Source organism: Arvicanthis niloticus, chromosome 19 (assembly GCF_011762505.2).
Source record: "Arvicanthis niloticus isolate mArvNil1 chromosome 19, mArvNil1.pat.X, whole genome shotgun sequence".
In the NCBI taxonomy this organism is placed as follows: domain Eukaryota; kingdom Metazoa; phylum Chordata; class Mammalia; order Rodentia; family Muridae; genus Arvicanthis; species Arvicanthis niloticus.
In genome coordinates this window covers 49,662,045-49,950,402 of record NC_047676.1, presented here as the reverse complement: position 1 = coordinate 49,950,402, position 288,358 = coordinate 49,662,045, and the positions used below count along the sequence as shown (strand labels likewise).

At 39.7% G+C, this 288,358-nt stretch overlaps 2 protein-coding genes and 1 long non-coding RNA gene across 14 annotated transcripts; 1 reads left to right on the top strand and 2 right to left on the bottom strand.

Annotated features, from left to right (window-relative positions):
• Window positions 1-87,514: 87,514 nt before the first annotated feature.
• Srek1 (splicing regulatory glutamic acid and lysine rich protein 1) lies at window positions 87,515-120,160 on the bottom strand. Of its 6 annotated transcripts, XM_076916251.1 has the most exons (14): window positions 119,849-120,034; window positions 113,360-113,493; window positions 110,469-111,080; window positions 108,373-108,496; window positions 107,962-108,086; window positions 105,253-105,417; window positions 104,628-104,806; window positions 103,386-103,516; window positions 102,446-102,560; window positions 98,402-98,521; window positions 97,778-98,086; window positions 94,233-94,328; window positions 90,565-90,709; window positions 87,515-89,626 (listed from the first exon to the last, which is right to left on the bottom strand). In XM_076916251.1, exons 5-14 carry the CDS (start codon window positions 108,031-108,033, stop codon window positions 89,474-89,476), a joined length of 1,485 nt encoding a protein of 494 aa, XP_076772366.1. In that variant the 5' UTR covers window positions 108,034-108,086; window positions 108,373-108,496; window positions 110,469-111,080; window positions 113,360-113,493; window positions 119,849-120,034; the 3' UTR covers window positions 87,515-89,473. The 6 variants fall into 6 exon arrangements, with proteins under 6 accessions (XP_076772366.1, XP_034379229.1, XP_034379226.1 ...); XM_034523338.2 differs by lacking the exon at window positions 110,469-111,080 and having other exon boundaries at window positions 107,971-108,086; window positions 119,849-120,053; XM_034523335.2 differs by lacking the exons at window positions 108,373-108,496; window positions 110,469-111,080 and having other exon boundaries at window positions 119,849-120,160.
• Window positions 120,161-164,971: 44,811 nt separating this feature from the next.
• Erbin (erbb2 interacting protein) lies at window positions 164,972-261,392 on the bottom strand. 7 transcript variants are annotated; one of them, XM_034523635.3, is made up of 27 exons: window positions 261,083-261,392; window positions 236,856-236,903; window positions 231,302-231,499; window positions 229,292-229,409; window positions 214,441-214,519; window positions 212,540-212,629; window positions 211,188-211,244; window positions 207,216-207,279; window positions 205,069-205,143; window positions 204,382-204,526; window positions 203,004-203,076; window positions 202,571-202,700; window positions 202,118-202,233; window positions 199,895-199,964; window positions 194,992-195,091; window positions 190,312-190,433; window positions 189,617-189,790; window positions 188,390-188,566; window positions 186,044-186,158; window positions 184,281-184,464; window positions 177,971-179,501; window positions 174,509-174,652; window positions 172,266-172,382; window positions 169,150-169,356; window positions 167,737-167,829; window positions 167,254-167,328; window positions 164,972-165,218 (listed from the first exon to the last, which is right to left on the bottom strand). In XM_034523635.3, exons 3-27 carry the CDS (start codon window positions 231,488-231,490, stop codon window positions 165,111-165,113), a joined length of 4,353 nt encoding a protein of 1,450 aa, XP_034379526.1. In that variant the 5' UTR covers window positions 231,491-231,499; window positions 236,856-236,903; window positions 261,083-261,392; the 3' UTR covers window positions 164,972-165,110. The 7 variants fall into 7 exon arrangements, with proteins under 7 accessions (XP_034379526.1, XP_076772358.1, XP_076772360.1 ...); XM_076916243.1 differs by lacking the exon at window positions 261,083-261,392 and adding an exon at window positions 260,521-260,792; XM_076916245.1 differs by lacking the exons at window positions 172,266-172,382; window positions 261,083-261,392 and adding an exon at window positions 260,500-260,794.
• Window positions 261,393-268,415: 7,023 nt separating this feature from the next.
• Window positions 268,416-280,410, top strand: LOC143435097 (uncharacterized). Its single transcript, XR_013105088.1, has 3 exons — window positions 268,416-268,554; window positions 272,584-272,803; window positions 277,016-280,410. It is a non-coding gene; the product is annotated as an uncharacterized LOC143435097 (long non-coding RNA).
• Window positions 280,411-288,358: the final 7,948 nt, after the last annotated feature.

The following is a 288,358-nucleotide window of genomic DNA, read 5'->3' as shown; positions in this document are numbered from 1 at the left end:
TCACTACTTAATAAAAGATTCTATCATTTAATGGAACAGAAAGGTCAGCTGAGCTGCTGATGGATACCTTCACATCTGCCTCTAGAGAAACTTTATACAAGCTGTTGGGAGTAATCTCTAAAGGATGGAGAATTTCGTGATTTTTTTAAAAGACCTACATAACTACTATTTGAAACTGGCAAATTAAAAACCATCTTAGAGTAGGGCAGGATTCAGTTAGAGCTGCTTCCACTAGAACAGCCCACCTGGTAGCAAACATAGAGATTTCACACTCCAGTAATTACCAAGTGTGCCAAAAGAATAAAACTCAGCACTGCTTAAGAGTGTTCATGGTATTAGCTGATGGCGAGAGACTGTGGGTTCCAAGTGTTTTCGTATCTATTGTCTCTTGGCATCTCTGTTGAGAGAATTATGCTATCTGCCTAAATACCATCATCTTGTAGGCAATTCCAGGATTTGACCTTATTATTTTTAGATCTTTTGAGAATGGTTTTACTCGACACTCAAGACTAGCTTAGAACTCACTAGGTAGCCCTAGCTAGACTGGAACTCATAGTGATCCTCCTGTCTCAGCCTCTTGTATGCTAGAATTATAGGTGTAAGAAAGTACATTGGCCTATCTTAGGGTTTATATTATGTATTTTATCATAATGAGATTCATCAAAAGATTTTTTCCAATCCTTTTTGGCTGTTAGTTCTTCCTTCCAAATTACTAATTCTTTCCTTATCTGTATCTAAATTACACTACAACCCATCTCTGAGATTTTTAATTCAATGATTATACTTTCCCTTCTTTAAAGTTTCTACTTGATAATTTTACTTTAATTAAATAAGTTTTTTTTTCTTTTGGTGTTTATACATGACTGGGATAGTGGCAGAATCTCTTAGCATGTGATCAATCTGACCTTGTGACCTGGAAGTCATCACTTTAATTCTTCACTATAACTAGGAATAGGATTCAAGGCAGCTTGATTTGTAAAACACAGACTGGCAGAAACATAAGGGAGGCACCTAAAACCTATTCATTGTTAGAATTGCTATGGAGCTGGAGAGATGGCTCAATGGTTAAGAGCACTGGCAGGTCTTCCAGAGGATCTGGGTTCAATTCCCAGCATCTAGATGGTGGAGAACAATCATCTGTAACTACAGTCCAAGGGAAGTCAACACCCTTTTCCCTGGTCATCAGGCACACATGTAGTGCACAGACATATATGTAACACCATACATGTGAAATAAATAAATAAGCCCCAACTAGAAAGAAAGAAAGAAAGAAAGAAAGAAAGAAAGAAAGAAAGAAAGAAAGAAAGAAAGAGAGAGAGAAAGGCCATAACTGGGAGAGGGACAATAGGAAGCAAAAATCTGAAAGACTCGAATACAACAGAAACCACAATTACATCCTGCTGTCTAATCACGGGTAGAACTTGGCTTTGAAGCTCCAAACTCTTCAAAGAAAACTTTGCCCAAAAGGCAAGGTGTCTGATCTTGTGCATAACAGTTCTAAAGGAACTATTTGAAGCAAGTAAGTCAGCAAACACTAAGCAGCTGGATGCATGGTGGCCTGGTGAGCTCGGGACTGGCCAACAGGGAAACTGCTAATTGGAAATAGATGATCTGTGTGGTCCTTCAGACCTGGGATGCAAGCTGCTGTTCTATTTCTCTTTCTGTTTTCTGATTCACAATGAAATCAAGAGAAGAGACCTTTAAGTTGGTCAGCAGTGCCGAAAGGCTAAAGAAGACTGGCTCTCTCAGTAACCAACAGGCCACAAAGAGAAACATGCATGGACAGATGGAGGCGTGACAGAAGGTCACAGGCTACAAATTTAGTGGTTACAAAAATATAAGAGCGAAAGCAAATTCCACTGGGATAGGTATATCAGCATCCTAGTTTAGAATAGCCTTAGCGCTTACACCCATAGACCCTCTACAGCAGCTGCCATAATAAGAGTCCACCAGAATGCAGCAAACTGGTCTGTCTACACTGGCTCAGGAGCCTCCATGTTGGCAAGCATCCCATATAAAGTAAAAAGAAGAGGACTAGGCATTCAGCTCAGTTGGCAGCTTACTTACTTAGCCTGTGTAGGGCCCTGGGTTTGATTCCCCAGCAACTCATAAAATCTAACATGCTAGTGCATAGTTATAATCCCAGCATTTGAGAGTTGGAGGCAGGAAGATTGGGAGTTCAAGGTTGGCCTCAGCTATGTATAGAGCTCAAAGGCCAGCCTAGCATATAGCAGACCCTGCCTAAAATAAAGAAAGAAAGAAATAATCAAAAGAATATACTTTGAGAAATACTGCAATATATATATATATATTGTAATGCAATATATATACACACACACATACATACATACATGTATACACATATATATATAACAAATTATGTCGAAATTTATAGTGAATATTTCAACTTAGCATTTAAATGAAATAATTACTGACTAGTGGAGGTTTCTCATTTCAATGCATAGATTAAATTTCTACCATTGGGGGGAAACAAATGGAAAATGAGGCGAAGCTGGATTCCACATTACCCACGCATGGAAAGAACCGCCTATATAAGCAACTTCCCCTAAGGCTCTCAACCTTGGCCACATAGTTCGTCAACTGAGGCACTTAAAAAATACCAATGTCTGGGCACTACCCCAAACCAATTAAACTCAAACATGCAGAGGGGGAGCCCTGGTATCAGCAATTTTTAAAAGCTCACCAAGCAGTTCTTATGTGCAGTCAAGGTCAAAACCCACCAGCTCTAATGAAAACTGAGGGGTTGGTCCTGAGAATCAACTGTCTGCTCTCAAATGGCATTCAGGCTAGACCTCAGAAACAGTTAGGCATCTGACACAAAAGCAAGAATTGAACAAAGCACCAGGAAAGAAAACTCCTCTGGGGTTCACAAACACAGACTCTGCAGGTAGGCCTTCCTGCAGAAGCCAGAGCAGAGAGATAGTCGCAGGGAATCTCCCATTCCGTTCTCAGTCAAATACTGGCTAAAAGCAGAAAATTAGCTTTGTCGTCATCATTGATTAAGCAGTATTTTTCAAAGCCTCCATTCATCAGAAAAGGAGTCCTACTCAACAGATTAACAGATTATTTTAATGATTACCTAGCGGTTTTCATTGGGTTAGCAAAGTACCTTATATAGATGCAGTGCACCCAGGCATGAGCCACAGTTGTGACAGAGGCAATGTCTCCATGCTTCTCCCTGACCCATGCCTGATAGCCCCAGGACCAGGAAGGCAGGAAGAGGATCCGTAGAGCCTGGGTCACTGTCATCACCTCATCTACTTCCTTTAACATTCTAGTTGGACTTAACAATAGTCAGTCCCCACCACCACCACCCCTCTCCTTTCACAAGAGAAATGTGCACACTATCATGAAACTTGTCTTCTCTAAATCCTCTGTGGTGAGGTATTTCCACAAGTTTCCTCTATACACTCCTTTTTCACACAACCCCACAACAGCATCAGCAAGCTGCCCCAGCCAGGCAATTTTTCAGGTGCCACATGTGCCTTGAGTAGATGTCTTGGCGAAGTAGGTGGCTGGCAGCCAAAGGACCACGCAGGGACACTTCGTTCTTGCCCTGAATTCTCTAGCAGCAAATTCCTTGCCAGCCCTGAAAAAAAAAAAAAAAAAAAAAAAAAAAAAAAAAGTCCACTCCTTGTAGCCCTTAACAATTCCCTCTGCAGGTAGCAGCTGGAGATCATGAAAGACAGAGGGCTCAGGGCCCAGGAAGCTGCAGATGCAGGTTTTTATAGCTGGGCGACCTTGAGTGAGCCATTTAACCTCTCTGACCTTCTGTTTTCTGTTCTGTAAAATGGAAATAAAAATATCCATCCTGTCTTCCTTAATAGATTGCTGTGAGGACAGGGTGGCATGATAGATGTAGGGGCTCTGGAAAGTGTTAAGTCCCAAGTTTTATCTTTACAGCATATGATCCAGGCTCCCCTGAACACCATTCTTCATGACAAAGAGAGCCGTCAACATCAAACACACACTTGATGGGCCCCTCTGGGGACGAAAGTTCTCCTTCCTACTGTCTGACTTACTGATGGGGATAGATATTCCCAAGGCATCGAAAATTCTGCTGGCCTTGGTCCCCTGAGAGCTGTCACAGAAAATGACAAGAAAGCCTGGAAAAGATAAAGGGATTAAAGGGCTTCAAAGGAAGAGGTTTTGTTTTAGCAAAGGCCTTTTCCATAGAGGTTATTAGAAAGTACAGGCTTTCCACTCACCCCAGTGCTCCACACGGAGGGCCCATGTGAAGGCCCATTCGGCCAGAATGACCTCTATGAAGAAATCACACATCCTGAAGAACCTAGCTACCCGGATTTCAGTTTGTCATATTGTCCTGGGACAGACGACACAGATCAGAGAACACAAACGTCACTGGTGTGGGAAGCAGAGTCAGGGAACAGGGAGAGGGGCTGTTGGCGATGCACCTGCTAAGAAAGCCAAAAGACCTGAGCTCAGAAACCCAGAACCCTTGGAAAAAGCCAAGCATGGCAGCATGTGCCTCCAATCCCAGTGGAGGGTGGGAGAGGATGCTTGAAGGTTTGCTGCTCAACCTGTCTGTCTAGCAAAGCAGCAAATTCCAGTCAGTGAAAGACCTTGTCTCAAAAAGTGGGAGCTACAGAGGAAGATATAAACATTGTTCTCCGACCTGTTCCTAATTGGAGAAAAGGAGAAGAGAGGACGAAATGATGAGAGGGAGAGGAAGAGGGAGAGGGAGAGGGAGGAGAGGGAGAGGGAGGAGAGGGAGGAGAGGGAGGAGAGGGAGGAGAGGGAGGAGAGGGAGGAGAGGGAGGAGAGGGAGGAGAGGGAGGAGAGGGAGGAGAGGGAGGAGAGGGAGGAGAGGGAGGAGAGGGAGGAGAGGGAGGAGAGGGAGGAGAGGGAGGAGAGGGAGGAGAGGGAGGAGAGGGAGGAGAGGGAGGAGAGGGAGGAGAGGGAGGAGAGGGAGAGGGAGAGGGAGAGGGAGAGGGAGAGGGAGAGGGAGAGGGAGAGGGAGAGGGAGAGGGAGAGGGAGAGGGAGAGGGAGAGAAGGGAGATGCTCATAGGAATGAGACAGAAGAGGAACCAGAGGAGTTACCCCAGCCAAGGATGGCTGGTTTACAGTTAATCAGTATGGAACTATGCTCCTAGGAATGAGTGTCACATTAAACATAAAAGATTCAATGTGGAAAATGTAGCCAGTACAATTGCAGTTTTTAAACATTAATAGAAGAGGCACGGTGGCTGGGCAATCCTCCCACTGGCTGTTTCAAGAACCTTGATGTGTAGTGACATCTAGTGGCATCACATATGAAAGGCTTCTGGGTATTTTGGGGAGAGTGGAAAGTTGGGAATTAATCAAACATTGTCTACATCTACAGGATGGAGGACAGCCTTCTGTAATTCCCAGCTTCACTTGCCTATGCCTCAGAAACCAGAACCTTGAGAAAACCCATTCAGTGGTAAAACATAGTGGTGGAAACAAGAAAGGAACCAAGCATCTTTGTGCTTGCTGTATGTTTATTTTTATTCAAATTGGGGCTTATCATGAGTTGCATCCTTGAGACCATGAATGAAGCTGCAAGAATGAGCGACATACGGGCCAACAATCTAAGACATATTGTCTGAACGGAGACAGGAGCACTAAAGGGTGACGTCCTGTAAAGACAGCAAGTCCCCCTTAAATAACACTTAAAATACATCTCATTTCAAACCAGCTGCCATTCTTCCCTTTACCCGTAAACTTGCAATATTTTCTTTAAAATTGTGTCCTCCCAAGGTGACCAGCACAAACTAAGTTTTACTGTTACACATGCCACCAGTAATGAGTGTTGGCTGTAGCAAGGTGACACGTTTCCGGGGTGTCTCAGAAAGCTCAGACTGTTCTAGCAGATAATAGTCTGCATTTCTGAGAGATACTCTCTCCAAACAAGGAAGTAGTGAAACTCTCTGCATGAGTCAGCAGTGTCAGGATCAAGTGGACAGAGAAGAAAGTTCCCTGGAGCCTACCTGAAGCACAGGGGAAAAGCAACCACACCACTTCCCATTCTTGGTCTTTGTTAGACAGGGTTCTCCAAAGGAATGAAACCAAACAGAATGTAAATGCATTGTTAAAGGAGAATTATTAGCTTAGCTTACAAACAATCTGAAGAGAAATCCCTTTATCTTTCTCCAAGATGTCCAACAGTGGCAGCCTACCTACTGGAGAAGCTGAGATTCCCGGAGCCGTTAGGTCCATAACAACTGGACAGGACTTTCAGAGCATCCAAGCTGGGCCTCTGACCTGCACAGAGAGGAATAAGATAAGCATTTGTTGAATGAGTCAAAATAATAAGAAGTCAAGTCCCTGGCGCAGCTGTGAGTCCTACTGTGCCTCCGGTCCTACTGTGCCTCCAGTCCTACTGTGCCTATAGTCCTACTGTGCCTCCGGTCCTACTGTGCCTCTGGTCCTACTGTGCCTCCGGTGGTCCTTCTTTCTCCTCCTTCCCCACTGACTGCGTCCTCATTTCCCTCTGGGGAAAACCCTTCTCCATGCAGTCCATATGAGAAAGTAGACTTGGTTTCCAGTTCCAGAATGTTCCAAAGGTAGCACATTTCTATCTTAGTGATTGGTTCCAGCAGGGCATGACTAATTTGGGTCCCATAAGTCATTTAAAAAAGATTCCCCAAGGGCTTCTCAAAGACCCAGAAGTAACCCCCACTTCCTTCTCTGAACTCTGTCAGATGCAGGCCATGGTCAACTTCCAGCCTAAGAAGAAACTAAAAGCCAGCAGATCTGAAAACATCCTGTAGTGTTGGGGCAGGAGCCTCAGCATTCAGCTAGCACTGAAATCCACGCTTGCTCTGGACTCCCAGTCTCATGAATCCAATAAACCTCTGATTAAATCCTTTGGTTTTATGCTAATATTATTACTAATAATCAAATGTATCCCATGAAATATACATTTAAGATAACATATGTGTGTGTGCACATGCATTTGAAGAGTGAGTAGCCATCACTTGTGCCCTGCTTGATATTCTGAAAACAAACCATCTTCCCAGTGGCCACTCCCTTTGCTTTTGAAATACAGTACAGATGAAGGAAAATTGGAAGAGCTGCCACGGTCAGCTCAAGTTCTTGATGCATCAACAGGCAGTGTGGTCACATTTTGACAAGCTTGTCTAAAAGCTAACACTCCGACAAATAAGTCAACACAGGACTGTCAGAACTAAGTTCGGGGTCAAATTTCAACTACTCTTTACAGCCCCACACTTTCTCCCCTGGCCTTAATCACCACCGTGGTTTATTGACATACCCATCAACTTCCTGGTTGATTGTCTTTAAAAAAAAAATAAAAATAAAAAAGCTGTCAAATCAAAGTTGAAAGTTAAGGGAACACAGATGAACCCAGACCTCAAGAGAGTGACTGTGGAGTTGGCCCAAAACCTCCTGTGTGGATTGGTTTTCCCTCAGAGAAACAAAAATTTTAGGGACTTTTGTGGAGAGGGACAGGCAGGGTTTCAGGGTCTAGCCTTGGCTAGCTCTGAGTTTCTGATTCAACACTAGGTTACACACGAGGGCCACCACTCCAAGCTTCTTGGGGACTTTTGGAGTAGAAAAGAATGAATTGAGGAGGTGGTTGTAGAAATGAGATCGGGGTTGGAAGCACACCTGTCACAGGTGTGATGAGGCCAAAGCAGCTCCAAGGCAGGGTCAGAAAGTGGACAGGAACTGTGCGTTCAGCTCTGCTGTTGAAAGACATGTTTCTGCCAATAAGCAGAAGGCCACCCAGCCCAAGCCTGGCCCTGTGGGAGCCATGAGAGCATGTCTGATGAAGCTGCCAGCACTCACACTTGGCCACCAACTATAAATACAACAGCTCTTCACCCAATCTTCATGCTGGCCTCCTTCCATGGAGCCCCAGGCAAACATACAGCAAAGTACTTCTGGGCCTTTTCTTCTCTCGTCTCCAAGATTGAGTGACATAGAAACAGTCAATCCATTTTCTTTCTATAATGAAATACCTGAGGCTGGATACCTTAAAGAGATTAGTTTCATCTATTTGTTCTTAAACAGTCAAATAAAGGCTCGGCAGCACTGCCAAACCAAACTTGAAAGATAAGGGAACAAAATCACAGTTCTAGAAGTCTAAAAACATGGTGCCGGCCTCGGGTCAGCTCTGGATCTCATGATGGATGGTGTCACGCATGAGAACATACAGAAGAGACCACATAATAAGATTGTAGTCTGAGAGAGAGCCAGGGGTCAAACTGTTATCTTGTGATAGTTTTTACATGAGGAAACTAACCTGGGTCCCACAAGAACTGTATTAACCCAATCCAAAGGCAATAACCTCAGTGTTTCTCTCTAGGTCCCACATCTTAGGGTTCCAACACTCTGAACATCATTTTAGGGGGCCAAGCTTCCACCAGAGGAACATTTGAGGGCCAAACCACATACAAGCCACAGCAACAGACAAGCCATGACTATGAGAGTTTAAAGAGATATCGAATATCTAAGGTCCTTTCATATGTCTGTGCAACATCCTTGCATCTATCCAGGGAAAGGAGATCCAAGGGTGTAAGAAGGCAAGCACTAGGTTATATAGAGAGCCCCTAGAGCAGTGGCTCTCAGCCTGTGACTTGTGACCCCTCTGGGGGTTGAATGACCTTTCCACAGGAGTCGCGTATCAGATATCCTGAATGTCAGATATTTACATGACAATTCATAACAGTAGCAAAATTATACTCATGAAGTAGCAACAAAATAATCTTATGGTTGGGGTCACCACAACATGAGGAACTATAGTAAAGGTTCACAGCAGTTGGAAGGCTGAGAAGCACTGACCTAGAGGCTGGGAAGCCATGTTCCAACACTTACTCTCTGATGGCCACTCATACACATGGTCTCCAAAGAATCCCCCACTTCTCTCCTCATGTCACTTGCAGATCTACACATCTCCCTTTATTTTCTCTTAGCCTTCTCTTCCCTATATATGCCATCCCAACTCCCATAGTCTACCCTGTGAAACCTCCCTAGAGTACCCCTAGATGAAGCAAAGAGGACAGGTCTGAGTCTTTTGAGTATCCCTAGCAAGGAAGTTTGTAAAATCCTCTCTCCAGCTACAAGTGACCATCCTTGGAACAAAATCAAGAAGTCTTACTAAGCTAAAACACTTTCTGTCTCTTCAGGGAGCGAGACGAATCACCCTAGAGTTTAGCAAGCCTGATTTGGAAGGATATCAAGCACATACAGGGTAGACACACAAACCACGCATGTGTTTCTAAATGGGGTGAGCCCCACTTCTGACCCCTTCATACTAATGCCATATTTGTGGCCAATGGCCAGTCCCAAGCAAACAACACTTTTGCCATGATTCCTGTGCGAATGCTTAGGAAGCCAAGGCCAAGCTTGAGACACACTGTTTAGCAATCTGCTCGGCACGAGGGACTGCAAAGCTGAGGTATGGAAAGGTGCAGTCACAGATCTTTCCCACAGGCCAACAGTGGAAAAGATGACAGTAACTTACCTCTGAGCACTTGGAAATAATGCCCTACCAACCTAGTGCCTTGGCTTGCTAGCTTTTGCTGTGCTAGCCACCATGCCAAAAACAACGTGGGGAGGAAAACCATTCTATCAGCATACAGCTCACACTTCATCAGAATGGGGGGAGCACAGGGCAGGAACCCACGGCACAAACTGAGGCAGAGACCATGGGGGAACACTGCTTATTGGCTTGCTCCTCAGGACTCACTCAGATTCTTTGTTTATACAACTTAGGACCACCTGCCCAGGGGTAACATTAGCCATAATGGGCTTGGCTATCCTACATCAATCATTACCAAGGAAATATCCCATCGCCCTGCCTAAGGTCATTCTGATGAAGATATTTTCTAAATTGAGGTTCCCTCTCCCCCAGATAACTCTACCTTGTGTCAAATTGACAACAATCAATCAATCAATCAATCAATAAACCAAGAAATAGATACACACACACACACACACACACACATATGTACATACTAACCAGAACACCTAGGCTCCCTCAGCATCCTGATCAAGACCTTCCCATCAGAATGAGCTTGGAAGTATCCATAAAGGAACGCAGCTCTCTTAACCCTGAGAGACCCAGAGGAGAGGACTCAGTCATACCAAACCCAGGCTGCTAAACCACAGAAGCAAAAATCATAAACAGATGTATCCTAAGCCATGAAACTTGTGGAAATGCCATGCTGCAAAAGGAACCTCATACAAACACCAACTTTGGAAGGTCCTGTGAAGGAAGAATACAGGAGAAAACATTCAGCAGAGTTACTGGTTCACAATAACTACGTGGTAAATGTGCTTACCACATCAATGGGTCAATAGCAGAGGCTGAGAGCGAAGACAAACATTTACCGTTTTCAGTTCTTACCCTGGAGAAATTTACTTAGCCTCTAGTCTCAGCTTCTCCACTGGTAAAGAGTTCAGTAATGACACTGTTCAAAGCTTTTGTGATGCCTACTATCCAAGGAGATAGCAAAGTTATTACCACTCTGTAGAAATTATTACATCAGCTCAGAGAAACCAAGTAACCAGATAACATCACCTGTATAGCAGCAGACTGAGGTCTTAGGCTCATCCTTCGGCCTTCCAGACTCTTGCAACCATACCCATTCCTGTTGGGAGCCGCAGTGAGTGTGTCAACATTCGCCATTACAAGATGGCGCAGGCATCCTGTCCTCCCACTAGTAAACAACTGACTGCGCAGGTGCAAAAGGCAAAAAGCAAGCCAAAGTCACTGCCCATCCTGGGGCGTATTATGGGTAATGAGTGAACAGCCAATCAGAAGTGAACACGTCACTCTAGGGTGTATATAAGCAGTGCCTTTTCCGGTCTTTCCGTCTTTCTGCTTCTGCTTATACAAGAAGTAAAGCCTCGTTGTAGTAACCACCCTCACATTGCCTCACGTGTCCTTTTTCGCAGGCGAAAGGGACACGGAGGGGCTCGGAACACATTCCCTCAAAGAGCCCTTGTGACTTGGCAAATGTGAGATACAATAGTGTTTGCAGCTGTATGTTGCTCCCAGTCGCTGGCTTTATCAAAATAACCACCTCTACTCTGTTCTTGTGTTGATATCTACCTGACTGTGGCCACTGTCCTTTGCATATCCCACTGGCTTGGCTGATTTTTCCAGGTGTATTACAGGATGTTCACTACACAGCATGCAGATCCCAACATGAAGGAAGAAGAAATGAGGCTTAGGGTGGAAACTTGACAGGAGACAGGACTTGGGCCATTGACTACATCAGAGTGGTCACATTGACTGGGACAGAGACTTCCAGAACTTTACACTCATGGGATCTCAGAGGCCAGTTTCTAACAAAATAGTGATTGGGGAGTCTTGGGAAAACAGGAACCCTGAGAGTGTAATTTTTCAGTTTATTGTCATGGCTTATCCCTTCCACTTTGTGAAAAGGATATCTCGGTAGAAGGAGGCAGAATGAACAGTCAAGATCATTATGGTTAATAATTTGTCTTCCTGGTCCATTTAGAAATGCCATTATTCTTTAAAAATGCTTTAAATTTATCATGTAATTCAAAAGTAATCTCTGTAATGAAGTTCTTCCAGCAGGAACAGCTCAATTGTATTATCACCCAGGTAACAAAAGTTAGTTGCTGTTAACTAACACCACCACCACATCCCCACAATGAGTCTGAGAACAGAGGTCCAAAAGCTTCCCTCCAGCCATTGTTCAGCTTCCCCTGCCTGAGTTAGACCTCCACATGGCCCAAGAGCTGTCTGAATCAAGAAGACATCAGAACAGAGTACTTGTTCAAATGCCTCTAACTTATGACAGTAGCTCAGCCATGGTGGTACCCAGGTATTTCATTGATCAACATTATTTTGGGTGCATTTGAGAATTTGGAGAGACTGACATTCAGATCAGTAGACTAAGCCCAGCAGATTGTTTTTGATAGTGTAAGTGAGCCTTGCCCATCAGCTGAAGGCCACCTTTGAGCAAGAGAGAACTTATTAGAAAATGCCTCTGGGCTTAAACATCAACACCAGACCGTTCTCATCTCCTGCCATTAGCCCATGCCCCAGATAAATGTTTTTGCCAGCCTATGGAATCAAGCAAGCAGCCAAGTCCCTTTAATAAACCCTCTCCCTTTTCTTGTTTCGATCTCCCACCCTTCAACCCAACAAACACACACACACACACAGCATCTCATTTCTCTGAAGAACCCTGACAATTACAATTCTCAAGATGCTGTTGTAGTTACTTTTCTATTGCTGTGAAGAGACATGACCAAGACAACTTATAAAAGAAAGCAATTAATTGGTGGCTGGCTTACAGTTTCAGAGAGTGAGTCCATGATCGTCATGGTGGGAAGCATGGGAGCTGGCAGGCACCGGAGTAGTAGCTGAGAGTTGGCATCTTCTCTGTAAGTTGGAATCAGAGAGAGAGAAAAAGCAAGACTTGGCTTAGTATAGGCTTTTGAAACCTTAAAACCCATCCCCAGTGACATCCCCTCCAACAAAGCCACACCTACTCCAACAAAGCCACACCTCCTATTCCTTTCCAAAACAGTGCCACCAACTGGAAACAAAGCATTCAAACACAGGAGTCTATGTGTGCCAAGTTCACAGTTTAAGTTAACTAGGACACCCCTTTTCCCACAGTTTCTGGGAGAGGAGGCTCTGCTGTGGGTACTGAGTCAAAATATTTTAGCGGGGTTCGGGGAGGAAGAAATGAGCTATCACAGTATGAAAAACAAAGGACTCCTGTGCATATTAGAAGGAAAGATACCAGTCAAAGAAGCCACCTGCTGTACAGTTCCAACTAAATGACAGTCCAGAAGGGAAAAAAGTAGACACAGTAACATCATTGGGAGTCTTGTGGAAAGGGGAAGAGTAAAGAATAGGGGCTCAGGGGACTTTTATTGTAGTGGAATTTTTCTGACAGGGTATGCACAGCACCTGGATAATAAACACAGGTCACGCATCTGTCAAAATCAATGGAATTTTAAACACAATGTAGGGATGGAGAGGTGCAGATACAGGTATTTTCTGTATATTTTTATAAACCTAAGAATGCTCTAAGAACAGTCTATTAGGAAATACTTTTAAAGACTTGGAAGATGGGTCCTATCCCGTTTCCCATGGGACCAAATAGGGGTTTGGAGAAGTGAAAGGAAGAAAAGAAGGGAGGGAAGGAGGGAGAAGTGGAAGAGGAAGGAAAAAGAGAAGAAACACAAGCTAACTGAGCAGTAGAAGCCCCAGGAAGCTGTCTCAGGAGTTTATGAGACCTCAACCTCTTCCTGTTCCCTTTCTGCAGGAGGCAAGTCTCCATCTGTCAGCCACACGGACCTGTCATGTCTGACACTTGCCCACATTAAACTCATTCTGCTCATCATTCTTTTATTTGTCTTTTTCTCTCTTCAGTAACTCGGCTATTTCTTGCTCTTTCTCTCAACTTCTGACACCACCAGAGGGCCAGTAAAGGCCTGACAACTACTAGAATTGATGCAGAGGTCTAACCTGGTCAACCTCAGACTCACGAGCCTCCCCCTCACAGCCATGTCCATGCTGACGTGTCCCATCACTCGTGGGGCTCCGTTAGGTCTTGGAACATCAGGCACCCTGGGTGACCTTCTCATTGTCCCTCAGTTCAAATTATCCCAAGGGACTCTGAAACAGAGAGCACAGCCTTCAACTTTACTAGAGTCTATAGAAGTATTCTAAACTATTCACAAACAGCACAATGGGACCAACTTGGAACTCATATGCCACTGTGAAGCCACCAACATAGCCAAGACAACAGCCATTTCCATGACACAACATATTTCTTAGTGTGCCACATCTGCCCCTCATCCCTACCATAGACAACCACTCCTCTGCTTTCTATGGATTACTTTCCATTGCCCAGTGTTCGTATACCTCGTATCTTTCACTCAGCATAATAACTCAGACACATCCATGTGCAGACCAGCAGTGTGTTTTCTTACACAGATGTACAGTCTGCCCATGTTTGGCTCTCTGATACCTATCCATCCATCTGCCTATTGATGGACTGTGCTTCAGTCTGAAGGTATTACCAGAATAACTGATATAAATAGCCTCGTTTACATTGGTTGTAAATGTTTCATCATTTCTTGGGTTAAACATAGGAGTGGGAGGGCTCTGTCACATGGTCCATGGACATTTAACATAAGAAAATCATAAGCAATTTTCCCAAGTGATTGTACACTTTACATTTCTACCAGCGATGTATAAATGCCAGGTCCCTTACATCCTTGCCAACGCTTGGTATGGTTAATGTTTTTCTTGTCTGTCAATCATTTGAAGGAGTCAAGTGTAATAGGGCTCTGTTATTCTGTTGTTCCCACAGTTGCTTCTTGAGCAGCAATACTAAATAAATTTTCATTTGTTTTCTGTGTCTTTTTAATCTGTGCTCATGCATCTGTGTGCCGCTGCCTTGCTGTGTGCTCAGGAGGGTGGAGATCTGCTGAACTTTTTAGAAGATGGTTCACCCCAAGCTGAGAAGTGTGCAGGGAGGGGGAAGTGTGTGTCCCTGCTATACGATGCTCAGATCCAGTTTTATCATAGTCATTGGTCGCCTCCTCCCAGAACCCAGTGGTGAACATAAAGAGTGTATTCTCCTGCCTCAACTCCATAGGACCAGGACTTGAACAGAAGCTCTGTGCTGTGGCTAAAGTCTGCAGATATCTAAAGCAGTGTTCTCAGCTGTCACGTTCATCCAAGCCCACCAGGGAGCATACAGAGAGAGTGTTAGCTACAAGCATCTGGGAGAGAGCCAGGACTACCTTTCTAACTAGCTCCCAGGTGACAGGATGCTGTGATCCTGGAATACAAGAAGAGAAAAGAGGATCCAATACAGTGAGTTTCAAGGTGTTCCCAACTGAGCAGCAGCCCCTGGAACTTTCTGGAAATGCTAGCTCCTGGGTCTGATACAGGTATAACTGAGCAGGAGCTGCAGAGTGAGCTTAGCAATCTGCAGCTCCTCAAACTCTCCAGTGATTCCAGGTGTGCAACACTGGAAAGCTACTTCTCTGGAGGACAAAGCAAACAACAGGCTGTCTTCCATCAGAGTGTCTGAGCATGATTGGTACGGGGACAGGTCTTTTTATGTGTTGCTTCTAAGTCCTCACTCACAGCTACATGCCAGAGAAAATCTGTGCAACTCTTGACTTGTTGGCAGCCATGGTCCCCCCCCCCACTTGACATCACTGCTGACGGCGAGCCCTTGAGCCACACCTCCTTCAGGCTGTTTGCAGACAGCATTCCAAAAGCAGCAGAAAACATTCATATTCTGAACACTGAACAGAAAGTATTTGGATATAAGAATTTCTCCTTTCACAAAATTATTCCAGGATTCATATGCCAGAGTAGTGAATTCATATACCATAATGGCACAGTCTGCAAAGTCCACCTACAGGGAGAAATTTGAGGATGAGTTCACCCTGAAGCATCCAGCATCCAGGTCCTGACACCTTGTCCACGGCAAATGCTGGACCGAACACCAATGATTCCCAGGTCTAAATCTATAGTGCAGGAACTGAGTGACTATGTGGCAAGCATGTGGACTCTGGGAAGCTGAGAGAAGGCATGAGTGTTTTGGAAACCACAGATCGTTTTGGATCCAGGGATGGCAAGAGCAGCGAGACCACCATTGCTGCCTGGGGACAACGCTAGTTCTTACAACTCCCATGCATCTTACCCACCAGACCATTCTCCTGTAACTCAGGAGATCGCCCCCACCCCATCTGCTCACTGTACCCCACAACTTTGCACTCACTGAAGTTCTTGGGGTTCCATAGTTTCCTCATTCCCCTCCAAGTCTGGCTGGGTTGCAGAGTTAAGTTTATGGCTATAAATAAAAAATGAAAGAGAGTAATGTGTGCTGTTAATCCCATCACTCAGAAAGGCAGAAGCAGTCAGATCTCTGTGAGTTCAGGCCAGACTGGTTTACAAAATGAATTTCAGGATAGCCATGGATACACAGAGAAGCTCTGTCTCAAAAATAAACAAAAAACAAAACAGAAAACAACTAAACAGGAAAAAACCGATACAACTGAGAAGTGTCAAAGTTTAAAAAAAAAAAAAAAAAAAGGAGGGGGTGGGAGAAACAGGTAAGGTGGCTCCCTGGGTAATGACCCCTGCTGCCAAGCTTGAATATCCTTGTTTGATCCCCAGGACCCTCACATTAGGAGGAGAGAACCAACTCCCACAAGTTGTTCTCGGAACATACAACACATGCGTTCTGTTCTCTCTCTCTCTCTCTCTCTCTCTCTCTCTCTCTCTCTCTCTCTCTCTCTCTCTTGTGTGTGTGTGTGTGTGTGCGCGCGCGCGCGTGCGCACGTGCGTGTGTGTATGTGTGTGTGTGAATAAATGTGCAACTTGTTTCTAAATGTTAGGGAAATGGAGACATGAGTCTTGGAAGCAGAACTCTTAGGTAGCTTGCACAGAACCTTAGGTTCAATCCCCAATACTGCTGGAAAGAAGGAAAAAGAAACAGAAACACATCCAGCTACTGCTTCTTGCCTGTTGCCAGACTCTGCAATCAAACATCATGCCCCTTCCTTTTTCTGCCCTGCTTCCCCTAGGATAAAGAGTGGTTCCTGATAGACACTGCCACACCTGCCCTCTTGCTTCCAGGTCTCTTCAGGGACAGGCTTTTTCCACCCTCTGGGTCTTAGTCTGGGTTTTATTGCTGTGAAGAGACACCATGACCAAGGCCACTCTTATAAAGGCAAACAGTCAATTGGGGCTGGCTTACAGTTTCAGAGGCTCAGTTCATGATCATCATGGCAGGAAGCATGGCAGTACTCATGGCGCTGGAGAAGCAGCTGAGAGTTCTACATCTCGTTCCACAGGCAGCATGGAAGAGACTAGGTTCCACACTGGGCAGGGGTTGAGTATAAAAGACCTCAAAGTCCAACCTTACAGTGACACTTCCTGCAAGACCATACCTACTCCAACAAGTCAACACCTACTAATAGTGCCACTCCTTATGGACCAAGCATTCAAACTCATGAACCTATGAGGGCCATATCTATTCAAACCACAACATTCTGCCTACAGAATCCTAGACTACTGTCAACATTTAGCCATCTCTTCAGCTGTAGCCGCATGGAAGGGGGCAAGGCCTGTTTTGCCCCGCCCCAGTGTTTCACATAGAGTTCAGCGCCCTGTACATATTTGTTCAAATAATGAATGGGGAATAGCAAGCAGGTTAAATCACTATGAAAAAGGAAGGAGAGAGCCCCAGAGCTCAGGATGCTCTGTCCAGGCCTTCCTATTATAGAATAGGGAATTTAGACTTAGAAACACACTTAGAAAATACAGCTTTGTCTCTGTTGTCCCCTTCCACTCTCCCTCCCAGGGCCAAGAGGCTTGTACCAATAGGCTCTGGCCTGGCCTCTTATGCCCACATGGAATCTGTGCAGCCCTCCGCGTCATTCAGGTGTGGTACTCCCAACAATGCCATAGCTAAGGCTATAAACGCGCTGCTGGTTCCTCCAACATCACACCTGAGGCAGCCACCCACACTCATCCAAGCCTTTAATCCTCTAAGGTCTTTCTCAGCCTACAAATCTAGATACTCTTCTATGCAAGCCTCAGGCACAACTGTTTAGCCTATTTCTAGATAGATACGAGAAGATATAATTCTAATATACTCCACTCAGTAAATAAGTAAGCATTTATAAACAACACCTATGGAGTTCCCAGAACAGTGGGGAATATAAAGTATATGAGATAACTGGTGCACACACACACACACACACACACGCATTCGTGCACGCACACACATGCACAGTCACATGTGCATGCACAAACACATGTGTGTGCTCACACAAAGAGGGATAGAAAGACAGAGATGGAGAGGGAGAGAGGGAGGAAGGTCATCTCACTATTCAAACTGCTGCAGAAAGGATTTTCGGTGCACTAACTTCTGCAGGATTCATCAGTCACCTAATCCAGATGTCCATCCAGGCGTTAAATGGAGTTGGAGTTCTTTTAACCTAAAACCATCTGCCACATCATTCATTATACCTAGAAACCAAACACAAAGCAAGGCTTAATAAATATTTGTCATGGGCAATGAAGACTTCAATCTGAATAGCTGAGAGGTCATAGGATAATTACACAGCTTTCTCAGGAGCTGGCTCATTGTTCCTTCCTCTGCTGGCTTCTCTGCCCAGCCAGGACTCCTGGCCTCTGACTTACTGAGAAAAGTTGAAGGCAAGGTGCATGCAGCAGCCGGTTCTTGTTAGCAATTATTGTTTTCTGCGCTTTGTATTGGAAAATCGTGTGCCTGGACTGACGGGGCTTGGATCTGCAGAATAAAAACCAGGTGTGGCAAGTGCCTTAGCCTCTGACGCCATGACAGCCACCCTCAGGTGGCAGCGATCATTCCTGCCAATGGTGAAGGTTTGGTGGTGAAACATTCTTAGCAGCTAGCAACATATTAGTCATTTTAGTTTATCTATTTATATAAATGATTTTTCACATGCAAAACCCAGGAGGCATAGCCTAGAGTAGTGGTTCTCACTCTTCCTAACACTGAGAACCTTTAATACAGTTCCTCATGGCGTAGTGAACCCCAGCCATACTGTTATGAATCGTAATGTAAAAAGTCAAGCATGATGGTAATCCCAGCACCAAGGAAATGGAGACAGAGGAACCCCTGGGGTTCACTGGCCAGCCAACTTAACCTACTTGGGGAGTTCAAGGCAAGTAAAAGACTCTGTCACAAAAAACATGATTCCTGAGGAATGACATCCAAAGTTAACCTCTTGTTTACACACACACACACAGAGAGAGAGAGAGAGAGAGAGAGAGAGAAAGAGAGAGAGAGAGACAGAGACAGAGAGAGAGACAGAGAAACAGAGAGAGGAGAGGAAAGAGAGAGCATAAACTACCTTTTCAATTAAAGTTATCACATTTAAAATGCAATATTTAAAAAAGAAAAGAGAACGCAAGTCAGAACAATGGGCTGTAAGCTTTTTGTCCTTGATGAGTTTGCTTCTAATCTTCTTTAAAAGAATTTGCAATCTAATCTGCACAACATTCATTTCTTCATTTACTCACTCGGCCAGCCAGTATTTGCAGAGTGATAAACTAAATATTAAAGTGTCTTCCTGCATGGGGGACTCTGCCCTTCTGGATCACAGGGAGAAATAAAAGAGCTACAGTTATTGCTTGTGTTGCACTGTATATAAACTAATAAATTGGAAGCATTAACCTGAGGGCACAGTAAAAATAAAATGCAAGATACTAGGGAAGATGTTAAATATTGGATTTGAATAAAATGAGCTAGAACTTTGAATAAGTCTTAAATTTCCTTCTGTGAATATCGCAAACATAAATTCACAGTGTCAGATTTTTAAAGCAGAAATGGCCACACATGCTTCCTGGCCAAGTGATTCTACTCTGACTCTCCAAATCTGTGAGAGTCACATCAGTGAGAGGGTTTTATTCAAATAATTATATATACAAATTTTAAAATCATTCTATAGCCTTTGAAAACTCCACAACAATTAAAATTCTGTTTTTAAAAGATGTAACTATTCTTTCTATGCATCCAACAATATAATATCGAATTGTACAATTTTTATAAACAATAACACTTTAATCTGCCATCCTTCAAAGGCAATCAATGGCAAAACATACATAGTCAGCCACCATATGTTGGGGGGACTGATAAATGGCCCATCAAAAGCATCTGTATTATAGTTCCTGGACATGGTCTGTTTCTTCTCAGGACAAAGAGGGGGCCCCACAAATGTAATTATATTAAGTGTCTTGTGATCAGGAGATGATCCTGGTCATCCACACGGGCCCAACATAATCACAAAGGTCTTGATGAGGAAAAGTGTCCATCAGAAGGGTTGGAGAACGAGTTGAAGATAGTCTGGTATTGCTATGCTGCTGAAAGAAGGGTTCATGAGTCAATGAATGCAAGTGGCTTCAAGACTCGAAAATACAATGAGAACAGACTCTCCCTAGAATCTCCAATGGAGAAGGAGCCAAGCCCAACTGATAACTAGCACCATCAGATGGTAAATCTATGTTCTACTCAGACACTAAACTTTTGGTAGTTTGTTACAGTAAATATATATATGTGTGTGTGTATATATATATGTGTGTGTATATATATGTGTATATACATATATACATACATATACATGTGTGCATATATTTATTTGGTTATACTACATAGATTTAAATTATACACATATAAACATGTATAGAATACATAAATATTTAGACAAAATCTACCTATGCTGAGACAACATTTAGAGCTTGGCCCAAAAGAAACCATATCCCACATCTTCTCCTTAGGCACCCAGACCACAAACTCTCCAATATTGCCTGGGTACCTTGTACTCAACAGGCAACATCCATGTATTTTACAGGAAGCTGCTGAACTAGGTGTCCAAGTGGTAGAGCTTCCTGTCTTCACACAGCCCAGCCAAGCCACGAGCTCGGTGTTTGTCACTGAACAAACTCAAGACTACAGGGCACCTATGAGTCTTTGCTTCCCTGAGACATCCTTCAAGGAGTCTATCTGAGGCTGCCTAGAAGCTCCAGCTCTGCCGGCCCTGCTCAACCTCCTTAAAGACTGAGAGGAACAACATCATACAGCACACATGTGCCATCTATGACACTCTACATATCAGTGACAAGCTGCTGGAGACCTCTGGCTTCTAAGGCCACAGTCCTCAAGTCTAGGGCAAAGTGATCCCTAAGAGCTGTGATCACTTCCAGTTTTTCAACTGAACCTCATCAGTGTAAAAACAAAAATCGGGGGCGGGGGGGGAGGTCCCCAACCTTTTTACACTGCAACATAACACCGTGATCTACAAACATGTTAGGCCACATTAGCAGCTGTTCTAGTGTGACTCCTGCTGCTGTGGCAATACAAACTGGGGAAGCAAGCATTAGTTTGGTTTACACTTCCGGGTCACAGGCTATCACTGAGAGAAATCAGGGCAGGAACTGAAGCAAGAACTTACAGCAGAAACCATTGAAGGTCACTGCTTTCTGTCTTTGCTTCCAGGTTCATGCTTAAGTAGAGGTTTTATGCAGCTCATGACTACCTACCCAAGCAATGGTGTCACCCACATTGGGCTAGGCCCACCTACCTAATTATCTGTCAAGATTAATTCCCTAAAGACATGCTCACAGGACAATCTGATCTGGGCAACTCCTCAGTTGAGACTCTCATCTCAAATAACTTTAGGCTATTTCAAGTTGACAGTTAATGCCAATTAGGATAGTAACGATCTAGCTAGGCGTGGTGGTGCTTGCCTTTTATCCCAGCACTCAGGAGGGAGAGGCCAGCCTGGTCTGTATAGTAAGTTCCAGAAAAGTAAGAACTATCACACAAAGAGACGCTGTCTCAAAAACAAAAACAAAACAAAACAAAAAGATAGTGGCTATCCTGGGGAGCATATGTGGCCCACAAGAAGGTTGGCATGTCCAGTTCCAAAACCTTCAGGCAGGTGTCACCATCAGTGCTGCATTTCCCACTGGCCCATGAATCCAGTCCTGTGCAAATGTCAATAGAAATAGATTGATGCCTTCTCTCTCCTCTTAAGGATGCTATTTATTTTAAAACACAGAAAGAGCTTCCCGGCAGATCCAGGTGGCAGCTCTGCCACCAATCTCACAGAACCCAGAGGAAACAGGCCTCCCAGGAGCTCTAACCCAGGCAGTATCTTAGGGAAGCAGACAGCAATGCCCACTCCAAACAGGAAGTAACTGGGACCCACTAGGATTCAGGAAGTCACTCCAGGCCCTGAGCACTGATTCCTTCCTGTCTGCACCTGAGCACTGAGTAGATTTTGGGCCCCAGCTTTAACCCCAGTAGTAACACCCATCCCACACAGTTCTGATACAACCAAGATAATAGGAAAGACAAGCTCCAGTCAGAGACAGGGCAGGTAGCACTAAGGAGATACAGATGGCAGAAGGCAAATGCAAGAACATAAGCATCAGCAACTTGGCATCATTAGAACCTAGTTCCCTCACGCAAGAAAGTCCTGAATTCCCCATATCACTAGGAAAGCAAGATTCAGATTTAAAATCACTTCTATTGATGATGATAGAGGACTTTAAGAAGGACATAAGTAACACTCTCAGAGAATTTAAGAACACAGGTAAACAGGTAGAAGCCCTTAAAGAGGAAACACAAAAATCCCTTGAAGAATTACAAAAGAACAAAACCAAACAGGTGAAGGAATTGAACAAAACCATCCAGGACATTAAAAATGGAAGTAGAAACAATAAAGAAATCACAAAGGGAGACTACCCTGGAGATAGAAAACCTAGGAAAGAAATCAGGAGTCATAGACACAAGCATCACCAACAGAATATAAGAGATAGAAGAGAGAATCTCAGGTGCAGAAGATACCATAGAAAATATTGACACAACTGTCAAAGAAAACGCAAAATGCAAAAAGTTCTTAACACAAAACATCCAGGAAATCCAGGACACAATGAGAAGACCAAACCTAAGGATAATAGGTATAGATGAAAGTGAAGATTCCCAACTTAAAGGGCCAACAAATATCTTCAAAAAAATTATAGAAGAAAACTTCACTTATGCCCATAAACATACAAGAAGCCTATAGAATGCCAAATAGACTAGACCAGAAAAGAAATACCTCCTGTCACATAATAATCAAAATACCAAGTGCACAAAACAAAGAAAGAATATTAAATGCAGTAAGGGAAAAAGGCCAAGTAACATATAAAGGCAGACCTATCAGAATTACACCAGACTTCTCACCAGATACTATAAAATCTAGAAGATCCTGGACAGATGTCATACAGACCCTAAGAGAACACAAATGCCAGCCCAGGCTACTATACCTAGCAAAACTCTCAAATACCATAAATGGAGAAACCAAGATATTCCACAACAAAACTAAATTTACACAATATCTTTCCACAAACCCAGCATTACAAAGGATAATAGCAGGAAGGCTCCAATACAAGGAAGGAAATTATACCCTAGGAAGAGCAAGAAAGTAATCCTCTTCCAACAAATCCAAAAGAAGATAGCCACACAAAGATAATTTCACCTCTAATAGCAAAAATAACAGGAAGCAACATTCACTGTTCCTTAACATCTGTTAACATCAATGGACTCAATTCCCCAATTAAAAGACATAGGCTAACTGACTGGACCCAGCATTTTGCTACATACAGGAAACCCACCTCAGTACAAAGACAGACTCTACCTTAGAATAAAAGGCTGGAAAAACAATTTTTCAAACAAATGGTCCTAAGAAACAAGCTGGAGACGCCATTCTAAAATCTCCAGCCCGAAAACACAAAGGGAGGGACTCATGGCTCCACCTGTATAGATAGTTGAGGGTGGCCTTGCCAGGCATCAGTGGAAGTGGATAGCCTTGGTGCCTGAAAGTTTGGATTCCCTAATGTTGGGAAATTTCAAGAGCAGGGAGGCAGAAATGGGAGGATGGTGGGAACACATCCTCATAGCCACTCCCAGAATTATATGGATTAGACATGACAGAGGCAGGCCGCCAGAAGACTAGATTCCAGAATTCAAACAAAAAATGATCTTGATACTAAAACTTGTTTTGAGAATTGTATATTGCAGAATACATGGCCTTGGTATATCTACTCATCAAGCGAACTGAGCAGACCTGCTCAAACCTCTGATGTCCTGGAATTCCAGCTGGATGCAGTGAAGACACAGTGTCAGAGGCTTATCAATTTACTCTTCCCCCAACCCCTCTTCTAATATCTCAACATCCATAATCAGCTTGAAGACGTTAATGAAGAGTTGGCACCCCTATTCCCTGGTCTTGAAGACTGAAGTGGTTAATATTGGGCTGTCTTTCTAGGGAAAAGTAGTTTATTTTGTTGGAACAGGGAGGATTAGCTAGGACTTATTACATAGCCATAACCTATTGGTAGAAATCTGTATAATAGTTATTAAGATGAAGTTATAAATAGTTATTAAGATGAAGTTATAATTTCTTAAATGGTACAAAATTTACTTTGATTTCAAATTTAAGGTTTTCATTGGTACGAGCTTCTTATTGATATAAAAGTGAGATGAATATTGATACTCTCATGGGCATTGTGCCTGTATAACACATTTAGGAATACAAGGCTTAGACCCAGTCCTTCTTTAACTTTTTTAACTGATTTGATATAGTTAGCCTGTGAGTTAAGGGCCTATAGCAAATTCATGGCTTTGAGTTTATTGTTAGGGTGGTTTCTATATTTTATTTAGAAATAGCTGAGAGGAGTTAACAGACAACAGTCCAGATTGCCTTACATGGATAGTTGGTTTTCAAAACATCAGAAGTCCGCAGAATTGACATTACAAACATTTCTGTATTAATGTTCATTTTGATTAGAGACCTGTCTGCTCCTGACAGCTTCCTGTCTTGGATTCTAAGAAGAAATTTAGCATCTTTGGAGTTACTCCAGTTGTGGTGAGACAGCCACTAGGCAAGAATTGCCTCTTTTTATCTACAGACAAATTACTGTCCAGAAAAGGACACACTTGCAGAATAGTTGGCTGATTATATCTGCCAAGACAGAGTAATCAGCCCTTAATAATTCTGCATCATTAGGTTTGTCAGATGATCCTGGGCCAGAAAGCTGAAGATCACATGCTCCAACGTCCTAAGTATAGGGACTGTCCAGGTGTTCAGCGGTCTCTATAAATTGGCTAAGTTTTAAAAGCTATGCTTTGTGCTTCCCATAATTTCAGTTAACTCAGTCATTCTGGATTTCTGATGTGGTTGAGAATTTATAGTCTCATAGCCAATCCTGGCTATTTACTTTGAGAGAAAAGATTTGAGAAGATGGTTTTCAGCTGGCATTCATTCTAAAGCCAAGAAAAAAAAAAGCCAGGTTCAGAACTAAGTGTTTTAGTTAGGAGAGATGACAGAGGTTCTGGTTAGTCAACAAAGTGATGGACTGGGTATCTTGTACCTTACTGACTATCTTGTACCTTACTGACACAAATTGGTGTAGTTATGCTCTAATTGTATTTTGAGAGAAAAGTTTTATTTTAACAGGAAGGGTGATATGTAGGAGAAGCTAAGGTGGGAGGAGTAAGGAGAGGAAGAGGAGGAGTAAGGAGAGAAGGAGAGGAGGAGGTAGGTGACAAGAGAGAGAGAGAGAGAGAGAGAGAGAGAGAGAGAAACTTGGAGGCGGATGTTTGAGTGTCTCCACCAGTCAAAGATAGTTGATATATCTAGGTTGGGTATTGGGTTACACTTCTGATTGATATTGAGCATTACCAAACTTATAAAGCCTTTGATTAATATTTTTAAAAATTGTATAAAAGCAAAAAGGAGAAATGGGCATGGAATAGGGGTTTTCTAGGGAGGGGAATGGGGAAAGGGGATGGCATCTGAAATGTAAATAAAATATCCAACAAAAAATTTTTTTAAAAAGAGCTTCCCATTTCATTGTTCTACAAGACAGCCTGGGTTAACTGTATTTTGCTTTTACTTCAATATTTTAGTGCCTGTGGTGTTTCATATAAAAATGGTCTCTACAGGCTCATGTATTTGAATGCTTAGTCCCCAGTTGATGGACTATTTGGAAAGGATTACTTGTGGCCTTGCTGGAGGAAGAGTGTCTCTGGGGTTCAGCTTTCAGGTTTCAAAAGCCTACACCAGTCCAGTTCTCTCTCTCTCTCTCTCTCTCTCTCTCTCTCTCTCTCTCTCCTCTCCTCTCCTCTCCTCTCCCTCTCTCTCTCCTCCCTCTCTCTCTCCTTTCTCCTCTCCCTCTCTCTCCTCCCTCTCTCTCTCCTCTCCTCTCCCTCTCTCTCTCCTCCCTCTCTCTCTCCTTTCTCCTCTCCCTCTCTCTCTCCTCCCTCTCTCTCTCCTCCCTCTCTCTCTCCTCCCTCTCTCTCTCCCCTCTCCTCTCCCTCTCTCTCTCCCCCTCTCTTCCTCTCTCTCCCTCTCTCCCTCTCCCTCCCTGTCTCCCTCTCCCTCCCTCTCTCCTCCCTCCCTCTCTCCCTCTCTCTCTCCTTCCCTCTCTCCTTCCCTCTCTCTCCCTTCCTCTCTCCTCCCTCCTCTCCTCCCTCTCTCTCCTCCCTCTCTCCTTCCCTCTCTCTCCCTCCCTCTCCCTCCCTCTCTCCTCCCTCCCTCTCTCCTCCCTCCCTCTCTCCTCCCTCTCTCTCTCCTCCCTGTCTCTCTCTCCTCCCTCTCTCCTCCCTGTCTCTCTCTCCTCCCTCTCTCCCTCCTCTTTCCCCTCTCCCCCTCCCTCCTCCCCCCTCTCTCCCCCTCCCCCTCCCCCTCCCCCTCCCCCTCCCTCTCCCTCTCCCTCTCCCTCTTAGCTGTGGATCAGAATGGAAAGCTGTCAGTTAATGTATCTCCCTCCACACCATGCCTGTCTGCTTTCTCCCTTCATGATGATAATGGACTTACCCTCTAAAACTGTAAGCAAGTCCCCAGTTTAATGTTTTCTTTTATAAGACTTGCCTTGGTCATGGTGGCTCTTCACAACAATAGAACAGTAACAAAAACAGTGCCTTTTATAGTTGTTGTCTTGATGAAACTGACCAGTAATTTGGTTCTCATAAACTTTGTGTTTTTTCTTATTAGAGAAGGTGGCAGAAACAAATCCAGGAAAAGGCAGAAATAGACATAGTGTCTTCATATCTTCTCAGGGAGAGGACTAGCTAATGAAGACATCCCAAAGTTTCCAAGGTCAGCTCTAACCGTGTTATCCTCAGGTTGCCACTCAGCCAGGAGGTCCTGATACAGCCATGCCTCAGCACTGGCTCACAGGGACTCCATATGACTAGCGGACATTATATTGTCAGTTGTTAAATAGTCTCTCTATAGCCCCTACTGTGCCATTTCCTTGCCATTTGGCTGTGTGGTAACACTGGGGAATCAGAGTCAAAGGGCTCTGACATGGGTATTCAGGAAAAAGATAACCAAAGGAAAAAAGTTGTGACTTTTAATATATATGCTAGAATATCTTAAATATACCTAGTCGTATTCGTGATTACCCCCTAAGGAGGTGTTTAAAAATCTCTGGATGAGTTTCTCTTTCAAACGAGCAGCCATTTCTATACTCTGACATCAACCTTTGTGAGCCTTCTATAACTTGTCAAAGTCACTCCTATACAAAGTATAAAATGACCACTTTTTATGCCTTTTTTCCCTCTCAAAGGATAAAGAAGGAAACTGAACAGCTGTGACATAGAAGGCTGTGGGCCCCATCTGTCTCCTGTCTCAGATGCATCGTCCTTATAACACATCAGTTGAAGATTTCCTACAGGTTATGCATTAATCAGCCACCGCGCCTAGAAAAGAGCCATTGTCCCTGGTAACTAGCCATAGACTGAAATTGTCTCGAGAAGTTAAGATCTCTCTGTGGCTCAAAGATGAGGCTAGCACATAAAATGCACTGTGTTGTAGAAATTCATGTATTCAGCTTACTGCTTTCCAAGAAATGATCAAGAGTATAATACCCTAAGACAGTCATGTGGACAGGTTTACGATATGTCCTTGAGCACTATAGGATTTAGAGACTCCAACTCCCAAACACTAATAAATCCATATGTAACCTTCAGCTTCCTAAACTTAACTACTAAACCCCTATTTCTCTTCAGAGGACATTTATTTATGTTACAGATTTGTATCTATTTGGTTTCTATGTCTTAATCCATATTTGTATGAGTTGCTTTTCTGTTACTGGGATGAGATGTTCTGGATGGGCCGGGTGTTGGTTGCATTTTGATGTAAATTCCATTTTCCTGGGAGGGGCTGTGGACAAGGAGCGAGTCCCCTACTCAGGTGACTTGTGAACCATCCCCTAGTGAATAAAGGAGCCAATCACTGGGCGAGAAGGAGGGACTTCCAGATTGGACTGGGACAGAAGAGAAGAGAGGCCTTTGGGGATTGAGGAGAGTGTAAGGGCAAGATGTAGCTGCCACCAGAGGAATTAGATTTATATGGCTTACAAGATTGGAATTCTAGTTGTTGCACCCAGAGATTGAGTTACCATTGTTTCTAAACTAAGTGTGTGTGGTGTTTTTCTTCTTGTGGCGACTCAACTGGATTCTAAGTGTGTGTTTGCCTGATGTGCACCACAAAGGCCATGGGAGATTTGAAGCATAGGGCTGGCCATGATAGATCCTGCCAAGTGAAATTAGCAAATCGGGTGGAGACATCTCGAGGCCGGGCCAGAGAGTCTGTGAAAATGAGAACATGCCGCTGGGCCATGTGGCCCGAAGGTGCTGGGCACAGTGCGAGAACAAGCTGGTCTTTTTAATATTTCCCTCAACAATGAGCTATATCAGGATGGCAACTAATAGAAGGAAGGTTTACTGGGGCTCACAGCTGCAGAGGGAGAAAAGTCTGTCATGGCAGGGAAGCTGCAGGCATGGCGCCTGGAGTAGCAAGCTGAGAGCTCACATCTTGAACAGCAAGCAGGAAGTAGAGAGAGCTCCCTAGGACAGACACGAGTCTTTTCTTTTTCCTCTGTGTATCTCTGGCTGTCCTGAAACTCACTCTGTAGACCAGGCTGGCCTCAAACTCAGAAATCGACTGCCTCTGCCTCCCAAGTGCTGGGATTAAAGTGCGGCACCACTTCCCGGAAAGTCTTTAAACGATAAAAGCACACCTCCTGTGACATACTTCCTTCAGCCACACAACTTACTAGAAAGACAAATGATTTACACAGAAACCATCAGCATCACTCAGAATTTCAGATGGGGACAGGAGTGTCTGGGCACTCAACATCACCAAACAGAGGTAGCTGTGAAAGTCTCACAGCTGGGCTGGGGCCGTAGCCCAGTGGTAGGAAAAGCACTTATCTAACATAGAGAAGGTTCAGAGTTCAATTTCCAAGAAAGAAAGAGGGGAGAGATGGAGGACGGAGAAGAGGAAGGAAACCCATGCTGTGTTATGGCAGTGTGTGCCATTATGGTTTACTACTGTGAACATTGTTCATGAGTCATGCTTTATACAGTCTCTACATGTGTGTGACTAAGTTTCAGTGAATATTAACGTTTTATAATAAGCTTGCTTGTACTTACGATACTAAGTAATAAAACATGCTATTATCCATGCATATGAATGTATAACATACCTGACGCTTAACTCTTTTTCAATATTTCTATACTATGCAATTCATCTGTGAGTTTTTACAAATTCTCACGCATTTGGTTTTTTTTTTTTTTTTTTTTTTTTTTTTTTTACTGCCCACATAGAAGGGGCCATGTAGTTCGCAGGGACAGACTTCCAGTCCAGAGATTCCGCTTGCCTGCCCTTCCATGCCTGCTTTCACGCCCATGAGAACCCTGTGAGTAATCCCAGCACGCAGGAGGGAGCCATGCAAGGATAAAAGTTCAGGTCATTCTTAGCTAGACAGGAAATTCAAGGCCAGCTGAGATGCACACATAAGATCCAATACATGGAATTGGCTTGAGGTCTAATTAAGGTGAACTACATGCATATATACATAAGCTATACATGTGTACCATTTTAGGAGACAATCCACTGTGAAAATAAAGAATAAAATAAGAATCGAAATAGGGTCAGGCTGTGGTGGCACACACCTTTAATCCCAGCACTCAGGAAGCAGAGGCAGGAGGATCTCTGTGAGTATGAAGCCCGCCTAATCTACAGAGCTAGTTCCTGAACAGCCAAGGCTACACAGTGAAATCCTGTCTCGAACTCTCCCCCCCACTCTGCCCCCCCCCTAAAAAGAATCTAAATAGAGCACAGTGCTGGGTACTGGGTGCACAGCACGCTTTTTTAAATAGAGCACAGTGCTAGGTACTGGGTGCACAGCACACTTTTTTAAATAGAGCACAGTGCTGGGTACTGGGTGCACAGCACGCTTTTTTAAATAGAGCACAGTGCTGGGTACTGGGTGCACAGCACGCTTTTTTAAATAGAGCACAGTGCTGGGTACTGGGTGCACAGCACGCTTTTTTAAATAGAGCACAGTGCTGGGTACTGGGTGCACAGCACGCTTTTTTAAATAGAGCACAGTGCTGGGTACTGGGTGCACAGCACGCTTTTTTGGCTAAGCAAGTAGAGGTGATTTTCCTGCTCTGTCTTGTCTTGCAACATCAGCAGATCTCAAAGATGCTATTTTTTTTTCTTAGCTCCTAAGCCTTAATAACTGAGACCAAGGCTAACCATGGTGATGACTGATTCATGTCCCTAAGGAAAAGGCAAGGTACCAGGCAATTCATCTCTCTGAGTCACCAGATGAGCCCCACAGCAACCCAACTCTTTATTTTTAAGGCCTATCATATACTTTTTCACTGAAAACAAAATTTTATTACAAATGAAGCATTACCTTCATTTATTCTAATGTGTATGGAATAATACATGAAGCATGTGTTTGAAATAAACTCAAATGACTCTTATAGATACAAAGACCCTACTTAAAATAAATGAGGGCGTGGCCCATTTTGAAGGCACTGTTTCCCTCTGACATTCTTTAAAATCTCCAAGCGATAAGTAAAAGAAAGCTATCTTGGGTCCAGTTCCATTTCTGACCTGCTAGTTCTCAGGAAGGAAATTTCTGCCTTCCAGGGCACTCTGCAGTCATAGTAACTGTCTCAACTTCTTACAATGAGGCCAACGGAAATGATCACCAATGTACCTAGAAACTGTATACACCTGGGAAACATACAGGAACCTCAGAATTCCATCACGAAAGTCTATGAAATCAATGACTACTGACAATCATTGCCGCTGCTTCTTTCCATCTCTGGAGTTTTGCTTTAAGGAAATGTAAGAAACTCTCCTCCCAATCAAGAATCAAGCAGTAATCCTTCACAAGAGTTTGGCAGGAACCTGGTAGGGGTGGCACATGTCTTTAATTCCAACACTTGGGAGGCAGAGGCAATTGGATCTCTGAGTTTGAGGCCAGCCTGGTCTACAGAGGAAGTTACAGGGCAACCAGAACTACACTGAGAAGCAAACAAACAAGAAGTTTGTCAGGGCCCTCTGGCAGCCTTTCTAATAAAGACTTTTTCTCATCTTACTTCACACTATCACTGACGGTCCCAGCCCTGGCCCCGATGACTCTGAAGGCAAAGTTTTATATAATGCTTCCAACGCAAAAACAAAATACTAAGAATCTAAGTTCTTACACCCTGCCCTTGCTGGGGGTGGGGAGGGGGTACCTGGGCATGGCACGCCAAGGAGGTCATGTAAGTGAATAAGACATTCGGCTAGTGACAGGACCATGGCAGACTGTAGATCAGGGCCACACCCTGAAGATCATCATGGGAAGATCTTTGGTTAGAGAGAGGGGTGTTTACATGTGTGGATCTCTGTACATATGCATGCAGAGACTTAAGGCTGACATCAGAAGCCTTGCTCAACTCTCCACCTTACTCATAGAGGCAGAGTATCCCGGTTGGACCCAGAGTTCATGGCTATTGCTCGTCTTGCTTGGGATCCCATTGCTGCAATTACTGCTGGCCGTTTACATGGCATCTGGGGATCTAAATCCTCTCACCTACACAGCAAGTATTTAACCACTGAGCAACCCTACCTCTCCTCCCAAGGATCTTGTTTCTGGGTTTTTATTGAGTGGATTGATTGTGTGGGTTGGTGTCTTGTTTTGTTGGTATTAGCAACACTTGTGTCTGCCATTCCAGAACCAGCCTACCTTCAGTGACTCAGCACCAGCGGCTACACCATCACCAGCCACCAAAAGTAACGTGTTTCCACCATCCCCTTAAGTAGAGTACCCTTTATAAAGCCCCCCACCAACAGTGTGCTCTCCCTTCCTCTCTCTCTCTCTCCTTCCCCCTCTTTTCTCTGTCTGTCTCTGCCTCTCTGTCCATCTCCATCCTCTCCCCCTCCCCGCCCCTCCCCTCCCTCATCCCTTACCCTCCTTCCCCCTCCCTGCCCCTCTGTGGCAGACTTTTGCCCCACTCCCCCCACCCTCATCCCCTGTTTCGTGGTGTGATCTTTTCATCTTCTGCAGCAAAATCCTAACAGCCGGGTTGGTTGGTTGAGTGGGTGGGTGTCTTGTTTTGCTTCTGCTTTGGAAATTATTTTTATTTTGCTTTATTTTCCAACTGAAAGAATATTCTTTCAATTACTCAAGGAAGGAACATATCTGTGCCCTTGCAAATGTAGCAGATATAGTGAAAAACCTCAGAACATTCTTCTATAAGAAATCTTATAAAAACCATTCTCAGACTAATTATTCAGATTTTTTTATAGTTTATTTCTTATACATTTATATTTTATTATATGTTTAATGATATTTGGAGAACGGCACCACAGGTTCCTACACAGAGCTCGCTAAGGACGAGCTGGGGCTCTAGGGAGAGGCTTTTTCTGAACTTGCAGTATTCATTTTCACTTGGACTCAGAAACTATTTAGGAAAGTATCTTTATAATTCTTATGATTATTTGAATTGTGTTTTATTAATTTTAGGTTTTTTAGACATATTTAAAGCCATTTTAGTAATAATTTTATAGCTGTTGAAAATGGCTTTTCACTAATATATATCCATCCATATCTAGCAGAATTAATAATAAACTGTACAATTATGCTGTTATGCATTCCAAAGCACCGGTTTTTGCTGGTGTTGTTTGGGTTCTCTTTCTACATCCAACCATATTTTCTTTGTACAGTTTGAAGTAATATTTAGTTTACAATGATTAATGACAGTTACCGTCTGACAACATTTTTAACAATATAGAAATTTCCACAATCCCGTTTAAATTTCCTCCTCTCGTTCTGCTTGCTCGTGTTCACGCTGCCCCTTGGTGTTACTTTTTTTCTCCTTGCCGTTATTTGCCTCTCTGTTTACATTTAAATATCTGCCTCACTTTGTTTCAGGTCAACTGTTTTTCAACAGCACAACGCCAGATTCTAGGTTTTCATGGTTGGTTTGGTTTTGTTTGTTTTTACCTGTTGTGAGTTGATTTCTTATAATTTAGTCCGCATTCCATGTTTTCTCAGAGGTAACTTGATTTCGTGTCTTACTATTTGCTTGGTTGGTTTGATTTATACTTCATGGTACCCTCCCTTCTCTATGGGGGATGTGTTCCAAGACCCCCAGCAGACGCCTGTGGTAACGGGCTTTCTCTTTTTATTGGGAAAAGCTTCTCAGTTGTCAATGTTGTACAACTGCCAGAGCTGCTACTCTTGCATGGGTAGGGAGCATATTATTTAAAAAAAAAAAAAAATAAAGATTATCTGAACACAGGCAGTGTGTTACAGGGACAGTTAATCTATAAGTAAATATGTGTGCCCCCTTAGTACCATTTTCTCTTCCTTCCATGAAGTGTCTAGATGCTGTGGGAAGCGTCTATCTGCCCTCACAAGGCAGTAAGCCAGTCTCTCAGGTTGCTTCGCAGTTTCATGTGGGGTTTTGTCTAAGTATATTCTAATTTATTTACTATTTACTCCATACATTTTCTTCCTTGTTTCCTTTACTTGAATCAATGAAGTACATGAGAGACTCCCAGCATGCACTGCTGCCATGGTCTGCAAGTCTGCTCCTAACCTGGACCCTTAGGCATGGGAATTATAACTTACTTGTTGTGCCATCATGAGGACTGACATCTGGATCCCTACAACCCATATCAAGGTCACATGGAAACAGTGGCCCACCTATAATTCCAGGCTCTGGAGTCAGAAATGGGACCTGAAACAAGCAGGCTACAAGGTTAGCCCTGTGCACATACTGTGGGTTCAGTTATAAGATTCCTCCTGTAAGAACAAGGTAGAGGACAATGACTGAATATATTGTACTCTTGCACACATGCACACACACAGAAACATGATCAGGTGGATTTTTGTTGTTGTTGTTTTATATTGTCAGTCTTTGCCTAGATGGAGAAAGTCTGGAAGGAAGGAACCTAGAAAATATTAATGTAATTTTGTAACCTCAAACATAGGCTATAAGTCAGAGGTTCTCAACCTGTGGGTTGTGACCCCTTTGGGGTTGAATGACCCTTCTGAAGGGGGTCATCTGAGACCATTGGAAAACACAGATATTTACACTGCAATTCATAACTATAGTAAAGTTACAGGTATGAGTAGGAATGGAATAATTTCACTGTAGCATGAGGAACTGTATTAAAGGGTCTCACTTTACCCAATCTTTCTCAAATCATGCAGAAGTTAGGTTCTCTTGATAGGAGGACAAGTGGTGGGGAGCTGGTCGATGTCTTAGTGTCCCTTCTCTGGCAGTCTGCTTTGAAAACAAAGCTAACGCTTCCTTACATTTTTCTTCCTGCCCCAATTCCATCTGTTTTTAACCATAGTCAGTCACTCTCAGATTCTTTGATTGGATTGTACAACAGAGTCAATGTTTATGACCTGCTCCAAGGTAGACAATGCTGAAATCACAACCTCCCAAGATGATGGTACCAGGGGCCTTTTGGAAGCCACAGGGACAAAGCACTAAGGGATCTAAAGCTCTGAGAAGAGACTCCCCCTCACCCCACACCCACTTACACCTTCCATCTATGAGAAGTCACCATTTAAGAACCAGGAAACAGCCCCTAGGCAGACCCTGAATCTGCCAGCATTTTGACCTTGGGTTTTCAAGCACCCTAACCTATCAGGTGTACATTTCTTTTGTTTATAAGCCACCCAATCTCTGTATCTATTATAGCAGCCTATATGGGCTAAGACAGACTGTTTAGTTGTAGAGATGCTGTGAGTGTCTGTTGTACTAGACCTTAGTAGATATTTCAGTAAGAAACAAACCAGGAGTCATCATATCTACCCATAGTCCTTTCTCCAACCACTGCTCCTCCAAGCCAGACAGTCGTCTTTATTTCACTTCATAATCCAAGGCTTTATACACACACCACACACCATACACACACTACACACACTACACATACACACATATACACCACATACACACACACCACATACACACACCACACACAAACACCAACACACAAACACCAACACACACACCACACACACCACACACACTACACATACACACATATACATCACATACACACACACATACCACATACACACACCACACACAAACACCAACACACAAACACCAACACACACACCAACACACCCACCACACACATACACCAACACACACCACACATCCACCACACATCACACCATACACACACCACATACACACATCACACCATACACACACCACACACACTACACATCACACACACACCACACATCACACCACATACATACATACACTATATGCATACATACACACACATACCACACATACACCACATACACACACACCACATCACACACACCACATCACACACACACTACACACATTACACACATACCACATACATACACACACCACACATCACACCACACAAACATCACACACACCACACATATACCATACCATACACACACGATAGATAGATAGATAGAGATAGATAGATAGACAGACAAACAGATAGGGTTATAATTTTGTTTACAAACAAACAAATATCCCCAGGGCTGGAAAGATGGCTCCATGATCAACAACATTTTCTGAAGCTCTGCCAGACCTGAGCTCAGCTCCCAAGATCCAGAATCACCTGTAAGTCCTGATCCAGGGGACCCAACATTCTCTTCTGACCTTCATGAACACTTGTACACATAACACACATGCCCACACATATACAAATTAAAAATTAAAAAATAAATTTAAAAATAAATAAAAGTAAAAATAAAAAATAAATGCAAACTCACGCCCAATGCCCTTTGAGTAACAAAGGGTGCCACCCACTGTTGACCGCTCCCACAGTTGCCACCATTGTGTGGTCGCAGTCTTAACCTAGCCAGAAATCACCAACTGCCCCGGGATTTTAAATCCCGAGACCAGGCAGGGATGAAGACGATATACTTAAATGTCATCTGACCTTCCGGATGCAGGGAAAATGGTGGCTCTGAGGAGTCCGAGTCATGACCCAGTCAAGACATCAGTTACATGGGTTCATGTAGCCTTATAGAAAACAGAGAACAAGAAATATCCAGGCAGCCAAGGAGCGGGAGCTGCTACGGCTCAGCCACGCCCCTTCCTCCTCCTTTCTTATTCTTTTGACTGCTTGACGAACAGAACAATCTGAGTTGCTGCAGATCATTCATTATTTCCAATAAAACAGAATTCAAAGAAGGCCCGCCTCTGTTAGGACGGCCATGTTAAACTGCCCAGGTGTGACTGGTGTCTACTGTGTTAGCTCAGGAACAAAAGAAGCAGAGATTAAACCATCATTTTTATCACCATTCAAAAACGAAGAAAAGCCCCTCCACGCACGTTGAAGGCTGGACCTAGGCTCAGAGCTAAAGTCCACGTATGGCCCCACTAATGAACTGGCTGACATCAGAATGTCTGGGAAGTGACGTTTATAGCAGAAATGAAGGCAGTTCATTGTGAAAATCCTCCCGTAATATGGGGACAGATCACCAACACACTCCTAACTTCCATCATTCTCTGAATCCCTCCCTTCTGAAAAGTTCTCCCCACCCGTTGTCCAGACTTTTACAAAGCATGAACTCTGTATCCACCTGAGTTCTTCACAGCACAAAGGTGGGTTTTTTTTTTAATCTTTTATTTACTTTTTACTTATTCACTTTACACCCCCCTCGCTGCCCCCCACCCCCCACCTCGCTGCAGACAGGAGTCTAGCATGGCGGTTCTCTGAGAGGCTTCACCCAGCAACTGACTCAGACAGATGCAGACACCCAAAGCCAAACAGTGGATGGAGCTTGGGGACTCTCGTGGAAGAATTGGAGGAAGGACTGAGGCCCCCGGAAAGGGGATAGGAACTCCACAGAAAGACCGACAGAGTCAACTAACCTGGAGCCTTGGCGCTCTCAGAGACAAAAGTGTTTCTTCATCCCCATCCATCACTTCCTCTGGGCCTAGATGTGCTCACAGTGAAGAGGGACTTTCTCAGCAGCCAGTGAGCAGTTCAAACTTGTCATTTCCCCAAGGGCTCAATGACAGAGCAACCAGGAAATCCAGAAAGGGTTCAGGACCTTGTTGCCTATTTGAATGCATGCAGGATGCCCCACCCCCACCCCAGAGGTTGGTGTCTCTGATTCATGGTCAATACCACTGAAGAATGGTGAAGTCAGCCATGAGTCACACCCAGAAAGAAAAGAGCAAGAAATCCGTTTGATAGGAGAGGGAACGGGACCGTGTCTCCAAATCCTCCCGACCTGACCCTCCTTTAAAGATGCAAAGACCTCTGTCAGGAGAGAACTTCAAATCGACAAAAGACATGTGACATCTGGTGTCATTTTTAAAAGGCCACCAAGCATGTTAGGCGTGCCTCATGTTTTAGCACCGGAACACTGTGGCTGCTGCTACCTCTCAAAGTTTATTTTCCTTTTTATCACTTATATTTTATGGCATTTAATTTCTTCAATTTTCCAGGTTGGCTCAGGTGCGGTAATGAAATTCTGGGTCAGAGGCAATTTTCACACATGAACAGGGCCTTTTCAGAAAAGAATTGTTCACCTGAAGTAATTAGCCAGCGGCTCCTGGTATCCATTCTCATTACCACATATCTCTTCCTCCTGCCAAAATCAGACTTGTTCTGGAATCTGGACCTTTACGTGGGCACTGTCCCTGTTTGCGGGTCTGGGGACCAGCAGAGGGGCTGCTGCCTTTCATGTGCCACGAGTGAGCCCTCCACAGCTGGAGTGACGCTTTCATCAGCAGGCCTCACTGGAAACCTTTCAGTGCACACGGGTCTGCCAGACACTCATATCAAAAATCCACAGGCTTTATTTAACTCTCCCTGGAAGGAGGGATAAAGGTTACAAAATAATGAGGAAGCGCTCTGTTGAGCAGGAACCCAGGAGTCAGAACCTCTTTGTTAAAACTGACAAAAAGAGTTGGAAGATAAACTCTACAAGGAGCAGGATGAGGGATATTTAACCTGCCGAAGGGGAGGCTGGAAGGGAACAAAAACCACAGGTCTCATGCAGATGAAGTTCTATTATAATAAAGGATGTGCATCCATGGCTCCTCTAAGAACAGGTAAGAAATGGGTTTTAAGAGCAACAGAAAGGCTGGCAGGCATTTGAGCATCTTGGAAAGACTGAGCATTTAGACTTGGGAAATGGGAGCTCAGATCCCTGCCCCCCACCCCCCTCGGCCAGCTGACAGATGCTGCCTTGTTTCCCTGGAAATTGGAGTAGCCTGGTACCATAGGATGGCTACAAAAGTAAAAGGCACAAGATTGCATCTCAAATGTAAAGAACATTTTAAAAATGTAAGGGACTGTGATCTCTGCTTTGGCAAGTGATAGGTAAAGAGTTTGATGTTACCTTCAAACATCTGCAAGGACTTATCAGCAATATTACTGGAGAAAACATATCCAGCTGGAAGATATACTATTTCTCAAAAGAAAATCATGGGAGAGAGAGAGAGAGAGAGAGAGAGAGAGAGAGAGAGAGAGAGAGAGAGAGAGTGTGTGTATGTGTATGTGAAAGAGAGGGTATGTGTATATGTAAGAAAGACAATGCATGTGTACATGTGTGTATGCACATGTGTATGAGTGTGTACGTACACATGTGTATGTGTGAGACAGAGTGTATATATGCAAATGTGTATGTATGCCTGTGAGTGTGTGCATGGTGTATGTGTGTGAGGCTTGCATACAAGTGTGCAAATGCACACACCCAGGGCTTCATGCTTGTCAGGCAAGTGATCTTCCACTGGGCCACACCCCCAGGCAGTTAATAAAGTTATTGTATTAACGCCAGAGAGAAGGCTTGGTGGGTAAAGACTGCATTTGCCACTAAGCCTGATGATCTGAGTTTGATCATCAGAATCCACATGACAGAAGGAAAGAAGCAAATCCACAAAGTTTTCCTCTGACTCCTGAATATGCACTGCACTAGTCCACACAAAGTAAAGGTCATTTAAAATAATTTTTAAGATTATGTATATTAGTGTACAAATGGTGATCCCTGTACAGCTAAAGAGAACCCTGGTACCTATTGAAGGTGAGAAACCCTGAAGAAATCCATGGAGGCAAGGTTTCTGGAAACAGTCAGTACGGAGAGCTATAAATGTATGCTAAATACATTGTTGATGATTGAGTTTTTCCCTGGCGTTTCCTCAGGATGACAGCAAAACCAACAAGGTCCCAGGCATGGACTCAAAAGGCTGCAGTTCCAGCACTTAAGTGGCTGAAGCCAGTGGGCCACAAGCTCAAAGTCAGCCTGAGCTATACAGCAAGACCTGTCTCAAAAGGAACTGACAAATTACCCCATCTGGGAAAATAACTTGGGTGGGACTTGTTGTCCTTAGGAGACTTTTCTGGGACCAGCACCATAGGCAAGAACCGGGGGGAGGGCAGATGGGGAGAGCACAGTGCTCCAGCCTCCATGCCTTGCAACCTTTGACTTTCTGGTAGAGGGTAGAGACTGGAGATCTTTCACTGGTCAGCCACATCACAGGGGGCTCAGATGCTTGGTGAATAACGTGGTCTCCACTCTGCTGTGGATGAAAGAACTTTCCTGGCTGCCAGTTACTATTTAAAGCAACTCTTGGTGGACTCTTTCCTCTTTGAACATTAAGAGGAGGGTGCTACTTTAAAGCAACAATCATGAGAATTTGTCATACGCTATTTATTCCTTCTTTGCTAGAAGCTCACTCAGTAAGCATGGGCAAGATATCGAACTTGGCCTTCTATGAACCCGCTTTTCCCGGCTATGAACTCCGACTCCCTCTCCATTAAATATGGATAGTGTTGATCTCTGCCTGCTGACTCTCCTACTTTGTGCTGGTGTTTTATATTCATGGAAGCTCAGCAAGGAACAAAATATAGAATTCAGTAGAGCTTCTAACTATTGGTTTTTCATTCAAAATTCAACAAGGTAGACAGAACACCTGCCTAAGAAAAGGATGAGGCGACTCAGGGGAAGTGAGGCTGCACGGCAATGATGCCTGATGCAGACCACCAAGTCTCTGAGAGCCAGAGATGGTTTTCTCAAAGAAAGTGAGTCTGGAGATGTGGCGACACAGTGAGTTAGGCAGCCCCTGTCAGCAGTGTCTGAGCCAGGCAAACAATAAAGTGCCATCCACCACCTGGATCCAGACTAGTATCTTTGTGCTACTTTCCTGAGATGGGGTCAAGGTGCCATGCATGTCACCAACTGCATATGGGTAATTTGTTCACAAAGCAGCTAGATCTAATGAATAAAACTAAGTAACTGGTGTATGAAGTCAGACAGGTTCCAACCCTCATGGCTGACCATGCTATTGGTGAAATGGATGTAGGCGGTTTGAATACATCTCTCAAAACCTCATGTGTTGGAAACTATTCCGAAGTCATTGGGGTCAATGGTATCTGAAGATTGTTTAGAAGAATATCAGGATTGACAAAGTCATGGCATAGCCCCATCCCCCCCCCAACCTCCATTTATAAGAAGATGACATCCTATAAGACACCTGGCATGCTTGCTCTGTCTCACCCACCATATGATGCCAACACCACACTGTGAATCAGCAAAGAAGCCTCAGGAGATGCTCGCTTCAGACTCTTTGGCCTTCAAGGTCCCGGAACCAACAGAATTTCTAGTCTCTTTAAATTACAGAGTCTTAAGCTTTTGTTATGTGGATAAAGACATGGTGGACTAAAACTGAAAGCAGCATTGAGCAGCTGCAAGAAAATAAACAACCCAATCAAACACTGGTTAAGGAACTAAACAGAGTGAAAGGAAATACAAATGGCCAGTAGATATTTTTAACCTTGTTCAGCATCCTTAGCCATCGGGGAAATGCAGATTAAAACTACACCACCATTCCATCTCACCAGAGTCAGAAAGGCTATCATCAAGTAAAGAAATAGCAGAAATGATGGTGAGGACATGGGGAGAGCATCTTTGTTCACTGTTGGTGGAAGGACACTCTAGTGTACCCATTGTGGAAATCAGTGTAGAGGTTTCTCAAAAGCTGAAAAACAGAGCTACCACATAACCTAGCCAAACCACTGCTGTGCATATACCCAAGGGACTCCACATCCTTCTGCAGAGATACTTGCTCATTCAATTTATTATTGTTCTAGTGACAATAATGAAGACTGGAGCTAGCTTAGATGCCCATCAACTGATGACTGTAAACTGGAAAATGGTACATATATACCACAGGATTTTACTCACATGTAACAAAAAATAAAATTATGCAGTAAAGTAGATAGAACTGGAAATTACTATATTAAAGTTGGCATCCTGGGGGCTGGAGAGATGGCTCAGCAGTTAAGAGCACTGACTGCTCTTCTGGAGGTCCTGAGTTCAATTCCCAGCAACCACATGGTGGCTCACAACCATCTGTAATGGGATCTGCTGCTACCCTCTTCTGATGTATCTGAAGACAGCTACAGTGTACTCATATACATAAAATAATCGTTAAAAAAAATGTTGTAATTCAGTCTCAGAAAGACAAGCACCACATATTCTCTAAGTATGGATCTTAGCTCCTAATTGTTACTTAAGTGTAGTTATGTGGGAATGACCCTTTGAACATGTCAGGAAACTAGAAAAGAGCCCATCATGTGAAGTGGGGTTGGGCTTTACAAACAAGAATTGGGGAGGATAATAGGATGCACTGTAAGGTCGTCTTTCCAAGAAAGAGAACTCTACAGCCCAAGGAAGAACCCAGGAGTCTTTGGGCCTAGAAATCTATCAGCCTTCATCTGAGCTGACAGAATTGTGGCTTCAGTGTCCCCCTCATCCAGGTCTTGACAGTCCAGCCCTGTGCCTTTTCAGAGACTATACCTGGCTACATACATATCTTCTCGCGACCGCAATGATCCATTCTACATACACCATAGGGCAGTTCTCAACCTGTGGGTCGGGACTGCTTTGGGGTTGCATATCAGATATTCTACATGTCAGATATTTACATTATGATTCATAATAGTAGCAAAATTATAGTTATTAAGTAGCAACAAAAAAAACTTTATGCTTTGGGAGGTCACAACAACATGAGAAACTGTATTAAAGGGTTGCAGCATTATGAAGGTTGAGAACCATTGCCTTAAGGCAATAGCACCTGGGCCTCTGAATTACAACGTCCTGTACAGCAACAACTCAACATGAGCTTCCTGGAGTGGGTATGGGAGGCAAAACCCAACTATTAATGAGAACTCTATGACCATCTCAAGTCTGGCTTCCATGTGAAACCTAATAAAGTGGACCCCCTTAGATAGGGTCCCTGGAACTGGGCTAGGCCATGATCGCTTCACCAGACCTGGGGCCTGGCCTGCATCCTTTCCTTCTCAGTTAAGCTTAGGCCCCTCAAGGAAAAGGCTCTGGCACTGGCACTAGACTAGCCCTACATTCTGACTCACCATGTGTGTGATGTCTGGGAGCTTAAAGACGGCACACAGAAAGGCAGCAGGCACAGACAATGACCAACTGACTTGACTGCAGATGCTCAGCCTGACTCCTTATCATCTCCAGTATTCCCATATCCATCTCACCTGCACTTGTACCAGCAGGATGCTGCTCACACAGTTCCTCCTCACCAGAACCAGCCTGGTCCTGCTCTGCCCTGTTGTCAGCAGCTTACCTGCGACAGGACATGTCTCCACACTCTGCTGAGCTACAGTGGTTGGAACACAGCCACACTCACGGATGCACAAACATACTGCAAAGCTGCTGTTACCTGACCAGGGGCCCGGGGTGGGCTAGAGATGGAAAGCAACAGCCTCTATGAAACCTTGGATCAAAGGAATACCTATGGCTCCCTCACATGACCTTTGGGGAATCCCCTTGCCACCAAGAGCTGAGAAGAGAATATGGAATCCTTGTGCAGCTTCTGCAGCTGTGCGAAGGAAGAAGTGACAAGGTGAAAGCTACCAGTAGAGGGGTGCCAGGCTAAAACAGAAAGACACAGAATCTGATCCAAATCCTTTCTCCTGCCCTCTGCTTTCCTTCTCCCCTGTGGTCACACTTCAGTGGTCACTGGCTCTCCCCCGCCCTGTCCATACAATATTTCATCTACTGGATGGAGACGAGGCAGTTATTTTGTACAGCGTCACATACCAGCCCTGCCCCCATCCACCTTGCATGTGTGCCCCTCTGTGCTGTATGCCCCTTGCCCTCCTCACGTTAATAATTTAGTGAAAGGGTTTAAGTCAGGATAGAGGGCAGGAAATGGAGAAGAAGTGGTGGGAAGCATCAAAAGGTTCTTCTTTGGGCTGTAGAGTTGTTTTCCTTTGAAAGATGACCTCACAGTGCATTCTACTACCCTCCCTAATCCGTGTTCATATGTATAAAAGTGACAAAAGGGAGCCAGAGAGATGGCTCACTGGTTAAGAGTACTTGCTGCTCTTTCAGAGGACCTCGTTGGATTCCCAGCACCCTCATAGTGGTTCACAACCATCCTTCACTCCAGTTCCAGAGGATTTGTTACCTTTTCTGACCTCCAAGGGCACCAGGCATTCATGTAGTGTACATACATACATACACACAGGCAAAACTATCCATATATATACAATCAATGCAAATAAATATAAATGTATATACATGTATGTGTAATATATTACAAAGAGGCAGTGCAATGGCTCAGTGGGTTAAAGCACTTACTACCAAGTCTCATGATCTGAGTTAGACGCATATAATGGATCCAAATAGTAGAAGCATAGAACCAACTCCTGCATGCAAATCAAATATTTTAATTTTAAAAATTAATGAAAGGGTTTATGGAACGAGGACCTGCTAGAATACTAGGTAGGTTTTGAAGCAAGTTGGGGGCTTTGGCTGGACCTTGAAGACTGTAGAACTGGGCTAAGCAGGAAGCAGGCAGATAGCCTGGGCTTCAACCTATTCACCTTGTCACACCAGAGCTGGGAACTATGTCCTTAGAAGCCAGCTGCTAAGCACAGTTATTAAAAAACTAAATCACAACACATACACTGAAATGTATTCTATTTTTAAAAGCAACGAACACTCAACACATTGCAACCCCTTCCTCAGAGGTTGTCAGCCATCAGCCCAGGAGGATGAGGGGAGCAGAGGCAGGGCACAGGGATTGGATAGTTGTGAGTACCACAGAATGACTTCTGGGATCAGCTTCAGTGAGACAGCTCATCTTTATTTGGGGTGAACAGGGGCTATATAGATCTTGGGGAGGAGGAGGGATATCCAGGGTGGGTGTACGTTATTGGCTGGGGATGAGGTGCTGGGAATGCTTCGCTTACATGAAGAGGAATTCCAAGAATCCAGAATTCTTAGAGGTTCTGTGGGGTGGGGGAAGAGGAAAAGGAGGAAGTGGTGGAGGAGGAAGAGGAGGAGGAAGAGAAGGAAGAGAAAGAAGGAGAAGGAGGAAGAGGAAGAAGAAGAGGAGGAGGAAGAAGAGGAGGATAAGGAGGGAGAGGAGGAGGAGGAGGGAGAGGAGGAGGGAGAGGAAGAGGAGGAGGAGGAGGAGGAGGAGGAGGAGGAGGAGGAGGAGGAGGAGGAGGAGGAGGAGGAGGAGGAAGAGGAGGTCACTTTTCTTGCTTTCCTGCCAGGGGTAGTCAGTCACACAGCAGAAATCTGCTTTACTGCAGACCTGAGCATCAGCTTCTAGGGATAAATGTGAGAAAGACATAGACAGGTTTTAATGATGAAGACCAAGTTTTAAAATGTTACATTGGCGTGGTATGCTGGTAATTATTATATTGTTAATGATTTCCTCCCCTCACCCCATCCCCCACCCCCAGAGAAATTTTCTTCTACCACTTGAAAACTTTTTAATTCAGCAAAGAATTTCTTGCATCGCTTGTAAACAGTGGCACCCTACCATGTTTATTAATATAACTAAAGTCCCTCAAACCATTTGTAAACGGTGGTACTTTAACAAGCTCGTTACTGTAAATGAAAGCCCTTCGAATCATTTGCAAACAGTGGCACTCTAACATGTTCATTAATGTAAATAAAAACCAGCCAACATGCAAGCCAGAACTATATCGAGAAAGCCAGTCATTGAACATTTACCTGCACACCCCTGAGGAAGGAAACATCACTAAAAACAGGCAGAGCAAAACACACCTAAAATCCAAACACTTAGGAGGCTGAGGCAGGAAGATACCAAGGTCAAAGGCAACCTGAGCTACATAGCATGACCGGTCTCACATGGATATTTGGGGGGGTTCATAAGAGGAAGAGAAAAAAAAAAACAAAAACTAGCTAAGATGCCCTTAGGGGAGGGTGTAGTTCGGTAAGAATGGCACTGGCCTTCGTCATAAGGAAAATTCCATATCTAAATTCTACTGTGAAAACTATTATTCTAACTTATTAGAGATGAAAAACAAACTAGAAATAATTACTAGGCCTAAGTTTTTCATACACCAGATAGATGACAAAGACAAGCATACTGTGTTGTTATGGGAACTAAAAAGAAGATATTCTCAAGCACCCAGGACAGTGTCTGGTGCACGTCCGTGGCAGGGCTGATTCTGTTATTACAGTGAAATAGTCTAAAGAGAATAAACTGACTGAACAGTGAAGAGCTAGGGGCGAACAGAGCATTGGGTCTTGTGTTCCAAGCAAGGTACACAGGAATTGTTACATGATTGGGGTGGGTGGTTAGACTCCTGAGCAGGACATGACGTGAGCATGGCTGAAATGGTCCCTGGAAGACAGCACCACACTTAGCAAAGGAGAAGGTCAGGAGGCGCACACAGAGGTGCACACAGAACCCCCACAGCAGCAGTCCACAGGGCAAACTCTTCCTCTTGTAACAGCTACTGTAAAGCTTAGCAACTGAGGGATCCTCACTAGGGCGGATCCCAAATGCCTTCTGGATCGAAGAAAGATTATGTTCTATAAATTATATACTAAGTTACGTAAGTTTGGTTTTAAGGGCACCTAAGAATATTCTGATTCTTTAGAAATTTATAACATATTTAGCTATAGCAACACCTCATGAAGCAAGACTCCAGATGCATCCCTTAATGTTTTTACCTGTCATTCTTTTATGAAGAGAGAGGGGGGGAGGGAGAGAGAGAGAGAGAGAGAGAGAGAGAGAGAGAGAGAGAGAAGAGAAGGGAAGGGAAGGAAGGAAAAGAAACATCACTGTACTTGCTATTGACCTCACATTGTCTTCTTTAAGTCAATGGTTCAAAACTGACCCCAAGTTCAGTCACATTGGAATTTTAATAAATGTACCCTTAGAGATTGTGGTCTAATTGATATGAACTGGAACCTGGACACTGGGGTTCTGTAAAGTCCCAAGGGCTCTTCTGTGTCCTTATCCAGATTCTCGGACTGGGAAACTACCTGGGCCTTTCACTCCAGGTTTTAATTCTTCAACTCTCTTCCTTAATCTTGAACAACAGCGATCTTATCGTGCCTGTCCTTAAAACACCTCAGTACGTGATTCTGCTGAACCTTTAATCCTGCCCAACCTTCTTCTCTATAGACACTTGTATAAACCCCAATGTGACAGGGAAGAGGTAACACATAAGACAGACATTCTGAACCAAGGAAGGAGCCTGTAAAGAGAAGCCAGGCCAGGTATAAACAGCAGCAATCAATCCTGCAGCCTCCTGGACTGGCAGACAGCAACAGGGAACGACCAGACCACAACACCCTCACGGGCGCCGTGAGATCCTCCTCCCACTTGGGAGACAATTTTATTTCACAAAAAAAAATTTATAAGTTGAAATCTTATCCCCAGTACCTCTGCATGCACGGAGAGGTAGCAGTTTCAGAGGTAGTCAAGATGACATCAGTGCGGTGTTTTATGAAAGGAGGACCTTGGATACACGCTTAAAGAGACAGCCATGCGAAGAAAACGGCAGTGATGGGGTTGGTGCCAGAGACAGACAGTATCCTCCAGAAGCTGGGGGGGAGGCTTGCACAGTTCCCACCTTCCCCAGAAGGGCCTGCCGACCCTTGGACTTCCAGTCTGAAATCTGGGAACAAACACATCTCCACTGTTTAAGCTGTCCAGTTTGAAGCACTTTAATTTCGAAGATCCGGAGAGGTCTTCCTGATCTGACCAGTCTGGCTCCTCTGCTGCTCTTGCTTCACAGACTCCCCATCTCACCACACAAGCCTGCTTCAGCTTCCCCAGTGTACCATGCCGCCGTGTTTGTTCCCACTGTCCCTTCTCACTATAGAGTCCACTCCCAGTCCCCCTTCTCCTGGCTTCAGGAAGAAGCCACCACATCTATAAAAGCTGGACTTCACTAATTCCTATTTCCAGGCAAATTTCCACAGAGTTAGCCAGTCCTCCTAAGACATACCAGCAGTGGAGTCTGGGCCCAACCTGTGTCCACATCCTCACAGCCTGTCTCTCGATCCAGCCCACTTCACCAGCTTCAGACAGCCAGAGCTCTCCTGAGCCCACGCCCCTCTGCTTCTCTTTTTCTGTACAGATGTGCTGGACGTACACATGGGCCACCTTCAGTGCTACACGTGAGAAACGCCCCACCCTCTTCACCCACGCCAACGCTCCCAATCAGATGCTGTACATCAGCCTGCACAATTCCAGCAAACTGCGTAACACAAATCAGCGCTCCCGTGGTGGCCAGCTCCAAAAGCTCCTTAGACATTGGTGTTCTCACAGCCTCATTTACACCGCAGCCCCTCCCTACTGTGTTATTATGTCAAAATGAACTCGCAGACATGTGGTGTCTTCGTGAGGTCAGGAAGGACACCCTTTGAATTTTGCCCTCTGCAGTCCCTATGGTCTCTCAGGAAGGGCTAGTAAATGCAGCATCATCATTATCCTAGTAAATTAAGGTAGACTGGTGTTTTTTTTTTTTTTTTTTTTTTTTTTTTTTTTTTTTTTTTTTTTTTTTTTTTGCAGTAACATTTGGATAATAAAATTAAATCCCCACCTTACACCAAGTAGAGATGAATTAAAGATGCAAACCAAAATGAAATGCATTTTTAACAAATGAGGGAAATATTCATGCTCTAGTGCGAGAAGCAGTTACAAACCCAATGGAGCAGGAAATGCTCAGCTAGCAGACGCCAGGGGCAGGAGCAGGAATAACACTGGGGTCAGGCTGGGGCTCAACAGCTAGCCAAGAGAGGTGATATCTAAGTTCTAGAAGAGAAGTAGAAAGAAGCCATGAGAACTCTGGGAGAAAGGGTGTTCCAAGCCACAGGAAAAGCCTGCAGAAAGATGCAAAGTCAAAGTGGGTTCAGTGACAGCAGTGGCCCTGCAGCGCTCCACAAAGGCCCTGCAGTGCTCCCCCAATGACCCCGCAGTGCTCCACAATAACCCTGCAGTGCTCTACAATGACTCTGCAATGCTCCCCAATGACACCGCCGTGCTCCACAAAGGCCCTGCAGTGCTCCACAATAACCCTGCAGTGGTCCCCAATGACCCCGCTGTGCTCCACAAAGGCCCTGCAGTGCTCCACAATGACTCTGCAATGCTCCACAATAACCCTGCAGTGCTCTACAATGACTCTGCAATGCTCCCCAATGACCCCACCGTGCTCCACAAAGGCCCTGCAGTGCTCCACAATAACCTTGCAGTGCTCCCCAATTACCCTGCAGTGTTCCACAGTGACTCTTTAGTGCTCCACAATGATCTTGCAGTGTTCCACGTACATTATAAGCATCCATAGAAGAGTAACATTTAGTTTTCAGAAGACATGTCAAATCTGTCTTAATAGCAACTGTGATTCTGATGGAGTCCAGAGGCTTCTTGGGGTGAGCTAGAATGTGGGGGCAGGGCATAGTTGCCACCTCCCTGGCATATCAGTGGCCTTAGGCTACATGTGGACAACAGTTTTGGCGAAGTCCATCAAAACTGGCCTGGCCGGCCAATTAAGGACCATCCGGATTCCAGAGGCCATGCAAAAGCACTGTCCATTCTCTGATGGCATCAGAGAGAGAGATTTCAAAACTCCAGGAACACTTTGAGTTGCCTCAAACCAGCATGGATGATCCATTACTCTGCAGCTGAGTCAGAGTGAGGGGCTCCAGTGGGGCTCCAGTGGAGGGTGAGGGAAAAGGGGATAGCCAGGCCCGCCCATTGTTTTTTGAGTCTGGATACATTGTAGGTTCTGGGTGCTATACAATAGGGCCTGCAACAATTGCAGTATCTTTACCTGCACAAAATGTGTGTGTGTGTGTGTGTGTGTGTGTGTGTGTGTGTGTGTGTGTGTCATCTTTAGCGTGGTGAATTCTTCTGAGTAATAAAAACAGGTTTCTCCTCAATTCAAACTGATAGCTTGGTTAATATAACTATAAAAACTTTCCTATTCTAAGAATCAGGCAAATTGAATCAGATGTCTTATAACAGCCATGCAGTGTTCTAGCATGCTGTGCCCCTAAAGTCCATGGACAGTCATCAAGTGCATGTTGTCATGAAATCCTTCATAACCAGGGAGGATTAACCAGGAAAGTGTGCAGTGCTGCTCCATAGCAACGGTGACAAAGTGGACAGTGAGAGGACATTCAGCTGCATCTGCCACTTGTCATACACAGGCATGTGGTAATGCTACTTGGCTTCTGTAACTTACTGCCACTGGAGGATCAGTATAAAGATAACCTGTAATTTTTAAATCATCTATTTTTAAACACCTGCCTTTGGTCACCTGTCTACTACCCCCTGTGCCCCACCTCCACATCTGATAAGACAAATTTTTGGAGGAAGCTGATCAAATAATATCACCATTAACATACACAAAGGATTTTATAGGCATATATTCTCTGTGTTACAGCTATGTTTTATTTATGATTCGTGTCATCAAAAAAAAAAAGAAAAAAGAAAAAAACTCACGCCATGGGGCCTCTGCTCTCCAAATCTCCAGCCAGTTTATCGTCCCACCCAAATTATCCTCATGTTTTACAGCAATATCCATAGCAATGAAGCGGGAAATCAGAAAAATCAGCATTGGGTGGCAACAGTTTAACATTCTTCGATACCTGGGACAATCCAGAGGCAATCAGTGAGAGGCTTTCGGTGACCTTGCCTGAGCTGCAAATCACTGTGATCTGAATGAGAATGGTCTCTTCTTCAATAATACATTACAGACTCGAGTGCATCCACGCATCCTCCAGGGGTTTCTCAGTAGGAACTAAGATTATTCTGGCACAAACTTCATTGTTTTTATCACAGGGCTTCCATCAATACATTCACAATCCCTTTAAAAGCACACAACAGAGGGGGCAACCATGCCTCGTGCCCACGTTTATCTCTGATACATAAGCCAATAAGTTATAAAGGACTAAATAATGGCACTAACAAAAAACAAAAACTCCTGCCCAGGGTGTGCATGCATGGATCCTCACATTCAAGAACTGTCATGGTAGCATTTAAATGAGAACAGCAGACAAATTCAAGCTAGACGAGGTGAATGGTCAAGCCAAGGGAGCAGAGAGGTGGCCGTCACAGGTGACTCTTGGCATTAGCTGAAAATGACTCCCAGGCCATTCATGAAGTTTCCACAGGAGAAATCTCCAATAAAAAGCAATAAAATACAAAGAGTGTGTCCCCCTCAGACCCAGAGAGAGCACAACAAAGCCACACTCAAATGTCAGTGCTTATTTGATACCCAGAGTCCTGCTGAGTCCCCCAGGCAGATGCCACCACCCCCATCCTACACAGAACACACACACTTTATCCCTGGCATCCTCTTCAGCCAATTGAGTCCCACACCATGGAAACTATTCAAATCTTTCCCTCAGTAAGACGGCAAATTGCTGGGTGTTGTGATCGCACACATACGGCTATAGTGAGGATTCCGTGCTAGCTTGGAATGGCCAAGTGTCATGGTCAGTGTGACTCATAGCTTCTCATTTCATTTCCTGCTCAACTGACTAAAGCAAATACTGTTATCAGCACCCATCTTAAGGATGAGAAGCTCAAGTTTAACACACTCAACACTGCAAAGTGTCTACCTAATCCACAATCACTTACCCTTTACTCAGTCTTTTCATGTGTGCCCTGAATCCAGAGAACTGACCCTCCCCCCCACCCCCCCCCAGGAAACTTGTTGGGACCACCAATTCTGTCAGGCCACTCAGAAGCCCAAATTGGAACTAGAGAAGGAAACATAAAGTGAGCTGCTGAGACTGGGCAGCTGGAACTAGAAAGAGGAGCCATGATCTCCCATGGCTGACATCCCAGACATTAGTGGAACCCATGAGAGCTTTCTTTCCCCGAAGCCGAAGTTCTATTCCTTGCTGTGGTCTCCATGTCCTTGGTTGTAAGAGATAAGGCAGAGTGCCACTCACTCCAGACCACAAGGCATAGCTCTATACAAGGAGGACCTTGCACCCTCCTCGGAACTGTTGTTAACAGGACCCAAGGTACCCCAGAACTCTGCAAACTCCTGTGAAACCCCTTGTCTCCCTTCTTCTAGTAGCCTTACCCTGGCCACTATCATCAATGCCTTGTGAGCAGATTCTGCATTTCTGTGAAACTAAGCAGTGTTAAGAAGCTGGTGACTTCTCGGTTTCTGGCCACCATCCCCTCCCAACACCCTTTCTATGCTATTGAGACTCTTCCATGCTACCTGCTGGATGACACAGCCACCTCTCAGCATTATCTCATCTGTTCCTCAGATCCCATTTCCTTCAGTTCTTGCCCCAACTAAAACCTAAGCCTGCTGCTTCCTTTGGAGCCTGTTAAAGGGCTGGACAGCCTCTCCTGTATCTCTTACAATGCTGACTGGAGCTGGGATTTCAATCTTCTGCTTCTCATTTGTAGACTTTTCTCCTTTCTTAAACAGCCTCCTCTAAGCTTGGACTCTTTCACTATCACACCGATCCAACCAACCAGTCCTTCTTATAGTCTCACTCCTGAACCCCTTACCCAATCTTCTCCCTCTTGCTCCCCTAAGATTTCCCTTGTGGTGTTTTTAGTATCTATGTAGGTGGTTGTAGTTGTTAAACTTGGAGGTCAAGTTTATTGGACTGAGAGATGCAGGTACCTGTGATATTAGCAAAGCAAGTTTCTAAGTGTCGATGAGGGTATTCTGGCATGTGTGCAAGCAATTAGGGAGAAAGATGAAGCATGAAGGTGGGTGGTATCACCTATTAGGTTAATGAGATTCAAATGGAGAAAGCCAGTCTGTGTTCCGCCACTACCCGTCAGTACTGTGGAGGCAGAGACAGGCAGATCCCTGGGGCTCACCAGCCAGCCATTCTGGCTAAATTGATGGGCTCCAAGTTTAAGGCCATCCTGCACCCACCTGTAACCCCAGCGGAAGATAGGCTGGTCGCTGGGGTTTGCTGGCTTTCAACCTAGCCAAGAAAATGCAAGCCCTAGGTTCACAAAGAGACCCTGCCTCGAAGGAACAGGTGGAAAGTGAGAGGATAGTATACTGAATATTTCGTCTGGCCCTCTGTGTATGCACACACAGATAAATGTGTGCATACACTCACACAGACATAAACAAATTATAAATATTTTTGAAACCAACACAAAAACTGAGAAATTTAAATAAAAGAGTAATTTCTGACTAAGCAAATACAGTAAGTGGATAAAATTCTCCCATGAATTGTTCTTGCTGTGAATTATTAGAAACAGCTGTGTATGTACCTGTGTGTGGATAGATAGTGGGCTACCTTATGCTAGACCAACACTGTACCACTGAGCTACATCCCAGGCACCATCTACCATGGGCTGGGCCCTCCCCCATCAATCAGTAACTGAGAAAACGTTTATGGCTGGATCTCACGGAGACATTTCCTCGACTGAGACTCCTTCCTCTAGCTTGCATCTGCTTGGTGATGCTAGCTTGTATCTAGTTGACATGCTAAACCAGCCAGTACAGCTATCTACTCCCATCAGCTGAAGGAAGAGCTAAGGGGTGTCTCGAAGCCAGGCCAGTTCTCAGGTTTGCCTGCTGCAGAGACACTTCACTGGGTCATGCCCCAAGTGCTACTGCTGACAGGTGTAGAGAGGCCCAGGTCATTAGCCCAGAGTGACAGCACACTGAGGCTGTCTGCTTTTCAATCCTGCCGTCTAGGAGGCTCATTCTTCATTGCCAGAATGACGGATTGCCTTGTGTCATTGGGGACAGACACACACACACACACACACACACACACACACACACAATGCGCAAGGAAGATCGGCATAACCTGAAAAGTATGGGATGGCAAAAATGGGATAAATCTGATTGCAAATGTACTTCCAGGTGGGGAAAATAAACTACTTCTTATGTTTAAGCCAAAAAGGGGACTTTAAATGTGGTATTGAAACAGCACCTCTCCATAGATAGGATCAGCGTATAAATGCTAATCCTCAAGACAGCAGGCCCCACACAGCCCACAGAGGGACATCAATGTTCCTGGATACAGTACTCAAAGTGCCCAGACTCCTAGGAGTGCAGAGAGATGGAAACAGCCAGACAGCGGAAGGCAAGCGGCTGCGTGACTGGAAAGAAATGCCGGCTCCATGTTGACACTGACCTCCAAGCAAGCAATGTATGATATAGCAACCACAATTACTCAGATGCCTGAAGATAATACTCAACTAGGGAAACTGAACTATGGGCTGATTTATGAGCAGTAACGATGACAGACTTATAAACGTTAATTTGTTGAGGGTCTAGTAGGTAGCAAAGACAACAGATATTTACAGATGGGAAGCTGACTTTAGGAGTCACTAACTGGCACCACGGCAGAGAACACGAAGTCCCCAGGGAGGCTGGGTCCCATAGATGACATATGATTACCTCCAATGCACCTCGCCAGCCAACATGAGTAAAAGGTCAGCAAAATCAAAGAATATGAACATTGCCCCCTGGTGGGCAGGTTCAGATTTGCATAATCATTTTGCAGAGATTATGGCTACAGAAAAGAAAAATGAGCTGACTTTCTCCAATAAGCATGAAGGCTATCATCTCAGATGAAACTTTTAAATATTTTTATATTTATATGTTGCAGGTAGATATAAAAGCGGATATGCATAGTCTCACATACATTATTACTTATGAACTACACATAGCTATATGTCATGTGTATATAGATATATATTAGTAATGAACAAATGAGAACACTTGCCAAATAAGTCTAGGAAAGGAAGCTCAATACCATTAGTCACCATGAAAATGTAAATTAAAACAGCCAAGCACATTTATTTACCCTCCAAACAGCTACAATGTAAAAGTTGACCTCTGACCTCTACACGCATGCTATGGCAACTACATGCAAGCATACATACATCATAAATAAATGTAGTTATTAACAAGTTTTTAAAGATAGTCTAGATCTATGAAATGTTCATTAATGATAGAATGAAAAATAAACAGGGCATTTTTTCACAAAAAACGACTGCTACAAATGTCCTAAGGACCAACACATTGGTGATTCTAAGACAGTGTTTCTGCTCTAGTTTGCATCTCTGCTGCTGTGATAAACACCACAAACAAAAGCAGCTTGGAAAGGAAAGGTTTTACTCGGCTCACAGGTGTATTCCATCACTGAAGGAGGCGGAGTCAGGGACTCAAAGCAAGGCAAAGGAGGAAGGCTGCTTACTGACTTGCTCTCTGTGACTTGCTCAGCCTTCTTTCTTAGTCAACTGAGGACCACCTGACGGAGGTGGCACCACTCACAGTGGGCCGAGCCTTCCTCCATCAATCAGGAATCAAGAAAACGGCCAGGCAGCGCTGGAGAGACAGAGGCAGGTCAAGGCCAGCCTGGTCTACAGAGTGAGTTCCAAGACAGACAGAGCTACAGTAACAAACAGACTCTGTCTAAAGAATGGAGGGAGGGAGAGAGAGATGGAGGGAGGGAAGGAGAGAAGGAGGGAAGGAAAGAAAGAACAAAAGAACAAAGAATGGTAGAACAAAGCAAGAAAGAAAGGGAAAAGCAAGAGAAGAAAATGCCTATAAAAACATGCCCACAGGTCAATCTGATACAGGCAGTTCCTCAACTGGGGTTCCCTCTGCCCAGGCAACTCTAATTTGTGTCAAGTTGACAAAAACTAACCAGTACATTGATGAACAGCTAAAGCATAAGATCTGGAAAAGTTTACTTGTATAAGAAATTTCAACACATGTGATAACCCCTTTGTTACAGAAACCATGACAGCCGTTGGTCAGTGGGCTGGGTCATCCAGGCACAAGGAAGGCCTTCAGGGTTGTGCTTTTAGACTGTAAACATTCAGCTACAACAAGGGCCTCTTGCTGTCTGTCATATGTCATAATGTACCAGAATAACAGTAAAAATTTCGTTGGTTTCAAAATGTCTTCTATCAAAATGCAAAAGCATCCAAGAAAGGTCTGGAGAAAGAAACCCTTCCCAGGCTCTGCTGAAGAGCGACCGAATGAATCAAGAGCTACGTCACTGGCTGGGCATCTGCTGGGGAGAAACAGGGACCCAAGGCAGCCAGGACCCAGAGGACATTCTGCAGTCCTGGCCTCACTAAGGCAAGCCTGGCTTGAGTCTTGGCTTAGGCAGCTCTTTCCTCCGACCTTGTTTCCGCTCTGCTCCCTGGCCTCTGGGCATGAGGTTCTAGTTCTATAATCTAGTCGGCCCTTTCTAGTCACCACACACTACAGAACAGAGTCCTGCAAACAGGTCCTGAGATGTGGCTGTGACACCAGGCTGTAAACACCAAGGCCAGCGGCTCGATTCCGTTTCCCTCCACTTTCCTCCCATTTCCTGCACCTAATCCTTCACTGTCAGCACACTCCGGATCTTCTCATTGATAAAAATGAGATCCTTGTTCCCTTGGCTTGAAGCTGCCTGATGGGATCCGGGACAAGCTGCTAGGGCACAAGGAAGGATATAAATAAAGAGAGCAAAGTCATTCAGGAGGGCTGGACCATCAGAAAGATAGTTAAAAATAAATCACTGCATTTCCATACTCGCAGGGGATATTTATCACCTCAGTCATCTAGACGGTGCCCAAGAGTCTGGAAATAAGTGCCACAGTCTGTCCCATAGCCACACAACAACACAGTTGATTTTAACCCAGTGAAACAGTCAAATGTGACTGGCCCTTATCAAGGATGACAGTAAGTTGATCTTAGTAAAATTGTAGCAAAGTAGGTCACTGCAGCCTCAAAATGTTGTTCACACTAATCAAAATTCAGAAAGTAATTTTTAGAGATTTCTTTAATTACATGTATGTGTTTATTGATGTGTGAGAGTCTTAACATGGACTTCCTGAAGGAGTTCACACTCATCTACCATGTGGGTCCCAGGGATCAAACTCATGTAACCAGGTAGGGCAGCAGGTGCCTACACAAGCTTTCTAGCCTTTATTTTTTAAGAGAGTGTGTGTGTGTGTGTGTGTGTGTGTGTGTGTGTGTGTGTCTACATTTATATATGGAGGAGTATGCTTATGTGTATGTGTATGTATGAGGATATATGCTTATGAGGATATTGTGTATGTATTTGTGGGAATATACATATGTGTGCATGAGCAGGTGTATGTGTACATGGATGTATGGGGATATGTGTGTTTATGTGTGGGGTGTATGTATGTGTGTATAAGTATATGTGTACATGTATATATGGGGATATATGTGATGTGCATATGTGGAGGTATATGTATATGAATAAGTATATATATATATGTGTGTGTATGTATGTGTGTGTGTGGGTATATGTATGTGTGTATATGTATACATGTATGTATGGGGATATGTGTGTATATAAGTATGTGTGTGTGTGTGTGTGTGTGTGTGTGTATGAACATGCCAGGGTACATGAAGCCAAAAGAGGGTACTAGATTCCTCTGAAACTGGAGTTCTGGCTATAAGCTTCCCAACACAGGGTGCTGAGGGTTGAATGGCCATTGAACAGTACACACTCTTAATTGCTGTATCATCTCTCCAGCCCCTGGGAAACTAATGTTTGGATTGAAAATAAAAAGAATATGCTTTTAGAGACACAGATCCATTACAAAAGTTCAATGTCCATTGGCTTTACAGCCACCAGGGTCCATTCTTGTAACCATGTATGGCTGTGTCCTAGAACAATGTAAACAAAACCAGAAGCTGTTTGCGAAGTAGAACTGTGGGAGATTAGGTTGGTGTCCTTATGTCCAATATCATGTAAACCAGCCAAGGCTCCGGTTAAATCCTAACCCAAACAGATGGAGGGTCATACATACATTTTCATAGGCCACACTCAGACCAACTTCCCTATGACATTACTTAACCTACAGTCCTCCTGCCTCCTGATACGACGCCCTGAATGCCCTCCAGGATAATCCTAACACACTGGTTCTGAGCAGGCAGCATGTGCAGCCTCCCTAACACCTCAGAGCTCATCTCAAAGATCCTGGAGCCTAGTGTGAGCATCTTAGCTGAAGGAAAACAAGTCCTTCCATCAACTATGTGTGTAGGGTTATATTCCATACACTATATTTGTAAGAGCAACAGTATGGCCTGAAGCCTAGACTTAGCAGGTTTGATTACAGAGGCTTTTTTGCTTTTCTTCTTTTAGTGCAAGAGCTGGACATGGAAAGAAAACAGAGAAAGAATGGATAACAAGAAAGTCAGTAGGCGAATGTCTAAGGAATCCAACCCCATCTGCCTTTTCACATTGTGAAATCCCAACAGCCCATGAGTTATAAGCAGCAACTGCTGGGGTGGGCAAAACGTGGGGCCAGCTGGACAGCAAAGCAAGACCCTTCTCAAGAAGGAAAATCAAATAAAAAGAGGTCATTGCATCTGAGCATGCAAGTGCTGTGACTGGAGTCACAAGAATGGCTGCTGACTCGACCATGCAGTGATATATTTCAACTCCTGGAACTTGCAAATGTTTCCTTATGAGGCACAATTAAACTGAAGATCTTGACATGGGGAGATTATCTTGGCCCCTAAGTTCAAGCACGATTGTCCATATAGGGCTGAGATAGAGGAAGCTTTTTTTTTTTAACATGTGTGTGGTATGCACGTATATTGTCCATTCATGTTGGCATGTGTGTGCAGGTATACATGTGTGCATGTGGAATCAGGGGCTGATGTTGGGTATATTCCCAGTGTCTTTCCTGGTGCTGGGAATCTTGCTGGACCCAGTCTTTGCTTATTAAATTAGTCTAGCTCAGCAGCTTACCCAGGGGAATGGCCTGCCTCTGCCTTCTGCTCCCCACTGTGTGCATGCATTAAAAACAGGAATGCATACTTTGTTGCTCTTATGCATGTATAGCAAGTACATAATCCTCTGAACCATCTCCCAGCATCAAAGGGAGATAACACCTAGAAAAGCATAAAGCCAGAGACCAGAATGACATAGCCACAAGCCAATAAATGCTCAAAGTTCAGGCTGTGACCTCTTCTGAAACATGTGAATACACCTTGCCTGCTGCTGGGTTTCAGTCCCTGGCCCCAGAACTCTGACACAATAGAGACTTGCTGTTTAAGCCACTGAGCTTTCAGTACTCTGAAACAGCCACTGGACAAGGATGTTCCAAAAGTAGCCACAGGATTTCCAGGAAGAGAGACAGAGACTGAGCTATGTTGAGGAAGAATAAAGCCATCAGATGAATAGCTCAGGATTATGGATAGTGGGGAAAAAATGCAAGAAGACTGGATGGGGAGGTAGCTCAGTCAGTAAAATGCTTTCCTTGCAAGCACAAAGACCTGAATTCAGTCCCCAGAACCAACCCACATAACAAAAGAAGCCAAGAGTGGGTGGTGGACACATTTGTAATACCAGTGCTGAGGAGGCTGAGACGTACGGGTCCCTGGAGCTTGCTAGTCAGCCAGCCTAGCAGGTGGGTTCTAGGCGAGTAAGAGGTACTGTGTCAACAAAAATATGGTTGATTTGCCAGGCAGTGGTGGTTCACGCCTTTAATCCCAGCACCTGGGAGGCAGAGGCAGGTGAATTTCTGAGTTCGAGGCTAGCCTGGTCTACAGAGTGAGTTCCAGGTACAGCCAGGGCTACACAGAGAAACCCTGTATCGAAAAATATATATATATGGTTGATTCATGAGGAACAACATCCAAGGTAGACCTCTAGCCTCTACATGCATTCTCATACACATGCATGTGCACTTTATAAAAAAACACACATAAACACACACACACAGAGAGAGAGAGAGAGAGAGAGAGAGAGAGAGAGAGAGAGAGAGAGAGAGAGAGAACATGCAAAGGTTGAGAAGTGAGACTGTATTGAGACTCAGGGAGTTCAATACAGTTTTGTTGGTTTTCATTCATAGTGAACACAGTATGTCCATATGCATACAGGTACATCAGGTACATGCAGGCAAAATACTCATGCTCATAAAATAAGAATAAATAATTTTTAAAAGTCATTTGACATATATTTATCAAGGTACTATCATGTTCAGGTGTGATGGTTTGTATATGCTCAGCCCAAGAAGTGGCACTATTAAAAAGTATGGCTCTGTTGGAGTAGGTGTGGCCTTGGTGGAGGAAGTGTGTCACTGTGAACATGGGCTTTAATACCCTCATCCTAGCTGCCTGGAAGTCACTCTTCTCCTATGAGCCTTCAGATGAAGATGTAGAACTCTCAGCTCCTCCTGCACCATGCCTGCCTAGATGCTGCCCTGCTCCCACTTAATGATAATGGACTGAACCTCTGAACCTGTAAGCCAGCCCCAATTAAAAGCTGTCTTTTATAAGAGTTGCCTTGGTCATGGTGTCTGTTCACAGCAGTGAAACCCTAACTAAGATACCAGGTATATTCAAATGTCAAATCACAAAACTTCTACAGTTTTAGGGAAATAAGATATGTATGTAGCAAAGAGTTCCTTGTCCCAGAAGGTGTTTATTAAGTAGCCTATAACAAACATTTTCATAGGAATCTAGCAAACTGTAGCAGGGTAGAGAAATAGCTCTGTTAGTAAAGTAGTTACTGTGAAGCATGAGGAGCCAGGTAAAAAGCCAGAAATGGTGATCCATGCCAATAACACCAGCACAGAGAGGCAGAGACACAAAGATGCTAGATACTCACCAGCCAGCCAGTTTAGCCTAATAGCAAATCCCACCTTCCAGTGTCTCAAAAATATCTGAGGAACAGTACCTGGGATTGACCTCTGAGTTCTACATACTTTGTGTAGGCAGCTACAGATTGGTGCCTAACGTGGGGTGAATCAAAAAATCCCAAACTCTCAATTGAACTGCCAACTGTAGCCAATGGAATATTGGCAGTTTATATTCTTAAGCTTCTTTTGCAACATTAGAGTATAACCATAATTTTGAAAAACAAAACCAATTTTAATGATGTAAACAATCTATTTTCTCTAAAAATCAACACCAAGTAATTACCTTTATGTTACAAAGTTTTGCTGCCAGTTCTTATATATGAATGCACGATAGTGCAGCTTTTAATATCTCACTAAAGAGACATTGTTTTTAAATCTTATCTTTATATATCTGGTCTCTGAATGACCCCAACCCTGAGTTACCAATCTTAAGTCAACTTTCTGTTACCGAGGCTGCAAATTTTTAATCATACTCAATAACTTATAGGCCAATAATCTATAACCAAGACATGCAGAACATATTTATACCTTTAAAACCAATCAGAAACAAAAATGAAGTGACAACACATCTTATATATTTAGACTAAACAAAATTTCTTGCTTTCTCTAGCTGTAATTTCAAGAGAGAAGCACCTTGTCACAGAGATTTTTCTAGGACAAACAACTCTTAGCTTCCTTATAGAATCCAAAAAACTGCTGGTCCCTTTAAAAGCAGCTTATACAATCAACTTTTGGAAGGGCTTTTCCAGCTCTGCTCAACTCTATAGCTACAGATGTTAAGAAAACTTATCAGCCTCTGCTCTGCATATTAAGACTGCCTTTAAAACCAAGTTAAACTAGACCAAGGGTTGGATCAAGCAATTTTAATGATCTTTTGAACATCAAACAGAACACCATAAAACAGAACACCGATCATTCAGACAATGAAACAAAAAACAGACAATTGACAGATGTGGACATTGGCACACCAAGGACAAACAATAAACAAAGAAGACAGAATTATGGATACTACTCAGTGCTCTGCCTTTTTCAGCTTTCCAATTCTTTCTAACCCTGCTCCTCTCACCTGAGGCAGCTCTTGGGCTGCAGGAGGGTGCCGATTAGTATTCTCCTATCCCAAATTCACTGTCACCTCCTAGATGAGCTTGAGTTGAATCAACGCTCACTCTCTCTAGACCGTATCCCACTTTAAAACACTTCCTGCAAACACAGCCATAACTTAGCTAGCATCAATGCTGTTCATTGCTCACCAAGCACTCGGGATACTCTGCTTCTTTTTCCATTTTCCGTGGAGCTCCACCAAGACAGGGTTCCTCAGCTGGTCTTCCGTTCTCAGATTCCATGGTCGGGAGCCAATCTGTAGGTGGCTACACTTTGCATCTGTACACATGTACACACACACTAATGTGAGTACACCTACAAACAGACACAAAAATAAGAGACATGAGAGTGGCAGAAGACACTTGATGTTGACCTGTGGCTACACAGGTAAGTACAGGTGAGCATTCTGTGCACACATACAGAAAAGGTTACAGCAAATTATAGAGCAGTGGTCTCAACTTTCCTAATGGTGTGACCGTTTAATACAGTTCTTCATGGTATGGTAACTCCCAGTGATAAATATATTTTATACATAACTGTACAAAATGCGACATCATAACTGTAATTTTGCTACCGTATGAATCACAATGTAAATATCTGATATGCAGGATATCTGATATACAACCACTGAGAAAAGTTCATTTGACCCTCCAAAGGGTCCATAGACCATGTTGAAGTAAGAATTTAAGCAACATTTCTCAGAAGCAATTTGACAATGAATACCAATAACCTTTCCAAAAAAAGTTCAACATCTAGTCTGAACCAAGGAAGGAAAAATGCATAGATGGCTCAGTAAGTAAAGGTAACTGCAGCAGGTATGGTGGTGCACACCTTTTAGTCCCAGTACATGGGAGGCAGAAGCAGGTGGATTTCTGTGAGTTCAAGACCAAGCTTGTCTACAGAGCTAGTTCTAGAACTTCCAGGGCTACACAAAGAAATTCCATCTTGGAAAAAAAGAAACAAAAACAAACAAAGCTACACAAGCCATACAACGGGCCTTTGATTCCCAAGAGAACATGGCTTCTAAAAGATGTCCTCATGATGCAATGTTGGCATGTGGCATCCAAACACATGAACACATACACACACAAACACACAAATAATCATAAGTAAAATGCATAGGAAGGTACCTAAAAATTGGATCAAAGTGTTAACAAGACTGAATCATTCACTGCACTTCGCACTATGACCAGATGGAGTTTCACTGCCTTATTCCTATAGCAGGATAACCCAATGTTTCTGGCCAGAGGATGGCTCTCTCCAACTCTAGGACTAATGTCTAGACCCTTTCCAGCTGCAGTTCCTCAATCCCCTAGGGCCTCATTAACAATTGCATCCTTCTAGCAGAAGAGAGGAAAGATCGCAAAGAAAATGTACCTATAACTTCAAAGTCTTAGTCTTGAAAGGGAACTGTTCACACCACCTTTGGTCATGTCTAGTTGCAGGTATGGGACAGAAAAAAATATCCCCAGACTAATTATGGACAAAAGGAGCAAGAGTTTTGGTGGACAAGAAACCTTCCTTGCCACAGGGAGATATAATCTTTATCGTATAAATGTTCTATAGTGAAAACAGTATGTTTTAATAATCAGGAAGGGGGCAATTAACAATGTGTATAGAAAGTATCAGCATGGGAAGTAACACTCTGGAGAGAAAACAGGGCTATAGTGCAGGCATGATGTTCATTTCAGGACAGACAGCGAAAAGGCACAAGGTGGAAATGTAACAATGTAACACCACCTACTCTACTTTGGGAAATATCTTCGTTCAATCACCCAGTACTATTTTCAGTGGTTATGCATGAGACAATAGCCAAATGGAACTTTTAAATTACCTACTTTAGTCTGTCAGATTAGAGCAGAGATTTTAATAGATGGTATACAATTTGATTAAAAGGCAGGAGTATTTTGATATTCAGAATAGGTATACTCTTGCTTAGGGAATGTGCTGTCAGGAGGTTCAGAATGCCTTTGTCCCCACAAGTAGATGCTAGAATTTATACTAAAGTTGGGTGCAAATACAAAGGAGCCACTTTTATGTCTCTAAGAGGCTAGGAGTGATGGTTGGCCTTTTCTTGGTAAAAGAAAGAATTAGGAGCAACACAATTTTGTAATTTCTGCTTATTGAAGTACATTCCAACACATGTGTGTAATAGAATACAATTCAGTTACTGGGAAAGGCCCCTGGTTCAACCTCCAGTACCAATAAAAGAAAAAAAAATGGGATACAGTGTGATCTTTTAGAATGTACTATATCATGTTACTAAATGGTATAGAAAATATATGCATTTTAAATGTTTGTATTATTTAAACATGTATGGGTGTTTTGCCTGCATGTATTTCTGTGCACCACATGAGTGCCTGTACCCTCCTCAGAGGCCAGAAAAGAATATGGAGTTAGAGATAACTATGAGCAACCCTGTAGGTGCTAGAAATCAAACCTGGGGCCTCTGCAAGAGAGCATCTCTCTAGCCCATGTGTTTATTCTTTAAACAAATTCCCAAGTAGTATGCACAGTCATTAAAACATATATAATATTTAGAAGTCATGGATAACATACACTAATCTATGATATTAGTGTTATCTCTGGGTGGGGGTGGAGGATAAATCTATTTTTTCTACTGTTTGAAAATTGTTTTTATTATTGGAAATTTCTCTTTTCTGACATCAACAATAAATGCATAATTTATTTTGAAATCAGATTTAAAATAATTTACATCTATCGTATTAATATTTGGGAAATTCTCCTGACAATATGGGGAAAAAAGCAATCTAAAAACCTGTGCATAGATTCCAGTTGTATATGTTCACAGTTACATGAACTTTCCTGTTGGGAGCCAACTTTTAGCAGAAAGCAGTTAGAAAGCAGCTATCATCTTTGCAGCCAGCTGGAACCATAGACCCTGATAGAGACTTGTTTTTCAATAGCCTACAACAGCTGAAGCACACTCTGATAAATATCTTGTTTATCCCACATAGCCTGTTTTACTGTTTAGTGACCCCAGCTGCATGATGCACGTGGTAAAATGTCTTCACCTGTGTTCTCCTGCTTGTGCTTATAAATACCCAGGATTTCCTTGTAATAGGGTCAAGGTGGTGGTAGTCAGTAGGAAGTGTGGATATAGTGAATGGGAGACAGTAGAGGAGACTTGACTACAGATCCTCTGGCTTGTCTCTATTCTTCGCGTCTCTTCCCCTTCTTCCATCCCCACTCTCTCTCTTGACCAGAGCACTTAGGCCCAAAGCATGGGGCAGTGTGGACAGCAACATAGTAGCCCCAAAATGTGGGGCAGTGCAGTCCTCAACACTTTCCCTAGGGAGACATAAACATCCAGTCACCATAGACCAAGTAGCAATAACAGACCAAAGTGACAGTTCCACACGTGTCTAGCTTTGGGAACAAATACATTTACTGGACTGTCTTAGAGAACATAGATAAGGGGTTAAGGACAGAAGTGTGGGCCATTCCAAAGAGTCTCACCCCAGCACGGACCAGGACTTCCAGAGCTGCATAGACAGAGCGCCCCTCTTAAGGGAGTTTCTGAAAATATGTCTCACAGAGGAGCTGTGTACATGAGGTGACCCTATGGCTTTGTTCTCCCTGCCTCTGAAACTTCAGCCTGAATGTAGACAACAGTGAAACAGTCAGGTAGAGGGCATAAATACAGCTCCAGCTTTCTGGTGGGAAAGCCCAAAGATCATCCCTCAGGGAACTAGAAAGATGAAATCAATTCAGAAAGCTGTTGAACTCTGGCCTACCTCCAGCGATGGCTCTCACCCCGCCCCTCACTAGGAGAGCAATGACTATTGGGCTAAACTAAGATGCAAACCACTGCCCCAACACTGCACAACACGAGACCTAACGGAACAGCACTGCAGACTCAGAAAAGCACTCATTACCAAGACTCCAGCAGGCTCTCATGTTTGCAGTATAAACCTAGTGTTCAACTGCCTTCTCATGAAGAAAATACCAACATGTGCACAGAGTTTAAACTACTCTTAAAAGGCTCAATAGCCAAGTGGTCTAGTGAGATGGTTCGGGGGTTAAGAACATTGGCTGCTCTGAGTTCAATTCCCAGCAACCACTTAGTGGCTTCCAACCATCTATAAAGTGATCTGATGCCCTCTTCTGGTGTGCAGGTGTACATGCAGCCAGAGCGCTACTACCTTTTAAAAGGGGGGTTGTCTGGGAGAGAACTGGTGAACGGAAAGTCTTTTAGAACCCTGTTTAAAAACACATTCGTGTTAGGTTTCAAACCTGGGACAAATGGCTGAGGTTCCTATTCAACATATTGAAGTGGACTTGGCTTCGAGGTTCTCCCTGCATCCCTCAGTCCCTACCTGTTACAGGGCCATCCTAGCTGGCATACCCTGCCTCCTACCTTGAACTCCTCAGCCTAGGTGTTCTTCCCTAGGTGCCAGCCATTTTGGTTATCTGCTCTCTCTGTACCTTTGGGCCTCCTGGCTGCTGCACCTGCCCCCCCCCTTTCCCTTCCCCCTTTCCCCACGTGTTCCAGCACAGGGTCATATCCACTCTGGACTTTCCCAGATGTCCCTGCCTCTGGCTATGTGCTCCCCTATATCTCCAGTAAACCTTTCCTCCACCATACCTAGGGGCAGTCATGTTTGCTTTCTTTCCTTTTTCTTCATTTCATTCATCTAGTGCTAAAACCCAGGACAGTGGAGTTGGTTTGTCTCCTTTTTATTCTTTTCTTTTTTCTCATTTACTTAGCAGTTGAAAAAAAGGGTAAATGTAGCAGAGGCAGGGGTTGGAGGGACTCGCCTGGAGATGCTGCAATGAGGACGTCACAAGATATGTCTTAACTGCTCTTCTCTTTGCTGTGATGAAATATCTCCCAGAAGCAACTTGAAGAAGTTGAGCTCACAGTTTGAGAAGTACAGTCCATCGTGCTCAAGAAGGCACAGCAGTGTGCAGCTGCACTGGGAATAGTGTGGCTGGTGCTCCTTACGTCCTCACATCACTGCAACACAGAGCAGAGAATACACACCATGCCAGCTGGTTATAAACTCATATAGTCCACCCCATAATTCACTTCTTCCAGCAGGGTTCTACCTCCCAAAGTTTCCACAACATCACAAAACAGCACCACAAACAAGAGACCAAGTCCTTTTTGTTTTATGTTTTGTCTGCTCTGTGTGTGTGTGTGTGTGTGTGTGTGTGTGTGTGTGTATGTGTGTGTCTGTGAATGTATACATGCTGTGTGTGCACAAGCGGGTGCAGGTACATGCACGCCTGTGTACATGTATGTGGATGTTTCCTTCACCAAAGGAAGTCAGGACAGGAACTCACACAAGGCAGGACCTGATGCGGAGATCTTAGACCTGCTGCATGCTGGCTTGCTTCCTATGGCTTCCTTGGCCTGCTTTTTTATAGAACCTAGGATCACAGAACCACCCACAATGGGCTGGGCCCCTCCCCATTAATCACTAACTAAGAAAATGCCCTACAGCTGGATCTTATAGAGGCATTTTTTTTTTATTGTTCCCTCTTTTCAGATAAGTTTAGTTTGTGCATCAAGTTAACATAAGACTAGCCTGCACCCACTCTCTGCTTTCTTTTTCAAGACAGGGTTTCCTCAAGGAAACTGAAGGTTATCATTTCAACCAGACTAGCTGACCAGCAAACCCCAGGGATCTTTCCCTCTCTTTAGCACTAGGATTACAGGTGTGTTCAATTATGTGGGGCTTTTAAGTCTGTGCTTCGAACTCAGGTCCTCAAGCTTGTGAAGCAAACACTTTACCAAGTAAGCCACTGTCCCAGCACAGGACCAAGTGTTTAATTACAGGAGTTTGGGAGGAGGGGGGAAACATCCATATTCAAACTTCTACATATGAGAAAGACATTTGTGCTGTTAGTATGAGCTAGAGCAAGGAGAATATGCTTTGAAAAGTCCCATAACCAAAAGGCCTACTTGCAGCCGGGCAGTGGTGGTGCTCGCCTTTAATCCCAGCACTTGGGAGGCAGAGGCAGTCAGATTTCTGAGTTTGAGACCAGCCTGGTCTACAGAGTGAGTTCCAGGGCACCCAGGGCTATACAGAGAAACCCTGTCTTGAAAAATAAAAACAAACAAACAAACAAAAAAACAAAAAACAAAAGGCCTATTTGCAGTCTCCCCTCTGGGTCTCAAGAAGAAGAACCATCCAGTAGGTATTTTCTTTTTTCTAGATATTGTACTGAGCACTTTTACAAGTATTATCTTAACCATAACTGAGAAGTAAATAATATTGTCCCCACTTGACAAAACATAAAACCAATTAAATGTATTATAATTATTTTCACGGTTGTTCTAATTACCCTAATTGCACTTAGCTGAGTTCCATACCTGGAACTACTGTACCTACCTGGGAGCATCTTCTAGGTCCAAAGAATCCAAGCTGGAGTGACCTTAGCAGTGTGCTCGCACTAAAATCCTTGATTCTACAACTGATAGACTCGGGCTGGTTGAGATTATTTTGAAATTGAGTTCAGTCCGTCAACCTGAGAGAAACAAGGGCCAAATAAAATGTCTGTGAATGTATGGGTCCCGGCCACGGCCCTTAAGCTGCCTTTTGGCTCCCAAATCTCATTCAAGATAAGACTGAGAGGGTTGAAAGCATTTTGTGTACCTGCAAAGCCAGTCTTGCTTCTTGCTGAGACCAAGATGAAATTATTTCTTTTTCAGACCATCGCTGACTTAAATACTTCCTGTGATTTTTGTGCAGCAAAACATTCCAAGTTCAAAGTAAGATAGATACACGGTGGAGGGGAATCGATTTCGCTGATAAATGCTGAGGGCCCTGTCCTGTCCTAAAGCACTGTTGGCAGCCCCATTGGAGCATAGAATATTTCCAAAAGCCAGTGCTCCCTGGCACTCAAGTGCCTGGCATCCTGGGATGTTTTAGGCTGTCCTGGGAAAGACAGCACATTGATCCATCTGGTTACAACATCCCAGGGAACTTTCGATCAGAAGACCACTGTGCTGGGCTGTGAAGGAGAAATGAAGTTGGGGTGAGTGGGGCCAGAAGGCATTCTGTGTGTTAATGAAATGGAAGGAAAGGGAGACAAGTGGGCCAGAGTTTGGAGCACAAGGACAGGATTAAAGGCGGCCAAGGGATCAGGGTTGCGTCCTGAAGTACACATGCCTGTTCTGTGAGGTAAGCACAATGCCACTCAAACTAGATGGATCAAAGAGAAGGTGCAGAATTCATCTCCCATTCAACCAGATGTCAGGGCATGCTGCAGGCCACCTGCACTTTGCATGCATTTGTTAGACATTTCCTTCTTTTCTTTCTTTCCTCCCTGGCCTCAGCTATGCTAAGAGGCACTGGCCTCAGGCAGACTTTCTGGTAGGTAACCTGACCAAAAGACTTCCTTTAGGTAACCTGATAGGTCAGATGACCAAAGTTCAGGGAATGCTCTCAGTCACGTCCCCAGACATGCCATCTCTTGGGGACTTTGTTCTACAGGCATTGAAAAGCCATTAGATTATAGGCATGGTGAGTGGCCTTGGGTTTAGAAAGGCCACTGAGCAAATAAGAGAGAAGCAGATAGGAGAAAGACTTATGCACACATCCTGGACCACAGAAGTAGCCTAGAGCAAAGAGAAGTCTGAGGGACTAAGAAGCGTGGCCCACCAGCAGGAGGTGGAAGCTGGAGGGTCACATAGAGGTTCTTGTTGGTTTTCAGCCACTGCTGCACAGTGACACCTCTCACTGAGGGGTGGGAGGGAGTGCTTTCTGAGAGTCACATCTAAAGTTCTAGTTCTTCATCACTACAGATGCTGATTCTGCCCCTACCTGTTCACATCCTGTGTCTGCTACTGTGTGATTCTCTCTCACTGATGTGGGAAAGCCCATTCCATGGTAGCTTATCTCTTGTCCATCCCAGCCTCCAGCTGTCCCTGAACTTCTGGGAATTGTCCATCTGGTCCTTGCCAGTACATCCTGGTTTCCTGGTGAAGGGTGAATGGGCATGCCCTACCATTATCTCATGAAGGCTCTCTGGTCTCACCAAATATATCTATTCTAAAGCTGACAGTGTCCTTAACTTCCTTCCTTGGTCTTCAGCCGAGAGCACTATGATGTCCACCTCTAAAGCATCCAGGCTCTTTCTGTATCCATGTCTCAGAGTGCAGCCCAGCAGCCTGCTAGTCTGCCCAGGGTGTCTGCTGGGAGAGCTTCTAGGTCAATTGTTCCCTCCCTATCTCCACTTCTGCCCCCAACCTCACACCAACTCCAGATCCTCCAACCACAGTCTCTCACCAACCAAGGTTTGATCCATCTTGTTAACACCTTGCAGTCTTTTCATGTGGTATTTTATATCTGCACAGGACTGAGCTTCAGCCAACTCCAGTTTAGGTCTGTAGACAAATCGTGGAGGAAATATATGCCATCTTGCGAGGCTGTGTATTTGGGTTTTTGGTTGGTTGGTTGGTTGGTTTGGGCTTTTTTGAGACAGGGTTTCTCTGTGTAGCCCTGGCTGTCTTGGAACTTGCTCTGTAAACCAGGCTGGTCTCTCTCTGATGTTGCCCCAGCTCCCTCCCACCCAGAGTCCTGTTTAGAACACACTGGGCTGGAAGCTGGGCTGGAAGCTGGGCTCTGTGAGGCCAAAGAGCGTACTAAGCCACTTTCAAAGCTTGTTATTTTTGAGGCCCAGAGCTCCAGAAATGAATTCAGAAAGAAAATGAAAACTGTAACAAGACAGATAGCCAGAGCACAGTCACCACTAACAAAGGCCGTGAGCTGAAACTGATTTGGACAGCTCACCTCAGTCTCGGCTCATGAACTTCACTTTGCCTTATAAAAACCTTTCAGCACAGTGTGCACATCGTGTGTGTGTGTGTGTGTGTGTGTGTGTGTGTGTGTGTGTGTGTGTGTGTGTATGCTGTGTACATGAAACAGTAAAACTGGATTTCGGGGCTATTCAACATGAAAGCAGCAGAGGAAGCTTGCTTCCTTTTATTGAAATGATATCTGTGGGTTCAACTTCAGTAACTAATAATATGACTAATAATAAGAATGGTATCTTTTCATGGGCCACTGTGGGGAGCCGACAGAAGGTGGCTACTATCATCCTTGCGGCCATCTTGAGCCATATACTCTGACAAGAGACTTGTTTACAATAGCCTACAACAGTTGAGCACACTCTGATAACATCTTGTTTTAGATACCCAGGATTTTCCCTTGGGTGTGGGAGACTTAAAGGCGTGACTTAAAGGTGTGACTTAAAGGTGTGATTTAGAGATTTAAGGGCATGACTTAAAGGCGTGGCTTAGAAGTGAGACATATAAAAGGTGAGAGGCAGACAGAAGAAATTAGTAGGCACTGGAGACTTGGAAAGAGAATTAGACATTAGACACTTATACTTGGAAGAGTAAATGAGACTGGAGACTAGAACTTGGAACTTCGAACTTGGAACTTGGAGGCACTAGGGACTAGGAACTAGGGACTGGGAACTCAAAACTTGGGACTTGGACTAGGAAGAGAGACTGAAGAATAAACAAGATTGAATCATACTCTGTCTGCCCTCCATTGCTGAACCCTGACCCGTGGACTAGAGCAGCATGGGGCAGTGTAGGCTCTAACAATTTAGCCCCCAAGGTTTGGAGCAGTACGAGACAGAGTGGTCCGAGACATTTTGGCCCCCAAACATGGGGTAGCTCAGTTCTCAACATTTTTGGCGCCCAATGTGGGGCAGCTCGGGCCACAACAGGCCACTAAGGTGGCTAAGTGGGTTAAAAGGAGCTTGCTGCCAAGCCTGATGACCTGAGTTCAATCCTTGGATACCATATGGTAGATTGACTCCTCTAAGTTGTCCTTTGACCTCCATCCAGGTACTGTGACATGTCTCCCTCCCATCTTCCCACAAAAATAAATAAATGTAACTTTAAAATGTTAAAAAAGTATATATCTCTTGGGCCTTTGTCCAGTCTCATGGCACAGGCTCCTAAGACTTTTGGAGTCTCTTGGGTACTGTTCTGGTTTGCTTTTTCCTTTCTCTCTCTTTCTCTCTCTCTTTCTTTCTTTGTTTTTCCTGTAATAAGCACCATGGCCAAAAACAACATGGGGAGAAAATGGTTTATTTCATTCCAAGTTACAGCCTATTATTGAGGTAAGTCAGGGAAGGACTTCAAGCAGGAACTGAAGCAGAAGCCATAGAGGTACTCTGTTTAATGGTTTGCTCCCAGGCCCACACTCAGCTACATTTCATATACATCTCAGTTTACCTACCTAGGGATGATACCACCCATAGTTGGCTAGGCCTTCCCACATCAATTAGAAATTCAGAAAATGCTCACAGATGTGCCCACAGTCTAATCGAATGGATGAAATTCCTCCGTTGAGATTCCCTCTTCCCAGGTGTGTCAAGCTGATAACCAAGATGAGTACCCTTGGATGCTGGAGAAAGGATTGGTGGCTAGAGCGCCTCAATAGTGTAAAGACGCTCAGGGAAACAGCCACACAATAAAAAGGTAAAAACTCTCATCCCTTATCTCCCTCAGGAAAAAAAAAAAGTGGCTGAAGTTGAGTTGTCACATCAGTCAACTCTCTGTCACTATGACAACATGTATCAGATTAAAATGTCATAAGGAGGAAGATTTCTTTTCACAGTTTCTCAGGTTTCCATCTCTGGTGGCAACCATTGCTTTGGAGCCTGTGTCAAGGCAATTCAGGCAGCAGTGAGTGCATGGTAAAGCAAAGTTCCTCACCTTAAAGGGCCCAAAAAGGAAAAACAGAGAAAGGGGATGAGTTTCTGTCTTAGTTAGGGTTTTATCGCTGTGAAGAGACACCATGACCAAGGCAACTCTTATAAAAATAACATTTAATTGGGGCTGGCTCACAGGTTCAGAGATTCAGTCCAGTATCATCAAGGCAGGAGCATGGATGGCAGCATCCAGGCAGGCATGGTGCAGGCAGAGCTAAGAGTTCTACATCTTCATCTAAGATGGCTAATGGAAGATTGACTTCCAGGCAGCTAGGATGAGGGTCTTAAAGCCCACACCCACAGTACACACCTACTCCAACAAGGCCATATCCTCTAAAAGTGCCACTTCCTGGGCCAAGTATATACAAACCACTACAGTTCCCAGTCCCTAAAGAACTAACTTCCACCTCAAAAAGGCTTCACTATCTCTCAATAGAGCCACTGGCTAGACATAACTCCTTAATACTCAAGTCTTGAAAGGTATACAAGCCTTAAATCATCAATAATCATTCAATTAGCCAGGGGTATAGTAACGACAATTATGGAGTTTTGCTTTCTTTGAAAACACAGAAATATTATGGAAATGTTTTCATTTTAATCCCAAGTGTGGGATATGGAGCTGCTTCAGACTGTCCACAGCAGCTGACTATGATTTGCCTCGTGCTCTAGCAGGGGTGTGATTTTGCCAGCTGCAGATGGTTTCTGCTATTGGGTGATGTTTGAAATTCTGGGGACTTTTCAGAGGATATATAAATGCTAGGGCCCCCAAATGCAGTGTAGGTTGTGGGTTGATGGTTGCTTGCTGTTGGTTGTGGTTGTTTGTGGTTTGCTAAGTAGTCATGTACAAAGAAGAAACAACAAGAAGAAATTAGACATCCTGGTGATGAAGATCAAACTTGCCCCAAGGAACTCAGTTCCCCTAATCAGCAGGAAGTAGTCTAACAACAGCATCACCCCCTTTTCCTCTCTACGATTTTTCTCTCCTACCTATAATGTTAGAGAGTTGAAAGTGTGGAAAATAAATGGAGAAGGGTGGAAGAAAAAAGAACCCACAAAGTAGCTAAGACATGCTACAGCCACCATAAAAGCTCAAATGAGCCAGGAGGTGGTACACACACCTTTAATCGAAGCATTCAGGAGGCAGAGGCAGGTTGATCTTTGTGAGTTTGTGGCCAGTCTGGTCTACAAAATGAGTTCCAGGACAGCCAGGGCTACACAGAAGAATTCTGTCTTGGGGAAAAACAAACAAACAAACAAACAAAACACACCATTATGTCTGTATAAATTTGGGATTTACTGTTGTGAAGAGACACCATGACCAAGGCAACTCTTATAAAGACAATATTTAACTGGGGCTGGCTTACAGGTTCAGAGGTTCAGTCCATTATCATCAAGGCAGGAATACGACAGCTTCCAGGCACGCATGGTGCAGGCAGGAGTTGAAAGTTCATCATCATGTTCAAATGCAAACAGGAGAAAACTGGCTTCCAGGCAGCTAGGACAAGGGTCTTAGAGTCCACACCCACAGTGACACACTGTCTCCAACAAGGCCACACCTCCCATAGTGCCACTTCCTCTGCCAAGCATATTAAAACCACCACAACCACCATTAAGCAAACAAAAAAACTGGAATGAGCAGGACTCTGAGAGTTTGTGTTGCAGAACACTAGAAGGAAGAATGTCCAGAGAAAAATCAGAAGCTCTAAGAGCCTCCCCCTCCCCCTCCCCCTCCCCCTCCCCTCCCCTCCCCTCCCCCTCCCCCTGCCTGAGTATTTCCTGCATCTGCAGTGTCTCTGGGTCTTTTATGACATCCCTTACAATAGACCTGTAACTTTCCAAAGTGCTTTCCCAAGGTTTTGGAGATGCTCCATCCAGCAAATGACTATACTCAAGAAGGGGCTCACAGGAACCCTTAATTTTGCAGGAGCACAAGCCACCCCAAGATCTGAGACGGGCATCTGAAGTGAGCAGTCTTGTGGGATTGTGCTCTTAGCAATGAGATTTGACTCTCCCAGAAGCTAGGTCAGACAGACTTAGAGTGGCCTCCTGTGGCGTTTGCAGGAGAATGGATTGTTCGTAACACGCTTTGGTGACCAGAGGGGAAGGAATATGCTGAGTATTGAGAGCTTGGGAGACAACACTCAACTTGTTCCACTCCAGCTAGACAGACATTCCCAACTTACTGTGTCAAACACTCAATTATTTCTTTATAGTCCCTCCTCAACAAGATCCTTACTGCTGAGGCTTTGCCTTTTTGAGTCTGATACCACTCTCGATCCAACTGTCCAGGCCCTGGTGAGAATCACCCTAAAAATTCTCCCAATTTCCCAGATGTAAGCCATTCTGGTGTCCTGACAAATCACCTCTAAAAGTGACCAAAATTCACCATCTTCATTTCTATTATCTACTGAATACATTGGCAGTCAATTAGGAGGTATGCTGACGCTATTTTGGGTACAGTACTCGAAAATGTTTGGAAGTCATTCATTGTCCCTCGGGTTAAAGCTGGGATCCTTGGGAGTGATCAGTCTTGAGGGCAGAAGCCTTATGTGATTAGTGCCTTATGAATGGGGCCTGAGGAAGTTTGTTAGCCCCTTCTACCAGGTTAGACATCACAGAAGGTACCACCTATGAGGAAGTGGGCTCTCAACACACATTAGATCTGCTGGGGCCCTAATTTTAGGCTTTCCAGCTTCTAGAATTTCAAGCAACAAGTTTCTGTTGTTTATAGGTAACCCAACCTAAGCTATTTCATTATACTAGTTCAAACAAAGACACTACATATGCTATTGTTTTTCTAATTGAAATCTGTGGGTTGACTTGTGTATTGTTAGTTTTCCAAGGAAGTATATGCTGAAGACAAGGATAGAGGTGTGTGGCAATCTTACTCCCTGCTCCTAAAGAGGTCCACAGAAAACTGTGGTGACTGGTGTCAGCGGTTGTACAGAGGTGGCAAGGTTGCATTCAGCAATGGGCAGAGGAATGTCAAGAAATTCTGGATCCTAATCACTGTTAACGAACGATTGGGGTCTTATTGGAAGCAGGGGCATTGTTGATGTGCCCATGCAATCAGCTAAGATGAAATCAGTTTACAGTAGGATGGCCCCTGAATCTAGTATGACTGTTGTCTGTAAAAGAAGTAGAAGGACATGCAGGGGTGGAGCTAGAAAGATGGTGTGTTTAGTGTCTGTTGAACAATCATGAGGACCCGTGTTCAGGTCCCAGCATTCACAAAAAATGCTGATCGTGTATGTGTGCACACCTGTAATCCCAGCACCGTGAAGTGGAAACAGGAGGATTCCAGGGACTCACCAGCCAGCCAGTCTAGCCAACTGCTGAGCGAGAGTCACCAAGTGATCCTGTCTCAGAAAATAGGGTAGAATGATAGAGGAAGACACTGAGAGTTGACTTCTGACTTCTGTGCATGAATTCACAGGGCACTAAACACACACACACAGTATGCATAGAGATAAACAAATACAAAGAGAAGAGACACAGAGGGCCACCTGGAGGCAAGTGTTGGAGTCCTGCACTTATGAGCCAAGCAATGCTGAAAGTATACAAAGAGGGCAGGGCCCTCATGAATCTTGACTTCTGACCCCTGACTTGGGACTGGGGGAAAGGAATTTCTATCATTTGAAGCCCCCTTTTCCACAGTGCTTTGGTCCAGCAGCCTTATTGTCTACTGTGTTGCTAACATGAGAAGATGAATGTGTCTCAAATGAAACCCACCTCTAGGGTTTGTAGTGTCTGAATTGTCGCAGAGCATAGAGTACAAGGCAGCAAAGGAGCCAGGGAACCAGGACACAACTAAAGTAGGTCTCAGTCTGTGAAGGCAAAATAACCTGAGCAAACCCCCAGGTTTCATCTGAACCAACTTCACCCCGACCCTAGAACAAACATCAGGCCTATTTGTTTCATCAAGTAATGAAATTGCTCATTAAACTTTTGGTACCTCATTTGGGATTAGGGAAAAAAGTCACATTGCAGCAATGTCGGAGTGTATTCTCATTGTTTATTTTAGTGTCTGTAATGCTTCTAAAAGTCAAGTGCTGGTAATGAAGTTACATCAGCCTTTCAGGACATCTTTGAACATAAACTGCATTAGCTCTGACATCTCCATTGGTTCACCAAGATTAATGGAATTGCCACTACCAGAAGCCCTGGCTTCCTAAGAAAATGAAGATTGTTTTTTTCCAAACACTATCAATAATGATGCTTGCAAGCCCTGTAACGTGGCACCAGAGAATTTACATTTTTATGAGTAATTTTTACATGGCTTTTAAGTTAAGCAGCACTTTGAAAGAAAATCCATCCAGATTTTAATTTATTAGAGATGTGAAGAGTGGGTCGTGGATGGAACACAGCCTAGGGTTGAATCCGACTCAGACTCTGCTCTTTAGCTGGTGGTAAGACACTGGGCTCATATCCCCCTAACACAGAGGAACCCCTCACCTGTAAAGTAAGAATAGGAAGTGAAAAGTGGGGCTGTTTCCATGATCCTCTCATGCCCTAAAATACTTTGCCCATGAAGAGTTCACTATTATTCTTCTGCAGTACATTTGTATGGGTTCAGTCTAATACTTGGGTTTTTTTTTTTTTTTTTTTTTTTTTTTTTTTTGCTTTGGAATTTTAATATAGGGTGTCATATAGCCTAGGATAGCTTCAAGTTGACTATGTATTAATAGCTGAGGCTGGCCTTGAACTCCTGCCTTTGTTGGACTCTAAAGATCTAAAACCAAGGGACACACTCCCCCAGAGACACTCACGGACGGGACTTGCTGCAATAACATGAGGTTTATTGATAAATTGATAAAAAAAACCAGTGCACTGGGGCTCTCTTGCATGCCGGAAAGAACCACCCTGAATTATAGCTGAGGGCAGTTTATATACTATTTTTACAGAATTTATGAGGGCAGTTATATAATTACTTCTTAAACATTAACCATAAAGGCCAAACTCCAACAGCCATTCCCAGGCCTGGTTGCTAAGTAATTCAAATTTGCACCTTATTTTTTTACAACAAAGAAGGGCAGCTTAAGAAACTTCTGTTTACCCAGGTTTTACTGTGTTAAGGGCTCATAAACTCCTATCATGGGTCTTTCTTCCTGGAATGTTTGTTTGAGTCTTTGGAATGTCCTTCTCTTGGGATGTGTCCCTGGGGGAAGTTAATGTTTGAGTTTAAAACCAAAATAGGAGCTTTTATTAATTTTAAGTTTCTACAACTTCATTCCTAATTCTGGGATTACAGTTATGTACCACCAAACCCTGTAACCAGATTTTCAGTTACTTTATTGAGGTCTTTTTTCTCCCACCCTCTCCACCCTTCCAGCCTCCCAACACTTAAGTAGGAAAGAAAGAAAGTTAGAAGGGAAAAGTGTTAGGGCATAGGTATTGTTAGACTCCCTCCTGCTGATTAGGGGTGGCAAGTTCCTTGGAGCATGTCCAATCAACATCAGGATAGAACCAGCAGCCAGAAGAAGCAGCAGCCACAACCTTGGGGCTCTGGCATTTGTATATTCTCTGAAGAGTCCCCAGAATTTCCAAATGTAAGCTATCTTCAGCTGGTAGAGTCATGCCGCTGCCAGGGCACGAGACAAATCAGTTAGCTGTGGTGGACGATCTGAAGCAGCTCCATATCCCACACCTGGAATTTAAAACAAAAACTCTCCCTACAACACTAGGCTCAGTTCTCGTTCTTCTCTGAGGCACTACATCACTTCATAACTCTTCAGAGCCTCTGCATGCTAACCAGGCCAGCTGAACGCTGGCACCTGGAGGAAAGATTCCTGAAGCAGCCCCTGCCATGCTACTTCTACAGTTCAAGTCTGTACGTTTGCACACTGCATAATGCAGAAGACAAGGGAAGTTGAGCTCCATTCAACCATGACACACACCACAGAATCCCAGCACTCGGAGGCAGCACCACTTCCAACTGCATAGGCTGCCAGAGGGGCTAGCAGAAGCCTCCCTCATACAGCCCTCAGCCTTAGACTGTGGGAAGCTGCCAAAAAAGACTTTTTGCTCCAAAAAGACTATAAGAAGATATACTTATTTTTGTGAGAAGATGGAGAAAATGTACTTATTTTTATTCTCTTGAATGCATTTTTATTATTGCTATTCTTAAGAACCGATGAACAACTTACAAGCACATGAATTTAGGGAACTTGCAAACCAAACAGACCAGCTATATCAAAACTCTACTGCAGTGGAGGTGGGGGAAGCTGGGAGAATTGGTGCATAAATAAGAGGACTTCAGTACAAACCCCCAGCACCACACACAAAGTCCCTGCTGCACCAGCCAGGCGGGGCAGATGGAGTCAATAAGATAGCTGGGGCTTTCAGAGAGACCCTGTCTCAAGGGAAGATGGAGAGTAGACACTCAGCATCTTCCTTTGAACTCCACTTGTGTGCACTGGTGCAATCACACCCCCTGCTATATATTTTACACACACACACACACACACACACACACACACACAACCTACTGGGAACTGACAATACTTTATCACAGAACAATCTAACATGCTAGTGTTGAGGTTTAGTCTTTTCCTATCTACTGCAATGGTAAGTGTGGGACCCCAAGAACTGGTGGTCCCAGAGACAAGAGAGTTCATATGTATACCGTACATCTTGGCCCCAAGTTATTTCTGATTGGTAAAGATGTCGACAGCCTGAGCAGAAGAGACATAGGTGTGGTTTAGGTTTTCTGGGCTTGGGGTGAAGGACCCTAGGGACTTTCACCAGCCTTACACCCATCCGCCTTGGGTCAAGGCTAGGCCAAGTTCCATTCTCCACCCACAGGAACATTCTTAAGTTAAAATATTCTCAGAATATACTAATGGTCACCTGACCCTCTAGAAAGTCCCAGGTAGAGTTCAAATTCATGTTATGCTTGCTAACCAATAAAGGACAATATGCTTAGTCAGTAAGTTTGAACTGTAACCTTGCTGATATAACCTGTGTCCCTAAAAAGTATAAAAACTGCTTGTAATAGCAATTCGGGGTCATCCTCTAGTAACCCACCTTGTAACCCACTAATAGAATGAAAGTCGACCTTGATGAGCCGTAAAATAAACCTCTTGCTTTTGCATTGATCTGCATCTCAGTGTCTCACTCAGGCATCTCAGTGTCTCACTGACTGAGGTCTCACAGGGGGTCTTACAGGGGGTCAAAGAGAGACCACAAGGGAGAAGGAGGTGCAGGATGAGGAAGCTGCTGCCATGGGTTAGGAGTTAAGAGAAAGTGGTCCTGTGGGCTGGCCCAGATGAAACAGTAATAACTCAGGGTTCTTGTTAGAAAAAGATTCTAACAGCATGGAAGTCAGGCAGCTTCTTAAGCTTTTGTACTGTTTCAGGCTTATTGTAAATATAATGGTTTTGTGCGTGTGCGTGTGCGTGTGTTATCCAGGAACTAAATGGTCGAAGGCAGGGTCAGGATTAAATGTTTCCACAAGTTGGAGTTTAGATTGTTCAGTTTAAGTAGTTAGTTTCACAGTTTGTGCCTCCATCAGTTTAATCTCTGCTCAACATCTGCAATTTTATACCTACATCAAGAGTGCCTACTTCCATATGCTGCTCCGGAGTCATATGCTATCCAGGCTCCTCACACTGAGATCAGCCTCTGGTTGAGCCGATTCCCTGAATCTTTTAGGAAGTGAGTTTTTGTGATCTTCCCCAAAACCACTCATTATAAATCCAGATTTTTCATGAAGCAAAGGCAAGAGTATCTAGAGGCTGGGCTGAGGCTTCAATCCTGTCAATATCAGGTTCTTCCTTTTCTCTTAAGACCTAGGAAGGATGTACTGTGATGCCTCTGAAGGAAGTCTAAGCCCGTCTTCTGATCTTTTCCAAGGGAATCTGGAAATATGTCTACACAGTCCATTTCTGTTGCTGTTGTTTTTATCATAAGATGGCCTTGGACTCAGCAGTCTTCTGCTTGAACTTCCTCAGTGCTGGAATCACAAGTATACCTCCACACCTGCTCACCTGCTTTTTTTTTTTTTTTTTTTGTCTTTTATTATTGGTAGAATGAGACAGGCTAGGCTAACTGCATGGCAGGCTTCAAATCGGCAGTTCAGGAGACTAGGCCTAAATATGTTTCCAAGAACTGGGCAAGTCCGGGCCTCAGAAGCTGCCCTGCCACCTAGCCTGAGGCAAGGACAATGGGTCCACAGCAGTTTCCAGATTTCCCCAGCAACAGTTTCCAGTGTGAATGCGCGCACGCGCACGCGCACGCACACGCGCGCACACACACACACACACACACACGCACACGCACATGCACACACACACACACACACACACACACGCGTGCGCACACACACACACGCGCGCACGCACACACACACACACACACACACACACGCGCACACACACACACACAAGCACACGCGCTCGCACACACACACGCGCACACACACACACCAGCAATGGTTCTGGAATGTCCCTAGAGATACAGCCAACAGATTTAAGACAGAGGTCACCTATCCCTGGAATTCCCACAATGTGTTTTAAATCAGGCCTGAGAGCTTACTACGGTACCTCCATCTTGGAACATGGTAGACCCCAGCATACTGGACATCTGCAGAATAAAACACTCTTTGCTTTTGCATACTATTTGAGTCCAGGGCATCATTCTTCAGCAAATCATGAACCCTTACAGAAACTAACAACTTTTTGATTTAAAAAAAAAAAAAACATGCAGTGTGTATGGGCTCAGAGAACACTGTGGACAGGATTCAAATCCTCATTACCCACATAAAAAGCCAGGATGGCTGCATGTGCCTGTAACCAACCCCAGCATTGAGGAGCAGAAGAGGGGAGAATCAGAGAGTTCACTGGCCAGCTAATTTAGCTGAGGGAGTGAGTGAGCTTCCGGTTCAGCAAGAGCCCTAGTCTTGGAGACAAGACTGAGAGCAAGAGGAAGATACCCGCCATCTTGCTCTGGACAGTGCATTCTCCAGAAAAGGAGTACACAAGCACAGTTGCACACCACACTAATATAACCATACACAAGCACAGCTGCACACCACACTTAATATAACCATATTGGAGCACACACAGGCATACGCACACACAGCATACAGCTTAACACTACAGACTAAAACTTACTGACAGCACATTTCCACTGTAAAGTCCATGGAAAATTACCCCCTGACACCCTGAAGGGTGAGGCCACACAGTCCCAAGAAAAAACACAAGATCTCTCCCTTTCCCAAAAAGGATGAAGACACATGGTTCCAAGAAAAACCTTGGGTTATCAGACATATGGAGCCTTCAGACAACAGATAGCTCCCCGTTAGAGGGTCCCCCATAGTCTATCAAAAACACCTGCCCTGTTCAAACTGTATATATGCTTCTGCCCAAGTGCATTCTTGGCCACTTCTTCTCCTGTGTGAGCAAGCAGCCCCAATGCATTGGACTAATTCATTAAATCCTCTTGTGATTGCAGCGGTTGCCCTCCGAGAGTTTCTTTCTTGGAATCCCAGTAGTGTAGCCTTTGGGCTCCACACTATTTATGGCTAAACAAGTATTATAACAAGAGTAACAAGAATTATAAACTTCATTTGCCACTGTATTTGTTATAGAAAAAACATATGTACAACAATTGTGACATGGAAGGAAGGAAGGAAGGAAAGAAGGAAAGAAGGAAGATAGGTGGGTGGGTGGACAGAAGACAATCAGAAACTGAACACCAGGCATTGCAGGTCAGTGAGCCCATCAAGAAACAAGGTAGGCACTGCCTATCCCAGATTACTGTAGAAAGGTTACAGCTAAAGTCAAGGGAGGGCAACCCAGGCCCAACCTAGCAGTCTGCACTAAGGAGATAAAGTTAGGAACCACTAAGGTCAAGGAGGCCAGATATTATAGACCAGAATGTGGAGAAAGGAGCTGCACAGAGCAAGCTCTGATGATCTGCACACCACCACAGAGCCATCCACGTTGTCAGCTGAAGAACAGCTGAGATACTAGCCAAGGCCCAAACAGGAGAAGGCACAGTCAGGAAGTGTGCAGCACAAGCATGAGGCGCTGAGTCCAAGAAGCCCCAGTGCCCATGGAGAAGCCTGGTGTGGTGGTGGTGTGTGATGTGATCCCAGCACTGAGGAGGCAAGCGCAAGAAAAAGCCCTAGGGCTTGCTGGCCAGTCACCCTACTGAATCAGCAAGTGCCAGGTCTCAGCGAGAGACCTTGTCTGAGGGTTAACCTCTGAGCTCCATACACAGGACACACCTGCACACGTGAACTTCAGTGTGTTTGAATGAAAATGTACAAACTTCTGCAATGCGCACTGCTCCATACCAAAAAACAAAAACCCTCTCCAACCAAATGACCCCCCCAAAACCCCTCTGAACAATCACAAAGTCTCCCCAGAGTGGAATAGGCTGATAATTGTACTCCTGGGAGCGGGGGGAGTTGGGCAGGAAAGACAATTCCTAGCACAGCAGGTGCTTGGAAGAGAAATGGAACACGATGAGCCCTAGAGAAAAGGCTGATCAGGGTCTCCCTAACAAAACTTTCAAAACCAAGTTTCGAAAGAAAGTCCCTGCGGAAACTTGGGGGGTGGGGACTCAAGAATACAAAAATTCTTACAAATTATATATTACTGCATTTTACATTTAAGCCTGTAAAAGAGATAAAGGAAACAGAAAATTGAGTTAGAGTTACACAAACACAGTATCTGAGGTTTTGGCCTTTAGCTTTAAAACACATTAGATGAGACTAATAGCAAATAAGAAACTATAATCATGGGCTCAGGATGTAGATCTGTGCTAGAATGCTTACCCAGCATGCATGGCGTTCAATGTTCAACCCCTAGTACTGCAAACAAACAGTAGACAAAACAAAAAGCTATAAGCATGTGCCACTCCGACATTCTGTACACGACGGACCACATACACGACGTTTCTTGCCTGAGAGCTTTGCTTAGTACTGACCTACTGCGCACACAAACCTTGATATTTACACACCAGTAAGAAAGGCTGCACGTTCATCTGCCTTGTTAATCACAGTGTATTAGCAAACTCAGAAAGAGAACAGTGCAACTCTCCAAGAAAGATTAAGAGCCAAGTTTGTTGTTGTTATTTTGGTTTTTGAGACAGGGATTCTCTATGTAACAGCCCTGGCTGTCCCAGAACTCACATTGTATAATAGGCTGACCTTGAACTCAGGGATCTACTTGCCTTCTGCCTTCCAAGTGCTGCAACTAAAGGTGTGTGCTGATGCCAACATCACCAAGTTAAGACCCAGCTTAAACAAACTATATGCTTCTCATAGATGAATAATTTAAACATTAACATGCTAAAAGTTTGAAATGAAATGGTGGTAAAAATACACAAATGCAAAAAAAGTCCTCTCACACAGAATTTTTAAAATGTTAGTATCAGGGAAAGATTTCAAAGCAAAGAACATTACTAGAAAGACAATGATATAAAGGTCAACTCAATGTGAATTATTTAACAGTACTAAACATTTACAAGCCAAAGAACAGAACTTCAAATCACATAAAACATAAATGAAACCAAAGACCCCTCATTGACAGTAAACAAACAAAATTAACAAGAATATAAAAGAACAGAAGTTAAATGTTACATTCTTTTTAACAGGTGCATAAAGAACACTTACCAAATGGAATTCATGGACCACTAAACAAGAATAATTAAAAGGAATAAAATCATACAGATGTTTCCTAACTACAAGGAATTAAAATTTTAAAAAGGGAAAGAAAGATCTTTGGAAATTTCTAAATATTTAGACACTAAATAACACATATTTAAATAACTCATGAGTTAAAAACAAAACAAAACCCAAGGGAATTATGAAGTGTTTTGAATTGAGTGAAAACAAAACGCATCAGGATTTGTGGGGATGTAGAACATTAAAATGTCTGTACAGAAAGGGTTCCAATTCATAGTTTACAGGGAGAAAATAAAGATTAAAAAAAAAAAAAAAAAAAAAACCCCTTCTAAACCTGTAACACAATGAACAAAATGACAAAAAAGAAAATAAAAGCAACCTGAAAAACAAGTTTAAAAATGATAAGACACTACAAAAGACTTTACACATTTACAGGAAATATACGTAGTTTCATACAAATATGTTAATCAACTCTAAAAGCTTTAAAAGAACACATAATCAACTCTAAAAGCTTTAAAAGAACACATAACAGCTTATTTAGAAACACAAGAAACCCTAAATCTACTTGTTAACACTGAATTAGCAATAACACACACACACACACCCTAGTGTCAGTGATATGGCTCAGTTGATAAACTCACCTGGCAACCTAATTTCTCTCCCCCCTCTCCGCTCCCCCAAACAGACATACACACACCCCGCACTCAAACTGGCTTCACTAGAGAATTACAACTAACAATATAATACAAATTCCCTCAGAAACTAAAGATAGAATACTTGTAGCATATGCAATTTGATTAGCATGGCCCTTTTACCACATTGAGAAAGCCAGATCAGTTTAAAGAAGGTTAATTAAGTAGCAACACATACTGAAATAACCCAGGGTCAGACCAATTAAGTGTCTACAGAAACAGACTTCCCTCCAGTAATGCAATTACCTTTCTGCTAGAAGAATTTCATTCCTGACAAAGGGCAGGTAGAGATACTGCGGGGTAGTGAGGGGGGTGGCACAGGCCTGATGGTACAGCAGTTGGGTAGGCAGTTAAGGCAGATCAGGAGTTTGAATCCAGCCAGGCTAAACAAGACTCAACAACAGTTAACAAGGACCTTTCAGAGGAAACCAGAATCAAGAGTTAGCAAAGGTGAACACAGGTAGTGTCAAATCAGAAATTAATGTGGCAGAGACAACTAGAATGGGTTTGGGTGAACTGAAGAGCTGGGGCACACACCATAAATTGTAGAAAAAAACAGCTTGACACTAGTAAGCTATCCAGTATTACTCTAGAAAGGTAGGGTGTGTATATGTGTGTGTGTGTGTGTGTGTGTGTGTGTGTGTGTGTGCACGCCTGCATGCACCTGCCTGCCCATCTAACTGACCTCACTCACCACCTCCAGTGGGTACACTGTTACTGTGGCGGATACTTGAAACATGGGCATACTGTCAGAAGTGGCTGCTCCAACTTGGAATCCCTATATGAAGTCACGTGAAAGGGCCACATACTGTGGTCTATCTCTGCTATCAGCAAGCTTCCTACAAAGCCTCTCCAGCCCAGCATATGCCGCATAACCCTTTGTATTATCTTTATCTGAGAGGGCAGTTAAGACAGGGGCTTCCCTCATGATGGATGGGCCAGCCAAGCCACAAGGTCAGACTAAATCCTAAATCTACAGTTTGCCTGCACACCACGCATACAAGATCAGAAAATGACTTTTGGGTGTCCGTTCTCTCCTGCCACATAGGTGCTGGTGAGCAAACTCAGGTCACTGGGCTTCTTGGTATATTCCTTTACCTGCTGAACCATCTCAGCTTTAAGGATATAGTTTTGGCTGCTTCGTCTGACTTCAGTAGTCTCCCCAAGCAGATAGCACACTGACTGACCTCATGGAGAACTGTACTTCTCAAAAAAAAAAAAAAAAAAAAAAAAAATCAGAGAAAGTAGTGTTTCACTTGCTGTTCAGACATGGTGGCAATTACCACTCCACACAAGTCTCCAGGAAGCTGATGCCATGAACCAAACAGACCCAAAGCAGCTGCCACTTAGAATATCACCAAAGGCTTAGGATGCAAAGCCTCTGTTAGTTAACACCCAGGATGGGATTGCCAATATACAAAAAACTGGGTAGTCACTTCGGAAGCCTGGAAGAGCAAATCATATTTCAGTTATAAAAACAAACTGTAAAATGCAAATATCTGCCTCAGAAGTTGAAATTACCACTCAACAGTGGAAGGATTTCAAGATTTTCATTTTATTAAAATTTTAGCAACATAATAGCATCATTTGGTACCTCTTTATTAATACCATGTAAAAGCAGTTCTACTCAGACTTACACCTAGGCAGTATCTTTAGGCTTGCATTAACTTTTCTTTTGATGGTCGATATTTCTGTTATATTAAAACTACAAAATTGACCTAAACAGTTACATAGTATATTTAATCTTGTATGAAGGTAAGTTCTCTGGGTTACTCCCCAGTCGTGTGTGGCCTACTGGTACTGTTTACTTGTACAACTCTACAATTCTCTCAGTATGAGTTTGATGAATCTGAACTTACATAGTTAAGAATGTCAAATAAAAATTAATCAAGAAGAGAGACCGTAATTCCATTTCGACCCTGGAATTTAAATGTCATCTCTCCCAAACTAGCAATTTTCCAAATTAAAATGTTAGCTGCCAGTAAACATCAGGCAAGATTAAAAACCTACTTTTAAAATACATTGTTATAAGTCAGGCTGCAGTTCAGTGATAGAGCACTGTCAGGTGTGAAGCCCTGGTTTTAATCCTTAAAGTAAGAAAAAAAATGAAGGAAATATTAACTATAAACAAATCAACTCCAGAAACTATAAACAGATCTTAGCCTGGAATGTAAAAAGTCTGCTACTAAATCTAACCTGATTATGGACCAGAAGCCGTAAGAGGCTTTAGTTGTTGATGTATCATTCAGTCCCCAGGTGAAATCATTTAAGAATACAATAAAAGACAAAAGGAATTGAAAGACTGACCTACAAATTGAGTAGGAAATTAATTTTTATTTTACAAGATTATTTTGTTATATTTTTATTAGATTCCTGCCTCCAGAAATAGGAACAAAGCCCTTTGAAAAGCATTAAATATGGAAATTTAAAAATAATTTAAGTGCCTATTGGCAAATAAACATGAGAAAACAGTGAGTGGAGGAAACATAAGCACACAGTGAACAGTCACTGCATTTCTATAGCATGGTCAACTTTACAGCTCACTCAATCAAATCCGTTATCCCATGGCTCAGAGATGCCCTACGACTCAATGCATCCCTCCGAAAACACTGGTTCTAGCCGCTGACTCGACTAACATGAAATGAAACTATTCTCTATCTGTGGTGCATTGTAAACTGAAAATATTTTAAAGGCGAATAGTGAGCTTCATAACTCTTAAGCTTTAAATGATTTCATAGGTTAAGGCGGGTCTAGATAAAAGGTTGCATCTTTTCTAAATTTTAAAACGAAAGCACAAAAACAGAAGGATGGCATTAGTATCTTAAAATTTTTCTTGACTGAAAAAATAATAAACCATCTTGATTATAAACATTGGTTTATTTGTAATTGAGTATATAAAAATTTAAGCCTCTAACATAAAGATAAATACATAATAGACACTGAATGTATTTAAAGAATTCTAACCCTGGAGAAGATTACAGTCCTAGCTAATTAGATTAAGACTGGAAACTGCAACTACAGCTATAGTCATTAGAAGTTAATTAAAAACCTCCTACGGTCCTTAACTGTAAAGCCACCAGGTGAGTGCTTGTATCAGCTCAGTGTGCACACAGAAGCCATCTGCAGTATCAGACTCTGTCTAGAACGAGGAAGAGACCACCACCCACACTAGCTGTCAGTAGGAGATGGTTCTGGTCTCGCCCTGGCTTTTCTGACAGCATCAATCTTAGGTGAAAAGGAGTAAAGGAACAGAAACAAAGAGCAGGTGTGCCTGCCTCCCCGAGTGCCTCACTCCCACACACCTGCAGGCCGCATCCCACAGCATCCGACTTCATTTTCTCTTGTATCCCTGCTCATTTTAGAAAACCATTTTCTATATTAATAATTATTTGAGCAAAATAAATACGTGAATGAAAGGTAATTAGCAGTAGGAATTAAATGTTCATTTCCACCATGAAAACATTTCAGCGGAGGAAACGCCCTAACTTTAAGGCATGCACAGGCCATGACGACACCCTCCACATGGCAAACAAAACCAGAGTGGAACGGAAACTGAAGACTCTTTCCACTAAAATACTCAACTTTATTAGAGAAATGGTACTAAAAAATAACAAAGATTCCAACATTTGCTCTATTCTACTTACATTTCATAAATAAGACAGCGGTTGAAGTGAGACACTCCTTCACAATCTCTCCACAGGTGTCCGAGTATTTCTGTATCACAATAAGCTGTTTATAGCCAACCGGAATTGGCTAAATGATTAGAATGGCCGTCTATACTTTACATAGTAAAGCATTTTCCAAAAGGTTAATGTACACAATGACAAAAAAGAAAACACAAACATACACACAGTAATTCCGAACACCTGAAGATGATTAAGCAGCTTCATAATCGAACCAGGCTTTATGATTTGCAGAAAGGGCCTTTCTAGTCTTCAGATTATAGTTTCGACAGTATTAATGTGGAAAAAAAAGACTCAAGTTGAAACCAAGGAACTAAAGTGCTACTTGGCTTTATAAATCTGTGAAAGTAACTTCATGAGGTAAGGCAACTGAGTAATTTGATTGTATTAGGTTCTGTTAAAATTATCACACTTGATTTTCAAATAACCTTTGCAGATTAAAAGTGGGGTTTTGTTTGTTTTGGAAATGTAACAATAATGAACAGTGCATTAACTAGAATGTATAGTTTTGGAGAAAACATTAACAGATGTCGTTTTACTACTTGCATACCTTCAGCAGAAAGTGGAGTCTTAGACTGATGGATGACCTTGTCTCTTAAACTTGAGCATATCATTAAACACAAAATTACTCTCCGTATGCTCCTACTCCTTCCTTCAAGTATAATTTAGGTGTAAGTATAATTGGGAGAAAATGACTGCAAGGTAATATTAAGGCCATCCAATGAAGTCAACTCGTAGGTTTCCTCTGATCATGTAAGAGCATGTCTCCTGTTTAATCATCACAGTATAAAACTGGTGGTCCCCAAACTACACTGTTGTTTGAACCTCCACACATCTTGTAAACAGGACTTCCTTTTCTTATCTGAATTAAGAAGTGCTTCTGACACACCACTTGAACACTTCCCAATGGGTATGAATAGAATACAACCATATAGATTCCATATGAATTAAGAATGACTAGCACATATAAAATCCTAGAAAACAGTATACCACACATTGTAGAAGGCACTAAAGCTTCAGCTTGTGCTCCAATAGCCCATTTTTGAAAACTCAGTTTCCTTTTCATAAGGGCATCTTTGCCACCTACAGCTGACAAGACACACTGCAATGTTCTTCATGAGCTTGGAAATGTTAAGGAAGTTTAAGAAGAAATGCTCATTTTATGGCAGACCCCATGATTCTAAACACTGAATGCATTATTAGTATTCAACACAGCTGCTCTTCTTCTGAAGAGCAGTAGCATGCATTGTCAGTTGGTTTTTAATCACTTATTTAAGCAATGTTAATCTGTAAAACTGTTTTAAAGAAAAACTGATGTTCAAAACAGTGAGCAAAAGAAAATCCAATAGTGAAGATTTATCACAATCACTGTAATTCCTGTGAAGTAAATGTTAAAACTTCTTACATAATTTGCACTTTACAACGGTGTATATTTGCACAAATTTCAAGCACATCATCAAACTGTATATATTGAAATTTTTTTTAAAAAAAAGTAAAACAATACAAAATTCAGTAACTAGCGTTACTTTTAAGAGCCTCCACTGCTCATCTCCGTGGATAGTTCCACTCTGGATCTCTGCTTTTCTGGCAAACACTGATGTACCCACCACATGACAAGAGTGGCAGCCATCATGGAAATGCAGACTTCATTGAAGATAGTCAATTTTGGTAACATCTGGAATTCATGATGTCCATGCTCAGTAACAAGATGTCCACAATGTCACCTCAAAGCTGGAAAAGCTTTAGTTACCATACATGGGGTCCTTCCTCCATTTACACCTTGTTTGGAACCGAAAGCTTTGGGTGTGATCCCACCGTGGAGGGGACAGAGCGGCAGGCTACACGGCATCGGCCTTGCTGCGTGGGCTCTCCTCACTTGGTTGGCAGTTCCCATTCTGCTGTACTTTATCCTCCTCCTCAGTCCTTGGAGAGGCCTTCTCATCTGCATCTTTGCTCACAGCTGAATCTGCCTCTTTACTGTGATCCTTCTCCTGCAAAAAATACCAAGTACATGTCTACTACCATGCACGATAATCGTCTATAAGTGTGGCTAAATGATTTAACTGTTTTTTGTGACTAAAACTGCATTGTCTTCTTTCATTAAAAAACATGCAAGCATATGCATCAACTTGTCCTCTGCATGCCCACAGAAGATGGGCAATTCATGTAACAAAATTAGAATCCAACAGGTGAACAGAAATTCTAGCTCTTCAAGATCAGCCTTGTAAAATAAAACAAAAACAAACAAACAAAAAGCCAAAAAGCTTCCCAATACACTACAAGAAATAAATGTGAACCTATACAAAAAGAAGTTGCTCTTCCTCCTGGAAAAGCCTTGAAAAACAGCCCAAATTCTGCCCTCAAGCTACAGAAGGATCAGAGAACAAAGAAGGCCTAGAACGGAATTCACACTCAATACTGCCAATGTCACTGATGATGACAAATCCCATCATTATCAAAGTTCCAGAATCTTATTTCCAAATAGAATTATACATGACAAGATAGCAAAGAGTGAATTGTCAAATTCATAAGTACTTACAATTTCCAAGAAAAAGCTTAATTAGGGAGTTTAGCCTTCAATTCTATCAGGAAATTTGGTTTCAATTATGTATTACATATCAAACCTAATTTTAGCTACATTACAAAACCAATAACAAAGTCTTATCAATTTTGCTCAAATGTATGCTGAGAATATTAAATACACTTGTTACCCAGAGGTTTTCTAAAATGTTCTCCTTGTATGTTATTTACTGATTCTCCAAAATAAGGAAAGAAGCTGCTTAAGTGTTCACTGGTTCTCATCTCTTCCAAAGGCAGGATGAGTGAATAGCAACAGTGGACAGGGCACTGCTGCCCCTGGAGGGCGGTGCGGGCGGGCACTGCACTGAGGGAGCTCCTCTCTGGTATGGGCTCTGGCTGAATGGCTTACCTTAACTGCTGTGCTAGTCTTCTCCACCTTCTCCTTCCCATCTCGGTCACTAGAAGTCTTTTTTGTGGAGGTGGAACGTTCTCTTTCTCTCCTGTCACTGATGTGGTCCCGTTCTTTTTCTCTCTTTTTATCTTTCTTATTTCGGCTATATTGAAAATGAAAGCATTATCTTTAAGAATTTGAAGACCTACTCTCTATACTCCAGTCAGCAATGCTCATCTAACACAGGCTATCTAAAACAACACGATGTAAATAAGCATGCCAGTAAAGAGGATTGGCAAAGTAACAAAACCAGGTCCTCCAACCCGACCTACCCCACCCTTTGCTTCATTCAGGGTTAAAGTGATTTCAGCAGTAGACACTACATGTTCCTTTAAGGCACAACTTGGTCCTGTCAACTTACTGCTTTTTAAATGTTCAAGATATACTTACATACTGACATAAGAATGAGATAAGAACCAACTACAGTCAGCCTAAACTGTAATGGCTCCTTATACAGATTTGACCAACCACGTATCAAAAGTATGCAGGAAAATGCTGCACCTAAACACAGACACTGTTTTTCTAGTAATGGAAACTATTCCACTGAATCCCTAACCCCTACAGACTTTTTTCTTTTCATGATTTTCTGAATATACCATGTACTAGTTAGTGTATAATGGTATCATGTGTGGACATTTGAGAGGGAATAAAAAGACCAGCAAGATGGCTTAGCTGGCACCAAGCATAATGACCTGAATTTCATTTCTGAGACTTACATAATTTTTAACGAAAGAAAGAAAGAGCGAGAGAGAGAGACTCAGAGAGAGAGAGAGAGAGAGAGAGAGAAATTCAGACAGACAAATCTAGACGCAGGAGAATAGCTACAGTAAACTTCAGAACGCCACGTCACTTCCTACAGTCCTGCCCACCTCATCTATTGTTAGAAACAGGAACCAACAATTCAAAGCCAAACCTAAAACACATAAAATGCATTACTGAAATTTTTTTTTAAAAAAATCACAAACCCCTAAGATTATAGAGGGAAAATTATGCATATCATTTGAAAAACATAAATGCTCCTGATCTGGCCAAGATGGCTCTAACATGGAAATATGAGCAGTTCCCTCTTATGAGTAGTTTAAAAGTAGACCCGAAATTAATGGAAATAATGAGGACAACTATGAAGCAGATCCAAAACCAAATGAACATCCATTGCAACAAAAATACTATTTCAGGTCACTGGGGAAAATGGTATTTTATAAGAGGTTTGGGGACAACCTCTAATCATTTGGCAAGGTGATAAAACAAGACACACATGTCCTTCTAAATAACAGAAACAGACCAAATAGGCTTAGAGACCCAACTTCTTTTTAAATGAAATGACTACATACTAGAAGTAAATATGGTGGATTCTAGGTTAAATTTCTAAACACACCTACAACTCTATATAAAACAAAAAAAAATTGTAAATTTGTTTGCAAGAAAACTTTACAAGGCAAAGCAAAATAAACAAGAAACAAACAAAAAAAAAACCCTCAAGTGCTTCAAAACACAGTATCATCGTGTATGCTATATGTCTTTATATATGGTTAAAAATCAAAAGAATGATACAAAGAAGCATCATAAATAATAAAATACTACAAGGGCCAGAGAGGAGGTTCAGTATGGAGAAGAGTGAGGTTCAGTTCCCAGCATCCACATCAGGATCAGGCAGGTCACAGCTGCCTGTAATAATCCCCTGTCTTCTGTGGCCTCTACACACATTGTGTTCACATATAGAAACCCACACACAAACATATAATTACAAATAAAACAACAATAATATTTTTAAGAAAATACAATCAATTTAACTAAAGATAACAAAAACAAACCACCAATTCATATACTACCTAGCACAGCCCAGCAATGAAAGAATGTACAGAGGCACACTAGCAGGCCAGACTGAATGCCGTAGAGAACACCAGCCAAAACACACAGACTCAACGCAATCCCTACAAACACCATTAACAACATCAGCAGCAGCTACACAAAAAATCTGTCCTAAAACATGTATGACACCTTGAAGGCTCTCCATATAACCAAAATGATTTTTAAAAGAACAAGTTGAGGCTGGAGAGGTGGCAGAGCTGTTAAGAGCACTCAATGCACTTTTAGAAGATTCTGGCTTGCTTTCCAGCGCTCACACAGCAGCTCAAAAAACTTCAAGTTCCAGGGAATCTAACATCTTCTTCTCACCTCCATGAGCCCCTGTATACACACGTTGTGAACATTTATACACTCAGGCACACACACACAAAATAAATAAATATATAAATATTTTTAAAAGAAAAAACATGGTTAAGTGACTCACGATTTTTGATTTCAAAATGACTACAATACTACAATAACTGAAAACATGGTACTTGCCTAAGGACAAACAGGTAGGCCTGTGGACTAGCCTAGAATAAACTCTTGCATACCAGGTCAAATGATTTTCAAGATGGGTTCCAAAATCAATATTCAGTGACAAAACAGCAGTTTTCAACAGTGATGTTGAGAAAACGTAAAATCCAGATGCCAAGAAATGAAGTTGGAATCCTACCTCTAAGCATATACAAAATTTACCTCAAAATACATAAAAGGGTTGATTAAACGGCTCAGAGTAACAGCATGTACTGTGTGATCTGAACCACAAGTTCCATTTCTGGAACCCACATAAAAGTAGGAGAGAACTAATTTCAAAAAGACGACCTTTAACCTCCACACATATGCTGCTGCGCATACATGCCCCTAAACACACACACACACACACACACACACACACTAATAATAATAATAATACTAAATTAAATTTAAAAAGCAAAAATAGATGAAAAGACATAATAATAGTTCATTACCACAAGTTCAAGGGTCATCTGGTCTGCTGGTGTGTGAACATCAATGAGACCTGGATAGTCACTGACCATGCAAATACACAAGAGTATGTTATCCTTCTTGTGAAAATAAAATTGGGAAATACCAATTGGCCTAATTTTGTAAATAGAAACAGACAAAAGCTGAAATACACAGTGCATGGGAAGAAGGTAGAAGGAAAACAGAGCACTGTCACAGAACCAAAGTTCTAGCCAGCAGCATCAAAAGGAATAGATACTTCTTCCTCTCACCAGTGCAAACACATTTCTTATAGTGAAGAATGGCAAAAGGTATGACCCCTATCTGTTCCATGCTACTATCTTTTTAATTTTTTAAAGGATTTTTATTCATTTATTTATTACATGCACTATGTAAGTACACTGTAGCTATCTTCACACACACCAGAAGACGGCATCGGATTCCATTACAAATGGTTGTGAGCCACCATGTGGTTGCTGGGAATTGAACTCAGGACCTCTGGAAGAGCAGTCAGTGCTCTTAACTGTTGAGCCATGTCTCAGCCCTCCATGCTACTTTTTAATCTAAGGAACAAGCATGCACTTCCACTTTTGACTATACAAACCTGGGGACGAGAAGGGAATTTGTAATGGTCAGTTCCTATTTGATGACCTGGATGAGCATACAGGTGCAAGCTGATGGTTTTCAAAACTAATCTATATTCTGAAGAATACAAATATATTTGCCATTCAAAAACCCAAACTTAAAAAATAGGTTAAAGAAGAAATTCTTATTTCCTGCTCCCTCTTTACATTTTACTGGATGCATCCACCTACCCCCTGGGAGATGGAGACCTAGACGACTTTCTTTTTCCGGTCTTTGATGTTCTTGGTGATCTGGAAGAACTCCTGCTCCTCCTCCTCCGCCTTTCTCTAAAAGACAAAACACAGCACTTTCTAAAGTCAGCAACTGAAATGAAGGACAGTTCAAACTCTAATGTTTGATGGTTTTATTTTGTAATGTTTTTCAGGTTGTTGAGACTGTAGGCTTGTACTACCAGCCTGGCTTAGTTCTAGTTCTACAGGGTGGGGTTAAAGGGACGCTGGAGGTCAGATCCAGGCCCTCCCACATGACAGTGTGTGCTCCTGAGCCATTCCCTTACTCCCTTAAGGGCTCATTAAATTCTTTTTAAAAGCATGTTTTTATTACCTGATTTTAGTGTAGATCAAATTATGAACCATACATTTATTGTTGACAAAACCATCATCTAAAATTTCAGGAGAAAATAGAGGACAACCTCCTTTTCATTTGACATACTTTAAATTCTTTTTAATTCTTCAAGTTAGTATACAAAGTGATGGGTTTCACTAGAACAATTTTTCAAATGGAGAAAATATCAAGGATGGTTCAGACTCAAATATCTTCTCTCTTAGTAACTAAAATCTTTCCCATCATTGTGCTTCTGCAAAGATTTTTCTAACAAAGTAACAAAGTCTAACAAGACTGTAGGATAAGTTAACTCACAAAGGCTTAGATGTGTCAGAATAATAAAATGCAGTTGAGTAACTTATTGAGAAACTGCTTTCCCCTTAGATTGCTATCATTACCACTGTTTCAGTCATTTAAAATTAGTGGGCAAACTTACACAAGTAGTTAAAATCTGAAATTCAGATAAGAAAATAATTAGCAAAAAGGAAAAAATTAACATTAACAGATAACACATATTGTAAACTATATCATATTTAAGAGTGACTTAGAATCAATGAACTTCACCACATCCCACAACTCAAGGGATGAGGTATGAAGACATAATGATTAGTAGAGCCAATAATCTTATAAAAGAAGTTCTGATAAGGGCTGGGGGCAATTGCTCAGTATTTGCTGGCCAAACATCTATGGAAAAGGCCAGGCAGAGTGGCACATACCTGCAGTCCTACACCAGGAGGCAGAAACAGGAGGATCTGGGAGACTTGCTCGCCAGTCTAGGCAGTCAATGAGTTTCAGGTTCAGTGACACCTTGTCTCAAAAACCTCAGGTGGAGAATGACAGAGGAAGACAGAGACTGACCTCTAATCGTAATGCATGCAAACATAAATGCACACACATCCCACACACAAGAGGAGCAGCTCTCAGAACAACTAACCACACAACCAAAATATTAATCTTCCGAAATTCAAGTTCTCCTTAGTATTGCCTTTAATTTTCTTTCATAAAACAAAGGAAACCCAAAGCCAATACTCCAGACTTCCGGGGTTGTGTTGGGACTAGAGGGTAACACCAGCAACGTGTCGAGAACAGAGCCTGGCACACAGCAGGTGCTCAATTAATAAAGATTCTTTTTTTTTTTTTTTTTTTTTGGGTGGGGAGCAGAAACAGAATATTGGAGAAATCAAACCCTACTCACACATGGTAGAAAAGCACTGGCTTTCCTCCCCTTTCATAATAATAATTTTTAAGCATTCAACATTTCTTAAGTATCAAATCTTTCTTTGAAAATACAGATTAAAAGACAATGTTGAAAATAAAAGCATGAAGTAGATTTTTTTGAGCAGTTAGAAGGTTTCCCACTCAATGAGCACATCAGAGCATTAGAAAAGGAGGGGACCTACTAAAGCGTCGCAGACTGTAGCTGTTGCTGAACTGACAGAACTCTCAATCAATGTATGCATACATAGTCAGTCATTCACTAACTCTTCCCAGCTCATTTGGTCTCTAGGTCTCAGAGTTTAAGAATATGTTCTGGACTAAATTTGAACGTTTGAATTCCCTTAAACATAAAAGGAGCCAGGCATTGTGGTGCACACCTTTAATGCAAGCATCTAGGATCATCATGATCTTTCTGAGTTTGAAGCCAGCTATGTCTATCGAGAGCCACAGAGACCCTGTCTCAAAAAGAGCAAGAACATGAGCAAGAGAGAGCAAGAGAGCAAGCAAGCCAGCGAGAGACAGAGACAGAGACAGAAACAGAGAGAAAGCAAAAATGAGCAGAGCCACTAGAAAAAATAAGCTTATGTTACTAATTTAAAAATGATTCAAATAATTTGATGCTGTGAAGCAGAATATCTGGACGGCACAATAACATGAAGACACCCACAACATGACCAAAAATATCATTTGCAACCAGGGTGCAGTCACATGAAAAGGCTGTTTAAGCTTACTTCAATGACTGGTGTTACTGTTTTCAACTTCATGGTTCTGAGCCAGTTTTAACTACCACAGTCTAACAGTCTCACAACCTTGCTGGAAGGAGTTAATAAGGCGATAGATTCAAGTCAACTAAGAACTAGATTTGGCCTGTTATACCAGCACCCAATGAATACTACAATTAACTTTTATTGTATTTTAATAGGCTAGCGTGAAAAATAAGCTGTAAAATAACATTTTACAAACTAGGAATTCATTTATCAACTTGTATGCAATGAAAAACCAACTATAAAATTTACTGAAACATTTATTTTTAAATGTTTTAACAAGACTAGGCTTAACTTATCATCATAGAATCATCTGGAATAAGGGATAAAGGGTTTAAACAACTTTGAGGAAGATTCTCCTTTTGTAGTTGCTACTGTAGCAACATGCTGCCACCTGGTGGCAGTATATCTATTATTAAGTGGAAAAAATAGTCCTACAGGGGAAAAGAGCTAATGTTTAAAACAAAGGAGAATAATACTTAAACATCATACGCAAAGCATAATGGAAGTTAAAATTAACTTAGTTGACAGACAGGAATCACACTATGACTTTGGAAATCACATAATATGCTAAGATTTACCACACCACTCCAGAGAGACAACACAGTCTCAAAGGTCAACTATCACACAAGAATTTTTACACAGGCATTTTAAAAACATTTTTCCCATCATATAACTTTCTCTAAGAAAAATAGTAAGTAAAAATTAACCAGACTTAAATATTGCATTATAAAAGACAGCTAAGTGTTTCCAAATATTTCGTCCAGAAGGAGAAAAGTTCACTTGGTAATTAAGGGTAAATGTTACAACTAACTACTATGCTTGCAGAGAGTATTCTTTCTCCCTCAGTTAAAAATGTACCCATCAGTCACTCTTGGCTAAAGTTTAAGCAAGGTGCAGTGATAGCTCAGTCAGTTTGTCATGAAAGCATGAGGCCCCGAGTTCTGCCTCCAGAACCCATGTGGAAAAGCACAACACATGATTAACAGAAACAGACTTGGTAGCATGCATCTTTAATGCCAGTACCGGCGAGGTAGACAAACAGATCCCCAGGGCTAACTGGCCCATCAGCCTAGCCTACTGTGTCTTGGCCAATGAAGCACATCCAATGTTACCCTATGACCTCCACACACCAGCACCCACAGGCATGTGCACCTGCACGCACACACAGAAGTTATGTATCACCAAACCTGCTGGTACTACGAGATCGTCGTGATGCATTGTAACTTCGGGGTGGTGTTCTGGACTTCTTCTCCTTCTTCCGTTTTTCATCTGTCTCTTTGGATCTGTCTTTTTCCCGCTCCTTGTCTTTTTCTTGTTCCTTCTCCTTCTCTTTGTCTCGCTCCTTTTCATGGTCCTTTTCTTTCTCGCGGTCTTTATCTTTGTTTTTACCCCGTTCCTTGTCTTTTTCACGCTCCTTTTCCCTCTCTCTCTCCTTCTCCCTCTCTCTCTCCTTCACTCTTTCCTTCACCTTTTCTCGGGTATCTTTTCTCTTGTCCCTTAAAAAAACAAACAAATACATTTCTGGCTAAAATCATTCTCTCTCAAAAAGCAGAGACCTCTCTTTCTGCACAATTACCAATAACAACCATCTGCATTGACTACAGACATTAGAAATGTCTGTCTACCTGAGGTGTGTACCTAAGGTGCTAAGTGGACAATCAGCAGGCTGAGGTGAACCACACTGGCCATATTTGCATCAGAGACAATCAATATTAATCTTAGACATTAAAGCAACAAGAAAGTCTTATTTCTAATAAACCCGCACCACAATTTCACATGAGTGGAAACAGTGATAAAATTTAAACTCTCACCGTGACCGCGACCGGCTCCTTGACTTCCGCCTCTCCCTAGACTTAGAGCGTTTCTTATGTGGGCTCTTGGATCTACGCCTATCTTTCTGTCTTGAACGTGACCTGTTATGGGATCTACTCCTAAAGAAAAATAAATTATAAAGATATCAAAACTTATTCTAGAATTTCAACTCCAAAAAAGCTAAGAATTCTTATACTCAAATGAGTTCATTTAGAAAACCTATCCTATTTATTAATATCTTAAATGACCCTTCTATAATGTTTTCATTATAATACCAAATTAAATTACTAGAAAGTTTACCAGCTATATTATGTTGTGTAGAACACAAAACAAAAATAATTTAATTGTTATTTTCTCTGTCAGAGTATTGTCAGAGACAGCTTTCCTTTTCACCAGAGCATCACAGGGCCCAAATCTGCAGACTATTCCCTTGGTCTAAGTTTTCACATCACAGATTGTCTCTAACTCCTGATTTCCTTTTAAGCTAGCTGTGATTCATCCTGAGGGTAGCAGGTGTAAGCTTCAACAGTTTCTGTGTGTTATGACATGGTCATGCGTGGTTTGTCATAACAAATATTAGGAAGTAACAAAGTTGTCAAAGAGCACATTCATAAGAAACATTTTAATAGTCTATGGAAGGACAGTACTAATGGTAGTGATAGCTTAATAAATGAAGCATGAGAAATCAGATTCAAACATCAGATGTGATGTCTTATCTTGTAACTCTAATTATAAAGAAACCTTTATTACTACGAAGAGAAACCTTTATTACTCTACTATTCCCCAGAAAAAACATACCTTGTTATTTCAATTCTGAGGAGGCCACACTGAAATAACTGGGTATATTTTTAGTGTTATTTTTTCATAATAAAATATCCTAAACACTATTTACTAAAATATAAAATAGGGTTGCCTGTAGCTCAATGGAAGTTTGTAGAAGATATAATGTTCTGGACTTGATTCCCAATACAATAAAAGGACGGATTTCCTTAAAGTGTACCACAACAGATGCACAAAGCTTAAATCCGGAAGTGCTGACACGTTTAGTCTGACAGTGTGGGTCCAAAAGGCACTTCCGCCACAGTGACTGACTGTGAGCTCTGCTAAGTCCCTGCTTTCTACCAGAAGTCCACGCTCCCCCGCAGTCTGAATCCCATCTATAGTTTCCAAGATTATCATGAGGACTCAATCAGATGATGTTTGCAAAATACCTTGTAGCCCCTGGCAGACTAAATGTTTAAATTAGCAGGTAAACTTTCATCTTCCAAAGAGGCCAGGGATATGTAAGCTTTCCACAAGATGCTTTATATACACAAAACTCATCATCATGGTTGTGGTTTTAATTACATTACTTATTTAGTGCATGTATGTGTGCGCAATGTGAGTATCAGAGTACATGTGAAGGTCCGACAACAACGTGTAGGGTGGGTTCTTGCCTTCTAACATGTGGGTTGAATTCAGGTTCCAGGCTTGGTGGAAATAATCTTTACCAGCTGAGCTATCTCAGCAGCCCTACTGATAGTCAGGTTCTAATAAAATAAATTAGAACAAACCCTACAAAAAAGGATTTTTTAAAAAAGACTGAGGTAGGCTTAAAGGCCAGAAGTAGCCCTAGGCTACCTCCAACTGCTAATAAAATCTTACTAGCAAGTACATTTTCACTTATCCAAAACTTGTTTATGTATAGCTCATTTTAAACTGTCTAGAAATTATTTTCAAATTAAATGGCAAACAGCAACCTAGCATAACACTGTATCAAAGCTCAACTGTACGTCACTTGTTTACATTCAAAAACTATTTCGTCAAGTCCCTAATCTGACCTGTCATGTCTATGTGACCTAAGATACAATAATCACAGAGCTGCCCTTCTTTCCCAACACTGACTCTGTGAAGGAAACAAACAGCAAAATCTGGGCAAAGCAAAAATATACTCCTCAAATCCTAGCCAAGGACCGTCCCTCCTTTCTCCCTCTTACCATCAAAGGAGAGGCAAAGGAAGGGAGAGGGATGGTGACCGCCAATGTCACCACTCCCTTTTTAATGAACACACATAGGAGCCTACCTACTTATAGGGTACGCTGAAAACTGCATATGTGCACACAAGTGTAGTGAGCAAAGTCACGTGACCCAACACTTAAGCATGTGATATTTATTAACTGCAGATTTTGAATTTCTTTCTTCTAGTTCTAAAATATATGATAAATTGCTACACACTATAAGCAACCTGTATGTTGTAGCCGGTGAGAACTTGCTCTGTTTACTATTAGTACTTTGGCACCCATTATCCCATCTCTTCTGCTCCCTGAGAATTGACTGGAACTCCAGTTTTAAAACTTTCATGGGAATAGTCTTCTGCCTGAGAAGCAAAATTCTAGAAACGTGACATTATAATCTACACTGCCCTACTAGGTCAGCTGGGGAGTGGAATAAAGTGTAGGACGACTCTTACAGGTCAAAACCCTCAAGTCTTATATCTTTAATGAAAGACTTCCATGCCTCTATTTTAGAGATAACTCATTTTCTCTTGTCATTAGCCTACCTGTATTTCAATATGCATGTGTAAAGGATATTGACCTGTATATTTGTGTGTGCACATGCATGCCAAGAGCCACTAATTTCTAATTTTAGCCTCTGATACATCTATGAAAATACATTCGCTAATAATAAGAACTGACAAATTTCATTTTAAACTCTTAGAGGAAGAAAACTACGTAAACTCAAAGACTTTAAAAGTGGGCAGTAGATAAAGTAGATAACTCAGTTATTGTCCTAATTTTTAAAAGCATGTAAAGTTTCACATATTATCAAAGAAATCATTGTTAATGGACAAATTTTAGTTTTTCTCAGCCTAAAAGCTTGGTTGTCCTTTACAGCCACTCAAACCGAGATTCAGGAGACCGAGTTTTTTTTATTACTCTTGGGCACTTTCATACTTCTCTGATCTTCACTGTCCTGTCAACATGTAGCAATCCATCATCCATCCATCCATCCATCCACCCACCCACCCTGGTCTTCACATTGCTGTATCTGTTCTACTTTCTGCTGTAACCTTGGTTCCTACTGCACTTATATTCTGGGTGATTTTAAAACAATGTCTTGCCATGTAGGTTTGGCTGATTTGTATGTACTGTGTACACTGTGCTGCTGGCTTACACTCGAGGGACCTGATTTTGAGCTTGCCAAACTAAGAGCTTAGAGACACCAAAGTCCCTAAAGAAGATGTTGTTAACTATCTATGGACCATACATTAAAGGGGGCTAGAAGTATAGTTTACAAAAGTCAAAGAAAAACTTCTCTATTTCCCTATCTCATCTTAGAATCTCCTTGATCATCACAGAAAAACTAGAGTGATGGTCCTTGTGAGGCTTCCCTTGAGACCTCCCCCTTTAGTTCCCATACTTTACACATGTATGCACGCATCTGTGCCATTCTGTCAAGACAGTAACTCAGCATACAACCCGGACTCACTACACTTTAGCCATAATTCTCAAGGACCTTCCAACCAAATCAGGACATGCTGCAATTTACACTCTGAGGTATCCTTTGCACCAAACACAAAGGAATTACATAGAAAAGAAAAAAAATACTGAAATTATGATCAAAAATAGGACTTGAAGACAGCACTGTGCCTGGGCCAGACGGCAGGCTGAGAGAACTGCAACCTGAACACTGTGGTCAGCATCAGCTTTCCTCAGAAAAGAATCAAACACTCTCTGCCACACATGTGGAAAAGGCTAGTTGGGGAAAAAAAATCAAGTACAAAACACATGCAAATAGAAAACATCTTTAAAACTAAGGATTATTGAAAATATTAAAAATTATCAATTTGAAGAAAAAAACTGCTTTCAAGCACACAGAAGGAGAGAAACAGGCTGGGAAGTACTGGTATAGCCAGAACTGCAATGTTTTCATCAGAGCAATCGTTTTTAACCATAAGCACAGCTACCAGGTAAGCAAACACTAATGAGATTTCTGAGTTCTCATACTTTGACATCTTCACTATTTGAAATACACAACTGAGAACATTGATAGTAGAGGCTCACCTGTGCTTTGACTGTGATCTCTTCCTTCTAGAATGGGATTTTGAGCTAGACCTGGACTTTGAGCGAGTGTGGGAACGAGATCGACCGCCTTTCCTCTCATTGCTCTTTCCAGACTCTGGGAGGAAAAAACCACTTTGCAGCGTAAGCTCAGAACAATTAAAGATCCCAGTTAATAATTAGGCACAAGTGGAATATACCACATATAGTGCAAGGGGCCTACTCTCTGTACATCCTCCTCCTGTGCAATTATCCTTCAGAAACATCCAAGAAAGTCATTGCATAAACTCGTTGAGTGCAGCCACCCTGCAGCAGTACATATAAACCAGATGATTATAAACAGCTGTTCGTAGTAGTTTGTTGCTGCCATAACGTAAGATTAAACATGTCTGCAATTCCTATGACAGTGAGGCTACGACCTTCCTGCATTTTTGTTAGAATTGAACTAAATTCCAAGTATTAATGAGAGATAAATCACATAGACATTTTAGAGTGGAGTTTAAAGTATTTAGCAACACAAAAATTTCAGTAAGTTTCCCTTTAATCTGGCAAAGCTGACTGTTTTTTCTAAATTAGATGCCCTTTCTCTTGTCATAAAATTAAAACTTTGAGGGAAAGGCAACCTGCGTACATTTAACATTTTAAATATTTATTCTTTCCTTTTTAGCCTCACAGAAACACACACACACTGTGCTTTCAGCAAACCAAGCTCTGACCTGTTTTCATCGCGAACACGCACTGACTGTGCTGAAGTGCACCAGTTCAGTTAGGGCAGAGCTGGTCTGTGCTGACGTGTCCTGAGTAAGCCACTTACTATGTCCTGAGTCTCAGTCTTCTGATCTGTACAGTGAAGGAACTGAGCAGTGTAAGCCTACAACTCCTTGCACTTCTAAGAGTCTGTGGTCTTGAGACTATGTCCTATACAACAACACTGTGGCCTTACCTGGTTCAATGGCTGCTGAGATAAATGACTGAGCCTCCCGTACTCGCTTCATTACTTCTTCTAACTCCTTAGCTGCAGCCTGAGGTGTCATCTCAGGAGGTTTTACTATTGCATTGTTGGAGTGATTTATTCTAAATTAAAAATATTAGTATATCACAAACACACACCATAGTTTATAAAGCATGAAACAATTAAATGTTAGTATGCAAAACATGTTTATAAATCTGAGAATATCTCAACAGCACATAAGGAAATAAAAATAGCTAAATACAGAATAGCCAAGAGTAATCTTAGAAAACAATGATTAATCTCTCATCTCCACCTACCACCATTTTTGCTAAACAAAGAAACAAAAGCAAGAAAAACTAAATAGACCTTTACAAGTTTGCAAGTGCTTTTGTACATACCTTAGAAAAACAGACAATGCTGATCATCAGGATTCAAATGGACCACTTGTACTCTTAACTACATTGTGCTAATACACTACCTACCCCAGCAGGATGAAGGGGAAGCTACTACATGGCCACTTATTCAACACTGTCTCTGTCTGAGTCAGAAGTGAAGAGCATCTGGTAAACCTCCCTGATTAGGCAAAGTGGCTTCTGTGACACACACAGACACACCTGCGATGTCTATCTTACACATTCCACAAAGAAGACTGAGCACCCAATAACAACAGTGACTGATCATTAAGAGTAAAACCCAAAACTGTTAATTAAAAGATCCACGTACAAAACTCAAAACCACATTCAACTTAATAATCTGCATAAATTACAATTTCTGGACTTGAATATTTGAAAGGTCATATGAATTTTTTGCAAACAAGTATGGCCATGAGCAGATAAACTCACAATGTCTGATTTAAAACACTTCTAAATACTTAACACTATTTTCTTCCTAGGATTTGGAACTTACCCAAATTCTTATTATAAACAATTCTGCAGTTCAATTACAAGCTGCTTTTAATTTGCAACCATCACAAAACAAACCTGACTTATAGAACCATACAGAAACATGCCTGAAGCCACTATGTATCATATGCAAACAATTAACAGCCAACTACATATTAAACAAGAAAAGAGAAACAGGTCTTAAGGTTACAGTGTCATGCATTTCACTTATACTTAACAGTCTTCCTTTCCACAAATTGCCAATTACTAGTTTTTTTAAAAGCCTTAATTAAAGCAAACACTTTACAGCTTTTTCTAAGTCATTAGAATGTCTTTGTTGAAGATTTCTTACTTCAGTGGCCTGTCTCCAAACATAACTCCATTAAAAGCAAGGGCCCTTGGTACAGAATTTTGGTCTGCAAATTCCACAAAAGCAAACCGAGTTGGCTGAGTCTCATCACCTGCCATCCGAACAAACTTCACTTCTCCAACTTGTTTAAAAAATTCAAGTAGTTGATCAGCTGTGGTTGTCTGAGGAAGCAGAGTGACATTTTAATACAATATATATATATATACTTTGTTTCCCTTTTTAAATCAGGTTAAGTAGAGCAGTTAATTCTTGCAGGGGGAGGGGTATATTTCCTTTAGTGATGAGGCAGCTGGCAAGGTCCCCATGCTCCTGTCAATAACCCTTACCTATGCTTCTAATATCCAATCCCCATTAAACTTACTGGGTCCCAAGAAAGACACGAAAGTAAAAGAGGGCTAGCTGGGAGGAGAAGGGGGACCAACGAAGTGGGAAGGAGCCACAAGGAGCAAGGGGGGAAATGAATATGATTAAAATACGTGTGAAAACATCATAGTGAAATCCACTATATATGTTAATAACCATAAAATTTAAAAACAAGTAAATAATACTTTATCAATAGAACTTTTAAGAATAAGCAGCTACCACCACCCAGTTTCTTCTTAGTTACCTGTGAGTTCAAATTTCCAACATAAACTGTTCTCCTAATTTCATCAATTTTGGAAGGATCCACATTCCCCATAAGCGGTGGCTGTGGGATCTCTCCAAGTGTTGTAATATTTGGGTCCAGTGCTGCTGCCGGTATGGCTCCCAAACTGCTAAGTGAAACACCAAGCTACAAAAAACAAAAAGTAAACTATAAGGTAGTTTTCATTGGTGTCCAAAGCACTGTTCTCTAATCTTGCTACCAGCAAATTAACTCAGCATGACTGGAAGGAGAAAGGGGACTCCTTGCTTTAAGCTACATGTATCTGAACATTAGGTTAAGATAACAAACATGTTTTAAGTGCCTGGGTATTTACCTACCTTTAAACTGATACTAAAAATGAACAGTACTTTTCAGTGTTCAGTATAGTTTTATTCTGTGATTACCATAAACAGCATTATTGTACACTGGGTCAATGCCTCAGAAAGAAAGGAGGTTAAGTTCCTGGGAGCCTGTCATGACAATGTCCCTGTCCATCAAGCATTCAGTACAGAACTTTCTTGAGCCTTTCTGTCTGATGGTCCCTCAGTTAATATATGTTGATTCATCAACACTGAATACATAGCCAGCAAACAACAAATGAAACTTTTCTACATTTTCATCACAAATCTTTTTTTTTAAGCACTGTGTGTATGGAAAACTATCTAAAAAGCAAATCACACACAAAAACAGAATTCCAAAGAATATGGCACTAAACAGACTACACTCACACTTATCTGCAAAATGAGTACTGAAACAGCAGAAGATGCTTGGCTTCATCTGGAAATACGCACATCATGGGACTGCACTCATCATTACTCTAGAGTTCGTGTCCACTGCAGACAGTGAGTGATTGGGAGGTTTCAAAGCCTTTTACTAAGTGAGCAAATTCCCAAATAAGCATTTGCAAGTGTTACCTGTATTTTGGTCATTCAAAAACACCAACTGGGAGAGTTTATAATCATTACTACAGTATTTAAGTTTACTGAATTATTAATTTAATCCTTTGTTATCAGCACTAAGACTTAAGGCAGAAATGGTGGCAAACAACTGTAATCTCCACACATCAGAAGCAGCAGACCAAGAAGAGTTCAAGGTTATTTTCTCAGCTACAGAGCTGAAAGGAAGCATAGGCTACATGAGACCCTGACTGAAGAAAAGACCAGAAGGGAGGGAGGGATCGTAGTGAAATTAAACGGTCTGTTCAAAGTTACCAAGTGGTGATGTGAGGCATCAACATGAACAAAATAAAGCTGAAACAGACAAAAGTTCAAGAAAAATCTGGAATGATAAGCTATTTTTTATTTGACAATAGAAGGGAAAAAAAAACACAGAATCATCTTAAAATTTTAAATTTTACATTTATGTGTGCACCACAAAGACCCAGGTGCCTGAAGAGACTGAAAGAGGGCACGGTGTACCCTAGACGTGGAGTTCCAGACTCACAGAGGTGCTGAGAACCAAACCCAGCTCTTAGGCAAGAGCAAGTGCTCTCAACTTCTGAAGCATGTCTCTGGGCCCCTTTGGATAAGCTTTCTAGAACATTGATAGAGTCAGTGTTAGAACACTTACTAGGATTCATGTTCATCTTAAAGTCTATTTAAAGAAACACAAGTTCTGAAGATTTTAAAACATGTTCTGCATTTGGCAGAAGGAACCAAAAAAGGTTTTTAAAGGAAACAATACAATCATTTTCACTTCTTCTTGTGCTACTCCATAAAACTGATCACTGACAGTATGTGCAAATATTTTGTAAATGACTAAAATTTAACAACTGTTAAATAATAGCAGTTTCTAAAAATGAAAAAACAAGTTTACAAAACCACTGTCACTTACTCGTCATAGTGGCCAGTCTAACCTTTTTTAAAAACGTGAGGTCATGTAGCTTTTAATCAGCTTCAAAATAAAATTCAAATCCCTTTTTACGATCTAAGCAACACTATCAAGTCAGTGTCCTAAACACCTAGTTCTCTCCCTTCGCTCTGTTCCAGCCACACTGAGCAGCACTGCTTCCTCAAGCACAGACGTTCAATTACAAATCGCCTTGCTCCATGGTCTCCCACAGCAGAATGCTGTACAGATTCAATGTGTCAGAAGCCAGTTCTATAATCAGGACAAACTGACCACCACAATCACGAAGTTTGCACATACCCTATAAAACACTAGCAAGTTAAGAAGTCACAGTCCTTACCTGGCAAATGGCCCTCCTTTAAATGGAGTATGACTAGAATCTTTTTTACACAAAAACCAAAACCCAGTAATAGTTATAGCTTTCCTTCACTGAGAAATCACAAGATATTAATTACTGTTTAATTGTAAAGTAATGTAAGGATTCTGTCATGTTTTTGCCTTGTCCCAGCTTCTCAGACATCTCTGAAATGCCTTTTCCATTACCAAAGTTCATCTCCCCTAAAATGCACTTAGTCCTTCTGACCCTCTTGAGCTGGGAAGTGATCTTGGGCCTCCAAGTCTGTGTGATCTAAAGCACCGAGCTTCCTATCTGAACTTTCAAATGTGAACAGCCCCCAGTTATTTCAAACCAATTCTCCAAGCAATGTCAATTGAGATGATGTGGGAAAGTTTTAAGTATGGATTTTGAATGGCTGCCACCAAACAAAACAAAGTAAAAATAATTTCTTACTCCTTACTCAATCTATTGCCTAGGTCAGTGCTCACACCATCAAAAGGACTTACACTACTCACTGCCGTCAGAGGACTGGAGGTCGGTATGGGAAGCAACCCTGCACCAGGCACTAGGCTTGTCATGGTTGGAGCAGGAGCCAGTAAAGAAAGGGCTTTGGCTTCTTCTGGGATTTTACCTGCAGAGGCAAGTTCCAAATATTATGGAAAGCAGAAACACCACACCAACTTTACACTATGATTTTACAATTACCCTTGCACTTAAAAAATAATAATAATAAATGAATCTATCTATCAGATCCATACAAAGAAACAAATAAGAACATAAGGCTTTCCTTTTACCCTGCTCTAGTAGGAAAAATAAAAGTGAGCAAAACTTCAAAGACTAACAATCTCATTAATGGAACATTATTTTAAAAACTGAATAATGTAGACAATTATTTAACACTTTGAGCTATGGGTCACCTGTACTGGAAACTTAATGTTCATGAACCAAACGATATCAAGCATGGACGCTTTCCCAGGACGCTGTTTTCGCGGTGATCGAAAGTTGTGTTACACATGACAACCGTTCGTGTTGGCTGCGTCACTAATAGCACACAGAACATCAGATACAGAAAAGAAGAACATTTTTTAAAGTTTAATCCCCAGAAATGGCAAATAACCAAATTAGTCAAAAAAAAAAAAAAAAAAAAGAAAAGAAAAGAAAAAGAAAAAAAAAAAAAACAAATATGTGCGAATTGAAATTTGCTCCACAATGAGTGTCTCTCTCTATCCTGTTACTGAAGCTACCTACTTGAGAAGCAAACAGTTCTGACAACCCTCCAAAAGACTCCACTCAATCTTACATAAACAGAAGAAAACAGAAAACTTGAACACATAATCAGCTTGAATTTAAAAAGGTCCATTACCCATTCATCAATAAGGCACCTCACCAAGTAATACCTAGAGAGAATCCAATCCCAAAGATGACTTAGGCAATTGATAAAAAAAATTAGGGACTGAACTATCAAAAATTTCCCTAGTCTCAGGAGACTTCTTAAAATACTAACTTTAGATGCAGTTTATGTATACTTATCCAAGAACAGTAACTAATGCTTACAAATGCTCTTCTCATGAAGCCTGTAACTATCTAACAGGAATAATATTAAAATCACCTTTTAATAGTAAAACCATTAGGAAAAAATGCCTGCAACTTAAAAAACAAAAACTTTATATTGAAGTTCATGATCTGCCATACTTGGTTTCTGAATTTAAAACAATTGACAAAAATTAAAACTTTAACATTTTTCCTATCTTCTAGGCAAAAAAAAAAAAAAAAAGGGGGGGGTGGGTATATTTCTCCAACTTGATTGCATATATAAATTACCATTTCTACTAATTCATTAAGAGTGTCTTAAAACTGCATTTTCAAAAATCACACAAGCTGAAATCTATGTGGTAAATTTTCAAAAGCATTATGCCTCATTTCAGTGGTAAAGCCTATTTACAACCACCAGATGCACAGAGATAAGTATCTAAACAATCTCTCCTGAAAGACCTCAAAGCATGGATGAAATTCAAGTTGTAATTTAAAATTTTAGATAATGGTTTTAGCTTATCTATAGAAAAAAATTAGAATTGCAGTTTAGTGGCTTTAGCAAATGCATACTTTCTAATTTTACAGCATCTAAATTTAACTAATTTAAAGTGAGATTATTACTTTAAATTCTGGAGAACAAATTTCTTCACATGCAGAATGCTAACAAGGTAAGCCTTTCAAATAAATAAAATAACAATGGACTACTTGTACTACTACTTATCTGTATATGCCCATCCATATACTATATATACTGTTTATATTAGTTATCACATTCGTTTCATCTATTAAACATTCAGTTATTTTTTAAGGTTTAAAACCTGAACCCCTTTGATTAATGACTGCCATCCTGAGGTATGAATTCTCTGCTTCAATACCCTAGTTTATTCATCTGAGTTGCAATCTAGTAATGTGCCAAATTTAGTATTATTTGTCAATAACCAAACCCAGCTATCTATACAGTATAGAGACTACACAGACAATAGGGTATTCAACATGAACCAAGCTCATTACTTAGGACTGTGAGGCCTCAGTTCTCTCTTAAGTAGGCTATCAGATTTTCCCTATCTCATGACAATAAAATCAGTAACTTAATTTAAGCTCAAACTATTGCTGTCTTAATCTATTAAAGATACTCTTAAGAAAAATTGCATTGTGCTATTTCCAAACTATAATTCTGTAAAAAGTGTCCTCTAAAGCTCCCCTAGAGCATATACAGAAGTGTAAAACAAGCAGCAGTTAGCATTTTCCCCAAACTACACTTCAAAGAAAACTGAGGCAGAGATCTCTCAAACCACTTTGAGTCCTCACTTCAGAATCCACTTAAAAAGCTAGTAACCTCTGAAGAGTTTAACAAAAAAATTCAAGCAAACAAACAAAAAAATGCATGCAAATAAATAATGAACAGTTTTCTCCAATTTCCCCAGAAGCAACAAAAGGCTTCATAAGACCAAGGTAATAAAAGACAAAGACCTCCCCCTACCTTCAGATGGTAAAAGAAATGCACTTATTTTCCTTGATGGTTTTATATGCCTACAGTTCTAGGGGAAGGACAAAAATTATAAGCCATCAGTTGTTTTTTATGAGAGATGTAGACTTGGGGAAAAATAAGCACTGAGCCCATCAGAAAATGTTTCTAAGATTCTCCTAAGTGTTTTAATGTTTGAAGATCAAAATGTACCTCAGCCACCCACAAAGAAGGCCTGAGCATCTTCACAGCACTGCACTCTAACTTACTGCAGGACAGTTTGGTTCATCTCAAGGTTGAGCTCTGTTAATCATTCCCCATAAATTTGCAACATATTACAATCTCTTAATGGAATACCATTCACAAAGAACTGGAAAACCAGCTCATTAAGTTAAAAGTGAAAGATTTAACAAAACAAAAACAAAACAAAAAAAAAAAGGGACAAAAGAAAAAGAAATAAAATTAAAGCAAAACAATAAAAACAGAGACAGGGCGTCCATCTTCTGCGGTTCAGACTCCGATCTCATTTCCCCAATGAAGGTTTCACTTGGCGGCAGGTTTAGTGGCATGGCAAACAATGCCTAACTCAGGCAAGTGTAACAGGTCTGCCTTGGCCAGTCTAGTCATCTAATAATGCACAAATATCACATAGAGAAAACATACAAAACCAAATTAATAGTCAAAATCCATCTACCAGAAAATGTGGACATAAAGTTATGACTGACGATCAGGCTCACACCTGTTACGTTGATCTTACTTTTTCTAAATGTTAACATTTATAAAAAGAAATCTGAAATGCACGTAACAACAAGAAGGTCATATTTAGACAAGTATAATGAAGGTATATTTTATTCAAAATGGAACATTTTATTAACAGTAGTTCCTGTTCAATGAGTATCAATACCACTTTTCTACCCACTTCTCACATTACTGTCTGAACTAAAAACCAACAAACTGAAAGAAACTGAAGTATCTTGTAAAATGTTTTCTATGGCCTTTCTCATTTACACCACGATGCTGCTTCCTTCTATGGTGCTGAAGCATGCAGCGAGTCAAGTGTCCAGGGCATACACAGCCCCGTGCACCCCTCTGAGCTTCCTCCACTGCAGACTGGCTTCATTTGCTTCTCTCATTCTGCTCTCTTTTTAATATAACAATGCATTACTTCTTTACTGGAAGTGCATAATCAGACTTAAGAGCTGTAAAAGTCATAAGCTATATTTGAAAAACCTAATTAAAAAAATGTGTATCAGGTTCTTCCTGATATTAAAATACCTTAAGATATTAAGGTACAGATAAAAAAATTTGCATGTCCAAAAATGGTAACGTTTTCTTGCAAAATGGTAGCATTAAAAAATGCTTAAAGTTATAGCTGACTGTTTTAATCAACCAAATAAAACAAACTAAAATAGAGACTCCCCTATTCTATAACCTTGAAAGTTACTTAAAAATCAGTTTCTCTGATTGTATGGGATTACAGCAAAGTTCCAACAATGATTTAAAATTCTTCCTCCAAAATCAGTAATGATAAAAGCCTAAATGCTATATACTTTTCTGGTATTTCTAGTTTAAGATTTTTTTTCCTGTGCATTTTCATAGCATGGACTTTTGCAGAATTAAAACGTCTTTCTCTCAAACCTTACTCCCCAACTTCAGGGCTTACTGTGCTCTTAAGATCAGATAAGAATATATTTGTCAAATAATTTACTTTTAACCATGTTTATCTTCCCTATCTACTCTAACCCCTTAAACATGAAAAAATGCATGCTTTCAAATTTATCTGGGAGGAAAAAAGAAACTAGATCTTCCTGTTCTGGGACTTCCGAATTACCATTCTGGGAGGACCCGTATCTTATAATGCTCTTAACATTCCCAAACAGGCATTCTGAAACAACAAAACTCCCAAAGTGCAGCGAACTCCAGATAAACTAATGCTTTTAATATAAACCTAGTAACTACAAGTTTTAAAAATTACATATTAAAAGCTCATTAAATTGTTTCTAGCATACTTTTATGCTATAAAATAGTTACTATCATCTAGCAAAAAATAAAATAAAATAAAATGTATGTATATATGCCAGTCAGTACTCTAGGTTAATTGTACATTAAAACTGTCAAAATCAATAGCCAATTATATATAAATGACTCTGGAAAAACAAAATTTTTAATAATAATTAGTTCTTAAAGCAATTCAAGATGTAAAATTTAACAAGTAACTAGAAGGCTTCAGGCCTTGCTCCCATCTCTGACATCACTCCCTGATGAAGGCTTTACAAATTGCTTTCCAGTTAACCTCCCCAATAAAAGCCAATCAAAAAAAAAAAAAAAAAAAAAGTTCCAAGTGTGTAACAAAAATCACACTGAATATGAAACAATAGTCTCATAACAATTGAGAGAAACTACCTTAAGAGGATATTTGAAAGAATAAACTGAGTATTTTTTAAATGAATATAAAATATTACAATCCCAATTTGACTGAAGGTATGCTTTACTTGAAAAATTCTTAACTGTGCCCTCATGAGTATATGCTTACATATACATTTAAAATATTTTTTTCATACCATCATAAGTTTTTAAATTCTAAAAAGCTCGTTTTTACAATCTGCAAATTGGCTACAGAAAAGCCAAAACCAACTATAAAAGGCAAATACTTGATAAATTTTCTAAATGTTCAGTTGTAAAATCTCAAATATCCATAAGTAATAAACTAACCACTTCAGTATAATATTCTACAGGTATTTTTTTCTTCTTCAAATTTCATTCTCATCTCACACACACAAATGTGAGTGTGCACAGACAGACTCACACATAGAGTACTGGCCAATTTCCAGAAAAGCTAAAGGCTATATATAGTAACAGACAAGACAGATATTAAAACAATAAGAAAAAAAACATAAGATACCAACCTTCTGCACAAGGAACTACTATCAGAGCTCTGTCAATAAAAACCGTGTTAGTTAGATGCTGGGCCACACCAACACTTGATGGGTCACGAAACTTAATATAACATACTTTGGAGGAAAAAGCAAGAGGTGTATTGCTGCAAGAGAAAAAGAAAACATTTGCATGGTTTTATAATTTTCATTTGAAATTTCTTTCTTACATCAGACTTATATAATCTTTGTTGCTAAAAATGACTAACACGAGAAATAACATATTTTAGTCATTTAACACTGACTTGTCTGACAAAACAGAGGTCACTCTAGAGGTGCCTACAAATCAGTCAGCCCTAGAACGAAATTTGAAACAGCTAACGCTATCAGTCAAAATCACTTTACAGAATTTCCCAGCCTCAAGACTTCAAACTGTAGCCCCTCCCACCCCTAACTAGTTCCTCAACATTTCCATTCCTAAAACCGTGGTAAAGTAGTATAGCATGGGAGGCCATGGGTTTAATGCCACCAATCCAAAAATATCACTGAAAACTTCACAGTAATCATACAATTAGGTAATATGGAACCAAACAAGGGGTTTTTGCATGGCTTCAGGTTACAGAATAAGGTGCTTTCCAGGACCAAAAAAAAAAAAGGATTTTACAAACAAAATATTATGCAATTTATTTTGCAAAATAATAGACACTTTAGTCTATTTGATTTAACTCATTATCTATGCTATTTCTCATTAAGTCACTGAGTAACTAACTGTTTAACTAGTAATTACAAAGTCACGTTTTTAAAAAGATTTATTTTATTTTTAAGAGTAGGTGTACACATGTGAATGCTAGTGATTAATAAATCCAGAAGAAGATATCAGATCCCCTTTAACTGGAGTTACAAGAAGTGAGTTGTCTAAAGTGGGTGCTGGGAACCTAACACTAGTGTGTGTACTAGTGCGTAGTAACCTTTTCAGCCCCTCCATAGTCACTTTTTTCACTAAATTTGCTCTCTCTGATCTACCATATATAGCAGCAAATCCACCTTTAAAACAATGGTTAAAGTTACAGCTACACTGTCAACCTCTGATGGTTAATATTGCTAGCCAGTCAAATGGAACTAGATGCACAGTCACTCAAGAGACAAGTCTATGAGATACTATCTAGATCAGAGTAACTAGGGTGGAAGAGCCACACTGAATACGGTCAGTGCTGTTCCCTGGGCTACAGAAACAGAAAGCTGTGTGAACAACCATGTTGAGAACCCTGCTCCTAAGTGACCCGTGAAAAGGGTTCTTTGACCCCCAAAGAGGTTGCACCCCACAGGTTAAGGACGACTGATAAAGTACTTCACAGTGTTCAGTAACTTTCATTTTATGGTACACTAGTCAGGCATCTGCCACTGAGCTACATGCACCCCCAGTCCTTAAGCAATTTTCTTAGTCTTTATCTCCCACTACTCTTTCTGAAATAAAGCCCAACTTCAAATCATTTTGTAAACATGTCAATATTTCAGCTTTGAGAAGTTATAGTGAACATTACAGATTTCATATAGATGCTGACAAAGGTTTATATTGTTTATTATTATTAAGAAGTATTTAATTATATACTATTTTCAATGCAGGGCTTCCCCGTATAACCCTGGCTGTCTTGGAACACAGAGATCTGCCTGCTTCTGCCTCCTGAGTACTAAGATTAAATGCATGCATCACCACTACCAAGTATCAAAACTGCATTATTTATAAATCAGTTATGTTTATAAATCATATGTGTAGGTCTTTTCTAGTCTATCTAAGCTAATAGAACTATTTTTCTTTATCACTACTTTGATTATTTTGCGATACTAGGGACTACACTCAGGGCCTCAAACATGCCAGACAGGTTCTCGTAACTATGAAACACACCCTACCTCCTTGTACTTTAAAATGTACTTTTGACCTACAGGGCCCACTATGTTGCACAGGCTCACTTTGAATTTCAAATCCTCCTCGCTCAGGCTTACAAGTAGCTGGGATTACATACATGTACCACCAAAACTCATGACCATAGTTTTACTTTTCAAAAAGTTACATACTCTGTTTTGTCTAAAAGCAAGCAGCTCTGTCTGCCCAGCAGTGTGGTGATGTACACCTTAAATCCCAGCCTTTGGGAGCTCTCTAAGTACAAGGCTCTGTAAGTTCAAAGCCAGCCTGCTCTACAAACCTAGAGAAACCCTGTCTCAATAAACCAAATTGTAGTAGATTTTGACCTCATTTGTTAAACCAAGTTTTAGGGTTTTTTTTTTTTTACAATATAAAACTACTGGGTTTTAAGTAGAGACACTTGAAAACAAAACAAACAAAACCCACCTCAAGGAACAGGTTATATTTCTGGGGTCCTAATTGGGTATTTTTTCATGAAACATGGTGACGTTACTTTACAATGTTACTTGACAAATGCCAATGTAGTTATCAGTATGTGTAATATTTTATTAGTACATCTAGATATACCTAAAGATGTACCTAAAGATGGAAAGTGCCTCTCACCCTTCCTGATGCTCCAATCCTTTGACACAGTCCCTCATGTGGTGGTGACCCTCAACCATAAAATTATTTTTGTTGCTACTTTGCAACTGTGATTTTGCTGTTTGAATCCTAATGTAAACATCTGTATATTCCAGATGGTCTTAGGTGACCCCTGTGAAAGGGTCATTTGATCCCCAAAGGGGTTGCAACTCACAGTTGAGAACACCTGTTTTAGAAGATCTATCAAAATGACATAGTCCAAGCACGGACAAATAGTTTTATGCATGCAATTACTGACCAACATAGCATTTACCTAAGGAATCCAAAAGTACTTTAGACGGCACAAATCTCCAAGCCTTTCTTATGAAAGGCTGACGCTGCCTGCAGACCTACCAATCACTGCTGATTATCAACATTTCCAAATGCATCTAGCTTAAACTCATTCATTTGTAATTAAAAATTTTAATGATAACCAACATTTAATGACAGAATTTCAAAAACACTCAACACAGCACATGTCTAAATATTGCTTTAAAGCACAGCAATATGAAAAGTGCTTATTACAGATTAAGTAAGAAAAAAATTTATAATCACAGTGTATGACTCCTTTGATTACACAGTATGTACTAGAAGAAAAAACTATGCTAATGAAAGGAGTTTGGTAGAGTGATGTTAAGATCACAGACTTTCTTGTTCTCCATTCTATAAAGAATGCCTGCTATGGTGAGGTAAGGAAGTATCTCAAGAAGGGCCTGCTGTGTTGAAGGCTTGTCCCTCAACTACTATTGGGTTCTGAGGTTATCCAGCTGAATGCACCAGCAGGAGGTGGGGCAGGCTACAGCACCAATGTGTACCTTGGAGGAGATTTTATCTTGTCTCTGGCTTCTTCCTGGGATCTATTTCCTAACCACCTTATTTCTGCTAGGTGATAGGCTGAACCATCAGAGCCAGCCAACACATTATAAAGCCTCTAAAATCCTGAGCCAAAGTACTACCTGTATGATGAGCTCAGGTGCTTGTGTGGCAACAAAATGTAACAGACACAGCATATGTCATTTTTTAAAGTTAACTAAGTTACTTCAGTAAACAGATGTTTTACTTTGGTTCTTGGAACTTCGAAAACCAGAAAAGTAGGACCCCAGAGCAAGCAAGAAAAACTGCACAAATGAAAATCTCCCTGGTGTTATACATCAAAATAGAATTACCCTTGGGGAGGTTAGTCAACTGAAGGAAGGCACAGGGGAACTTGCAGATACTCCCCATCTGTGTGCTTGCTACACTTCTATGTTTAAACCCATAAAAATTCATTGATCTCCACACCACGATGTTCATTTTTCTGTATAAACATTACATCACAATGATAAGTTTACTGAAAAAAAAAGCAATTTGTATAAATAGGTATCCAAAACTATGAAATTCAATTATTGTACAAAAAGTTGGACAGTAATTCTGGATATTTAATTATCTGGCAATAGGAAAAAGTGTCAAACAATTCTAGTATGTTCAATGAATGTCTACAGAAATCCTTTTTTACTATTCTGTATTTATTATCTGTGCAAGTGTATGCACAGGTGTACCTGTAAAGGGAGGTCAGGAGACAACTTTCAGCAGCTGAATTCTCTCCCTTCACAGTGGGTTCTAGTCTAGAGAGTGAACTCATGTTATCAGCCTTGACCCGTATTATTGACCTGTTTACATGAATGTTTAATGTTTAAAAATTAAAATGAAACCCCCCCATCTGTAGGATTTTCACATTTTACTAAATGTATCTCCAATTTTAAATCAAACAACTGCTCAACTTCTAAATAGTAATCACAAAGCAATACTTATGACAAACAAAACAACTATCATTACCTTTGACTGACTAAAGTTTTATACACTTCAGCCCCAAACTACAAGTATATCCTCAAGGACCAGCTGGCATAACTCCATAATGGAAAGAAAACCTGCTAATAAAGTTTATCAGTATCACTACAAAGCCAGAATGAGGCTCTACTCCTAAACGTATAAAAACTAGGTACAAAGTTTTTGTCTGGCAACAACTTTGCCAAAGGAATTATTGTGGCATGCTGGCTCTATCTTAACACAAACAGCAGAGCTTTTCACCCACTTTGATAGTTAAACCCCAAATAATAACATTTTTTTCATGGGAAGGAAATTGGATTTACTCAAGACCAGCCCTGAAGAAGACAAGGTAGACTCTTTGAGATGCATCTTCCCCAATGCCAGTTGATACCTGGCAGTGTGTTACCATCTACAAATGGCAGTTCACTGGGAGTGAAGAACATTCTGAATTTCTTCAGACCCTCTACTGTCCCAAAGTTAATTTACAAGAGTTCATGGGCAGAGTATTTTACTGACTGGCTTCCAACCCTTTCAGGATACAGCCCTCCGATGAACACTCCTCAATTACTAAATGTTGAGCACGTAAGATGATAGCTGAAAGCATCTTTAAATGTTAAAAGACACTACAAACATTAGTGCCACGGGCACATCAAACCTTATGCTCATGCACTTATGCAGGGTTCTTGTCAGAAATATATTGTTCCAATCCCAGCATATAAACTCAGACTGTATGGCACTCTACTAACCTACATAACAAAATGTCAGCTTCATTAAACTTTTTTTTTTAAGAGAGGAAGGGGCCTGTTCTAGACTGAAGATAATTAAGTATCATAGCACTCTCTGAAACATATACTGGATAAAAGGGGGAGGACACTACTAAAACACTAACTTTTCTTTCTTTTTTCTTATCTTTTGTTTTGTTTTTTGAGTTTCTCTTCACCCAGACAGCCCTGACTATCCTGAACCTGACCAGGCTGGCCTTGAACTGGAGAGACCCCTGCTCTACCTTCTAGAGTGCTGGGATTAAAGGCCTGTGACACCACACCCAGCTATAATAAATGAAAATTTAGTAATCAAATGCACCAAATGAAAAGAATACTGATGGACATTCACTGTTTTATTTCAACTTTTCTGAATGCATGAAATATTTCCAAAAACAAAGGAAATAACATTAAATATCCACATTCATAAGAAATCAATTTGGAGTGGTTTCCCTACTTACAGAGAGTAGAGAGATATATTGTTCTGTGTGCATGACTATAAAATAAGCCAAAATATTTTCCCAAAAAATCGTGGGTAACTTTTCCTTCAAATAATTTTAGCATAAAGAACAAAATACTGTGAACCTTAGTATTTTCTTAAAGTTTATGAGTTGTGAGAATGTTAAGAACGGTTATCCATTACGAGTTATTTGATTAGTTAATATTGCATAAGGGAAATTTACCACTTCGAGTACGCTGCCTAGGAAGTGATGTCGACATATAAATGCCAATTAAGCGCTGGATTTTAAACACTTGTACACAGTAGCGTTAATTCTGCACTAGCTTATACTTTTTGAAACGTCTGAACCAGTGTGACCTTATTGGAGGAAAACTCAGAATGTTGCCAAAACGGAAAGATTGACGTGATCCTTAAGATCCTGAATATGGGCTCGGTTAGAAAAACCAAAAGGGGGGTAAAAGTCTCAGATCACCCCGGAGAACAAAACCAGTTCGGATTCCATGTTGTCATCTGCACTCTCTCTCATCAGCACTAGCACTACCCTGACACTGAGACCTAGAGGTCCGGGCGTTGGCACTGCTGGCGTTCTTCACGATCTCCCAGTGCAGAAACGTTATAGGCTTTTGCCATGAGGACTACCGCCGGCCCACCTGCGGCCATCTTAAGTTCGGGGGAAAAGCAAAGGCCTGGGGTACCCAATTCGAAGATCGGGCATCAACCACATTCTTGGAGGCTCGACAGGGGAAGGCACTCCCAAGTCCTTTGCAGGAACCCCGCGCGGAGCTTAATCAACAAAACCCCAACGCGGAGAGCCCCACAGCTGGCCGGATGCCCTCATCAAACATGGCCGCCTAGGTAAGCGCGCGGTCACGTGACGCCCGCGCTCCCCGTGCCTCGGCGCCCGAGGTCTCGATGGCGGCGCGCCCCTCCCCCCGCCGGGCTCCAGCACTCACTCTGGGGGGTAGAGCCGTAGCTCCTCGATTTCTCCTAGGAAGGAAAAGAGCGTCCGCATCTGCTCGCTGGTCACCGCCGACGAGAGATTCGTCACCTGAATCACCGTCGTAGGGAAGAGGCCGAAGCCTAAGCCCAAACCGAAGCCGCCGCCGCTGTTCATCCCGGCCCGCTGCCGCTGTCTTCCCGCTCCCTAACGTCCACGACGCGTCAGCGACGGAGTCTGGGAAGCGAAGGCGCGCGGCCGCGAGCGCGCTCCCGCAAACTAATTCGAGGCGCCGGGCACGTCTAGCCGCCCATCGCGCAACTCTCCTGCTCCGGGGGCTGCGCGCGCCGTCCGGAAGCGTCGCCCTGGCAACGCGGCGGGTCCCTGCGGGTACTGGCTGCCCGAGCCTTGGGGCCGGGTCGCTGAGATTGTTGCGAGGCTTCTCCAGGTCTTCAGAGAGGTTTACCTGCTACTGCAGTGAGGATCATAGAGGTTGTGCTTACAAACTCCATCACTTCTCTATGCTTCTGTCAGTTAGGAAGCCCGGCTCTTTCTCCAAATCAGGAGGAGGAATCCAGAGGCCTGAGTTGCAGTGGTGAAGGGACATTGACATCTGGACATTATAAATAAATACCTGACCATACTATAGCTTCATTATTAAAAACAGGCTGCAACCTCAATTAACCAATTTCAAAATTGGCAGGCATCCTGATTATGAGACTTCCTGGAAATTTTCACACAATGGAGGTTAGGGTAAATGAGTGAATGAAAGGCTTTGCTGGCAATTTAGAACATGCAATTTATTCACTAGCGGCTTCTAATATCTATACTATTAGGCAAAGGCAAGTAAAAGACACGGACAGTCAACAAAACAACTTGCACCTTACTAGGGCGCAATCGTTTTCAACCAGAGCAGCTATACCCAAAGTTCATGGTTCAAGTCCGTCCATTCCTGTGGGCCCACAATATAAAAACATATTGGGGTCCTGGAGTTGCCCCACAAGTCACGTGAACACCAAACTCAGTTAAACAGGGATGATTTATTGAACTCACACCCCAAGACTGATCGACCAGGGCAACAGCACAAAGCTGAGCACTGGACATTTCTTAATGGCCATCTTATAAAGGTTAAACCCGCAAAAACAACGAGTTCATAGACAGGTGCTGGAAGTGCTGCCTTGTGGTCGGCCCTCAAGCTATTTTAAACATACTGACCTTCAGTTTGATGGGCCTTACATGAAGCTTATAGTTGTGGAATTTCTTAAGATTAACAAACCTCATAACATACAGAACACAACAAGGTATGTGATCAGGATGACCCTGCTCTGGGTCAAGTTTTTTTTCTGTGTCAGTGACTGGCAGGCATATTACAGCAACAATATGAAATAGCTGGCAGGCACAAAACAAAATGGCTACAGCTATGCTAGGGGGGAGGCCTCAACACATGTACTATCATTAAGACTTTGTTGCCCTTTTCACATTTGTACTGATGGTCTTAAAGCAACAATAGAGCTGAGGGTGTAGTTGCATCGGTAAATGTTCACCTTGTGTACTTGAAAGCCCAGTGTTGATACCATAAAACTGAAACTGACATAAACCTATTATCTCAGCACTGGGGAGATCAACGGATGGGTGGATGGATGGATGGATGGATGGATGGATGGATGATGGGTGAATGGATGATGGATGGATGGATGGATGGGTGGATGGATGGATGATGGATGGATGAATAAATGGATGGATGAATGGATGGATGATGGGTGAATGGAGGATGGATGGATGATGGATGGATGGATGATGGATGGATGGATGGATGGATGATGGGTGAATGGATGATGGATGGATGATGGATGGATGGATGGATAAATGGATGGATGGATGGGTGGATGAATGGATGATGGATGAATGATGGGTGGATGGATGGATGATGGATGGATGATGGATGGATGATGGATGGATGATGGATGGATGGATGGATGAATAGATAAATGGATGGATGGATGGATGGATGGGTGGATGGATAAATGGATGGATGTGTGAATATGATAGGTTAAAAGGCTGACACCTGATTGGGAAAAAGACAAGGTTTCTAAACTCTGAGTTACTGTTGTTTATATTCTTCACCTGCATCTACTCACACTACACTAAATGTAGCTTTAAAGTAACTCCCTTGTAAAGGAGTACATTAAATGTACAATGTATCGTTCTTATATTTTTTACCTTGAGAGCCAGATTCTCACTATGTAGCCTTTATTGACCTAGGGATCACTATGTGTATCAGACTGGTCTTGAATTCATAGAGATGCACTTTTCTCCCAAGTCCCAAGGGATTAAAGATATTTGTATTATTTGTGTGTATTATTAAATGTATTATGTTTGTATTTTTAGTTATTTTGAGACAGGGTTTCTCTATGTATTCTTGGCTGTCTTAGAACTCACTCTGTAGACCAGGCTGGCTTCAAATTCAAAGATCTGCCTGTCTCTGCCTCCCAAATGCTGGGATTAAAGTTGTGCACCATCACTTCCTGGGTCTATAATGTACTTTTTAAATTATCAGTGCAAAATAAAGGCAAGAGCTTATGTTCAGGTAAAATAATTGTCTCCAGTGGGGGAATATATATAATCTCAACATCCGAATTACCTCCACTCTTGCTGCAGTGTACAGATACATTGAAAGGTTGATTAGAGGCAGAGAGTCTGGGTAGGTACTCCTTGCAGTAATCAGCATGAGCTAAATAAGATACAGAACAAAGGTAAGTGGTCTCAATAATGGAAAGCAATTAACCACCCCAAATTTGAACAAACCTGATGGGAGAATAAAGTTATGCACTCAGAAAAAGACAGTGTACATGCATTCAGTTTGACACAATTACAGGACCCTAGAATTGACAACAGCAAACTCAGAACACTGGCTCCAACTTGAGTACCTGCCTGGCTTGATTGTGTTAGTTTTTTCTCAATTCATTTCACTACTAGACTATGCAGACAAGGGATAAATCCAAGAAGCACTGCTGGGCTTTCTCCCACAGTTTCTGGTTCAGTAGGTTAGGAGTGAGGTCTGAAATATAAACTTACAAGTTCAGGTGACAATGCCACTGGGGGTGGGAGGTGTGAGCAGCATTTTGAGAAACACTGGTTTAGAAGGATGTAAGTGTAGCTCACTCAGCAACTCACCGATCTTCTATGGATTGAGAAGCACAAGGAGATGTTTAAGTCTCCAGCTTGGAAGGTTCAGTAAATGATGCCATAATTTATGTCAAACAGTAGAAAGGAAGAATAGCCTTGTGAGGAAAGACCAGAGAATATTGAATTCTATTATGGACATGCTTATGACTTGAGAGTGGAAGTAAATACAGTTGTGGCCAGGTGTGGTGAAACTTACTGTTACTCTATCTCTTGTGGGGCTGGAGCAGAATAATCACAAACCTGAGGCCAGTGTGGGCTACATGAGGATTCCCTAGCCAGAGAAACCAAGAACAGAGGGCATTAAGATGTGGCAGAACACTTAGCTGGGATTCATAAGCTCCTGAGTTAAAGTGGGAGGGAAGAGAGGAGAGCGAAGAGGGGAGGGAGAGAAAATGCATCCTGTCTGATATATTTGCACGCACACCTATGTTTGGAACAAGACCCTCCCGGGAGTGAAGCAGGAAGTCTTCATTTTTTCTTGTAAACCACAAGACTTTTTCCATTCAGGATCCGGAAGTCTACTTGTCTGTGATGGGCTAGCTGAGGATTTATGTTTGTTTGCACCTCTTGCTGCAAACCCAGGGTCTCTTGTACACCAGGCAAGCACTTCACCTCCAGCATTTTGGGTTTTGTCCTTAGTCTTTCCCAAATTGATTCTAACATAAGAAAGTTCCCTTACATTCCCAGACTTTTTTTTTTAGTTTTTGTCATAAATAGATAATGGTATTTTTCAAATCTCCCTTTTCACTTACTGATATAGTTATTGGTATTTCTAGGAAAATTTTCACATGGGCATAATGTATGATCCTTGTATTTTGTTGAAACTCTTCATGTTGAGTGTATGTGTGTGTGTGTGCAATTTATCATGTATTGGTAGAAATGTATTCAAATGATACATTGGTTTTGTTTTGTTTGAGGTAGGCTCTTGATATATAGCCTTGGCTGGCTTCAAACTCACGACTTCCTGACTGTGCCTCCCACGAGTTGAGATTACAGGTAAATGAAGTAGATACTTAAGGGTTTTTTGGAAAGTTGTTTGGATGGTGTTTTGCTAGGACAAACATGTGAAGGAACATGTCATTAAAGTGGACAAAGGTGTGAAAGGCTAAGGCAGACTCATGAAGGAACGTTTCACTGAAGTAGAAACAGGAGAGAGGATGTTCTGCTAAGGTAAGCACATAAAAGGACACATGATAAAGGATTTCTGCTGCGACACGCATGTATTGGTCTGCCTTACACTGCGTAGTTGAGCTGCGTTTGTCAGGATTCCAAGGACTTGGGTTGATTGTCCAAGCATGTGCTGAGGCAAGACCCATGCTAAGGCAAGGCACATGGAGGACACAATATTTGGAGAGTATAAATAGGGCCCCACTGAGTGACAGACTGAGCTTAGCTTGCTGGTACAACTAGCTGTGCAACACACTTGTGGGATTCGAGTCTTCACTGATCTTTCCTGATCTTCACTTCCCTGAGATGAGGCACAGCCAAGAACTCCTGGCGACCCTCTGGGTCCCTCCTGCTGACTCTAGCCAAGGGTGAGGCCCAGCTGTCTCTGCTTGGTCCTGTCACCACTGTTGCTAACTGCACTCTACCAAACTGGACTTCTAATGTATCTGTGAGGTGTTTTCGAGTGGATCGAGCTGCTGCTGCCTGCTGACCTGAGAACTGGACTGCTAATTTCCAGCCAACACAGATAGGAGTTGCTCCAAAAAAAAAACCTTTCTAAATAGGTCTACTCTCCTCCCCTCCCCCACCCCATATTCTTTCTTGTCTACTATCTCGGATGGGTAATGGGCTAAAAAAGAGGTGAAAGTGTTTAAGAACCAATCATTAAAAATAGGATTTGAAAATTTTAAAGTTTAAAGTTTAAAGTAAGCATCACCAAGTCTGGCTTCAAGGAACACCTTATCTTTTTTTCAACTTCACTGTAATTATTCAGTCTCTGTAAGGTTATTAGTGATGTTCACTCTTTCAATCCTGATATTAGACCTTTCTAAACGTTTTTATTTATGGAGTTAGAATTCAGTGGTTAAAAGTACTTACGTCCCTGAATTGGGCCAACATGTATATATATTCAGGTATATTGTGTTTATTCAAAAGACAAAGGAGAAAAAAAAAACACCATAATTTAAAAATTTTGTGAATTAAGAATACTGGGTGTTCTCCCTCCCAGTTCCTTGGGATTGAACTCGGAGCCTGTCTCATGTCTTAAGGCTCTTTCACTAAGCTGCATCTTAAAAATTACGTTTAGTTTACAAGAAGAACTTTAACTATATGATGTAATTTCCTTAAAAACCAGTGTTTCTGCTGGCAAAGGGAAAAAGATTTCTCCAGTAGAGTGACACTAGGTATATCAACCACATTTCAAGACAGTACACAGCCCGGAAGTAGTCAGCCACCAGTAAAAGGATTCTGTTTTTTTATGTGCTTTTTTTGCATTATTGTTTGTTTTGATTTTTGTTTTTTACTTCAGAGGAAAAAACATGAAGTTGGGTCAGTAGAGAGGTGGGGCGGATATGGGAAAAGCTGGGGAGGAAATAGAACATGATCAAAATATTTGTATGAAAAAATTAATAAAAATATAAAACCCAAGCTTCTTATATATTCATACATTGATTTATGCAAACACATGCTGGCTTTAGTGAGGTGGGCATTCCAGATCCTTCTCTCTTTGTGTGAATTTGCTATATATATATTTTTTAATTTTTTTGTTTTGTTTTGTTTTTTGTTTTTCGAGACAGGGTTTCTCTGTGTAGTCCTGGCTGTCCTGGAACTCACTCTGTAGACCAGGCTGGCCTCGAACTCAGAAATCCACCTGCCTCTGCCTCCCAAGTGCTGGGATTAAAGGCATGCATCACCACTGCCCGGCTTTGTTTTATATTTTTTTAAATGCTTTATATTACTATTTTATGTATATAGGTGTCTTGCTTGTGTGCATATTTGTGTAGCTCCTGTGTGCTCCATGTTTTCCCCCCTGGATGGGGATAGTGGAGAAGTGGCCATTAAATGGAGTTATAGATGATTTCAAGCCACCTTGAGAGTTCTGGGAACTGAATACCACTCCTCTGCAGCCAGTGCCCTTAAAAACAGAGGCATCTCTCTAGTCTGTTTTGCTTTTTGAAAGTGGGAGCTTGCTATCCAGCACAGACTGGTCTTCTTCTCCATAGATCCTCTCCTTCAACCTACCAGATGCTGGGATTCCAGGCAGGCCCCACCATGCCTAGCTAGTAACGTAGTTGTTATAGAATATGAATTTTTAAAGTAATCTGCAAACAAATTTCATGTGTTCTTTTCCCTTTGTAATATAAGGAAGTGGAAACTATTAGATAAATCAGAATTAAGTTTCTCTACATTTAGAGGTAAGAATGTACTTGAAGGGAGCCGGGTGTTGTTGGCATATTGGTTTACTATTTTGTTGGGTTCCTATATTTCTATAACCCTTCCAACCATTATTCCACTCTAATCCTTTCCAACCCCCCACAGTAGGTAGGAAGAAAAGAAGGTTAGAGAAGAAGGGGGAGCAGAATCTCCTCCAGGCAATAAAATAAGACTACTTCCTGATGATTAGGGACATTGAGTTCATGGGACAAGTCTAATCTTTGTGATCTAACTTCTCATCTTTTTGTTTCCAAAACACTTGACAAACAGCAACAACAGCAGCCAAGAGCAACAGTGTTCTTGGAGCACCCTCTCCAGAGTCCCCAGAATTAAACAGTCTGCAGGTGGCAAAGATCACACCCCTGCTAGAGCACAGGGCAAATCATAATCACCCACTGTGAAGCAGCCTCTTATCCCACACCTGGGATTAAAACAAAAAACACATTCACATAACATAACTGGGTTTTAAAATAAACCAAAACTCTAACTACAGGGGGTGGCAGTGCTCACCTCAAGAGGCACAGGAAGGTAGATCTCTGAGTTCCAGGACAGTCAGAGCTGTTCCACAGAGAAACCCTGTCTCAATAAACGAGATAAAACAACAAAAGAGCAATAGATCCTTAGAATTCATAAAGTATACAGAAGCATAAGACAATTCATTTAGTACCATTCAGAAGACTATATAGTATAGTGTGCATAAATATATGCATATTCTCTGTGCCAGTGCCCTAGCTTGGGTTTTGTTCTTGAATTCTGCTTTTCTTGCTTTCTCCTCACTTTGATAATAAATCGTTAGTTCCCTTTTTATGATCCTTGGTTAATTGTTTTACAGCCTCTTGGAATGTGCTCTGAGTAGGAGAAAGTCTGGTTACAATCTAAGAGCAAATAACTGATGACACTTGGGAGACTGGCAGAGTTCTCATTGAAGTTTTGACTATCAGAAAAAGACCTAATAACAGTCCCACTATAAAAGAGCTTAATAATCATTGATATAATTTTAGGAATTCTTATAGGATAGTCATTAAGACTTAAGAAGTCAGCTGGGCAATGGTGGCGCATGCCTGTAATCCCAGCACTTGGGAAGCAGAGGCAGGTGGATTTCTGAGTTCGAGGCCAGCCTGGTCTACAGAGTGAGTTCCAGGACAGCCAGGGCTACACAGAGAAACCCTGTATCAAAAAACAAAACAAAACAAAAAAAAGACTTAAGAAGTCATCTATCTGTCTATATATATAGCATCACTACAAGACAGTACATCTTCATAGATCTGCTCCAAAGGGTGGGCTAATACCTGGTTATTGTTATATATGTTTAATAATAACAAAAAAAGCACATTAACAGCAGGAATCTTTCCTAAAATGAATCATCCTATGGCCTTTCGTAATGAGAGCCAATCTGTTGCAGATTATTTTATAATCTGAAGCAGACTATCTCAGGAAGATCACATGCTAGTAATTAGCTTGTCCTATTGTGGCTTCTGACATGCATGTATCTGTATATGTGTGCACATTTCAAGAATTTGAATAAGCTTATATATTTTAAATTAAGATATAATTACATTGCTTCCTTCTTCTTTCCTCCTTCAATCTCTCCCTTCAACTCCTTCATACCTCCCACTCTCAAGGTGATATTCTCTTTTCCTGCTCTTTTTGGGGGGCATTGAGATGGTCTTTCTTAGTCCTGGCTGTCCTGGAGGTCACTATGTAGACCAGGCTGGCCTCAAATTCAGAGAGATCCTCCTGGGTACTGGGATTAAAAGGTGAACCATGATGCCTGGCTTTTTCTTTGACTATTATTGTTACATGTAGAAGTATGTATATGCATAAATATATAAGTATGACCTATTGAGTTTGTTTTTACTATTTATATGTGTATGGTTTTAGGGCTGACTGCTTTGTATTGGACAACCAATAAGGTATTTATTCCTGATCATAAGTTGTCTGTAGTCCTTAGTCAAGGGGTAGGACCCCATGAGATTTTTTTTTACCCCTTCTGTGTTAGCATATCTGCTGATACTATCTTTGTTCTGGTCTTGTGCTGGGGTTACAAGTGTGTGCCACAAGTGGGGTTACAAGTATGAAGCCATTTCTAGGACAGACCATTTAACAGCAGTCTTCCTGGTCTTCTAGCTGTTAGTATCTTTCTGCTCCCTCTTTTGTGATGTTCCTTGAGCCATAAATTCAAGAAATATGATGTAAATGTGTCCATTTGAGCTTGGTTACCATGATCTCTGCACTATATTTAGTTATGGTTTTCTGTGATGGCTTCCTTTGCTATAATGAGAAGCTTCTTCTGATGAGGGGTGGTAGCTACACTTATCTGTGGGTATGATGATAAGATTTAGAATGTAGTTAGGTATTATGCTGAAATAGCAATGTGTCAGTGGTAGAATCTTTTTAATTATTGGATATTTTATTTATTTACATTTCAAATGTTATCCCCTTTCAAGTTTTCCCCTCTGGACACCCCCATCCCATCTCTGCTCTCCCTGCTTCTATAAGGGTGCTCACTAAGATCCATGACCTCACTAGCTCCAGGAAGTTGGCTATGTAGTACCAGGCTTGATTCCCTCCTGTTGAGTAGGCCCTAAGACCATTTAGACAGCAGATGGTTATGGGTGCATTATTGCACCTTTATGGTCATTTTGGTTCATAGGTATCACAGCGTCCCTCAGCATCTTACATAGTATTTTCTGGTACCATGGAGGTTAGACTGCAGTAAGGAGGCTTTCAGATTATATCAAGTTGAATCATGTGAGTCCTGCGTCCTAAGTGCATGGTATCTTCTGCAATGGGGACCTATCTTCAACCTCTGAGAAGCAACTAAGGGAAACAGCAATATTTTATATTATTTTGGGAGTGACTTGGACTACCCTAACCAGTCACTTGAAAGGAGGTTTCTTGGGCCTGGTCCTGGGGTTTTTGTTAGTTTATAATTCTTGTAGGAAACATTGTCCCATTTTTCCATTTCTTCCTTCAGATCACCTGTATCCTGTAACTCCCTTCTCATGGCCCATCCCCATGCTCCCTCTATCTTTGCTTGTTTCTGCAGTTACTCCCAGTTTTATCCTCATGCCTGAAGACATGGAGCTAGGAACCACAGATGATAGAGAACATGTGGCATGTGTCTTTCTGGGTCTGGGCTATATCACTCAATATAGTCTTCTCTAGGCTCAACCGTTTACTTGCAAACTTCATGGTCTCACTGTTTCATACAGCTGTACCGTATTTTCATGAATCATTCATCTGTTGAAGGACATTTAGGTTGTTTCCATTTACTAGCTATTGTGAATAGGGCAGCAATAAAGATTGCTGAGTAAGTGTCTGTGGAGTAGGACGTGAAGTGCTTCAGGCAGGTGCCGAGGAGAACAGAGTTGGGCCATATGGTAGGTTGGGTTTTAGGTTTTTGAGACGTCTCCATACTGATTTCCAGAATGGAAGTGCCACATTTATACTCCCCCCAACAGTGAATGACAGGTCCCCTTTCCCTAGAACCTTGACAACATTTGTTGTCAGTTGTTTTGTTAATTGTAGCCATTTTGACTAGGTTAAGATGAAATCTCAAAGTTTTAGTTTGCATTTCTCTGATTACTTTTTGAGGTATTTCTTAGCCATTTTTATTTCCTCTATTGAGAACTCTGCTTAGATCTCTAGTCTATTTTAATTGTGTCATTTGTTTCCCTCACTACTTGATTTTTGGTTTTTAGTTCTTTGTATATTCTGGATATTAATCCTCTGCCAGATGTATAACTGGCAAAGATTTTCTCCTTCTTGAGTTTCTTATCCATCAGACCGATTGTCTCTTTAAATGTACAAAAGCCTTTTAGTTTTATGAGGTCCCATTTGTCAGTTGTTGGTCTTACTTCTTGGGTAAATGTGGTCCTATTCAGAAAGCCTCTTATGGGCTGGAGAGATGGCTCAGTTGTTAAGAGCACTGTCTGCTCTTCCAGAAGCCCTGAGTTCATTTCCCAGAAACCACTTGGTGACTCACAACCATCTCTAATGGGATTTGATTTCCTCTTCTGACATGTAGACATATATGCAAATATACTACTCAAATAAATAAATAAATAAATAAATCTTAAAAAAAAAAACCCAGAAAGTCCTTTCTCATATCCATATTGTATCTGGTAGAGTTAAAGCCTATGTTTTCTTCCAGCAATTTTAGCCTTTTATGTTTCAAATTGAGGTCTTTGATCCACTGGGAGCTATCTTTTGTTCAAGGTGATAGATACAGATCTGGTTTCACTCTCATGTACATGAACATGGAGTTTTCACAGTATCATTTATTGAAGATGCATTTTTTTTCTCTCATGCATTTTTCTCTTTCATCAAATATCAGATGATAAAACATAATACAGAGAGTAGAGCTGGAGGGAACATACCTCAACATAATAAGAGCTATATATGACAAAAAAAAAAAAAAAACCTTCAAAGCAATCTCACTAAAGTTGGAAATAAAACAGGACTGCCGACCCGCCCCACTTCTCTTGTAAAGTGCTAGAAGTACCAGCTGGATCAATAAAGAAGAGACAGAAATTAAAGGACACAAATAGGAAAAAAAAAGTCAAACCATGCTATTTGCAGAAGACATGCTATTATACATATGAGATCCCAAAAGGCCCACCAGAAAACTTGAAAGAAAAATCAACAATTTTACAAAAATGGCAATGTACAAAATAAACTTACAAATTAGTTGCCTTTCTATACACTGCCAGCAAACACACTGAGAGAGATCATGTACTACCATTTACAATAGGATCTAAGACAATAAAATGTCTTGGAAGAAACTGACAAGGAAATGAAAGACATCTGTAATGAAAACTTCTAATCTCTGAAGAAAGAAATTGAGAGAGACACGAGAAAATGGAAACACATTCGTGTTCATGGTTTGGTAGAATTAATACTGTGAAAAATGACCATATTACCTAAAACAATTTAGAGATTCAATGCCACCTCAATAAAAATACATACAATGTTCTTCACAGAAATAGAAAAAAAACCCCTAAAATTCATAGGAAACCAGAAAAGAGCACAGGTAGCCAAAGCAATCAAGCAAAAAGAACGATACTGGTGGCATTGCCATTCTAGATGCCAAGATCTACAAGAGAGCTACAAGAATAAAAACAATGTCTTACAGGCACAAAAGCAGACATGGTGACCAGTGGACTAAAGTAGAAGACCCAGACATAAGTATTTGAATACGCTTTCCCTTTTTTTTTTATCTTCTCTTCTCTTCTTTTCTTTCTTTTTCTTTTTTAATAGTGAATGAGAAAGTTTATTATAGATATGTGGGAGAGCATAGTTAGAGGCAGGACATCTGGGAGAGTCCAGAGTGGACAAGACCAGACTAAGCTGGGCCATTTGAGGAGAAGGGGTGAGAGGGGGACCAGGTGCAGTAGCCAAGAGGGCAAAGGTACAAAAAGGATGAGCAATTCTTTTTCTTTCGAGACAGTTTCCATGTCTATCCTTGGCTGGCTATTCTGAAACTCTCTCTGTAGACCAGGCTGGCCTGAGACTCCTAGAGGTTCTCTGCCTCCTGAGGAATGGGACTAAAGGCACACACCACCACTGCCCGGCTCATTTTCCTTTCTTAGGCTTTGGAGATAAAATATCCCTGTGTAAACCCAGTAGGCCTCAAGGATTTCCGGGATTACAGTGCACCAAGCTGAGCCTTGTATGATTTTTCTGTTTGAAAGACCTGTAATGGTGTGTCATCCTTCACTTCTAATCATTCCTTCTTTCTTTACTCCACAGTTTCACAAAGACTGTCAGCAACCTCATTCAGTTTTCAAATGTACTCCTTCTATTCTCCCTCCCTCCTGTCTTCCTTCCCTCCTTTCTTCCTTCTTTCCTCTTCCCTCCTCCTCCTCCTTTTCTTCCTCTTCTTTCTGCCTCCCTCCCTCCATCCCACCTTTTGGTTTTGTGAGACAAGGTCTCTCTCTATAGCTCTAACCACCCTGGAACTCTCTCTGCCTGCCTCTGCCTCCTGAGTGTTGGGATTAAAAGCATGTGCCAACATGCTTGGCTTTTGTGGCTTTTCTAACTTGGGTTTTCTGTATCTTTCTTGGGCTTTGGCATACTTTTTCTAATTTTTTTTTTTTTAAAAGAAAGTCCTATGTACCTGATTTTTAGCTTGCTGTATTTTCAGTGACGTTCTTGTGACGTTCTTCCAGAACAACATATGCAAAATTGTCAGTGTCCAAGGCTACCTCATATCCCTTACTCAACAACTCCTCAAAGGAGGGTTTTCTTGTTTTACTTTTTTAATTTTATTTTTTATTTTAATTTTAATTTTTTTATGAGTGTGTAGAAGAGGGCATCAGATCCCATTACAGATGGTTGTGAGCCACCATGTGGTTGCTCAGAATTGAATTTAGGACCTCTGGAAGAGCATCCAGTGCTCTTAACCACTGAGCCATCTTTCCAACCGTAGGAGGTTTTTTGGCTTTTGTGTTTTGTTTTTAAGATTTATTTTATTATTTATTTTTGTATATGTCTGTGTGCACTTGCATGAGACACATGTAGAGACCAGAAGAGGATGTTGGGTTCCCTAGAGCTAAAGTTATAAGTGGCTGGTAAGCAGCCTACCATGAGTGCTAGGAAATAAATTTCATTTCTCTGCAAGAACAGCAATTGCTCTTAACCATTGAGCAATCTCCCCAGCCTCCAATGATCATAAGTTTTATATATTACCATTTTAAATATTCATGTAAATAAAGTCCCACTCTTACATAAATGGAGGGGTAGGAAGATAGCTCTATGGGCAAAAACACTTGCTCTTCAATCCCAATGGCCTGAGTTTGGCCTCTGGAGTCACACAAAGGTTTAAGGAGAAAAGTGATCTTATAAAGCTGCTTTCTCACTTCCACACATGTACCATGGCACACATGTGCCCCTGCCCCAACATCTCACACATGCACATGCACACACACAATAATGATAAATTAATAATTTTTTAGAAACTGAAACTTAGGTTGTATTGTATAATATCCAGTCTCAATGTTTAAGCACACTGATGATAGGATGTCATATGTATACATGTTTTTATTTTTCTCCGCTAAGTGCCTACCAGCAGAATTCCTGAATCATATGACTAATTAAAAGATCATTATAGCTAGGGATATAGATCAGTGGTAGGATACTCGGCTGGTGTGTAACAGGCCTTTGCTTCAAATCCCAATACTGAAAAAACAGAAAAGCAGAGAGAGAAGAGGACCCAGAGAAAGAGGTGTGTCAGATTTGGAAGGTGGCAGTGAAGACGCCCCAGTTTCTGTATCTTTCCACTGCTGCTCTTAACAGCACACTGTGGAGCTGCAGGGCTGTTTTTGTATGCAGCTGCATGAACGATCTTAAGCACTAGGCTTCCAGGTTGCTAGGAAATAGGGCAAAGAGTACCCATTGTTATTATCGTCGATATGACAGATGCAGAATGACTCCACAAATATTCTGCAGCAAATTCCAATCCCCAATTTATAACTGCAGTGTACACATATGTATACATAAGCACATATATGACTGGATGTGTATAGGAGCATATGCATATGCAAATAAGTGGTTTGTAACAGTGCTCGTGGCAGACCCCATACTGACTCACAGATAAGACAGTATGTTTTCAGAACCATAACCTACAGCAGGAATTTCCAAATCCAACAGTTCACAACCAATTGGGACAGAAATAAAATTTCTTCAAATAGGTTAATTAAAAAAAAATAAGTCTTTTGAGAGCCAGTCTAATAGATGTACCTTGGTATTTGATACTATCTAGTCCTATACTGATTTTTGATTATTTTTTAAATTTTATTTTCCATGTAGGGCTGTTTTGCTTCTATGTATGTTTGTTAACCAAATGCATGCCTGGTACTCTCAGAAGCAGAAAAGGATGTCAGATTCCCTGAGACAGGAATCACAGATAGTCATAAGCTGTCATGTGGATGCTGGGACTTGAACCCTGGTCCTCTTGAAAGCAACTTCAGTAATGTCTTTGTTTTATGTTGCTATAACTTACATACATATTAACATGGTATACTTTATAGAGAAAAGACATTTATTTAGCTCATGATTTTGAAAGATCAAGAACAGGGTACCAGGTCAGCTCTGAAGAGGGCCTCATGCTGGTGGCATCAAAGCTGGAACATGTGTCAAATGATAAGACAGAAATCAAGAGAGAAACCTAAGTCAGCCAACTTCTAGCAACCTGCTCTTGTGTGACCTCATCCACTTCTCAAGACTAGCATTAGTTCCTTTGGAGAAGTGCATGCCCATGACCTAATTAATTAGTCTTAATTAGGACTTCTACCATCTCCACATTACCACAGTGGGGACCAAGCTTCTAGAACTTGAACTTTTGGGGCACACCTTTCACCATATCCAAACCATGGCAAGCAGTTCTTGATATCTCACAAACACATTCTGAATATAAAAGAGAGGTACAGATAGCTAAAAGCAACAAGTCACTGACAGAAAGCAAAGGCCAAGGTCTTTGCATGGATCAAGCCTGAATTCAGAGCAATTTGTTGGTTATTTTATTCTTTTTCTTTAAAAGTACTGGCATATATCTTGTGATTGTCAGCAACTTACGTCAAAGAAAGACTGGCATTTGGTTGTGATTTTAACCTATTGTTAAATGGCCCTATTTCTCCATGGAAGTTTGCATCCCCAGATTGGAAAGTCTTAGAGTTCTTGACCTGCAGTTCACCAGTGTTGAAAGGCAGAGAGCTAACAGTCAGATTAAATGCCAGAAAGAGAAACTTCTTTGTTCCTGAAATAAATACTGGGCTGCTGGCAGGTATAGCTCAAAAGACAAGGACGGGTGGGATCAATTAGCTGTACAGACCTTAGTTCATTTAAATCATAATGAGGTAATCTGATGGTGTGGTGTTACCATGGCAATTGAGCTCAGAGCTGCAGGTCCAAGCATTTGGTGTATGTGCATGGCTGAGGAGCCAATGGAGTGAAGCTGCCATCTGTGAAATTGTAACTGAGTTCTCCCCAGTCAGAATCCTGTCCGAGTGGAAAAATGGTTTTCACTGACCAGATGAAGCAGGAAGTTGAATCCTAAGGGAATCAATCTCACTTCTGGAGCTAAGTACCTGATTGCAGCAGCTGGCCAGAACTTGTTACGTAGACAGTGCCAGATGGGTGATTCTGTACCTATAAAACAATGGAAAGATGAAGCACAGAAAGCATAAAATAGAGTTGGGTTTCGTCACACAATTTTTCTAGATCAATCATAATTGTTCACTAGGAATGCAACAGTGGTTTCTGATTAGTATCCTTTTACTATGCTTCTGGATTCAATTTACTAGTATTTTTGCAAAGTTTTTTTTTTTGCATCTATATTAACAATGATATTGGTCAGTAGTTTTCTTATAATGCCTTCATGTTTTTAAAATAGGCATCAAAGAGTCTTGACAAATGGTAAGTTTCATGGAGGTACCATTATAACTAACAGGCAAAGTATCCCTGTGATGGTTTACATATGTTTGACACAGGGAGTGACACTATTAAGAGGTGTGTCCTTGTTGAAGTAGGTGTGTCACTGTGGGCAAGGGCTTAAGACCTTCACCCTAGCTGTCTGGAAGTCAGACTTCCACTAGTCACCTTCAGATGAAGATGTAGAACTCTCAGCTCCTCCTGCACCATGCCTGCCTGGATGCTTCTCTGCTCCCCCGCTTGATGATAATGGACTGAATCTCTGAACCTGTAAGCCAGGCCCAATTAAATATTGTCCTTTATAAGAGTTGCCTTGGTCATGGTGTCTGTTCACAGCAGTAAAACCCTAACTAAAACAATCCCCTTCACCCAAAACCTTCTATCATGCGCCATCTACAGTGAACCCCACTCCTGTCTCTCAAGGACCATATCCTCTAAGATGTCATAGAAACAAACCCAAGTAGTACTAGCACGTTGAGACCACTTACATTGGTTAATGTGTTTGAGACTCACCTATTGTGTTGTGTATGGTGACTATTTCTTGTGGTTCTGTAGGTTTTTATTTTTGTTTGTTTTGTGTCAGTCTTGTTATGGGATTCATTGATTTTTCTTTAAGGCACCTGTATATCAAAGTAAGGCTTTGAAGGCAATTCAAAATTTTAAAATGCTAGTTTTAAGACTTTAATCTTCAGCTCCAGTTGTTTTAAAGTTTCACTATGATGAGTTGTCTGTGAACTTCCTATTACTTTTCCTCCCCCAGAGCTGTTGATGTCCTAAATGTAGATGTTGGAGATATGCCTTAGTCCCTGAATAGTCCCTGAAGGCTCAGCCTTCAAGACAAGCACTTAAGTCAAATGCAGTATGAGCCCCAATTCACAGCTCCTGCTTTATCTCTGGAAGTTAATTGCTATTTCTTCTCTCTCTCTCTCTCTCTCTCTCTCTCTCTCTCTCTCTCTCTCTCTGTGTGTGTGTGTGTGTGAGAGAGAGAGAGAGAGACAGACAGAGGTCTTAGATAAGCATTTATTGTATTTGATGTTTGACTTCCCTAGTGTTTGTAATAGGCCATTTTCAATTTCTTCATAGTCCCCAATATTTGCAGTCTTTGGATCCCACTTCCCCCTCTTCCTTTACGTTAGATTTCAGCACTCACTGTGTCACAGAAGGAATGCTCCCTAACCCCTCAACTGCTCTTTTCAGTAACATCAGTCATGCTCACTCTGCAGGACTGGCAATTTTAACAGTCTGTTCCTAGTTTTCTGTCTCAGAATCTTCTTACCACTTTCACTTTCTTTCCCCCACCCTTTCCTCTCCTCTTTCTTTTTCCTTCTTTCCCCTTTCTATCTCTATCTTTGTGTTGGCCCACTTTTTGTTTTCCTTTTTACCTGATCCTATTTGTCTTTTATTTTGGCATTTATACAGACATCTAACAATCAGTACTTTTGACCCAGACCTGTACCAGAAGCCAGATATAAATACCTACTCACTCCCAGCCACCTCCTCTAGATATCCCAAGTTATTAACATTCAAAGCACCTCCAAAGAAATCTATTATCATTTCCTGATCTTCACGAGAAGCCTGCTGCTTTTTGCCCTTGACAGTTCCCTAGTTGTATGTATTCCTTCCACCCTCATCTGTAGGACATGTCATGTGCCAGGCTTTTCAGGCTGCTAGCTACTCCAGTGTGCCATATTAGCCATATTTGTTGTCCAGTGATGTCTGCTATATAAGTGTGATGGGCAATATTGTCAGTGTGATAGGATCTATTAGACAAGATCCATTACACAAATCTTTACCTGAGAGGGATTATCTAGACTAAATAACTTCGAGGCATCGCTGTGAGGGATTTCTTTTGATTACTTTGCTGAAGGGGAAGACTCATCGTGAACATGGGTGGCACCTTCCGGCAGTCTAGATTTCGGGAAGTTATATGGAAAAGTTTTTTAGTTTTGTTTTTGTTCTGTTTTTCTAGTCTTTTCACCTTTGTATCTTGCTGTCGAGTTCACCTTCTCTGTTACTCTTGTGTCAGTGGCAGCCTCCACTGCTATTGCTGTCCACCTTCTAAATGCACTGAGGACCAGTGACTTACCAGCACCAGAATGGGTTTGCTGAGGCGTCCCTGGTGATGAGCAGCTACCAGATACTCAGTGTGAAGACCACCTAGACTGTATCCTATATGCTAATCTAATAAATGCCCCTTCAGTATGTGTGTATTGATGCTATTGGTTTGTTCCTCTAGAGAACTCTGTCTAAAACCATGTGAGAATTGACGCCATCCATCCCAGGCTCTTTGTTCCTAGGAGTCAATTAGCACCTGAAACAAAGGAAAAGTTTAATATTCCTTGCTTCTATAGGCTACCTGGAGCTGCCAAGTCTTTTTGGTAAGAATATGGCTTTCAGGAATTACCATGTTTTTGTGACTTTGATTTGGTTGCTCTGGTCCTAATCTCTTCCACTGTGGTAATAACTGGAGGATGAGGTTGGAACTTGGGCTATCATCCTACCACAAGGAACACTGTTCTAAGTGTGATTTCCATCCCAGCTTCTGTTCAGGAACTCTTTTCCCAAAAGCTGATACATAAGAAGTAATGCACCTCTCCTATTTTGTCCTATGACTATTCATGGAATTGGGGAAGTTATTACTGCCTTAAATATTTCATTCCAGAAAGACAAGTTTAGTAAGTAAAAACATTTTATCTAACTGATTTGGGATGGCCAGTAAGCATTTATTTTTATTTAAACAGAACAGTCTAAAGCAGAATGTTGGGAGCCGACTCGTAGCAGAAAGCAGCTATCAGCTTTGCAGGCATCTTGAGCCATATACCCTGACAAGAGACTTGTTTTTCAACAGCCTACAACAGCTGAGCACACTCTGATAAACATCTTGTTTATCCCACATAGCTTGTTTTGCTGTTTAGTGCCCCCAGCTGCGAGGCGCATGTGGTATCCACGCCTACAAGGCATGTGGCAAAAGCATATAAATACCCCGGATTTCCCTTCGATGAGAGAGACAATAAATGAGAAACGAGACTTGATTAGAACCTCTGTCTTGTCTCCATTCTTCCCATCTCTTCCCCTTTATTCCCACTCTCTCTCAATAGACTCTGACCCACAGACCAGAGCAGCAGAGACATTTTGGCCCCCAAGCATGGGGCAGCTCGGGCCGGGGCAGCAGAACATTTTCCTCTGTGTTTAAGTTAGCCTGTACCCAACTCATCTATCAGCCTACAAATTGTTCATCATTAACTATGTCTGTGTGTGCTGCTGCATGCTTGGGTATTGGCTATGGAGACCTTTAAACAAAAGTGCTTCAGTCTGACCTTAAAATATAGCTTCAGCCTTTTATTTTATTTTTTAATTTTTTAAAAAGAGTTATTTATTTTATGTATGAGTACACTGTCGCTGTCTTTAGACACACTGGAAGAGGGCATCAGATCCCATTACAGATGGTTGTGAGCCACCATGTGGTTGCTGAGAATTGAACTCAGGACCTCTGGAAGAGCAACCAGTGCTCTTAACTGCTGAACCATCTTGCCAGCCCCCTCAGCTTTTGATTTTTCAGGCTAGAAAACCATTTGTAACTTTTCATACTCAGGCTAAGGCTCACTTTGTTTTCCTTCTTGGGGTCTCCCAAGGTAGATAGTTATAAAATGGACCTTCAGTGAACATCTTCTTTGCAGTTTTGTCTTACTTTCCTAGCACTGGTCTGGGTTGTTCTATCAGGTTGCTCAGGTGGCTTAGGTCTGTAACAAAGCTGTATGAATCTACCAGTTTAAACAACAGATTTTTACTATCTCACACTTCTGGAATATAGAGTCTAAGAGCAAAGTGCCAGTTAGATCATGCTGCCTATAATGCACCAAAGAAGGAACTGTTCCAGGTCTCACAACCTCTCTTCTGGTAGTTTCCTGACTTGTGTGTGTGCATGCACGTGTATGTATATGCATGCATGTATGTATGTATGCATGTAGTATGTATATACATGTATGTATTTGTGCATGTTTCTAAATTTCTCCCTTGTATGAGCCTCAACCAATTACATGTTCAATGACTTTATTTTCAAATAAGGTCCCACTGTGACATAATGGAGATTAGGAGTCCAATATGTAAATTAAGAGGAGTGCATAATTTATTCTATTCTTTGTTTATCCAGAAATGCCTTTTCTTTGCTTCTGAGCCCCTGAAGCCCTTGGATCATTCCGACTCCTCACGATCTTCTCTCCGACCCTCTGAGAAATGCTCAGCACCGTCTCTATTGCACTTACTGTTCTTTTCTCACCAGCCAGAATGTAAGTTGCTTGGGAGACAGACTTGTTCATTTTCTGTTTCTCTATTTTCTAGCAGGGTGCACACCACATAATTACTTATAAATATTTGTAGGTTGGATGGTCAAGTTGACCACAAGCCAATTTAAATATAAAGAAGAACCAAGCTACATCTTTAAACCCTGTTTCGAAAAGAGACACATGTCCTGTTATACTTACTCTTCTATTGCTGTGAAGAGACACCATAACCAAGGTGACTTACAGAACAAAGCATTTCATTGAGGCTTGCTTAAAGTTTTAGAGGGTGAGTCCATGACCATCGTGGTGGGGAGCATGGCAGAAGGCAGGCAGAAGGCAGGCAGACGTCGCACCAGGGCAGAAGTTGTGAGCTCACATCTTGAGACAATAACCACTAGGCAGAAAGAGAGAACTGGGAACAGAGTGGGTTTTTGAAACCCCAAAGTCTACCTCCAGCAACACCTCTACTCCCCCAATAAAGCCACACCTCCAAATCCTTCCCCAACAGTTCTACCAACCAGGACCAAACATTCAAATATCCAAGCCTTTGAGAGCCGTTCTCATTCAAATCACCATGTAACATTTTTTTTTTCCAGTCAGGTCCAGCATTTGGGAAAACTCTTCTGTTCATGAGATCTGTACCATAGGTACAGGCCACTGTGACTATTTAAATTAATTAATATTGAATGTAATTTTAAAATACAGTTTCTCACATCAGCCGCATTTCAATGTTCAGCTGTCATGTGTGGCTGCCAGCTATCATACTGTACAGCATGGACAAAGTACCTGCCCATAATTTCTCTAACTCCTACCAGAAGGTGGCAGGCTAGATAGCAACATGCCTTCAGAAATTTTCGTTTATTCATACATGTGTAAATGAGTGCCACTTGTATATAGGGGTTTGAGGAAATCAAAATGTCATGTTACATACCTAGAACTGGAGTTACAAGCAGTTGTAGGCCACTGTGTAGATGCTAGCAACGGACCCTGAGTCCTGTGCAAGAGCAGCAAGGCCTTTCAACTCCTGAGCCATCTCTTCAGCCCCAGAAACATTGTCCTTAAGGAGCTAAACCTTTCTCAAAGACACACTCCAGCTTAGAATTAATTAACCCTTTTGAGACATAAGAGTGGAGTAACTTAACTATCTGATCTCAAGCTCACCATTTAGTAATTTCCCCTTTTATGATCGTGACCATTTCAGTAATCTGTTGGAAAATATTTTGTTAAAGGAAAGTTTGTTACATCTGAAAATCACCTACCACACTGAAAGTTAAAAAAAAAAAAAAAAAAAAAAAAAAAAAAAAAAAAAACCAACCCAGAAAATGTCTTCACATTTATTCTCCAGGAAGTGGTCACACTGTCTCTCTTATTATTGACATTAAGTGAAATGAAAGTAGACTGTGGGTTCCCACCATACCTGTGAAGGTCATGGTGTCACGCACACATGCTGATCCCACTATGGAGAGACAGAAGAGTACCACATTTTACCCCAACACAAGCTGTTCACTTGAGCATTTTTAGAGTTCAGCCCTTAGTTTAGTGTTTGGCTATGGTATAGATTCCTGTGGAAACATGATTAAATCAAACTAAATTACCTTTTTCTGTTCAGAAATTTCCCCACAGCGTTTTACTCTTAACTATCAGATCAGTAGGCTCTGGATCTCGTAGAAAATGGGAGAAACAACTTTGCAGTAACATATGGCAAAGCCCCCTCAGGCTTCCAATTAGACCGGAAGAGACTGAAGGTCACCTTATACATCACAGAGGGTGTTTATGCTAACACTCAAGATGATCATGTTAAATTCTGCAATAGATTTATGAATTAGCCTGCAACAAAGTAAAGAGATAAGACTGGCAAAAATCAAGTGAAACTATTTAGTATGAAAATAACTTTCAGGTGTAGTGAATTCAGAGGTGTGTTTATTTGATACTCTAAACTTTTTATACATCATAAGTAGTTATGAGTTATATACAATGTCTGCATCTAAACCTTTCTGTTGGGCCAGCAAGATAGGGTAAAGGCCCCGTCTGCCTTGCTCAACAATCTAAGCTCAACACTTGCAGCCCATATGGTCGAAGGTTTGAAAAACAGTTTCTCTGTTCTTATGCATGGTGTGTAATGCATGTGTGTTAAAAAATAAACTTCCCCTGTAGTTGCTGGTAGGTTAAGATTTGCTATCATTTTAGAGAATGACTAACTTAAGACGACTTTTTCTTAAAATTTAGAAAGCATGACATTTAGAAAAGTTTTGGAGCTTGGCATAATGGTGCACATCTGTATCCTAGCACTTGAAAGACTAAAGCAGGAGGATCATGACTTTGAAGCTAGTTTGGATATTCAAGAAGACCCTGTGTGTTGGGGTAGGGAGAGAGAAAACAAGAGAATGAGCCACAGTATGCCTATGCTTATATAACATGCAGTTTCCTGGCTGCTGAGATTCCTCTGTGTGTAAAGCACTTGCTATGTTAGCACAAGGCTCTAGGCTTGTATCTCCAGAGCCCCCAAAAAAGACGGATTCAGAAACATGCATCTACAACTCCAGAGCTCCTCTGGTGAAATGGGAGACTGTACTCTCCCCCCATGAGCAGGACTGAGAGACCTTGGTTGCCACAGCAAGGTCAAGTGACTGGGATCTAGGTGGAGTTACCCACCTTGGCTGCCCGGAACACAGCAGAACTGCCCCTGGGCTTGCCTTGAGACATCTCCTGCCATGACCTGGAATGGACTATGGATTATCCCACCCATCTGAAACCAGGAGGGGTTGTGGGTTGGGTCTTCCCCTTTAAATTGAGAGCTGAACATTAAAGCTTTGGGCCTTGATCAGAGAACTTTGTCTTGGCCTCATCTCTTCTCGCTCTCCTTCCCCTTTCATTCCCAGCCCCCCTTTCAGGTGAATCCAGTTGACTTGTGGCCGCGGGCGGCTACAGGAGACAGAAACAAGTGAGTCCTGGGACACTCAAGGGCCAGGTATCCTGGTGTATGCAGCACTGAACCCCAAAGGGGAGTCTTCCTAGGTTGGAAGGCAAGGGCTGACACCCAAGGTTGTCCTTTAGCCTCCACAGGTGTTCTGTGCCTAGTATCTGTCACCCCTACACCCACTGCCAACACACACACAGCACAACACGTAAAAAATAAACACAGAATGCTGTTTCCACTTGACCTTGTTTTTTTCACATTGTCCTATATTGCCCTTTTACTTCCCTAATTTTCATTTAGAATTTTCATTGCAATAGACCAAATATCTGGCTTAAGTATTTTCATATCATTATCTAGTGAGGTTACCAGTTTGGGAGGTTTTAAATAGAGAACTGCCATGGACTGAAGACCAAAATAATTTTGTAAGACTTAGAGACAACACAAATCTGTTGTTGTTGGTTTTCTTTTCTGGTTATAGCCAATTCAAAAGTTAATATTCTAGACTAGTCATGTAGCTCAAAGGGAGATTGCTTATTGATCATATTCAGAACCTGGGTTCAATCCCCAGAACCACAAAGTTTAAAAAGAAAATAAGCCAAAATTCTAACTTACATCTCACCTTATCTCTTTTATACTTAGTAGAGCTTAAAACAATCTAAACAGCACTGAATTTAAAATTTGTCTAGTTTTAAATACATAATTACTTTATAAAGCTTCTTTAAGGTTTTTCTGAATGAAGCAAATTTTTATAAGTTTTGTTACTGGAGCAAAATAAAAGGCTGTCTGGTCACTATTGAGGTCAATATTAAATTAGTACTTAATTTTCCTAGTGTACTAACTCAGTGAAACCCTTCCCTCTTTTAAGAGTTTCAGTAGAAATTGACTTTTTCCAGTGTATTTGTGCACATGTACACGTGAATGCAGAGTCCAGGACAATCCAGGGATCATTTCGTAGGCACAGTCCATCTTTTGAGATTTGCTTTATAAGACAGGGTCTCTCGTATCCTGCAGCTTACGGTCTAGGGTAGGCGGGCTGGCCAGAGAGACCCTGGGATCTGCCTGTCTCTCACTGTTGTTTTATTTGTTTTTTTTTTTTTTTTCCAGTCCTGGGATTCCAAGCACACATCACCATACCCCACCCCTGAACGTGGTTTCTGGGGATCAAACTCAGGTCCTTGTTTTTGCAAGGCAAATCTATCAACTGAGCTATCTCCTTGGCTCCTGCCAATGTATTTTATAATACAAATAAATACTTTGTAAATGAAATTCTTAGCTTGTTAAGCAACATGTCCAAAAGAGTACAAATAATCAGAGTATAAAAGAGGCTACATATATCTACATACATCTACATACATACATCTACATACATCTACATACAGTACCAGGGGCATCAAAAACATTCAGGTGGGGAAGTTCTATGCTTCATTGATCAATACACAAAACATATAACTTATTTTAAAATAAATTTAAAAAGTGTATTTAAAGCAGAGATCATTTTGTCTTTGTTCCTAAAAATAATGAATATGGTACTGAGATGTGAGGAAACTGAGGATGGGGAGCAGATGGGATTCCTGGCAGCCACTAGGCAATCCTGACTGTTGGCAACAGCAACTACCTAGTGCTCTAGCATATGGCGCTCAAAATACCTCAAGCAATTAAAGAAGTGCCACCTGGAGTCCGCCAGTCAGGGGACATCTTAACTACTGTTTCAAAAGCCAAGAACAGCTCCTGTATAACCCTTGGGCCATGCAGCCAGATTAGGTAGGGTTCACTTCTGATTTGCTGATGACAGTGAATTTACAAGTCCCTGCCTAGACACAGCACTGTTGTGAGAAGCGCCTGTTGCAGAGGATAGTGTGCTGCTGGCTGAGGAGCACAGGCAAAATTTGCTCATTCATTCACAAATTGTATTGAATGTGGAAGCTGAGTGCTTTAGCAAGTATGTAACAAATCTTGTTTTGAAAGCAAGTTAGCATGGGGCTCTTTGTGAATGTGCACAGGTCTTTGTCCTGCCCCTCTCCTGATTAGCTTCTATATTCTAGTCATCCTTACAATGCCCTGGACTGTAGAACCTCGGTATGTGTCTGCTATGACCTGACTTCTCTTCTCCTCTCCTCCCCTCATCTCTTTCCTTCTCCTCCCTCCCTCCTTTCTCCTTTTTTCTCCCTCGCTCAGTCTCTCTGGCCCTCCCTTTCCCCTTGTCTACAGAGGTCCATCATAGGGGAGCAAAGAGTCCTTCAGAGAGCATTGAGAATTTAATATACATCCAGTGCATCCAAGTAGACACAGAAGGCGTTTCCAACACCTTTCTGGGACTAAACAGTATACAAATAATAATAAGAGCAGGTGGTGATTTAATTTTTTTTTTTTTTTTTGAGGCAGTCTCATTATGTAGCCCAGACTGGCCTTGGAAATCTTCCTGCCTCAATCTCTCAAATGTTAGGATTTTATTTGTGTATTATATCTGGCCGGTATAAATTTATTTTTATGCTTTTGTTTTTTGAGACAGAGCCTCTCTGTGTAACAGCCCTGGCTGTCTGGAACTTGTTCTATAGACCACACTGCCAGAGATCTGCTTGCTTTGCCTCTGAGCACTGGAGTTAAAGGTGTGTACCATCACTGGCCAGCATAACCTTTTTTTTTTTTTTTTGGTTTTTTTTCGAGACAGGGTTTCTCTGTTTAGTCCTGGCTGTCCTGGAACTCACTCTGTAGACCAGGCTGGCCTCGAACTCAGAAATCCGCCTGTCTCTGCCTCCCAAGTGCTGGGATTAAAGGCGTGCTCCACCACCGCCCAGCCGCATAACCTTTTAAAGTATCAAGAAATGGAAAAGTTCTGAGTTCAGAAAATGCATGGTTGTTGGGAAAAAGCAAAAGAAACTTGTTCTAAGTACTGCTGTTTTGTTGTCAGACTCCATTTAATCACAGGGGAAACTAAGTTCAAAGTCCCAGACCCTAGGGAAGCTGGGGACTTCCCAATAGCTGAACAGCTTCAGTTGCAAGGAGACAGTTATCTGAGTCTAGCTATCTCAAGTACAACTTCTCTGTCTTGCTGGCAAGGTCAAACTAAGTTTGTGTTCCCAGGCGCAGGACCCACCTCCTACCATGATTGGTGCAAACCCTTTCTCAACCCCTTATGTCAAAATGTGATTAGACAATGCTACAGCTCCCTCTCTCCACTTCCTCTCACTTTATGATTTCCTCCTTTAAATGTGCTCTACAACTTCCCTTCAGGGTTGCAGTCAGCTCTCCAGTATTCTGCAGCCCTGATTGATCAGTAGCAGCTTGATTACAGTTTTGTCATCTGCAATGACCCGGTATTTATGTTGGATCAAAGCAGACATCAAAACATAGTGAGCACTATCTTCTGTATCCAGGTCGAAGCATGACCTTTGAACTCAGGTGAATTGTTCTCTCTGCCCTTTCCTTCCTCTCATTGCCAGGCACCTGGTCAACACATCTAAATGTTGCAAACTAAGCAAGCTGTATTTGACTACCCTACTACAGCTCCCCTTTTCCAAACTCTCAGCTCCATACCTTAGCTGGTGCTGGTTACCCTTACGCTGAATTGCTGTGGTAGCCTTCTAAGTAACTAAAGCTAGGCTTGGCACTCCAGCCTCTGGGCTTCCCACCATTTTTATACAGAAGAGTAATCTTTCTGAAGTTGAAGTCACTCACTAATTTGCTCAAAAAACACAAGCAAAAAACATCTTAAACCCAAGATGCTGAGGCAAGGTCTGTGGCAGGGAAGTCCTTGAATAGAGGTTCAGACAGGCCACTGTGTGAAGGTGTAAAGTGAGTGATTTTATGGAAAACTCTAGAATGTTGGAGGTGTCAGAGATGTGGGATGTCTGCCCACAGAAAGGAATGCTATATGCACACAGAGAGCAGAACCAACCAAAGAGAGAGGAGTGTGCAGCAGTCAGCAAAGCTGGAAGGAAGAGCCATCTACAGCCCTTTGACATCAGACCTGGAGTTACAGGACGTGGAGGTTGCCCTGCTGGATTTCAGCCTTGCTTTGGCCCAGTATTTCTTGTGTCACCTCTCCTCACTTGAAAAGGTGACATATATATCACTGTATGTTGGAAGTATGTAATTTGCTTTTCTATTTTACATGGTATTATAACTGGACTTTAAAACAGTCAAAACCCAAAGACGATGGGAACTTTTGAAGTTGGACTAAATGCATTTTGCATTATAACATAATAAAATAGCTGTAAGTCTATGGAAACCATGTGGGGTTAGAGTGAGAATGGCCCCACAGGCTCAGATATTTGGATGTCTAAGTTCCAGCTGGTGGAACGGTTTGAGAAAGATTAGGAGGTGTAAGACTTTGAGGGTCATGGGCTTTGCGGTTTTAAAAACCCATGCCATTCCAAATTGCTCTCTCCCTCCTGCACCCCCACCTTTTGGTTGTTTGAGGATGTGGTCTCAGGTATTACTCCAGCACCATGCCTGCCTGCCTGCCTACTGCCATGTCCTCAGTGATGGTCATGGACTCTAACCCTCTGAAACTGTGAGCCCCAAATTAAATACTTTCTCTTGCATGTTGCCTTGATCACAATGTTTTGTAACAGCAACAGAAAAGTAACTCAGACAACCATCAGGCCTGGAAAGTTTGCCTTTTTTTTTTTTTTTTAAGCCTTCTTACTGTTTTCCATAATGGTTGCATCATTTTAATTTTTTTCCGTCAGCACACCAGACTTCTACTTTCCCTCTATCCTCACAATACATTATTTTCTGTTCTTCTGACACGTTATCAGGACAGTTAACATATTGTAGCTTTACTGCATTTCCTTGTTAATTACTGGTGTTAACATCTTTCCTGTGCTTACTGGACATCTATACAATCTTTGGAGAAATGTCTATCCAAGTCATTTTGTTCAGTGGTAGATGTTCTTTCTATATTTTGAATATTGACCTCTTAGGTTGTTGTCTTTTCACTGTGTTGATAGTTCTCTTAAATGAGCAATTCTTTAAGATTAATGTGATTCCTTGGGCCTATTTTTTCATTTTGTTGTTTATGCAAATGTCAGAGTAAATAAGTAACACCGTCCCCCTTTTTCTAATGTGAATGCCCTTTTTTTGTGCTTTGAAATCTCAGATATTATGTATCAGTGACAAAAATGAGTGTCCTTGTCTCTAATCTTAGAGAAAAAGCTCTTAGCCTCCCATCATTGAACACAGTATTACCTGTGGTATTTCACATAGTTTTCTTCCTTGTTGAAGGGGCATGTGTGTGTGTAGGTAAGAGGCTGCCAGGCCCCCACTCTATTGTTCTCTGACTGATTCTCCTGAGACAGGAGCTCACTGAACCTTAAGCTCAGTTTTGGCTAGTATGGCAGGCCAGTAAGCTCCCCTGTCTCCATCCCCAGTGCTGGGATTATACAAGCCTGGCCAGGCCTGGGGCTTTTTACACAGATGCTGGGGACTCAAACGTGGTTGACATATTGCACTCCAAATGATCTTAGCTGCTGAACCCAACAATATTTGTGTGTGTGTTGTTGTTGTTGTTTTAGTGACATGAAGGTGTGAAATTTTGTTCAGGTCTGTGTTGATTTTAATGACCACATGGTTTTTTTTTTTTTTTATTTTTTTATAATATATAGTCATTTATTCTTTGATTTTGTATGCTGAATTTCAGGTATAAATATTCATTAGGGTGTATCACCCAATGATTTAATTAGTTATTACATAATTGTGGATAGAAGTAATTACAGATGCTGAGACTCAAAAAGTGGAATGGCCATGTAATGCCCAGAAGTCAGAATACTACAACACTCCACTTTCTTGCTCTTGCCCTTACATTCTTTTTTACTTTTTTTTTGTTTTTGTTTTTTGCTTTTTTTGTTTTGTTTTGTTTTTCGAGACAGGGTTTCTCTGTGTCCTGGCTGTCCTGGAACTCACTCTGTACACCAGGCTGGCCTCGAACTCAGAAATCCACCTGCCTCTGCCTCCCAAGTGCTGGGATTACAGGCATGTGCCACCACTGCCCGGCTGCCCTTACATTTTTTCTGCTTCCCCTTTTAGTTAAGATTTTTGTACCAAGGATATTGGTCTATGGCTCTATGCTATCTTTCCCTAGTTTTGATATAAAGGTAATCTAGCCTCATTGTGTTTGAAAGTATTCTTCATAGTTTTATTTGTATACAAGCTCTTTCTGTAGCCCTGGCAAGCCTGGAACTTGCTATGGAGACTAGGCTGGCTTCTGCCTCTAGAGTGTTGTGATTATATATGGTAATCCCAGCTTTCACAAGCACACACGCGAACACACACATACACTTAAATGTGTCATGGTGCTCGTGTGAAGATTTGAGGACACTTTGTAGGAATTAGCTCTCTCCTTCTATCATGTGATTCCCAGGAAGTGAACTCAGGCCATCAGGCTTAGTGTCAGATGTGTTTTCAGACTGAGCCATCTCTCAGGCTTTCTCTTCTCTAATTTTTAGAACAGTTTTAGGACTAGCATTAATTTAAATTTAAATGTTTAAAGTTTTCAGGGATAGATACGATGTGGATTTCTGGGCCTTTTGTTGTTAGGTTTTTGATTATTGATTCAACCTTTATACTAATAACAAGTCTACTGAGATTTTTTTTTTTTTTTTTTATTTCAGCCAGGGTGGAGGTGGACCATGCCTTTGGACTCAGCACTCAGGAGGCTGAGGCAGGTGCATCTCTTGAGTTCATAGGGCAACACAGAGAAAACCTACAAAGACATTTTTATTTACTGATGCTATATATATTTCTTTTCCTTTATGTGATCTGTTGCAATGTCTCTTTTGTAAATTTTTACTTACTGTATTTGAAAGACTGTCAGTTTTGACAACTGCTTTTTGAAGTTAACTTTTTATTTATATTTGCTCTAATCTTTAGCATTTCCTAATACTGGGTTTTAGATCTTTAAGTTATAGTTATTTCTGCCTAAGCATAACCATTCAATGCTATATATTTTCCTTAATTCTGGTTTTGTTGTATCCCTTAAGTTTGATGTATTAGCGTACAAGTATGTGTACTTTTGTGCATTTTTATGTATTTGTAGATTTTTTTCAGTTTACTTCAGTTATTTTTAGTTTCATCCTATTTGTGGTCACTGAAAGTATCTGGAATGGTATCAATCTTGCTGAACTGGTTAAGGTTTGTTATGGTTTGAGTGATGGCCATTTGAGTTTGAGTGATGGTTTCCAGCTGGTGAAGCTGTTTGGGAAGAATGAGTATGGTGGCCTTGCTGGAGGTGTGTCACTGCCTACATCATTTCCAGTCAGTACTGTTTGCCTCATGGCTCTTGTGTCAACATGTGTGCCCTCAGCTATTTCTCCAGTGCCATGCTCCCTGTCATGGCCATGAACTGACTCAAACTGTAAGCACACCCCCAGCTAAATGCTTTCTTTTGGTCATGATGTTTCTTCACAGCAATAGAAAAGTAGCTACAACTATTCAACTTCTTGAGAAGAATATATTCTCAACCAGGCAGTGGTGGCACATGCCTTTAATCCCAGCACTTGGGAGGCAGAGGCAGGTGGATTTCTGAGTTTGAGGCCAGCCTGGTCTACAGAGTGAGTTCCAGGATAGCCAGGGCTACACAGAGAAACCCTGTCTCCAAAAACAAACAAACAAAACCTAAAAACAAAACAAAAGAATACTAGATTCTCTACTATTCTGAAGTGGGTTGCTTTATATATGTAACTTAAGTGGTATACATGTGCAAGTTCTTCTTCCTCACTGATCATGTTTCCTCAATGACAATGAAAACTGAGGACTGTATTCTCTGACATTTGCTATTTCTTATATTTCTGTAAATGCTTGTTTTCTATTTGGAAGCTCTATTATGTGTATGTATGTACACTTTCATAATTGATGCACTTTTCTTCTGATCAACATCTTTATCATTACATCTCCTTGTTTCTCACAACAGTTATCTTAAACAATCTATTCTTTCTGATCCTCCTACGCTCATTCTCATTCTTTCTCCCTCTCTTTTTCCTAAAATACTGCCATGCTGCTCTAACTCTCCTGTCTCAATCTTCTAAGCATCCTGGGACTGTAGGCACATACTGTATGCCTAGCTTTACTTTGTACTGAGGCTCCAGTTTATATGGGCTTTTTCTATTCCACTTTTAGTTCATGTATACTTTAAGGTCTCAAGCCTTTTGCATACAACATATAATTTTGTCTTGTTTTAAAAATATACATTCAGCAATTATCCATTTTTCTTAGTATTTGATCAAGTTACAGTGAAGTCACTGCAGCAGGGAAGGGCTTATCAATTTGGTGGTTTTGAGTTGCAGCTTTGTTCTTGGCCTCCCTGGACTCCTTAATCATTTCCCATCTGTACTGTCGTCATCTTTGTAGTTATCACTGCATTTACATAAACATCTTAAAGTTATTGCAATTTACTTTGAATTAACTTCAACCACAAATAAGCTTATTCCTGTATATCTTTGCCACTTAAATGTTTTGTTACAAATTAACTTCATTACATATACATTAAGATAGCCTTATAATTTGTTTTAAAATCCCTTGTCCCATTTAAAAATGAGTTACATGCCTATATTACGACACAAGATTCTGTATTTACCTATACGCTTTACCTGTGCTGAGTTCAGCAACTTAATCTGGCTCTGTGTTGCTGTTCATGACTCTTTTGCTTTAACTTGAAGAGTTCTTCAAAACTCTGTTTAGCATTCCTTGGAGGATAGATTTAGTAGTGAAATACTTGACCTTTTGGTTATCTTGGGAACCAGGAACAGTTTTCTAGACACTGTCTTCCTGGCTGATAGGGATATATTAGCTCCCTCTCTTCTAGCTCAGGTTTCCATTGAGAAATCTGATAGTAATAGAAGAACAGGTGCTTTGTACATGTTTTCATTTTTGAAACAGAGTTTCTCTGTGTAGCCTTGGCTCCTGGAATTCCATAGACCAGGCAGGCCTCGAATTCAGAAATTTGCCTGCTGTTGCCTCCCCAGGTGCTGAGATTAAGGTTGTGTACCACCATGTTTAGCTATAATGGCTTAGTTTTCTCATCATCATTTTGGTGACAGAATCTTATGTAACCCAGGCTGGACTTCCAATTTGTTAAGCTGACCCCAATAACTCTGAATTCCTGATCCTCGTGTACCACCACACCCAGTTTCTGAGGTGCATCCTAGCAAGTGTCATGCCAATGGACTCCATTACTCTGTAATTTCTTATTATGGTATAGCCTCAGCATTGGTCTCTCTAGATTTTTTTAGTTGCCATAATCTGAACTGTTGACATTCGGGTAGATATTCTTACCCTAAGATTATGTGGAGTTTTGCTTTTTCCTACAAATAGAATCTCTGCCTTCCTCTTAATTCTTCTGGAAGATGAAGTAAAGACTATTGAGTTCCATGAGCAGGTATTCGTCCCTACTTCCTTTCCTACCGCTGCCTAGATTACATGAACTCAGCACATAGAACTCACGTGTGCAAGAACAGACTCTGCCAGTTGTCTTTTGATCTGTATAACCTTGCCATGCCATCTGTGCCCTTCCCCCAGGCCTGAGCAGGCCTGCAAAGTCACTTACCACAATAGACCAAGCAACAGTAGGACCTAGGAGCCTAGGAGATGCATTGCATTACCAGCCTTGGTAATGCATCTCCTAGGTGCTTGGAGCCTGCTACCTGAGCTAGGAAGAATGGACTGCCTGCTGAGCTAGCCTTGACACCTTCCGGACTGCTATCTCCTTGCCCAGCCCCTGGACTGAACCGAGAAGAGACTCTGGGATGTGGGGCTTCCCCTTTATATGTGAAAGCAAATTATTAAACTTCGAGCCTTGATCAGAGAACTTTGTCTTGGCTTCATCTCTTCCCGTCCATTTCCCTGTTCTCAGCCTCTCTTACAGGTGAAGCCGGTTCAGCTGTTGCTGCTGCTGGCAACAGAATGGCACCTTGAACAGTGACCTGAGGACAAGAGATCAGCTGAGGGATGTTGTCTTGTGTAGAGCTCTACGGAAAATGGAAGAATAATATTATCCCACACACTTAGTAAGTAGCAAACGATTTTGATACTAGCGCTAGTTATGGTTAATTGTTGAAGGCTGTGTTTGCAGGAAGTGTGTCTGTCAGGGATAGGGTCTAGGAAATAGGCGTTGGCCCGGTGTCGAATTTACCTAGGTGTTGACAACGAATTATGGGTCAGGAGAATTCAAAATGGGCATTTGCCCACGGCTTACAAGAATTGCTCCAAGCGGGAGGATCAGAGTTTTCAAATAGTATTTTAGAAAAATTTTTGGCAGAAATAAATTCATACTGCCCACGGTTCCCACAGGAAGGAACCCTGAATAAGAAAACCTGGGAAACAGTTGGACAGGTTTCACGAACTGCAAAGGCAGATCCTAACACCCTTTGCCTTTGGGAGCTTGTAAAAGATGCTATTGATAATCGAATAGGGGGTGATAGTGAGTTGAGGAAAGGAGAGTATTTATAGGCCCAAGAGAGGCAGCCTTAGACGAGAGGAACTGGGTTTAAAAGAATTTGAAAAACAAAAAAGGGCAGAGCACTGAGCAGTATCCATAATTCTGCTTTCTTTGTCCCTTGGCAAGCCAATGTCCACATGTCTCATTATGTTTCTGTCCACGTGTCTCATTGTATGAATGATTGGTTGTCTATGTTTTATGTTCTATGTTTAATGTTCAAAAGGTCATAAAAATTGCTTGATTCAACACTTGGTCTAGTTTAACTTGGTTTTCAAAGGCAGTTTTAATATGCAGAGCAGCGGTTGATACGTTTGCTTAACACCTGTAGCTAAGAGTCGAGCTCAGCTGGAAAAGCTACTTTTAAAGGGACCAGAAGTTTTTTAGAATCTATAAGGAAATTAAGAGTTGTTTGTCGTAGAAAAATCTCTGTGACAAGGTGCTTTTATCTTAAAATTATAGCTAGAGAAAGTGAGAAATTTTGTTTGATTTAAATATATAAGATGTGTTATCACTTCATTTTTGTTTCTAATTGGTTTTAAGGTATAAACATGTTCTACATGTCTTGGTTATAGATTATCGGCCTAAAGTTATTGGATATGATAAAAAAAAGTTTACAACCTTGGTAACAAAGGTTGGCTTAAGATTGGTAACTCAGGGTTAGAGTCATTCAGAAACCAGATGTATAAAGATAAGATTTAAGAACAATGTCTCTTTAGTGAGATATTAAAAGCTGCAATATCATGCATTCATATATAAGAATTGGCAGCAAAACTTTATAGCATAAAGGTAATCTACTTGGTGTTGATTTTAGAGAAAATAGATTGCTTATGAATAATGCTGAGATTTAAAAAAAAAGAATAAGTAGCGCTGAGACAAGTCACGTGATGTGACTCCAGCTTAGAAACGCTGCACCAATAAACCTGCCTGCAGACAAATCAGACAGGTCAGACAGGTCAGACAGGTTGCCTGCTACAAGAAGTTAAGAATATCCTGTGTCAGAGAGCCAAAAGAATAGGCCTCCATTTTGGTACAGATACAAATTTATAGTAAAAAGTAAGGTAGTTATAAAAGCAATCAGTAGGCCAGGATCCCTCAGGCACCTAGATCTAGTGCCCAATATAGTCACCTAGATAAATCTAGTGGAGGAATACCCTTCCCCCCAATAAAAGCCTTTCTTCCCCAAGACCCTTGTAGGTTCTGGTCTTCAGGAGTGAAGAACAAGAAAGGACACGAAAGAAATGTTCCCGCAGACATGGGACCCCATCAATTGATCAGGCCATGGTCAGCAGTGGGTTACAGAAGGTAAGGGACACCCAAAGGCCCATGCCAGATCACATTGATTGATCATATGTAAGAACATGAGACCCCACTAATTTCGCCAAGACACATGAGGTTAAGCAGGGATCAGATGAGCTGCCCACAGCCTTTCTAGGCATTCTGTCAGTATAGGCAAGGCTTCAGAGGCTAGAGAGACTACAAGATAAGTCGTTAAAAGGTTTAGTGTAAGTCTGGAGAAGAAGGAGTAGAGTTCGACCCCACCCACCAGTCTGAGGAGGGTTTTAAAGGGAAAAACCACAAACCAGGGGAGTGGGAAGGGGGTGAGGGGTTGCCAAGAATACATAAGAATAGCAAAACATTCCAGAGAAACCCATCCTGAAAGGTTAATAGCCATGGAAATTACTCAGTACAATCATTTTTCTCAAAAATGTGGTTTTACCATGTCATTGTGTTCCACCTTGTCATTTACCAACTATTTCAGATTAACTATCTTCACTTCTTCTGGCTATAGCTCCACCTAGGTGGCTTGCATCTTTATCTGTGGTCAGGAATGTGTCTTCCTGCCTTGGGCCTCTCCCACCCATAGGTGGGCCTACTGCCTGAGGCTTGAGGAATGTAATCCATAATGTCTTTCACCTGGAATGTGTCCTGGGGTAGTGAAGGCCTGAAATCTTATTTTCAGTTCTGCATTCTGGCACCTGCATTTTTCTGCCCAGGTCTAAGGGCAAAGAAAAAGTCTACATATATTTTATAAAATGGTCTTTATAATTTTTCACTCTACACTTACACTGTTTAAAAATTGGTTTTGTTTCTCAAAATTATGGTTATACTCTAATGTTACAAAAGAGGCTTAAAAACATAGTTAAACTGCCAATATTCCATTGGCTACAATTGGTAGTTCTATCGAGAGTTTGAGATTTTTTTGATTTACCTATGTTTATAGAGAAAAGATACAACACGTGTCTTTTAAAGTTTACAGTTTAAATTTAAAGTTTAAAGTTAAAATTAAAAAAAAAAATTGTGCAGTTCAGGCCTAGCCAGGCCTCAGAGAACAGGCCAGAGATTAAGAACATTTACATTTGAATTAAGATAATACAGATTGAGCTCTGCAGCCCAGGTGCTAAACATCCCTTTTGTCCTGGATCTTCATGGACCAGATACTAGAAATTTGTCTTTTGCATTGCTTGTTTCTACAGTGGAGGAGAGATAAATCTAAGACACAAAGACTTTACAACAGGCTGAGAGTTATAATTATGCTGGAGATATTAAAATTATGCCTACTTCCCTCCATGAGTTATAACTGTACCTGCTGACGAAATATTGTTCAATTTGTTTTGATTCCTTTATATCCAAAGTTGTTAAAAATGAGATGCTTTTGGTTCCTCTAATGTATGTAACAATTATTAGAGGATAAGGTTGGCTTTTATCTAATATTCTCACTCAGCTAAAAAAGATTGGTTATTAAATTAATCCAAAATAAAGTTCAAATTTAAGATTTATACAGCCTGACTTGCCTACTCCAGCTGCCATTCCAGTAAATACATATAGAATTATTATAGATATAAAAAATGTTTTTATACAATTCCTTTACATTTCTGGTAAAGGTGAGAGGTTTGCAGTCAATAAATTTATTTGTCATTTTTAAGAGCCCATGAAGTGATATCGTTAAAAAAGTTTGCCTCAAAGAATGCTTTTATATATATATATATATATATATATATATATATATATATATATATATATATATACACACACACATATATTGTTGTTGTTGCTTTAATACAAAAAATTAAGAGTTTAAATCTTTTAGTGTATATTATTCATTGGGTGATACTTTATTAGCGGATTTCTTTAAAGAAGTTTTTCTGCAAGCCTTTGCTCCAATATAATGAGCTTAAAAATTTTTTGGACTACTTGTTGCTCGAAAAAGGATTCAAAGACAGTGTCTTTTCAATATTTGAGACCTCAGTTATATCCTAAGTAGATTGTGGCACAGAAAATTCTAATAAAAGTAGATAGTTGGTGCTAGAAAGATGGCTCAGCTGGTAAAGGCTAGACATATAATTAAAAATATAAAAGTTGAATTCCCAGCAACCACATGGTGGCTCACAACCATTTGTGGTGGGATCTAGCACCATATTCTGGCTTGTAAGTGTACATATAAAAAGAAAATGGTTTCCTTTTAATCTTGATTTGCGTTTAGTGATTTTTAAAAGTTGTTAAGAGATATTAATTGGCTAAAACCTCATCTTAAGCTTACCATAAGAGGATTTAAACCTCTGTTTGATATTTTCAAAGGGATACAAGTCCTAATTCTCCTTGACAATTAACTATAAAGGAGAGATAGCTTTGCTGAAATAGAGTAAGCTGTTAGTTATCAACAGATAAATTATATAGACTATGATAAATTGTTGGCTGTTTGTGTTGTTACTACTCATATTTCCACAGCAGCCCTTTGACAAAAGAAACCATTAATGTAGATTTATTTTTCTATATCTACAAATAAAGTTTAAACATCCTATTATAAAATTATAATTGTGTTAATACAAGATTATATGATAAAATCCGAAAAGCATTTTGGATAAAAGGTTTATTCCTTTATTCCAAATAGCAATTAAATTGGTTATTGAAAAATAATGATATTTGGCCTATTACATGGCAAACATTTTAGACAAATTTGATGATCATATGTTACAGTTTTTCTCTATGCATGCTTTTATATTTCCTAAAATTTACTATGCATGCAGCCCATATAAAAGATGTTTGCTGTATTTACTGTATTTACAGAAGCCTCATCTATTGAGAAGACAGTATATGTAATTAAATCATATGTGTATTTTCTTGAGTTTCCCCTGCTTCAACACAACTAAATTATGTGTTGTAGCCACTGTTTAAAATGCTAAAAAAATCAAGCTTTCAATTTATATACTCATAGACAATATATGGCTCATGATTTATAATTACTTAAAATTGTTTCTTTTTAAGATATAGCTAATTCTCAAATTTTATTTATAAAAATACAGCTTAATTTATGAAACATGTACTGTTTCTTAACTTTGTATGACATTTAAAAGCTCATTGGATTGCCTGAACCCAGGACAATGCCAGAGCAGATTTGTATACTAGACATATTCTAGGCCTTTCAAAAATAATTGGCCATACAATCTTATTCTTTACAACATCAGAAGAGTAATAGCTTAAGACAACAATTTGAGATTTCTAGAAAGTGTGCAAGTTAAATTGCAAAAACTTGTCCTCAATATCTTCAATTTCTTCATAATGGTGTTAAGCCTTGAGGACTTATATGTAATCAATTTTGGAAAATAGATGTTACTCATTTTTGATTTATGTACACGTGACTTGACACCTTTTAGTTGCAACTACTTTAACAAGAAAAGCAACTAAAAATATAATTAGTTGTTGCCTATATTATTTTCCTGTGCTTGGTGTTCCATATCAGACAAAGATAGATAATGGAACTGGCTATTACAGTTATTTGGCTACATTCAAACATTTGAGATGTTTTGTTGACAATTTAATATTACTGATATGTCCTTATTATCCTCAAGGACAAGAAATTGTGAAAGAGATTATGAAACTTTAAAATAATATTTTCATAACTCTCTAAATATGGGAAAAGCAGCTAATGGTGCTTCTTCCCTGGTTTTACAAGTAATTCTAAAAAATTGGCTTTTTTAAAACTAGAAAGGGGGAATTATACCCCACAAGGTCATCAAAAGCACACCTTGCTTTTGTCTTGTTTTAAATTTTCTGCAATCTGATGCTAAAGGTCAGTCTGCAGTGGATCACCACTGTCATCCAGTTACTTCCAACTTAATTTGCCAGGGTCTTGTGGAAAGGCCCCTTAACAATACTTGGTGTGGTCCTGATCCTGTTCTAATTTGGGGTCATGGGTCAGTCTACATTTTTCAGAAAAAGAAATTGGAGCCTGATGGCTGCCTAAAAGACTGGTCCTCAAGTGGACACAGATCTTAAGCCTAATAATTATAATTCTAATGATAAAGATGGCTCAAAATCTTTATCAACCAGCTTATTTAACTTGACATATAATCTCTACTCTTACTGGAGAGTGTCTTTTATCATTACTTAAAGCCACCCACTATATACCTGGTGGCTAGACTTGTGTCTGATCCCTGCTAATTAGCAGTTGGATTAGATACTGAAATACTTCCACTTCCAACCTTATTTTCTACATTGCTTGAATAATCATGTTGCTTTTAACCTTTGAACCTTATATTTTAAGCAGATTGGTTGCCCTCACACAGGATCGCTCTCAGCAAGCTCAGCTATTCATCATGGCAGTTACACATCGCTGTGAAGAACTGCATCTAGTGCATGCCCACAGGTCCTTTGGTCTGAATATGGTTTTGGTCTAAAGAGTGTGCCAATGATGGCCGGTTAGTCAATGACGGGTAAGAGTGTTTTGAGCTCCTATAAACCTAAGACAGAGGCATACATCATTATGCTATGTATGTTTTCCTCAATGACAGGTAATTATAGGAGTAATTTTTAGCTCCCATAAACCTAAGGCAGAGGCATACATGCATATGCTATGTATGATTTCCTCAATGATGGGTAATATCGGAGTAATATAAACGCCAACCTAAGCCAGGCACAGGCCTAGACCGGATGAAATTGTGCCCCGTCCAGATATTGGCACTGCCATCTTAAAAAATTAAGGGAGGAACTGTGCCCTTCCTCCAGGCCTGAAAAGTCATTTACCACAATAGACCAAGCAACAGTAGGACCTAGGAGATGCATTGCATTACCAGCCTTGGTGCCTTGGAGCCTGCTACCTGAGCTAGGAAGAATGGAATGCCTGCTGAGCTAGCCTTGACACCTTCCAGACTGCTATCTCCTTGCCCAGCCCCTGGGCTGAACTGAGAAGAGACTCTGGGGGGTGGGGTGTGGGGTGTGGGGGGTGGGGTGTGGGGTTTCCCCTTTATATGTGAAAGCAAATTATTAAACTTCAAGCCTTGATCAGAGAACTTTATCTTGGCTTCATCTCTTCCCGCCCGTTTCCCTATTCTCAGCCTCTCTTACAGGTGAACCCAGTTCAGCTGTTGCTGTTGGCGGCAACAGCCATCTACATGAACAAAACAATAACTCAAAAATTAAAAATAATCTCAGGGACTAAAACAAGTAGTCAGCACTAGTCACTCATTGGTTTACTCATTTAACCATTCTGTTACATCACCGTCACATGCTGTGACAATTATCAAACTTGACCGCTTCTGACTTTTCTCTTATTTATTTCTTTTATTTAATTCTCTTATTATCCACTACGTTTGTTGAAACATCTATAATCCCAACACTCAGCATTCTGAGACAGGAGAACTGCTGTGAGCTCAAAGTCAGTCTGAACAAGATACTGAGTTCCAGAATGATCTGGGTTAAAGAGAGTCCTCTCAAAAACAAGTTATTTATATTCAGTCATCTCTGTTCTTTCCTGAACACATAAAACTTAAAATACACACAGCTGGGCATGGCAGTACACACCTGTAATTCCAGCAGTTGGGGAGGCTGAAGCAGAACTGCAATGAGTCCAATGCCAACAATGGCTACACAGCAAGATGGTTTAAAATAACCAGAATAAAGAGCTAGTGTTTCTTCTCTTTAAATGTTTCCTAGTGATGTAATTGCAGTGTCAACATTTTATAGGGGTATAACCTAAGGGACTTACATAGGACAACCAAAAAATGAAGGTATGCCAAAATATTTCCAAGATATAAGGCAGGTAAAATTCTTAACAAATGTCACTTTTAAAAGTTCTGCCTAGGTCCTCTTTTCTGCTCCACACCTCATGGTGTAACCTCAAGGGAATAACCTGGGGATGGTTGTAGGCTATCCCTCTACTCCCCTTCCCTCAGCATCACTAATCTCACCATCCTATGCTCAGTGCTACCAAAGTCATTATTTCATATTCTGCCTGATTTAAGTGATTACTGGTTTTAACTAGAAAATGAAATGTCAAAAACTTACCATGAAATTTACAGAAGGTGGGGGGAGCAAAAAACCGGAGCAAAGATGAATTATTCTTAAGGCAGTGAATTCTGGTATCCCCAGACTATAGGTGTCAGTAGCGCCTGAGAACTTGCTATGAATGTAAATTCTTGGGCACCTTGCAGGAGACTCTGTCAGATGCTGAGGCTTGAGGAGAAATGCTAGTATAAAATATTAAGATACATGCAGGTTTTATGTCATACATAAAAGCAAGTAATAAAGTCAGTTATTAATGGAATACAGACAATAGGTATTTACTCTAAACTTAACTATTCTGGGACAATATAAGGCAGATGCTCAGAAAGTCCTGTACATATATAGGTATTTGATATGTGACAAAGTTTACATTGCACATAGTAAGAAAGTAGGCTGGGGCTGGAGAGATGCTCGTAGGTCAAGAGCACTGATTGCTCTTTGATCTTCCACAAAGTTTGGGTTTAGTGTACAAAATTTACATGGAGGCTCACAACCATCTGTAACTAGCCAGGAGATCAATGCCCCATTCTGTCTCTATGAGTACTGCATACATGTGGTATACTGGCATATATGCAGGCAAACACCCACACACATAAAATTAAATTTTTAAAAAGTGGGATTTCACAGTTAATGCAGAGAGATCATGTAGGTGGATCTCCACCTGACACAACAGTCAATGATAAACTCAAGATAGATGGACTAAGGGTCTAAACCACAGAGAAAATCTACACAGCAAACAGAAGTAAACATGGAGGAGGAGCTTTGTGACTTGGCCATGGAGACTTAACTAAGAATAATGAAGCACAATGAGATTCAATCATATACATGCTAAATCTTCTTTTAAAAAATAAAAACATAACAAGATACTATCAATAGTTGTGGACTGCAAAATGTTTGTAATGTCTAAAATAAAAAATTCAGACACTGAGGTACAAGCCTGTAATGCCAGCAGTAGGAGAGCTGAGGTAGGAGGATTCAGAATTCTAGCAACACAGTGAGTCTCAATACTTCCTGTGCTACACAGCAAAAACTTGTTTCAAGTATCCCTATGCCAAAAGATAAGAAATCAGTATTTAAAACCTGTAGGAAACTCGTTCAATCTTGTCTTTAAAACTTCAAAGAGTACTCATGTAGATTTTGTGGGCTTGAGAGGAGAGAGGAACATGCAGGAGAAGAGAAATGAGAAGCTGCCATGGGTTAGTTGAGCCATAAGAATGTGGTCCTGAGGACTGCCCAATGACAGTTAAGAGCAGCCCAGCTGGAACATGTAGTAAATAGTAAGTAACAACTCGGGGTTAGTGATAGGAAAGTAGATTTGAACAGCATGGGGGGCAGGCAACTGCCCAGCTATCATGTGGCTTAAGGTTATTGTAAATATAAAGGCTGCCAATCTGTCTTTCGTCCAGGAACTCAACACCCAAAGGCCGGGTAGAAGCTTCAGGCAGGGATTTTAATAATTTCTACAACATATACCTGTCTGTAATTCCAGTTTCAGGGGATTTGGCACCCTTACATACATGTAGACATACATGTAGGCATCAATACATATAAGAATAAACTAAAAAAAAAACCCAAAACACTGGAATGTAATGCTGTATGTACATGTTTATGTATGCAAGTGTGTATGTACAGTATGTGTATAGTCCAGAAGAGGATACTGGGTGCCTTATATTTATTTTTTACTTTTTTAGACAGGGTCTCTTACTGAACCTGTAGTTCAGATTCTGTTAGGCTGGTCTTCCTCCTCAGCACTGGGATTACAGGCACATGCTGCCTCATATGGACCTACCCCTAGGCCCTCATGCTTATGTGGAAACACCTTCCTGACTGAGTACTCCTGAGCTCCTCAATGACATTTAAACAGTTACCAAAATGGATCTGGTTTTGAAAATCTGCTACACAGTGGGTGCTAAAGTCAGTTTTGAGCATAGTCATTACGACAATTTAGTAAACAATATAAGTTAAAAATGGCTTCTGCATTTCATCAAAAGGTACAGATTATCATTCAAACTGTAATACTGTTATAACAAAATTCTCACAAAGTGTAATTTTAATTCCCACCTCCAATATTCTGTAAGAAAATTTGGGGTGTTAAGTTTAAGTAAAACATTTTACTATTTAAATTTTACTTTTATTCTGTTATTCCAAACTTGGACAACAACGTTTCTTACCTGACTTTCAAGAGTACTCCAAACCCTAAAGTGAAGTACATCTGTTGCACTCATGACTATTTCAATGGGATATACAAAGTGGATCACCAAAGCTGACTCTGTGAAGCCTAATTCCTTCTGCAAAATTATAATCAATGATCCAAGTTAAGATCACTGAACTGTGCAGTTATATGTATCTTAATTATTCCTAATTAAAGTGATTGTGAAAATGTGACATCAATAAAGGGAGAATGTGATTATCTTACAACACCAACATAAAGTAAGAATAAAGGGAACACCGAGACTCTATTAAAGAAGCTGTTGGTCATTCTTTGTTTAAGAGATTACAACACATACAAGTGAATTTTATCAAAATACAGCACATTTCTTCTACTATATTCATAAAAATCAATTCCTATGTAAATGTACTGAAAATCAACTAAAAATGAGTTAAAATTTACAAAGAGTTGTTAAAGGGTTTCAGTCATTATTAAAACTATACAGTACAATACCCAATTGATAACAGTTTGAAAGAAGTGCAATATTTAACTTCAAATGTTTTTAAAAGTGCTGACTATTTTGACTAGAAATAGAAATGAGTCCAACTCATTTTGTAAAAATAATGTAGGTGGTGCTTTAGCTAGTCCTATAAGAATCTCAACTAACTGAGGTTGAAGAAAAGAGCATAACACATTAAAAATACCAAAATTATGCTTCTCAGAAATAAAAAAAAATGAATTAAAGAACTGAGTATTGCTTTAATAATAAAGTTTTCAGACTAGCCTCAACTAAAAACAGTTGCTGGTCTCCTATGGCACTTTTCTCTGGTCCAAATAAACATGCATTACTTCTTACCACTGCATGTTACCCAAATTTTATTTGATTATATAGAACGAAAGCAAATAAAATTAATGGTTTGGATAAACAAAATTAATAAACTTCTACCATCCATATTTGTTACAGTAACTAGGAACGAAGGCAGTTGGTGGTAAAACACTATCACACTGGTACATTTAGAAACCCTTTACAGACTCTGAAGTGTAAAGTTCACATTGAATGTCATCTGTAGAACAGCCCTTTGTCTGAACACTTCACACACTACAGGCCTCGGGGACCCCTGTGCCCTACACTTCCCATCGCTGTGCCTGTCTCACACACTTGCTTTGGTTTCCTGGCCCCATGCACACTCACGTTTCTTCCAGGCCAACAAAACCCAGAGGCTTTCTGAAACTTTCTGACATTTTGTATTATGGGGGACACACAAAACTTAAAACTGGCTTTTTAGTTTCATTTGCTTCTTAAAACAAAAATTATAAAGTAGATTATGATAGAATGCTAATTATAAAAATTAGGTTGCAAGTACCACCATTTATCAAAGAAAAAGTATCGGGACTTCATAGTATGAGAAATGCATGGACATGCATCTACATTAGAGTTAAAAACTTCAGTAACTAAAAAAATTAAAAATTGAATCACCAGTAGCAAATGTATAGTCAACAGCTATGACAAGAATCGATCTTGTACAGCTCATAAAATACAATTATTGTCTTTTAAAAAGACATTACGTATTTTATTGCATTATTTTATTAGTAAAAATACATTATCAGGTAACTTTTTCTTTCACCATTTGCCTCAGATTTTTATAGGAAATAATGCTTTAGTCTGGCCTTGAAAAGTGAACCCACCAGCACCAACTTCATCTACCCACTCCTCAGTATGCACATAGCAAAGCCAACACTTCAAATCTCTTACCCACAAGGAAAAAGTAGTTCAGCAGAAAAAACATTAATACCAGTTGGATAAAAGTAAGGACACAAAAGCGCTGAGACAGACAGCTCTGCCATCTGTCTCTGGGCTACATCAAGGCTAACTATTGCCTTGCATACAGTCAGTCATGTGTATGAAATCCAAAAATAAACCTACAATCTATACAAAAACAACATAATTTTGTTTTTGTAGCCTTGATTTGCTAAGTTTAAAAACCTAACAACAAATTTTATATGATTTGAATCCAACAGTCTCTTTTATCTTCTGTACAGTGGTTCTTCCCTCTAACCACAAGCTCCATTATTTCAGTAATGTACAAGTTCCAAGCCAACAGTTTGAATTCTTTATATATAAAAATAAGCAAAATAGTCATTTCTCTTGCAAGTGTCTCCATAAATCTTGCTATCTTCCCCATTTTTTTTTTTTTTTTTTTTTTTTTTTTTTTTGGTCTATAGTGCTTATGAAGAAATCTCTCGTACAATGATGAGTTCAACTGCACTATGGAAGGTTTTTAACAAGGACACTGCTTGTCCATGCTCAATGTTGATAAAACTGTAGCCATTAGCCTAGAAGAAAGAAGAAAGAAAGTTTTAGGAAAAATTTTAGAAATGTATTTGTAATTCTAGATGTAATTTTCTGACAGTTCACAAACCTGTCAGAAAAAAGGAAATATTCTAGCAATTTAAAAGAACACCCTGGCTGAGGAAGTGGCTCAGAGAGTAAGGCTGCTTAATTGCATGTGGGAAGCCTTGAGTTTGATTCTGGGGACCACCATCATAGAAGAAGAAAACTGCTTCCTTTAAGTTGTTCTCTGACCTCTGCACTCATGAAGTGCAGCACATATCTGTATACACACATATATAAAATTAAAAACACAAATAGGCTAATGGTCCCTATACTGTATACTTATGGAAATACAATCTCTGAAGAACCCAGGAGCTTGTATTCTGTACGTGGATGGGGACTCTGCCTTCATATGTGTCAGGCCTACCAAACTTCAAGGGTAACTGAAGGCAGTGTCTAGACTTCTGGTACCCAAGGAGTCCAGAAGAGGGTGTCAGATGCCCTGACACTGATGGCTGTTTCTGGGAACCCACCCTGCAACCTCTGGAAGAAGAGCCAGTACTCTTAGTCACTGAGCCTCCTACTCAGCCCCTTAGATAATTCTAGTATAGTCATCAGATGTTGGGAAGTATTTGTCTAAGACAGGATCAGACAGGGTGTTGTGTGTGTATGTGTTAAGGTACACCCAGCCTTACCAAACTGTGAGGGTACCTGAAGGTAATGTCTAGACTTCTCATTTACAGGAACCATTAGTTTAAGACCAGCATACAGGTTATATAAAGGCTAGCTATTATTTATTGAGCTCTTATTCTGCAACCACAGAATTATATCAGAATAATCTCTCCTCTCTCCCCACCTCGTGTGTGTGTCCCATGAAGGCTGGATGCTGAGTGTGGGGGAGGTGGGCGTGGGGGGAATAGGTGGGGGCACATCCTCATAGAAGCAGGAGGAGGGGGGATGGGATAGGGGGTTCCTGGGCAGCAGTGGGGTGGGGGGGGGGAAGAAATGGGGTAAGGGGATAATATCTGAAATGTAAATAAAATATCCAATAAAAATACTAACATTTCTAAACTTAAAATGATGTATAAAACACATAATCATGATTTTCAACGTGTAAAGTAGAACTACTTAAAAATAAAAGGCTGAAGATCGGATGCTCCAACGTTCTGTAGTATAGGGACTGCCCAGGTGTTCAGCGGTCTCTATAAATTGGCTAAGTTTTAGAAGCTTTGCTTTGTGCTTCCCACAATTTCAGTTAACTCAGTCATTCTGGATTTCTGATGGGGTTGAAGACTTATAGGCTTATAGCCAATCCCGGCTATTTACTTTGAGAGAAAAGATTTGAGAGGATGGTTTTCAGCTGACATTCATTCTAAAGCCAAGAAAAAAGCCAGGTTCAGAACTAAGTGTTTTAGTTAAGAGAAATAACAGAGGTTCTGGTTAGTCAACAAAATGATGGACTTGGTATCAGGACTATCTTGTACCTCACTGGTACAAATAGGTATAATTATGCTCTAATTGTATTTGGAGAGAAAAGTTTTATTTTAACAGGAAGGGTGATATGTAGGAGGAGCTAAGGTGGGAGGAGTATGGAGAGGAAGAGAAGGAGTAAGGAGAGGAGGAAGAAAAGTAGAGGAGGAGCTAGAAGAGAGAGTGGGGAGGGGAGAACATGGAGGTGGATGTTCTCATGTCTCTGCCAGTCAAAGATAGTTGATATATCTAGGTTGGGTATTGGGTTACACTTCTGATTGTATGGGCATCTTGTTATTGAGCATTACCAAACTTATAAAGCCTTTGATTAACATTTAAAAAATTATATAAAAGCAAAAAGGAGAAGGAGGGATGGGATAGCGGTTTTCTAGGGAGGGGAAATGGGGAAAGGGGATGGCATCTGAAATGTAAATAAAATATTCAATAAAAAATAAATAAAAATAGAAAAATACTTTAAAAGGTATATAAACACTAGAAAGTGTCACAAAATAAAATTATTAAAAAACAAAAATGAAAAAATAATAAAAAGGTGGTTGACTTAATTACCTGAATAATTTTATCTCCTGGCTGTAGTAATTTTGATGCTGGTCCTTCAGGCTGTACCCTTGTTACAAATATACCCTTTAATGAACAATAACAAAAAATAATTATTTATTGCCAAACTACAAACTGAAATCATGAATCAATAACAAGAAAACCTTTTTTTTCCCCAATACATGCTAATATGTGAATACAGTAGAAACTGTCTCCTTGATAATTTCTGCTTCTGACTTTATCAATGTAGCAATATCACTTCTACAATTTTTTGGAGAAGCAATAACAAAAACTAGAAATAACTTAGTAATATCATCAATACATTTTTGGTTAAATTCTTTCCTTCAAACAACATGGAATAATCAAATTTCAAAAACCAAAGAAAATAAAGAAAGAAAAAGAATGAGAGCCATATAGATTTACAGTGTCACTTAAGTATGGGATTAATAAATGACACCTTATGAATGTTCAAGGACATAATAAAAAACAACTTACATCATCATCAGGTCTGAAAGGGTTTCCTCTACCCCCGACACCTCCTGATATGCTAAATCCAAGTTCTGGATCCTTTTCTACTCTTACTCGAATCTGATTTAATATGAAAATAAAGGAAATATTACTATATCAGAAAAATATACAATACTATCCTATTTATATCCTGGTGAATTAAATTCAAGCAGACTATTCAAGGATTCATCAAAAATAAGCATTTGGGCAGATGAGGTGACACAACAACACAGAACAGCATTAATGTTAATGAGTTAGTGAGTTAAAGGCACAGTGGGATTATAAAGGGTAGCTCCTAAACTTTACCACTTATGAGCTTAGTCAATCAACTGATGTTGGCCCTATTTTAACTTCTAACCAGCATGAATTTTAATGGCATGGTACATATCTATAGAGCACATAGACATATTCCCATCAGTTTTCACTTACAGACCATCTAAATTCCATGCTGTCCTTGCCATAAGACACAATCCTTATGCAACTAATAAGATACTTATGACATTTAGAGCTGATTTTAAGAAATCAACTCCTCATTCCCTCTATCTGTTTATATGCTTCAGGGGAGTCAGGATTTTAAGATCAGATCAACTGACAGTAGTTTTTATAAGTGATTATAAATGAGAATCCAGAAATGTTTTCTTAAGATAGGGTCTCACCATGCAGTCCTGGATGACCTGCAATCTGCTGTGTAGACCAGGTTGGCTTAAACTCACAGAGATCCTCCTGTCTCTGGCCCTTAAATGTTGGCTTGTATTTTGACACAGGGTCTCACTAAACAGCCTAAACTAGCCTGGACTGTATGATGAATCCAAGCTAGCCTTGAATATACTACTCTCCGCCTCAGCCTTCAGGGTACTGTAGTGGGTGACAGAGGCTAAATGTCTGTTTTAGGATGCTCCTGTTTACACAGACTCAGTCAAAACAAAATGAGATCACTACCAAAGGTTTCAATGCTATCTATCATCATGATCATCTCATAAATAAACCACTAAGGCATATGAAATTATGACCTATACATATTCAAGACCAAACCTTCAACCCAGACTGGAGACTATAGCTGAATTTCCAATTCTAAGAGGCAAGACTCTGGTGTAGAATAGAGACTAAATGGTCTACTATTTACAGTCTTAGAAGAAAATCTACTGGAGCACCATCAATCCATTTCGTACAAGCAGTAACTTTAGAATTAAAAAAAAAAAAACCCACACCCAACACTAAATCTTATGTTACATGATCATAAAGCCAAGTTAAAAAGTTTAATACTTTAGAAAACTAAACTTTATAAATAAAACAAAATGGTAAAAATTACTGTTAAAATTCTATATGGAGTTATTGCTATTCACCTATAAGGATATATGAAAAGTTTAATTTCATATTTCAAACAGTCTTGATGAGTCTTACCTCTTGCTTTGCCAGCTCATGGCCTTGTCTAGGAGAACAATGGGGATGTGTATATGAAGGCTGGTGGGCCACTTTCAGCATCAAATAATCAATTAGTTGTTCTCTAGAGGGATGCCTTGCCACAGATGCCTGAGGGGGATGATGTGTTTGACTATAATTTGCCTGAGGCCTGAGAGGCTGGCCCATTTGTCCATTACTCAAAGGCATCTAAGAAAAACATGAATTATCTTAATATTCTCCTTAGATTAATACAAAAGCACTAGAGATTTAACATTCTACACCATTCAATATTGAGTTACTCACTATAGTCTTCTAAACCATTTTATTAAACCACTATATTCTTGTAAACCACTATATTTTTCTAAAACTATATTTTTATATATTTTTATATATATAAAACCACTATATTTTTCCAAAAGAAAAGTTATTACTGTCTTAATTCTAAACTTGCTTGAAGGTTTAATGATTAAATATAATGGCAAACTTTTAAATGAAGGCCTCATGTATATTTTAAATTAATTGCTTTTCTGTTAGATATAAATCTACTGTTACTTTGACTAAATGTTAAAATAGGAAACAAGTATACTGAAAAAACCTTGACTACTGATATACATAAACCAAAACAAATCTTTATATACTAAAAAAAGCCCTTTAAATTAGCCTATTAGAAGGGTATCTTTTCATACCAAAAGGTGTATTTTGTTTGTTTGTCTTTTGAGATAAGGTTTTTCTCCCTGGCTTTTCTAGAACTCACTCAGTAGACCAGGCTGGCCTCAAACTCAGAGATCCACCTGCTTCTGCCTCCTTAATGCTGGGATTAAAGACATGTGCCACCACCACCCACCTAAAAAGGTAGATTTTTTGTTGTTTTTGTTTTTCTTCTGGGGGGGAAAAACTCAGGAGTGTAGCTCCTTCTTAATTTGAATATATCTGCTATCTTTATTTCTACCTTTTCAGAAGTAACAAGTCAATTTAGCTATCTACATAGGAATTAAGTGATTTACTGTTTTGCATGTGTGTATGTATCTGCAATTTCAAGCTCTCAAAATATTAGCTCTGTGGAATACTAAAAACCCAAGACTTAATTAAGTACTGATGTTCTACTTTATTTTCCACATGAGGAGAAAAACCCACCACCAGATTTAAACCACCTTTAATAACACTGTTAAGAAACTGATCCTGGATATAATATAGACTTAGGATTACATTTGTAGCTAATAGCTTATTCTGTTCTATGAAGAATCCAGCCAAAAATTAAGCCTACATTTATATTATGAACGTTCATATGTAAAAAGACTTTTATACAGAAGAGAAAATACATGCTTCAGTTATTTAATCATTTAAAATTTCCTTGCTGGTTAATAGAAAAGTATTTTTCGAGCAGAAAATAGCAGAAAATAAAATTTCCTTAAAATTACCCAAAATTAGAAGTTTGACAAAAGTTTCAGAACTGTATGTTGTGAACTTTATCTTGCTAAAAATAAAAAAAAAAATGGTGTTTAGTAAGAAAACATTCTAAAAGGACACTTTTTGTCATGGTTACACTAAAATTTTAGTTAATTCTCAAGTCTAGGACAATATATGGGTAGTTTATGACAGTGGACAAAAATGGTAATATTCTGTGACAAATCTTATATGCGTTTAGGTACTATGTTATGCTTACATGTCTGGGAAAAAAATCTACTCTAGTTATTTGTCACTGGCTAACTGTAGATTTAAAGCTACAAATCTATCAAAAGGTGCACTACCTGGCTGTGCTACTGTTTTACTATTTACATAAAAATCTACAGGGCCCCCACACTTTTCTGTTTATACCATTTATTCCATATGCAGATTTCATTACCCTCCTCCGACAAAAACTAAGATAAGGCCTTCTTCATGGCAGGCAAATGCTCTCTCTGTCCCAGTTACGACTCCACCTCGCAGACACTGAACAGCTCTCTTTATTGCTGTTGTTAAGTGACACTTATTTATATGTGTGTATATATACATATACACATGCAGGTATAGTGTAGGTGCATGCATGGCCATGACATGTGTGTAAGGTCAGACAACTTTCATGAGTTTGTTCTCTCTTTCTACCATGCAGGTTCTAGAGATTGAACTCATGTTGTCAGACTTGGGGACAACTGCCCCTATCCACTAAGTTGTCTTTCTTGCTTGTTCCCTGACTTTAGGCCATGCTGGCCTCAAACTCTTGATCTTCCAGTCTTGGGTTTCCAGTGCTAAGACATATGTGCTTACTACCCTGAGCCTATCCTATTCTTAGGAACTGCTGATACATGGCTATTTGGTTTCATCTAATCAACATTAAATATAAAAAATATATTAGGCTATGTTTAGCCAATGTCCCATGAAATTAAAAAGTTAAAAACTAAGTTATAAAGATGAATGTTGAAAAGAAGAAGTAACTGAATGATAACTTTGGATTAAAAGGAAAGGGGATACAATAAACAAGCATGTATTACCCTATATATGGTATGGCTAGATGCCTGCCTTCAAGAGCAAAATAATAAATAGTAAGATATATACATATATAATAAGAAAATTAGATAATAAACATGACTCATAGTTGTATCTGATTACATTATGGGTATACAATTGGTTAAAACAAGAAAGAATGGCTGAGGGAGAATGAAAACTACCTCTGACATTGTCAAAATAATTTACCTGTACGTTTTTATCTACAAAATACTAAACCCACAATGATCACCTGCTCTATTATCTATAAATGTCTTTCAAGATGATTTCTAATTATATCTAAAGATATTCAAGTGTTTTTAGCTAACAATAAAGATTCTAGAATGCAGAATTGAAGATAAAGCTATCTTCTAACCTCCCCAATAGATTTATTATCAAGAACACTAAAAACTTCTTGATCAAATAAATACTAAAATAAGCAGGTGAAAGTACAGAAACCAATGTTCTCTAGTGTGAAATATCACGGAAAAAAACTGGGAAACAGCAGAGTCAAATTTTATCTCATATTTATGAATCATTTAAAAATAATCCTACATAGTGAATGCAAGAAAGGCCTCATAAAATATTTTTAATCAAAGTACATGAGATTTCAATTCAAACCATAGAAAGCTCATTTCTCTGGCATAAGCACCTACTTTCATCAAGCTGTCTGGAAGATCTCTGTGACTAAGTGCACCTGACGGGTGGCTCTGCTCCCCTGACATGAATCTATCATCTTGGCAACAATCTCCTGGACTGGATGTCTGGGGATGCTTCAAATGAGGAAGGAAAAAAGGAAACAAATAATATACTTTAAGATGTGAAACAAAACAATGATGACACATGGAAGAAGGAGAGAAATACTGCTAGACTGTAGAATGAAAATGACTCAGACCAGATGCTGTAATCACCACTGCCTTCTGCACCTTTAACTTTCTTCAAAGTATATAGCAAGTCATTTGTTCCTGTAATGTGAAAATTTTCATAATATACACCATTTTTTGTTCTTTTTATTTATACTCCTAAGTTAGTATCTCTAATAAATAAAAGTAGTCAGTGGTTAAATTCTCCACAATTTTAAAAACAACTAATACATTACTGTTAAGCACTAAGGAAAGTATTTTTGATTAAAAGAAAAGGAACTGCTCCTGTTTTGACCTCATGGTTCTACACAGAAAATCCCTTCAATTACAATGATGTACAGTAAACTACCTGCATATAACTTGTGCTGTAATTCTGCTGCATTAGCTCAGTATTTTAAAGGCACTGTTTTACAGAAAAGCTTAAAAGTTAATTCATGGGGGCTGAAGAGATGGTTCAGCAGTTAAGAGCACTGACTGTTCTTGCAGAGGTCCTGAGTTCAATTCCCAGCAACCATATGGTGGCTCACAACCATGTATAATGGGATCTAATGCCCTCTTCTGGTGTGTGTGAAGATAGCTACAGTGTACTCATATACATAAAAAAATAATTCTTTAAAAAATTAATACATATCTTCATATGCTAAATATTTACTCATTATAGTTTAACTTAATGATAACCTTAAAGAAAAAAAAACAGGCTCAATGTCATTCTCTCTGAATATTTATTATTATAAATACATGAATAAAATATCAGTATTTACATTAAGCTCATGTTAAGCACACCTAATTTTCTCAAACTTTCAAAATAGCATATTTCTAGCAGCAAAAAACTGTCAATTTTATATTGAAAAATAACTCAGAATACACTCGATTATAATAATATACCATGAAACACAGACAGTTTTCAAGGATCTGGAATTTAATCTTGAAAACAATGCAACAGACGTACCTATCATGTCCAGTTAGTTGCTAGTTCAATGCATGCCTAAGCATTTTTTCATGTGATTTGATCTAATTTTGTCTAACAGTATATATTTCATTGTTCTTCTTTTATTGTAACATATTTCTAGAATACATAAATATCAATATAGCTCAATGCTTGAACCTTAAACTCCAGCCTGAATAGACAGCTATACTTATGCACTCTTTAAAAACAGCAAGCATATCATGAGTGAAAAGCTAAACTTCAAGCCATACAGGCTTTAAATTTAATAAAAATAAAGGCAAAATGTTAATGTAAAACAAATTTGGAAAAAACAATTATTCTAGATGACTATGAACACCATTCATGATCTGCTGAAATCAAAAGTGGCTCAGCCTTTTCTTCCTCTTTTAAACTAAGATGCTCCAATGACTGCTGTTGCTATATAGCAGAGACAAAGTAATGGCTAATGGCAGAGCACAGGCCAAGCCCAGCTCAGAGCAGCCACAACAAACTGGATCTGGGACACAGCTCCTGCTCTGGGACATAACAGAGCATAGCCAGGGATGAAGGCAGAGGGAGACTGACAAACAAGTAAAGAGTCCAGGTGAGTTACCTACAAGGAGGAATAGAAAAAGGCTGTGGAGAAGAAAGGGCTTTCTTTTGGAGCAGACGGGAGGACTTACTTAGGGCTGTGCTGCCCATTTCCATCCTTGCTGAGCCATGACAAACTTGCACTCACTCTTAACCTTTCACTAGAAGAGTACATCTTTCACCACTAAGGACCATGAGGAATGTGCTCAATTAAATATTTGGATTTTTCCTTTACACCGATGCTTTTACTACTTCTCCAGTCTCATATTTAATCATAGTCTATGGAATATGATTAAACTCTGGTCCATATAATGCTTATTACTAGACTTATAAATCTAGCTGGCAAGATCATTAACATATGACCAAAGAAACAGGGACAGAAATTGTAGAACTAAGTCATGAAGAATTCAGAAAATACAAAGATTACTAAGTCACAGAAGTTTTTCCCCTGGAAATGTTAAAACGCAATCTGAATCCTCTCATCTGTGTGCTAAAGTACTGGCCTACTGTAGGTACTCACTCGAAAACCGTGCCCACCAGAACCTCTTCCGTCTGCGACACTCAGGGCAAGGCTGCCCTGGCTGCCATGCAGATCCCTAGAGCTGCCACAGTGAGAGCTGCTCACAGCAGCAAGAGTGGAATTAAAGGACCTTGACAGCATACTCTGAATAAAGAGAGGGTAGATGTACAGAGATTAGTACAGCATGCAAAATCCACAAGACATGTTATATACACAGATTTATTTACAAGTAACCCCACCTACACCACGAACAAATATCATGCAACAGTGGAACTTAGAGCCCAAGAGAAACTGGTACATACGACTACATAACAACAAACATATAAATGAAGACCATGTATAATCACAACCATTCAGATGTTTAAAAAACCAAAGAAGTACAAATGTATAGTTGCTTTTGTTTATTCAATACTACCATTTCTTTTATGCCTAATATATTATACATGTCAGAAATAGAAACTGGGCACATACCCAGATATGTATTTATTGATATACAGTTATATATAAGCAATTTTTATTATCAGATGAATTTACCAGCAATTAGTAATTCTGAGTCAAATTTCTGAAAGTTCTCTCTATTTTATTCTACAGAAATTCTCTTGTTGAATAATGTCAACATTTAAACATACAGGCTACAGCCAAACATATTTGTGATAAACACCTGGATATCAGTCATTTCACTCTTTCAAAAATTTATTTTCCACATTAAAAAAATATTTTAAATTTTAAGATGCAACTTTTAAAAAAATTTTCTATTTTTTTTTATTTATACAAATGTCTGCATATATGTATAGCCATGTATGTGGGTGCCCACAGAGACCAGAAGGAAGAGTCAGATGCCCTGACGCTGGAGTTATGGGGCTTAATGGCTAAACTAGGGAAACCACAGTTAAGGAATGGACTGTTACTAAAAGAGGGAAATGAAAGAACGATCATTTACTTATTGCTCTTAGGAAACATACAGCTTCTCTAGATTTAAAGTTGATAATACCAAGAAATGATAAAAAATTGCAAAAGGAAAAAATCTATAAAATTATTACTCCTTATTTTGTGGATTCTAAGGTATTTATTTTAACATGATAACGTAATTAAATTCTAAGCATAATGTCGTGGGCATTGCTGTTCAATGCTGCTGCTGATTATCTAATAGCACAAAAACAGGGCTGAGTACATACTTCAGTGTTAGCAAGGTTCTAGATCAGTGGTTCTCAACCTTCCTAATGCTGAGACCCTTTAATAAGTTCCTCATGTTGTGGTGACCCCTGCAAGTTTTCCTCTGACCACTGTGCAAGTACACACACACACACACACACACACACACACACACACACCATTAAACGTAATTTAAACACTTAAAGACTGGTAGTTGGGTGTGGTGGTAATTCCAGCACTTTCAGAGGTTGGAAATGGGGGTTGGTTCTAGGTCAACTATAGAACAGAGGGGAAGAGAAAAGAAACAAAATCTGAAGAATGCAGTCTAGAAAGAACACAACAGACCTATAGTAACAACAATGCTATTTTGGTATTTGCTAGAAATATTTCCTAACCAGTGAGCTGGCCTATATATAATCCAGCATACTCACTTGTCATTTAGTACTCTGTGAGGCAGGGGTGTAGTAGCTCCACTTTAACAAAATAAGCAGTATGTATCTTAGGAAACAGAGCTATCCTGTCAGCTATGGATTTGCATCCAGTGTCCCCGTTTCTGTTCTCACCAGTTTTCTATTTCATTAATTCACTGAATTGGTTTTTGACTTTCAGGATATAACTACAAAACTACCATCATATTTTCTAAGAAACTGTGTATCAAATCTCTGAGGTCATATTTTATGCAACAGGAAACAGAAGAGCTAAACAGCTCTCTTAGCAATGAGCTAGGTGTTACTTGCTTCATATTTACTGAAGTCCAGACACACTCCTGTCAAATAGAGCAGTGAGAGAACAGCTACTTACACTGTAAACTACACCACATAAAATCTTTCCTCCATATAAAAAACCCTTCCTTTATATATGGTAATAGTGGAATTCTTAACAGCACTTACACAAAACACAAACCTTCAACTTCTGGCCCTTATTCACAGTGACTATAGGAATATTCAACCAGAAACAAATGCTAAGGATGTCTACTCTACTTCAAAAGTCTCTCGAATTCATCCTGTATCTCAATAAACTGATAAGCAATTCATTCATTTTTACCTGTGTCTCTGAAACAGCCTCCTCTTTGACAATACCTTTTTCCTTCAAAATCCATGCCTACACGCATAATACAAGTTTATTATAAATTAGAGCCATGTTCCTCCTCTCAGTTTAAGAAAATTAAAAATTCCCAACAAAATGAACACAGCCTCAACAGTGTGCTATAGAGTTACAGCAAACAGAAAAGATGAAGTAGCTACAGCTCACAGATATTATCTTAAAAAAAAAAAAACCCTAATAATGTCAGTTAGAGATTTAATACAATTGGATAGAAGGTAACAATCACATTTTAGGCATTTTTTTCTCAAAAATATTTAAGGAATTAAAAAAATAATAGACTAGATGTGTTCAGCTGCATTTAAAATGAAAGAAATGATAATTTTAAAATAAAATCCATATATATGCATATACACGTGCTGAGTCTCAATAAAAAAGTATCTGGGAGTGGGTGGGCAGGGAAGCAAGGTCTCACAGTTTGAAGCACAGGCTGGCTTCAAACTGGTGGTCTTCCTGCAGCCTCCTAAGTGCTGCAGTTACAGGTCTTACGACGCCATGCCTGCCTTAAAGGGTGTTTTTTTTATACGTTTGGGACATGTGGCAATGTAGTAACATCAGCTTTGCAGGATTTTGTTTTTTAATTCCTTTCCAAAGATACAATTTACCAATAAGGTTATGAAGAACACAAGCATTAGTTATTTTACCAACATGTCCCAGTTGCATTACAGCCACAAAACACTTAACTGACTTGTTCAAGTACACCAGAAATGCAATCTAGCAATGTCAAGAATAAATGCCATGCCAGAGTCATCTGTGTCAGTGATGATGTTAGTTCATTTAATACAAACTGGAGAGAAAAAAAAAGTTTTTTTTTTTAATGAAATATTTACACCTGGAAATACATTTTCTGTTATTGTAGTAATTATACACTAAACTGGTATTTTCTTACAATACTTACATAATCAATGGTAGTGAGCAGAAAGCACTGAACATAGTTGGTATACATACTGCATAGTATGTGTGGACTAGCTACAGGAGACATACGAGCATGTACACTGGGGACTTGAGGAGCTCGAAAGCAGCCTGCACAGCCAGCTCACCTGTCCTGGCTTCAGTTAAAATATAGAACTGTGTTCCCAACAACAGGGGAAACAGACTGTAAGTAGATAATAACTCAGAGTATCTTATTTCACTCATTAAAAACAAAGGATGAACCATTTCTAAGAAAAATAAATTCACAAAGAGAATGAAAAACTCATGTTTAATTACCTTTTCTAACTTTTTGGCCTCAATGTGTCGAAGTACTTGTTCCCGCCAGTCATGAGGAACTTTACTTTTTCCTGGAGGGTCTAATAAAGAATGTTCCGAACCAACCCTTGTATTTGGTCTTTTTGAAGGACTAGTCCGTGAGTAACTGAAATCACTAACTGACATAGTTCTCTCTGGTATTTCGTTAATAGAGGGCCGGGCACTCTGAGGCCGTGATGTATTCGGGCCATCAATGCTGTATGCTCGTGCAGAAAGAGGTCTCTGTGATCCTGACATGACTGGAGTTCTTCCCATTGAATGTAACTCTCTGTATGATACATAATCGCCTTCAGTACGCCTTGTGGGATCACCAAGATTTACAGAAGCTGTTGAAGACACACTACTCTGTCGCTGAATAGTAGTCCGAGTTACTGCTGGCACTAGCCGGTCATTTGGGGAGCTAGCCCACATTTCTCCATGTCTGGCTGGGGCAAGTCTCTGATGTAAGTGGTATGCAGTATTGGCTCTAACATTGTTATGGTTAGAGAAATTCATATTGGCAGAATGCTTTGCATAACTGTGATTTTCTGCACTCTCAGATCTTGGAAGGCGCTGAGGAGGAAAACTGGCAGGATCTATTTGTGGATTCTGTTTAGGGTGCCACAAAGTGTCTTTCACTGTACCACTGCCACTGTATTGGACATTATATTGTGGAGGACCATACAGTTGAGGTGTAGACTGTGGGACAGGTACTGTGGGAGCTCTTATTATATCTGGCTCTTCAGGGTTATGATTTGAATCAAACCTGAAAACTGCCTTTGTACCTGACAGTAACTCAGAAGATGAGGCAGAAGCAGTGAACACCTGCAAGGGCTGATCATACAGCAGTGTGGCAGACTTGCTTCTGACTATGTTTTTCCCATCCACAGTAGATGCGATTTTAACTGTTGCACTTGGCGTCTGAGGACCATCATCACCAAGAATGTCATAGATTTTTAACCCTCCAGTCTCCATGTTAGTTATGCTATGAGATTTCACAACAGATCCAGTTGGACCACTTCTCTGAGGAGATAGATCTTCCGTGCTTTTAGAAATACCTATGTCAGCAGATGAATTGGTATTCTGTGGTTCAATCCTACCAGGAGACTGTGGAGTGTCCTCAGAAAGACCATTTACCTTATTTATGGACTCCAAATTCGGAAACTTATTTCCATTTTCTATGTGCTCAGCCTCATTTTTAGGATGAATACTTAAAAAGCCTGTTCCAAGCACTATATCCTGCATCTTTGATCTTTCCATCATTTCTGGTTGAAAAATATTATTGGTCACAAGTTTATTAAGATTCATGTTGATATGGTCTAACTGGTGGGAGTCATCAGATGTGGCTTTTGAATCAACATCGTTTTCAATCAGAACTAATTGTTCTTCAATATTCAAATCATATTCAGGTAACTTAAAATCCTTTTTATCATTAATTTTGAATTTTTCCTCTGGTGAATTATTTAAATGAACTCCATTTTGTAAAAGACTGTTAAAATTTTCATCTTCTTGCCTAAAATAAAAGAGAATTTTATGAGAAAGTAAAAAACAAAACAAAAACCAACAAGTTTTCTTGGTAACAGAAGATCATTAGTAACTATTAGTTCTATGGTTAAAATAGGTAAAAGGATCGCTGAAGCCCCTGAAGATGACCTTTATTACAATATACAAGTACCAAAACAATACCCCACTGATGTGTACAAATTTTGTGTTAAATATCAGTTAAAATTAATCAAAAAATTTTGTCAAGTAGAAATTTTTATTGTTAGAGAAATAAATAAAACAGCAAAAAGTCATCAATAACATCAAGATTAATTTTCATCAACATATTGAATATAGCTTGCTCTAGGTTACTAGAACTACGCTAAGAACAATCGTAGAATGATGTATCTTCTGTGTCTTTTCATGTGCTAAAACTTTAAATACTTCAAGGTGGAAAAAATACACTGAGAGTCAGACAGTAACTTAAGTAATTAAGTAAATGGCACAGGGCGATTTATAAGTAATTCTGAAACTTTACATTAACTGTACTAATCACAGGCTACTATTCTTAACAAGTGGTTATTATCACAAATACAGAAATAATTAAGTTAAACTAAAACAAAACTGCACAAACACATAAGTTTATAAAGGAATCAAAAAAAGAAACTATGCCCAAACATCACTTTGTGGTACAATGTGGCAAACATTTTATAAAGTTGTCATTATAAAAATATAGAAACTATTATATCAATTTGGTGGTACAGAATAAGTATATATAGATTTGACACTACACAAAAATTACAGTTAATTATTTAAACAACATATGAAAGTTACTGCTATACTTCTTGCTTAAAACTCTTGTTATAAGAAAGAATGATTTGTACCATACTGGTTTCCAACAATAACATTAAGAAACTTTTGTAATTCAAAAAATTAAGCATTTTCTTTAACATGTAATTATAAGATCAGCATTTTACTAAGTCTATAGCATAAAATTAAGAGAACATGCAACAGTATTCAGACAGAAAATTCATATTCTTTTTATAGTAAGACAAGTAACAGCTTTTACTTAAAATAAGTCTGCAACTTAAGATCAAATTACTCTAGTTAGGGTTTAAAATATCTATAAAACCAGCATGTGGTTCAGAAGCAGCCTAAACCTTCCCTCAAGCAGGCTTCTAGTCAACAGACTGAATCCGAACAACAGCATGTATGGCATGACCTTGTTTTGACCTTATTCTGGTGAACACATATCTTTGAAGCTTAATAATAAAATTACTTTTAAGCTTCTACTAATCCCAGAGTAAAAGAATTTAAGTTTGTATAGCTTTCTCTCAGAAGATTTTTTCCTACAAAATTGAGGCCAAATATATAGCACCAAATAAGAGTATCTGAATGAGCCCTTTAATGGCATCTCCCTAAAATGATCCAGCATTTCTATGGTGATCTGAATGAGAAATGTCCCACATAGGCTCATGTATGAGAACACTTGGCCTCTATCTAGTCAATGGTGCTATCTTGGGGAACTTTTGGGGCATGGAGATCTTGCTGGAGAAAGATTCCTAGAGGCCAGCTTTGAAAGCATTTCCTCATTGCCTCATTTCCAATTTGTTCACTCACTTTCTAGCTGTGACTGGAGATGTGATCTTTTAGCTGCCTGCTGCCACGACTCTACCACCATAAAAAATTTTCCTTTGCAACCATAAGCCAAAATAAACTTTCCCTAAAAGCCATGTTTGGTCATGGTATATTATCACCGCAACAAAAAGAAAGTAAGACAGAAACTGGAACCAGAGAGTCATTGCTGCAAAGAATCTGACCAGGTTCACTTTTGGAGGAATTCGGAAGACCTTTGAAGGCTACACTTTTAAAAAATCAAGCAGAGCTTCCAGATCATTCTAGTAGAAAGCTGGAAGACGGCAGCACTGTGAGTAAAGAAGCTGGGGAAGGTCCTGATTAAGAAGTTTCAGAGGGAAGAAAAAAAACTGTCTTAGCAACTATGCCACATGCCATTCGTTGTTATGTTGGCAAAGAATTTGGCTGCCTTCTCTGTCCTAAAAACTTGCCTGATGCTAAACTAAAAAATATCCAGCTGTGGCTATGCATGGGAGGCCTGAAGCAGGAGGATCTCCGTAAGTTCAAGGCCAGCCTGGTTCTACATAGCAAAGTTCAGGCTAACCAGGGCTATGTAGTTACTCTGTATAAAAACAAAAACAACAATAAACTAATTTCTTTGGTACATGAAATCTGAAGACAGTATAATGCTGAGTCTCTGGCACAGCTACTACTGGTTACTCTTTATACTGTTCTATAATGAAGAACAGCAAGTAGAACAAAAGAAATGAAAAAATGTAATTAGGAGAGAATAGGAACACTAGGAAACAATATGGCAATGAACGTGCTAGAAAAAGGAATTGTTCTAGAGATATCACTGTTAAGGACAGTGTTCTGCTCTGCACTGGAACAATGCCCTTGGGGCAAGACTCCACTGAGCTAAGTTTCCAACTTTCGAATGAGCCTAAGAGGATTTCTGTTCCTAGAAAGCAACTGCTTAAACACATAAAAGGTGCTACTAATGTAGGGTGAGGCATCAAGGGTTCATCTCATGCTGTCAGTATAACTTGCTAGTGTCATCTATGGTATGAAAGATGGAAGAGTGAGGTGGTCATGACTGTGGCCATGGAACCTTCTAAACAGATCCAGAGAGCCGCTGAGGACAGGCAATGTCTGGCAAGGCTGAAAATGCTATGAAAGGAAAGTACATAAACATTAAAAGCAAAGCCTGGGCTGCAGCAGAAAACCCAAACTGTAAGATACCAGACCCATGAAAAATCTGCTAAGAGCTGACTACAGAGAGAGAAACCAGCCTGAGAGAAGGATGCACAGGCCTCAAAGCTAGGCAGGGAGAACCACCTAAGCATTTTACACTGGGCATGGAACTACAGGATTTGGAGTTTGCTCTGCTGGGTTTTGGTTCAGTATTCTCTCAGTATGTCCTCGGTCTTCCCTTCTGGATTGGTAATGTATATGCCACACCATAATATTCTGGAAGTATACTTTTTAAAAAATTTTTATGGGCTGGAGATCACAGTTAAGAGACTGTACTGAGTTTGAGAAGAGACTTCGGGCTTTTGAATAGTATTAAGACTGTTAAGAATCATGAGTACTTTTAACACTGATTTAAAAGCATTTTAATTATGATATGGCCACAAGCCAATGAGGACAGGGAACAGAGCATGACAGGAGACAGTCATCACGAGGAGTGGGCTTGCAAATTTATAGCCTTAACGCCCTTTCAGTTTGCCCTTCCTGCTTTCTGCATGTGGTTGGACGTGTGTAGTATAATTTACTTTGTGTTCATGACCCTTTAAAGGATCCTATGCCCTTCAGTGTCAGCTGCCTCTTGAAATTCTAGGAACAAGAGAGGATGTAAAAAACACAGCAGAGGCTGAGAGAGTATTTGGATTTAGTAGGTTCCAGGTGGCAGAAGAGTAGGGTCAGAGAGTAGGGTTAGAGAAGACAGTTAGTGTCAGTTAAGACAGGAGAAGCTGGGTCAGAGAAGATAAGAATCCACACAAAGTAGCTAAAAGAAAACATAAAGCAAAGCTACAAAGGTGTAGTCTCTCAGCTTCCTGCTACCATGTCTCCTTTACCATTATGCACCATCCCTCTAGAATTATAAGCCAAAAAAGCACTGTTTCTTCCATAAGTTGTTTTTGGCCATGGTGTGTTATCACTGCAACAAGACGTTACTAACATGGTTTCTAAGGATAAAAATAACTCTTTTAATCTGAACTTCCTCAAATCAGCTGTTTATGTTTTGATACCTAGAAATATTTGTACGTTTGTTCATTTCACCTAAAGACTAAGAATCTATTGTATTTTGTTGTTTCTTTCTCAACAAAAAAAAATGGTTTTAAAACAACTTTATAATCACTCTAGACCCTGAGCCACATTACCACAAGAACTGTCAAAGCTGTGGCTGATCCTTCCCTCCCCAGCCTGTGACCACCTACACTGTAAAATACTGCCACAGGAGCTGTCAAAACAATGCTGCCAGCCTGAGGTGCCACCACAGGAGCTGTCCACCTCCACTCTAGCCTCCCCAAGCAGTTCAACAATGGCACCTTAGCCAAAGCCAACTGCCACAAAACGTCACTACTCCCTGACCCTTCCAAGTCAGCGCTTAAAATCCTCACCTCACCAATCCTCATTCTGGAAATCTGCCCTGAAAAGCTCCACCTCCTATATAAGCCCTGCCCTTTGTTCAATTCCTTACTGTCCACTCCGGGAACAGAGGCAGCCAATGCTGGATTCATTCCTCCACACCCTGGACCCTCCCAATGAATCTCTAATGAGATTTCCTGCCTGGTGTGATTTTCTCATTGGAAGAAACCAGGAAGCAATGAAGAAAAGAAGGGAAGAAGCAAAGAAAGGGAGCACGGCTGAGGCTCCTAAGCTCAACTCAGCTGCTGGGTATCCCAGGGATACTCTCCCTGGGAGCTGCAATGCCTCTGCTGAAGAGGCTTCCCCTCAGAGTCTCATGGATCCTGGGCTCCCATGTCCACTGGGACACTGTCACACCTCTGAGTAGTGTGGTTCCTGGGCTTCTGAGTCCCAGGACACCTTTCCATTTAGGCGGGACACTAACAATCACTACTCAATTACTTTAAAAATGGAGTAAAGAAATTTATTGTATAAGGCACTTATTTATTTGTGAAACCATTTATGTTTAGCCCTATATTTATTATTTGAATTATTATTTCTATTTCTTGTATAAGTAAATGCATTTGTTCACATGTTCACAAACCTGACTTTGGAGTTACTATCGACAGGAGTCTGTTTCACTGGAGAACAGAGTGAGGTGTCTTGACTGCTGTCAGTATTAAGAGACACTGAATCAGACATCCGAGATGGAGAAGAACAGTTGCTGTTATTCTGATTACTATTGTGTGTGACTTCGTCTGATAAAGAATCTGTATCCTTTGCATCATCTGAAACAAGAAAAAAGTATTTAAGCACAATGATAAATGCACTAAGAATTTGTGAAAAGCTTTTGCACTGATTCTTTGTCGGAGGTGATAAATTAAGTAAGAAAATCAGAGCTATCTCTAAAAATTAAATCCTAAAGTATATAAAAACTCAAGAATTTAAAAGTTGTAATAGCATTTTAATGTAATAAGGGGTACCCAAAATTTGATTTAGCTTACTGCACAGTTTTCAATTCATTTTGGTGAACGAATATCCTTTTAATTTTAAGAACTCATAATAAAATATATGTTTACAACCTTCTATATAGTTCATCTGGACAAGAAATTTCATATGAATGTGAATTTTTTTCAGCCTATCTTGATAATAAAATTGAGCAATGTAATCTATACATACACAAAATCAAAATTTCAAGGGTCTGCATGTGTATGTGCATTTGACTGAAGGTGCTCCCTGGAGCTGAAGTTACAAACTGAGCTGCCCAATATGGGTTCTGGGAACCGAGTATGGGTCTTATGTATCTCTCCACCTCAAAGAGCTGCTTATAAAGTGGTAATCTCTCCATGTGTCAGGTGGTGTTTAGAACAATGAAAAGAAAATTGTTTATACCCACTAAAGCACAAGTTTAAAATGAATTTGAAAATAGTCATAAAAGCTCTTTATAAAGAACTCAGTTCTAGCTAACTCAAGGATCTAGTGTACCCAGACACACCCACATATGGATTAAAGATATGTTTATTGTTCTTAGAAACAGGGCTCAAATGGCTTAGTAACCCAAACCTTAAGGTACTTGAGTCTTGGTTTCTTAATTTATAAAAAATACAGTTAGACAGCCTTTGAAGTACTTTTTATGGGGCTACTATGACAACCAACTGCTCAGCAACTGCCTAGTACCTAAGCAACTGTTAAAGAAAGTAATCAATAGTTTCCACCATCATTATAAGCCCAAGCTAACCAACTGCCACCTTGGTAGCATCATTAGCTCTATGAGAGCAACGGTCTGAATAAGCATTTGGCAGAGATAATGCAAAGCTTATCAGGCACAAGTTGCAAGAGTTGTGTGATGACATAGGTGTTCTTCACAACGTTATTTCTAAGAGTCTAATATTTTGTTACATTAGAATTGATTGGCAAAAGTTGGGGAAAAGCACTTAATCTCTACCATTCTAAAATAGATAAGAATAACGTGTATATAGTATATATCAGATACTATGCTATGTATTATATGTGAAATCCTTCATTAGCCTCACTACAATTCAAAATTGTCATATATAAATGGATACAATTAAGCAACAAGGATAATGTATCTAGAAGATACTCAATAGGAATGGAATTATAACCTAGAATTACATTCCTTTAATGTCCACGCTCTTATAAACAAACTCTGCATAGGAATAGGTAGGACCTACCAATCTCTTTCTTTAAAAATGGGAAATAAGGAGAACATTTCAGAAAGGCAGGTATAAATTTTGTTTTCAAAATGTTTCTGTAACGTGACATTCAATAAAATTTACTCCCACGAAGTTAATACATCTTACTCAGGCAAGTTCTAGTCTTAATGCTCCCCACCTCTTAACATCTAACCTTTTTTATTATTACTAAGTGCTACAACTTTCGGCTGATTAATTGAGGTTTCAATTAATGGAGGTCGCATCTCTGCCATTTTCATTTCTTCATCAGAAGAAAGTTCTTCAGACTCCTAGTTTAAAGAAAAAGGGATAAATCCAAGTTACAATACAAGTCCAATTAAAGTTTGGACTCTTTAAAAGAATAAATATATCATAAAAATATCCCAGGGAAAACAAAGAAACTGTTAAGATCATGTATAAAAGTGCCTTTTAATGGTAATAGTTGACAAAATTGCATGACTCAACTTTCTCAAGTGCAGCAATAAACCTCCAGCAGTAGTGGACAGCATACTAAAACTCCTCATGCATCATTTTTGGTGCTAAGCCTTATCAAGTACATTAGTACTCATGTGCCAGTGGGAGGTCACCGGCAAATAAAAACAACCAAAGCACAGTCCTGTTTTTGGAAAAATTCAACTTATGAAGTCACTCAACAGAGCCTTTTCCTAATTGTTGAGTAGCCTCATAACTATATTTGGCTTCTACAATGGGCTACTATTAATGTGAACTAAACAAATTTCACCTATTTTGAAAAAAAATTGTTATTTTCTATGTTTATTTTCTGTAATATGCGAGTTGTTCCAGATTACCTACTACTGAGTAGTGTCAGCAAAGAAAATGACTTGTTAGTCATCAACTATTAATAGAAATTTTAATATCATATGGCACGCAGAAAATGAGATCTTTTGCCAATTAAATCATTTCTACATATTAAGATGAAACTAAAGCAAATGCTTTACAAAACTTGTTTCCCATAAAAAGAAACAAATACACAGTACTAAGGACTTTTATGTGTTTCTAAGTGCCATAAAAAGGATATGAATAGTGGAGAGATCCCTCAGTAATTAAGAGCACTTGTTGTCTTGCAAAGGACAAAGGTTTGTTTTCTAGCATGCCCACATGGTAGCTCTATTTCTTGGTGCACAAAAATATTATTTTAATAAAATAGTTTGCAATCTCTATTCATATCTTTATAGATTTATTTATTTCTTGTGTATGAATGTTTTACTTGAATATATGAGTGTGTTCTGTGTGTATGTGATATCCATGGAGGTTAAAAGAGTCTCTGGAACTGGAGTTAAGAGAGAACCAGAGCCACCATGAAGTTCCAGGTAGGCATAATAGCTCAGACCTATATACCTAGCATGCAAGAGGCTAAGACAGGAGGAATACCACCAGTTATACTATCTTGGGCTGCAGAGTGAGCTCCAGACCATCTGGACTACAGAGAGCTAGTCTCAAAAGCTCCAGAGTCCTGTCTATGTTTAGCAGTCTCACTTACACCTGAGACATACATTTAATAGAATACTATTCAGACACCACAGAAATAAGATGCAGCACTGAGAGATACTACAGTATGAACTTCAAGAGAATATGCCAAGTGAAGGAAACAATAAAAGACCAGTATTAAACCAGTAATTATTAAAAGACCAGTATTATTAAACCAGTAACAGGCAAATCTATACAGGTAAAGTACATACTAGTTGCTTAGAGTGGAGGGGGATGCAAAGCCTTAAGAGGGATAAAAAGTATGAAATTTCTGTTTCTTTTTGTGGCTATAAAAATATTCTACAAGTAGTTGTGATGATGGCTTTACAACTTTGTGAATTGTTTAAGGCACTGAATTATATACTTTGAATCAGTAAACTGTAGAGTTTGAGCTCTCTCTTTTTAAAAAGGCCTCCTGCCTTAAAAAGAAAACCTATAACTTTTACTTATTCAATAGTAGAAATTATATCTAGGTTCTCAGACACTGAACAAGGGTAACATTCAATGATGAATGCTTACAGAAGTTAAATGACTGGGTATACCCATAACATAACAGACACTTTCCTTTGTATCCCCTCCCCACCCTTTTTTCACAGTGCTGGGGATAGAATCCAGGGCCTTATACAAGCTGGGACAGTACTCTACCACTGATTTACATCTTCAATTTTCATTTCGATGTTACAGAAATAAAATCAAGGACTGAGGCTGCAAAAGATAGAATATGAGCCTATTATATACAATGAACTAAACTTGATCTCCATTACTGCAAAAAATAAAGATATAAAGCAACTTTAATTATTCACTTTATATAACACATTATAATCTAATTTGTCTACTAGTTGTTTACTTACAAAAAGTAAAAAAACATTAAATTTCAAGTGATGAGTGATATTTTGGCAGTCTGACATTTCTCAAAGATACCTCAATAAAAATACTTGTATTTTCTGCAGTCATAGTGTCAGGCTTCTGTTGTTTACAACAATGAAATTCTACATAGAAAAACTTTCATGAGTATGTCAGAATGAAGTTATACCTCAAAAACATCATCATGGTTAACAATAGGCTTCAGGTTCCCAGACAATTTCATATTTGCAGTCACTGGTAAATTTCCAGCATTGGTCTCAGTTCCAGGCTCACTCATTTTCTGTACAGAATTCATATATTTTTCTCTTTCATCAATTTTGCTTTTTGTTGTAGTACTTTCTGAAGTCTACATAAAAGACAAAGATCTCATGTAAGTTTTATGTCTATTCTTGTATTAAATATTACATAAAATGTATCGAATTCCAATTCTAAATTAATATTAAAGAAACTATGAACATGTAAATTAGATTTACAGATAGAGAGACATAATTATATTAAAGTATATCATTTGCAAAAGTCACTTTGCTACGAGAAGACTGGAAGGCTGGTGTTGAGTGAGTCAGTTGGTTTGGCTTACTGACAAAAGAGAGATAGATGGTAAACCATTTTTGCCTGCTGTGGAATGTACAGTGGCTCTAAAAGCATGACACAACTTTTGTTTGGGGGTAGGGAGCACTAAGAAAAGTTCACTAAAGAAATGCATAGCTTAAGAAATTTGTGAATGCATCTGAAACATTCCAGGGAAGTATCAAATGTCTATAATATCAATTCGTTAAAAATTGAAATAAAACAGATCAGTATCATTAAAATAGGTGGGAAAGAATATTTACAGAACAACTCTCTGATAATCTTATCTTATTATTTGTCAGATTTTTTTTTTAAGACAAGGTTTCTCTGTGTAATCCTGGCTGTCCTGGAACTTACTCTGTACACCAGGTTGGCTTTGAACTCAGAGATCCAACAGCCTCTGCCTCCTGAGTGCTAGGATTAAAGCCATATGCCATCACCCAGAAAATATTGTAGTTCAAACCCTTGGAGTCTTTTTGTTTTGTTTTTTTGAGACAGGATTTCTCTTTGTTGTCCTGGCTGTTCTGAGATATGTTCTACTGATCAGGCTGGCCTCAAATTCAGAGATCTGCCTGCCTCTGCCTCTGAAGTTCTGGGATTAGAGGCGTGAGCCACCACTGCCCAGCAGGCAATGATTTTATTCTTAACAGCTATCTTGATATTATTTTGATATAAGATAAGCAATGAGGAATTTAAAAAGTTCACGATTTAGGCTTCTGAAAACAAAACTACAAAATAGTATGTAATTAAGATCACCATATCAATTATCTCAAAAACTTCAGGAACCTGCAAACACTTTAGATCATGACTTAGAATTGAGTTTTCTCACCTTCACACCCTTATCCTTATTTACAACTTGCTGATCTTCATGTTGTTTCAAATCTCTCCCAGACTCTTCATTAGTATCTTCATCTTTTAATCTATGTACAATGGTTTGAACAGTCTTGACCATATTTTTAAGCTCGTCTGGGTACGGTGTTGGATATCTCTTTAAGTTTCCCTCCTAGAGAAATAAGAGAAAAATGAAATACTAGTACTTCTAACATCAATCTCAGAACTTAACGTATAATCCATCTGAACTGTGAAGACAGATGATGGATTTTCAAAAAATTCAGGTTTTTTTCTTGTGAGAGTGTGTGTATATATGAGCGCGCGCGCACTCACACACACACACACACACACACACACACACACACACACACACACACACACTCACTCTTACACTTCAAATTAGACTGTTTTGTTTATTTTTCTCTTTCTTTTTCCCAGTGCTAGGGATCAAACTCTGGGCCTTTACATGACAGACAAGAGCTCCACTAGTGAGCTCTCTCTCTCCGGAAATACACCCTGTAATGGCAGATTTATATTGACCTCAAATTTTTTTGTAGTGAAGTAATTTGTATTAGTAAGTGCTTTTAGGGTAAAAAGGGAATCCAATACTTCTCTGTAAGCACAAATAGCATAATATAGGTATGCAGTACCAATGTTAGTCAACACGCCTGAAATAAAAGCTAACAGACTCACCCTGGGAGGCGCCTCTCTTTCATCTTTGTCCTCATCACATTCAAAGGCCACTTGAGCCCGCTGTTTTCTCTGTTCTTCCCACAATGCAGGATTAAAACTTTCATTATCTGATATGAACATAACTAGAGGAAAATAAAATAAAAGCTACTATATTTTACAATAATCACAGAAAACTATTACTCATTATAAAAACAAGCCTAAGTGGAGGTGATAATGCAAGCCTTTAATTCCAGCTCTCTTCTTTAATTCAGAAGGCAGAGGCAGGTGGATATTTGTAAGTTCGAGGCTAGCATGGTCTACACAGAGAAACTCTGTCTTAGGAAAAAAATAAATTTATAAATAAAACCCAGAAACAAACAAATGAAAACAAGTCTATGACAGTTAAAACTGGTCCAGAACAGCAACAAATTCCAGGTAAGAAACAGGTTTGGCTTTTAAGATTTCTTCACCATGGCCAGTGTAACTTTTATTTCTTAGAAGCTGATTTGGTTTTTGTTCCTAGAAGGATTCATAAAGTTGCCAATTTAAATACTGCAAATACACAGGTTTTGTGTAGGGCCCTAAAAATTGACGATAATAAGGCTACTATATCTTCTAATTTTAGAATTCAGTTTATCATTTATTCTATTTTAGAATTCTGTTTAGCATTAATAAATAGCTCAACATGATGGAGGGATAAAAGGGTTCAATGGTAGAATGAGCTATTTTGTTATAAAATAAAATAAATTACTCTGGTAGTGATTATATACAATATAGATTACATTAAGTACACAAAATACATATTCCACATAAAAATGTAAGGAAACTTTACATTTAATGTAAACTCAACCATTCTTTATCCAATCAGATATATAATATTAAACTTCAAAGACTTCTATAGTTTTCTGGAATGGCTTAAAGTAACTCATTCAACTAATATATATCACTCTATGAAATTATACAATACAAAATATTACAAACTGATGACTCTTACTCAAAATAAAAGAAATTATGGAGTGGGAAAGTGAAGGCAAATGTTTCAATATGCTATTTTTTCTCTGTCTGTCTGTCTGTCTGTCTGTCTGTCTGTCTGTCTGTCTCTCTCTCTCTCCCTCTCTCCCTCCCTCTCCTAAGTTCCTACAACATACAAACATGGAAAATGTGAGTACGTGTGGAAATGACTTATATCAGATCCTTGTTTGATTTTTTTTCCCTTTGTAAATTGCCATGTCCAGACTAAAAATGCCATAAAACAAAAAAGAACAACAGGTCTGACATTTTGTGTGTGTAGTTTTATTTCTTGTTGTGTGTTTTGTTTAAAGACAGGAAGTCCAGTTCCCTATGCAGCTAAGAATAACCACGAATTTCTGATCCTCTCACCTTCACTTCTAAGTGCTGAGAATGTAACACAGGACTTCCTGAATGCTAAAGACTCTACAACTGAATTACAAACCCAGACCATTGTGTGCTAGTTGTTGGTTTGTTGTGCTTGTTTGTTTGTTTTGGTTTTTTCTGTTTTTAAAGATTTATTTATATACTCTACATTATGAGTGCTCTAACTACATCTACACTTGCGTGCCAGAAAAGGGTATTAGAAGCCATCACAGATGGTTGTGAGCCACCATGTGGTTGCTGGAAATTGAACTCAGTACCTCCAGAAGAGAGTAATATTATTAGGCTTAGCCATCTCTCCTGCACAATGCACTAGTTCTCAAAACAGGGTTTTATGATATAGTTTATGCTGCCTCTCTAATGTGCAATCCTCTGCTTGATTTTTTTTTCTTGAATGTTTGGATTATAAATGTTTTTAATAAGCTCAAGATTTTTATTCTAATTACTTTGTGAGTTGCTTAGTATTTACTTAATGGACTATTTTTGTTCAAACAAATGTGGACTACAGCTCATTGTTCTATTTCTTTGTGGTACCATTAGAAAAATAAGAGATGTATTTCAGAAGGTACAGTGCCTCCCTGAGTTCAACTGCTAGCACTAAATGAATCCATAAGCCAGGCAGATGGGCACTATGCCTGCAATCACAGCAATATGGAGTCCAAGGTGTGGCATCATATGTTCAAGTTCATCCTCACATCCACAGTGAGTTGGAGGTCAACTAAGCCTACAGGAAACCCTGGCCCAGAAGGTTAAAAAGAGGTAACTAGACCCAGGCAGTTTTCAATAATCTATTTCTAGGATTCATATATGTAATTCACTTAGGTTTGGTAGTAATACACACACACACCTCTTTGCCACTGAATCCTCCTTCTAAATATTAAGTCACATTCCTGATTGTTAATAACTGCTCAGAGTTTTAGCCATTTTAGCCATTTTTCTTTTCCAACCTGCAAAGTCACTCTAGGTTTTACTTCCTTCTTTAATGAAGCTTACATGTCATGATACAGTAGTCATTACCACTGCTTTCAAATGCCCTTTCTCCAATACCAGAAGCAAATTTCTTCCATATCACTGTTTTACCTTCATGTCACTATGGAGGGAAAATGTAATACAAATTCCCAGAGAGGCATTCCAGACTAATATTCCCCCACCATAGTGTTTTCCACACTAACTATATTACATATATACATTGTACCTATATAAAATAGGTTACTTGGAAAATAATTAGGTATTTCCTTCTCCTTGTTTAAAATTAATTCTACTAGGACAGGAATGGTGGTACACAGCTTTAACCCCCAGCAGTCAGGAACAGTTGCAACTGATTCACTGAGAGTTGAGAAACTCTAGGTCAGCCAGGGCTGGAAAGTGAAACCCTTTCTCCAACAGACCAATCCCTCCACCGAGACTGGAACTCCCACTCCTATTCTCTCCAATGTCCTCACCGTTATCTACTTTCAGAGTGTGAAAGGGAAGGAGTTTTACTTAGCTCTATCAGCACACCTCTAATACACAGATACATAGGTTGGCAAAACCAGAGTAAGCTCAATGTAAACGAAGTGCGTTTCTCTCAAGTTGGTGTAAAACTACAACTGAACAGTATCATTCACTATTTGATTCATTAGTTTCTTAGAAGTAATAAAGAAAAAATATTTCTTTGACATTCAAAGGAAACTCATCATCCTCTTGACAACAGTACTGTCTCCCCTAGGCTCAGATTTGAATAGTTGGTTCCTAAGTGGTACTACTTTGGGGTCTGAAACGTTAGGATCCGGGCTGTGCAGGAAAAGCATGCCTCTAAAGGTAATACCAAGTCCCCAGCCACCACCTCTGTTTCTGTGATGCCTGGACATGTACTTCTCTGGATCTACTTCTGTCTGCCTCATTAAGATGAAACGAGACCTCTGAAACTATGAACTAAGACAAACCTTTTTTCCTTTGTTTCTCCTTATTCTTTAGTCATAACAATGCAAAACCCTGGGTGACACAGTGAGAACCTGTGAGAGTCCTATAAATAATATCAATACATAATATGATCAAATAATTATCCTTTTGGTAGTAAAGAATGTTAGTATTTGTAAGAAATGAAATGATTTCTTAGTTCACAGGCGATAACATTTTAATGTTCTATTCACAGAATGACATACTATTTCAGTACAGGGTCATATAATAAAATATTTCTGTTGCTAGCACTCAAAAATAGGCTAGAAGTAGTCATAGACAGCATGTAAGTAACTGGCTAGTTCAAATGGAACTGCTAAAGTTATTTAAAGAAGAGGAAATAGAAGCTTAGCCACCTAACTTGCTACATATTTTACTTTTATTTTATGTGTATGAATGTTTTACCTACATGTATGTCTGTGTACTATATGCATGCCTGGGGCCCACTGAGTCCAGAAGATGAATTAATCACCTTTTTAAAGTTACCAACAGCTGTAAGCTGCTAAGTGGATGCTGAGGACAGAATCTGGGTCCACTGGAAGAATAGAAAATGCTCTTAACCACTGATCCATCTTTCCAGCCCCCTCATGAAACGTGTTAAGACTAACAATGAATTACACTTTTCTTGAACACTATATATTGAGTTAATGTCTAGTAACCTCAGACCATAGCTATGTTCACTGTCTTAAAGATAGAAAGATACATAGATACACATACATACAAACATACAAGACATTTCAAGTATAATTTTAAAAACGTTATACACACATACAGAACAACATATGACTATATGAGGCTGGAGACTGTTCAGTGGTTAAGAGGACTGGATACTCTTCTAGAAGTTCTGGCTCACAACAATCTATAGTGGGATCTGATCTCTTCTGATATATATTAGATACAATAGAAATAATTTGATCTTCTGTCTTCACACACTAATCCTCAAGTACACACTTGCGGCTACTATGAAATAATATATTCTCTCTTGCTGGGCAAAACTCAGGAAGTAACTTATTACTTCCTGACATATCGTCAAAGACTGGAGGTTCACAGATGACCTTTATCTAGTGTGTAGGTTTCAAGGGCATTATATAGTGTAGTACAAATTCCTAATCACACAATGTTAACAAGCAAACCTAACACTTAAATACTACATGAAATACAGAAAGCTACAATTAATAACATTACCAATGTAACTTAAAGAAAAGGCACCTCGAAGTTCAACTCAGAGATGTTACTTATCATCCAACTATTCACTGAAAACTTTATGATCAGTTTTCCAAACCCTCAATGAAATAATAAAAAGCTTTGGAGCTAAGAATTCTCTTGGTACTTAGCTAAAAAGAAGGGGAGAAAGTCATTTTCAATTCCTACCATCTTCAGTCCTTGGTTGCTGAGGGAACATATAATTAGTAAGCACCGTTTTCTGAGTCTCTGAATCAGTTTCTTTTTGAAGAGGTATCAGAGGTTTGGACTAGGGAAAAAAAATAAATGGTTAATTTTTTAAAAACCTACAAAAATACATATCTAAAAATCCTTATAATTAATCATCACCAATTTTATAAAGTGTCAAGGTGCAAGCTAAAAAAGCAAATTTGTGTATATATACAATATAAACACTCATTTGAAACCACAGAGAAATCTAAAAAACAGTGCAACTTAAAATATTAGTAAAATACAAATTGAATATATTCTAATTATCACAGAAAAAAATATAAAAGATACCAATAAACCACAACTATCTATGACCTACGAATTCTTTATTAGGCAATAATTTTACTAATTGAGTTATAAAACACACTTTCCATCTTATATTATTTTCTGGCTCAGCATTTCCTTTTGCAAAAATACTTTTAAGGGAAAAAATATTTACAAGGCTTAAACTAGTTATCTAAACACGTATTCCAGTCAGTCACTAAATAGACAGCAAATTGAAAACTGCTTTTCTCTTACTCTCCGTTAACAGTACCAACAAGACACTTGTTGGAGGTACCAGGTATCTTTGTTCTTAGTAACTTTCTTCTAATGGCTAACAAATAGTGTCAATCCCTACTTTAAATATGCACACCTAAACTTCTACCAGTAACAGCATTAAGTGATTCCATGTAGATCGGAACAACCCGTCTTCTTCTATTTCCTTATCAGCCACTCTTTGGACAAACTCTTGTGAAAATATGATTTCCTCCTCAACTTTTACTCCCAAATATTTTAAAATTTTGTGGCCTCCATCTTGTTAAAAAATAAACTGTTTTATATTTTCAAATTCTAATCATTTTACTTAATTTCCCCAAATAATGAACTGGTAGCCATACTCTTTCCTAAAGATCTGCTTTTTTGAAGTCTCAAATTCAGGTCGACTTTTCTTTCATGCTTTGTTTCCCACAAGCACGACAGTGGTGACAGTATTTACAGTGCTTTGGGCCCATCCTAGACTACATTCAATATAAACTTGCACTCCTGCACTACCATCATCATCTGGTTCTTAAATTCAATCTCGTTCTTAGTACCACCAATACCCTCCATGCCCTAATACTTATTATCCAGGAGAAGCTTGCTTTATATTTTAAAATATTCCAAAGATTTAAAAACACTGAGCACAGACATAATTGTAGAAAAGAAAAGTAGAAAAGAACACATTAGACTTGAAGGAACAGTATGATAAAAACACAGAAAATTAATTTTTAAATGTTACATAAAATTATTTTCAGGATATGTAGGTAAGCAATGCATGAAACACTAATAAAGTTTACATTTAGACTTTGATTCTTATCTTGTTAATTGTGATTATTAAAAGAAATTTTAAAATCTTCAAAATCTATCATCCTAAGCATGTCAGTCAGTAAGTCTGCATTCCCACCTTCTTACAACAATTATTTCCACAGTCATAGGTACTAGTTCAGCTGATACAAAGAATAAATAACACAGACAAACTAGTTTTGGCCCACTAGTTTCTTAGTGTGCAAAGAAGAAAAGAAGACCCCAGTAAACGGCATTATCAAAATTATCTAGTGCATTAAAAAAAATTCCCTGAAAGTATTTTGCTATTATTCTTTTATTACATATTTTATTCTATTACATATTCATATTTTATTACATTCTTTTATTGCATATACCAAACCAACACATTTAAAAATGGGTGAGTTGAATGCCATATGAATTAAACCTCATAAACTATTACTACTTATGAAGTACACAGACAGAGAAAATAATTTAATCAAGCTTTTCTAGTTCTGTGAATGCCTAACCATTGATCTGTAATCTCATTTGGTTTCAGATACTCACTCAGTTCTCTTGCCCTAACATTTAGGATGTCAGCATCCTTGCCCCAAATCTAAAAGTCACTCATTCACCAAATACTTACTAACAGCATTTTAAAGCACTAAGCACTAGACACAGAAGGCAGCAAAACAAGTATCTACACTGACTTCTTGAGTTTGCAGTATATAAGAGGGATGATATACCTAACAAAGCTGGCTATTACAAAAGATGTAGTCACAGGCTGACAAGGTGTAAGGTACTACAGAGCACAGAAGACTGGCATTCACTTACTACTTTGACAAACAGGACAGCATTTCTAAGAGGTGAGGAGAGAAAATAAGGTAGGTATGGCAAAGAATGTTCTCAAAGAAAACTAATTTGGCAGAAAAAAATGACTGTGTAAAGGGTAAAGAAATACCTACAGCATAAACGAGAGCTTGAGCCTATGATATGCAGAAAACCACCAACATAATGTAAGGAGGCCAGTGCAAGAATAAGACTGAGCGATCACGTGAGTTACAGTATTAGGGTGAGGAGGGGCCAGGAGGGGAAAGCAATAACACAGGAGGCAGAGACCCAGACAAGGTTATGCCAACATCTGAGTCAGTACCACCCATTTTCTAATTATCCAGTAGCTATACTTTTTTTTTTTTTTTTAAAGACAAAATGATCTAGTGCTTGGTTAGTATAGAGGAGGCTCTGGGTTTGAGTCCTATTGGGGGTAGAGGGGAAGCTGGAAAGACAGCATATGCCTGTAATCTGAGCATCCCACATACCAAGACAAGAGAATTTTGAGTTCAAGGCCAGCCTGGGCTATATAGCAAGCTCTCAAGAAAAAAAAAAAAAAGTGGGGGCAGGGAGAGCTCAAAAGAAAAATAACTTCAATAATGCACTCAGTTTTACCTTATTAAAAACATTACATTTTCCAGGATAGAATACAAAATAAAAATTATAAATGCAAATTTCACATTGTTCTGATCACTCCAGGGCAAAATTTTAAAATATAGTTAAATATATGGCATCTGAATTTGAATTAATCACATATGATACTCCTGGGTTCTGCACTGAATAGGAAAGGTCTACATGAAATGGCACACAAGGTATTATTCAATATAAACTGGACTGTTGTACAGTAATGGTAGTAAAGACTGCACTCTCGTGTCTGACTCCATAAAACATTTCTCAGTAGCTAAGGATCCAGGAAACATTTGGGACAGAAAATGGATTGCTGTTTTAGGGGGAGCTGAATCTGAGATATCTAGGTATCAATATTGGGTAGATACTGGGTCTATGTATGACTCAGGCACAGGTACTAGATAAAGATACTGCTAGAAATATGGTGGTGCACAAAGTAATTTGAAGGCTAGTTTACAGAAAATAAACTAGACAGGATGTCATTCTGTAAGCCCCTGAGAGAAGAACCAGGCCTGAAAAGCAGACTGCAGAGTCATCAAGTAAGCAGCAGAAGCAGGTGAGGACAACAGGCAACTCTCCAATTCCATCTTTCTCACCCTGCTTGCTAGTCATCATCTCACCAAAACTCCTCAGTTTTCATCTTTCAATTCTCTTTCATTTGCTCCTTTCTTTACTATGTGGTAAGATTTCATTTTAACCCATCTTCTCCATAACCAAGATCTCCTTCCTGTGATGTCCGTCTCTTACACCTAGGTTGGCAGTTCTATTCAAATACCAGTCATGATGGCATATACCTTTAATCTAAGCATGCAGGAGGCATAGGCATAGACAAAGGGGCCGAGGGGCGGGGCTGGGAACAGAGGCAGGAGAATCTCTATAAATTCATGACTAGCCTGGTCTACATAAACAAACGGCAGTCAAGTCAAAGCTGTACAGAGACACACACACACACCCCTCCCCCAGTCTCAAAACACCAAGTAAAATAAAGTATTTGTATCACAAAACTAAGCAAACTAGTATCACTCCAACTCTGATCTTTAGGACTGTCTCAAAATTAATCATTATTATTTCCTTTTTCTAGTACTATTACAGACTTTTGCTTAATTACATCACTACAAATCTGCAATATTATTCTTAATAGTCAAGAAAAGAAAACAGTCTAATGGGGCTGTAAAGACACCTCAGAGGTTAACAGCTCTTACAGTTTGGTAACCTGGGTTTGGTTCCCAGCTCCCACATGACAGCTTATAAGCACCTATAGCTATAACTCCAGTTCTAGGGAATCCTATGTTCTCTTCTGACCTTCTCAGGTACCAGTCACACATACATACATCCATTCAAAATATGTAAAACAAACAAAATAAAAAATCTTTTAAGAAAATAGAAATCAACCTAAGGGTCCACTAATGAATGACTGGCTAAAGACAGTGTAACATATATACACAATGAAATACAAGTGAGCCTTCAAAGAAAAGATATCTTGTGACACAGAAAGTAACTATCACATGATGTCATTGAAAGAGAAAAACTCACAGAAAGAGAAATCAAATGTTCTAACAGGGACTTGTGATAAGAGTATATTGGGACATGCTGGTTCAGCACACAAAACTGATAGAATAACTTCAAGAGCTCTACTGTAGACTATGGTAATTTCAGTCTGAAATACTTTATCACTCAAAATTGCTGAGAATTGATTTTATGTGCACTCAAAACAAAGTGACAAAGGCAGGAAGTCACGACGCAAAGTTAGGTAGAGTGGAGTAGGTCTTCCTCATCTTTGTAGTTTTGTGGGTTTGGAAACTTGCTAAAATACAATAAAATTTATTACTTATATATCTATGTGTGAAAAGTGTTTTTAAATACAGTAAGATAAATATATTTTTATATATGAACTAAGATATAACTGTTAAGTGGCTCTATAAAAACTGAAGAGTATCATTATATATTCTTGGAATATATGTTGTTATATATATATGAAAACTATTATATATATATATATATATATATATATATACACACACACACACACACACACACACACACACACACACACACACACACACACTAGAAATTCCAGCCAAATTTAGTAGGTCAGAATGCCCACCTGATTATCTGACAGCCACATAGCAGTCAACTGTTGTAGCTTTGTAAAGCTAAAAGGCAAATTCTTTAACCTGAATGGAAAAAAAACAAAAATTAAACTTAAAAATGAAAATATTTAAATTATAAGAGATTACATCAGAAACAGTGGTATAGCACTTACCTAGCATGGACCCTATCTTCCTACCTCCTAGCACCAAAAAATAGTTAAAATTAATATACATATCATCTGAACAATGCTATAGAATGGTATATTCAGGTAAGATAAAAAAAAAAAAAAGAAAGTAAAACCAAATGCATATTTTTATATAGGAGAAAGGACAAAAACATTATCTACTCTTAAACATTATATGCACCAGCCCAGGGGAGGCTATATTTCCTGAGGGTGAGGAGTACCTTTATCACCGATGTCAGACATGAAATGCACCCTCCAATAGTAGTACAATACCATTCTAGGTATGTTCTAGGACTGGAACATTAACTTGTCTAATAGTAGCTTCTCTACTTTTCTAATAAACTGAAAAATCAAATCTGTTAAAAAAAATAAAAATTGTCCATGGGTAAAGAAAGGCAAGGTCACATTGAGTTCTCACAAAACTTCTTGTGTTTTTGTACTGAAAGAACCAAATCTGTAGTAAGAAGTCTTGGAAAGATTATTTTTAAAACCACTGCACTGTTCTGTATTTTAGTGGTCCATTACTATTTTAAGATGATAATATGTGAAAACAAAGTGACATAAGTGCTTATTAGTGTCTAATTAAACTAGGATTGTAGTGGCTTGAAAGAAAATGGCCTCTACAAGCTCATAGGGAGTGGCACTATTAGGCCACTACTGTGGCCTTGCTGAAGTAGATGTGACTTTGTTGGAAGAAGTGTGTTGCAGGGCATGGGCACTGAGATCTCAGAACCTCAAGCTAGGCCTAGTGGCTATGTCACTTCCCATTGCTTATGGATAAGAATGTAGAACACTCAGCTCCTCCAGCACCATGCACTGCATGCTGCCATGCTTCCTGCCATGATGAAGTGGACTAAACCTCTTATCTGTAAACCAGCCCAATTAAATGCTTTCCAAGACTTGCCATGGTCACAGTGTCTTTTTATAGCAATAAAACCCTAACTAAGACAAGAATCCTATTTAAAGTAAAATTTTTATTTCATTGTTGCTATCTTAGGCCTAGCTAGTCTTCTGTGCACACCTCTGAAGACAGTGTTTGAGCACCTAGTGCTCTAGTTTGGAAAGAAAAATTATGACATGAAAAAGTTTTTTACAGAGGCATAGATTCTTTTTAAATAAATGTAGCTATTAGAATATTGTTAACAAGTCAGAATATTGTACTAAATGCTCTACTTTAAAACTTTTTATGAGCTTTAAATTTCTCCTACATAAAAAAGACATACCTACTATACTATTTCAAAGGGATGGGCTTCATATTTTGTAAAGTACTACAAAATAAAATATAAAGCCTTCCACAACTGTTCTTTGATTAAGCTTCGGTCTCTGTGGTGGTTTAAATATGCTTAGCCCATGAGAAGTGGCATTACTAGAAGGTGTTAGGAGGAAGTGTCTCACTGTGAGGGCTTTGGGGTCTCATATACATTCTCAAGTCTGGCCAGTGTGATCCAGACCCTCTTCCTAGCAGCCTTCAGATCAAGATGTAGCTCCTCCAAAACCAAGGCTGCAGCCAGGCTGCCATGATTTCCACCATGATGATAATAGACTGAACCTCTGAAACAGTAAGCCAGTCCCAACTAAATGTTTTCCTTTATAAGAGGTGCTGCGATCATGGTGTCTCTTCCAGAAATGAAACCCTCACTAAGACAGTGTCTCAGTCTTAGCAATCACTGTTTCAGTCTAGCAATCTTAGTGATCAATCTGCTCTGCATTCTAGTTTTTATGGCTCAAGCTGTATGAGTAAATCTCAGCCCAGAAAAAACATAAGCCAAGATTAGATTAAAAAGTCGCTTTGTTCAGCAGCAGTATTAAGATGAATTTGGAACTTTAGGAATTGAAAGGTCATATAATAACAAGAGAACAGAAACTGTATAGTTATGTTGGCTCAAAATGAACCATGACAATTATGTTAGGTAACATATAAATTTCATTCATTTTTTAATTAAAAAATTTAAATATACGTAAAGAGAAATAAACACCAACCAGTGTAGTATTTCATATGAAACTTTTTAACTTCATTCAATGTGTTCTATAAGCCAACTAAAGATTACAAACCTATTATCACTTAAATTGATGACTTTTAATTTTTGCATATCACCCATTTCCTCTGGAAGTGTCTCTAGTTTATTAGAATGGAGAAACAGCACAGTTATATTTTTCCAGCTTCCAATCTGAAAGAGAAACAAACTGGAGATCACAAACCTGGGATATAAACTGATAAGCAAAGGAATATTAATATATCTGAAAGTTGTAAAAAATGCTCTTTATATTTATAAAATTATTACTATTGTAGTAACTAGTTAGTTACTACAATAATTTAATTTAATTCCTAAGGAATAATTTAATTCCTTTTAAATTAAAAGAAAACATCTTCAAAGTTATAAAGCATCTTATTATTCAGATAATATATAACTTGATTAATAAACTATTAAAAAGAAATAAAACACCAACATACTTAAGATATTGAAAAAGCAGATAAAAATGTAAAATAACTGTAAAATCCTATACCTCTGGGGGTAACTGTTGTAAGTAATTGTGATCTGCAGCAAACGTTCTTATGTTTGTGAGCTGTCCAACTGATGAAGGCAAAGCTTCAATTTCATTGAAACTGCAATCCAGTTCTTCTATTGACTTTAACCTTTAATTATATATGGAAACACATGGTTTTTAAAATCTGTTCTGTACTCAAAATTTAAGAACATATTAACATGAACTTTAACAAACATAAGATTTAATAAAGTACTAAATGTTATCAATAATAAATAAGCCTATTTTGTTATAAAAATAACTAAACTATATGCCAATTATTTATTTTAAATGTTTGTGGAATCTGCTCTAGATTCTCCTTATGTGAACCTGTAAATATCTGAGATGCATGCTGAAATGCATGCTGAGTTAACAGTAACATTTTCCAGGGTCTACATGTTCACACACAACTCACCCTCCTATTGAGTCTGGTAGATACATTAATTGGTTTTCATCTATTTTAAGAGTTGTGACATTTTTCAATGAACCTATTGAGAAAAAATAATAAATCATTTTCAGCTTAGATTAGAAAGCAAGTCCATCAATAGTCAATGTGAAATACTTTAGATTTGATAAGAATTAGAAAACATCAGTAAATCTATACCTACAGGAGACACTACCCCAACATCACTCTTACTCTCTTGCCTAACACTTACTAACTTCACACACCTCACCTGTGTGTTTATGCGTGTGTGTGTGTGTTTTGCATGTGTGTACTTGTGGAGGGAAGAGGTAAATACTGGGTATCCTTCCACAGGAACTGTCCTTGTTTTTTGAGCCACAGTTTTGTGCTGGGACCTGGGGCTCATATTAGGTTACACTGTTAGGCTGAAGAGCCCAGGGATATGTCTTCTCAGTGCTGAGAACAGAAGTACGGGCATCACTAAGGCTAGCTTTTAACATTAGTGCATAAATCAAACTCAAGTCCTTATGGCTGCCAGGTAAGCCCTTTACTGATTATCTCTCCAGACCCTGTTGCACTGTTTAACTTAACCTGAATAATAACTAGGTTACTACCCACCCCCAAACTAAAATACAAGCAACACAAGATGACAGACACTTTGTCTCCATTGTTCACTTTGTCTGCATCATTCACATTCTTAAAGACAATGTCACGGCATGGAGCAGAACTAACTCCAATTTGCTGAATTAATAAAGAAACAGTAGTATGAAGGATGTTTATCACTAAATAAGAAAATAGTATATATAAATGTTTCAATTTGATAACTGAAAGTGCTTAAATGAGAACAGAATTCTAAAACGTAAGTATACGTTGACTTTAAAACAACTGGTACACTTCAACTAAGAAATATTTTAGTTTTTCTATCACATCACCTTGATGATTTAAGTTTTTAGACTTCTCATCAAAGTGATCTATCTTCCTAATACTTCATCAAACAAACAATTTCAAAATAACTCTAACACAAATTGTAGATCCACTGCAAAATTTTCCAAGTCCTTCTTCATTTTCTTATCTGTCAGTCAATAGTGAAGTAACTACAGTTTCCAAATAAGGGCTAGGAATCGAAGAAAACTGAGGAGGCTAGCTTCGTTGTAACAATTTACTAAAGTTATAAAAATGGAATTTGCTTAGGATAAATAAAAATAGCAACAGCAGTAGTAAGTTGTGCAGTGGAGCACATCAGGGAAACTACCAAGTAATATTTATATGTGGAGTACAGTAAAACATTAACAGTAATACTGAGTTTCTATGGAAGTCTTGAGTAAAAAAAGAAGTCTTTAATAATTAAAAAAAAAAAACAACAAACAACCTGTTTGAAAGCAATACACACCAATAGTCTCAGGTAGCTGTTGAAGGGAATTACTTGATAAGAGAAAGTCCTGGAGGTTTTCACATGTTGAAATTCCTTCTTCAACCATTTCAATATTATTTTTAGAAACATCCAAGTACGTGAGCTGTCTCAAACTACCAATAAACTAAAGGTAAAAGACAAAAATACCATTACACTGATGTCTTAAATTTAGATAATAAGAATGTCAAGCTTCAGTTAATAATTAAATGAGAATGTTTTCTAAATGTAACCAGACATGTTTAATGATGAAGATATGGATTAATTTTAGTCAAGCAGTTATGGTTTTCTTGGGGAAATATTCATTACCTCCTACAGAATGGAGATGTGATTATGTCTTCATTAGATATGAGAGCATGTAATTTCTCAGTTGATAAAGCAAAAATCAGTTTAGTTTAACTATTTCTAGAAAGACTGAATTGGTACTAATAGAAATGTGTTTTTTAGCAGTAAAGGCCATTTTAAATAAAATTTGTTATGGAAGTTTTTAGATTTTAATCAAGAATGTATGCATGGTTTTTAAAAATTATAATTTGTTTCACACTGCTTAACAACAAATTAAACAAAAATTCACTAAATGATTAAAAATAACTTTTAAGTGTGAAATTCAAATACTGAAAAAGAGAGACAGTAATAAATGAAGAACCACTGAGATTTTCATATACATACCCCTGGAATAAAAGTCAATCTATTGCCATCCATCCAAAACTCTCTCAATCCACTTAGTTGTTCAAGTACTTCAGGCTGTTTACACAGGAGGAGAAGAAGTCAATTAATTTACACCACTATGTATCTGGCTAAAAAAGTCTCAGAATTTCCCGAGTAATCTTTAGTTAGAACAATAAAAGGAGAGAAGAGAGGGAAGAACTGCCAAAGTGTGTGCTTGCGTATGGAACTATTGTTATTATCAATGGAAAACCAAAGTTTTCAAAAGTAGATTATATAACATTTGTTTAAGCTCTGAATTACCAAATTGGGTCATATATTTATATAATTAATAATTAAATAGGACCCATTGTTTAAAACTGTATAATTAAAATGTTACTATTATCAAGAGAAACTTTTAGAAAACTTTAGGAAAAAGGTCATAAGAGAAAAGGTCAATACATGATTCTCTCTCCTCTCTGTGAGTGTGTGTGCCTGTGCGTGCGTGTGTATCTGAGTGCATATGTGCATGCAGGAGGCTAGAAGTGGGATCCAGATCCCCAAGCTCACAAGTTGTGAGCTGTCTGTCCAATGTGGATGCTGGGAACTAAACACAAGTCCTTTGACTGAAAGAGGAACATGACAACAATACTTTATGTATTTATGTAAACTTAAGTAGAAAATCAGAGTATGTAAAGGGAAATGATATATAGCACGGAGGAGCTAAGCTCACTAACCCCTTATGTTGCTGTGAACCTCGGTTTTCAGGTTTGAATGTCTCCTTCAATTGTTATGTCCCTTAGCCCAAAGACCCACATATAAGTATGCAATGGCAAAGGGTATTGTCATATCCAACCAGAACAGCAAGAGCTATAAGTTAAATATAGTTCTTATTTATTATTAACAAATATAGGTAAGTCTTCAGTACAGTAGTAAATTTTATGGGCTTGATTTTTGTTTAGCTGCCCTCCCACGTGGTGGGATTACTAGTGTATGTCACCTGGCCTATCCTCCCAATATTAAGGTTGCTTTTTTATATTCTGAGTGTGACACTAAAACAGATTCTGATAATTCTGCAAGCTAATAGGATTCACAAAATAAGGACAAAAAGGATAACTTAGGAAGCAAAACATGCAATTTTCATAAATGCAACTTTACAGATATACGGAAATCAATAAAAAATCATTTTCAATTAGAATATGAAAAGGTAGGCTGGACCAGTGGTAAGTAGTAAAAGTGGTAAAAGTGATGGCCCAGTGGTTAAGAGAATTACTGTTCTTTCAGAGGACCTGAATCTGATTTCCAGAACATGCTGGCTTGCATTTAACTCTTTAACCCTAGTCCCAAGGAACCCAGCATTCTCTTCTAGCCTTTTCAGGCACCAAGCATACAAGTAGTGTACAGACAGACACACACAAAGGCAAAACACCCATACATATAAAATTAAAAATTAAAATACATTATGCAAAAGTACTTTAGAAAAAGTATAAGGTATTCCAAATACCACTGTACTTTACTGACTATAAGTAAAATGCACAAAACCCACAAGAGAGATTCTTGTTCTCAACACTATTATTTGAAAGCTGCCATAATTTTGAACAACTAAATTGTAAATACAAATTTTAAATATGATTTTCAGTTATTGAATATCTCTCTTTTTTTTAAAAAAAAAAAGGTATCTGGCTTATTTTCTGAGCTATTTTTAAAAACTTACTTAAATATAAAAACTGAATAATTAAACCATTCCTTACAGACTCACCAATATAGTTCACTTTGAATATAGGAACAAACTCAACAGATCTCAATGAAAACTCAAAAATAATAGGTTTTTCCCTCAATAATCTTCCTTTTAACTAGTAATTAAAACTTGGAGCTACGTCACATAAGCTATATTTCATGCTTCCTTTACCCGATTTTAAGCTGTCAGATTTTCTACTTATACTAAAATATTTTTGTTATCTCTTCCATAGACTTCTCATCAATTTCCTATTTTGTCTAACCATTTGTCAAATTATCCTTTGGTTAAATTTTTTACTGGACAGGACAGTTCAGGTTAAGATTTGTTAAAAAGCTGTGCAGTTTCACCTAATTTTAACAGAAATGCTTCCACTTACACACTGTATTCCTGATCAAATGCCAGACTCATGGCCTGTGAAACACGGAAGACTTACCACTTCTGTGAATTCATTACTTCCCAAATCCAGTCTTTCCAGCTGGGTCAGTCTATTCATGGTTCTATTGACAAAGTAACAAAGAATTAACTGCACAAAAATATCAATTACACAGAAACTTTCAAATCTCATGGATTAGAACATACCCATATAATGTAGAAACCTTTCAGAGTTTTTTTTTTTTTTTTTCTTTTTGTTAAGAATACAAGCAGAATTAGATACTAAATTTAAATTAAAGCAACAGGGGTTGTAGAGACGGTGCAGTCCTTCCAAGTACTTGTTCTTCCCCCAGAGGACTTGTGGCTCAATTCTCAGCACCCACATGGTAGTGCACAACCATTCACAACTGTACTTCCAGGGTATCCAAGGCCAAGGCCCTCTTCTGAGCTCCACAAGCACAAAACATACATATGTTGCACATACATACATGCAGGCACAAACATACATGAAATAGGTACATCTAATAAGAAAAAATTTTAAGTTAAAGCAATAATATATCATGTTCAACATTGCCCCAAGATGTCAATACTTCTTTGTAAAAAAAAATAAAATTAAAACAACATCAGGGGAGTTGGTTTAAAGACTCTACAGTCAGTTCCCAGCACCTACAAGGTGGCTCACAATCATACCTAACTCCAGTTTCAAGGAATCTGCTGTCATTTTCTGACCTCTGCAGGCACCAGGCACATTCAGGCAAAACATTCATATACATTAAATAAAACAGATAAATCTAAAAACAAATTAAAAATAAATTAGAAAAATGCAGATTCTGAAATGAAGGAAATTATGTCATAATTTTATTTCTTCTACAAAACGTGTTTTAAACAAAATTAACTGCAAACGTATTCAAATGTGTACTGATGTCTTGAATTGCTTAATTAGAAAAACATCTCTTTATATACACTGAGGCACTATCACCTTCCAGATAAGAAAGACCATGTTTTTTTACACACTAAGACTTTGCAGCAGCGTAAGATAAAATAATCTGACAAGTTCATTGAGCTTCCATCAGTATTACACATTCAAATATTACTGTATTGGAAATAAAACCTTAAAAAACAAAGGGACCTTAACGTTTTAAGAAATACGTAAGAATGAACAGTAAACTCTGATAATACATTTTCCAGCTTTCAAGAAAAGAATGTAATGACACACATAGCAAATGTAATGGAATTATGTCATAGGCCCAAACTGAATAGAAGCGCTTTTCTCCAATCTGTATATTTTAAACATGACACTCAATCACAACCTCTTTAATTCATTTCACAACTTGATAAAAGTGACTTTTACATAACAGTGACTTTGTTAGAGATTACATAAGAGTGCCTAACCTCAGGTTGGAGAGACGGCTTAGTGATCAAGAGCACTGGTTGCTCTTCCAGAGGTCCTGAGTTCAATTCCCAGCAACCACATGGTGGCTCACAACCATCTGCAATGGGATCTGATGCTCTCTTCTGGTGTGTCTAAAGACAGCGACGGTGTACTCATATAAAATAAATAAATTAAAAAAAAAAAGAGAGAGTGCCTAACCTCTGGAACTATAGGTTCTATTTCCCTTACTCATGTCTATCTTTGTCTAGGAAGCCTAGTAGTTCTAAGGAAAGGTTTATTGTAGCTCATAATGTCGTATGTTTCTTGTAATTGGCTGATCCCTGGCTCTTGGCCTTGTAGAGAACAGCACACTCTGGTGAGTAGAAAAAAGTGATTACTATGACATTTTGGAAGGAAAGAAAAAAGCAGGAGTCAAGTGGTCGGAGTTACTATGGCCCCTTCTTTACCTCCCCCTGGTCTAACTTTCTAACACTGGACCCTTTTTCTACGGGCTCCACCACTTCTGAGTATACTACAGGTTAGGGACCAAGTTACAACATATGTCCCCATAGAGACGTAGAAGATGCAAGCTGTAGCCTATAGACCTTCTGATACCATAGGCAATTCAGTAAATTTTAACCCTTCTGAGATGGTTATAGAAATAAATTTGTAAATACATTTTTTTAAAAAAAGCTGCATAATAATCATAATTTCTTCTCTCTTTCTCTCTCTCCTTCCCTCCCTCCCTCTCTCTCTCCCCTTATGTACGTGAGTACACTGTCTTCAGACACACCAGAAAAGGGCATTAGATCTCCATTACAGGTGGTTGTGAGCCACCATATGGTTGCTGGGAACTGAACTCAGGACCTCTGGAAGTGCTCTTAACTGCTGAGCCATCTCTCTAGTCCATAATATAATTTTCTAATTTATATTTATCAGCATGACTACAAACTTCATTCATATAATAAAGCAAATCACTAGGCCTAACAAAGTCACTTGTAACTAAAATCAAATATGGTCTCTGTTCTCAAAGACATATAATCATGTAGGAGACATACATACACGACGTGTACATGTTAATCAGAGAAGAGTCTAATAGAAAAAAGATACATTAAAATTATTTAATATCTATTATAAAGCAAGAGCAGCCAGAGAAAACAACTGTGGATATGTTCTCCTAAAATTTTATTTGTAAATGTGTATGGTAAATCACTAAACTTTATAGTGATGCATTCAAAATTCTTTTGTTAAGTAAATGGCCAAAGATTACAGCCTATTTTGAATTAGAAGTTCTGTCTTTTAAATGCTTTAATATTACTATTTCTTTTTTTCCCAATTTATTTATTCACACTCCAGATTTTATCCTCCCCCAACCCCCATCCACCCTCCAACTGTTCCACATCCTCCAACCCACCCCTGTCTCCATGAAGCTCTCCCTACCCCACCCCCCACTCCCTAACCCCCTACCCCACCAGACCTCTAAACTCCCTGGGGACTCCAGTCTCTTGAGGGTTAGGTACATCATTTGTGATTGAACACAGACCCAGCAGTCCTCTGCTGTATATGTGCTGGGGGCCTCATATTAGTTGGTGTATGGTGCCTTTTTGGTGGTCCAGTGTTTGAGAGATCTTGGGGGTCCAGATTAATTGAGACTCCTGGTCCTCCTACAGGGTTGCCATCCTCCTCAGCTTCTTTCAGCCTTTCCCTAATTTAACCACAGGGATTAGCAGCTTATGTCCACTGGTTGGGTGCAAATATCTGCATCTGACTCTTTCAGATGCTTGTTGGGTCTTCCGGAAAGCAGTCATAATAGGTCCCTTTTTTAGAGTGCTCCACAGTCTCAGTAATGTCATACCTTGAGACCTCTCCTTGAGCTGGGTCCCACTTTAGGTCTGTCACTGGACCTTCTGTTCTTGATGTTAGCTTGTATTAGAGAATCAATCACTCATTTCTAGTTTTACAAGGCTATAAGCCATACAAAAAGTTCTGTGTTGTGGTGTTTTAAATATGTTTAGTCCCCAGACTCGTGTGTTTGAATGCTTGGCCTAAAGCTGGTGGCACTATGAGGAGATATGGCCTTGTTGGAGGAAGTGTGTCACTGTGAGGGTGGGCTTTGAGGGCTATGCTCAGGCTCTGCAAGTGTGGAACAAGAGCCTCCTCACGGCTGCCTTTGGAGCAAAATTATCGGCTCCTTCAGCAACATTAGATACTACCATGCTTCCCACCATGAGGATAATGGACTGAACCTCAAAAACTGTAAGCCAGCCCCAATTAATGTTTTATGTATAAGAGTTGCCTTAGCATGATGTCTCTTCACAGCAACAGAACCCTAAAAAGGCATGTAATTACAAAACTTCACATGAGCATTTCGTGAATCACTCTGAATAACCTATATGAGCTCTAGCACAAATTCTGTCTGAGATTTTCTTAATATAAGATTTTCTGTGTCACATATAAGACTGTGGTTCACAGAGGTATGAAATCAGTGTTATGCTACCATACTTCACACCAAAAGGCCCATACATTTTTATATTTAATAGAAATAATTATATAAAAACATGTCTTTCAAAATAACATAGTCTTGTATTTTAAATAAACTACGTCAGGGCTTAAGAATGAAAAACTCTAAACTGGATTTGAAAGAGCAACATACTGACTTACTTAGGCAACATTTTCAACTGGTTTTCTCTAAGTTCTAGTATCTGGAGTTTAGTTAATCTGTAAAATAAAGAACACATCAAGACAAAAGAATCAAATACAAGGAATTGCATTAACAAGTGCCACATTTTAAAGTAAAGTAGCAGCATCAACTGTGTAATTAATACATATAAAGAAAAATTGAATGAGAAAGAGAAGTAAAAAAGAATTTTAATAGAGCTAGGCATCCTTTAATCTCAACACCCTGGAGGCAGAAACAGGTGGATGGATCTGTGAGTTCAAAGCCAGCCTGATTTACATAGAAAGTCCCACACCAGTAGGGACATAGTAAGATCTTGATCAAAACAAAACCAAACCAACCAAACAACAACAAGTAACACTGTGTTCCTCAAAATTAAAGTGAGAGAGAAAAAACTGAGCAAAAAAAAAAAAATTTTTTTTTCTCCAGACAGGGTTTCTCTGTGTAACAGCACTGGACTGTTAAATCAGTCCTAGAACTTGATTTGTAGATTAGGCTGGCCTCAAACTCATGGAGAACCCCCACCTACCTCTGCCTGTGAAGCGATCGGATTAAAGGTGTGCACCACCACAACTGTTAAGCACAATTTTAAAAACATTTTTAAAATCATTGTATGTGCATTACGTGTCTGTGTGGGTGTTCATGTGCCACAGCACAAATGTAGAGGTCAAAGGACACCTTTATGCAGTCCATTTCTTTCCACCCTTTTCAGGTTTCAAGTTCAGGATGCAAGGCTTTTACTGGCAGAGACTTCCCACTGGCCCCAGGCAGACCACTTTAATACATTTTCAAAGGGACGGAGTGTTTACTCCTAATTTTCAATTCTAGGAAAAAAAACTGTATACCTTTTACTAAAAAATACCTACAAAACTGCTTACCACTCTAGTATTATAGGATAATAATGCAAATGTCTAAAAAGAAATAAATTAAGGGGACACTAAGGATCATAAAGATAAATTACTCTGACACTTGAAGGTGGGCACTGAGAGACAAAAGAGACCTCAGAAAGAGAACCCCTTTCTTAAGAACTTTAATTCTCAAAAGGAAAACAGCTAATTGTTAAGTCACTTCAAAATTTTGTAAATGCTAACACAGCAGTCAGTGTCTCAAATATAGATGCACTGCTCACATTGAACTATCTGATCTTGCCAGCTTAAAAAGTGTTTTATTTAACTGGCATTTACTGTTTATTTGAAGTTGCAAATCCGAGTGGAAATAATTCAAAGGAACTAAAGAATTCCTATGGGCTATAATTAATAAGTGTTACTATTTTAAAGTTGTGTGAACATTACAGAAGCTAACAACATAAATGTCTTTAAAATAATCTATAATTTACCTGCCAAAATTAGCTGGTAAGAATTCAAGGAAAGCATCATTCAGATATAACTGGGTTAGGTTTAGCAGCTGAGAAAACCCATCAGGGAGCCTATATAAAATATAAAAGAATTAAATTAAGTACATGTTTAAGATGTCAGTCAGTCTCTTGCCAAAAATCTCTTGAGTTTGTATAAAAAGATAGCTTCTCAACAAATAATAGTTATATATTTACTATTAGTTATCTTTAAATTAAGCTGTCTTTTTCTAATAACTTACTTGTTGTAAAAATGGTAACAGCCTGTCTTTGTAAAAAGGAAGATAAAATGTCTTATTATCATAAATCTGTACAAAATATTACATTTAAAATGAGCCACAACCACAAAATTACATGTAGGACATAAGTATGAAAGAGCACATACCTTTTACTATATCTCATCCAACATACATACACTAAAAGGATTATATAAGGAATTTCTAAACACTTAATAATGTAGTAAGACAAATGGTTCTTTGTTGTGAAAACTGATCCTGTAAGATGTTAAACTTTAAACTTAGACACCAGTAACATCTGTACACATACCACCACCACCACCACCACCACCACCACATCACACCACACACACAAACTCACATGCCCACTGTGAAAAGCAAAATCTCTAAAAAAAAATCAGTTAAAAAAATCACTGGGTTTATATTATTTTCAGTTTCAACTTTTGGGTCTATAACTGATTAAGGCTGTAGAGCTTCATAATGAGCAAAGGAGAAACTGAACAAGTAAATGACAGATTAAGGCCAGGTAAGAACCTGTTCTTATTTTAAACTTCTATTCACATGTGCTCATAAAGCAAGTTACAGATGTCAAACTTGATGCTAGGAAAAAAGAATCCAAATGTGTATCTATTTCATCTTTAGAAATTTGTCCTGGATTGTAACGGGCATACAATTCCCATGCAGTAAGATATGTCAGACTCTGACTTGTTTATTTTTCCTTTACTTCACAACATTCCACCATCTTCAAAACCAAGTAAACCAACCAAAGTAAAGTTTTGGTAAAACTTCTCATGGAGTAAGTGTTCTGGATATTCTTTCAACATGGTTGGACCAAGCTGTGCTTCATTCTATTGACTGCAGCATTAACATTCAATTGTGTAACATTTAACAGCTTTTGTGCAAGTAAATCTTTGTTTACAGACATTACTATTATAAAAGAACACATACCCTCCGGTATATGTTGTAACCAATTATCTGCCTTTTTCTCCAGTTTTCTTTGTTTTGAAAGTACCCCATCTCATAGTATGTTGAAACTTTAGTCTCATTTTTTACATTGACTCTGAGATCTAGAGCACTCACATTCTCTCTTTAGATCTCAAATTTATATCTGAAGTATATGAGTCAGAAAGACTATTAGGAGGTATCTAAAACGGAATCTCTATGGGGTTGAAGAGATGGCTTGGGGTATAAGAGGGCTGCTCTTCCAGAAAATCTAGGTTTGAGTTCCAGAATCCACAGGTGGCTCACGAGTGTCTACTGCTTCAGTTCCAGGGATGCAAAGCCATCTTCTAGACTCTTCAGATACCATGCACAAACATGGTACAGAGACATACAGGCAAGTAACACCCATCCTTTTCTCATGCACTAACATACACACACACACACACACACGCATGCACAGTGTGTGTAAGAGAGTACACACATGTGGTACACAGACATACATGCAGACTTAACACTCATTCATATACATTCATTCACACATACATACATACATACAGAAAACAAACCTGAATCTCTGTATAACTTTAAGACCGATATAATTTTTTCTTAAAGTAGCTAAAGAAATATTCTATATTCTACTACAAAATTGTTATTGCTCTATAACTGTTAAAGTAAAAAGGTAGCTTATAATTCAGCTAAAAGACTTACTTAGAAATAGGGTTTACACTGGCCTCCACAACTGTCAAAACTTTACAATTTTTAATATTTTCTGGAAATTCTTGTATTCCTAGAAAACAATCAAATTAATAGAATATATTAGAGATACATCAGTCTTGGAAAACAGGTGTATTGCAAAGGCCATAATAATAATAGTCATTGTGGAGAGTCAGAAACTATCAACTAAGGAAGAACTCAAAAAACTGACACACCAATGTGAATCAAGCTACTTCCACAACAATCTGTCTCCCTTTTAACTTCCTATCACTTGCCTCTTTATAACGCTATTTTAATAAGTTTTCCTTCCCTTTCTTAGCACTTCTGGAAATTATTACCTTTTTTAATGAACTGGTGAATGATAAAGACACAAAAAGCAGAACATCTAATATTCTGTTTTTTTTTCCTTAGGTAAAAAGAAAAACGCTTTTTTTTTTTCTTGAATGTTCTTCAGACCAAGTAAGGTAAAGAATTTCTTTTTAATTCCAACTCTGCTATACATCTGGGTATTTGACATAGACCTTTAAATTATTATCAAATTTTGATAAATGATTCTAAGCACATAATCATTTCCTTAGCTTATCACACTAAAAATACAGAAACAAACAATCTGTGAACTGGAAGACCACAGACTAATTTTAAGTACTAGGTCACTCTACTCTAAATGAACACTAATTAGAAAACTTTAGAAAAGCATCCCCCAAATGAATTTTATGTATTTTCAATCATTAACACAATATCATTATCCAATAAGGTTGTCACTATAGAGTTATTTAAGATCATATCAATTTCATTATAAAAAGATTCTACATTAAAAAAAAACTTGCTGTAACACTAAGCAGAGTTCCACATGATAAAATGAATGATACAAATCTGCATCTAGAAATTACTTTGGTCAAACCTCATCAATCAAGTGGGTGTGGCAGGATGTGTACTTAACACATGCAAGCTTATTAATCCCCAGAAGCATTAAAGAAGAAAAGTCACCTACAGATGCCAAAGATTAGTAGATGAAAAAGTATATCTCAGAGAGATTCCTCCTACTAGCTACTTCTGAAAGAACAAAGAGTAACTGAATCTGATGAGTACCACCTAAATGGAATGCTGTAGGGCAATGGTTCTCAGGCTTCCTAATGCGGCGACCCTTCCTCGTGTTGTGGTGACCCCAATCATAAAGTCATTTCATTACTACTTCACAGCTGTAAACTTGCTACTATAATGAACTGCAACACAAACAATCTAATATGCAGGCTACCTGATAAGTAACACCTATGGGATTGCAAGCCACAGGTTGAAAAGTGCTGCTTTAGAGTTACGAGGAGTTAGTTATCAGTTAGCCTCTTCATAGGACAACAGCATACAACTTGAGTTTAAATGACAGGAGCATCAAATAAACTCATATTAAAAGAACTGTTAAAGAAATAGCCAGGATGGTAAAAGTTAATTATCAAGAAGGGGAAGACTGGAGAAATCTGTCTTAGGAGATCTGACTAAACATAGCACATGAAAGTAACAAATTCCAGTATGGATGTTGAGAATATATATTGCTGGTACAAGCACACAGGCACTGTGAAAAATAATCTGATGGTTCCTCAAAATGTTACATACAGAATTACAAATGACCCAGCAACTCTTTACTACTAGGTATGTATCTAAGAGCACGTAAAACATATGAAATAAAATGTTGTACTTGAACGCTCATGTTACTTATAATAGCCCAGATGTCCACCAATAACAACTGAATATGTAAGCATAATAAACAGAATAGAGTATATTCAGAATATAGTACATATCAATATATGGTACACCATGAATGAGTCCTGGAAATAGTATGCTAAGAGGAGGTAGCCAGACAAAACGCCATATAGTGTATGGTTTTATTTATTTGAAAAATCCACAATAAACATTTTTTTTTGTTATCTGCAGAAACAGAGCAAATATGCAGTTGCCTGGTGTTGTGTGGCTATTCCCTCCAAGTTGAAACTTTCAATTGAAGCTCGTGGACTTAAAAGGCTCAGCAAACTTTGGAGGAGTCTCACATTCCTCCAAGATTGTGTAAGAATGGTAAACAATCACCAGGGAAGAGGAGGCTCCAGTGCAGCTTCTCTACACACTGGGCGGAGGACAAGTGATGAGCCTTTCATGAGCTGTCACCAGCTTCTTGATGATGCAGCTGCCCTGGTAGCCATACTTCCATAAGCAGCCCCAATAAATAAATGCACTGCCTCAGAACACTAGACCTTGGAATAATTTCTTTGATCTGTCCTTGATGCTCTAACTGATGTGGGGGTGGGGGGAGGATTGCCCACATCTCCACAGAAGAAAGTTACACCAGAGCCTAGGAGCAACTAGACAAGGGTACAGAATTCTCTAGAGGATGATAAAAACGTTCTATGTAAGTACTGGAATAAAACTAAACTATGCTAAATTCTATAAAAACACACAAAGTAGGAGCTATTTTTAGTTTTCAAAACTCCATTATTCCTTCCCCCTTTTAAACTTCACATAACAGTTTTTAAATACTAGGTTTTGTTCAGATACCTCAAATTCAAACATATCTTTATTTTATTATTCAGCAAAAATATACCAAATACAAAGTGGAAGACATGTTATGAACTACAAATACCTGGACTTTAACAACAGTTAAAATGTAGTGAGTGGTCTGGGGAGATGGCTCAGTCAATAAAGTGCTTACAGATTAGGAATGAGGGCCTGAATTTTGATCTCCAGCACTCATGTAAAAAAGATGGGCGTGGAACTACATGCCTGTAATCTCAGCTCTGGGGAGGTAGAGACAGAAAGAAGCTAAGGGCTTCCTAACTACCTATTTTAGCCAAATCAGTCAGTTCCAGGCTCAGTTAAACACCTTATCTCAAAGAAATAAGTAGACAGCAACTGAGAACACTATTTGACTTCAACCTACGGCCTCCACACAAGCACACGTGTACAAATACAGGCAGTCAGCCTCCCCCAGCCCCCCCCCCCCCCAACACACACACACATACGTACGTAGAAAAGAAAATGATTCTACCATACTTCACTAGAGTTTATTCTCATCATCTTTTCTCTGTTTTCCTAGTCTTTCAGATCTCCTAAGGTTGTAAGGTATAAGCAGGCCTCATTCTTTGGGCTTATCCCCCATGCTTATGACCTTAGTGACTGTGCCTAATCTTAGTCATTACTTTAGTATCTATATGGTCACAATTCTCAAATGCATACATCTAGAACTGTTTTTATGACTTAATTCCATACTTAAAAATAACTGATGAAAAACCAGTATCTCAAACCAAAAAGCAAGCAAGCGAATAAAAAGTCTTAGTTCCTAAGACAGCCTAGAAAATGAAAATCTTCTTTGGCTATACTTCAGACAAGGAGTTAGTAAGTAGAATATATAAAAAATTGCAAAAATGAAACACATACACACATAACCCATAAACCTGCAATCAATAAGTAGGACAATGAACTTAACAGACAATTCTAAAAGAAAATATGGATGCCCATCAAAGATACATATGTTACAACTACTTTGAGATCTATCACACCCTAGTCAGAATGACTACCATCAAGAAAATAAATATGGGTGAGAGTATAGGGGAAAGGAATAATACATGTATTCACTGATATAATCACTATAGTAATTAGTGTAGAAGCTTCTTAAAACACTGAAAACAAGATTACCATGTGACTCTACTATACATCTGGGACACACATCCACAGGGCTCTTTATTTATCACTGATCTTTTAACAATAGTAACAAAACAAAATCAGCCCAGATGCCCATCAGCAAATGGATAACAATGTGGGATACATACACAAAGGTATTTTATTCAGCCACAAAACAAAATGAAGTTATAGAATCTGCAGGAAATGGGAAGAACTAGAAAGCATTAAGTGATGTAACCCAGACTTGGGAGGACAAGTACTATCTGTTCTCTCTCATAATCAACTATCAACTTCCTTTTAAGTGTCCTCTTTATTTTGTGTGTATGCATTTTTCTTTCCCCTGATTGTGTATCTGTATACCACACACTTGCCTAGTGTCTAGAGCCCAGAGGTTCCCTGGGATTACAGTTAAAGGTAGTTGTGAAACTGGTCCAGAATGATCCTTCTCTCCAGCCTAGGCCAGCCTAATTCATGAGCCTCCTTTTTCCTCCTCTTCAGCATACTACGCTGCATATTCTATGAGCTGCTACAACCTGGTAAATCCTAGCTTCTAATTGTTAAACACGTATATCTAAGTGAAAGTAAATATGGGAATAGGGCAAGGAATAGGGCCCTTGCCTAGGAAGGGGACAAGGCAAAAGAACAAAAGGTAATCAATGTGGAAGGGGAATACTGTGGACAGGAGAATGTAGATGGGGAGAAGGATGGGCAAAGAGACGGAAGGGCATCTTAAGGTGGGGGAATCAACCAAAACAAAAGGATTTATGAAAATGATATAAGGAAACCTGTTACTTAGTAAACTAATCAAAAGCCATTTCTGAGTCGCCCCTTGAAACTGCAGTGCCTACCTAGAAAATCCCTCCATCTTAGCTAATATCACTCCTGCCTTTCTAGCTGCATGATCAAATCAACAATATCATTTATACTTCTTCTTACATTCACATGCTAGTCTGTGAGTTTATTTAGTTGTTCTTAAGGAATGGTCTCCCTCTGTATTTTAAGCTGTCCTGGACTCACTGTTAAGTCCAGACTGGCTTAGAAACCATGCAGTCCTCATGTCTCAGCTTCCCAAATGCTGAGATTACAGGCGTGAGGGACCATGCCCCACTTAAAAGACATCATTGAAATATTGATTTCTACCTTCAAGAATATATGCCCATAGTTTGCCCACAGCTTTCTGTACCACTGTTATCTCCAAAAACTAAAACTGCATTTGAATTGGTTGTTTTCCACCCATGTATTCAGACTCTTCATATGCATAGATAAGCCTAAAATCAATGTGCATACAAATGCTGACGAGGCACTACATTTACTGCTTCTCCAAATCACAGCTTCTTTCTTTATTCCTAATATAATTTCATTTAGCTCATTACTCTGAACACATCCTGTGTGTTCATCACATATGCTATGCTAGAATCTTACACAAGTTAATACACTAGCTATTTTCTCCTTCTGCTGCACTTATTTCACACACCTACGTGATAAACTTCCTTACTTTCTCTAATAGTATTCCCAAAGAGGCTTACCCTTACAGTACATATGTTATCTTGTCTGAGGAAAAGAAAAATGGAGAAAATTTAGGGGATAAAGGGGAAAAGCCACAATTTCTCAAAATGCCAAATATCTCTTCTTCAATTAGTACATTCAGACAATGATAAGTTGTGCTTTTCTGGAGTCTGTCGTTCCTATAGACAAGATTTTAACCAGTTGTAGGTCAAAAATTCTAACACAATTAAGATTTGCTGTATCAGATATCAACATAGTCAAAATTTCTTTTATAAAGATATTTCAAATAAGAATACTAAAAAATGATAAATCATGCTTACAGCTTAAAAATATATAACCAACTATCATCTTTGCCTTTTTACACCTATAAACCGAAAAAAAAAAAAATTGGAATCTCACAAGGAACTTCACTATAGTAAAAGATGTGTCCTTTCTCTGTGTGTATTTTGATTTAATTTTATTAAGGAATGGTCTCACTCTGCAATTTAAGCTGTCCAAGACTCACTGTTAAGTCCTGACTGGCTTAGAAACTATGCAGTCCTCATGTCTCAGCTTTCAAAGTGCTGAGACTACAAGCATGAGGGACCATGCCCTGCTTAGAAGACATGTCTTAACACCCTTGTGCAACCTTTTTGGCCCATAGTTTTGCCTGATCAGATTACTCTATCTAAGGCGCTTCAGAAACCACCCTGGGATCTCACATATCAAAAAGGAGGGGAGAATGGGAAGATGGTTCATTTGCCACATAAGCACAAAGACCCGAGTTCAGATCTCCCAAATCAACAGTAAAACAAACAAACAACAACCCTGTGTGCACACCTGTAATCGTCTGCTGGGAGCAGGAGTTAAGAAGACCCCGGAGGGTTTGTTGGCTCGCCAGGCTAGCCACATCAGTTCAGTTGGAGAGGTGTCTCAAAAAATAACAGACAGCCAAGTGTGCTGACACACACCTTTATTCCCAGAACTCAGGAGGCAGAGGCAGGCAAATTTCTAGACTAGACTGGACTACATAATAAGGTCCAGGGAAGCCAAGGCTACAGAAAAGACCCTGTCTTAGTAAAATAAGATGAAAAGACAATGAAGATATCTATATATGTGACCTCCACATAAACATGCACATGAACATATATACACAAATTCTCAATAAAATAAGGGTGGGGGAAGGTCCCTCCGCAACCTTTTGAAGTAAAACTTCAGAAGTCACTGACTTGGGCATATTCCATCCTTTCTGAGTACTTCTCTTTCTATTAATCAGTGTGCTTGAATCTAGGTTTAACCACCCTGCCCCCAGGGTTTCTCCATAAGTCGATGGCCTGAAACTCAAGAGATCTGAATGCCTCTGCCTTCCAAGTGCTGGGATTAAAGGCACGCACCACAATCACCAGGCTACCAATCTCTTCTTAATAAACTCTAACTTTTCTCTTCATACTAGGTTGTTCTGAATGAAATTCCCTCGTGGGACACACTGAAGAGCCAAGGCTTTACATGAGTAAAGGTCTTGTATAGCATTCCCAGCTGCTAAAGGGATGCCCCACTGCCAATGACATACTAAGGCAGCTCATTTTGCTCTTATAAGTGTAAAATAACTGCAATTTTGTCACAACTTACTTCTCTTATAGTTTCAACCATCAACAGATTGTTGGTCATAGTAAAACTAGCCAGGCATTCAGAAAGGAGAAATTAGTGTTCTGCTAAACTACTTCACAGGACATCATTATGAGACTAGGCCACTCTTTAACCATGACACAGCAAGACAGAAACACATCTGCAATCAATTCCAAACACAGACAAAGCACGACTGCAGTCTAAACTAAGAAGTATCAAGCATCCCATACTTCAGTGAAGACATGATTATTGTATCTTAACCAATGATAGCTTTATCCTTATTGTAGTCTGTCCTACAGTAAAGTTAAAGCAAAGTTTAAGATATCCAATCACAGCATTACTCCTGGTAGCCTTTCACTGTGGAAATGCTCTTTTCCTTAAGCCCTATCTAAAATTACCAAGTAAACTGAAATCTAAAGCCCAGATCCTGTAAGTCTTAACATACTATGAGATTCAATTAAATTGTCATGTATAGGGTTTTGCTCTCCAAATTTTTTAATTCTGTGAGTCTCCTTTGTAGTTTGAACGTGTCCTGTACAAACTGACAATCCTCATACTTGCAGGGCGAGCATGTTCTCTAACTAAGCCATCTCCCCAACCACACTCCCAAGGACTTTACTCATAAACCACACTACTTGGCCAACTGCAACACAGAAAAAAAACACAACTATGTAAAAGACCAACAATTTTGACATAAATGTCCAAAATCTTTTGGTTTTTAAATAAATAAATAAATAAATAAATAAATAAATAAATAAATATGACTTGCTTAAGTTATTAATAATAAAGTACCAGCAATGTTTTCTGAATCCTTTCAAATAGGGAATAAGAGCTAAAGAACTCAAATGGTACCTGGTATGTTAAGATATACTTCAAATATTAAATTTAACTGATATAAAGTTAAAAGAACACTATATCTTACATATAAAAGTTTAGAACTTCTTATCCAAGATTTAGTGTGCTAAAACAGAAAAAAACTTCTCAGAATATAAAATATATCTATATCTATCTTGGTAGTCAATAAACCCTAAATAAAATTTTAGTACCTTTAAGATTTAATAAAGACCGTAGTTACTTAACATAATAATGTGGTGGTTGGTGTTTATCAATTTACACAAACTAGAGTCTCATCTGGGAAGAGGCAAACTCACAATTAAGAACTGCCTCCACCAGACTGGCCTACTGGAATGTCTGTGGGTGTCTTCTTAATTAATGATTGGCCTGATAAGGCCAAACCAACTGTGGGCAGTGCCACCGTTGCGCAGGTAGTCCTGGATGTAGTGAAAGGAAGGCTGAGCCAGTCAGCTAGCAGTCATCCTCCACAGCCTCTGCTTCAGCGCCTGTCTCCACATTCCTGCATTGGTCTTTGATAATGGGTTATACCTGCAAATTCCCTTTTGGTCACAGTGATTATCAAAGTAATAGAAAGCAAACTAGAATACATAGTAATCTTTCATTTATACAAAATATCATGTAATCAAAAGTCCAACTAACAAAATTCAAATTTCTCACAACCAGCCACACTGGTTTACCCCAAAATACATGTTATTGTCTCTTTAATAAAATGGACTTATAAATAACCCTAAGCAACACATTATGGTTAAATATTTATTACAGGCTTATCAAAAAATCACCTTAGCTCCTGTATATAAAATTTGTAATTACATCAGTTACAATGATGAGCATAAGGAATCAGAATGACTAGAATTTATTAAGTTCTAACATTTTCACAGTCTCATCTCTTCCTCAACTTTATTCACCAACAATAAACAGTAGCTTCATTCATGCATCAGTTAAAGATGAAAAGGAGAGGGCTTGGAACAGAGCCAGACACCTGTGACCCTAGCCTCAAGAGGAAGATGTAGGACTTGCCACATGCTTGAAGTCCTTAGATGGAATGCCCAACAGTGGGGAGAGGAAACTTGTAACTTGTAGAGTCCACCTCCAGTGGAAAGACAGGGCATCAAGTAGAGGGATGAGGTTGCCATCCCACAGTTAAAAACTCTGACCCAGAACTGTTCCTGTCTAAAAGAACTGCAGGGACAAAAATGAAGAAGAGACTGCGGGAAAGGAGATCCAGTGACCAGCCCAAATGGGAATCCAGTTCAAGGGGAGGCTCCAGGGCCTGAACTTTTACTGATGCTATGGTGTGCTAACAGACAGGAGCCTAGCATGGCTGTCCTCTGAGGGGCCCAACAAGCAGCTGATTGAGACAAACACAGATACTTACACCTAACCAATGGACTGAAGTCGGGCACCACTGTGGTTGAATTAAGGAAAGGCTGGAAGAAGCTGAGGAGAAGGGCAACCTCATTGGAAGACAAGCAGTTTCAACTAACCTGGACCCATGAGATTTTTCAAACACTGAGCCACTAAGCAGGCAGCATACATTAGCTGATATGAGGCCCCCGGACACATATACAGCAGAGGACTGCCTAAGTCTGGCCTCAGTGAGAGAAAACACACCTAAACCTTAAGAGACATGAGGCCCCAGGAAGTAGAGAGGTCTGGTGGGATTGAAGGTGGCGGGGGTTGGGGGGAGGTTCCTCTTGGAGAAGGAAGTGGGCACTGGGGAGGTAGAGGAGTAGAGGGAAGGGGAGGAGAAATGGAATGAGGACCTGTAGGAGGGTGGACAGGGAGGGAGATAACACCTGGACTGTAAAAAAAAATTAAATAATAATAACAATTTAAAAAAAGAAAAAAAAGGAAATAATTTTTAAAAACCCACATTAAAAAAAAAAAAAAGATAGAAGATAAAAGTTTGGGCCATAAAGTTAAATGATTCCATAGCAAAAAGTAAATAGCACTCCACTCTGGGTATAGGTGTGGGTGTGTGTCCACTGTGGATGTGGTTATATGTGTGTATCCACTCTGGGTGTGGGTATGATTGTGTGTCCATTATGAGTGTGGGTGTGTGTCCACTGTGGATGTGGTTATATGTGTGTATCCACTCTGGGTGTGGGTATGGTTGTGTGTCCACTGTGGGTGTGGTTGTATCCACTCTGTGTGTAGTTGTGTGTCCACTCTGGGTATAGGCATGGGTGTTGTGTTTCCTTTGTTTTATTTAGACAAATTCTCCCTCTGGGACCACTAGGTTTGTTAGCCAGTGAGCACCAGCAACCCACCTGTCTGTACCTCCCCAGTGTTGAGACTTATACCACAGTACCAGGCTTTTTTTTTTAAAAAAACAAAGGTACTGGGGATGGAACTCAGGTCTGTATGCTTGTGCAGCAAGCACTTTACTGACTGATCTATTCCTCAACACAGACAAAATATTTTCTTTACAGCTTATGATGGTTTAAATGAGAATGGCTCCCTGGGGTAAATCATGTGTTTGAATGTCTGGTCCCCAGTTAGTAGAAGGATTCGAAGATAAGGTCTTCTTGGAGGAGATATGTCACTGGGATGGGCTCTGAGGTTTTAAAAGCTCATTGAAGGTCCAGTGTTGCTCTATCTGCCTGCTGTCTGAGAACCAGGATGTAAAGCTCTCAGCTACTATTAAAGAGTCCTGACCACTTCCATACCTCCAAGTTCCCTACCATGGTCACACCTCCAGTTAAATACTTTCGTTTATAAGGTGCCTTGGTCATGGTGTCTCCTCAAAGTACAAGAGTAACTAAGATACAGCTTAAATTTACTGGCTATACTGCAGAACATTTAACCACTAGAAACTTCACTTCAACCTAAGGTGAATGAATAAATCAAAGCCTTAAAATAGATTTATTACTGAAAACAATGTAATAACAATCACTTTTGCTATGTTACAACCTAAATGTTTTATATGGGCTATTCATATGGACTACATGTAGAATGATTTATATAGCTTGCACTTAGTAAATAAATGAATATTTACATAAAGTAAAAAATGTTTTTACTTTAAAGTTGTTTTTTTCTTTTTGTGTGTGTAGGTAAACACTCAGTTACTGACTTGCCAGAGTTAACTGTTATATGTGAATACAAGATAAATGACGATTCTAATTCATCCATTATAAAGAATGTCTACATCTACATACTCATATCAGAACAAAAGTGATCTTGGAACTAGGGCAATGAAATATAATTACTATGTACTACCTGTGGGCACTGCTGTACTAATTTGGTGGAACATGTTTCTAAAGATTTTTTCCCAAGTGTTGAAAAGAAATACTTTAAAACTATTTCTTATTTAGTGCTTATTGAATGTTGTATTTTGGGTTGGGCAAAGTTATCCTCATGTGATTCATTTTTTTTTGTAATTGTAAAATATAAGCTCATTTAAAAATTTTAAGAGCTCACTTTTTCTTCTCCCCCATCTCTCTGAAAGGTTTAGAAATTTAAAATAACTGCCTTCTGTGATAGGTACAGAAAGCCAAACAAAATTTCCTTATCTGTTAATAATTCATTATTCAGGAATCTATGCCTCAGTAGAATGTGGAAGGAAAAATCTTTCAAATGCAATAACAATTAACATCTTTTTGTAACCTCAAAAAAAAAGTCACACAAATTATAGATAGAAGTTCTATTTTTCAACATAATAAAGACCCAATATAAATTCACAACAGCATATTCAACAATGAATAGTTCAAAGTGTTCTTCTTGTAATCAATAACAAAACAAAGATCCCTACTGTCACTATGTCTGTCTATTCAGCATAGTATAGTCATGCATCACAAGATGTTTCAGTCAACTATCAACCACACAAGCGATAGTAACCAATTACCAAGGTGTTGAGAAATCCCTGCTCTCAAGTGCTGCAGTAGCTGTCAGTGTCTGAGTATAACATGTTACTCCTGTATATGTGGTGATACTGCTGTAAACTAACCTGTGCTGCCAGTCAGAGAAAACTCTAGCCTGACAATTACAAACAGCATATAATGTCAAATCAATGTTACTAGTTTATATATTTGTTGTGTTATATACTGCTACTTTCTGTAATAATTTTAAAGAAAGCTTATTTGATTTGGGCCTTAAATATTTCCACAGAAGTATGTATTAAAAGTTTTATTGATAGCCTCTATGGTTGTTAGTAGAACCTTTAGATAGGTAGGGCCTGATGAAGAAAAGCCAGGTTGTTAGGGCACAGTTGAAAGAAATATTGTAACACCAGTCTTCCTTTCTCTGTTTGCTTGCTAGCTGCCAAGGGATGTTGGGATGCAGAACACATGTTCCTGCTGCACAGTGCCACCACTGTTCGAGAATGAGGCAAGAAACCATACACATATATCCCAAACTGTAGAAATGCATCAGTATAAATCTTTGATCCTTACGACAGCATTTTCTCAGGTATCTTGTGACTGCAGTGAAAAACTTAGCACAGAACTTCCTCCTACTTAGTAAGAAAACACTTACTGTGTTATAATCCAAGCAGCATTCCCATGCACTCCACATTTACCACTGCTTGATTACATCAACCACCATGGCAGATAACCTTAAGGGTGCAGTAGTGGCACTTATACCTCGGTGATATGAACTCTCTCACTGGACCTGCTCAACAAGGTAAGGAAAGCCAGCCAACTACTCAGGGCTAGTTAAGTCATGGATCATGAAGGTGTAGACCTGCCACTTTAATAAACCAGCATGATCTCTAACTACACTCTAAATATTTATCTCTATGCCTACAGGTAAGTACAGTCCTCACTCCTCATCAAAAAAAGCTTCTCTTTGCAAGCGACCATTACAGAAAAACCACAACTGATGAAAATGTAGAGAAAAGGTGATCATGTGGTGCCTGGTCCCAATGTATACACCTACAACACAACTCCTGCACGAAAAGTTCAGGGAGCATGGCAGAAGAGGGACCCGATGGCTGTGAGAGCCAGAGGACGAACAGTTACCTAACAGAGAGATTCTGACTCCTAGACATGGAAAAGAAGCTACATCCATAAAGTCTCAATGTGCCTGCCCAGACAAGACTTGAACACCACCATCACCAAGAAACATGCTAACACGAAATTGAGAAGAAAAAAAAAAAAAAACAAAAAAACAAAAAACATGAGACCTCAACCTTAGACAAAGAACTACAGGGGTTGGGTATGATGGCACAGGCGTTTGATCCCAGCACTTGGGAGACAAAGGAATGTGGAGCTCTGTGAGTTTGAGGCCAATCTGTCTACACAGTCAATGCCAGGAGAGCCAGGACTATATAAAGAGACCCTGCCACAACCCCCTAAAACACACACACACACACACACACACACACACACACACACACAAATACGCATGCACGCACGCATGCATAGTACAAATAATTTAAAAATATGGAGAGTAGGAAAAATAGTATTCCCAAGGAAGAGCACCCAACTTGATTGCGTAATACTAAATGGTCAGCTCCGAAGTTATATATTTATATTTATGTAAGAACCATTAAGAAAAAGAGACCATGAAGAAAAGAGAGGGGAGGGGTATATGGGTGGGCCTGGAGGGAGAAAATGATATAATTATAATTTCAAAAAATAAAAAATTATTTTAAAAAGACCACATTCTATAATGCTCATTACAACAAAATTACCTGTGATGTACTTCTCAGAGAAAGTTGTAAGTAAATATATGGCCATTAAGATACTTATAATAGCTGTACTAAATCCTAACTAGAACAATCAGGCAACAAAAAGAAATGAAAAGTATCCATATTAAAATGGAACATATAGACATGTTTTTATGCTAAAAAAAAATCTATCAATTTTTTTCTTTTAAAGCAATCCCATTTGAGATAACTAACAACAAAACTAAGTACACTGAAAACAACAAAGCTCTGCTGAAACAAACTAGAATTATAAATAAACAGAAAGACCGAAACCCCAGATTTCCAGATTAGAAGGAGCAGAACTGTTAAAACGTCCTAACCATCTAGTCCTGTTGATCCAATGTACTAACAAAATTCTAATGACATTTTTCACAAAAATAGAAGAAAATAATCCTAACAGAAAATCACAAAAGCCTCTGAAGCAACAGCAATCTTGACTAAAAAGAACAGAGCTATGGACCTCACATCATTTAGCTTCAAAATCTACTTGAAAGCTTTACTAATGAAAGAATCTGGTGCTGGTCTAACCAACAAATGCCAATGGAACAGAACAGAGGCCAGAAACAAATCCACATATGCACAGTCTGATTTCAACCAAGTACCAAGAACACATCACAAGGAGAGGAGGGTCTCTTCGATGGGACTGGAGAAAGCAGATATTCCTGTAGAGATCAAAGGATTCAAAGCATGAGACCAGATAACTGGAAACCTACTTATTAAGAAGGAGAGGAAGCCCAGACAATGATTTTCTAAAAATATATACCAAAAAGATAGACAACAAATACAAAAATAAACCAGTTATATAAAACCAGAAAGCTGTGCACAAACAAACAAGCAATGGATAATGTTAATAGTTATCTGAGTGGGAGACATGTTTGCAAGCCGTGGACTTCCGAGGGTAAGAGAAGAAACGTCTGTACTCCTGTACTCACTGCAGTACTGTCTGCAATAGCTAAGATGTGGAGTTATCCTAAGCTTCCATGAATAAATAAGTCAATAAAGGAAACACAGTAAATATGTACAATGAAATACTCTTCATCTTAAAAATGGAGACCTAGTGATTTATAATAGGATGGAAGAACCTAAAGAACATCATGTTACGTAAAATAAATCATGAATAAGAGAATAAAGACCCCATGATCTGCAACACTGAGTATTAAAAGGTAAGCTAACAGAAGCAGAAGGTAAAACAGTAGTTAGCAGAAGCCAGGCAGGTGAGGGAAGCAGGACAATTAAGACGATGATCCGGATATAAACTTTCAGTTGGGAGAAGTAAATCTGAGAGGCCCAATGCCCAATGTGAACCGTAATAATATATTTAAAATCTACTCATTTTCCAGCTGTTTTGAAGAATCATAAACTTTATGTTTATAAATAAATTCTAAGCTGAGGATATGATGCTCAATTTGATTGTATTATTAAACTTTTGAAATGGGAAGATGCTTTTATATTAATGTAGAATAGATTCTATATGACACTAATATATTACAATCTGACTTTTAAACATTTGGAAAACCGAAATCCTGCCAAAGAAATATGTCTCCAAGGACAAGAATTTCGAGGACTTACCATTTTTACTGACATCCAACTCCCTGAGATTAATAAGATTCGCAATGGAGGCTGGTAATGTTGTTAGATCATTGTCTGGCAAACTTAGTTTATGTAGAGACTGACAATTAAAAAGTTGCTAGGGAAAAAAAGAGGAAAAAGGTTCCTAATTATCTTTCACATTTTTCTGGTTATTTCACAAACTAATTTTTAATCCAATAAATTTGTCCATATTAAATATATGTGACTATGTTCTCAGCTGAAGCTGTCAAAGGGTAAGTGGCTATTATATATTGTAAGCTCTGGAGCTTGTCTTTCAATTAAGAAAGCCACACTGAAGAGCATCCCTTGAAAAATGTGTAATTGTTAGGTCTGAATTAGGTACATGTTAGGTTATTTGCACTGTTATAGTCAGCATCTTTCTTGTACAGGCTTCCAGACTGAGACCCTACTATGACTAACCTACATTTTTCATATTCTGTCAGAGCTAGTAATAAAAGATAACACATAATAACGATGAACAGTACATTACAAGTACACTATAATCACATCATAGGTATGATTCACAATCCTGTTAACTGGAGACTTTTAGTATTTTTCCACAGCTGTTCTAGACTCTAGCTGTTCTCCACAACATTATCAAGAATAAACCGAGCATAGTGGCTCAAGCCTGTAATCCGAAGATCTGGGAAGCTGAGGCAGGAGGATTGCAATGAAGTTTGAAGTTTGTCTAGATCACAAAGTGAGATCCTGTCTCAATAAAGTTTTTAGAAATTTCATTACCTAGGGCAGCAGTGTCTTTCAAATGCTTTTGAATACTGTCATTCAGAATGTTTACAAACATATAAATATTGAAAACAACTATTTCATGAAATAAGGTCTATATGCAACAAGCTCTATTATCTGTTACATTACAGTTAGAGTTGCTGGTTAAATACAAAATACCCAATTAAATGTGAATTTCAGATAAACATTTTTTTAGTTTATCTATCCTCATACTATTTCTTTTTCATCAGAAAGTCTAAGTATCCTCTAATTTTGTTTCCTAAATCTCATAGTACAAATTACAATTTATTTTTCAGAATTCTGATAATACATATTAAATTGTTTGTTGGTGACTGTGGTCAGTTGGTTTTAAAACCAAGGTCTCATTATACATATGATCCAGACGATGACAGAACTCACTGTGTAAGATAGACTGGCCTTGAACTAGAGATCTTTCTCGCTTAGGTACCACCATGCCAAACTCTAACCTGATTTTTTTTAAGCCATCAATTTCAAATCTCCATTTACAGCTTCAAAGGGCATAGTGGTGTGTACCTTCAATCACAGGCCTTGGAAAGGAAAGGCAGGCAGATCTCTGAGAGTTGAGGACAGTCTAGTCTACAAAGTAAGACCCTGTCTGACATTCAGAGGGTTACAGACTCTAACAAACAATTTAAAACTACTGCAACTTTTTCATACACAGGAAAACAAATACAGATAAAAGAAAAAGAAGAGCTTACTAAAATAACAACAACATCATCAATAAACAAAGTGGCATCTGAGAAAGAACTTCACAGCAGCAATCTTTCCCCTACCAGTTGTTACTAGACTTCAGGAATGCACTCTCTCCAAATCAATTACATACAAAATGGAATAAAGCAGAATCCCATCTCAAAGAAGTTATAGAACCATAAAATCATGATGTGGTAATAGAAATAATAACTAATTTTAACAATGCACATAAATGGCTTATAGAAATTATAATAAGACTTTATAAGTTCACTTTTCTTAGTCTAGTTAAATCTAATGGCTCCAGAAGTCATATATACTGATTATCTATTTTAATTGTTATAAGTAAAAATAAAATTAAGTTATCAATACAAGTACTTAAACAACTTGAACAAAGTTTAAAAATCTACATCATTTTTAACTGTGCTTACAGTAAGACTAAGCCAATAAACCGAAACACATATATACAACAATATAAGAATGTAAACTTCTATGCATAGACATTATCTAATATAATTCTTAACAGTATTAACATACCTTTGGAAGCTCTTCAATCTGATTAGCATCTAAATAGAGCTCTTCTAAAGTTTTTTCAAAGGTGAAAATCTCTTTGGGAACTTGCTCCAAGCTACAATGAGAATAGTCTAGAGTAGTGACCGTCTCCTCTTCCCCTCGTAGACAGCGACAGGGTACCAACCGCACAAACAAACTTCGTTTTGTAGTCATTTTTAAATGCTGCAGCATGTACATAAAAACAAATCAGAATGCATACTATATAACAAACAATTCTTCCAACAAATAACCATCCAAATAGCACAATTCAACATGCCACAAACAGACAATATCTCCCCACCACCATATATACCCAATGGAGCCTAATAATATCAGTATTTTTGTATCTACTGGACTTTGAATTAAACTCAGGCACTCTGGTACTTTACAAAACAATCCAAGAACACAACATAAAACAAAACACTCATGTTTTTAGAAAACCATGCTTTGTGAAGTCTGCTTAGCTGTTAAAAACAATAAAAGATTTCCCGCTAATTTCCAGCTCTAAGAGTTAAGAACTTGATTATGTGCATTTTTGAACAGGAAATGACTGTGTAGACATTTTCAGGTCTTCTTAACCATCCATCAGAGATCAACCACCATTTAACTTTCCTATGATTCTCCTACATGAAAAGTCCCATCTACTCCAAGTATAATTTTGTTTTAATCTAATACTAGTTTACAGTTTTTGAAAAAGCTTGCAGGTTCTAAATTGTTTAAGATTACATGTGCACAAACTCACTTAAAATAGTCTCTCAGTTAACAGGAAGAAAAAGCCAGCTTTGAATTAATAAAAATTCATAAGGCCAATTTTATTAAAAAATTGTGTATAAATTCTAAGTAGGCTAAGATTAAACTAGCAAAGAAATTACCTAAGAAAATGAAAATGATTGCCAATTGGTTAGTAATTCTTTGTGCATGAATACAACTCTTGCCTTAGAATACTTTTAATACTTTTAAAACAATACTTTTAAACATCATTAATCCAGAGTTAAAATCAGTAAGACCTCAGGCACAAAATATAAGAAAGTATCAAAAATTTAGAAAGACAATTACTTTAAATAGAATACTCTAATTACTGAAAAAAAATAATCATTTTTGGACAAAATGCCAATGTTTAAATCAATATTGTTTTTTCCTTGCCTCAGGATACAATGTGGCAAGGCACTACACTAAAGGTTCTACTTCCCACTTCATGATACTTCAATGTGTGACCCTAGACAGGTAAGTGCTCCCCAGTACAAGTTCCTACCCCGACTTTACTCAATCATCAGGAACTATGCTGAAATTCTTTGGATAATGTTTATAAATATTTTCTTTATCTTCATTACAATTTTCTAAAGAATGTCCTATTGTTTCCATAGAGAACCAGTTTCTTAACTAGAAACAATAGTCAGAAATAATGATCTTTAACATAGTGGTTAGAGTTGTTTTTTTAGAACTACACACTCATAAAATAGATTTTTTAAAAAGCATGTAATATACATTTGAACTAGATTCTCAAAACCTAGTATCAATAGGTCTATCTATAGACTAAAGATTTTTTAAAAAATCTAGTAGGTAACGTATCGATGTTGTCATCTGAGGCTGAAGGTATAGCACAATGATAACGTGGCTTGCTTACTGACCATGTATGGCTCGCCTAGTTTAGAATCTCAGCCTATCTTTCCTTCTCTCCTTCCCTCCTTCCCTCCATCCCTCTCTCCCGAATGCATACATGCATGCAAAGTTTCCCTCTAAAATCTTTATCTAGAAAGAAATATATAAAAAAAGAGAGAACAGAATTCTTATTACCAACTTAAATGTTTATAAAAATGGACATTTTACCAACAGGAGTAAACAGTTCACTCAATAAGAAATATAAATGATAAAAAGGGATTAAGCTTACAGTTGTATACTAAAGAGATAAATTTTTCTTATTCTTTTTTTTCTTTTTTTATTGGATAATATATTTACATTTCAGATTTTATCCCTTAATCCCCCATCCCCCACCACCCAGGAACCTCCTATTCCATCCCCCCTCCTCATGCTTCTATGAGGATGTGCCCCCACCTACCCCCACACTCCCACCTCCCCACCCTCAAATTCCCCCCCCCCACTTGGTGTTCATCTTTCATGGGACCAAGAATCTCCTCTCCCATGTATGCCTGACAAGGCCATCCTCCCCTACATATACAGCTGCAGTCATGGGTCCCTCCCTATGTGTTCCCAGGCTGGTGGTTTAGACCTTGGGGAGCTCTGGTTGGTTGGTATTGTTGCTCTCCTCATTGGGCCACAAACCCTTTCTGCTCCTTCAGTCTTCTCTCTAACTTCTCCACTGGGAAATCCTTGATCAGATCAGGGGTTTTCTGTGAACATCGGCCTCTGAATGTGTCAGCATCTGGCAGACCTCTAAGGAGACAGCTATATCAGGTTCTTGTCAGCATGCACTTCCTACCATCCATATCAGTGTCTAGCTTAGGTGACTGTACATGGGATGGATACCCAGGTGGAATGGTCTCCAGATGGCCCCTCCTTCAGTTTCTGTCCCACACTTTGTTTCCATATTTGCTCCCTTGAGTATTTTTGTTACTCCTTCCCAGTAGGACTGAAGCATCCACACTTGGTCTTTCTTCTTCATGAGCTTCATATGGTCTGTGTTTTGAGTCTTGGCTATTCCAAGCTTTTGGGCTAACATCCGCTTATCAGTGAGTAAATACCATGTGTGTTCTTTTGTGATTGGGTTAACTCATTCAGGATGATAATTTCTAGTTCCATCCACTTACCTAAGAATTTCTCAAATTCATTATTTTTACTAGCTGAGTAGTACTCCATTGTGTAAATGTACAATATTTTTTGTATCCATTCCTCTGTTGAAGGACATCTGGTTTCTTTCCAGCTTCTGGCTATTATAAATAAGGCTGCTATGAACATAATGGAGCATATGTCCTTGTTATATGTTGGAGCATCATCTGGGTCTATGCCCAGGAGTGGTATAGCTGGGTCCTCAGGTAATGCTATGTCCAATTTTCTGAGGAACTGCCAGACTGATTTCTAGAGTGGTTGTACCAGCTTGCAATCCCACCAACAATGGAGAAGTGTTCCTCTTTCTCCACATCCTCGCCAGCATCTCCTATAACCTGAGTTTTTGATCTTAGCCATTCTGACTGGTGTGAGGTGGTATCTCAGGGTTGTTTTGATTTGCATTTCCCTGATGACTAAGGATGTTGAGCATTTCTTAAGGTGCTTTTCAGCCATTCGAATTTCCTCAGTTGAGAATTCTTTGTTTAGCTCTGTACTCCATTTTTAATAGGGTTATTTGGTTGTCTGGAGTCTAATTTCTTGAGTTCTTTGTATATATTGGATATTAGCCCCCTATCGGATATAGAATTGGTAAAGATCTTTTCCAAAACTGTTGGTTGCCGTTTTTGTTTTATTGACAATGTCTTTTGCCTTACAGAAGCTTTGCAATTTGATGAGGTCCCATTTGTCAATTCTTGATCTTAGAGCATAAGCCACTGGTGTTCTGTTCAGGAACTTTTCCCCTGTGCCTAAGTATTCGAGGATCTTCCCTACCATCTCTTCTATTAGTTTCAGTGTATTTGGTTTTATGTGGAGGTCCTTTATCCACTTGAACTTGAGCTTTGTACAAGGAGATAAGATTGGATTGATTTGCATCCTTCTACATGCTGACCTCCAGTTGAACCAGCACCATTTGCTGAAAATATTGTCCTTTTTCCACTGGATGGTTTTAGCTCCTTTGTCAAAGATCAAGTGACCATAGGTGTGCGGGTTCATTTCTGGATCTTCAATTCTATTCCACTGATCTTCCTGTCTGTCTCTGTACCAATACCATGCAGTTTTTATCACTATTGCTCTGTAGTACAGTTTGAGGTCAGGAAAGGTGATTCCCCCAGAAGTTCTTTTATTGTTGAGAATGGTTCTCCCTATCCTGGGTTTTTTGTTATTCCAAATGAATTTGAAAATTGCTCTTTCTATCTCTATGAAGAATTGATTTGGAATTTTGATGGGGATTGCATTGAATCTGTAGATTGCTTTTGGCAAGATGGCCATTTTTACTATATTAATCCTGCCGATCCAGGAGCATGGGAGATCTTTCCATCTTCTGAGATCTTCTTCGATTTCTTTCTTCAGAGACTTGAAGTTCTTGTCATACAGATCTTTCACTTGCTTAGTTAGATTCACTCCAAGATATTTTATATTATTTGTGACTATTGTGAAGGATGTCATTTCCCTAATCTCCAAAATAGATATAAAATCTCTCATTTAAATTGATAGTTAGGCCATTTAAAAACCTGCTACCTACTGTCCAGTATGGTAGCCAGTAGACATACATGCTTAATATTACACTTAATATTAAGCATAAATCAAATAATATTTTAAATGTCATTTCTTTATTTCCTACTAGGGCTATCAAAGTGGATCAAACAGTTACATAATATTTCCATCATTATAGAAAGTTCAATTGCATAGAATTACTTCAGTGATTCAAACTACAATTCTCATATACCATACATTAACAAGCATGTCTGAACAAATAATTTGTCAGTGTATATGGCTTTTTTAAACATGCATTTCTCAGAACCCATTCCAGATTTAGAAATATAATGAACAAATGGCATGGGATATTATTACCTAATATATGTAAACTGAAAGACACTGTATTTTGGATACGATGTAGACAACTTGAGGTATAGGGTAATTTATAAAGTAATTGTTAAGTTGGAAGTATTTGTCTTCACAGAGCAAATGAATATAAAATTATAACAGGACAATTAAGCTAGAAAAGGAGTATTAAATATGCGTTTTGTTCTATGAAGCAACACAGTGTGCACACTCAGAAGAAAACTTTTATAGATGAAGGCTACAAAAAGAGTAATTCAAATGTCAGATTAAAGTCAGATTTTTTTTTTATTGTTTGTTTGTTTGAGGCAAGGTCTCATGCTGCCCTAGGGTGGCAGCCTCAGAAGCTAGGACTACAGGCCTGAGTCATCATTCCAGAGTCAACCTCAAATTAAACTGAGTAGGCACAGAGACAATACAAAAATAGACCTCAATGCTACATAGGTCTGCAGATACAACAGTATGGAACGAAAGCTGCTAACTGATTTAAAAGAAGAACTCAAGGAACCTTAATCCTTGAGAGGAGGGAACATGTGTACTACAAAGAGAAATTTAAAGAGTAAAATTACCTAAAGCAAGGTCTTTCCAAACTTAATTCAAAACAGTCAAATTGATGGACTGCTAATTAAAATTTTAGGAAAAACTACTATATAAGCCAGAGGTGACACCAGAGTTAAGAATCTTCTCATCATAATAGAAGAAAAATGGTCAACCCAGAAAAGGAACATAATAAACTGACAACTTCCTAACAAAAATTAAATCTAGCCAAGCACAGCAGTACATGCCTTTTATCCCAGCACTTAGGAGGTAGAATCAGGCCAATTTCTTTGAGGCCAGCTTGGTCTACATAGTGAGTTTCAGGCAAGCAAAAGTATGGATAAGTGAAATAAACAAAAAAGATATTAAATCTACTTACCACTGAGTTGAATTTATCTCCCTGATGTTTCTTAATTGAGCCAACATTCTATGAAAAGAAAAAAAAAACAGTAAAAATATATCTTCATAATATCTCTCCTAATTCCTAATTTACAACACAAGTGTTTACTGTCTTCATTTATTCTTCCTGTTGTTTTTAAATTTTATTTTAATTTATTAATTTTTAAAAAATTTTATGTGTGTATGCATGACTGTAGAGGGCCACAGGTTTCAGATCCCAGGAGCTGGATTATAGTCCGTTGTGAGCCACCCAATGTGGGCACTGGGAAATGAACTCACATCCTCTAAAACAGCACTAAGAACTCTGCCACTGAGCCATTTCTGTAGTCCCCCATTATTGTTAATCCAGCTTCAATCACATTTTCCTGTCACTTCCCTTAGCTAAGCACACATCCCAGATCTGTCATTACCCCGGCACGCCTGTCTCCTTCACTTGATGATGCTCTATACATCACCCTCTCAACTTGTAACACACCTCCTCTACACATGTAAACCTACCCCAGTAATTGCTCAATTTAGCCAGAACAAAGAATTTTTAAAGTTTTTACCATATATAATAAAATTATAAATGTTTGGAGACAGATATGTTTAATCTAACTTAAAGATTATACAGTGTATCCATATCAAAAGCCTGTATTATTCCATTAACATGTACATTTGTACATTTTAAGGTACCAGTCAAAAGAAATTTAATTGAAAAATTTCCAAACTAAACAGATACAATGCTAAGTATGATAAGCAAATGCATTCTTTGTTTGGGTTCCAACTTGTCCCCCAAAATTGGCTGAAGGCAGAACATGTTTAAAGATAGGTGTTTTGAGAAATTAGCTGGAAGAGCAAGAAGACCAATACAGGGATAGAGCAAACCCCAATAATAGGAAGGATATCTCATCAAAGTCTGCTCTGTGATGTAACAGGAGTTTGTTCCCCTCAAAGCTGCTAAGAAGAACACAGAAGGCTACTCCAAAGCTCTACCTACAAGATGAATGAGGAGCTTTTATCTACTACTGTTCCTGGTGGGAGACAGGAGCAGAGCTGCACTGAGTCTTCCTCACTACCACCTCCTTGCTTTCTATCTAGACAGCCTCCCACAGCTAAGACATCATCGAGGGCAAAAAAGGGACGACTGTTTGAGACTGTAAGCCCAGCTTCAGGTGAGCCTCAATTCTCATAGTTCTAATTACTATGACAGAGGCTAAAAATCAAAGGTGAGCTAAGAGAATAGAATGCAGTCCACAAGCCATGCCAACTACACTAAAGTGAGTCATTTACTAAACTACAACTTGTCTATCTACCAAATAGTTCCATTTAATAAAGGGACTTAAACAATTAGAGAGAAAGTATTGGGAACAGACTTAGATGTTCAGGAGATAGAGGCAGGAAGAACCCGGCTCAAGAGCTGCCTGAGCTACAAAACAAGTGAGGTCAGGATGTAAATTAACAGCACTGTCTAAAATTTAAAAAAAAAAAAAAAAAAAATTTTTTTTTCTTAAAGATCCAAGGACACAGCTTAGAGTACTTGCCTAGACCGTGTGAAGCCCTACATTCAATGGTTAGTGCTGTTGGAAAGAAAAAAGGAAGGAGAAGGGGGAATGAAAGAGGAGAGGGGAAAGAATAAAAGTAATGAATGGCTGTGGTTTGGATAGAATATAAACATTAAGACTAGAAGTGGGGATTTTGAAGAGTCCACAAAGTAAAAGCACTTGCTCCAAGAGCATGAGGCCGGGAGTTTCGGCTCCAGTGTCCATGTTAAAAGCTGGATGGCCGTGCACACCCTAGCCCTAGTGCTGTGGGAGATGGAAACAGGAGGAGCACTGAGGCTTGCTGGCCACCACCTCCATCCAAGCTCAGTTGAAGACCTGTCTCAAGGGACTAAATAAGGCAGAGAATAGAATGATAGTAAGAGAGAAAACACACCTTCCTCTGGTCTCATGAACAACCCTCCTTCCCCATCCACCCACACAAGGACACACACCATGCTCACAAAAATAGAGAAGGACAGAGAGAAGGGCTAGGAATGTAACTAAGTAGTAGAACGCTTACTCCAGCACTTTTGAGTGCTACACAAATACTTTTAAAGGTGTGTGTACAAGAAGTGATAGCATGTACCTTTATGAATTTGTAATCCCAGGGAGGCCAAAGCAGGAAAATTTTGAGTTTGAGCCAGCCTGGGATTCCTTCAAAAGGTAGACAATTTCTCAGAAGACTCAACAAACACAAAACACACCAGAAGAAATGAGAATGGGCATTTAACAGTACAGAGAAAAAAAAACAAATTGTTAGATTCAAATAGTGATTTGAAAATATGCATAGCTTTTTATAAAAATGTTATAACATTAAATCTCATTTTCTCATTATTATAAATTCAATATAACTTTAATACTGGTATCTATCAAAGTTAGCATAAATTACTATTTTAACATGCAGACTCAAGAATGCTTCAAAAGAGTCTAAGAATGACAAATTCAAGGCCAATCAGGATTATTCAAGGAGACTTTGTATTAAAAACAAACAAACAAAAAAAAACAACAACAACAAAAAACAAACAAACAAAAAAAAAAACTTCAGAAAATTCTAAACTACAGCCTGGCCTAGAACATATCCCAGATTTCAAGAGGCACAACCAAAAATATCATTTGAGTTCAGATGTTAAAAGCCACCCTGAGCAACACAGAAGACCCTGTATTTGTCATTATTTGGCTTTTGTTTTAAATATTACATCATAGGACAACAGTAAAGTCTAACTAAGGAGTGCCAAGATGAATGAAAACACTATTGCCTAGAGATCTCAAAACCAGATAAAAAAGGAAAATGAACTTTCTCCCCAAATATCAAATAACATCTACATAAACAAAAATGAACATTTATTCTTCACAAAAATTTTACTACATTACAAACATAACTATCTCCTCAGTTAAACTAATTTAACCATCAAATATCACCTCCAAGAATAAAACAAATACTAGAGACACTCGATAATTGAAAAGAATATTATTACAAGAAACTTGAAAAGACACCCCACAGAACTGGAGATATACCTTGAAATCATCTATATGATAGTGAGTTTGTATCTATATTATAAAGAACTCTTAAAATTAATTCAACAAATTGAAATCACAAGATGGGCAGAGATAGATCTCTATTAATAAAGCATTTGTTTATCATGAGGCCCTGGGTTTAATCCAACACAACATAAACTGAGCATGGTAGCACATCCCTGTGTCTTAATATGCAGAAGTACAAGTAGGTACTAATTTGATAACAAACTCAAAGTAATCCTTGGCTCTATAAGGATATTGACCAGTAAATAGTTAGAACTCCTGTCTCAAAGACAGACAGACAGACAGACAGAGAGAGAGAGAGAGAGAGAACAGAGACAGAGAGAATTTGAACAGGTTTTTCTCCAAAAGTAAACAAAAAACCAGAGCACATAAAAATGCTAACATATTTAGTCATTAGGAAAAATATAAATCAAAACCCCTAGTAACTCAACAGTATGCCAGTAGAGAAATTATCAAAACAGAAATAAATGTTACAGCTTTTCCCTATTCCAACCACAAGGGTCAGCAGCTTATGTCCACTGGTTGGGTGAAAATACCCTGTCTCTTTTGGAGGCCCCAGGGAATGGAGAGGTCTGATGGGGTTGGGGGTGGGGACATCCTTGTGGAGATGGAGAGTGGGTGGTAGGGAAGAGGTATGGGATTTGGCACATTCAGAGGGTGGACCAGGAGGGAGATAAAAATCTAGAATGAAAAAAAAAAGATTAAATAAAATTTAGAAAGAAAGAAAGAAAGAAAGAAAGAAAGAAAGAAAGAAAGAAAGAAATGTTACAGAGGATTTTTAGGGAAAAGCTGTGGAGATCCTAGAACTCTTGTAGATTACTGATAGAAGTATAAAAATGGTATAGCCAGTTTTCCAGATTCAAAACATTAAACACAGTTATTGCTGGCATGGTTGCATACACCTTTATTCCCACTAAATGGGGCGGGGGGGGGGGGAGAGAAGAGGCAAGTAGATTTCTTCAAGTTTGAGACCAGCCTGATCTACATATTGAGTTCCAGGACAGCCAGGGCTACAGAGAAACCCTGTCTCAAAAAACCAAAAACACAGTTACTATGTAATAATACTAAACAAATATTCTCATAAAAATAAAAAAAATAAAAAAAAAAAAAACTGTAGTGTAACAGGGAGCAAATTAAATTGTTGAAGCAGCCCAAAGACTTATCAATGACCAAAGATAAACCTAATGACATGTACATACAGTGGAGTATCATTCAGCTACTTTTTAAAAAAGGATAACAACGTACTGGTATATGCTATAGCAGGGATAAACCCTGGAAACATTACGCCGTGTTCAAGAAAACATACCAGGCCTCTTTAGAATAGCTTCCTACTTCACAGGGACTTCTCTAAAAACTGTCACCACAAACCCATAGCATGCCTCTATGCAAATACTTAGGCAGAGTATGGCCTGGCAAGAAGAATATATATAGCAAGCAGCCTGCCCAATAGAGCAGTCCTGCTCTCAGTGTTCTCCCATCTGAAGGGTGCTTCCCTATAGCCACTTAACATAACACTGCTGCACACCAAGAAGCTAATCAACCAGCTTCTCTCTTCAAAATATGTTAAACTAAAAGACCGCATCCATGAAACGAGCAGCCCAGAATCAAAAAGCTCTCATTAATGAAAAATGAATTACTAATAACTTTCTAATTATTGGTTCTAATTCCTTTCTGAAACAATTTAGCCCTTGAGTGCCCACAAGACCAATTATATTCTTTATATAATCTCATTTTTCTAGTTTCTATTTCATACAAAGGATCAGTCATATTGACAGTTTTATACCAAAGATCCTGAATTCAAAATTTAGAAAAACATTCAAATACATAAAAAAAATCTAATATAAATATTCTCAGTTGCTTTGTAAACTAAAGGACTTCCATCCACACTAAAGGACTCAACATCATAAATTTTGTACCAGAACCCAGGTAAACCCCAAGTGGGTGTAGTAGCCTACATTTAACTTCAGTGCCCAGAAAGTACAGACAGAAGATCCCTGGAGAAAGCCGGCTATCTAGACAAACCTTACTATAATATAAAGCTCAATGAATAAGGTGGGAAATGATCAAGTTAAAACTAAACATGTCGGGCCTTGGACCTATGTGCACCCACACACACATGAACGTGTGTGCATGCACACATTCCACAAAAACAAGTAAAGAAACTCAGGAAAGGAGCAGGCGGCGCGGCAGTAAGATTGCTTGCTGTGCCACCCTGAGAACCAGAGCTTAGCTTCTACCACCTACTTATCACGTGGGTATTCCCTGATGCCTGTCACTCCAGCTCTGTGGTGCAAAATAAAAACACAACAATTACTGTGGCTTTTTTGGCTTCCATTTTAGCCTAGAAACCATGAGCTCCAAGTTCAGGGAGAGACCCTGTTTCAAAGGAACAGGCAAAGAGTAATAGTGATTTTTTAATCACTATTAAAACAACAAAGGAGACTATCTAAACCAACCCCTGCCTTCTATGTCCATGAAAGGTACACTGTTGGACACATACACCACATGTGTGTTCACAAACATAAAAACAACTGTTTTATGCCATTCTTTATTGAATCATAGTAATTTTAATATTGATCCATCTCAATAACTTATAGTTTTACAGTCTTCTAATTTTCTTAATTTTATGTATTTTCTTCTCCTCTCCCTCACACCAGCACCCCGTGTGTGTGTGGGGGGGGACCAAAAAGAATATATTATGCTACTTTAAAGGTAAATAATGTTTATATAAAACTGTATTTAGTAACAAAACTTTGAAGCAGGTAGATTTTATTTATGATTGATTTGCATTTTGGGCAGAAATTTTTTTAAAAGACAGATTAAACAGTTATGCAGCAGATAAGAAATCTCTTATTATTCAAGTCAAGTAGTAACAATTTTACCAATTCAGTATTACTTCTCTTCTTAAGCTCAGTATGAATTGTTTTTGAAGAAAATTATAGACGTTGATGAAAATTTTTTAAATAGAAATTAAGAGTATAGCTCAGGAGTAAAGCACTTACCTAGAATACATGTGCCCCTAGTTAAATCAGTTAATATAAATTTTTAAAACCAGGGGAAAATAAAATATTAAATCTAAAACTACGATTATGAACCACCTTTATAAAATGCTTACATATAGATGCACCATCATGTTTATACCATATGAAAGCTATGGAAGCTTAAGTAGACTCAAAGGCTGTAAGAGTACTGTTCCCTCTGTCATAGTGCTTAAATATTAGTATTCACTTTAAGTTGCCCACATACAAATTACCTACAATAGAAGCACATCTGTAGTACACAGGTCATCTCTAAACTGTATTTTAGAGTCTAAAGCTTTACAGATGACCATGACATTTTTCCTAGTAGCTTAAATTCATTCTCCCAGTCAGACTCTACAAGCAGTAATTAACTAGGAAAACAGGGTTTATACTCTGATCAAACAAATTTTGTATAAACAAAGACAAGTGAGAAAGTCACTGATTTCTCATTCAAATAGACAATCAGTTGAATTTCTTCCATATCATTTTTATATAGTATATGTTTACAAAATAACTGCTCTTCCATTCACATAACTTTAAAAATAAAAGTGAGATGTCTCAGCATTTCATTAAGGTGTTAGTTTAGATATGTCTAATTTGTAAGCTGTCTTTCTTGGTTTTAAAACTCTTCTCTGGTTGTGGTGATTTGAATATATTTGGCCCAGGGAGTGGCACTATTAGCAGGTGTGGCCTTGTTGGAGTAGGTGTGGCGCTATTGGAGGAAGTGGGTTACTGTGAGGAAGGGTTATGAGACCCTACTCCTAATCACATGGGAGCCAGTCTTCTCCTAGCATCCTTCAGATGAAGATGTAGAACTCTCAGGTCCTCCTGCACCATGCCTGCCTGGACGATGCCATACTCCCACCACCCTGATGATAATGGACTAAACCTCTGAAACTGAGCCAGCCCCAATTAAATGTTGTCCTTATAAGAGTTGCCTTAGTCATGGTGGTCTCTTCACAGTAATGGAAACCCTAACTAAGACACTGGTCAAAGTGCTAGATTATTAGTTTTATGCAACACAATAAAAAAAATTGGCACTCAAAAAGACCTCACCACTGATCTGCATTGCCTCTCCTGATACCAGCAAATTCAAGAGTGCCAAATTGGCTGGTTGCTCTCAATATTGACAAATATCCCTTGGTTCCGTGGTTAAAGAGCACTTGCTGCTCTTAATAGGACCAGATTTCAGTTCCCACCACTGTCATCTGGTTGCTTACAACTCCAGTTCCAAGGAACTGGACACCCTCATCTAGATTCTATATGCATACATCTACACCAGCAGCTCCCAACCTGTGGATAGCACAACCCCTTTGCAGTAGAACAACCCTTTCACAGGGGTCACCTAAGACCACCTGAAAGCATAGATATTACATTACAATTCCTAACAGTAGCAAAATTAGCTATAAAGTAGCAACAAAAGTAATTTTATGGTTGGGGGTCACCACAACATGAGGAACTGTAATAAAGGGTCACAGCATTAGGAAGGTTGAGAACCACTGCTCTACAGAGACCCACAGACACAGACTGCCCCCTCACAATTTTCAAAAGTTTTAAATTACCCTGCCCAGCAAAGATACCTAAAACTCATCTTCACATATTATCTAACTCAAATGGAGAAGTACAATTCCTTACAGAATAAGGAACTGACATAAAAGACCACATCTGACAGTAGTTCTCACAGATAGAATAGCAGATGGATGAGTGATGCCCTGGAATTCAGGAGTCAACCCACATAACTCTCAACTTCCTTTACTCATGAGTCTGGGAAAACACAAATGTGTGAATTTACAATGGCTAGATTGTTTTGCATTTTTCAAAATATTTTAATAGACTTTAGACATCCAGTCAATAATGGAATATCAAGATTTTGTTTTAAAAATGTATCAAGCATTTTTGTCATCAAATCTTTGCACAAACAGTAATTAATGTCTCTTCTAATTGTAGTTTATTTGGCAATATAACAGACCTATATCAATCTACACATGTGACAAGTACATTCATGATGGGACTATATCCAAAGACAAGTTATCTGTAACCAATGATTCTTACTACTGAACTCAAAGTTCCTAATTATGACAGTACATCAGAATCCATGTGCAAGCTATCCCCCTAAACAAGTTACATCAGAATCTCTGGCATGCCGGATCTAAATGTGCATATTTTTGTCTGTTATTAAAAATCCTTACTATATATCCCTGTACTGGTGTATGAACACATCATATCACAGAGGTCAGAGAAAAACTTGCAGGAATAAAACTCATGTTGTTAAGATCGGTAGCAAATGCCTTTGCCTTCTGAGTCATTTCACCTGCTCTGTTTTCTTGTTGGTTTTTGTTGTTTGATTGTTTTTGGCAAAGTTTCTATACAATGAGATGAACACTTCTTAGAGTATATGTTGGGGTTTCAGGACATTTTCATTACCCAGAAAATTTCCTTATACACTCCACCCAGTTAATGCCCCTACTATCCAGAGGCAATCTATTCACATCTAACAGTAGGGCTGAGTTTTACATTTCATAATAAATACAATATATACTCCTTTGTGTCTGGCTTCTTTAATTAAACAATATTTTTGAGATCCATCTGTGTTTCATCAATAATTCACTCTTTCTAAGTGTAGAAAAAGTTGTGGCATCTCCACAACTCTTTTAATTAATCCATTCTTTTAATTAATCAACATTTGAATTGGTGTCACTCAGGGACTATACAGATGTTCCCAACATATTCTGAAAGCAAGTTTTTATTTTTAGTTCTCTTGGGCAAATGGGAGTGGAACTGCAATAGGTAGAGATTTCATTTTAGAAGGAATGAGCTTCAATTTTTTTTTTCAGCTTCTCAACAGAATACTAATATGCACCTTTAAAATACTTAGTAACAGCCCGGTGGTGGTAGTACACCTTAACCCCAGTACTCAAGGAGGCAGAGGCAGGCAGATCTCTGTGGATTCAAGGATAGCATGGTCTATATAGAGTGAGTTCCAGGACAGCCAGGGCTACACAAAGAAATCCTAGCTTCAAACACCCCCCCCCCCAAAAAAAAAAACCCAACACTTAATGACATTTTCTAACAAGATCTAACAAGATCATGACAAACTATATGGTTATTACAATAGTACTGCTATCTGTTCTTTGTTCTAGTTAGCAGAAAAATAGGTCACCCCCTCCCTTTTCAAACCTTGTATGTGGTTTGGAAAATTAAAGTACCTATGATTTTCATTTCAAATAAAGTATATTAATTTTCCATTGCTATCAAATAAGACTGGTACTTTTTAAATAAAAAGTGGCTTAGTTAGCTCAAAGGTAGAATTGTCTTGCATGTGTTTTCTCTCTCTCTGTGTGTGTGTGTGTGTGTGTGTGTGTGTGTGTGTGTGTGTGTGTAAGAGAGACAGACAGACGGATGAACAGATGAAGGCAGAGAGAGACAGTGACCCACCATGTAGCTGAGAAGCAGAGACAAGGAAGTTCACTATGTAGTTCAGATAGTCTCAAACTTGCAATACTCCTGTCTCAGGCTCTGGAATGTTGAGATGATAAGAATGTACTATCACATATGACTCAACTCACAGTTTTGAATGTTGAAATCCAAGTGACAGAATATACTTAAGTAAAAAAAGACATAAATAAATGCAGCCTCACAGCTACAAATTACATCTATGGAGATGTATTATCCAAAATTTGTAACATAGGAGAATCATTACAAGGTATACAACATACATAAGTCAAACAGTCTTGATGAAATCTCCACTTACTGGGTTGGCAAAATGCCTCAGCAGGTAAAAGCACTTTAGGTCAAGCCTGATGAAGTGAGTTCAAGCCCCAGGACCCACAGGGTCAAAGTAGAGAAGCCAACATGGTATCCTTTGACTGTCACAAACACTCAGTGGTATTTGCAAGCACGCACATATGCATGAAAAAGATAATGTAATAAAAATACGTAACTATAAAGGCTGAGGAGCTAGTTCAGTCAGTGAAGTGCATCCCTGCAGCACAAGGATCTGAGTTAGACCCCACAGAACCTACATAAAAAGCCAGACATGGGAGCACATGCTCCTAGCAACGGGGAAGTAGACAGGAGGATCCCTGGAGCTTGGTGGCCAGCCAGTATAGCCATAACAAAGGGCCACAGGTCCCTGCAAAATGGAAGACAGCTTGAGCTACATGGACAGCCTGTTTCAAAAAACAAAACAAAAAAACAAACAACCTGGACCCTATAATTTATATAGTATAGATCAAACAAATTTAAAAAGTTTAAACTGGCATTTAATCACCTCTTTTTGCTAAGATACTTACATTTTTGGATTAATGATATAAGCCTTCCTTGCTATGTCATAGTCTCTTTTAAGTAGTTAAGTGGACCTATGAGTAGATTACAAAAGTACGGTAACATGTTGGGCAAACTTTTATGAAGAAGTTATCTACAAAGAATCCAAACATTTTTCATAATATCTGTATGATGCCGTATGATATCTTGATATTTATACTAACATATGCCTTGATAATTAACTCTCTCCAGAAGGTCGAATTTAAGTGGTCCCAATTTCTCTGAAGACAGGCTGGGCTTCTAACAAATGTTTACAATGGATACATTTGACAGATACTACCCTAACCAAGTGATCAAACACCATGTGATCTTACATCATGGTAAGATGTAATCTTTCCTGATATGGTAGGAGCACCCTTGTATAATTCCTAAAACCTTATTTTAGTGGGGTAGGGGGATAGAGGACCTCAATTTATTCAGAATCACTACAAAAATACCTAAGCAGAACTTTAAAAAAAAAAAAAAAAGAAAGAAAGAAAGAAAGAAAGAAAAGGTAAAAACAATGAAAGTCTAAGTTGTCAAAATCTGGAGGATACTTTTAAGACATTAAAAACTAAATGCTGCGATGAAACTGGCAATTGCAATTCTTCAATATACTAATGCACAGCATCACTAAGGTAAACTGAATAAAAAGTACACAGAGAACCTCACTGCGAAACTCTATGTGAATATGTAAGTATTTCAAAATAAAAAACTTAATTCAAAATCTGAAACAAAGCATTTTTATAAACTGAGAAAACTCCTTCCATCATAACTTCATCCTTCCCTACATCACATCTAAACTCCAGGCCCTGCCTGGTGAGGCCAGCTAATCTTCCATTCTACCAAAAGCTATTTCCAGATTCAATAGAACCCCAATCAATATCTCCATCTCATTCTTCACAGAAATACAAAAAAAAAAAACTATCTGAAATTCATATGGAATCACAAGGCCCTACCTAGATAGATAGCCAAAGTAATCCTGAGCAAAATGACCAATGTTGGACAGATTACCATCCCAGATTTCAAGCTATATGAGAACCATAGTAATAACAGTATGGTACTGGCATGAAGATGACAACAGATCAAAGAAAATTTCAAATTTCCAGATACAAATTGCAAATGTTTATTATTTTATTTCTTCAAAACTACAGAGGGAGAAGAAAGGTAGGGGGGAGGGGGACAGGGTAAAGAACTCTTGGAGGGAGGACCAGGAAGGGAAGACAACATCTGGAATGTAAATAAGTAAAACAATTTTTAAAAACTACAAGTAACTTTCACATGTAAGAGTCAGTAAAATCCAACTGGATCTCAAATAAATTAACTGTCTTATAACAAGAGTATTCCTCACTCCCATCCCTAATATCAGTGCTGCCATTCCTTTCATTTAACACACATCACTGCATCCATTATTGATATTTCTAGCAATAATGATAGATCAAATTCATTATACATTTGTCAAAACCCACAGTACAACATAAAGAGCAAAGGTGAAAATGAACAATGGACTTGGTTAGTAACAATGTATCAGTATTAGCTTAATTGCAAGGAATGTGTCACATGAATACAAAGTGGTAACATTATAGGAAATAAAAAGATAGCATGGTACTTAACCTAATGGCATTTTTTTTTTTTTTTTTTGCAAGCCTGACTGATACTACACAAAGAGCTTAGGTATACTTGAAGAAACAAAAATCTAAAATCATATTGCAGAACTGCATACTGCTTTAAGATAAACTATGGAATTTACTGGTTCAAATATTAATGCTAACATTTCTTGTAAATTGAACTGTATTCCAGTTATTTCTAACATTTAAAAGCCATATGATAGGGCTGGGCGGTGGTGGCGCATGCCTTTAATCCCAGCACTTGGGAGGGAGAGGCAGGCGGATTTCTGAGTTCGAGGCCAGCCTGGTCTACCGAGTGAGTTCCAGGACAGCCAGGACTACACAGAGAAACCCTGTCAAAAAAAACCAAAAAAAAAAAAAAAAAAAAAAAAAGCCATATGATAGACTGGCATTCACCGAAAAGGAAAAAAAAAAGTTTATTAGTCCATAATTCCTGATTTATGTGAATCCAAACATCTTTTCTCTAATACTTATTTAAATCTTTAGGGATCAGTACTACTATGCTAAAGAAATCAGATTTGTCAAACATACTTTTAAAAAAATACTAATATAAGAGTGAAAGCATCAGAGTTGAAAAAACCGGATTTATATTTCTAATCTCACTTAATGTCACTGATAAACTAAAATTCCTTCAGAACTTTGCTTCCTACACTGAGCTCAGTTTTTTTTTTTTTTTTTTTTTGTTAATCAAAAGAAAAAGAAGGCTTATTCAAACTAGACTACTTCCAAATCAGTAATGATGAGACAGAAAAATACAACATACTAAGAAACATGCCTTTTGTTTATAAATTATCTAAGAAATACATTAGGAGAAAGTTAACATCATGATCAAGAAAACATGTAAATTGACAGAAATTAAAGTATAACTAATAAACGAAGGTCTTTTGTGAAACACTAAGTAAACTACATTAAGAAGTGGCATTTATGTTGATATAAAGATCAAATAAATGACTGAACTGTTATTTGATGATTTACTAAATTATTAAGGAGTTCAAGAAAAATATTTACAGACCGTTGGTGTGGTTTTATTTTGTTTTTAAGAGAGTAAAAATCGATGCAGAAACAATGTTCAAGATGTCCTTCTCATATATCTGAAGATTTCTCTTCACACCCAAACAAAGAGACAGAAGGGACCAACTCTAATTAAAAGAATCAATCTAAGGATCTTTGTTTCTCTAATAAGTATTTAGAGTTTAGTAAGTTTCCTTTTGCTGCTTCTCATTTTCATAGCTGACAATGCTAGAGACAGCAAGTGTGAAATGGTACAACAGAAGCCCCTAGGCAGCAATAAAAACTTCCTATGGGGATTTGGAGACAGCTTCAGTTGATAAAGTCCTTGCCTTGAATAAACATTGCTCTGGATTTGATACTTAACACACCAAAATAAGCAAGTAAGTAAATAACTAAAAAAGCAAGTAAATAAAGAAAGCAAACAAGCTGCAAGAGGAATTAAGGAATATTCTTATAGTTAAACATATGGCCAGGATTATGTAACAATCAAGGAAGGATTTCAGTTCTGTCTCAGCTACCCAGAGAAACCGGCCCCTCCCGACACACAGAGAACACTAACTATGTGATAACTGCTTTGTTAGCATCTGTATTAAATTAAATCATAAAATATTAGAATAGAGTTTATGATTCAATTAAAAATAGAAAAACTATTACTAAATTGTATAAGAATATACCTTGAAAATAAAAGCATGTCAACTAAAATTCTATTTGAAAGTTTTTGTGTTTATACAGGGACATACACCCAGGGTTTCTTGCCTTCTGAGCAAGCAATCTAGCACTGAGCTATAGCCCCATTTCTCTATTAGGAATCTTTTAAAGTCTTCAGTGTCTCTGTGGATAATAAGCATGAAAGGTCATCATTTCCCTTCATTTCAGTAGCCAGATAAACTCTTGTCTAACATACAAGGGCCCTGGGACTGAAGAAAAGAAAAAAAAAAAAAAAAAGGTAAGCAAGCAAGCAAGCAAGACAAAATTGACAGTACTAGAAACAATTTCAATAACTAAAAATGACTACTAAGGGGTGGGTGAGGTGGCTTGGCAGGTAGCACTTGCTGCAAAACCAGAGCCCACATAGTAGATGGAAGGAACTCACACCATATGTTGTCCTCTGACCTTCACATGCTCACTGTGGTACTTGTATGCTGACAGAAAGACACAGACAGACACACTCATGCACAATCGGTGCACATTCATCCTTATTTTCTTTCTTTCTCTCTCTCTCTCTCTCTCTCTCTCTCTCTCTCTCTCTCTCTCTCTCGTTCCCTGTCTCTATGTATCTCTGTCTCTCTCACACACACCTCTCACCCTGTCACCCCCCCACACAAAAAATAACAATAGTAAAATTTATAAGTAAAGATAAAGAACAAAGTTTGCTTGTTTGCTCTTTTCCTTGAGAAAAAAAGTGACTAGTACAGTCTCTGGTTTAGAAATGGCTTTCTCTAACCTATGACATACCAAACAGCATCTGCTATCTATGAACCCCTACTAGCACACAGTACCAAAGCAAAGATCATAGGACTCCTAATCCATAAAAAAAACTTTCAAGAAGCTTGCTTGGCCTTTCCTTCAAGCTTAAAAGTAGATGTAATCACATAAGACCATGTTGGTATGTCCCTTAAATAATGTCCAAAATCTCCAAGTATAGTAAAGGCCAACCTATTAATTCTAGGGTAGATTGATAGTTTGATGGGGGTGGGGGAATTCAGTTTTAGATTACAGGTTTCTCACACAGATCCCAATGCAAAACCTCTACTCCAGGGTTTAAAACTGACCCATGGTTTGAAAACCAAGGGTATCCTTATCAAGTGATGTAAAGCTCTGAACTGTGGGATGATATAAACAACAGAATTTCACCACGGCAGACCAGGATCTAGGAAGCTCCGTGAGTAAGAGTACTTACTCCGCAATCCTGTTCTTACCTTCAGAATTGGGGGTTAGAGCCAGCCAGATACCAGAAGCTCCCTAGCCAGCCAACCTAGCCAAGAAGGTGAGTTTCCAGTTCAGTAAAAGAAAGTTAGAAAAAAACTTTTCTAACATCTCTGGGTTTCCCAAACACACATGCTTGCATCAATTACACACACACACACACATACACACACACACACACACACACACACGGAGGAGATTACTTTTCACTGTTAGAGATGAGTTACAAATACTGGACAAAACCCAACAGATAAAGAAACAAAAATAATCAGGACCTAATGATACAGAGGTCAGTAATTCCGACTGCTTGGGGATGGGGGGGGGGGCTGTCTTTGAGAAAGCTGAGGCAGGAATAGTCAATGTTTAAGACTGAGCTACAGAATGAGTTCAAGACTAGCCTGGACAACTAAAAAGAAGACTAGAGATGTATGTCAATGGTAGAAACCCAAGTCTGACCCTCAGTAAAGAGCGCGCGCGCGCACACACACACACACACACACACACACACACAATGTTTAAAAGCCAGACACTTTTGGTACACACCTTTAATCCCAGCATTTAAGAGGCAGAGGCAGGTGGATCTCTTGAGTTCGAGGCCAGCCTGGTCAACAGATCAAGTTCCAGGACAGCCAGGGCTACACAGTAAGGTCCTATTTTCGAAAATCAAGAACAAAAAATTTTTAAATAACTTAAAACCCTGTTTGTGTAGATTAGAATTAGTGTTATTATAAACTCATAGTTTTCTCACATAGATATAAAATATAAATATGTGGTCATAAAAAGACTCCCTGAAAGGCCTAGGGCAGTACCCCTAAAGAAATAAATACAAACTCCCAGGCACTGCTTGTAACTATTATTTTCCTCTTAAAATAACCAAGGAGGGTCTAGAAAGATGTCTCAATAATTCAAAGTACTTGCAACACAAATCATGAGGGCTGAAGTTCAGATCCCAGTACCCACATAACAAGTCAGGTATCCTGTACAAGCCTGAAACCTGCTAAGCCCATCCTAGTAGGTGGAGATAGGATTACTGAAGCTTGCTGGATTCCAGCCTAGAAGAAAAAAGAAACAAGAGCTTCAGGTTCAGAGTAGGATACCAAACTCGGATGCCTTCTGGCCTCTGGACTTGCACAAGTACCCACCCCCCACACACACACAACACAGATAGATAAATCTTTAAAATAATAACCAAGATAATAGCAGATTAGTTTAGAATATTTAAAAAGCATAGTATAATCTAAAGTTAATTTAAAAAAAAAAAAAAAAAAGCCAAGTGGAAGAAGTCCTCACTAGCTAAACAGTAACAAGAGTGGACTTTTCTACCATGTCCAATCACCTGCCCTGCATTAAAATAATGAGCATAAAATTTAATAAAAATGAACTTTAACCCTGTGAATAGGAAACTTTGACTCTAGTAAATGTAAGTAAATTAAAAATATAATGAAGAAAAAATTTACATGTTTCAAAACACCTAACTTCAAAATACTAATTACAAATAGAAAAAAATACCTTGAAAAAGCTGGGCAGTGGTGGTACATGACTTTAATCCCAGCACTTGGGATGAAGAGGCAAGAGGATCTCTAAATTCAAGGCCAACCTGGTCTACAGAATGAGTTCCAGTACAGCCAGGGCTGTCAAAACAAAGAATCCCTGTCTTAAAAAGCCAAAACACCAAAAACCAAAACTAAACCAACCAACCAAACAAAAACTTGAAAAAAGAAGTTTGGCAGTCACAACCTTTATCATTTAAAGTGAGTAGCAGTAGTACAATTGCCCAGTACCCGGTAAGATGCTGTAAGAACACAAGAGAGCCTGAACACAATGCTGAGAGTTCATCATAAAACTCTAATTATGAAATCTGTAAGAAATAAATATGAAAAACATCAGACAACTGAAAATGATGGAATATTCAACAAAACAATAACAATGAAGCTTGTAGTTTTCAAACATATCACTGCCTTGAAAGGCAGACACTGTTCCAGATTGCAGGAGCGGAATGACAAGCCACTGTAACACATAAAGACACCTAATAAGGTTTAGCAGGTAATGTTAAATTGTACCTCTGACAGTCTTGATGTGATTGTGTGAAAGAGCCTTCATTATAAGAAAGAAACATGGCAGTATTTCAGAGTGATAAGGCATCAATTTATTGCCAAACAGGTTAAAGAACAAATGGATTCAACTTTTATGTCTTGTCACTGCCTCAAAACTTATGACAAAGACTGGGGATATAATTGAGGTGAAAGGATATTTGTTGAACTTCCTGATTTGATTCCCAGTAGCATATAAAACTAGTCCTGGGAACAAACAATGTCATATGCCTGTAAGCACAGTACTCAGGAGATAGAGACAGGAGGATCAATCAGGAGTTCAGGGTCATCTTTAGCTACCAAGTGAGTTTGAGGTCAGTCTCTGACACACACACACACTCAAAAAAAAAAAAAAAAAAAAAAACCAACAACAACAACAAAAAAAAAACCCCTCAAACAAGAAAAAAATGTTCATGGTGGCCCATGCCTTTAATCCCAGCACTTGGGAGGCAGAGGCAGTCAATTTCTGAGTTTGAGGCCAGCCTGGTCTACAGAGTGAGTTCCAGGACAGCCAGGGCTACACAGAGAAACCCTGTCTCGAAAAACCAAAAAACAAAACAAAACAAAACAAAAAAATGTTCAAAAAGTCTGAAGTCATTTTAAAAAACCGGGAAGAGTATGTATCTACAGGGTAATCTGAGACTATCAAGGATTGCAGAGGGAAGGTGACATCAAATGAAATCCAATAGTGTTGGTTATCCAGTTCCACAGCCTACAGTTATCTAAAGCCAGCCACAGTCTAATGCCATTTGACAGAAAATTCCAGAAATAAACAATTCTAAAGTAAAAGCACACACACACACACACACACACACACACTATCCATCTGTACAGTGCATCCACACTATACAGACCCTACCTATCAGTCACTTCATAGCCATCTAAGGCATCAACAAATACATGGCAGAAGCATTTCAGCACTATTTTACTCAATGGGCTCAAAATGTAAATAGGCTAGTAAACAAACAAAAAGCCATTTCCTTTTCAGTAAAATGTACAAGTTCTCAATAATAAATTACTAAAATCCACATTAAGAACCCATCTTATGGTCAGGTTTAGTAGTACACACCTATAATCCCAAGCACTCTGAAAGCAGAAGCAGGGGAATCAGAAGTTCAAGGAATCAGCTACACAAGGAATTCACAGTTAGCCTAGGCTACATAACACCCTGTCTCCAGGTCAGCAACAAGGAATATTCCTTCTATCTACAAAATTCTGAACATATTTACACTAGTTTTGTTATTTCACCTTAAACAGTAAAGTTTATAGCCATTGGAGCTGGGGCTAGTTACCTGGTAGACTGCCTGAATAGCAGTAGAGGCCCTCAAAGCCAGTACTTACCACTTAAAAAATTAAAATTAAAAAAAGTTACAATCACACTGTGACAAGTGCTTAGTTAAAGCGGGAAAGGCATACAATTACAGGGCTTGGTGCTATCAGTGGTTACAGGCATCCACTCAATCTTATACCTTTTATAGCCAAAAGATATTCAAGTACAGCTACCACTATACATATAAGGGGCAGGTGCTGAAAACAAGCATGAAATGTATCTCAAAAGATACTGAGTTTTCTGAACAACAATTGGGAGAATTGTGTTTGAGCAGCTTGTAGACAAAATTATAGTTGAATGTGCTGAAGCTCCCGTGAGAAGCTGACAAGTCAGCAGGATACTGGAATTAGGAAGACATCTCCTGAAGGACAGGAAACACCTGTACCAAGAAGCCAAATGATCCACATATCCTAGAGCTGAACACATTAATACAGCGCTCCTCTTCTAAGCAAGTACCAAAACAAGAACAAGTATTCACTGTGCTGGAAAAATATGTTCAAATGATCAATAGGCACAAAGTAAGCCATTAATAAGAACTTTATCCACTAGAAAAAAAAAAAAAAAAGAAATACAATATTTGAAGAAAACCCAAAACCACAACAGATTTACCAAGCACAAGATCAAATTTCAAGCAGAAAATGGAAGCAAATATTAAAAAAAAAAAAAAAAAAAAAAACCAACTCAGAGATTCTAGGTTACATGAAGACCAAAATACTGCTGAACAATAGAAACCAACTTCTTTGAAAAACAAAAGTTCTTAGGAACTGTATTTCAAAAACAAATTATTAAGAACTGAAAACCAAGGAGTGAGCTGAAAGATTAAGCCTTAAGAGTCTGCAATAACTCAGAGTACCCCATAAGTATCTAAAAGGTGTTTGAAAACACTCTTTCCTTTCCTAGAAACTGGATGAGGTAGATTTTCTTCATATATTTCAATCAAAACAACATATTGCAACAGATGGAAGAAACTGATATGAGACTCAAGATGTTTTACATTAAGCCCAACAAAAGTAACTTGCAAAATTCTTCTTTTTGCTTTATTATAGTCAGTTCTCCAAATCCCTAAGTTCAGCCATGGTGAAAATACACAGGGGGGAATTGCATCTGTACTGAACACATACAGACTTTTCTTTCTTGCCATTGTTTCTTAAACAGTGCATCATTTACTTAGTATTTACAGCGGATTTAGTGTCACCTAAAGTTGTCTTAAAGTCATCTAGTAGATGAGCCTAGAGTTATACAATTAGAATACATACAATATATTACTATGCCATTTTATATAAGGACCCTAAATAGCCATGGAAGGAACTGAAACCATCCACCATGTGACAACTGTATTTGTTTTGAAAAATAATTATTTTTTTCTCCTAGAACAATGTTAGCAGGCAATGGTTTACTGTTACTTTTAAATTTTATTTTAATTTCTAAAAAGATTAGTAATCAATAGCTGACACAAACCCAAACTTGTAGAGGATCTCAATTTGTAGAAGTATTGGGAATTCTAAGATCAAAACACCAAATAATCTTAAAACTGCTATTTCTTATAATTATACATTACATCAAAAAAACTCCACCAACCTGCAAATGAAATGTAAAGACGGCATTCTGTCCCAAAACCAGTAGTTCAGACTACAACTGGTCTCGAAATAACAAGGTTCAATTCGTGCCTGTTTCACTTTACAATGCATAAAAGTAATACACACTAGGCAGAAGCTATTTAAAATTTTGATCACTTCTTCAACTAGTAATCCAAGGTATGATATTTCTCAGGAGCCACAAAAAAGAATCAGAAGAATAAACAATAACCTACAGTGAACTGGGCTGCCAAAGTTTTTTGAATTACAGGAGATACCGAACACCTGCAAGCTTTGTGGGAGATGATTTTGCAGGATGAGGAAGTGTAGGATGAGCATGGGTAAGGTAGTCTAGCCTAAGCCATCACACTTGGTAGGTGTGCTAGAGTGAATACATTCTTGATTAGTTCCAGTTCCAGCCATGATCAGGTTATCATCATGCAATGCCATCCCATCATAAGTTCAGAACATCTGTACTTTCTAAGTTATTCAGTCTTCTTTCCATTTTCTCATTCTCTCACTGTAATACTCATTAGTCATAATTTCATGGGGCTGTCAATGTGCCTTTCACAATCCTTCTAGCACACTAAGAAGTCAAGAAATAGCTCACTATGCACAAAGATCTGAGTAAGGATGTCCTCATGAATAAACTTTACAGGCCTTGTTTTACCTAGTTTGATTACACAATGTCATTTTTGTTGTTTCCTAGGGCTTCTTAAAACATACTATACAATTAAATTCATAGATGGATACAGTTCATATTGAGCAGAACTTTATTTTACTGTTTACTTTTAGATGTTCTTATTTTCTATTCTTTCACACTATCATAACAAAGCACGTCAAGGACTTTATGCAGTGGAACAAAACTGGAAGTGACAAAAATAATGTGGTAGAGAAGCAATGCAATTATGGATCAGACAGATGAATGTACACAACTGGAAAAGACAGACTGCAGAGACACTGAAGCAGGAAAAGAAAACCGATGAGACAGCATAAAAAATAGTGGTACAGTAATAAACATGAATATGCCATGGACACTGAGTTGGAATGCAAATGTTATCAGAATTAAACAGTCGGATCAAATCAGTTATTTTGTTTCATATTTCAAACACTTTGAGGAGAAATATGTATGGACTAAGGAACTTCAGAAAAACAGGCAAAGCAAAATATAATAACTAAATATTTGATGAACATGGAAAAATAGGATAAACAAGTACATTAATAAAAGAAAAATAAAGGAATTAGAAAAGAGTTGAATAATAGCAGGTTTTTAAATTAGGAAACCCAACAGAAGAGAAAGATAAACTGTAAACCTAAAAACTCAGAGCACAGTGAAAAGTCAAGTAGGTAAGACCAGTGCTGAGGAAGGAGAGACTACAGTGCGAAGGGAAATGAATTCCCCTCGTCAATTCAAAAGTAGATAGCATAGACTAGAATTCATATACACATTCTGTACTCCAACAAAAACTAATGTGCATTTAAGAAATAATCTATCATGAACAGTAAGAAAGGCACCACTGCTGTCAAGAAAGAAAGCAGGAACACCATTCTGTGTTGTGGGCGGTTGTTCAACAACAAACAAAACAGAAAAATGGATGAATAGGACACAGTCAAGATTAAAATGGAAGCAACAAAGTAGGTGTATTTAAAGAAACTCTAAATATCAACAATTATTAAGAAATGTATTTGCTATCCAACTCACTAAACTCTATATAATCCCAGATATTTTGTAAATATCGCCATAATCTTTTTCTACAACAAAAAGCAACTTAAACTCTAAAATCATATTATTGATAAGCAATTATTTCAAATAAATGCCCAAAGTACCTAATCTTCTCAAAATTTAAAGTATGGTCCTTGGCAGATGTTGTTTAGTATAAATTAAAAATAAAAAATACATAAAATGTCTAAAACAACCAAATTTCAGAGGTTTACGACCAATGATAAGTGTAAAATACCTCTATAGTTATTACTTGGTTAAAAACAGCACAACTGCTTCCATTCTTTAACCTCTCTAAGCATTTTATACGTGACACTGACAACAAATAGCTTGCTCTTAAATGGCAAGGAATCATAATATTGAATCAGGTGAAGCTTTGAAAGCTCATTATTTTCATCAACAAGCCTCTTTATGCAGTCCAGGCAAACACTCTGGAAGTATTTTATTTCACAACTGAATGGGAGGGGAGGCCTTTCCCTCACACAATGCTGAAAATATATAAATTTTAAGGCCATTTAGAAAGACTTCAAATCACTGTCTTTTAAATAAGAATCCTTTTCAAACCATTGCTTCCTTTTAAACAAGACTCAAAAAATATTTGGTTTGAGAATAGTATAAAACCTAAAACTCATTAAGCTAATTTGATGCTAAATTTACCCAACTTTAACTGCAAAATAAACGCCTTGTTGAGGAAAAAGGGGGAAGGTTCACAAAGGTGGAACATCTCATTTTCAACACGACAAAATCTAAACATACTACTCTTTCAAAAAATAACCTACTTCTTTAAAGGATGGGAGTGTTAAACAGGCATTTTCAAGTGACATAATACTTTACACAAACGGAATGACACAAAAACATCTTTGCAAAGTGTTCATTCTCTAAGACTTGCTCTATTAAGGCTCTGAGGCTGAAGCCAAGTAGAAGCCATAAAAGGAAAGCGAAGTTCAACGTCATTTATTTTGTTCCTCTCTTTCATATGCTCAAGAATAACCTCTTTTGCTGCCTAATTATATGTCCCCAAATCATAAAAAGTCCACCAGTTATGCACTTTAAACTCCTTCATAAAGCAGTCTGACTTTTAACAGGAATAACTTGATGGTTCACAAATCTCACCAATAAAATAAAAATGAAAACAAAAACTCCAGAGACCAGGCCCTAATAACACAACTGAAACGATTCTCCTTTTGAAATGTACTTAATAAAAGCCAAACAGCCAGGAACAAGCTGTGAACTCACTCGATCCCCATCTTTAAAAGCTACCTTTCCTCTTTGAACTAAAGGAAGTCAACTCTTTTTCCTCAGGTTTCTGGTAATTATTTTGGTAACATCTGATTAAACACCAATTTAAGCTTAAGCTACATCAACCTATATGTAATATTTATTTAAAATACAGTATTATCTGTCACCTCCCTTACCACAAAAGTACTTGGGGGGAAAAAAAGCTAACAAACTAAACTTAAAAAGGCACACAATTGAAATGCTACTAAGGGGAAAGACAGCAGGGTTTACTGCAACCAAAACTAGTTCTACCCATAAAGAAGACTCCATTGGTTCAGAAGAGTTCCTACGTCTGACTGGTGGAATGTCTGCCATGTTTCATGAATTCCTGCCCGAACAGTGCGTACCTATCACTTATTAGACAGACCCAAACAAAAACAGATGGGCCAACACACACACAAAAAAAAATATGAAGACCATACAACTGCAAAACAGCGCCGCTTTTTTTGCACAACGTGGCTCTCCTGAAAATCTTAAGGGTTTTTATTTCTCTTCCCTTCCAATGTTGTTCCTAATCGGAAGTGCATACAAGTCCTGACCAATGAACTACTTGCAGGTGTTTGGGGTTTTGTCTTTGTATATCCTTCTCCGTCGTTATCCATAATCTTTAGGACATTCTGCTTCCTAGAACGCAGCTACTCGGCTTCAATCAAGTAACCAAACAAGCACTGTAAGCTACTCACTGAAAAGAACGCACGACTTACTCCAAGTAGTGCCTTAGCCACCCAGAAAAAGCAACCGAGAATGGCAGGCAGACGGGTTTCTGAAGTCCAAGGAAACAGACGTGCCTTAACAAAACGACCTCCACGTAGGATTAACGCGAAAACCAAAACAATCGGCACCGACATAAACAAATGTGGCAGCCATCTCAGTGAGAGCGAATCAATCTCTCCCGGCTGCCAGAGACTGAACTTTCTTCCGAAACAAAAGTTGCCAGACTCAGCAACTTGATATACATTGTATACGTCCCGGAACACTAAAACTTCTGGCCCTTCTGCTCAACAAAGGAACTCTTTCTTCCGATGGCTGAAAAACTTTTCGTCCCACCGCATTCTTCCAACCCCGTCTTAAAAAGAAAGGAATCCAGACGGTAGACGGGGCAAGGGGGTGGGGGGAGAAATCAGTTCTACCAGTCAGCTGCTAAAATGCCAAGGCACTCCGAGACCCGAGAGAAAGAAGTCCGACAACTCGGGCAGAGCGAGGTGGACTTAAGTACCGTCGCTTCCGGCCCACGAACTCGGCCCGACGCGTCCCGTAAAGAATTACCTCTCCGGGTGTCTCAGGGCAGCCGTCCCGAGGCTCGGCTTGACATGGTTTCCTGCCCTTCCTCAGTGGCTCCGGGCCCCGCCGAGGCTCCCGTGAGGGCGAGGCGGATGTGGAGCTGCCGCCCGCAGCAGTGCGGCTGCTCCGGTGGGGGCTGGGGTGCGGGCTGGCTTCCTGCTCGCGACTTCTGTCAGGAGTTTCCTAGCCCCGGCGAGGTTCTCCGCCGAAGGAAAAAAACTTTTCACTCGTGACACCGCCCGGAATTGCCGTGCGAAACTCACTTCCTGCCTGGGTGAAAAGCAGGATCCAGCTCGGTGCCCGGGAACCCGGAACCCCGGGGCGGCGCGCCGCCGAGGGGGAGGGGACGGCGCCCGCCCCGAGCCGCGGGACCTCGCGCGGCCCACGGGGGCGAGGACGCGGAGCTCGGCCGGCCTGGGCCGCACTAGGCCTCCGCCCCCACAGCCGCGCCGCGCGGGTATTGTCTCGAGTGCGCCGGCCGCGCCCTGCGCCCGCCCGGCCCCCACCGCCCGGAGCCGGAGCCGACCGGCCGCGCAGGCTGGAAGGCGACGGTCCGTCGGGCAGTCCGACCGGCCGGCCCTGTCTCTACGGCTCGCGCTCGAGCCCTCCGGTCTTCCCGCCGCCGTCCCTGCGCTCGCCTCCGTCCTCCTTCCCCGCGGCCGCGGCGGCGCGGTCTCCTCCGGAGCTCGCGGGCCCGCGCCGGGGGCCCAGGCTGCGTCGCGCGCCGCCGCGCCACCTTCACTCGAGCGGGAGCCGGAGAGGGGAGGCGAGGCGGAGGAGAGAAAGGAGGAGGCGGACCCGGGCCGGGCCGGGGTGGAGGGAGTTTCTGCCTCACAGACCGCGGCGGCAACAGCGCCACCGCCCCGGCGGCTAGGGGGCCGAGGCTGCGCGCGGCGGCGGAGGTGGCGGCGGCGGGGGCGGGGCGGCCTCCCGCGAGGGCGCCCCAATCGCCCACAGCCCGGCGAAGGCCGGCGCGAGCCAGTCAGCGCGCACGGGGTCTACGCGGCCGACGTCGGCGGCGGGGGGCGCGGGCCGGGGGCCGCGGGCTGGCGGGGAGGCGCGCGGCGGGAGGCCCGCCCCTCGAGGCCCGGGCCGCCGGGCTTCCCCCCCACGACCCCGCGAGGCCTCGGCCACCCCGGCCGATCGAGTTTCTTTGTACGCCCGTAATTGGTGCCAAGAGGTTGTTGCAGTGCAGCCCCGATTTCCAGGCAGCAGGTATCTCTTTCAGCTGCGGCACTCCGACATCCTCTAATGGCACGCTCAGGTTGCAGGAAACCACCGCCGCTGCTCCGTGCAGCTTCTTCCCACGCCGGGCCGGCCTCCGAGCTTGGCTGGAAGCGGCGACGCGGCTGGGGCCCCTCCGAGGAGACAAAGCTGGTGCTGGGAGGGGGAGCGTGGCCCGCGAAATTGCCTCAAGACGGTGCCTTTGTTAGAGGAAACATTGGATGCACTCCGAGCGCTGCGCAGCCTTCCAAGCCCCTACGCTTTCGGGCGTGCAGTCGTTGAGTCGCGCTGGCCCTGGTAGTTCTGCCTGGCAGGGTTTGCGTTTATTGCAGAGAGAGACTTAAGCATTCTGTCAACACATATGGCTTAGAAAGCTTCAACCATAACATTGCCGTTTTTACAGTTACTGCTTTAAGTATGTTAGCAGACAGAACATCCTTGTTTTACCGGAGGGAATGGAATAGATTCTGGGCAAACCATCGTCCACCCCCCACTCTGCTGTATTAACTATGCACAGGGATGGTAATTAGCCTCTGGGTCCTTCAAGCCACTGGTTCAGTTCTTCCGTCTGTAGCCCAGAGATAATTATTCATCACCAACTTTGAATAAAAAGCTATATCCCTTACAGATGAGTTTTGGCTTGCATCCAAGGGAAAGAGTTCACGAAGTCCACCAAAGAATTATTTACTAAAGCGAGTTCTACGCCAGAGACAAATACTTGGAATAACTCCAAAGATATTCAAGTCATTTTGAATTGAAGTGGAAGCATTTTAACTACATCCAAAACGGCTAGAATTAACTAACAGAGGAGTTAGATTCTTAGCAGAGAGGACAGTGGTACTAGGGTTTCAGTGCTGCCTCAGAAAACATTCGATGACAGTCCTGGGAATGGTAGATCTAGTCATTTCAGCTTGTGTATCTATTTTACAGTAATAGGGATCTTAACCATTGTATATTTAAAAAAACAACAAAACAGTGTATTTATACAGACTCTAAACCGACATGAGAAAGTTTTACACCTTTACATCTTCAAAAAATGTTTGGAGTTTGATCAGAGCTCAGTACCAAGGCTATGTGATCAAAGGGTCACTATCCTAAAGTGTCCTGGATGAAGTAGCATCCATGCAATGAGACCTCCGTTGACTCCTGGGATTCCAGTACTACTGCACCCTGTAGACTTAGACCTTATTAAATGCAATTCCCTATGTATTGATCCCCAGCACCATATGAGAAATAGATGGAAGTAACCCAGCTTATTAGCATCAGACCCCATCTCTAGGTTAAAACTTGCCCTGGTCCTAGACTTTTTTAATGTAAATTCCTGCTGGGGACTATCTAGAGCAAAGCCATAATCCCAGAAAAGGTAATATTTTAAGCCTTAGCAGTAGTCATTTATACCTAATTCATCAGATTGATCTCTAAAGCAGCTTTTAGTGGAAGGAAAAAAAATGAAGATAGCATTAAAAAATGAAGATAGCATATGTCAATGCTGAGTGGATAGAGGAGAATGAGCATCGCTCCTTGGAACAGTACAGGAGAACAGGAATACAGACGACAAAATGGTCCCCATTCAACTGTTACAGAAGTTCTGATTACGCTGTAGAATGAGCCCCGAGTGTGATGCATGCTTTAGTATGTCCTGTACAGCTGAGACAGAGCTATAATAACATTGCTCATAATTTTAAGGAAAATATTACAAACTAGTCCATGTGTTTGAAGTCAGGATACACTTTGCCTATTTGGTCAAATGTTTCTTTAGTAATCCCTTATGAAGTGTTCTGTATCTGTGAAATGGCCACTCCATCCAAGATCAGGTATTCAGTAATCACAAATGACCCGTCTTTGTTGTTCAACACTGCTTAGTTCTAACAAGAACAGGCACACAGAAATAGCCCAATCTTCTATCTGGGCCTTCTCATAAACACTCGTAGTCTGTGCTTTACCGATTAGTTTTCTTTGAAAATCCTCTCACAGGACCTTGAACTAAAGAAAGACTGAGTATTTCATTTATGATTAAACAGAGAACTAAAACCTCACCTTTAGCAAGGCTGCCTTGCTGTGTCCCTGTGCTGGCCTCTAGTACCACCTTCAAGAGTGAACTGTTGATAGCGGGTCAGCTTCCCCATTGTCATTCTCTGAGAAACACGGGGAGCCATTCTTTGTGACTCTGCTTCTCACCCAGGGCTGAGGAGGGGAACACGGATGGAGATAAGCCACTTCATTAAAAGAATGCTTATACAGCCCACCAGAAAAAAATGAACCAGAGAGAGGGCATTGGCACTGGTGTTTATTTGTTTAATTTTTTAAAAGACACTCTGCCATAGCGCCAGGCCAGCCACACAATTATAATACACAAGCACCGGAAGCAACACTGGCAGACTGCAAGGAAAAGCCTGGGATGATCTTCTTTTCTCAGCCTTTGACACAGTATTAGTCATCTAAAGCCAAAGGTTTCTCTAGTCACACATGTGTATATGTGTGCGTACGTATAGACAGATGTATATATATCATGAGTTTAGAACAAATCTTCTGGCTACCGGGGGGGTAGATTAAAAACAAGACTAAAAGCTTTAGATAGATTGGGTCAACTTGTATCATGACATTTTTTAAAAATAGAGATTTAAGTTCCCTCTTTTCACTTCCCTCTTGGCCCCTTGATAGAGCAAGGGCAAGAGGCCAGGGTGGCAGCCCAGGACCCCCAGGACCCCCAGGACCTGCAGGAACCAATACTAGGATTTGTTAATAATACTTTGGAAACAGAATTCCCCCTCCCATAACAAAAAAGTTACTAATATTTTGTGAATTACAGGGAAAGACTATTAGTGAAAAGGTTTCCATAAAAGGTTTTAGCGTTTCCCCATCACTACAACAGTCTCCTCTTATGCACAGAAACATTCCCAAAATCTTAGCATGCCTAAAACACGTACCATACAGTACCAACCTTGAATGTACTGTTTTCATGTACATACTTACTGATGAGAAAGTCTACCTTATAGATTAAGTGCATTAAGAGATCAGGAACAACAATAAGATAATAGCAACAATACATAACAATAAAAATCATGTGAGGTCCAGTGAGACAGGTCCAAGGGTAAAAGTGCCCGTCGCCAAGCCTGATCGTTGGCTCACGTCCAACCCCCCTCCCCCGGACTCACATGAGAGAAACAGCTCTCGAAAGTTGTCCTAGGGGCTCTACACACACATGTACGCACACAGAGGCACACAAATAAAAAGCAATTTTATTTTTTTAAGCTTACGTGAATGAAATCTTTCTAAATGTCTTGTGTTACATTTGTGATGATGGAAGATGGAAAATTCCTACAAGATAGCCTAGACACACCTATAACCGCAGGCATACAAGGCAAAAGCAGGATTAAGGCTACTCAGAGCTATGTAATAGGGCCCTATGTCAAAAACACAACAACAAAACCAACACATAAAGCCAGAGTGATGAGACAAAGTGAGATAAACGACATGACACTGATGGCCTATCACATGGTCACTGAGAACCCATGACAAATCAGTGGTATCACTAAAGTGTCTAATGGGCAGATACTGTATATTATGGGAATACACTGGGCAAAAGAGTGACTTATATACCCGTAAGGACAAGGCAGAGCAGTTGAAAACATAAGAGCTGGTCACTTCTAGAACTCTCATCAATATTTTCAGACCATATTTGACTACGGAAGACTGAAACTGGGAAAGAGAATGCGTGGATGGGGGAATTGTTACACATACTCGTTAATCCCTTTTCTTCTATCTTATTCATTTGTAAGCTACAAGTCTAAATTTCAGGTAGCTAGGAATATTTTTAATGTAAGGAGACTATAATCAGTGCCTAAGGATTGTCTGTGTAGCTTCTGAAACAGGACTGAATCAGAACCACGGCTGTTGGGTGGTTGGGGCCGAGTTCCCCAATAGCTGCCAGCATACATTTGAGTGTTCTCTTTGGAGGGGGTACTCTGATACCGACTACTCAGTTGACGATCGGCAGTACTAAGTGGACTAGCTAAGTTGAGTGCTTTGCATGTTACTTGGCAGAGTCGGGAGTGTTAGCTAGAGTTGGTGACAACTTTAAAATAAACTGATAACATACCACGGCCCCACGGGTGCTAAGACCACCACAGTCTACCATGCAAAGCAGGGCACATTGAGAATGAAAGCAGACAAATGATCATGTAGGGTGACAAATGTGAAACCCAAACTGTCCTTGGTGCTGGAGCAATCATCCTAATCATTTCCGCCTCTGCTTCCTTGCTAACCTGCTTCTCCCTGCTATGAATCATGGTCTATTTCTATCATATTACAGTATGCATGCCTTTGCAGATTTCAGCAATATTTAAGCAACAAAAGCTTAAATACAAAAAGCTTAAAAAGCATTGCCCATCCATGTAGGCTTGCAATTCTAAGCAAGGCAAAAAAATAATAATCTTTCTTTAAGCAACAAAATTACTCTTTCCCTACTTAAATCTACATTTCATGAATTAAAAGTTTTCCTATAGCATTTTATTCTTTAAAAAACTACTTAGCATTAAAATACCAGTGAAATAGCAAATGCTTAGGCATTGAAAATAATTTGAGGTGTAGTGAGTGGCTAAATGTCCTGCTCTAAAGTACCCGCTAAATATTTTTAAAGCTATTTTGTAGTTAAGTCTTATATCATGCCTGTCTCAGAAAGGGTAAATCCTCTACACTGTCAGAGGCTGGCATGCCATAACTACAACACTGGATAAATCTCATCAAAATCTGGCTTAATCAGTGTCTGGAAAATGATATCCCTAGATTAGATCTTCTAAAATCATTCCGAATGTGCTTTACTAAACTTACTTTCTTCTCTGGCAGATAAATTTATTTTCTGGAAATAGCCTGCAAATTTCCTTCCACACTGCTGATCCAAATAGCGGCAGATTTTAAAATGTTTCTTCTCTTTCCTGCTTCCCCCATCCAATCTCTTCATTTCTATTTTAAATTAATGTCAGCCATCCCATCAACTGTGTATTTTAACTTTCTTAGCTTTAATTAATTATTCTTTCTCCCCCTCCCAGTTTCTGTCTATGACAGATGCTTAATTTCTTTCTACCTCTTGTCGCTCCCTTGCAGGTTTTGTGTTTTCTTACGTAGAGCCTTACATAGGGTATCGTTCATTTTCCTGCTATACAGCATATTAGTAGAAAGGCCACTTTCCTTCCACGGGATGTTTGTTTATACTTTTGTATGTAAATGCAAACATGTGGAGAAGAAATAGTTTGAGGGCTTTTCAAAAACTTTGTCTATGAATTTCAAATAATTCTATTTCTTTTTCTATATTTCCTTTTTTGGTTAGAGGTGGCCTCCCTGTGTAGCATGGCTGGCTTCAAGTCTTCAATCCTTTTACCTTAGCCTCCTGAAAGCTAGAAGCATTTTTTCTGTATGATTCTTATTTCATTCACTTTTTTGGTTTTGGTTTTGGTTTTTTGAAACAGGGTTTCCTCTGTGTAGCCCTGGTTGTCATGGAACTTGCTGTGTAGACTAGCCTGGCCTTGAACTCAAAGAGATCCACCTACTTATGCCTCCCAAGTGCTGGGGCTAAAGGTTTACACCACCACTACCTTTCAACAGCTGACATTTCTATTTCATCTGCTGCAATAAAGTAACCTAACCAATAAAATCTTTCTTATCAATATGGTCATCTTGTAGAAAAGTTCAGATATTGGCCCCAACACTTACTAGTTGAGAGCCATAGAAAAGTCAGTTAATTTTTTTATGTGTGGAATTTAAATGGCAAAACAGGCCCTATTTTATTTGCAGTGCCAAATAAAACAGTGTACATTAACACATACTGTAAACACCATGAGTAAACTATCATCACTATTATCATATTTAGAATAGCATAAACCGTATTAAACATTCACTGACTTGGCAGTTACATAGTATTGTGTTAGCATCTGACTGTTAAAGGCTTGTGTGTTAAAAGTGTGGCTGCTGGATGATGGGCTTCTGACGTGTGTTGGAGTGGAGGGCTTTTGTCAATGGTTAACTCCCCAGAGGTGGGGCCCGGTTGAAGTAACTAGGCCCCGAGAGGGTGTTTAAGGAGTATATCTGCTCCCTGGACTCTATTCCTTGTCTGTCTCTGATTCTCAGCAGCCATGAGGTAAGGAGATTTCCTGCATCACATGTCTCTGCCATGAAGTTTTGCCTGCCCTCAGGCCCAAAGCAATGGAGGCAACTGACTGTGGACTGGAACCTCTGAGGTAAAATGATTCTTGTGTCTTGAAAGTTATTTATCACAAGTATTGGTCCCAGTGATTTTCAGGGACTAACACAATATGGACATTTTCAATTTTATATTAAAAGCAGAACCTTTTTTTTTTTTTTTTGAAAGCCTACCACTTACAGGAGAAGGTATTAACTCATCATGTTTTATATAAAAATTTAATTTTCAAATTCGGAGATCAAAAATTTAGTAGACTTAATAATTCAGGCAGTTACTAGATATTACACTCTACAAATGCTGATAGGTAAATAAGAAATATTTGTCTTATGGAGACTATGTGGTCTACTCAAAGAGAATGTCTGGTCTGCTCTTAAACAAGGCAGTAGTGGTGCACACCTTTAATTTCAGCACTCAGGAGACAGAGGCAGGCAGATTTTTGAATTTGAGGCCAGCATGGTCTACACTGTGAGTTCCAGGAAAGCCAGGGCTACACAAAGAAACCCTTTCTCTTTTATTTTTTTGTTGGCTTGTCTGACCCAACTTCAATATGATAGTTTTCACTTTATCTTATTATATTTTATTTTTGTTATGTTAAAAAAGAAAAAATAAACACTATAATTTAAAAAAAAAAAAAACTTTAAAAATCAAAGAAAAGCTCTGCAGAACTCAGGAGACAGAGGCAGGTTTATCTCTGTGAGTTCAAGGTCAGCCTGGTCTACAAAGTGAGTTCCAGGACAGCCAGCACTACACAGACAAACCCTGTCTGGAAAAAAAAAAAAAAAAAAAAAAAGAACCCAACAGGGAAGGTGGGGAGTAGAATCTGAGAATTGTCAATAATTAGGAAGAGGTCATCTCACTTCAAACTCAACTAATGTTATAGGTGAAAAAAACCCATAAATGTGAAAGATTGTCTCAGAGTCATACTACTACTTAATTAAGACCTAGTTCTTTGGGGATGCGGACACAGCTCAGGGGTAGAGTGCTTGTCTGGTGTGGGTAAGGCCCTGGGTTCAATCCCTAGTACTTCGTAGGAACAAAGAAGAGGAAAGGGAAAAAAGAGGAGGATGAGGAAGAAGAAGAAGAGAAAGAGGAAAAGCCCAGTCTGCCCGGTTCCTGATGCTCCTACTCCATTGCCATCACATAGGAATCCAAGCACAGAACAACCCCTAAAGTTCCAAAGAAAAGTTTGACAGATACAACTACTAAAATTTTCAAACTCATTTTGGCAAAAGACACCATAAAGTTGAAAGATAAACGGCAGACTAAGACAAAAATATGGATAAGAAACCGAAGTTAATATCAGTAATATATTTAAAAAGTCTCTTATAAGTCAAGAAGAGAATGACAGTCCAACTGAACTGTTTACAAAAGACATTGACTGATAGTTCACATACAAACAGAGAGGGGGGAGGGAGGATAGGAAGAGAGAGAGAGAGCACTTAAAGAGCCAATGAACATTTGAAAATAAGTAAAGGCTTTAAAAGTCCAATTGGAGGCCAGGAGCGTGGCTCACTTGGTGCAATGCGAGCCTAGCAGGCCAGAAACACTGGCTTCCATCCCAGCACCCCATAAACAGGGAGTTTGAGGCCACCCAGAAATACATGAGGCACTGCCTCACTAAAATAATATTAACAATAGTTATGGTAATAGAAACAGAAGTCCAGTTAGAACTGCCCCAATCTAGAATAACTGAAACCTTTGCTGGCTTCTGCTATTTGCCCTGAAGTTGGGATAGCTATTGCTTTTCAATCTTGACAAGCAAAAAAGACCTGCACTGTCCTACAATCACAAAGGGAAGTAAAGAAACCTGATGACAAGCAGACCAGAGTTAAAAATGCTTAAACCTGGCCCCCGAATGTGGACTACCAGGTTTCATGGGTGTGGATTTTCCTTAGTTTACCCAAATTCCAATGCTATAAACATTTCAAAACATTAATTTAAAGACACAGTGGCCCTCAGTATCTGAGTGTCACACAGATTCAACCAGTCACAGACTGGAAATACTTGGAAGAAAAACACAGCATCTATACTGAATATTTGCAGACTTTTTTCTTTTATTCTCTAAATAATACAGTACAACCATTTACATAGAATGCACATTTTATTATGTATTATAAGTCTGCGAGAGATGATTTAAAGCATATGGGAGGATGTATGCAGGTTACATGCAAATAATGTGCCAGTACAGAGGGGACTTAAGCACCTGGGGACTTGAGCATTTGCAGAGATTTCTGAAGCCCATCCCCGACAGGAACACGTGTATAAGGTGCTCCCAGACACGGGCTGAACAGGATGAGATGGTAGCAGATAGTTTAGCAGATCACAAGAGTGGGTCACATAGGGACTTCCTAGGGGAGAGGTATGAGATGGGATTGAGCCTTTATGAAAAATAACTTTGCAACTCTCTGCCAGGCTGGTAGAGCACAATTCTGTGAATCCTGGAGAATCCCGTGGGAAGATCTGAGGAGGCAAATGCTGGAGCTGAGGCAGGGAGGGGCCGGGGAGGAAGGAGAAAGTCTCTTCTTGTTAATGTGGACTTGCACCACTCTCCACAGGCCCTTGGGTTTGCTTCCTGCCAGTCATCATAAACACAACTAATAAAGAAAGCACATGCATCAGAACAGAAAACAGTGAGGCTTGACACCACTTTAAAACAAACTAAAGGAGCTGCAGAGGTAACTCAGCTGTTGAAAGTGCTATTTGTTCTAGAGGACCTATGTTCAATTCCCAGCACCCACATGGCAGCTTACAACTGTCTGTAACTCCAGTTCCAGGCAATCTAATGCCTGCTTCTGAGCTCTGCAGGCACCAGACATAAGTGTGGGACCCATATACACATGTGAACAAAGAACTCATATATACAAAATAAAGAAATCTTTTAAAAAACCCACAAATTTTAAAATAGACTAAAGCAAATCCCAAATGAGAGGATGAATTAAAAATCTTTTTATTATTCTTTCTTTTAAAAACGGGATCTCATGTAGTCCAGGGGTTTCTCAAAATCGTTAACTTTTTTATTTGTTTGTTTTGGGTTTTTTAAGATTTATTTTTTTAATTTATGTGTATATGTGTTTGTGTTTCTGTGAATGTCACGTGTACAGGTGCCCATGGAGAATAAAGGAGGGTGGCAGATGCTCTGGAGCTGTGGGCACTTGTGAGCTGCCCAGTGTGGGGGTGTGGGACTGAGCTCCTCCGTTAGGAGGGCAGCAAGCACGCTTTATCTACCCAGTGGTCTTTCCAGTCCCTCAGACACACTACGGACTCACTTTCAGTCTTCAATTTCTGATCCTCACACCCCTACACCCAAAGATCTCCCTGTACCACAGTGACCGCCAAGATGAACTCTCTAGAAAAACTGAAGTAAGTCTGTCAAGAACAGTATATGAGCAGGAGAGAGTTAAAATTTGCTAAATAAGTCGAGCAGAAGGGAAGAAATTTAGCATTATATTCTCCATAAAAATCAGAAAACTATTTGATGCCTACACCCTCCATATATGTTTCCCCATTTAGCATTATATTCTCCATAAAAATCAGAAAACTATTTGATGCCTACACCCTCCATATATGTTTCCCCATATATATGATATTGATTTCCATAAATGTGTATATACATATATGTATATACGTATACATCATATACATATATATGTGAGAAAGTTGAATTAAAACTTTAAAAAATGAACCCACTCCCTGTGATACAAGCTTGTAATCCCAGCACTACAAAGGATGTGGAGGCAGGAGATCAGAAGTTCAAGGTTGTCTTTAGCTATGTAGTTGTTTGAGGCAAGCCCCTGGAATACATGAGACCCTTTCTCAAAATAACAACAAAAATAAATTTTAAATGACTGGCTTGTCATTAAGTGTGGTAATTTTTTATTTATAATATAAAGGGTAACAAAGCTACAGATATAGTTCACTGGTTTAAAAAACACTTGGCTAGCATGCACCAAGCCCCGGGTTCAATCCCCAACAAAATACATTCACACATTCATACAGTTCTGACTCCGTTAGAAATAAAGAAAACTGGTAGAGGCCATTAAGTTCCTAAGTTGTCTGATTTCACCAGGAGACAAGGTCCACAAGCTTCCGGAGCAGAGAAGCAAAGAAACCGAAGGCCATTCTGAGCATGTCCTTGGACTCTCAGGTTCACCGCTCCCGGTGTTCTCAGCGCTCTCGGGAAGTCTCTAACCTACGTCTGTAGCTGACACAGCAGAACATCCTGCCTTTTACACAGTCCTCCCAGGCGCTGCACTCCACTCTCCTCTTCAATTCATCCTTTTAGAGCAGTAAGTTATGATGCCAGTTAATAGGTAACTTGCGTGCAAACGCTTATGTAGCTAGAGCTGGGATGTAGACCCAGCCACCAGGGATCAGCCCGAGGCTCCAGCTATTAAACTACACGTAACCTTTTAACTACTTTTAGTTCTGGTACCAGTGTGTTTTCTACCACAAATAAGCAAGTATATCACTTCTAAAGCATTGGTTTGGTTTTTGTTTGTTTGTTTGTTTGTTTTGGCATAATTCATAATCTATTAAATGAAAGCAAAGGAGTTTCAATTTTATTTTCAAATACATCCTATATCTTCCTCTTATGTCCCCTCTAAACAAAAACTGGTTCCTTCTACCCTTCCTTCCTGCCTTCTTCCCTTCTTCCTCCCCTCCTCTCTTTCTTTGTTTCTTTGCTTTTTTCTTTCTTTCTTTCTTTCCCTCCTTTCTTTTGTTTTTTCTCTTTCTTTCTGATATAAAGGCAATATTTATTTATGCATTGCAGTAAGTAGGCAGCTTCTGAAGTTTACAAAAGGATGAAACATTCTACCCAAAACAGCTAAACTTAAGACCTTATTAACAGTGTTATTCAATGCCCCCGGGGAAACTGTGTAGCCTGTGAGTCAAGGCCCCCTTCTCTCAGAGGAGAATGTTGGTCTTGAACTGTAGCAATTGCTAAGTGTAGAAGCTCATGCCTAGGACTAGTCCCTACTCTCAATACACTCAAATTCCAAGTTGCTGTTGCTGTTTTCACTTGTTGTATTTGTCTGGTTTTACTTTTGTTCTTTTGAGATAGTAGCTTACCACAGCCCAGAACAGCCTGGAATTATGACAGACAAATCTGGTCTCAGATTCAGGACACTCTTCCCACCTCAGCCTCAGACGTCCTAGGATTTCATACATGAGCCGCCATGCTCACCTAGAAATAGACTTGCATTTCCTCTTATTATTGTTGTGCATGCCTGATATGTGTAGAAGGAGAGGTGCACATGCCATACTGGAGAGATGCCTGTGCCACAGTGCACGTGTGGAGGTCAAAGGACAGCTTTGTGGAGTTCTCTACATCCACCTTTACTGTGGACTCCATGGATCAAGCACAGGTCCCCAGGCTTCTGTAGCCGGCACCTTTACCCACTGAGCCGTGTCAGCCAGCTTTTTTTTTTTTTATTATTATTAATATTTTTAATCTCAACTTTATTATATTAATAATTTCACCTTATTAAACTAACACTCACCACACTATCACTGGAATGTTCCTAGTAACCATTTCACACACTCGTGCAATGTAACACGAGCAAGGCTCAGTTGATAGTTACTTTCAAAACTGACGCCTTTGTCCCTGGTCTCCTTTCCTTCCTTACTTAGGATTCTCCACTTTTTACTTTCTCCCATCACCCTATTTAAGGACTGTGTGCTTAAAGATACAAAGTAGCCCTAAAAGAAGGCATTATGTGTCTCAACTGTTGCTCCAAAAGAAGTGGAAAAACTAGCTTGCTAACCTGCTGTCTAATCCCTGCACAGACCATGGGTCCTTTCAGTGGGAAGCCAGGCTGTGCTGCACTCTAAACACTACCGGGTCAAGTTCAGCATTGGTTTCATTCTCAGAATTCCCACTGGCATCAATGAGGAATCCTTGGCAGAGCAGGATTTCTCACTCAGCTCCATGATTTCTGGAAGAGCTTCTATTTTGCCATAGAGTATTCACAAAGAATGGAATAAAGAAAACATATGCAATACTCATATACCTTTCTTTCTCTCTTTCTTTCTTCTTTCTTTCTTTCGTTCTTTCTTTCTTTCTTTCTTTCTTTCTTTCTTTCTTTCAAAAGCCTAGTCTTGATTTCCACAAAATGCCATCTACAGAAAAGTCTTTTTCTTACCGGACAGGATTTCTAAGCCATGTTGTAGCAATTGTAAAGAAGAAGCTATAGTATCATACCAGACTCATCTGTTTGCAAATGCTTAAGTTTTTGTTTTAATTAATTATTTATTTTTAGTTTTGTTTTTTGAGACAGGGTTTTCTTTGTGTAACAACCCTGGCCACCCTGGAACTCACTGTATAGACCAGGCTAGCCTTGAACTCATAAAGACTCACTTGCCTCTGCCTCCTGAGTGCTGGGATTAAAGGACGGCCTCACTGCATCCAGCATGTTTTCATTACTTTACCTGTGACATAAAAAGCACAATTGCATTTAGCCAGCAGCCTTTGAACCTCTAAATTTTTTGCCCAAAACTATATCACAATTGACTAATTTGTAACATAGGACCCTTAAGCCTATTAAACCAAAATATCTGGATTTTAGTTTCAGTTCCACAAAGATCCCTAGGTAAGTAAAGATTGCTTAATAGAAAAAAACAAAACACTCACTCTATCTAAGTGCTGGAAGGGCCTAGAATGCTATAATGCAGCTTTATTCTTAAGTTATATCATAACACCAAGGAAAACTAATTATTTAATAAGTTAATCATAATCTATATTTAACTCCCCGATTATTTGACATGTTTTTGAAAACCTGTGTTTTAAAAACACAGGTTTAAAAACCTGTTTTTTAAAATGTGTATTTATTTATGGGAAGGGCACATGTACATCGGAGCAGGCCTTTTTCTCTTTCCACCATGAGGGTTCTGGAATGGAAGGTAGGTAGTGACTGTCAGTGGTTAGCGTCTTCACCCACTGAGTTTTCTCACCAGTACATAGACCTGTAGTTTGAAGTATAGATTTTATTTCTTTGAATAGGTATAGGTGTTATCTAATTCATATTATGACCAAGAGAAATTACACATATTTTTTTTTACTACAAATGAATTACAGTGTCAATGTGTTTAAGGATATTTAAGGTTTCAAAAAAAAAATCTGAAGTTTCTTTGAGGCCAAAAAACATACTCTAGACTCAAAAATCTGGTGTGTTTTGCTTAATCTTCAGAAATATTTTTAAACAGATTGGATTTCAAGCTTCATTAGTTTTCTCTAAAAAGCTTTGGCATGATTTATTCACATTTCATATAAGGGAATGCTGTAGCTTTTAAAACAGCAATCTAGGAGGAGGGAGACACTTTAGGCAATGGATGGGGTTGGGCTTTTGACAGTTGCAGGTTGAGGAAGAATTAGTATTCAGATAAGGTACTGTAAGTAAAAAAACAAACAAGCAAACAAAAACCAACAACAGTGTTTGTATTTTTCTCCCCTCAGGGCTTCCCCATTCAAAGCCTTTTTAAACCCAACAATTGTTTTCTGATTGTTCTTTATGGCCTTTTATCAACTTTACTGAATTATGCTCACCCAATAAAGAATTTGTAATGGTTAGCAAAAAAAAATTAATAATATATGCACATTTACATGGAGAACATACATTTTTTACTAGATTTATAATTACCTATACATATGCGTTTACTAGAGGACAGTAAGTTACAACTATACACCAAAACATTGATGCTGATTGTTTAGGTTTTTTAATTTTTATTGTTATGTGTATTTTAAAGGCATGATTTGAAGATAGACATATGTTTCCTCTTATATAAAACTATGAGACAGCTCAGTCAGTAAGAGTGTCTGTTCTTGCAGAGGACCCAAGTGGAGTTCCTCGAACCCATATCAAGGGGGTCACCACCAAGCCTACCTCCAGCTCCAACAGCCTCTCCTCCTTTCCATGGGTCCTTGCACTCACATCCCCCTCCACGTACACACAACTAAAAAATAAATGTTAGGGGGATAAAGGAGATGAAGGCTGGAGGAGAGCTCCCTAAGCTCAGGCCTGTGTTCCTTGGTGTGAACAACAAGCGGGAAAAGAAGAGGAAGAAGAGGAAGAGGAAGAATCGGAAGAGGAAGTGAGAAGGAAGAGGAGAAGGATCCTGTTAAAATAACACAAATCAGAATTTTTATTATTTAATAGATACAGAAGTTTTGTTTGGGATGAAAAAATAGTTATGGCAAAAGCACGTTGTAGGGTTTTTTGTCAACGTAGTAAATGTACTGGCTGAAGTACACAGTTAAAGTGGTTAAAGTCATAATGAGTATGTGTACTTTACCAAGACAAAAATAAGAGCGATGGGAGTACTATAGCTTGAAATAGTGCCCCTCAAACCTCATGTGCTAAAGGCGTGGTGACAAGCTTGTGGCCCGATTGGAAAATGGCAGAAACTTTAAGAGGTGGGCCAAGTGCGAAAGGTTGGGTCATTGGAGATGTCCCCTTGAAGGGAATAGTGAAACTCCATCCTCCTGCTGCTGGTCTTTGTAGCTCCCTGGCTGCCATGAGCTGCATCTTCTGCTACACCTGCTCATCATGATGTTCTGCTATAGACCCAGGAGCAATGGGCCGACCAGCCCAGGGCTGAGACCTCCAACACTGTAAGCTAAGGGAAACTTTTTCTCTTTATAACTTCATTTCTTCAAGTGTTTCATCATAGTGATGGAAAAGTAGCACAAGGGAGTAAGTATTCTTATTACAGACCAACCCTGCTGTTATATGAGACATATTCAGTGCCACGATCTTACCATGTTCACTTATATCCTTTGGCCAAATATCCAAACTATTTTTCCTTGCTTAATAAATGATACAAATAAATATTTGTATTTATTTTGTAATATTATTTGTAATATGGTGGATTGCTCACTTAGCATATGTAAAGCCTGGGATTTCCTCTCTGAAGTCAAAAAGTAATAGGTAAATAAAAAGAATAAATATTTATATTGAGAATCCGAATAAACATTTACATACAACATATCAGTATTTCTAAAAGGTAAACCCTATTATTTTCTCCTTATGTAGTTGGTCAAAGACCATGTAACTACTGAGGGTGAATCGGGTTTTGACTGAATGTGTTTGACACCAGATCACTGTGTCACCTTGCTTCCAAGAGTTTGAATACACCAGCTCCATATTTCCATATGTGGATTTTTTATACACTATCCCTATGGTTATAAAAAATTCTTAGCTAACTTCCCAGCTATGAGTTTACATAAGAAGCAGTTATGTTTACTTTTTACTTTTTGAGTTTCTGCTACATTTTTTAAAAAACTGATTAATAGGGCTTATGTGCAAATTATTATTAATTTTCCAGTCTTATGAAATAATGTCAGCTGTCCCCTTTTATCCCACTTTGTCTAGAGACAAAGTCAACATGAAGATGTAATTAATGATGCCTTTTGAAAACAGTTTTCCAAGGCAAAGTCAACAACTTTCTGGAAATGTTGGAGAAAAAGTCATCCAATTATCTTCCTCGACTCCTTTTCAGAGTCTGAAGGAGAAGACGGGGCTTTGGTTGTGCCCATGTTTAAGAAGCATACGTCATCCACCATTTTCTCCAGCGTGGAAGCTTTAAAAAGTACATCAATAGTCTGCAGTAGACTGGTTCTGGGGCCCGTTCTTCTGGTTGGATGTTGGAAGGATTTTGACCTTGTAGCATCTTTGGGTTTCATTTACAACCCCTGCAAATATCCTGGAACCACTGTACTCCTTTACACGCCAGTAAGAGTTCAAATTCTCAACATCGAGTCTCGTTCATACACGGACGGTCAATAGGAATGTGACCTATTTCTTTGAGCGACTTGAGCCAACCCTTCAGACACTGAGGGTTCAAGTTGTGGAAGAGCTATATCCGAATTCCACTCACAAGGCTACAGATCATTGATGTTATTCTCCTAAATAAAATGTAATAATACATTCATTTAAAGTGAAGAATGCTGTTTCAAGAACTGTCAAAGCAAATGGAAATTTGGAAACACTAAAAGCTCACTATTGAAAGAAATGTGAAAAGCAGTTTAAAATTAACAGTACTAGGGCCAGCAAGGTGCTCATTGAGAAAAGGCCCTTCCCCCTCGCCTGACAAGCTGAGTTTGACTCCCCAGGACCCTTGTGGTAGAAGGAGAGAACTGACTCATGTAAATTGTTTTCTGACCTTTACATGGAGGCTGTAGCATATGCATGCACACACACACTAAATAAGTAAATACATGCCATTTAAATGTTTTAAAGATTGAAAAAAAAATATTTTAAAATTGTGTGTGTGTGTGTTCTGGGGGTAGGTATTGCACCTGAGAGACTCCCTTCAGAATAAAAAAAAGGGTGTTGAATCCCCTGGATCTGGAGCTACAGCCAGTTATGAGCCAGCCTCCTGACGTGGGTGCTGGGAACTGCAGCAGATACTCTTAACCATTGAGCCATTTCTCAATTTAAATTATATATACATCTGTACTGACAGCAGTTGCTGAATGCAGTGGCACAGTTCTGTGTTTCTAGCACCTGGGAGGTTAGGCAAAGAGGATCTGACATTCCGGGCTAGCCTCAGCTACATAGCAGGTTCGATAAAGGCCTGCATTACACGAGACCCTATCTAAAAATAAAAAAAGAAAGAAAAAAAAAGAAAAACCCAAATGCAAATAAGCAAAATTAATCACAGTTTTAGTATGAGGTCGAAAAGGGAAAGTTTATGCCAAGAATTTGTCCAGTCATGCAGAACCAAGCATGTAAGTAACTCAGTTCGTCAGAGGCAAATGAGGACAGTGAGACAGGCCTTTGGTACACTCATAGAATATATAAAAGTTGGGCAAAATAAAAATGTAAAAACCCATAGGCTTGACCCTCTTACAGTTCAAATGATCTGACATTGAGAAGATTTTCCACGCCCTAGTCAAGCCTCTCAGATCTTTACACGGTTGTCTACTGCCCATAACAAAGTGCCAGCCTTTCTTGAAAAGTGGGGCAGGCTTATCATAATTTGAAGGTTACACATCCTTAAATAACGATTAAAAGACAAGCACAGAGATGGGTAAACACACATGCAATGTCCATTCTCCTTATCAATGGAGAGCATCTCTGGAACAGAGGGTCTAAAGTTGAAAACAACTTCTCACAGCACGAGTGTTCCTAAGTAAAATGCATTTGTTAGCTGTAAATCCTTCCCTTACTTTATCTCTATCTCTACCAACGGACTTCCGACCTTAATACTGTATGCACTTTGGACTGGATAATTTTCATAATGGGGGTGTTTTGTAAATGATGTAACCAGCATCTCTGGCTTCTGTCAATAAATGAAGAAAGCATCTCCCACAACTGTGACAACCAAATACGTCCACAGACTCCGCCAAATGCCTCCCCCTTGAAAGACACTGACTTATACCAATATCAAACCAAGTTTGGCTTTGCAGCTCTTCACACACCAGCTGGGTAGTAAGAAAAGTAGCCTAAAAGAGTACAGGAAGAAGCCGGCTCAGGACAAAGAAAATTTATTGCAGATAATCTGCAGTGCAGATAATCAACAAGTAATTCATGGGAATTAAATATAGGGCTTGGAGCATCTTATTAGAGCCAGTTGGTAGACAGTGAGTGATTGAGGTTGATATAAATACCGGACACTGTATAATCACCTTCCGGGCACCAGAGCCTGGCAACTGAAGATCAAATCAAGTTTTCCGTTTATAGAACTGCATGACTTCATACACATTGTGCCACTGAGCAATTGCTTGTTGTTCAGTCATTGACAGCTGGGCTCACAGAAAGACTGCCAGACACTTGGGCCTTGCAACCAATCTCACAAAACGTACTGGGCCCGAGGAAGTTCTAAGGTGATGACTATGGAGTTTAAAAATGGGATCCCTTCTAATTTAAGCATAAAGTTGATAAGGCTTCTGCTGGTTTGGGCTTATTGTATACGTCCGTAAGTATTTTATGGATTAAAAACTTATTTCAACGAAAGCCTTGGGTCTTGGTTTTTGCTTTGAGACAGGGTATCATGTAGCCCAGGCAGGCCTCACACTCACTTTGCAGTTGAGGATGACGGTGAACATCTTTCCGCTTCCGCTCTGACTGCTAGGATTACAAGTGTGGGCCACCACACCTAGCCCCATGAGGAAGTTCCTTGAAGGACGACAGCCTGGAGGCTTAGGAATTGCTACTCTGAAGACAAGTGTCACAAGATGCAAGCTAAGGCTGGAGCAAGGGCTGGATGTCAGGGCCGGAGTGTTTTCCTAGTCTAAGTGAGGACACGATAAATACCTGCATTGAGAGAGAGAGAGAGAGAGAGAGAGAGAGAGAGAGAGAGAGAGAGAGAGAGAGAGAGAGAGATTAAATCCTCCCAGTCACCACTCTCACTAGTCTGGTGTTAACAGCACAGATGACATCTGAGGACTTTGTACTGTATATAAGGAGAATAACACAGCGCATGCTATGTTACATGTGGCTCCCTCTCTTGACATTCTCTTATGAGACTCATCTAAGTTGCTGAGTAAAACTAATTTGTTCTGTTCTTGTTGCTATTTTGGTTACAGTGAACTAATCTACCATAATTATTTTCTCTATTATTATATTGTTTTCAGTTTGATATTACTAAAAATATTTAGCTGGACAAGGTAATCCCAGCATTCAGGAGATAGATGCAGGTAGATTTCTGTGAGTTCCCAGCTATCCAGGACTGTGCAGCAAAGCCCTGCCTTAAAAAAACAAAACACACACACACACACACACACACACACACACACACACACACACACACTTTAAAAAGAGCCCCATGGGCAAAAAAGCATATCTTTTAGGAGAATAGGTTGGCTCTGTTTATTTGTTCTTTCACTAGTTGTACTGACTGGGCCCTGAGCTCTGTTGTCTGCTTGGTGTGAAGAATTTGTTGGTTTCTTTATATAGGATCACCATATGCCGCCTAAGATGGCCTCAAATTTATGAGTTCAAGTGACTGTCCTGCCTCTGCTTCACAAGAAGCTGGGACAACAGCTTATGTACATATCAGTGTGAAGAATTTAATAAAAAAAAAAGTGGTACAGCTGTGGGCCTCAGATATAGCCTAGCAGGAAAGCATTTAACAGAGCATGTTCCAGGCTCTTGGCTCTGTCTCTAGCACTGCGGGGGGGGAAAAAAAAAAAAAAAGAACTAATTTGTGCAGCTGTATCTGGAGAGTAGGGTGTAGTTCACTTGAGTCTATCTGTAACAGGTACAAGGATCATTTTATTTTCATTAGTAGATTTCTGTCTATTTATCCATTCAGAGAAAGAGTTGCCCTTATGGATATAACCTCAAGCATAGTTTATGAACCAGCTTTAGCAGTGATTTAATGAAGAGCCCAGAGGTATTCGCTGGATGGGCTGCCTGGCACCCTGGTACCTGGGAGGCACACATTTGTTGGGTGAGTAATAAAAAAATGACTGAATTCAGGGCAATGTCAGTAGGATTGTTTTTTAAAATGTTATTCCAGAAAATATTTATATTCTAACTGTACAGAAGTTCATATATATATATATATATATATATATATATATATATATATATACACATACATACACACACTTTGGGTCGTGTTCATTTTTGTTTTTTTTTTTCTTTTATTTGAAAGTTCTTTATGATAAAGTTTTATATATATATATATATATATATATATATATATATATATATATATATATATGAATGAACTGGTCTCTAAGCCCACCTGACTTTAATGCACATCCCCTCCCTCCCACCCATCTCCTCCTTTCTCTCTCCTTCTCCCCCTTCTTCCCCTCCTCCCCTCTTCTTTCCTGATACAGTTTCATTCCCAGTCTGGCCTCAAATTCTCTAGGTATGTGAGGACAACTTTGAACTTTTTAATTTTTAAACTAGGTAGAACTAGGTAGAAAAGAAAATGCATTCTAATTGTCATAAGTAGGCATTTCTGTCTGTAGAGAGAGAAGTGCGCTAAGCTAGTACAAGGTGGCATATGGCAGTGGCCGCCAGTCCCATCTGAAAGACAGCTAATGGCTTCGGTTACCCACAGTCCCCGCTGAGCCCATGCTATGCCATAGTACTGAGAAAGCTAGTGTTCCCTGCCTGAGGTCACATTAGTCAACATATTAAAGCCGCAACAGTCCTACCATCCCACCCCAGCCGCTTCCACTTTTCTCCCCCAGAAGAACATCTCAGCCAGAATGTTAACTGTTCGGCCCCTTGTGTCTGTGCCCCCACGTTTTACTGCCATAAGAACAAAGAGAAAGTAGGCAGAACAGAACAAGAAAAGACACTGTTAAATCTGTGTGTGCTCACAGTCTGGGATGTCCCTTGACTGCCCTGTCTGAAAAAGTAGCCGTCAACTACAGCTGATTTTTCCCCAAAGCCCACGTCAGCAAGATCCATCCTTAAAACGTCTGAACTGCATCAAGCCATGGCTTCAAGTATTTGGAAAGAGGTTTGGTGACTATTAAGATACAGGAATCTCACTAAGACAGATTTTAATTGAGGGCAACCACCATGAAGATATATCTAGAAAATATATCACACATGTATACATTTGATCTTAGCCAAAAGACCAAGGAAGAAATTGTTGTCTTGGAATTGGAGTTTGTAGCTCTCTCAGGTCATGCAGAATTTTCTCCAGTGATTGGAGTGTTTTGGGGTTGACCACTTGTAATATATTGGCCTTTTCAATTTTTTGAAGGAGAGAATAATAGTATTTTCAGCAAAACAATGAAAGATTGTTCTGCACTGTGCAGCTGGGGCTGGAGACGAGAATGCAAACATGGCTCTCCCTGACTGGTGGGGACAAGTTGTGTGCAGGACAGAGGGGTGGGATATTTGGGATGGTGGCAGGACCATCAATGAGTTAGTCTTATTGTATCTCTTAGAGAATTTATGAAACATACAGATCAAGATGCCTAAAATTTCTCAAAAGATTATTTTAATGTAAAAGGATATCAACTATCTAGAAAAGAATTTTACATTGTTTATTTTAAAAACTATCTCAGTATGCTATTAAAATATCATGTCTTCAGATTTTTGCCAATAAGACTATGACAGTATTTTTGCAACTGACATTTCTAAAGAAAGTTTCAAAGTTGCCTATTGACATATGGAGACAATGTTCTTCAATGGAGACACTCCATGTCAGGGACGTATTTTAGGAAAAATATGCAAGAGGCTGGTAATAACTGCCTAGGAAGGAAACTTTAAAAGGTAGGCATTGTGGTGGGAGGCAGAATGTTCATGTCCTACTTTGTGGTACTATTTGAAACTTCATACCATGTGTCTTGCCAAATAATTACTTAATTAAAATATCCTTTTACCCTTGACTTTATAGACAACCAGGTGAAAGATACATGCTTTTTCTTTTCCTTTTTCTTTTGTGAGACAGGGTCTCACTATGTAGTACCAGCATTCACACTTACACCTTTCCTGCCTGGGTTTCCCATGTGTGAGGATTACAAATGAAAGCCAGCACCCTTGTTCTGCTGACCCAAAGCACAGCCTCGACCAAGGACTCCATCTTACCCACCCCTCCTCATTCTTTTCCCAAGAGTGTTTTCTCCACAGTGGGGCCAGCAATCTATTCATGTCATTGCCAATCAGGCCTTTGCATGCCTGTCCTCTGTCTTCATGGAGAAGGGAAGACCTCTTTATATGGCTTACAGAATCTTTCTGTAGCTCCTGGCTGTTCATCATCATCTCTGGTTACTCTCCCGTTTTCTGCTCCAGCTTTCCCTTTCTTGGGATTCATTATGACCTTTTTGGAACAGTTCGTAACCTCAGCATCACCTGGCTAAGTCTTATCTAGTCAGTTCTCTCTGGCCTGGCATCTTCAGGGTCTCACAGCACCTCTCAGCCCAGGTCAAAAGACCATTGCCCCCTGCTTCACTGGGCAGTGTTTTGCTCCCCTGGTTCCTATTCAAGACCCTCAACTTCATGCAAACAGTGACATAGCCACAAACTGATGATTATATCTCCAGAAGTTAGCACAGGCTCTGGGATGAGTGAACATTGAAATCAGTTAGAATTATATTCGGGAGAAAGGAACTGTGTTTAATTATGTGTTGAAAAATAAGATTGTCATACTTTGTAATGGACACTGACCAGGCAGAAAGTATAGAAAAGGGGGATCTTATTGATATAGTTTATGAAAACATGCTAATATAGTTTTGCTTATGAACATCATCTTATTGAATTCCAGGAAGGAAGGCATTAGGATGTTTCCTTTGGGTTGAGGGTATGTTTGTATTCAGGCACAGTAGCAAAGCTGGCTTGGATATTGGAAACTTCTGCTCTCTAGCCATCCATCCTGACTGGAGTGGGGTGATAACAAGCCGTGGTTCTGACTAGTGTTCTCTGCTGACTAATGATGGTGAGCACTATGTGTAGATCTTCTTTTGAGAAGTGTCATCTGACTCTTTTGCCCGTTTTAAGTTGGGTTATCACTTTCTGCTTTTGAGGTCTGTCTGTATTCTGGCTCTCGGCAGATGCTTTTCTCCACTCTGCAGGTTTGACCTTTTGACAGCCTCCTTGCTGGGCAGACACTTTTGAGTTGAGTGAAATCCCATTTCTCTATTTATTTTTTTTGTTTCCACTTTCTATGCTTTTGAGCTCATCCAAATATGTCCAATGTCCTGAACTGTTTCCTTTGTGTATTCTTCTATTAGTTTCACAGATTCAAGTCTTTTTTGTTTTGGTTTGGTTTGGTTTTTGTTTAAGATAAAGTTTTTCTGTGTAGCCCTGGCTGTCCTGGAACTCATTTTGTAGACCAGGCTGGCCTTGAACTCAGAAATCCACCTGCCTCTGCCTCCCAAGTGCTGAGATTAAAGTAGTGTGCCACCACTGCCCAGCTACAGATTCCAGTCTTACATCTAAGTGTTTAGTCCATTTTGTGTTGATTCTCCTGTGCTGAGGCTCAAACTCACGGCCCTGCCTACACTAACCACTCTGCCACAGGGCCACATCCCAGCCATTTGGTTTATGTATGCTATAAAAGACAGAAGCCTGATTTTCTTCTTATGCATGTGCATATCCATTTTTTCCCAGCACCATTTACTGAAGAGGCCATTGTTTCCTCAGTGTGTCCTGTTAGCAACGTTGTGGAAAGAAGTTGACGCTCCATGTGCTGTTGAGGATATAGAGGCCAGAGAATTGTTACACACTGTGATTGAGAGTGTAAAACACTTCTGCCTTTATAGAAAACAGTACAAGGTTTAAAAAACAAAGCTACCACCTTGAAATAGGACTGTCATATGACCCAGAACTCGCACGAATGGGAGCTACCCAAAGGAAATCAAGTCACTACGTCAAAAAGGTATGTCCACTTCTATTTTATAGCAGCTGTATTCAAGTAGCCAAGACTCAGACTTAAGGAGCGTGTCAAATGAACAGATGCAGAGAATGTGGAATGTATAAACAGTAGAATGGTATTTGGTAACTCAAGATCAAAGCCCACCATTTACAACAACACGAACAAGCCTAGAAGACGTTCTCAGAAGGGAAGTAGTCTAGATACAGAAAGACAACACTGTGATCTCACTCATACCCAGAATCTCAAAAACAACAAAACAAAAATGAGAGATCTAACGGAAACCAAAAGTACCTAGTGATTGCCTGAGACTCGGGTGTGGGAGGGGGAGGGGATAGGGACAGACACAAAGTTACAGTTGGATGGAGAGCATGGATTCTGGAGCCATTGCTCTGTCAAGGAAAGTTACCAATAATGCATTGTGTGTTTCATAATAGCAACAAAGGGATTTGAATGCTTCACTGGAGAGATGTGATGGATGTTTGAGGTGATGGGCATGTTAATCACATTGATTTGATAATTATACAATGTACTCATGCACCAAACCATCTTGTTGTACCCCATAAACTTCTATGATCACTGTGTCCCAATGAACAGTAGAAATAGAAAACTTACACAGTGCAGGCACACATGACTACCTGATTAGGACTTTTTAAAGTTTTCCCAAAAGTCATCTTCATTTGTCCCAACTCTGTCTGACAGGCTTGTCTCTGTTCAAACCTTCCTCAGCAGCCTCTTTCCAGCTGAGAGCCCTGTACACTAGCACAAACACACTGATTTTTACCTCTGAATAAAACGGTATACAATCAAATTTTTATAAATCAAATTTTTAGACTTTCATTTCTAAGATACCAAACATTTCTTTTTCTTTTCAAGGAACACTTATGAAATTAAGTGTAACCAACAGGCAAGCGTGCTGGCACACAGCTATAATCTCGGCATCGGGGAGGCTGAGGCAGAAGGACCACAAACTCAGAGCCAGCCTGGGCTGTGTAGTATAATGTTTTCTCAAAAAACACAAATGTAACCAATGACATTAAGATTCAGATTTATTTTAAATATATTATGATGAGAAACAGCCCTGGCTATATTTTCACATACACAAAGCCATGTATTCAAATAAAAGAAATAAATAAAGAATTAGAAAAAGAAGTAGCAGGGACTGCAGAGATGGCTCGGTCAGAAGAGCATAGGCTGCTCTTCCAGAGAGTTTAGGTCCCAACACCCACATCAGGTAGTTGATAATCACCAGCCGCAGGGGGATCTGACACTTCTGCCCTCTCACCTCTGTGCTCACGACACACCTGCCTGTATACAGGCAATACAGGCACAGGCATAATTAAAAATATGGTTTTTTTCACCACCAGACACTTCTTGTTTATTTCAATTTTGAGCCATCTTGGGGGTGTTCTAAATTCTGGTAGCAATAATAATTCTCCCCTTCTCCCTCCTCTCCCTTCCCCCTTCTGCTTTCCTCCTCCTCCTTTTCCTCTTCCTCTTCTTCCTCCTGTTCCTCCTCCTCCTCCTTTTCTTCTTCAAAGAGTCTTACATAACCTAGGCTGATTTGGAACTTGCTATGGATTCAAGAATGCCTTCAGATGTCTTGTCCTCCTGCCTCTATTTTCTGCGTGCAAAAATGTACAGGTATGGAATCTTGTGAGGGTGCAGGTACACATAGATGTACACAGAGGCCAGAAAAGGGTGTTAGATCCCTCAAAGATGGAAGGTTTTAGGGGATAGCTGGTTTGTTATATGGGTGCTGGGTTCTGAACTCTGGTCCTCCTGATTGAGGCCTGTGTCTCCATCTAAGCCATCTTTCCAGACCCTTCTACATCTTACTCATAGCACAGTTCTAGTTTTCTCTAGTTGATCTTATTAAAGAAATCAGTTGATCTACGAGGAACTCGTGGGGCGTTTTTTCCTGTAGCTCAGCAGATTTTGACTTGTTCTTGTGGCTCCAGTCACCAAGTCTGTACTAATGGCTTGAGGCCCCTACATCTTTGCCAAACTCTTTTCCTGAGCGCCGGATGACCAGTTACCAGCTACACACAAGAAGAACCTTGTGTGCCCTGTATTAATTCCTTCTCGTATCCTCCAGTCTTCAGTTTCCAACCTAATTTTCTACCTGTACCAACTGTCATCTTTGACCTGCTCCTGGTCAACGTCTCTTCATCCGAATGCCAAGTCTTACACGTTTTGCCAATTAAACAGATTTCCAGCCATTTCTCTCCATCACCACTGCCATTAACAGTCCAAGCTACTATAATGTCTCACCTTAATCACAGGAAGAGTCCAAAATCCCCTCCTTGTCTTCAGTCTGTCCTCAGAGATCCAGTCTACACACAGTAGCTAGGACAATTGTTCTAAACCACAACCTAAACTCACCTACCTCCTGCTAATATATAACAGACACAGCCTTCATGATTAAGTCCAAATTTCTCAACCCATAGATGTTAGCGATCTGTTCTCCACCTGTTTCTACAGCTGCACCTCTTCCAGCGTCCCTTCCCCCACCACGGCTGCAGCAACAATGAGCTTCTTTCTGTGTGCTCTGG

Coding starts and splice junctions, on each gene's coding strand:
- Srek1 (XM_034523335.2), bottom strand. CDS start 120,009: ATGAACAGCGGCGGCGGCTTCGGTTTGGGCTTAGGCTTCGGCCTCTTC. Junction 103,517..104,627: donor TTTGGAGACAGGCCACTGAA/GTAAGAAATCTT, acceptor TTTTTAATTTAG/AATAAATCACTCCAACAATG. Junction 89,627..90,564: donor AGACTAGCACAGCAGTTAAG/GTAAGCCATTCA, acceptor TATTTTTTGCAG/GAGAAGGATCACAGTAAAGA.
- Erbin (XM_076916243.1), bottom strand. CDS start 260,664: ATGTCGGTGCCGATTGTTTTGGTTTTCGCGTTAATCCTACGTGGAGGT. Junction 212,630..214,440: donor AGTGTAAACCCTATTTCTAA/GTAAGTCTTTTA, acceptor TATTTTATATAG/GCTCCCTGATGGGTTTTCTC. Junction 167,830..169,149: donor ATGAGCTGGCAAAGCAAGAG/GTAAGACTCATC, acceptor ATATTAAATCAG/ATTCGAGTAAGAGTAGAAAA.